General features: G+C 43.0%; 3 protein-coding genes, 2 non-coding genes and 3 pseudogenes across 18 annotated transcripts; 2 read left to right on the forward strand and 6 right to left on the reverse strand.

The window, feature by feature from the left end:
• The first annotated feature begins 7,105 nt into the window (after window positions 1-7,105).
• On the forward strand, window positions 7,106-7,494 carry LOC129017296 (small nuclear ribonucleoprotein Sm D1-like; annotated as a pseudogene).
• Window positions 7,495-20,011: 12,517 nt separating this feature from the next.
• Window positions 20,012-146,966, forward strand: ABL2 (ABL proto-oncogene 2, non-receptor tyrosine kinase). Of its 8 annotated transcripts, none has more exons than XM_054458143.2 (13): window positions 20,012-20,462; window positions 113,201-113,263; window positions 115,087-115,257; window positions 119,862-120,157; window positions 124,678-124,950; window positions 126,268-126,352; window positions 127,796-127,973; window positions 129,036-129,220; window positions 131,519-131,671; window positions 134,148-134,237; window positions 136,085-136,258; window positions 137,092-137,325; window positions 137,635-146,966. In XM_054458143.2, exons 1-13 carry the CDS (start codon window positions 20,306-20,308, stop codon window positions 138,813-138,815), a joined length of 3,240 nt encoding a protein of 1,079 aa, XP_054314118.1. In that variant the 5' UTR covers window positions 20,012-20,305; the 3' UTR covers window positions 138,816-146,966. The 8 variants fall into 8 exon arrangements, with proteins under 8 accessions (XP_054314118.1, XP_054313813.1, XP_054313981.1 ...); XM_054458313.2 differs by lacking the exon at window positions 20,012-20,462 and adding an exon at window positions 106,690-106,877; XM_054457838.2 differs by having other exon boundaries at window positions 137,092-146,966.
• On the reverse strand, window positions 27,581-31,246 carry LOC129017795 (UDP-GalNAc:beta-1,3-N-acetylgalactosaminyltransferase 1-like; annotated as a pseudogene).
• On the reverse strand, window positions 48,081-48,221 carry LOC129023712 (small nucleolar RNA SNORA67). The gene has a single exon (XR_008496878.1). It is a non-coding gene; the product is annotated as a small nucleolar RNA SNORA67 (small nucleolar RNA).
• Window positions 53,110-53,207, reverse strand: LOC129023719 (small nucleolar RNA SNORA67). The gene has a single exon (XR_008496879.1). It is a non-coding gene; the product is annotated as a small nucleolar RNA SNORA67 (small nucleolar RNA).
• Window positions 65,031-65,888, reverse strand: LOC129017740 (protein SET-like; annotated as a pseudogene).
• A 3,320-nt stretch (window positions 146,967-150,286) lies between the features above and the next one.
• TOR3A (torsin family 3 member A) lies at window positions 150,287-166,303 on the reverse strand. Of its 3 annotated transcripts, none has more exons than XM_054458810.2 (6): window positions 164,241-166,303; window positions 163,575-163,688; window positions 160,434-160,699; window positions 158,245-158,423; window positions 152,022-152,146; window positions 150,287-151,274 (listed from the first exon to the last, which is right to left on the reverse strand). In XM_054458810.2, exons 1-6 carry the CDS (start codon window positions 164,497-164,499, stop codon window positions 151,024-151,026), a joined length of 1,194 nt encoding a protein of 397 aa, XP_054314785.1. In that variant the 5' UTR covers window positions 164,500-166,303; the 3' UTR covers window positions 150,287-151,023. The 3 variants fall into 3 exon arrangements, with proteins under 3 accessions (XP_054314785.1, XP_054314695.1, XP_063508927.1); XM_054458720.2 differs by having other exon boundaries at window positions 163,575-163,703; XM_063652857.1 differs by lacking the exon at window positions 163,575-163,688.
• Window positions 166,304-170,090: 3,787 nt separating this feature from the next.
• On the reverse strand, window positions 170,091-219,050 carry FAM20B (FAM20B glycosaminoglycan xylosylkinase). Of its 5 annotated transcripts, none has more exons than XM_063652997.1 (8): window positions 218,932-219,050; window positions 202,320-202,829; window positions 196,216-196,302; window positions 191,981-192,090; window positions 182,527-182,698; window positions 182,127-182,318; window positions 179,772-179,831; window positions 170,091-174,712 (listed from the first exon to the last, which is right to left on the reverse strand). In XM_063652997.1, the coding sequence occupies exons 2-8, from the start codon at window positions 202,694-202,696 to the stop codon at window positions 174,481-174,483; spliced, it is 1,230 nt and encodes a 409-aa protein (XP_063509067.1). In that variant the 5' UTR covers window positions 202,697-202,829; window positions 218,932-219,050; the 3' UTR covers window positions 170,091-174,480. The 5 variants fall into 5 exon arrangements, 4 of the variants coding, with proteins under 4 accessions (XP_063509067.1, XP_063509046.1, XP_054315062.1 ...); XM_063652976.1 differs by lacking the exon at window positions 218,932-219,050 and adding an exon at window positions 218,809-218,863; XM_054459087.1 differs by lacking the exon at window positions 218,932-219,050 and adding an exon at window positions 218,573-218,774.
• Between the last annotated feature and the right edge of the window lie 66,419 nt (window positions 219,051-285,469).

Here is a 285,469-nt window from a genome sequence, read left to right on the forward strand (position 1 = left end):
TTGCATTAATTCTAAAACTCTTTAGTTGAGCATCCCAGATTTTCTATATACATGGTCATAGCGGCTGGGCATGGTGGCTCACGTCTGTAATCCCAGCACTCTGAGAGGCGAGGTGGGCGGATTGCCTGAGGCCTGGAGTTCGAGACCAGCCTGATCAACAGGAAGAAACCCTGATTCTACTAAAAATACAAAATTAGCTGGGCGTGGTGGTACATGCCTATAATCCCAGCTATTCAGGAGGCTGAGGCAGGAGAATCGCTTGAACCCTGGAGGCAGAAGTTGCGGTGAGCCAAGATCACACCATTGCACTCCAGCCTGGGGAACAAAAGCAAAACTCCGTCTCAGAAAAAAATGAATAATGGCCTTCTAATTAATGTATGCATACCTTTGGGTTACACCAAGACTTTGCCAATGCTATATCAACAGGGAAGGTTTAACAGCCTCCAGATACTTAGGTTATGTGTGTTCTTTTTCCTAAAGCTGGTGACCATGTGTCTCTCTTCCTCATACTTGAAAGGCACTTTTTGGTAATGATACTCAGGATTGTAATTAAATTTTCCAATAGTATTCTAGTTATCTAACCAAACTGTCGTTTTACAGTGCAAGAAACTCAGTCCCCATGAGATTTTCTGATGCTTCAAGGGTCATACAGTTCCATGTTACCTTCCTCTAATTTAGTAGAAAAATTTATGCCAGGCTGGCATGGTGGCTCACGTCTGTAATCCCAGCACTTTGGGAGGCTGAGGTGGGCGGATCATCTGAGGTCAAAAGTTTGATACCAGTCTGGCCAACATGGAAAAACCCCGTCTCTACTAAAAATACAAAAATTAGCCGGGCATGTTGGCACATGCCTGTAATCCCAGCTACTCAGGAGGCTGAGGCAGGAGAGCACTTGAACCCAGGAGACGGAGGTTGCAGTGAGCCAAGATTGTGCCACTGCACTCCAGCCTGGGCAACAGAGCGAGATTCTGTCTCAAAAAGAAAAGAAAAAAGAAAAATTTATACAATTATGGGTTCAGAAATTATTTTAATGATTCTAATTTCTAAATGGTGATTGTATCAAGAAACTAAAGTTTATTATTAGCATTCAGTAGGCCCTTTTCTCCTGCTGCCTAACTTGCCTAACATCTTAGGATTACTTACTTCTTCATCAGTTTCTTCCATTTCTATCATATAGTCCTATATAAGAGATTTCTATATATTAAGTTAATTATACCTATTAATTCAGGAAATAATTGTGAAACTGATGGTCAATATTCTTTTCTTAAATTTTACAGGTAACTCTTGTTTTGAACCTTTCAGCTGTATTTCAAGTGGGAGTCTTACAGGTGTAGAAGATAGAAGATGAAAGGTGTTTTATGATGTAGGCTCCAAAATCAGAGTCAATTCTGCCATATTAATTGGTCAAAGCAAACCACAGGACCAGCCCAGATTCAAGGAAGAGAGAAACAGACTATACACTCTGAAGCACATTGGATGTCATCATAAGTTAAACCTCTCTTTCTCAGGGGAAATGATTTTAAAGCACAGAGGTAATTTGAACCTCTGAAATTGAAGTTGAATTGCAAATAAATTACAGTTTTATTTCATTTTATTTTATGAGACAGGGTCTTACTCTGTCCCCAGGCTGGAGTGCAGTAGTCCAATCACAGCTCACTGCAGCCCCAACCTCCTGGGCTCAGATGATCCTCTCACCTCAGCCTCCCAGGTAGCTGGGACTACAGGCACACACCACCATACCTGGCTAACTTTTTGGATTTTTTGTGGAGATAGAGTTTCACCATGTTGCCCAGGCTGGTCTTAAACTCCTGGGCTCAAGCGATCTGCCCGCCTCAGCCTCTCAAAGTGCTGAGATTACAGGTGAGAGCCACTGCACACAGCCCAAGTTACAGTTTTAGTACTGAAATTGAAAGTCTTGTTTAACTTGGCTATCCTTTCCTGGTGACACTTTTTTTCTTTCCTTTCTTTTTTTTTTTGAGACGGAGTTTCACTCTGTCACCCAGGCTGGAGTACAGTGTACGATCTTGGCTCACTGCAACCTCTGCCTCCTGGATTCAAGTGATTCTCCTGAGTCAGCCTTTCAAGTAGCTGAGATTACAGGTGCTCAACACCACACCTGGCTAATTTTTTGTATTTTTAGTAGAGATGGGGGTTTCACCATGTTGGTCAGGCTGGTCTCGAACTCCTGACCTCAAGAGATCCACCTGCCTCAGCTTCCCAAAGTGCTGGGATTACAGGCGTGAGCCACTGTGCCCGACCTCTTTTTTTTTTTTTAAGTTCTGAAGGAGGTTTATTTCTAAAAAAAATGAGTCATTTTTTTTCGACTGTGATTTTTTGTTGCAACCTACATGTAACAGTGAGCAACTCAGGGTGTTCCGTTCATACCCTTCCCCCCTTTAAGGCTACTTAGGCCTCTTTAAAGATCATCAAATAGTTTTGGAGAAATGGCACATAAATTTCTGTTTTACTGTAATCCTTTTCTCCATTCTCATCTTCAGAATAATTTGCAAATTAGAAATGAACATTCTTCTCATCCTATACTTTGAAAATATGATGTTACGGCAAGTCAATATTTTCTATGGCAGGCATCAATGATAGTCATCTTATAGGCACGTGTCTAAATAGGCTACCTTCTTCTATTTCTGTCAAAAGTCTCATTGAGTGTTTCTGCATGTTTTAAGAAAATTGAAAACTCACCAAAAACTTTTATTATTGTCTTAGTCTGTTTGAGCTGCTATAAAAAGATGCCTTAGACTGGGTAATTTATAAACAACATGGGCCGGGCGCAGTGGCTCACGCCTGTAATCCCAGCACTTTGGGAGGCCGAGGCGGGTGGATCATGAGGTCAGGAGATCGAGACCATCCTGACTAACACAGTGAAACCCCGCCTCTACTAAAAAATATACAAAAAAGTAGCCAGGCGTGGTGGCGGGCGCCTGTAGTCCCAGCTACTCCGGAGGCAGAGGCAGGAGAATGGCGTGAACCTGGGAGGTGGAGCTTGCAGCAAGCCGAGATTGCACCACTGCATTCCAGCCTGGGTGACAGAGCCAGATTCCATCTCAAAAATAAAAAATAAAATAAACAACAGGGCCAGGCCTGGTGGCTTATGCCTGTAATTCTAGCACTTTGGGAGGCCAAGGTGGGCGGATCACCTGAGGTCAGGGATTTGAGACCAGTGTGGCCAACATGGTGAAACCCCATTTCTACCAAAAATACAAAAATTAGTCAGGTATAGTGACGGGCGCCTGTAGTCTCAGCTACTTGGGAGGTTGAGGCAGGAGAATCACTTGAACCTAGGAGGTGGAGGTAGCAGTGAGCCGAGATTGCACCACTGCACTCCAGCCTGGGCGACAGAGTGAAACTTTGTCTCAAAAAAATAAAAATAAAAAAAAAAATAAATAAATAAATAAATAAACAGCAGGTATTTACTGCTCACAGCTCTGGAGGCTAGGAAGTCCAAGATCGTGAGGCCTGTAGATTTAGTGTCTGATGAGGGCTCACTCTTGGCTTCATAGATGGCATCTTCTTGTTGTGTCCTCACGTCGCAGAAGAATCCAGCAGCTTACTCAGGGCCTTTATAAGGTGTTAATCGCATTAATAAGGGCTAGTCTTCATGACCTAATCATCCACTAAAAGCACCACCGCTTAATACTATTGCACTGGGGATTAGGTTTCAACGTAGGAATTTTGGAGGACACAAACATTCAGGGCACAAGTAAACAAATCATACATTGTCTTCGTCCATTTTGTACTGCTGTAACAGAATACCACAGACTGGGTAATTTATAACAAAGAGAAATTTATAGGCTCACAGTTCTAGAGTCTGGGAAGTTCAAGATCAAGCAGCTAGCATGTTGCGAAGGCCTTCTTGCTGCTTTGTCTCATGGCAGAAGGTGGAAGGGCAAGGAGTGAGAGTGAGAGAGCAAGAGGGTGCCGAACTTGGTTTTATAACAAACCCACTCTTGATAACTAACCCACTCTCACAATAATGACATTAATTACCTCCTATTAGGCCCTATCTCTCAACACTGTAGCACTGGGGATTAAGTTTACAACACATAAGCTTTAGGGGACACATTCAAATCATAGCAGTCTGCCCCGGCCCCCCAAATTCATATTTTTCTCACAATACAAAATACATTCATTCCATCCCAATAGTCCCCAATGTCTAACTTTTTCCAGCATCAACTCAAAAATCCAAAGTCCAGAGTCTCATCTAAATCACATATGAGTGGGACTCAAGGCAAAATTCATCCTGAGGTAAATTCCTCTCCCACTGTGAGCCTGTAAAATTAAAAAACTAAGTGTTTTCAAAATACAATGATGGGACAGGCATAGAATAGATCTTTCCATTCCAAATTGGAGAAATGGGCAAGAAGAAAGGGGTAACTGGTCCCAAGTAAGTCCAGAATCCAACAGGGAAAACAACATTCATTATTAAAGCTAGAGAATAATCTCCTTTGACTCCGTGTCCTGCATCCAGGGCACATGGAGGCAGGGGTTGGGCTCCCAAGGCCTTGGGCAGTAACTCTCATGTACTGGAGTCTTGTACCTGCAGAATTTATTGTTGTTGTTGTTTCTGTGACTCAAGGCATCACTTGATAAACTGTAGAAAGTGTGACTGTTGGTGGCTGGGCGCAGTGGCTTATGCCTGTAATCCCAGCACTTTGGGAGGCTGAGGTGGGCGGCTCACTTGAGGTCAGGAGTTCAAGACCAGCCTAGCCAACGTGGTGAAACCCTGTCTCTATAAAAATACAAAAATTAGCTGGGTGTGGTGGTGCATGCCTTGTAATCCCAGCTACTTGGGAGGCTGAGGCACGAGAATCACTTGAACCCGGGAGGTGGAGGTTGCAGTGAGCCGAGATCACGCCACTGCACTTCAGCCTGAGCAACAGAGCGAGACTCCATCTCAAAAAAAAAAAAAAAAAAAAGAAAGTGTGACTGTTGGTAGGACCTGTCAGAATCAGCTCTCTATTATGAGGGGCCAACCCATCTGTCATCAAATCAAATTTCCCCTTTTGTTTGCCAACAAGACGTTTAGTTGCAACCTCAGAATCAGGAAGTATAACTTTATTCAGTTTCATAGAGCAATCAAGGAATGCGTGCTAATCCATGTTAGTTTTTGTGATATGCCCAAATCAATTCACCAGCAGCTGTTTTAGACTGAGCATTGGTGTCTTTTGAGGAGATGCAAAAAAGTTTCATTGATGCAGAAGTACTTACCTTTCTCATTCTGGACTTGTGAGATTTAGTCTTAAAGTTAGTACTTTCACTGTCCAACTCCAAATTATTTCTTGCAAATTGTGTGGTATGCTGTTTTGGTTATTTGCCTCTTTAATCCTGTTATATGGGTCCTTCTATCTATATTGCATTAAAACAACACAGTAGCTTAGTCTCGTTTTGCAATGATGTCAAGGTAATGCTGGCATAGGTATTGTAATTGTTCTTTTTCATTATTTGAACTTTTAGAAAACATGGTCACAATATTAAAAGTTAAATAGTACTATCTTGATACAAAACACAATCGTTAATCCACAGGCAAAGTCAAAAACAGAATATTACAAAACACATAAATAACCCACTTCAACTGCATCCCTTGGAGTAAGGCAACAATGGAAGATCTGTTCTTGTGAACTGCTAATCAGAGTGACCAACATCAGCCTGGGGAACTGAGATGGGAGCCGCAACCAGCGACTACAGAAAGCAGATAATTTATGTTGAATCTATTTGACACTAACAATAGTGTTGCTTTCAGCCTCTATTTTGGGGGACATCACAAGGCTTTTGCACTGGGACTTTTCCTGTTGCTGGCAAGGGGCTTCCCAGGACCTGGGATTTTCATGCTGGGCCACTCCTTTCACATAATTGCCTTTCTCACTCTATTCAGATGCTCACACAAGATTGTTGCTCTGTGGGGACGCTCTATTCAGCCTACTTGGACTCTAACATTTCTTCCTCCTGGCTGACTGTCCTCCCAACATGGATTCTCCTTTACCCTGCCTGGGCTGTCCCTTGATAAGTGTAGTGCTTAACACACAAACAAAAAGATATAGACTAGAAGAGAATAGAAAGTAGCGGTATATTGCAGTAAGAGTAAGGATTATAGGCCAGGCACAGTGTCTCATGCCAGTAACCCCAACACTTTGGGAGGTGAGGTGGGAGGATCCCAGGAATTTGAGACCAGCCTGGGCAACATAGGGAGACCCTGTCTCTAAAAAAGTTTAAAAATTGACCAGGTGCGGTGGCTCACGCCTGTATTCCCAGCACTTTTGGAGGCTGAGGTGGGCGGATCACCCTGAGGTCAGGAGTTCGAGACCAGCCTGCCCAATATGGTGAAACCACGTCTTTACTAAAAATACAAAAATTAGCTGGGCACGGTGGCTCACGCCTGTAATCCCAGCACTTTGGGAGGCCGAGGTGGGTGGATCACCCGAGGTCGGGAGTTCGAGACCAGCCTCAGCAACATGGTGAAACCCTGTCTCTACTAAAAATACAAAAACAGCTGGGTGTGGTGGCACATGCCAATAGTCCCAGCTACTCGGGAGGCTGAGGCAGGAGAATCGCTTGAACCCAGGAGGCGGAGGTTGCGGTGAGCCGAGATGGTGCCATTGCACTCCAGGCTAGGCAACAAGAGTGAAACTCTGTCTCACAAAAAAAAAAAAAAAACCTACAAAAATTAGCTGGGCGTGGTGATGCGCACCTGTAATCCCAGCTACTTGGGACTCGGGAAGCTGAGGCAGGAGAATCACTTGAACACAAGAGGCAGAGGTTGCTGTGAGGTGAGATTGCACCACTCCACTCCAGCCTGGGTGACAGAGTGAGACTCCATCTCAAAAATAAATAAATAAATAAATAAATAAGAGTTTAAAAATTATCTGGCCATGGCGATGCACACCTGTAGTCCCAGCTAGTTGGGAGGCTGAGGCAGGAGGAATTGCTTAAGCCTAAGAGGTCAAGGCTGCAGTGAGCTATGATCACACCATTGCAATCCAGTCTGGGTGACAGAGTAAGACTCTGTCTTAAAAAAAAACAATAGGGGGCTTCTGGCCATTCATACTGCAGTTGGTCAGTGTTCGGTTGAAGGATTCTGTGCGCTATTGGACCCAGAGCGTGACGGCTCCGCTAGGATGAAGCTCGTGAGATTTTTGATGAAACTGAGTCATGAAACTGTAACCATTGAATTGAAGAATGGAACACAGGTCGATGGAACAATCACAGGTGTGGATGTCAGCATGAATACACATCTTAAAGCTGTGAAAATGACCCTGAAGAACAGAGAACCTGTTTAGCTGGAAACGCTGAGTATTCGAGGAAATAACATTCGGTATTTTATTCTACCAGACAGTTTACCTCTGGATACACTACTTGTGGATGTTGAACCTAAGGTGAAATCTAAGAAAAGGGAAGCTGTTGCAGGAAGAGGCAGAGGCAGAGGAAGAAGAAGAGGACGTGGCCATGGCAGAGGAAAAGGGGGTCCCAGGCGATAATGTCTCTCAAGATTACTGTTTCAAAGTCATACGGGATTTGGGATATTTTTTGTACAGGTTGTGTTTGTTTATGTCAGTTTTTAATAAACATAAATGTAGGACAGAGCTGTCTATTTAGTATATCAAAGTTTTAGTAGTTTCCTCCACATTCACGAAATTACCACAGTGAGAGCTAAGCATTTCTACTGGGCAGTTTCATTTTTAGATGATCAGGTTTTAAGTTTTTGAACTAAAATTTTTCTTTTTCTTTTTATGATGAATAAGGTTAAAAGAAAAGCCTTAGACAAATTAAATTTGGCACAGTTTAATTGAGCAAAGGACAATTCACAAATCAGGTAGCCCCTGAACCATAATAAGCTCAGAGGCTTCAGCCCAGCTGCATAGTTGAAGATTTATGGACAGAAGGAAAGTGATGTATGGAAAATGGAAGTGAGATACAGCAACAGCCGGATTAGTTACAGTTCAGCATTTGCCTTATTTGAATATGGTTTGAACAGTTTGCTGTCTTTGGTTGGCTGAAACTTAGTGATTGGCACAAGAGTAGGGTACCGTCTGTTTACACATCCAGTTAGGCTACAGTTCTATGTACTGAGAGACCTTTAAGCTGAACTTGAGATATGTAAAGAGACTTTAGGCTAAACTTAACATATATATAGAATATATACCCTTTTACTTCACATGCACTGAATATGCATTTTATTGCTTTACTCTTCATTCTGTGGCACCTACCCACAGGGGAAGTAAGAAGTTCGTTTTGGTATTTTGGAAACTAAAGTCCTTATGGGACGGGGTCTAGAATTGATTCTCCTTTTCTGAGTTTTACTCCACAGAGTCTTAGGTACCTGGTAAAAAGTCCTCTTCTAAATTAAGGGTCATTGCTTTGTTGTCTAGCTGCTAATGTCTTACTTTTGTTTCTTTTGCCTTTTAATCAGTTCTCAAGATATAGTTTTATGTTTTCCAAGTTATAACTTGGAGTTAATGGTCACTAGATTATCAGTTATGAGCAGTGTTAAAATCTCCTGTTAATGTGTAATGTACCTGTCAGTGCCTCCTTTATTAAGGGGTTCTTTGAGAATAAAAGAGAAAAGACCTAAACAAACAAACAAACAAACAAAAAACAATAGGGGATTGTTTCCTGAAATCCATTTTTTTTTTTTTTTTTGAGACAGGGTCTTGTTATTTCTCCCAGGCCAGAGTGCAGTGGCACAATCATAGCTCACTGCAGTCTTGATCTCCTGGGCTCGGGGTATACTCTTACCTTAGCCTCCCTAGTAGCTGGGACCACAGGCACACACCACCATGCCCAGCTAATTTTTCATTTTTTTGTAGAGATGAGATCTCACTATGTTGCCCAGGGTGGTCTCGCACTCCTAGGATCAAGCAATCCTCCCACCTCAGCCTCCCAAGGTGCTAGGATTATAGGTGTGAGCCAACATGGCCAGCCTCTGAAATTCTTAAAATTTGTTGTGTGTGTGTATATGTGTGTGTTAATAACTGCATTAACTATATTGCCATGTAAAATGTATTTCTTACTGTTGATAAAGGTAAAATAACATTTGAAAACCAGTATTTATAGTATGATCCCAATTTTGCTTTAAAAAAAGTGAACCAACTCTTAACAGGGTAGTGAGGAGAGAATAAAGAAAAACTTTTACCTTTTTAAACTATGTTCAATATTACTTTAATTCTTATAACTAAGATACGTATTATTTACTTTAAAAAATTAACAAAAATGGGGGCCGGGCACAGTGTCTTACGCCTGTAATCCCAGCACTTTGGGAGGCCCAAGCAGGTGGATCACCTGAGGTCAGGAGTTCAAGACCAGCCTGACCAACATGGTGAAACCCCATCTCTACTAAAAATAAAAAATTAGCTGAGTGTGGCGGTGCATGCCTGTAATCCCAGCTATTTGGGAGGCTGAGGCAGAAGAGTCGATTGAACCTGGGAGGTGGAGGTTGCAGTGAGCCGAGATTGCTTCATTGCACTCCAGCCTGGGCAAAAGAGTGAAACTCTGTCTCAAAAAAAAAAAAAAAATTAACAAAAATGGGCTGGGCACGGTAGCTCACACTTGTAGTCTTAGCACTTTAGGAGGCTGAGGCAGGTGGATCACCTGAGGTCAGGAGTTTGAGACCAGTCTGGCCAATATGTTGAAACCCCATCTCTACTAAAAATACAAAAATTAGCCAGGTGTGATGGCACACACCTTTCACACCTTTAATTCCAGCTACTGGAAAAGCTGAGACAGGAGAATCACTTGAACCCGGGAGTTGCAGTGAGCCGAGTTCTTGCCACTGCACTCCAGCCTGGGCAATAGTGAGACTCTGTCTCAAAAACAAACAAACAAACAAACCAAAAACCACAAAGGCCGGGCACGGTGGCTCACGCCTGTAATCCCAACACTTTGGGAGGCCAAGGCAGGCGGATCACCTGAGGTCAGGAGTTTGAGACCAGCCTGGCCAACATGGTGAAACCTTGTCTCTACTAAAAATACAAAAAATTAGCCGGGCCTAGTGGCACATGCCTGTAATCCCAGCTACTCGGGAGGCTGAGGCAGGAGAATCGCTTGAACCTGGGGGGCAGAGGTTTCAGTGAGCCGAGATCACGCCACTACACTCCCATCTGGGCGACAGAGCAAAACGAACTCTCAAAAAAAAAACAAAAACCCACAAAAATGTAAATATGTGTACATATGCACAAACAAACAAAAGAAAAAAATGCTTAAAGGAAAAAAAAGAAAAACACCAAAAATACTTATATCTGAGTGGTAAGAGTATGGATAGCTTTTTCCTTCTTCTTTGTACTTTTCTGCTTTTGCAAATTTCCTAAAATGAGAATTTATTACCTGGTCATTTTCAATTTAAATTTCCAAAAGAAATATTAGAGTGGCATGTACCCGTAGTCCGGCTGTTTGGAAGGCTGAGGCAGGAAGATCACTTGAGCCTAAGAGTCCAGGCTGCAATGAACTATAACTGTGTCACTAAACTACAGCCTAGGTGGCAGAGCAAAACACCATCCCTTAAAAAAAGAAAATTAAAGAGAAATATGAGGGGGTCCACCTCAGTGACCTCATTTTAACTTGATTACTTCCGTAAGAACTCTATTTCCAAATATGGTCACATTGTGAAGTATTAGGGGTTAGGACTTCAACACATGAATTTCGTGGGAGGCACAATTCAGCCCATCCACAACACCAAGTTTGCTCATAGCATGGTGGTCTCAAATGCTAAGAGAGCAAGAGCAAACGCTGCAATGCCTCCTGAGTCCTCAGCTACAAAACTCTTAACAACCTTCCTTCCATCATATTCTATTAGTCAAAGCAAGTCACAAGGCCAGTACAGATTCAAAGGGTTTAAAGGGTGGGGAAATAGATTTACCTCTTGATAAAAAGACCAGCAAGGCTGGGCGCAGGTGACAGTGCAAGACTCCATCTCAAAAAAAAAAAAAAAAAAAAAAAAAAAAAGACCAGCAAAATATTATGGCCATGTTTTCAACCTAGCACAGGTCTTTAAGGTTTTTTTTGTGTGTTTTTTTCGAGACAGAGTTTCACTCTTGTTGCCCAGGCTGGGGTGCAATGGTGTGATCTCAGCTTACTGCAACCTCCGCCTCCCGGGTTCAAGCGATTCTCCTGCCTCAGCCTCCCAAGGAGCTGGGATTATGGGCATGCACCACCACACCTGGCTAATTTTGTATTTTTTTAGTTAAGATGGGGTTTCACCATGTTGGTCAGGCTGGTCTTGAGCTACTGACCTCAAGTGATCCATCTGCCTTAGCCTCCCAAAGTGTTAGGATTACAGTCATGAGCCACCATGCCCGGCCTTTTTTTTTTTTTTTTAAATAATTAACTAGCTATATGGCCTTGGAGGTATGACAAAAGCATAGATTCTTAGAAACAGAAGGGACCCAGGCCAATTTTAAGTCCCACTACTTAATACATTTCCTCTGCCCTCTGCCACCCCCAGCTCCTCCTCTTCTTTTCCCATTTGATGACATGTTCCTGGATAAGCTCATCAAGCCTCTGTGTCCCTGCTTAGGTTGTTTCCTCTCACTTGAAAGCCAGTACCTCCACCCCCACCCCATGTTTTTATTGAAGTATAGTGTTCATACAGAAAAGTGCATATGCTTACCCACTAAATATGTACAACGATTATGTTCCAATTAAAAATAATGTAAACACAAAAGTATTTATGTGTGTACATTTGACCCCTGAACAACACGGGTTTGAACTACAAGGGTGTAGTTATATGCAGAGTTTTTAAATCAAAGGCGGATGGCTTCAAGGGATGTGAAATATGCACATACATAAGTTAACTTTTTGTACAGGAGGGTTCTGCAGGGCACACGGGGCAACTTGAGTATGCATGAATTTTGGTATACATGGGGGGGGTCCTAGAACCAATCCCTCATGTATACAGAAGGATAACTGTATATATATATATGCATGTATACACGCACATATAGAAATCACATAAAATATATATCTCTCTCATAAGTTTGCTGCTTGACAAATTTTGCAAGGTAGACACTCCATTAGCATCTGAAAGCAGAACATTACCAGTACCTCAGAAGCCCTATTCATGTCTGTGTCCAAATTTCTTCGTTTTAAAAGGGCATCAGTTATACTGGATGACTTCACTTTAACTTGATTACTTCTGTAAAGACCCTATTTCCAAAGAAGTTCACTTTCTGTGGTACTAGGAGTTACGGCTTCAACATATCTTTTTGGGGGACACAATTCAACCCATTTAATGGGTCATATTAGAATTCAAGACATCTGAGATGTGATGAAATCATGCTTATAATCCATTTCTGCTTAAGCTAGTTTGAGTTGATTATCTGGTATAATCACAATGTAACCAATACAATCAATACAAATGCTCTGGTGCAACCATGTTTGCTTAATGCGAATTACTTACACATAATTAGTAAACTGGAGAATGGTGTCAGTAGAACAAGTAAGTTGTGTTACTTCATTTGGACTTTTCTCAGCATGTCAATGTTTTGAAGTGATATGTAATAAATATCCTCACAATTAGAGAAAGCTTTTAGCAATTTATGAAGACTTAAAAAATATATAATTGAACCATGCAGAAGTGCCATTGTATTTATTGTGAATACAAGTGCCTTCCTTCAGTGAATAAGCAACTAGTTCAGTGGCTTCAGGAACCACCAAAGTTTCTATTAAGCTATCTAGAAAGCTGCCAAGAGCAGATGAAGAAGCTGCAAAGACAATGTCCTATGTTCTCCTTTTAGAGGGTTTTCCAGACCTTCCTCAGGATCCTTGTTTCCTCTCCACTTCATAGGTGCATCTCTTGTGACTCTGCTTTCTGCCAAAAAGGGCAAGCTAAATTTGTTTCTCAATGTTCCCTAAAATGCAGTGCTCTTCCAATTTTGCTAAGCTAACTCCTACTTATCTCTTACCTCTTTCCCTTTGCCTGCTCCTGGGAGAAGTTCCACATCGCCTCAATTACCTTACCTTCAAATGGTTATATGTTTCCACAGCAACCCCTTATTCCCCTACCAACACTTATTACATGTTTTTGTAATTACTTGTTTATGGATGTCTTCCTCAGTAGAGTATAAGCGGGTTGGTCTTATTCACCAGTGTATCTCCAGTAATTAGTACAGCGCCTGGAATACAGAAAGCGCTCCTTAAATATGAATTAAATATGCTGGTCACGGAGGCTCATGCCTGTAATCCCAGCACTTTGGGAGGCAGAGGTGAGCAGATTACTTGAGGCCAGGAGTTCAAGATCAGCCTGGCCAACATGGTGAAACCCCATCTCTACTAAAAATAGAAAAAAATTAGCTGTTCGTGTTGGTGGGAGCCTGTAATCCCAGCTACTATAGAGGCTGAGGCAGGAGAATCATTTGAACCCGCGAGGTGGAGGTTTCAGTGAGGCGATATGGTGTCACTGTGCTCTACCCTGGGCCACAGAGCAAGACTCCATCTCAAATAATGATAATAATTAAATAAAATAGAACATTAGAAATCTTAATTTTCTATCTTTTGATAATTTGGTTGTAGTAATTTGCTAGGGCTGCCATAACAAAGTACCACAGACTGGGTGGCTTAAACAACAGAAATTTATTTTGTTACAGTTCTGGAAGCTGGAAGTCCAAGATCAAGGTTGGTTTCTCCTGAGACATCTCCTTGGTCTGTAGATGGCCACCTTCTCCCTGTATCTTCACAAGGTCTTCCCTCTGTGTGTGTCTGTGTCTAGATTTCCTCTTCTTATAAGGACACCAGTCCTATTGGGTTAGGGACCACCCTAATGGACTCATTTTAACTTGGTCACTTCTTCAAAGATGCTATCTCCAAAGACAGTCACATTCTGAGGTACTGCAGGTTACGACTTTAATATTTGAATTTTGTGGTGGTGGGGGACCCAATTCAGATCATAAGGGCCTTATGGAGGAGAGCTGAGGTATTCCAACCGGCAGCAGCACCAATGGCCAGACATGCGCATTCGGTCATCACGTACCTTCTAGCCCAGCCAGTGCTGTTACATGAACCAAGGTAAGATCAGCAGAACTGTCCAGCCAATCCATAGAAATGCAGGAAGTAATAAATCACTGCTGTTTTAAGCCACTAGGTTTTGTGGGATGTTTTGTTATGCAGCAGTAGAGAACTGAAACAACCCATTTCACATCAATAATAAACTAGGCCCAGGCCCACTACACTACAGTTAGTGATAGGCTACATGTTAAATGGAGTGTTTAGTCAGCTATTTCATTACCTTTGAAAGGGAAACGGGTAATAATTTGTTAATTTTAAATGAATAGATATTATTGCTACTGGTAACATTTATACAGCACTTGGCCAGTTGTTTGAAATAGTCTCCTAATAATTTATAAGGTTTTTTAAATCAAAGAAATGTTGAATCATACACTCTTGGGGCTAAAAGGAACAAGAGGTCATTTAATTTGTCTCCCTACTTTCAAAAAGAATGACTAATTCTGTGCCAGCCAGATAAGAATCTTCTAACTCCTCCTCTTCCTCGTTATCTCATCCAAAAAGACTTTTAAAGTGTCAATCTGTAAATGGAACTGTATTTGGCACTCTATAGGTCTTTAAAGATTTAATACAACAATGCAGACACAAATCACATAAACAAAGTCCAAAGAACTGTGCACATAAACAGTTTAAGAAAAATGCTGGCCAGGCTCTGGTGGCTCGCACCTGTAATCCCAGCACCGTGGGAGGCCGAGGCAGGTGGATCACGAGGTGAGGAGTTCAAGACCAGCCTGGCTAAGATGGTGAAACCTCATCTCTACTAAAAATACAAAAATTAGCGGGGTGTGGTGGTACACGCCTGTAATCTCAGCTACTCAGGAGGCTGAGGCAGAAGAATCGCTTGAACCTGGGAGGTGGAGGCTGCAGTGAGCTGAGATCATGCCACTGCACTACAGCCTGGGCAACAGAGTGAGACTCTGTCTCCAAGAAAAAAACAAAAAGAAAAGAAAAAGAAAAATGCTATACATAAAATTACAACAAAATTTTTTTCTCTCAATTTATCTACATAAACATTTTCAGCCCACATAGATAAATATAGATAGATAAACATAACTATATAAACATATGCATATATGCAAGAAAATAAAAGATTTGGGGAAACATGATAGCTTTCAAATATGTGAAGGATTTCATGTAAAATAAAGATTAGATTTGTTCTGTGTAGCTATATGGTAGAATTAGAACCGGGGTGAAACAGGTAGAAGTTTCAGGGGAACATTTTTCAGTTTATCTTTAGGAAGAACTTTTTTTTTTTTTTTTTTTGAGACTGAGTCTGGCTCTGTCACCCAGGCTGGAGTGCAATGGTGTGATCTCAGCTTACTGCCAGCTCCGCCTCCCGGGTTCACGCCATTCTCCTGCCTCAGCCTCCTGAGTAGCTGGGATTACAGGCGCCCGCCACCACGCCCGGCTAATTTTTTGTATTTTTAGTAGAGACAGGGTTTCACCATGTTAGCCAGGATGGTCTCGATCTCCTGATCTTGTGATCAGCCCACCTTGGCCTCCCAAAGTGCTGGGATTACAGGCGTGAGCCACTGCGCCCGGCCCAGGAAGAAGGTTTTAATAATTAGAACCTTTTGAAAGAAATGGATACCCTCACTGGAATTACTGCAGAGAGGATTCCAAGAGATTAGCCTACATGACCTCTAAGTTTCTTTCCAATTCTATGACACTTGAGTCATGTGTCAAAACAAAACAGCCGGGCGCAATGGCTCACGCCTGTAATCCCGGCACTTTGGGAGGCTGAGGCGGGTGGATCACAAGGTCAGGAGATCGAGACCATCCTGGCTAACACGGTGAAACCCCATCTCTACTAAAAAACAAAAAATTAGCCGGGTGTGGTGGTGGTTGCCTGTAGTCCCAGCTACAGGCGGGAGGCTGAGGCAGGAGAATGGCATAAACCCGGGAGGCGGAACTTGCGGTGAGCCGAGATCATGCCACTGCACTCCAGCCTGGGGGAGAGAGCAAGACTCCGTATCAAAAACAAAAAAAACAAAAAAAAAAACAAACATATTTGAGGGATGTAGAGGAAGGTAAGCGAATTTTATAACGAAAGAATTATTACCAGCTGTGGTTGTTTAAGGCCTGCACTGAGTAGAGTCTGAGGAAACTGTTAGGTCTTTATTGATAAGTCTGAGGTTCTCTTATCAAGGAGGCAGGATCTGAATAGAATACTGAAAAGGACAGTAGAATCCTGTAAGGGAGTCACTCGAGACTTACATTAGGGACAATATAATTATTGCAAAAGTCATAGATAAAAGGGATACATCTCAGAAAGAAATTGGCTAATTGGATAAAGTATGTATGCCTGCCATAGGAAGGGTGGAGGTTGGAGGAACAGGAGATGGAAGAACATTAGGCAATTATAATCCAGGTTATCCTGGAAAATAACTTTGAAACACTAAGTGAAATGTTTATTTTATTTATTTATTTATTTATTTATTTTTGAGACAGAGACTCCCTCTGTCACCCAGGCTGGGGTGCAGTGGCGCAATCTCCTCTCACTGCAACTTCCGCCTCCTGGGCTCAAGCAATTCTCCTGCCTCAGGTTCCCGAGTAGCTGGGATTACAGGCGCGCGCCCCCACGATCAGCTAGTTTTTGCATTTTTAGTAGAGACGGGGTTTCACCATGTTGGCCTGACTGGTCTCAAACTCCTGACCTCAAGTGATCCGCCCACCTTCGCCTCCCAAAGTGCTGGGATTACAGACATGAGCCACTGTGCCCGGCCCATTAGGTGAAAATTTTAGACTTAGACTTTGTACATAATGAAGGAGAGGGAGAGTGTGGTCAAAGCAATGAGAGAAGTAGTTTCTTTGAGTGAGTTGCTTGGTGCTAAAGGTGAGGAATCTCTAGGAAGAAAGGGCTAGTAGCAGGAGAAACCAGCGCAGAGATGACCTGAGCCTAAGCTAACAGTGTCTTACATAACGCTGTTTATACAGATGAAGGGAAGAGGTAGATATGAGAGATACTGTGAAACTGTAAAAAGTATGGCAATAGCCTAGAAATGCAGACTGGTGAAGTCAGGGATTAGTGAGGCATTACTCACAAGCTCCTTCCTTCTGGAGACAGTGGTGTTGCTCCTGTGATAAGGATGATGAGGATGAAGAGTATTTGTGTCTTCAGCATGCCTTATTGCTGTTGGTGATGTGTCTGATCTTTTATGCCGGCCTCTGGCCATTGCTCACATAAGGCTGTCCTTGTGCTATGTGCCCCATCCCTGCTACTTTCTTTCCCTGATTTCTGCCCCTGCCTAGAGCTCTCAGCTCCCTCAATTCAGTCTGAGACAGAACTATTTGGGATTATTTTAGATGTTGAGTTGCTGTGGCAGTAACCGCTGCTTATGGTAATGAGCCTTAGGTAATTCTCAGGCAAGTCACTTTGGCTTGGTTATATTGAGGTGAAATAGTTTCCTGTATCTAATTAACTAAATCTCTCTAGTCTATTTCTCTACTCTCCCTATTCTGAAAGTTCTCTTTTCACTTTAAAAATGAAAGAATAGAAAACAATGGCAAGATAATGGATGTCATCTAAGTCTCCACTTACATGATATTTGCTTTAGTCTATATAGGATCTTAAGAATCAATGGTAGAGGAGATCTTCATATGTAAAACAAAGGTATTATGTAATACTTCACATACACTTTGCTGGTGTTATCCAGGTAGGTATGACGAATAAAGGGATTATATGATTCTACATATTTTTATTGGTTGGCTGGTGTTTTTGTTTTTAGTTATATACAGGGTGGCAGGTAGAGGGGGCTCACCTGAATAAATACTTTATAATTTGTCCCATGATCTAAGTATATATATATATAAAATTTGAAAAAGGCTTGTAAAACCTAAAACCATTATGTTTTTTGTATTAATAGTATATGCATATATGACACCAGTTATATGCCAAATACCGTTTTAAGTACTATACATATATATTGACTAATTTAATTTTCACAATATTCCTATAAGGTAGATACTATTTGTTATCATCATCAGTTTACAGATAATGTACTGAGACACAAAAAGGTTATGTACTTTGCCCAGATCAAATAGTTCATAAGTATCAGGGCCAAGTTATGAACCCAAGCAGTCTGGCTTCAGAGCCCCTGCCCTTAGCCACTGCACTCTACTGCAGGCTGAGCAGCCCTTATCAGAAATGTTCGGACCACAAGTGTTTCAGATTTGGGAATATTTACATACACATAATGAGATATCTTGGTGATGCGACCCAAGTCTAAACACAAAATTCATTTATGTTTCATATACACCTTTATACACATAGCTTGAATGTAATTTAATATTTTAAAAATTTTGTGCATGAAACAAAGTTTAAGTACTTATGTGTGAAATGTTCCACCTCTGGCATCATATTGGTGCTCAAAAAATTTCGAATTTTGCAGCATTTTGGATTTTCAGATTTGAGATGTTCAACCCATATATTCATCTATTTTTATATAGTACGCATGAATTAGCAGAGAAACCAAACCATTATCCCCAAATTAAAATTTTCTCCCATAATAAAAATCAAACAATAAACCAAATTCCGGCTCTGTGACATCTTTATCCCTTGCGAATGAATTTTTTTCAGTAGTTGCAAACACTGGGAATTAGAAGAAAAGAAAGGTATTTTAAACACAGGGAAACTTTAATCCAAATGGAAAATTCATATTTTATCCAGCGTTTACACATAGTGTTTCCGTTCCCATTTTGGAGGTAATTTCAGTTATTTCTGGCCACACCCTGGATGGCAATGGAATAATTTCATAGTGCTTTTATAACAGGCAATATCTGCGTCAGTGGATGGTTCATCTAAGGTCAACCAGGTTCAGGAAAGATATGCAAAGGAGAGCTTCATCCAACTCTTCTCCCAACCCTACCTTTCCAGTGGTTGTTTTGTTCCTTCTTTGCAGTGGCTCCCGTCCTGTCTAATTTAAGCAAAATTTCAGTGTAGTACCTCCATTAACTGATACTTTTTATAAAGCAAATTGGGAAGCCAAAAGAATAACAGGAGAATGATCAAGCTTTTTGAGAATTAAAAAAAATTGAATTAACATTAAGATGCAAGTAAGCACAGTAGGAGAGGGGGATGGGGAGTCAATTGTATATAGTATATGTGTATGTATAAAACGCTTCTTTTCTGCCTCATTCACTCTCTTTAGACCGCATAAGCTAACATGAGTAAGTTCTGACTCAGAAACAGGGTCAAAGATATATATTTTTTCTCCTTTGTCATCAAAAGAAGACCTGACCACGTGTACAGTGTATAAAGGATGCCAGTGGGAAGATTAACTTTACTGTCAGGCATTGTAAGGAAACAGAAACTCACATGTGGTGAGATGCTAAAGGAGTTCAAGAGGAATTCATGGTAATATAATATGAGGAACGGGGCTACAATTGCGTCCCCAATGAGACTATAGAAGGCACACAATCCAGGCCAGTGCGATTTAACATCATGAAATAATCTCCGAAAATTAAAATCAAATAAGTTAGCATTTTACTCTCTTTTTGTAAATTTTATACCATTTTAATTTTTACTGGAGGCCTGCTGCTGACAAGGGTGTTTAAAAGGGATCCCCCCTGGGTATTTTAGAGCTCCTCAACTGGATGGCAAGGACCAAATAAATGCCTTGTGCTTTTCTGCCCCACCTGTGCCTGCACCTGAGCTGCGCACGCGGGGGCACTCAGCCCTCGACTCACTGATTTGACAGGTGGAGGTGGGATGGGGCAGGCCGGAGACCGACCAACCCCAAAGGCGGTAGCGTGTGGAGCCGAACGCGGGAGGGGGTCGGTTGAGGCGGATTGAGGGGTGGGATGCCGAGGTGCGGCGACAGGACGCGGAGGACGAAAGACCTCAAGCAGCGGTGGCCGGCAAATGAGGTGGGCACTGGGGGACCCACCCTGCGAGGAGGCGGGGGCGGGGGCGGGGGCGGGGGCGCGGCGCAGCAGGGCGGGGCGGCAGCCGGGAAGCCCTCCTTCCTAGCGGCGGAGGTGACTGGCGGGCCGGGGGCGGGAGACGCTCTGTCCCACGCTTTCCCAGCGCTCGGTGGTTTAAAGATGGCGGCGGCGGCGGCGGCGGCGTTGGGGGCGCGGAGCCGCGGGAGGAGGAGGGAAAAGCAGAATCTGTGAGTCGCCTGGAGGCAGCGCGGCAGCTGCCGTGAGGAGGCCGGGTGCGGAGCCACCGGCGGCCCAGCCGCTCAGGGCCAGGGCCTGGGCTGGGAGGGAGAGGCCGGAGCAGCGCGAGGAGCCCGAGGCCGGAGCTGAGGAGGAATGTGACCAGGGGTCGGCGGGGGCTCGGGAGTACGCGAGAGCAGGGATGGGGCAGCAGGTGGGCCGCGTCGGGGAAGCTCCGGGGCTCCAGCAGCCTCAGCCCCGCGGGATCCGGGGCAGCAGTGCAGCCAGGCCCTCCGGCCGCAGGCGGGACCCGGCGGGGCGCACCACAGAGACCGGCTTCAATATCTTCACCCAGCATGGTGAGTGTGTCCAGGAGCCGGCGTGAGGGCGTGCGGGAGGCCGGGGGTGGGGTCGGGGCGGGGTGGGTGGCGGACGGGCTGCCCGGGGGGTCGGAGGGTGGAGGGTGCCTGAGAGTGGGGGCGGAATCCGCTGCCATCTGGTCCAGTCCTGGGAGGCGAGTCACACCCCTCCCCCCTCGCGTCTCTAGCCTGGCTGGCAGATCCCGGGGGCGGAGAAGGAAAGAGAAGTGGGCTTGGGGACCCTGGATGGTCTGTCCTCTACTCTGGGACAGGACTATGCGGCTGCAGAAAGAGAGTGAATGGCAGCTTCAGGAGAGGGAAGGATGAAGGGCAGTATGAGCTTAGTCCCAGAGGTGGGAGCATAAACCCGTCGTTAGTGAAGGGGAAATGGGTTGTATCCTAAGGGATTGGGAAATGGGAACTGAATTTCAGGAGATTGTGGCGTACAAGGTATATGTTTACGTTAGGTGATGAGCAGTGTCAGGATAGTGAGCTGTGGACAGTGCCCTGAAATGCCTTTCTGTAGGAAAGATGAAGGTAGCATCATCTCATCACTTTTGACATGCTTTTGTGGTTTGTTTTGTTTTGTATTTCGTTTTTACTAGAAATGAAAGGCTTTGCCAAAGCCTCTGTACTATGTTTCAGAGTAGGACACACAATTCTGAGATTGCTGGCAAGGGCTAGAGGTTGGTGGGCATGGTTAGGACGTCAGTCAGGATATGAACAAGTTTTCCTTTGTAGTGTGTGTGTGTGTGCGTGCGTGTGCCCATGTACATACATACATGTATGTATGCTCCCTGTAGTCTGAAACGTGTTATTTTGATCTCATTGTCAATGTATTTTTAGAATAGTTGTCTCCAAATTGTTTTTTTGTCTTGTTTTGTTTTTGTGTTTTTTTGAGGCAGAGTCTCTCTTTGGTGCCCAGGATGGAGTGCAATGGCGGGATCTCGGCTCACTGCAATCTCCGCCTCCCGGGTTCAAGTGATTCTCCTGCCTCAGCCTCCCGAGTAGCTGGAACTGCAGGTGTGCACCACCACGCCCGGCTAATTTTTGTATTTTTGGTAGTGGTGGGGTTTTGTCATATTGGCCAGGCTGGTCTCAAACTCCTAACATCAGGTAATCCGCCTGCCTTGACCTCCCAAAGTGCTGGGATTACGGGTGTGAGCCACCACCGTTCCTGGCCCAAACTCTTTTTTTTTGGAGATGGAGTCTCATTCTGTCGCCCAGGCTGGAGTGCAGTGGCGCGATCTTAGCTCACTGCAACCTCTGCCTCCCAGGTTCAAGCGATTCTCCTGCCTCAGCCTCCGAGTAGCTGGGATTACAGGCACCTCTCACCACGCCCGGCTAATTTTTTGCGTTTTTAGTAGAGATGGGGTTTCACTATGTTGGCCAGGCTGGTCTCGAATGCCTGACCTCATGATCCACCCGCCACAGCCTCCCAAAGTGCTGGGATTACAGGCGTGAGCCACTGCACCTGGCCACATGTCTCCTATTAAAGATGTGCTTGAGTGTCTCTTTCAGGTATATGAACACTTTATGAAGGTGATATATGAGCTAATCTTTATTAAAATCACTTCCTAAAACACAGGATGGAAGAATGGATTAGTAGTTTACAGGGAAGAAATCATCCAAGTAAGCTTCACTTTGTGGGAAGTGTTACTATGCATTAAACTTGGCCTAGTAGGCAGTAGTGATCCTCTTGCTTTACTATCTTATTCGGTATATAAGATTTTCCAAGAAAGAGGAAGTCATGAAGAATGGAATAGGAAGACATTTTGAGGATTTGGATCTATGGAGAGGGAGGACAAGTTGGGTAGAAGAAACAACTTGAGCAGGAACATGGGAATAGATATAATTTGTTGATGGGATAGTGAGGAGACATCTGTCAGGAATGAAGCATCATTATGAGTTGGAAGAAAAAGATCATAGAGCAAAAATTGGAAGAGTCAAGTTCTGGTTCTAGCTCCACCTGCCTGGGTGATTTTAGTCAACATCTTTGGGTTTCTTTATCTGTAAAGTGAGGAGGTTGGACTGGATGATCTCTAAGATACTTTCTGGTTTTAAGATTTTATGATTCTAATTAAGAAGCAGTAGAAAGAAAATTTTGATAGGCTGGATGGGACTGGGTTATGGAAAATCTGGCAGAGAAGTTTATATCCATTTACCTGATTGGCTAGTCTTTACCTGAAAGATTGGCCTTGGGTGGTGGCGGTGGAAATGGGAGGAGTAATTTTAAGGGACCTTTCATTCATTCAACAAACAAGGGTTTTTTTTGGGCACCTGTTATGTACTGGATTGTGGGAATATTGCTGTGAACATAGCAGAGTCCCTGCCCTTTGGAACTTAAAGGACTTTATGATTTGATAGAGGATGAAAGAAGAGAGATCACTTTGGAGTATTTGCTAAGGGCATGAACTCTGGACCCATTTTTCCTGGATTTGAAACCTTTGCTTGGCTGCTTATGAGCTTTGTGACCTGGGACAAGTTACTTAACTTTTTGTGCCTTGGACTCTTCATTTGTAAAGTGGTGATAATAATAGTACGTAGTATTAAATGAATAGTGGCTAGGCACATAGTATGAGCTAAATGTGTGTTACCTGCTGCCATTACTAATACTACTGTTATTATTAAAAATAGGAGTAATTTGGCCAGGTGCCATGGCTCATGCCTGTAATCCCAGCACTGTGAGAGGCCGAGGTGGGCAGATCACGAGGTCAAGAGTTCGAGACCAGCCTGAGCAACATGGTGAAATCTCGTCTGTACTAAAAATCGAAAAATTAGCCGGGCATGGTGGCACGCGCCTGTAGTCCTAGCTACTCAGGAGGCTGAGACAGGAGAATCGCTTGAACCTGGGAGGTGGAGGTTGCAGTGAGCCAAGATCGCGCCACTCCAGCCTGGGTGACAGAGCGAGACTCTGTCTCAAAAAAAAAAAAAGTAGGGATAATTCAAAGATGACACCAGGATTTAGAACCTGGGTAACTGGAATGATGATGATTCTATTGACAAGTTTGGAAGTTAGAAGCTGATTGAAAAAATGGGAATAGGTCAAGTTTATTGCCAAAGACTAGTATGAAAAGAAAGGAATTAGCAAATAATATAGGAAACAAAGGTGCAGTGAGTACTGTTTTTTAGACAGATGGGTTTAAAAACTTTTTTTCTGTACATCATAGTTTCTTTCCTTTTTTTTTTTTTTTTTTTTTTTTTTTTAGATGGAGTCTCCCTCTGTTGCCCAGGCTGGAGTGCAGTGGCACGATCTCGGCTCACTGCAAGCTCTGCCTCCCGGGTTCACGTCATTCTACTGCCTCGAGTAGCTGGGACTACAGGCGCCTGACACCACGCCCGGCTAATTTTTTTTTGTATTTTTAGTAGAGACAGGATTTCACCATGTTAGCCAGGATGGTCTCAATCTCCTGACCTCATGATCCGCCCTCTTCGACCTCCCAAAGTGCTGGGATTACAGGCGTGAGCCACCGCGCCTGGCCACATCATAGTTTCTTAATCTCGGCGGCATTGATATTTTGGGCTGGCTAATTCTGTGTTGCGGGGGGCTGTCCTGTGCATTGTAGGATGTTTAGCAGCATCCCTGGACTCTACCCACTAGATGCCAGTAGCACCTTCTTTTTGCCCCTTACTTGTTACAAATAAAAATGCCTCCAGTCATTGTTAAATCTCTTGGGGGGCAGAATTGCCCCTAGTTGAGGACACCACTTAGAAATGTGATAGATTCTGAATTGAATGAATGAATGAATGAGATTCAAAAGCTTCTCAGTGAATGTATCATTTGACATTTACATGGTAAATCTAGGTGCTCGAATCTAGTGTACAAATTACTGTCTTGAGTTTGCAATATTGAGGTATTAGCACATAATTTCATATATGAATGTTAGGTCTGTTAGACTCTTGGGTTTACATGTAGGTTTTAATGTAAGCCAAATAATACATTTAGTTAATCAGTAAAAAGGTACATACATTATGGAAATGGTTTATCAGAGTCCAGGACTTTTTTTTCTTTAGCTAAAATGGTCATTTTTCATTGTTAATAATATGTGGGTAAGCTGTGATAATAATTTGCCTTGCCAAAAGTGATTTTTGTGAATGTAATTTAGAAGGAACAAAAATGATAGAACCATTTTTGGTATGAAAGGAGTGAGTGCTGTGTGACTTTTCTGAGATCTGCTATTTTTTTTTGTAAACTTTTATTTTATGTTTTATTTTAGAGAAAGGTCTTGCTCTGCCACCCAGGCTGGAGTACAGTGCTGCAATCATAGATCTCTGCAGCCTTAAACTCCTGGACTCAAGCAATCCTCCTGCCTCAGCCTCCCGAGGAGCTGAGACTACAGGCACACGCCACCACACCTGGGTAATTTTGTGTACTTTTTTTTTTTTTTTTGTAGAGACGGAGGTCTCACTATGTTGCTCAGGCTGGTCTCAAACTCCTAGGCTCAAGTGATACTCTGCCTCGGCCTCCCAAAGTGCTGGGATTATAGGCAAGCTCTGCTGTTAAACCTTTCTGGTGAGCCGATGTTTCGTGACTAATAATCTAGGGTTGAATACTTACTTGTCTGTTGAATATCTCACATACCTTTTAACAGCTGAATGATTTTACTTCAGCTTCCCTCTCTCATTTTCTAAAAATTCTATTAAAAATTAACTTTAGGCTGGGCGCGGTAGCTCACACCTGTAATCCCAGCACTTTGGGAGGCCGATGTGGGTGGATCACCTGAGGTCAGGAGTTCGAGATCAGCCTGGCCAACATGGTGAAACCCCGTCTCTACTAAAAAAAATACAAAAATTAGCCAGGTGTGGTGGCAGGCACCTGTAATCGCAGCTCAGGAGGCTGAGGCAGGAGAATCCCCTGAACCCAGGAGGCAGAGTTTGCAGTGAGCCGAGATCGTGCAACTGTACTCCAGCCTGGGCGACAGAGCAAGACTCCCTCTCCAGAAAAACCAACAAACAAAAACCCTTAAATTATGAAGTTTGGAATAACAAAAATTTTTTCTTAAATCAAACTCATTATTTTAAGTGATCTGATTTATTTATTTATTTTTTATTTTAGATCTGTAGTTTTTTTTTGTTTTGTTTTGTTTTTGTGGTGAGGTAGGGTCTCACTCTGTTGCCCAAGCTGGAGTGCATTGGCGAGATCATGGCTCACTGCAGCCTTGACCTCTCAGGCTCAAGTGATCCTCTCACCTCTCAGCCTCCTGAATACCTGGGACTATAGGTGCATGCCACCATGCCTTTCTTTTTTTTTTTTTTTTTTTGTAGTGACAGAGTTTTGCCATGTTGCCCATGGTGGTTTTGAACTCCTGGGCTCAAGTGATCTACCTGCCTTGCCCTCCCAAAGTCCTGGGATTACAGGTGTGAGCCACCGCACCCGGCCAGTAGTTCGTGTTTTAATCTTTGTGGAATGAAGGCTGTCGGCACCCCAGGTTGAAAATGATACTATGGAAAGGACAGGAAGGCTGTTGCGAGGGAATTTTAATTATGGTGACTTAATGTAAGAACTAAACTTCATTTTTTATTTTTATTTATTTTTCTTTTTTTCTTGAGTGCCAATCCTGCAGACCAAACTTTTTAAAAAAAATCAGCTGTTAGATTTTTATTAATCTCCAAATCTGTGTAAGTTATAGATGTGTAGTTGGGGTCCATATTTTTAGCAAAGTAATAAGTTGTGGTACAGATTCTGTTATCATAGCCCACTTGGCAGTAAAATTCCAAGTAAAGTGATGAAGTCTGAAGTTTCTCTGTAAGGGTCTTCAGCCTGCTTTATTCAATAGTTTATTTATTTACTTAGGTGGTTTTTTTTTTTTTTTTTTTTTTTTTTTGGAGACAGGGTCTTGCTCTGTTGCCCAGGCTGGAGTGCTGTGGCATGATGATAGTTCACTGCAGCCTCAAACTCCTGGCTGAAGCCATTCCTGACTCAGCCTTCTGGGTAGCTGGGACTATAGGTGCATGCTACCATGCCTGGCTAATTTTTAAATTTTTCTGTAGAGATGGGGTCTTGCTGTACTGGGCCAGGCTGGTCTTGAATTCCTAGGCTCAAGGGATTCTCCCACCTTGGCCTCCCAAAGTGTTGGGATTACAGATGTGAGACCCTGCATCTGGACTGTGTTTTTTTTTTGTTTGTTTGAGAAGGAGCCTCGCTCTGTCTCCCAGCCTGGAGTGCAGTGGCGCGATCTTGGCTCACTGCAACCTCCTCCTCCTGGGTTCAAGCAGTTCTCCTGCCTCAGCCTCCCGAGTAGCTGGGATTACAGGTGGCTGCCACCACGCCCGGCTAATTTTTGTATTTTAGTAGAGATGGGGTTTCACCATGTTGGTTACGCTTGTCTTGAGCTCCTGGTCTCAAATGATCCGCCCACCTCAGCCTCTCAAAGTGTTAGGATTATAGGCCTGAGCCACTGTGCCCGGCCTGTTTTTTTTTGTTGTTGTTGTTGTTATTTTAAAGGTATTTAAAATGTATTTTAAAGATATTTGTCTGAATATCATCTTTAAAGGACCTGACATGATTTTTGTCAAAATAAATCATAAGGTGTAACCAGTTTGTGGGTTCTTCGTGAGTTTCAGGCCAGGCGCAGTGGCTCACGCTGGTAATCCCAGTACTTTGGGAGGCCGAGGTGGGTGGATGACGAGATAAGGAGATCGAGACCATCCTGGCCAACATGGTGAAACCCTGTCTCTACTAAAAATACAAAAATTAGCTGGGCGTGGTGGTGCGCACCTATAATCCCACCTACTCAGGAGGCTGAGGCAGGAGAATCGCTTGAACCTGGGAGGCAGAAGTTGCAGTGAGCCGAGATCGTGCTACTGCACTCTACCCTGGGCAACAAGAGCAAAACCCTGTCTCAAAAAAAAAATTAGCAAGGCATGGTGGCGGGCACCTGTAATCCCAGCTACTCAGGAGGCTGAGGCTGGAGAATCACTTGAACCTAGGAGGTGGAGGTTGCAGTGAGCTGAGATCACGCCACTGCACTCCAGCCTGGGGGACAGGGCGAGACTCTGTCTCAAAAGAAAAAAAAGTTAAGTGTAAGCCAGCACACTGATCTCTCCATGAATTTTTCACAGTACTAACACTTTCCGCAGAGTATCCTGTTCTTCTAGGCTTTTCATAGAATGTGAAGTTAATGGCATGTGATGTTCCTTAGCATAATCTGCTAAAAAGTGATCTTCTCCTTGGAAGAAAAGCCGTGGGCTGCAATCACACATCCAAATTGACAGACATCTGAATGGATTCTATATAAAAAGAAAAGATTTGTGTCTTCTGGAATATGAATGTCCACTTTTAATAAATTCAAACAGATCCTGACATAAACATCATGGGTTTTACATGACCACCATTTCATGGATCCTTGGCACCAAATCTCTGGGCATTGTATAACCCAACCCACTGCAGTAGGGAGGAGACACCTTGAAAGGACACTCCTGGTATGAAATACGGGTTTTTTTTTATAAAGTCCTCTATGGGAATAATTATCAATTAGAGGATAACCTGTGAAAAACTTCTCTGAGTGGTTTAAGTTTAAAAGATACTACACTAAATTGCCAGTATTGATGAAAACATAAGTGTCTGTCTTCATGATGTAGTTGGCAATGGGGCAAAACTCAGTTACCCACCTGAATGCCATAATAGGTTGTTTTTGTTGGTTGTTTGAGACGGAGTCTTGCTCTGTCACCCAGGCTGGAGTGCAGTGGTGTGATCTCGGCTCACTGCAGCCTCCATCTCCTGGGCTCAAGCAATTCTTGTGCCTCAGCCTCCCAAGTAGCTGGGATTACAGGCACACGTCACCATGCCTGGCTAATTTTTGTATTTTCAGTACAGATGGATTTTCAAGATATTGGCCTGGCTGGTCTCAAACTCCTGGCCTCAAGTAATTCGCCTGCCTTGACCTCCCAACGTGCTGGGACTGCACATGTGAGCCACTGTGCCTGGCCAGTTTTCAAGGTCAGGTTTTTGTATGTGTCTAAAAAATCTCGTTGGATTACATCACCTTAAAGAAGATGTTAATCCTCCGAGGACAGTGCCAACAGTTTGTCTTCTCTTTTAGCCTGTTGGCCTAATAAGAAAAATGTGAGAACCTCATATTCCCATCAAGACTTTTTTCACCCCAAGTAACTCTAATGGCCTGTCTGGCTTTCACATCTGAGGGGTCGGAGATCACTAGGATAACCAGAATTGGATTTTGAATGCTCTCAAAGTGTGAAGTGAAAGCCTCATCTGTAAATTGGCTCATACTTGTAAAAGTACATCCAGTCTACATATTCTGTCACATTGTAGTGGGGAAGGCTGAAAGGTACCACATCAGGAGGAGAGTCAGGAGCAGCAGCAGCAGGAGACTGCATGTGAGAGATCTCAGTGGGAAGGGCAGTCTGGAGAGCCAGGGCCATCCACAGTAGCTCGGAAGCTTGCGAACTGCAAGTTCTTCTTGATTGATTTCTTCTGAGTGAAAAGACCTTCAATTTCACCAGTTGAACATTCAGCAGTTTGTAGTTGTCAGAAATAATGCTACTAAAAACCAGACTTTCAGACTGGCTTAAAATCCTGCCATATACTGCTTATAGAACACATACCTGTAGAATTTCAGCAGAGATTAAAGCACTAGCTGAAGTTTGTTTTCTGTATTCCATGCTTTAGTCAAAACACTCAAGATTTGCTGTGAACTACTCCATAAACAGAAAAAAAGACATGGTTTGGTAATTTCATCCTTGGTAGATTTTCCTGACAAAGCGACCATCTCCTAAAAAGGCACTCTCCTGTGCGGCACATACCCAGCTCACAAGTGGCAGGCAGCTGGTGCTCAACCTGCTTTAAACAGAAAACAAAAACCAAATAAGAAAAACCAGCATCTCCCCACCATTGTATGTTTTTATTCCTCTTTACTTCAGTCTCTTTCAAAATAGGGAATGATGATAATATTTGTGTAGTTTTTAGAGCTTTTGAAGAAGACCTTTTATGTCTTTCATCTCATTTGACCTTTACAACTACTCTGAAATAGGTGAAGCAGGTATTAGTCTTCTCATTTTGTAGATGAAGAAGAGTTTAGAAAATTAAGTGACTTCTTGAGGTCACATAGCTGTTAAATGATAGAGCTGGGACTGATAGTTTTGTCTCCAAGTCTTGCCATAGTGTGGAGATTTAGAGAATGTGGGTTTTAAAATCAGTTATAATTGGGTATAAATCCTGCTTTGTGTCTGACATTGGTACATGGTTTATCCCTCACAACAGGTTGTTGAAATAATTAAATGATAAAATTGTACGAGACTCTTAAGGAAGTGCCAGGCACTGTGGTGCTCAATAAATATCAGTTTTATTGTCATTTACCTCAAGATGATTGTGAAGATTATATGAGTTGTATGTGAAAATGTTTTGTAAACCTAAGCACTGCTATTGTTATCATTGCAATGGCATGCCAAAGTGTAGAATTGCCTTAGCATTTATATTTATTACTTCATTTTCTGTTCTTATTAAGCTACTCTTATTAGAGGACTTTCAGAAAGCAGTAAAAGGTAAGGGAATTTTGGGGATCTGAAATCACTTTAGGTTTACCTTCCTTGTAAGGTAAGTGATATCCTCTCTAGACCATTTGTCTTTGTCTTAGGGACTGGGTATCAGTATATGTAGTGCCTGGTTCTTGTAGACATCTTTTTCTTCCATCAAAGAACTTGAACCAGAAACACTGGCCAATGCAAATTTAAAGTTGATAGAGACTTCATTCTAAGATGGCCCATTTGTTTGCTGGTTAATAGTTAATGACTTTTTAAAATAACTTTGTTGTAATCTTCTTCATCTGACATCCTTTAAGACCTTTTTTTTTTCTTCTTCTTCTCTGTGTTATTTTTACCTCTGGATGTAAAGTTTCCTCTTAAAGGCTTGTTTAGGCCAGACATGGTAGCTCACACCTGTAATCCCAGTACTTTGGGAGGCCGAAGCAGGTGGATTGCTTTAAGTTCAGGAGTTCAAGACCAGCCTGGGCAACATGGCGAAACCCTGTCTCTACAAAAAATAGAAAACCTAGCCAGGCGTGCTAGTGCACACCTGTAGTCCCAGCTACTGGGGAGGCTAAGGTGAGAGGATCACTTGAGGCCAGGAGGTTGAGGCTGCAGTGAGCCATAATCACGTCACTGCACTCCATTCTGGGCGACAGAATGAGACCCTGTCTCAGAAAGAAAAAAAGCTTGTTTAGTGTGATTATCTTCTTGAAGTTGTGAGTCAGATGGGCTTTTTCTTAATGTGGCACTGCACATATAGAGATTTCAAAATACTTAAGAACCTTTTCAATGTTAACAGATGTCTTCTGGACTAGGTAAATATGTAGCTACTTCAAATCATATAGAACAGTTCTGAAACTTGAGCATGGAGAGCTTGTTAAAGCAGATTGCTGGGTCCCACCTCCAGGGTTTCTGATTTAGGGCTGAGGAGGAGCTCAAGAATTTGCATTTCTGGCAAATTTTCAGGTGTTACAGGTGCTGCTGGTTGGGGACCATGCTTTGAGAATCCCCTGCTCATGTGAGATTAAGAAGAGTACTTGGCCTGGTGTGGTGGCTCACGCCTGTAATCCTAGTGCTTTGGGAGGCCAAGGCGGGTGGATCACAAGGTCAGGAGATCAAGACCATCCTCCTGGCCTACATGGTGAAACCCCATCTCTACTAAAAATACAAAAATTAGCTGGGCATGGTGGCATGCACCTGTAGTCCCAGCTACTCGGGAGGCTGAGGCAGGAGAATTGCCTGAACCAGGGAGGCAGAGGCTGCAGTGAGCCGAGATCATACCACTGCACTCCAGCCTGGGCGACAGAGCGAGACTGTCTCAAAAAAAGAAAAGAAGAGTACTTGATCAGAGGTGATTGAATGACTGTCAGAAAACAGGGTGTAATGTACTAATTCTCTTGAAAACTAGTTCAGAAATTCATTTGTTCCTAGCCTATTAGTGTCCACATGCAAGTCACCACAGTCTCATACCATTTTTTTGGTGGTTTATCTCTAAAAGTTCGTACATTAGAGGTCTCTTGAGCGACACATTTTTGAAAAAATCTGGAGTTATCAGGGAAAGGGGAAGTAGGAAACAGTTCTGCTGACTCATTCTTGAGCAGATTGGATTTCAGTTCCTGGATGAATTGGGTAATGAAATAATTGCCATTTATTGAGGGCTGTGTGCCAGGCATGTTCTAAGTACTCAATATCTGTTTTTTCTTTTAAAACTCATAAAACCCTAGTTGCTCAAATTAAAAAATATTAGACACCAAAGAAGATGGGATGTCTATTGTGATTCTGTAGTTTTGGTATATGCTGGTGCCTAGTTACCTTTTAGAATATGTATGTATGTAGTTATACATACGTATGTATATATATAATACAAAGATGTTTAGGCATTTTTTACCCCATCTGTCTTGACCAGTGATGAGGTTTTCAGACTGGTAGGCCAGGGTTAGATTTGTATAGTATGTGGCTATGGATTGAGTCTTAGATGTATATGATAGTCTAATGAAGGAGAGGTGGGAACTCACCATACCATTTGGAATCTCATGGTAATGTTGAACTACTGTCTTAATCTTTAGACTTAGTGTTACTAATATTTCTTTTTTTTTTTCTTTTTTTGAGACGGAGTCTTGCTCTGTTGCCCAGGCTGGAGTGCAATGGCACGATCGAGGCTCACTGCAACCTCCACCCACCGGGTTCTCCTGCCTCAGCCTCCCGAGTGGTTGGGACCACAGGTGCACGCCATCACACTTGGCTAATTTTTGTGTTTTTAGTAGAGATGGGGTTTCACCATGTTGGCCAGGCTAGTCTCAAACTCCTGACCTCAGGTGACTCACCCACCTTGGCCTCCCAAAGTGCTGGGATTATAGGTATGAGCCACCACACCTGACTGAGCCACAGGCCGAGCGGCTTTTTTTTTTTTGAGGTGGAGTCTGGCTCTGTCTCCCAGGCTGGAGTGCAATGGTGCGATCTTGGCTCACTGCAACCTCGGCCTCTTGGGTTCAACCTTGGCCTTCTGAGTTCAAGCGATTTTCCTGCCTCAGCCTCCTGCGTAGCTGGGATTACAGGTGCACGCCACCACGCCCAGCTAATTTTTGTATTTTTAGTAGAGACAGGGTTTCACCACGTTGGCCAGGCTGGTCTTAAACTCCTGACCTCAAGTGATTCGCCTGCCTTGGCCTCCCAAAGTGTTGGTATTACAGGCGTGAGCCCCCACGCCTGGCCTCCAATGATCTTGTATTAGAATCTATGTAACTGGCTGGGCGAGGTGGCTCATGCGTGCAATCCCAGCACTATAGGAGGCCAAGGCAGGCGGATCATGAGGTCAGGACTTCAAGACCAGCCTGGCCAATGTGGTGAAACCCCATCTCTACTAAAAATACAAAAATTAGCCAGGCATGGTGGCGCATGCCTGTAGTCGCAGCTACTCGGGAGGCTGAGGCAGAAGAATTGCTTGAACCCGGGAGGTGGAGGTTGCAGGCCCAGATAACGCCACTGCAGTCCAGCCAAAAAAAAAAAAAAAAAAAGAATCTATATAACCACATGATATATTTAGCTTATTATTGCAATATGCAACTTATAAAGACCTTTTCCCCCAGGTGATAATGGCAGGAGAATTTTAAAAAAATTTTAGCTTAACACTCCAGAGCATTTTCTGTTTTTTATTCATTTATTCTATACTAATTGCCTATGTTGATGGCTCTGAGAGAATTTTTAGATACAATTTAGACAGAACTGCTATCTAAAAGAATGTTGCTGATCAAATAGATGTTGATGAACATCCTTATGAAACAACTAAAAAGAGATTTGTGTGTCTGTGTTTGTGAGGATATTTTGTACAAAAACTCTTGGTTGCCTTTTTGGATTGAGTGCATAATTTCAGTATGTAAATTTGTTGTCATTATACTAATTAGAACATTTTGTCAGTATTTTCAAATGAAATTCACTCAAATTCATGGATAAATACACGTTAAATATATTACTATCCAAAGTTTAAACTTAGTTGCTTAAAAATATGAAAACAACACTTAGCTTTTTTCCCACTTGCTTCTTGCTGTAAATGTGCCGATTCTGCCGTGGTAGAACTGCTGGCTTTTCCATAGCGAACTCTGCCAGTATTGGCTTTTGATCCAGCAGAACGCTAAAGCTGGGCAGGCCCAGGCCATTTGTATTCTCGGGTTTGCTTTCTAGGGAGAAGTGTTCAAAAACCTTTCACTTCATGTGGACAAGGTCAGAAAAATATTCTGGAGCTTAGTATAATATATAATATGTACACATGTAATTTTGTTAACATGTTTCTCTCTGTGTGCTAATTCCAGCAAATTAAAATAACAATACTGAGTTAGGACTGAAGATTACCACTTAGCATTTTGTTTCTAGGTAATTGCTAAGAAAACATTAAAAAAAAACTGACAATACTAACAAGTACAATTTGTATCACTCATCTGTTCCTTATAGGAAAGAAAGGTTGATACATGAAGGTTTTTGTTACAGTAGCTTTCTTTTACTCATTTTGAAATTGGCACTTTTCTTTTCTTTTCTTTTTTTTTTTTTTTTTTTGAGGCAGAGTCTCTCTCTGTTGCCCAGGCTGGAGTGCAGTGGCATGATCTCAGCTTACTACAACCTCTGCCTCCTGAGTAGCTGGGATTACAGGCATGCGCCACCACGCCCAGCTGATTTTTGTATTTTTAGTAGAGAAAGGGTTGTTAGCCAGGCTGGTTTCGAACTCCAGGCCTCAAGTGATCCACCCACCTTTGCCTCCCAAAGTGCTGGGATTACAGGTGTGAGCCACAGTGCCTGGCCATGCATTTTTCGGTGGCATAAAAATAGACAAAGGTATCTCAAGGTTAAAAAAAAAAATAATTCAGAAGCATATAGACTAGACATGAAAGTCCCCTTTGACATTCTTGGCCCAATACATATTCCCTTATTAGAAGAAACTACTGTTTGTGGTTCGATAGGTGTTTTCCACACCCAGCCATTTCAGAACTTTCTATGTATTTACATATATATGAGTATATATATTAATACTTCTCTTGCCGTTTCATAAATGGCATTATACTGTATGAATTTTCTCCCCAATTGTTTTTTTTTTTTTTTTTTGAAGACTGAGTCTTGTTCTGTCGCCTAGGCTGGAGTGCAGTGGTATGATCTCGGCTCATTGCAACCTCCACCTCCTGGGTTCAAGCGATTCTCCTGCCTCAGCCTCCCTAGTAGCTGGGACTACAGGTGCCCGCCACCACGCCCCGCTAATTTTTGTATTTTTAGTAGAGAAGGAGTTTCACCATGTTAGCCAGGCTGGTCTCAAACCCCTGACCTCAGGCAATCCGTCTGCCTTGGCCTCCCCAAGTGCTGGGATTACAGGCATGAGCTACCGTGCCCGACCCGCAATTTTTGTGTGTGTGTTTATTTGTCTGGAAGTTCTTTCTATTCCAGTATTTGTAGATTTCTCATCCTTTTTGACAGCTTTATGGTGTCCCATGCTTTAGCCATATATTTAATCACTTTCTTATTGATGAATACTTGTTTATAAGATTATTTAAATCTTCTCGATCTTTCCTGTGTTTTTTCTTTATGTTTGTAATTTGAATCCATCTGAAGGGTATATATATTTGAGCTTGGAACCAACTTAATGTTTTTCCATTGTATTAATTTATGAATAGTTCATCAATTCTCCACTGATTTGAAGAGCCATATTTATCATATATTCTCATATATATATATATATATATATAGGTCATTTTAAAACTCTGTTGTTCCATTGATCTTTGTCTCCTCCTGCACATTGTTAATATACTATTTTAATTATTGTAAGCTTATATAGTGTGTATGTATATGTGGTTAGCTCCCCAATCATTATGCTGTTCTTAAAATTTTATTTAGATGTTGCATCTTATATCTTCCAAAGATCTTTAGGATTATGTTGTTAAGATTTAGGAGATTTTGATGGTCATATCAAATTATAGGTTAATTTGGGGGTGAATTGATGTTGCATTATTGTGTTCTTATGGCCAAGAACATGACATCCCTTTGCCAGTCCAGGCAAATCTTTTTTTTGCCCCTCAGTAAAAGATTTTTCATTTTCTGCATCTTGTTTTTGGACATTACTTGGTAGGTTTATTAGTGGGCATTTTATGATTTTTGTTGTAAGTATAATCTTTCCTAATTGCTTATTGCTAATATATAGGAAGCCTTGATTTTGTATGTCCATCTTGAGTCTAGGTTTGGTTGCCTTACTTGTATTGCATCTAATAACTTTGTACTGATATTTTAATTTTCTTAAAACTGATATTTCTAGAGAATTTTTTTGTTTTGCTTTAAGAGATAGGGTCTTAACTCTGTCACCCAGGCTGGAGTGCAGTAGCATGATCATAGCTCACTGCAGCCTCCTGGGCTCAAGCAATCCTCCTGCCTATAGCATCCCAACGTACTGGGATTACAGGTGTGAGCCACCATGCCTGGACTCTTTTAGTTATTTTTACCACAGTAATACATGCAGGCAGTTTTAGAAGTCAAAGAATATGACAAGATTTAAAATGGAAAAAAAATTAGCAGCACCCATCCATTTCCTCCCTATATTGGTACTGTCGAGGATGGCAGCTAGTAACCACTATGGCTCTTGAGCACTTGAAATGTCCTTTGTCCTAATTGAGAAGTATTGGCCAGGAGTGGTGGCTCACGCCTGTAATCCTAGCAGTTTGGAAGGTTGAGGTGGGAGGATCACCTGAGTCCAGGAGTTTGAGACCAGCCTGGGCAATATAGTGAGACCCTTTCTGTATTTAAAAATAAATAAATAGGCCAGGCGTGGTGGCTCATGCCTGTAATCCCAGCTCTCAGGGAGGCAGAGGTGGGAGGATAGCTTGAGCCCAGGAGTTTGAGACCTGCCTTGGGCAGTATAGCGAGACCCCGTTCTCCACGAAAAGGAAGAAAAAAAAAAGACAAAAAAAAAAAAAGGCGTAAAAATAAATAAATAAATACAAATAAGCTAATTGAGAAGTATTGTAATAAAATACACATTGTATTTCAAAACTCAGTATGGAAAAAATGAATATAAAGTACTGCATTAATTTTTTTATATTGATTACATGTTTAAATAATATTTTAGATATATCAGACTAAATAGTATATATAAAAATTAATTTTTTGAATTTAAATTTTTGATGTAGTTACTAGAAAAGGTAAAATGGCATTTGTAGCTTGCATTATATATATATATTTTTTGAGACAGAGTTTCACCCCTGTTGCTCAGGCTGGATTGCAATGGTGTGATCTTGGCTCACTGTAGCCTCCACCTCCCAGGTTCAAGCGATTCTCCTGCCTCAGCCTCCCGAGTAGCTGAGATTACAGGCATGTGCCACCACGCCTGGCTAATTTTGTATTTTTAGTAGAGATGGGGTTTCTCCATGTTGGTCAGGCTGGTCTTGAGCTCTGGACCTCAGGTGATCCTCTTGCCTCGGCCTCCCAAAGTGCTGGGATTACAGGCATGAGCCACCATGCCCAGCCAGCTTGCATTGTATTTCTTTTTTTTTGAGATGGAGTTTTGCCCTTGTTGCTCAGGCTGGAGTGCAATGGCACGATCTTGGCTCACCACAAACTCCGCCTCCTGAGTTCAAGCGATTCTACTTCCTCAGCCTCCCGAGTAGCTGGGATTACAGGCATATGCCACCATGCCTGGCTAATTTTGTATTTTTAGTAGAGACAGGGTTTCTCCATGTTGGTCAGGCTGGTCTCGAACTCCCGACCTCAGGTGATCCACCCGCCTTGGCCTCCCAAAGTGCTGTGATTACAGGCGTGAGCCACCATGCCCTGCCCAGCTTGCATTATATTTCTAATGGACATTGCTGCTTTAGATGGTAAGCCCTGTGAGAACAGGAACTTGGTCTTGTTCACCCTTGTAGTCCCTGTACCTTTAATGGTGCCAGGCACTCAGTAGTATTTAAATGAATTGATATATTCAGCAAGTAGGATGATATGGTTTGGCTCTGTTTCCCCACCCAAATCTCACCTTGAATTGTAATAATCCCCACGTGTCAAGGGTAGAACCAGGTGGAGATGATTGAATCATGAAGGCGGTTTCTCCCATGCTGTTCTCCTGATGGTAAGTTCTCACCAGGTCTGATAGTTTTATAAGGGGCTTTCCCCTTCACTTGGCTATTCTCTCTCCTGCTGCCCTGTGAAGAGGTGCCTTCCGCCATGATTTTAAGTTTCCTGAGGCCTCCCCGGCCATGTAGAACTGGGAGTCAATTAAACCTCTTTACTTTATAAATTATCCAGTCTCTGGTATTTCTTCACAGTAGCGTGAGAATGGACAAATACATAAGGAGAGAGTATTTTCCTCATTGTACACTCAGAGATATTGTACCTGGCATGTTACAGTGCAGATTTTATTCCACAGAGGTGCTTTGAACTAATCTGAGTTTTCTTTGCAGTTATTGATTGGTAAACAGTTATTTTAAATTTTTTTTTTTTTTTTTTTGAGAAGGAGTCTTGCTCTGTCACCCAGGCTATGGTGTGATCTTGGCTCACTGCAACCTCCATCACCCGGGTTCGCAGTGTTGAACAGGCTGGTCTCGAACTCCTGACCTCAAGTGATCCACTTGCCTCGGCCTTCCAAAGTGCTAGGATTACAGGCATGAGCCACAATGCCTGTCCTAAATTTGGTTTTATTCTCCTGTATATGTTTTTCCTTTGATTACTGTATTTTTAGTTTAATTGCACTTACAAAAATTTTATTTTTATTTTTATTTTTTGAGACGGGATCTCACGCTGTTGCTCAGGCTGGAGTACGGTGGTACAGGCTCACTGCAGCCTTGACCTCCTAGGCTCAAGTGGTTCTCCCACCTCAGCCCCCTGAATAGCTGGGACTATAGGCACATACCACCCCACCTGGTTAAATTAAAAAAAAAATTTTTTTAGGGATTGCATCTCCTTTGTTGCCCAGGCAGATTTCAGACTCCTGGGCTCAAAGCAGTTCTCCTGCCTCAGCCTCCCAAAGTGCTGGGATAACAGATGTGAGCCACCAGGTCCAGCCTAATTGCACTTTTAAGTCTTAGACTGAAAACTTTATGAAATCCTATCACTATATGTCTTGTTTTCTGTTTTATTTTGTTCTTTCATTAACCCTGATATTTGGAAAAATTCTAATGCTTTTATAAGTTCTTTGATCTAATTGTTTCAAGTCTTCTGTTTCCTGAAATTATTAACTATCTTTAAAGAGAAAAGTCATCTTGGCTATATGCTATGGTTGTCAAGGTGGCGTCAGGTCTGAGCAAATATTTTTCCAAGCTTCCAAGCTTGAATATTCTCAAGTCTGAGGTCATGTTCATCTATTTATATTTAAATATTTATTCTTTCTTCCTGGCAGTATATGAAATATTTTTATTTTTATTTATTATTTTTTTATTTTTTTTGAGACAGAGTCTCACTCTGTTGCCCAGGCTGGAGTGCAGTGGTGCAATCTCGGCTTACTGCGACCTCCACCTCCCAGGTTCAAGCAATTCTCCTGCCTCAGCCTCCCGAGTAGCTGGGACTACAGGCGCCCACCACTACGCCCGGCTCATTTTTTTTGTATTTTGTTGTAGAGGTGAGGTTTCACTGTGTTAGCCAGGATGGTCTTGATCTCCTGACCTCGTGATTCTCCCACCTCGGCCTCTCAAAGTGCTGGGATTATAAACGTGAGCCACCACGCCTGGCGAAATATTTTTATTTTTATCCTTTAAAAATTTTCCTCTTAAAGCTATTTCTTCTTCTTCTTCTTCTTTTTTTTTTTTTTTTGTGACATAGAGTCTTGCTCTGTCACTGCTGGAGTGCAAGTGGCATGATCTCAGTTCACTGCAACGTCCACCTCCCATGTTCAAGCGATTCTCGCCTCAGCCTATCATGTAGCTAGGATTACAGGTATGCACCACCACACCCAGCTCATTTTTGTATTTTTGGTAGAGGTGGGGTTTCACTGTGTTAGCCAGAATGGTCTCAAACTCCTTACCGCAGGTAATCCGCCCACTTCAGCCTCTCAAAGTGCTGGGATTATAGGCGTGACCCACCGCACCTGGCCGGTGTTGCTTTTTAAAATCTTTTTTTTCTCATTTAGAGTATTTGCTTTTAACATATTTCTGTCCTGGTACAGTGGCTCCTGCCTGTAGTCATAGCACTTGAGGGGGAAGATTGCTTGAGGCAGGAGTTTGAGACCACCCTGGGCAACATAGCAAGACCCCTGTCTTTAAAAGTAAAATTAAAAGTTAGCTGTGTGCCTGTAGTCCTAGCTACTAGGAAGGCTGAGTTGGGAGGATTGCTTGAGCCCAAGAGTTCGAGGTTACAGTGAGGTGTGATTGTGCCACTGCACTCCAGTCTGGGTGCAGAGTGAGACCCTGTCTCTAAAAACAAAAATAAAAAAACATGTTTCTTATTACTTGAAATCTTTGGCTGCAGTTTAAGAGCTGGCCATTTTGGGTCATTTCTCTGAATCTCTGAATTTCTCTGAATCTCCTGCTGGTTTGTTTTTCTTTTTCCTGAGAGTGAGTATTTGTATGAGGGTGTTGGTTGTTTTTAAGGTTAAAATTTTTGATTTTGGTAGCTAGAGAGACATAGGTATAAAAATTTAGAACTGGAAGAGACTGTAGAAGTCATATATTCTAATATATTTGAATTACAGATGGGTAAATGATACTTGGGTAGTTGAAACAAGTTGATTATGGACCCATAGCTTAGCAGTAGATGTATGGGGAGAAAAAATAGTATCTTTTCCTCATCCGTTGCTAGGTTCATGGCTGAGACCACTACGGCAAAGGGCAGATTAATGAGAAGAACATACAAATTTATTTAAGTTTTATGTGACATGGAACCTTCAGAAATGAAGACCCAAATCAACAGGGAAACTTGTGTAATTTTATGGGTTAGGTTTGATGGAGAGTGGACAGTGTGTAGAAGTCTGATGGACAGAGGGAGAATGATCTAATGATAATAACCTGGGGGGAACTTAGCAAGGCTTGTTTGGTCAGATTCTTCTCAATGTTCCTGAGTCTTCAGAGATAAGGACATTCCTTTTCTCTGAGTAAAGGGAGGGTACCTCTGGAATGAGGGTCTTATAACCTACTTCAGAGAAGAAGATCAGATAATTCTTTTATGGTCTGCTTCAGAGGAGAAGGACTGGAGAAGGTCAGAGAGACCTCTTTGCTTCTGCTGTTTCCTCAAATGCCAAGGTGCTGTATTTTGGAGTAGTGTGCCCTGAACCCAGTCTTAGAGCACAGGAAGACTAGAATCTAACCCATTTTTCTAGATTTAGTTTCTAGTTATTTTTTGTTAGTGCCTATTTTTTGCTTTTGGTAGTATTATTACGTTATTTATTGAGCATTTATGTGCCAACATTTCTGTAAACTTTATCTCATTTAATTCTTAGCTGATAAATGATGAAAACAGTTTTCAGAACAAGGCATATAACTCCAAAAATTACACTCTTAACCGTTGTGCTTTACTGGTAGAGTGGTTTAGGGATTGGGTGCTTGCTTGTGTGTCAGACACTTTATCCTGCTACTTCATTTAATCCTCAGAACTGCTCTAAGAGCTGAACATACTCTCTGGCTTTACAGACAAGGACATTTGGCTAGGAGAGATTGTCTTCTGCCTTCAGGCCATACAGCTAGTAGGTTGCAGAGCTTGATTTAAGTTTTGTTGTTTCCCAATTCTCTGCTGCATCTGAGGGGAGATATCCCGCATTGATATTCCAGTCTTCCCGAAGCCTTCATGATAATATGATAGAGAAAAAATCAAATATATACATGCAGCCATAAAAAAGAACAAAATCATGTCCTTTGCAGCAACATGGATGCAGCTGGAGGCCATTATCCTAAGTGAATTAATGCAGGAACAGAAAACCAATTACCCTATGTTCTCACTTATAAGTGGGAGCTGAGCATTGAGTACAAATGGACATAAAGATGGGAATAATAGACACTGGGAACTACTAGAGGGGAAAGAATGGGAGGGGCAAGGGTTGAAAAACCTGTTGGGCGCTGTGCTTACTACCTGGGTGACAGGATTATTCGTACCCCAGACCTTAGTGACACACAATTTACCCATGTGACAAATCTGCACATGTACCCCCAAACTTAAAAGTTGAAAAAATATATATAACATATACAATTCACTTTATTAAAGGTTAATAAATATAACTGATTTATTTTTAGACTAGTCTTCATGTACTATTTTTGTGCCTTTCTCCGATATTTTGTAGACTTGAGTCTGAAGTAAATATTTATAAAGGGAAAGTAGATAACTGCTATTACCAGGAAAATACTTATTAAAAAAAAAAAGGATATTTAAGAGATAATTAGAATGATTTATTGACCTTGTTTTCTTAAACTAATAATTCATGAAGCATTTAGATTTTCTGATTGAGTGTTTTCAGTGACAATATCAGTCAGAGATATAATCATTTATAAACATGCTGTTAATAGCATGGACTCTGGTGTCAGTCTGTGTGGGTTTAGATCCTGTGTTAAATTTCTGATTTTGGTAGCTTGACATAGGTATAAAAAAATTTACAACCTGAAGAGACCTTAGAAATAATGTATTCCTGGGCAAGTTACTCATTCTCTATGTGTCTCTTTTCTCACCAGTAAAATAGGTATGCTAATAATACCTACCTCATAGAGTTATGAGAATTAAGGAATTATTACATGTAAAATTCTCAACTAGTACATGATTAATGGTAAGTACTCAAAAAGTGATAGCTGTTATTGCTTTTTAAACTTTTTTTTTTAACATTTTTATTGGTTGAAATAGGTTTCAGACAATTGTAAATAAATTTTAAAAAATCTAAAAAATGTTAAGGCTGAGAGAATTTTGAGAGCTTAGTACAAGGTAGTATATTGTATCAGGCTTGTTCTGTGCCTACGCTTAATTACCAGATTTCTGTGCTTCTGGACTTATAATGTATAGTTGTTGTTTTAATACTAACATTCTGATTGGATACGTCCAGCACTTCACTTGGGTAAATCACAATCTTTCTTTTCTTCTCTCACAAAGGACACTTTGAAATGATCCTAAAATACGTTCTTATTCGGATAGATAGAACAGCTAGTGGTAGAGGCCCTAACCAAAAAAAAAAACAAAACAAAACAAAAAGAAAGAAAGGAATGGAGAATCAGAGGAGCTAACTTCAGAAGGTAATGGAAGGGACTGTTGTTATGTGGGCATACTGGGGATCACGACACTCCATGGACAGGCATCACTGTACAGCTGTGCCTGTTGGAAACTGGAGCTGGCAAGCTATTAGAAATTAAGACTGCATATTCTGTCTCTGTCTTTCAGGAACTGCAAGGTTTGGCATCTCTTTTTTGCTCTGTACATCTGTTCAGTTTTCCTTTCTTCCAACTGGCTTTCTCAGTTTCAGCTTGTATGTGGAGTGTAATGGCTGCTCAGCTCCTTTATCAAGAGAATTCTCAATCTATCCTTTCGGCATTTATCCCTGCTGCTAAATGGCTCAGTTTAAAAAAAAAATTTTTTAAATCATTTGTTTGTTTATTGAAGGGTCAGTACATTTATGTGGTTCAAAATTCAAGAGATACAGTTTGAAGTCTTCCTGCCACTCCTTTTCTTCAGCCACCCAAATTTTGGCAATCCAAATCACCAGTTCCTTGTATATACTCTCAGAGATATATTATGCATGTGTACCTGTATCCATGTATATTCTCCCCATTCTTTTTTTTCCCCCCTAGATGGATGCTATTATATAGCTTATGTTGGACATTCTTTCATGTCAGTAAATAAAGAACTTGCTTTTTTTTTTTTTTTTTAATGGATGCATAGCATTTCATTGTGTGGATGAATTATATAATTACTTTGTTTTCAATTTTTTGCTGTTGTAAACAGTGTCCTAGTACAAACCCTAATATGTGTCATTTTAGACATGTGCTAGTATGGCTATAGAATAAATGCCTTGAATTTGGAATTGCTTATAGAAAGGGGATGGGGATTTCAGAATAACCATGTGTTGAATAAGCTTTTATCCACCTTTTTATATGCTAAATCCTGTGTGCATTTGATTCTATTTCTGCACTTTATGTTCTCTTAATTTGCCTGTCAAATAATGTGCCAATATCACAGTTTTAATTATTGTACTTATATAATATACATGTATACATTATAATGTATAATGGTAATTAAGGGTATAGACTTGAACTAAGCTGCCTAACTTTGAGTCTTGTCTTTATCACTTTCTTAGCTGTGTGACCTTGGGCATGTTATTCAACATCCCTGTAATTCAATGTCCTTATTTGTAAAATAGAGATGATAATGATACCTATCTAATAGAGGGCTGATGCAAGGATTACATGAGTTAAGCTATATAAAGTGCTTAGAAAAGTACTTAGCATGTAGTTGGTGCTGTATAAGTATTAGGTCTTTATTTTTTTGCTGTTATTGGCAGAGCTAGTTCCTCTTCATTATTATTTTTTCAGAATATTCCTGGCTGTTCTTGTTTGCTTATATTTTATTTTAACTTTAGAATCAGTTGGTCTGTCTAATCAGGATAGACTAGGTAATAAGTTAGTACCACAACAACAATCCCCCTTAACCACCCTCCCTAATCTCAGTGGATTAACACATCCAAAGTTTGTTACTTGTAATACATGTCCCATATGGATCAGGAGGTGGTTCTTACCCCCTCAGACCCCCCCAAAGGAGGTGAGAGGTGGGCTATACCCATTTTTTATCACCCAGAGACCCAGGCTGACAGAGTCTTCAACCATCATTCTAGAAAGCTGGCAGTTACCATTGCAGAGAGAAACAGAGTGATGAGTCAAGTACTAGTGGAAACTAAAAGCCAGAAGGGATGTATATCACTTCCTTTTATATCTCACTGGCCAAAGCAAGTCATATGGTCTCATGTATTGCCGGGGGGCATGGAGAAAGTGTAGTTTTGTTATGTGCCTGGGAGGGCAGCTGGAAATATTTGATCAAGAGTTGTAATGGGCCGGGTGCGGTGGCTTATGCCTGTAATCCCAGCACTTTGGGAGGCTGAGGTGGGCAGATCACGAGGTCAAAAGTTTGAGACCAGCCTGACCAACATGGTGAAACCCCGTCTCTACTAAAAATACAAAAATTAGCTGGGTGTGGTGGTACGCACTTGTAATCCCAGCTACTCAGGAGGCTGAGGCAGGAGAATCTCTTGAACCCAGGAGGCAGAGGTCGCAGTGAGCCAAGATCACGCCACTGCACTCCAGCCTGGGCGACAGAGCGAGACTCAGTCTCAAAAAAAAAAAAAAAAAAGAGTTGTAATGACTTTGCTCTGCTGGTTGCTGAATATTTGGGTCACCCGTTATGTTACATGCACCACTCTGAACCCCTTCCTTGGAGACACTACTCATGTTTTTATCTAGTAACTACATTTATCGGAATAAGCGATGTACAGAGTCTATTAATCAGATTCAGAGGAGGTTTCTCTTGGTCCAGACAACTGTGAATGAAACAAATAAGTTATCAGTTGGTCTAAAACAATCATCTTAGTTTGTTTTTTTGTGTGTGTGTGTTTGTTTTGCTTTTTGAGACAGGGTCTTGCTCTGTCACCCAGGCTGGAGTGCAGTGGCGTGATCTTGGTTCACTGTACTCTCTGCCTTTCAGGTTCAAGCGATTCTCATGCCTCAGCCTCCCGAGTAGCTGGGATTACAGGCATGCGCCACCACGTCCGGTTAATTTTTGTATTTTTTAGTAGAGAGGGGGTTTTGCCATGTTGGCCAGGCTGGTCTTGAACTCCTGGCCTCAAGTGATCTGCCCGCCTTGGCCTCCCAAAGTGCTAGGATTACAGGTGTGAGCCACCAGACCCAGCTCATCTTAGTATTTTTTTAGGTTCCTTGCTGGGTAGGAGTAGAGATGCAGAGGGAACTTTCACTTTTAACTCTACATATGTCTGTGTTATTTGAATATTTTTTTGCAGTGAGCAGATAGTATGTAAAAGGAAATATTTTGCCGGAGGTGGTGGCTTATGCCTATAATCCCAGCACTTTGGGAGGCGGAGGTGGGTGGATCACCTGAGGTCAGGAGTTCGAGATCAGCCTGGCCAACATGGCAAAACCCCATCTCTACTAAAAATACAAAAATTAGCTGGGCGTGGTGGTGCCCACCTGTAATCCCAGCTACTCGGGAGTCTGAGGTAGGGGAATTGCTTGAACCTGGGAGGTGGAGGTTGCAGTGAGCTGAGATCGGGCCACTGTACTCTAGCCTGGGCGACAGAGCGAGCGACTCCATCTCTAAATAAATAAATAAACAAATGGAAATATTTTAAAAGCCTAAAACTTTTAATCCTCACATCAGCTCTTTCTATTAGATAGGTGTCATTATCATGTCCATTTTACAAATAAGGACATTGAATTATGGGATGTTAAATAACATGCGCAAGGCCACACAGCCAAGGAAGTGGTAAAAACAAGGGTCAAAAAGCCAGGCAGTTTAGCTCAAGTGTACTCTCTTAACCACCAGGCTATGCTGCCTGTTATAAAAATGCAGTATTTAAAACAGTGTGATACTGGCACGTAATTTGACAAAAGAATTCTCTTATCCCAATTTCATACTAAATGAAATAATGTATAGTATGTGGGGCCAGAGCTGGAACATGAGACCTGAGACCTAACTCTAAGCTATTGCCTACCAAGATGCCTTTCTTAATGCATGGGCTTCTGTGTATAGCTTGTAACAAAAATAAAAATAGAGGTTTTTTTTTTTTTTCTTATTTGCAATGAACATAGCAACAAAAAAAAGACTGTTTACTTTGAGAAGAATGATCTTTGGGATAATAATACTTGAAAATGAGGGATGATCCAGGAAAGTTACCTGGAGAGGATGACCTCAGTGAGAGGGCAGTCTGTACTGATAGGGAAGGGTGATGGTGCATACTAACTGGTTTCCAATTTGAAGATCTTTTCTGGAGTACTTAGTTGTATTTTATTTATTTTGATCACTGAGTTTTAAGGAAACAGCTTACAAAGGCAACAGAAGAGAGGAAAACCTTCATTCTTTGTGCAAGTATAAAATGTTTATTAAAACACAGATTTTGTTTTGTCTTTAGGAAAAAGAAAAAATATAAGCCGTGTATATACTACATTCTTCCTTTACTTCTCTGATGGGAAATGAAAAAAAATGATTTTTTCTTTTTACAAATGCAGTATGTTTTATTATGGGAAAAAATCAAGCAAAAACTAAAAACAAACCCCATACCCACTTTCCTACTGGGAGACAACAATCTAATAGAAGTTCTGGGGCATATCCTTTTAAAGCCTCTTTGATGTGTATCATTTTGTGTTGCTAACCAAAACATATACAAAGCAATTTTTTGTTGTCATTTTTCACTCATATATTTTGAACCTTCTAAACTGGAGATCTTAAATTGAAGGAGAAAGGGTTTTTGGTGGTTGGTTTTTGTTTTTACCTCTCTTTAGAACTTACTGCACATTTATTTCTTTTCACACTATTTAACATCCAGTACTTTTGTCTTACAATTTTTATTGTTATTTGTTTCTTCTGTTAGATTCAGTTCCTTGAAGGCGTCTGTATTCTTCATTCTGTTAAGCTCGTATTAAGTTTACATGAGGACAGGACATATGTTAACAGAAGTGATTGTGGGGGAAAAAGGCAGAAGGCATTTCAGCAGTTATTTCAGGGTACAGATCAATCACTGATTCACTTACAGTCCAGTGTTACTTAATTTGCTGGTGTAACCAAAAACTAAGGAAGTACACATTTGTATACAGGTATTTAAGCTCCTTTCCTATTTTTTAAGCTGAGGTAAAATATTCTTGTGATGTTAATTTTTTATGTGACCTGTTGAACAGAACATACTCAGTCTAAGGTACTGTTAACTATTGAAAACAAAAATGTGTAGGAGGACAGCAAGGCTAATTCCTTTTAAAATGTCATGAGTTAATTTCTTTTAAGAAGAGGGAAGCGTGGGTTTCCTGTCTAGTTTTTAGGTGGTGATTTTTAAAAGAATAGCACTTCCATAGTGTTAGCAGCTAATTTGTAAATGTGCATATTAATTGGTAATAAGCAGAAGTAAGAGCCACGTTTTTCTTTTCTTTGCTAAAAAAGTATTAATAGTTACCAATTCTGTTACATTATAGAAGACCAATAATGATATATATGTTAAATTGCATCAAATAATATTTATCCCAGTGTGCTAAGATTATTTTTTTTTACCATCTTTAAATCTTTTTTTTTCTTTTGCCTCAAAAAGTGACATTTATTCAAAGAAAAAAAAATGACAAGATGTCCATCCCTTGGCTCCCTTCCCTCCCCTCTCCTGCTGTTCCTCAGACCCCCGAGATTGAGCCCTGGCTGGGGCTGGGTGGTAGGACAGCCCCTCAGATGAGGTCAGCAACATTGAGGGGCATTTCCTCAATGGAGGTGTTGTAGAAGGTCTCGATGTCTCAGAGTTCCTTTTGTCTTCTTCTGTCACCATGTTAATAGCCACACCTTTACGGCCAAACTGTCCACCTCGACCGATTCTGTGGATATAATTTTCCCTATTGGTGGGAAGGTCATAGTTGATGACTAAAGAAACTTGCTGCATATCAATGCCTCTGACCTACGTCAAGAAAGACAACTCTTCAGCATGTGCACGAGAGGACACGCTATCCTGAAAGGAAGACACTTAGGTATCCATGTAGGCAGCCAAGGAAGGCAGAGGAAATAACCAGCCCTGTTCCCTAAATGCCTTAGGCATGCCAGATTCTATTCCAGGTTGCTACTTTCCTGAGAGGGGCACTGGATGTTCCCCTTGGAGAGGGAATCACCTTGGATTACCATCTTTAAATCTTAAAGGGATTTTTCTCATAGGTATTCTACTTAAGTATAGACAAATAATTTAATCATCCCATAGTGTATCCACCATATTTGTGGCTTGTAAAAGTTTTAAAAGTTGGGCATAAGTAGCTGATAAGTTACAAAAAGATACAAATTTCAATAAGGTAATTTTAGTTAAAGTGACAGGAAATGGGGGTGCATTTTGAATAGAAAAACACGGAACTCCAAAAACAAGACAAAAAACCATGTTATTTCCAAAGAGAACATCTCAGTTGTGCAGAAAGAATTAACATAGCAGGCCTGATTGAGACTGATATGCTTAGCGAGGTCTGCTTGCAAGGTTGGCCCTTGGCTGGCATCTAGGAACTTGGGTTTGGGGAGGGTTCCTACCATTTCCAGAACCAAAAAGAGTGGCCCATTGTGCCTAAGCTGTTTGTATAAACAATGTGGTTTATACAGAACACCTTTCTTTCTGGGAGTCTGGAATTTTGCTGTGTAGTAGGCAGAGGGTGCTTATGTGATCACCCCCTAAGAAGAACCTTGGAGACAGCATTTTACACATGTTGTTATAATTAATTGCTGGAGGAAGTAAGTATGTCTTGTGTGACTCCACTGGGAGAAGACTTTTGGACACTTGTGCCTGGTTTTCTCTGGACATTGCCCCATGCACCTTTTTCCTTTGCTGATTTTGCTTTATATCCCTTTGCTGTGATAAAGCACGGCCATGAGTACAACTATGTGCTGAGTTTTCTGGGTCCTCCTAGTGAATCATCAAATCTGAGGGTGTCCTTGAAGACTCCCAACACAGTAGTGGATCAGGTAAGTTTATAATGGGAATCTACATGTTCATACAAAGTCTCTACATGGAAGCTTTCAATGGGTAGATAGTATTTTTTGGGTTTAAGTTGTGCCCAAATAGGGTAGGAGATAGAATATGCGAAACTAAAATTAAGTTTGGGATCTGAAGGAGAGAAAAAAAAAGGCTCTTAATTTGTGACTGACAGACTTCTGTTTAAGTTTTATCTTTGTGAAACTGTATCTTGGTGTCTAGCTATCTGATAAGGTTCTGTACTGTATAGAAATATATTATTCAGGAAGGAGAACTGAAAGTGAGACAACATAAAAGTAACTCAAGAAAGTGTTGTGGGCCAGGCGCGTTGACCCATGCCTCCAATCCCAGCACTTTGGGAGGCTGAGGCATGCAGATCACCTGAGGTCAGGAGTTCAAGACCAGTCTGGCCAACATGGCAAAACCCCATCTCTACTAAAAATACAAAAATTATCCAGGTGGAGTGGTATGCGCCTATAATCCTAGCTACTTGGGAGGCTGAGGCATGAGAATCTCTTGAACCTGGGAGACGGAGGTTGCAGTGAGCCGAGATTGTACCACTGCATTCTAGCCTGGAAGACAGAGGCAGACCCGTCTTAAAAAAAAAAAAAAAAAAAAAAGGGCATTGGGGGCCAGGTGCAGTGGCTCATGCTTGTAATCCTAGCACTTTGAGAGGCTGAGGCAGGAGGATCGCTTGAGCCCAGGAGTTTGAGACCAGCTTAGGCAACACAGTGAGACCCTGACTCTACCAAAAGTTAAATGTTGGCTGGCATGGAGGTACATGTCTGTAGTCCCAGCTACTCAAGAGGCTGAGGTGAGAGGATTGCTTGAGCCCAGGAGTTCAAGGCTGCAGTGAGCCATGATTATTGCCACTGCACTCTAGCCGGGTGACAGAGAGAGACCCTGTCTCAAAAAAAAAGGAAAAAGTGCATGGGTTTTGGAACTAGATAGATCTGTGTTAAAATTCTGGTATTAACTGTGATTGTTTAAACTAATTATTTCTTCATTTATAAAATGAGGATAATGCCTGCTGTGTAGAGTGGTTTGAGAGTTAAATTAGATACTGTATATAAAACTTCTACCACTATATCTTTCATATAATAACTCAAAATGTTAGAGTACATTTGCTGTGAAGATGTAGAGAGATTGGAGAAGTTTAAAGGGGGAGAAAGAAAAGGTAAAGTTTGTGTTTCTCTTCTGTTTATTGTTTGATGTGAGGTTGCATAGGAAGATTAGTAGGAGAGAAGAAACATTAAGTTTTAGAAAATGGAGTTTTAAATGGATCTTCACAGTCACCCACTGAGACTTTTTAAGTTTAAGAACTAGGAATATCATAAATACAAAGTCATTCAGAGGATGGAAGAGGCATAGAAACTGTTTCCATACCTTTACAGTGAGGTTGTCGTGAATTATTGACACCTGTGTGTTAGTAGGTTTCAATAACTGATTTAAACACATCCAACCTCATTCCCTCATCACAAATGCTTCCAGATAATAATGGGATAATTTGCCAGGTGTGGTGGCTCATGCCTGTAATCCCAGCACTTTGGGAGGCTGAGGCGGGTGGATCACCTGAGGTCAGGAGTTCGAGACCAGCCTGGCCAACACGGCGAAACCCCCATCTCTACTAATAATACAAACATTAGCTGGGCATAGTGGTGTGTGCCTGTAATCCCAGCTACTAGGGGGGCTGAGGCAGGAGAATCGCTTGGACCTGGGAGGCAGAGGTTGCAGTGAGCTGAGATCGTGCCACTGCACTCCAGCCTGGGCAACAGAGCAAGACTCCATCTTTAAAAAAAAAAAAAAAGGGATAATCTGGATAAATTTATAGACATGATACCCGATTAGCATTCCTAGAATTCATGTTTAGAAAAGATAGTGGCATCTTGAAACAGAATTGTGTGATTCTGGTATATGTGACTTTGTTTTTTTTTTTGGAGACGAAGTCTTGCTCTGTCGCCCAGGCTGGAGTGCAGTGGTGTGATCTGGCTCACTGCAGCCTCTGCAGCCTCTGCCCCGCTGGTTCCAGCAATTCTCTTGCCTCAGCCTCCTGGGTAGCTGGGATTACAGGTGCCTGACACCACGCCTGGCTACTTCTTGATTTTTAGTAGAGACGGGGGTTTCACCATGTTGGCCAGGCTGGTCTCGAACTCTTGGCCTCAGGTGATCCGCCTCCCTTGGCCTCCCAAAGTGCTGGGATTACAGGCATGAGCCACTGCGCTTGGCCTGGGTGGGTTTTTTAAAAATACCTTTTTAATCTTGAAATAGTTTCAGGATTACAGAAAAGTTGCAAGAATAGCACAAACAACTCTCATGTACGCTTTGCCTAGATTCCCTAATTGTCAACATTTTGTCTCATTTATTTTATCGTATTCTCTCTCCCTCTTTACCTTTCCTTCCTTTTCCTTCTCTTTTAAACTAGGAGTGTGTATCAAAATCACCTGGAAAACTTTTTTTTTTTTGGCACAGGGTTTCACTCTGTCATCCAGGCTGGAGTGCAGTGGCATGGCACAGCTCGTTGCAGCTTTGACCTCCTTGGGCTCAGGTGACCCTCGCACTTCAGCCTGTCAAGTAGCCGGGACTATAGATGTGTGCCACCACGCCAGCTAATTTTTATATTTTTAGTAGAGACATGGTTTCACCATGTTTCCCAGGCTTGTTTCGAATTCCTGGACTCAAGTGATCCACCCACCTCAGCCTCCTAAAGTGCTAGGATTACTGGTGTGAGCCACTGTGCCCAGCAGAAATTTTTTTTTTTTTGAGACGGTTTCGTTCTTGTCGCCCAGGCTGGAATGCAATGGCGTGATCTCGGCTCACTGCAGCCTCTACCTCCTGGGTTTAAGCAGTTCTCCTGTCTCAGCCTCCCGATTAGCTGGGACTACAGTCACACGCCACCACGACTGGCTAATTTTTGTATTTTTAGTACAGACAGGGTTTCACCATATTGATCAAGGTAGTCTCAAACTCCTGACCTCAGGTGATCCACCCTCAGCCTCCCAAAGTGTTGGGATTACAGGCGTGAGCCACCTCGCCTGGCCTTTTTTTTTTAACTGTGTGTTTTTTTTTTTTTTGAACCAAGCAGGTGTATTCTGGAAGAAAATCAGACACCCTCCCTGGTTAAGAATTAGTTAACTATAATGTATTGGTGAGTTGAGTTTGTAGTCTTTTGGTGGGGGTAAAAGGGCCCTCAAAGTCATAGCAGGTTTAGTTGTCCAGCCTTGAAGAGTATTTGATTTACTCTTTAGCTTTTTCAATATATATTTTTTATTATCCCTTGGGTGCCATTGTTGCTATTGAGAAACTGTCAGCATAATTGTCCTTTCTGTAGACAATCTGTCATTTCTATCTGGTGGTTAAATTTTTTTTTTTTTGGTCTTTAGTGTCTTGCATTTTCACTGGAAAGTGACTAGGTGTAGATTTCTTATTATCCTACTAGCAATTTTTTGTGCTTCCAGAAACTACAGCAGTTTTTGGAAAAGTCTCAGCAATTATATCTTCAAATATTGCCTCTTTCTCATTTTTCTTTTCTTTCCCTCTTGAATGGTATTTAGATATGTTGGACATTCTATTCTGTCCTCATGTTGCATAACTTCCATTTGATATATTCAGTTTTTGTTTCACCATGCTACATTTTGTGTATTCACAGTCCTCTTTAGTTGATCTAATCTGCTATTTAATTCATCCATTGAACTAATTTCAATTATTATGTCTTTTATTTCTGCAGATTCTGTTTGATTCTCTTTAAAATCTGGTCTTATAAAAAATTGTGGTAAAATACATATAACATAAAATTTACCATTTTAACCATTTGAAAATGTACAGGTCAGTGGGTTATTTTTTTTAATTAATTAATTAATTTTTTTTTTAAGACTGAGTTTCGCTCTTGTTGCCCAGGCTGGAGTGCAGTGGTGTGATCTTGGCTCACTGCAACCTCTACCTCCTGGGTTTAAGCGATTCTCCTGCCTCAGCCTCCCGTGTAGCTGGGATTACAGGCACCTGCCACCACACCCGGCTAGTTTTTGTGTTTCTAGTATAGATGGGGTTTTGCCATATTGCCCAGGCTGGTCCTGGAACTCCTGGACTATTCTATTCCAAGTTACTACTTCCTGAGAGGGGCACTGGATGTCCCCCTTGGAGAGGGAATCACCTTGGATTACCATCTTTAAATCTTAAAGGGATTTTTCTCATAGGTATTTTACTTAAGTATAGACAAATAATTTAATCATCCCATAGTGTATCCACCATATTTGTGGCTTGTAAAAGTTTTAAAAGTTGGGCATAAGTAGCTGATAAGTTACAAAAAGATACAAATTTCAATAAGGTAATTTTAGTTAAAGTGACAGGAAATGGGGGTGCATTTTGAATAGAAAAACACGGAACTCCAAAAACAAGACAAAAAACCATGTTATTTCCAAAGAGAACATCTCAGTTGTGCAGAAAGAATTAACATAGCAGGCCTGATTGAGACTGATATGCTTAGTGAGGTCTGCTTGCAAGGTTGGCCCTTGGTTAGCATCTAGGAACTTGGATTTGGGGAGGAACTTCTGGCCTCAAGTGATCCGTCCACCTCGGCCTGCCAAAGTGCTGGGATTACAAGCGTGAGCCATCGCGCTTTTCATACTGTTGTGTAACCATCCATCACTACCATATAACCATACATGACCACCATCCATCTCTAGAACTCTTTTCTTCTTCCAGACTGAAGCTCTGCATCTGTTAAACTGTAATTCCCTGTTTGCCCTTTTCCTCTAGCCCTTGGCAACCACATTTTACTTTCTGCCTTTATGAGTTTGACTACTCTAGGTTCCTCATATAAATGGAATCATATAGTATTTGCCCTTTTGTAACTGGCTTATTTCATTTAACTTAATGTCTTCAAGGTACATCCGTGTTGTAACGTGCAGGAGAATTTCTTTTTTTTTTTTTTTAAAGGCTGAATGATATTTAATGGTGTGTATATAGCCCATTTTCGTTATCCACTCATCTCTTTATGGACTACTTTGCTTGCTTCCACTTTTTGGCTATTGTGACTAATGCTGCAGTGAACATGGGAATGCAAGTATATCTGAGTTCCTGCTTTCAATTCTTTTGAATATATATATACAGAAGTGGAATTGTTGGATCATACGGTAATTCTATGTTTAATTTTTCTGAGGAACCACCATACTGTCTTCCATAGTGGCTTTACCATTTTATATTCCCACCAATAATGCACAAGGGTTCTAGTTTCTCCATACCCTCACCAACATTTGTTATTTTCTGTGTTCGTATTTTAATAATAGCCATCCTAATGGCTGTGATGTGGTATCTCACTGTTTTTTGTTTTTTGTTTTTTTTGAGACAGAGTTTTACTGTGTTGCCCAGGCTGGAGTGCAGTGGCGTGATCTCAGCTCACTGCATCCTCTGCCTCCTGGGTCCCAGTGATTCTCCTGCCTCAGCTTCTTGAGTAGCTGGGACTACAGGAATGCACTGCCATGCCCGGGTAAGTTTTGTATTTTTGGTAGAGACGGGGTTTCACCTTTCACCTTGTTGGCCAGGCTGGTCTCGAACTCCTGACCTCAGGTAATCCGCCCGCCTCAGTCTCCCAAAATGCAAGGATTATAGGCATGAGCCACCATGCCTGGCCTCTCATTGTCATTTTGATATGCATTTCCCTAATGATTCGTGATGTTGGACATCTTTTAACAAGTGTTTATTGGCTATTTGTGTATCTGTTTTCGAGAAATTTTTAAGTCCTTTGCCCATTTTTGAATCTGTTTGCTTTTTTGTTGTTGACTTGTTGGTCTTTGTTTTATAGTGCCATTTTCTTCTTACTATCATTACCCTCTTTTTTTCTTTAAGCATATTAAACACAACATATTTGTTTCTGAGTAACCAGTTATTCCCAAATTTAGCAGCTTAAAACAAACAACATTTATTCTGAGTGTCAGAAATCTGAGAGTGGCTTAGTTGGGTGGTTCTAGCTCAGGGTCTCTCACAAGGTTCCAATCATACTGCTAGCTGGAGCCCTTGTATTCTTCAGTGGATTTTAATTATTTGCAGAAATATGAAGTGTTTTGTGTGTAGAGTTTTAATTTGTGTGTAAATAGTGTGTTGATACCTTAAAAATTGTTTTTTAGAAATCTTTATTCCATGTTAGCAGAAATTATATGATACGTAAAAAAATCATTTTCAAGCCTCCATCAGTAGTTTCTCAAATTTATCTTTGATACCCCTGGCTCTTTAGAAAGCACTCTGCTTAATGTTCATGATTTGATTGTTGACGTTTAGTTCAGTGAAGTAGTTTAATTTCCATAAAAACTTCCTTTGCCCTTTAGGAAACTATTAAGGATGATTGATTTTTCAGTTACTAAATTCGTGCTCATGTAACAAGATTCTTGAAAGAGGTTATTGTATTTGAAACACTGGAAATGGTATTTGTCCAAAAAAAATGTGTTTCTACCTTGCAGGACCTTCACTGTAGTCAAAATTATGAAATTTATAAAAACTAATATTAACTCTGTTTTGACCATCGGAAAAAAGATATTTAGGTGAGATTATAAAAAAGTGAATTTATTATGACAGTTTGATTAGTAAGTCAAGAAACTGTTCCTCACCAGTCCACTAGGGGATACTCCAGTACTTAGGAAGAAAATTCAGTTGCTGCTATCACTTAAAAATTAGGCCAGGATTGAGACCATCCTGGCTAACAAGGTGAAACCCCATCTCTGCTAAAAAAATACAAAAAATTAGCCGGGCCACGTGGTGGCGGGCGCCTGTAGTCTCAGCTACTCAGAAGGCTGAGGCAGGAGAATGGCGTGAACCTGGGAGATGGAGCTTGCAGTGAGCCGAGATCGCTCCAGCCTGGGCGACAGAGCGAGACTCCGTCTCAAAAAAACCCAAAAAAACAAAATACAACAACAACAAAAAATTAGGCCAGGCACGGTGGCTCACACCTGTAATCCCAGCACTTTGGGAGGCCAGGGAGGGTGGATCACTTGAGGTCAGGAGTTCAAGACTAGCTTAGTGAACATGGTGAAACCCCATCTCTACTAAAAATACAAAAAATTAGCTGGGCGTGGTCGCAGGCGCCTGTTATCCCAGCTATTTGGGAGGCTGAAGCAGGAGAATTGCTTGAACCCAGGAGGCCGAGGTTGCAAGTGAGTCAAGATTGCGCCATTACATTCCAGCCTGAGTGACAGAACGAGACTCTGTCTCAAAAAAGAAACAAACAAAAAATTAAATCCCACTTGCTTACCAGAAAAAAAAAAAAAAGCAGACATTTAGGGCTGGTTTGAGTTACTGATTTGACAATAATATTCACCTTTAGAAAGAGCCTAGTATATTTTTAAAGTTTAGAAATTTTGTGTGACTTAATTGGCCACTTTTTCTGGTAGTGTTGCCACAAATTGACTTCTTTGAGCACTTTAGAAAAACTGATTATTATATTTTTTTCTTGATACATGAAAATTATGGTTCTCATTTTTTTTTGCAAGTTGTGCCCTTTTTTGGAAATTCAGAAAGGCTGATATTTGGTGTGAGTTTGTTATAATTTTCTCCATCATACCATGTATGCTGTTTAAATGTTTACCTTAGAAAAGTATGAAATATGATATGACCTTTGATATAGACAACAACACAGAAGATAATTCATTCTGTTACCAAAGATATTTTAAGTTTAATGTTATCTTGATTTCTTTCTAGTAGTTTAAGTAGTAATTCAAATAGGCATAATACAGTGCGACTTAATGCTTTAAAGAAAAAGATGTAAAAAGTTCTGTACTTGAAATAGCAAAATTTTAAGAAAATAATTCAGACTCTTGTATTTATTAGGAAGAAGTTATCAGACTTAATGTTTCAGAACATACTTTGATTAACCAAAATTTATTAATTTACTTTTCCTAACCTAGTTTTAAAATTTTTTCTGTGTAATATGATTGCACAATTTTTCTGCATGCCATGTGTTTCATTCTTTTATGTCTGTCACATAAGTAATTAAAGGTTAAGTCAATTGTCAGATTTAACTCAACCTGCTTGAGTTAATTTACTTGATTTTTCTGGTACTTACAGGTACAACAAATGGGTGAATTGGTGTGCCATTATGACAACATGACTTGGAAAATGGAAATTCAGGCAGTGTGGGACAAGAACAAGGATATTTATTTGTCCAGTGAGAATAAAAGTGGTCTAGGATTTATTGAGTTTGTTGTAATTTGAGCTTGAGTGTTAATTTTATAGGATGTTATGGAGATACAGTGTTGGTGGAAGGGTTGCATTTGACATTCTCTTATATTTTTTGGTTTGTCTCTGTCTCCCTAATGAAATGAAATAGGAAACAGCTAGAGAGTGGTGGGATATTAGTAGTTGTGCATTTGGATAGATTGACTAGCATGCTCAAGATGCCAGCCGTATCTACCTTTGGTAGAGTGAGAGCCAAGGTATTCCTGTGGATTGTTTTTCGTAACTAAATCTATAACTACTGAGTATAGAGTCCCTGCTATATACAGTGACTAACCAAGGAGTGAAATATGATTGGTTCAAATATTTTGTTATATTTTGACTGTAGGGGAATGGTAAAATGTCACAAAGTATCAGTTACTCTTCTGCTTTATACTTTGTTTGCAATTAAATGTATTTTTCTTAAAGAGAATATAAAAGCAAAAGAAAAACCATTTGTAATGCTTTTGCTTAGGTCCAACCTTAATTTTTATATGACAGTTTCCAATTGATTGTCAGATTTTTTGTCTCATTTCAATTGAGTAATTGTTCCATCTGTCATTTGACATGACACAGACTATTTCTTAGTAATTTTTTTGAAAACTCTTTAGTGATTTTTAAAAACCTCTACAGAGTGTTGATTATTTAAATGATAGCAGAATATGTGTATATAAAGTAATTTCAGAGGCTGGGCAAGGTGGCTCATGCCTGTAATCCCAGCACTTTGGGAGGCCGAGGCGGGTGGATATCACCTGAGGTCATGAGTTCGAGACCAGCCTGGACAACATGGTGAAACCCTATCTCTACTAAAAATACAAAAAATTAGCCGGGTGTGGTGGCACATGCCTGTAATCCCAGCTACTTGGGAGGATGAGGCAAGAGAATCGCTTGAACCCAGGAGACAGAGGTTGCAGTGAGCCGAGATTGTGCCTTTGCACTCCAGCCTGGGCAATAAGAGCGAAACTCTGTCTCAAAAAAAAAAAAAAAGGGGATTTCATACAGAAAGATTAAGGTTCTCATACTATCATACAACATCTAATAATTTAATATAGAAGAGTTGGAAAAGTATATGGCCTTATTTGATTTTGAAAATTAAGTGCAATAATCTATTACCTTATAGCTGGCAGAAATCAGTGCTTATTCTTTCTAACTTTGGGTTTATAATCCTTATCCTTTGTGATGTAGTAAGAATATAAAGTACTGGGAAGACCATTAGTCTAGTATTGGTCCATGAAGGATTTCATTACTGTCATCATTCTTCATTCTGGGTTTTCTTTTCTGAAAGTGACCTTCTTCCTGTGGCCTTCTTGGCAGTTGAGAGGACCACTGTTTTCAAGAGAACTGGGAGTGGCTTCCTATCTAAATAGGGACTAGCTGTGGTTAGAAGGGGAAGTGGGAAGTGGCTGGATCACTGCCTCTACTTTTTCCTGTTCAGCCTTTTTTCTTCTCAACTCCATTACCAGGCCTAGGACCTTAAATTCTGGATATAATGGACCATATCCTGGAATATTGTTTTGTTATGGCAACTTTGGTGACAGAATTTCTTATAACAATGAAACATTATGTGATATTGTGAAATATATATTTGGTCTTTATTCCGTTTCCTGGCCAAAAAAAACCTCCTAAAATTCTAGGACTCTCCCTAGTGATTAGAGCATCTTTTGTATGCTAATGAGATGACTGGAGGCTGGGGACCCCTAGATAGCTTCAGGATGGGGACTGGTCGCCTGAAAGACTGAGGAGAGGCAACTGAGGAGAGGCGCGATTAGAAGGTTGGGGCTTTTAGCACTCACCCTCTCACCCCCCAACCCCACCGCACCCCCCCACCCCCCCACCCCCCCACCCCCCCACCCCCTACCCCCCACCCCCCATGTCTCTCTGGAGGGGAGAGAGGCTGAAAGTTAACGTCATCAACAGTGGCCAGTAATTTAATCAACTATGCCTATGTAATGAAGCCTCCACGAAACCTAAAAGTACTGGGTTCAGAGAGCTTTGGGATAGCTGAACACATGGAAGTTCCTGAAGGACTCCGCTCAGCCCCTCTTCTCCCACACCTTGCTCTGTGTATCTTTTTATTTGGTTGTTCATCTGTATCTTTTGTAATATCTTTTATAATAAATGAGTAAACGTATGTAAAGTGTTTCCCTGAGTTCTGTGAGCCACTCTTGCAAATTAATCTAACCAAGGAGGGGGTTGTGGAAACCCCAGTTTATTGCCAATCAATCAGAAATGGCATCTGAAGTCTGGGACAGTCATGTGGGCCTGAGCCCTGGACTTGTGGAATCTGACACTATCTCTAGGTAGATAGAATTAGAATTGAGTTAAATTGTAAGACACCCAGGCTGGGCCTGGTGGCTCAACGCCTGTAATCCTAGCACTTTGGGAGGCCGAGATGGGAAGATCACCTGAGGTCAGGAGTTCGAGACCAGCCTGAACATGGAGAAACCCCGTCTCTACTAAAAATACAAAATTAGCCCGGCATGGTGGTGCATGCCTGTAATTCCAGCTACTCAGGAGGCTGAGGCAGGAGAATTGCTTGAACCTGGAAGGCGGAGGTTGCCATGAGCCGAGATCGCGCCATTGCACTCCAGTCTGGGCAACAAGAGCAAAACTCCGTCTCAAAAAAAAAAAAAAAAAAAAAAATGGTAAGAGACCCAGCTTGTGCACTTCTGTCTCTAGGTAGCTAGAAGTGAGTTAAATTGTAAGACACCCAGCTTGTGCACTGCTTGCTTGGTGTGTGGAGGAAATAACCCCACACATCTGGTGTTAGAAATATTGTGTTGAGTGGTGAGAGTAGGCCAAAACACTTTGGCAAAATGCTTTGGGGTTTTGTTTTTTCTATCCTCAGACTCCACTTAGCGTTTGGTAGCTGTGTCACCCTTTATGAATGAATAAATGAATGTACATAGCGACTTCCTAGTGACAAGGCGATTGCTAATTAAGATGTAATATTATACAAGAGTAGGGAACATTTAAGAAAGTAACATTTAACTTCTTGTGCTCTGAGAAATTCCTGGAGAATCTTATTAAAATACCTTAGAACAGGGCAGGGCGCAGTGGCTCATGCCTGTAATCCCAGCACTTTGGGAGGCCAAGGTGGGCGGATCACCTGAAGTCAGGAGTTTGAGACAAGCCTGGCCAACATGGTGAAACCCCGTCTCTACTAAAAATACAAAACAGCCGGCCGTGGTGGTGCATACCTGTAATCCCAGCTACTCGGGAGGCTGAGACAGGAGAATCACTTGAACCTGGGAGACGAAGGTTGCAGTGAGCCCAGATTGCACCATTGCACTCCACCCTGGGCAGCAAGAGTGAAACTCTGTCTCAAAACAACAACAATAACAACAACAAAAAACGCCCGAGAACAACATGAAGATTGTCATGTTTTTGCCATTAGTGTTCCACATCCTGAGAATGCAGAATTAAACTGGAAAGTTAATGTAATTCAGTCATTGTTATAACCTGTTAAATTAACATGTTACATTTTGTTTAATTTTGAAAAATTAACTCATTAATATAGTTCAAGATTTAAGGGGTATACATTTAATCTCCCTATATTTCTCTCCCTTTAGCCTCTTCTCTAGAGGCAATCAATAGTCTCAGTTTAAATATACTTTTAACATTTATTATTTAAAGGACTTCTTTGGTGTGTATGAATAATTAAAGTTGATAACATGGATTCTAGAGTCAGACATTTTAAATTTTCATCTACTCAACAGTTACTGAGCATCTACCAGGTAGTTTCTTGGCACTGGAAATCCAGCACTGAACAAATCACAGCTTTCATGGAAATTACATTATAGTGGGTGGAGACAGGTGCTAACTAAATATTTATTTACTATATAATGTGATGATTAGTGGTAGGGAGGAAGATAGTCTTGGGTAAAGGGAGAGAGTGATAGTAGAGGTGCTGTTTTAATTTTATTTTTTTTGAGACAGAGTCTTGCTCTGTTGTCCAGGCTGGAGTGTGGTGGTGTGATCTCGGCTTACTGCAGCCTCTATCTCCCGGGTTCAAACAATTCTCCTGCCTCAGCCCCCTGAATAGCTGGAATGACAGACGCGTGCCACCACGTCCCGCTATTTTTTTTTTTTGTATTATTAGTAGAGATGGGGTTTCGCCATATTGGCCAGGCTCATCTCCAACTCCTGCCCTTAGGTGATCCACCCACCTTGGCTTCCCACAGTGCTGGGATTACAGGCCTGTGTCACCACGCCCAGCAGATGTGCTGTTTTAGATTGGGTGGCTGGGGAAAGCCTCTGATAGGGTAATGTTTGAGCAGAGAATTACTGAAAGAGTCAAACTTGTGGCTTTTGAGATAAAAACGTTTCAGGAAGAGGACCATCAAGGGCAAAAGTCTGGAGACTGTATTTACAGTAGAGGTGTATATCCTTCCAGAATGGCAGAAGAGGCTAGACTGGCTGGAGAGGAAGGCTGAAGGAGAATGGTAGGGGATAATATATAAGAGGAAAAAGAAAGTAAAAGAACTGTGTGGGAGTAGTGATGGGGATTGCTGATGACTGGTTATGTAGGGTTTGTATACCATAATAAGGAAGTAGGATTTTATTCTGAGTGAGGTGGGAATCTTTTGGAGAGTTTAGATTTATAGGGTTCAGTCTAGCTGATTTGTGGAGAATAAACTCTTAGGGACAAGGGTGAAAGCAGAGAGATTAGTGATGAGTCTGAAATAGCCATAGAGTATACAACACTGTACTAGATACAGTGAGCTTTATCAAATTTAGTTAGTATTATTTCTTCCCTAGATTTGACTTTTACCCCGTGAGGAATGGAGGTAAGAAGTAAAAATGAATTCATAATGAACATTTATATTTGTAAATGATAACTTTAGGAATTAAACTCTGGAGGGATTCAAATTTGTACAGATCCCTTATTTCAAGAAATATGGTAAAATTCCCCAAAGAAACTCTGATACCTTTTATAGTTATAGCATACAATAATTTTTTTTTCTTAGGCCTTCCAAAAAAGGCTGTGTTGCACAGTTTTGACAAATTAAATATTGGGTACTATTTTTTCCTCTCCATTTTGACTAGATGACATTTTGAATTTGAAACTTCTTTGGTTTCTCCAATGTATATCAAAGTGCTGGAAAGTATTTAAAAGGCAAAATCCTTAGACTTTAAGCAACCAAGTTGCTAGTGATGAAAATAAATGGAATATAAAAATGTCAACTTGGAAAATTTAAACTGACAGAATAATATGCTTGAATTTACTGGCAAACCTGCTACATCTGGTATTGCAGAAAGGAGGTGGAATGTGGGAAATCTGAAATTTGAGGATCTCAGAACTCCTAATACCTAACTGGGTGAATGAAGGCCCTTGAGTCAAAAATGAAATCACATGTAAGAGAGACAAAGAGACCAGACATGGTAAAAATGTAGAAAATGGAAAACCAAGGTGGACACTGAAAAGTACACTATAAATGGTAATGGGGCCAGGCGTGGTGGCTCACAACAGTAATCCCAGCACTTTGTGGGGGCAGGCGGATCACTTGCAGTCAGGAGGTCGAGACCAGCCTGGCCAACATGGCGTAACGCCGTGTCTACTAAAAATACAAAAATTAGCCAAGCATGGTGGCATGCACCTGTGGTCCCAGCTACTTGGGAGGCTGAGGCACAAGAATTGCTTGAACCGGGGAGGCGGAGGTTGCAGTGAGCCTAGGCTGCACCACTGTACTCCAGCCTGAGTGACAGAACGAGACTCTGTAAATAAATAAATAGTATTGGAAGCAGAAGAGAAATGGGAAGTGAAAGTTAAGTGGAAAGCCCGGCATATTGACAAAACTTTAAATAAATATTTGAGGGATCCAGTCAGGTTTAAGGAAGAAGTTGAGGCCAGGCGCAGTGTCTGAAGTCAGGAGTTTGAGACCAGCCTGGCCAACATGGTGAAACCCCGTCTCTATTAAAAATACAAAAAAATTAGCTAGGCATGGTGGTGGGCGCCTGTAATCCCAGCTACTTGGGAGGCTGAGGCAGGAGAATCGCTTGAACTCAGGAGGCGGAGATTTCAGTGAGCCAAGATCATACCATTGCACTCTAGCCTGGGCAACAAGAGCGAAACTCCCTCTCAAAAAACAACAACAAAAAAGAAGTTGAAATGGCTGATAAACCCAAACACACATGCTCAAAAAGAATTGTGAAATAAATTCCAAGGCTAGTATACATTACTCATTAAGTAGTTGTAGCCCAGAAGAGGGCATTGCTGATTTTTTTTTTTTTTTAAGACAGCGTCTCCCTCTGTCACCCAGGCTGGAGCGCAGTGGTGCCATCTCGGCTCACTGTAACCTCTGCCTCCCAGGTTCAAGCGATTCTCCTGCCTCAGCCTCCTGAGTAGCTGGGATTGTAGACATGCCCCACCATACCCAGCAAATTTTTGTATTTTTAGTAGGGACAGGGTTTCGTCATGTTGTCCAGGCTGGTCTTGAACTCCTGGCCTTAAGTGATCTCCCCGCCCAGGCCTCCCAGAGTGCTGGGATTACAGGTGTGAGCCACTGCGCCTGGCCCATTGCTAATTTTCTCTACTCTCAATTTCTATTAATTTGGTTTGCTTGTCTAGGCTTCCTAAAATAGGACTTATAAAAGTAGCTATTAAGTATTTCAAGTCAATGGTTTAGAAGGTAATTTTTTAAATTAAAAAAATAGTATTACAGAAGTAACTTTATCCAGGGAAAGCATTGTATATTCTTATTAATAAATTCTCATTATATATCTTCATGGGTTTTTATTATTGCTATAATCTTTATGTACAGCTACCTCTTTTAGTCAAAAACAATATAATGCTACCTTTAACTCAAACTTATGTATTTTTAATTTCTGTTTAAAATACGAAAATGTAATATGGCATACCTCACTTTGGGTCATGGAATCATAAGATGTTTGAGCTGAAATAAGTTTTTTCCTTCGTGGACACATTTAGTTTTATTATAACAAAGCGACTTATACAAAGCAACTTGTACACTTTTAACTTTTAAAACAGCATCATCTTTCCTTTCCAGTGAAACAAAAAGAAAATTAAAAAAAAAAAAACAGGGTGAAAATTACAATAGAGAATGTCAATTCCAAATAAGATACTACAGGTTTTGCTGATTCTCCCATTGAGTGGTAGGGCTCAAGTCATCATTAGGAGAGAATTTATTTTAAAAGTATTACCTTAAACTGCAAGGATGTCTGTCAGACATCTCAATTTAACATGCCAAAAGAGAAGCCATGTTGTCAAAATGCCCGCTTAACCCACCCAAACATCTCAAATCCACCCTTTGCTGACCTTCTCTAACCCCATTTTTTAAAGTTTTCTTTCCCCCTTTTTAAACAAGAGAAAGTAGACAGATGCATATTGGTAAATGCTAACTGTCCATGTTCACAAAGAGACACAGTGTACTATCTGAGTCCAGTATACAGAGAAAGGAGGAAAAGCTAGAATTCTGTGTACTACTGCACAGGGGCCTAGCACCCTCCAGCTTCCAGCAGAGTGAAGGGAGCAGGTTTTTCTTTTTTCCGACAGAGCTCGGTGGTGGTGATTCCATATAGTTTTTGTTCAGACAGGAAGGGATAAAAATGAATTTGGAACAGAAAGGGGTAGAGACTCTTTTCCCATAATATTCTGCTCAAGGTATTTACCCCCCAAATAAGTTGAGAACCATGGTGTATAGAAAAGAGACCTCAAGAACAGGGCAAGTGAGCCACAAGAGGGGGGAAAAAAAGACTGCAACTTGCTCCCAGGGACTGGAGAAAATTTTTAAAAGGAAGGTTGAATCCATCAGTGTTTATTAGTCATCTTCTCCTTCATCCTACTGTCCTTTCTTCCCTTTATCATCATCTTCATCTTCTTCCTCATCCCCTTCTTCATCAATATCTTCTAATCCTTCCTCTTCCTCCTCCTCCTCCTCCTCCTCATCTTCTCCTTCTTCATCATCCATATCGGTAACCAAGTAGTACTGTAATGGGATGGGACAAATGTCATCTTTGATGAACTTTCCTAACTTATGAGCACCTGCATCAGAATGGTCAGTAAGCCAGATAAAGAAGCTCTCTGGTGCCTCATGCTGCCTCTTCTTGCTGGCTTTATTCTGTGTTTGACTTGACTGTTTCATCGCATCCTTTCCAGCTTTCCATTTGATTTCAGTGGACTTTGAAGATGGAATACCACTCTCATGCAGATGAAATTCGTTGAAGATAACTTTATTTTTAAAGGAAGGATTTTCATCAAAATAAAAGTCTATTCTGTAACCTGACTTAGTATCTTCAAATTCTGTCACTTCAACTTTGGTCAGATAATGCAGTGCCTCTTTGTCCTCCTCCCTAAGCAGTGCAGACACTTGAGGATGGTTGACAAACGTTGTAACCCCAAAACTTGGAATTTTGGCGATCAGTTCTCACCTCTTCTGAAAAAAATGGCTGACAGAGTTTATTTTCTGTTCTGCTTTCAGAATCTCCTCCCTCAGTTCATTAAGCCTGTCTATTTCATTTTGTACTTCATCAATATGTTCAGTTGCTTCCTGCTGTTCTTTTTCTGTCTTCTTCGGCAAGTCTAGAGAGGCTGATGATGTCTCTTCCAGTCTCAGAACAGGAGGTGGTCTTGGTTTCTTCTTTTGAGGTGGGAGTGGAGACTGGCATTTAGGGGCCATGCTGCTAGGAAAGTCCAAAAACCAGACCAGAAGTCTCCTTGCTCATCAGGAAGAAGCTCAGAAAACTCTGAAATAATTTTAGAGTGATCTTTTCCCCTTCTCCTTAATTTTACAGATGAAGAAATGGAAACATAGTAAAATTCCCATATCTAGTTATGGCAGAGAAAAGACCAGAACTTTGGTCTTCTGGCTTCTGGTTTAGTGCTCTACAACGTTTTAACTTACGTTTGTATTATAATTTTTTTTATCATTTCAGTTGTACATGAACAAAAACAGGAATTATCTTTGTTAGATTGTTGCTTTGTGATTAATTGACCTGAATTGAGTGATTTTTGCATACATAGAAAGATGCACTCTTTTTGTTGAGAAGGTTAACAGCCTTGTGATTGTTTTCCTTTAAGTGAAAATCAACCTGTACTTTCTAGGGATACATATTTATCTAAACTTTCTAATGTTTTTGTTGTTGTTGTTATAAATTTAAGTGGTACAAGTATAGTTTTGTTATGTCGTGGTGAAGTCTCTGGGCTTTTAGTGGAACCATCACCTGAATAATGTAAGTCGTACGCATTAAGTAATTTCTCATCCCTCACCTTCCGCCCCACCCACTGAGTCTCCACTGTCCTATTCTACACTCTGTGTCCATGTGTACACATTATTTAGCTTCCACTTGTGAGAACATGCAGTTCTCTATTTGGGAGGCTGAGTAGGAGATCATTTGAGCCCAGGAGATCGAGGCTGCAGTGAGCTGTGATCTTGCCACTGCACTCTGGCCTGGGTGACAGAGTGAGACACTGTCTCAAAAACAAAAACAAAAAAAAAAACTTAGCTGTTTGTTAAATCAAGAGCCCCATTGATTCTTACCAGCAATACTATGACAATCCATTTCCAGTTTTCTGTACCTCAAAAAAAAAAATACTGATATCCTAAAATATTCCTAATATCCTAAAATATTCCATAAATCAGATATCTTACAAAGCCAAACCGGTCCTTCTTGTTAAAATTAATAAGGTTCTATAAGCTGTTAACCAAAAAAGTTTCCACTAACACTGCATACTTAACTATCCTAAATAAATTTAAATATGCAAAATGTTAATTCAAATCAAAATAATAATAAACAAAACCATAAAGCTAGCAATTAAGATTAAAAGGTTTATGAGTGTCTATCAAAGGATAAATGGATAAACAAAATGTGATATCTGTATACAGTGGAATACTATTCAGCTATAAAAATGAATGAAATCATGTCTTTTTGTGGCAACATGGATGGAACTGGAAGCCATCATCTTAAGTGAAACAGCTCAGAAACAGAAAGTCAAATACCCTGGAAGATCTTCTCTGATTACTTTAATTTTCTAAGCCAGGTCATTGGCTTAGTAAGAAAGGAAGCTATTACGAGTTTGAAAAGAGAGGAGAGCATATAATTGTCTAGAAAAGTGGGAAGGTGAATGGACTAGAGAAATACAGTACGATCACCAGGCAGTGTTAAGGGCTCATTTGAGGCTAAAGGTTCTGAGTTAAAAGTGAGGCCAGTCAGCTTGGTTTTGTGCTTTTTTTCTCCAGCCACTTTCACTTTAGGAGTAGGAGAATAGTTGAATTTACCCAGCTTGTGGTTCTGCAAAGTGGGTATGTCCAAGTGAGAGAGGAGCAAGTGATTATAATGATGGACCATGGAACTTAAGCTGGTAAAGAGAGAAGAGAGGACTTCACAGGGTAAGGAACAGTGAAAAGATAGTTTGAAGATAGGCTGGGTGCGGTGGCTCACACCTGTAATCCCAGCACTTTGGGAGGCCGAGGCAGGTGGGTCATGAGGTCAGGAGATCAAGACCATCCTGGCCAACATGGTGAAACCCTGTCTCTACTAAAAAAAAAAGAAAAAAAAAGCCAGGCCTGGTGACATGTGCCTATAGTCCCAGCTACTCAGGAGGTTGAGGCAGAAGAATTGCTTGAACCTGGGAGGCAGAAGTTGCAGTGAGCCGAGATCATGCCATTGCATTCCAGCCGGGGCGACAGAGTGAGACTCTGTCTCAAAAATAAAAATAAAATAAAAATTAAAGATAGTTCAAAGATAGAGGTCAGTAGGTGGGGTCACAAGATTATATGAATTCATGTATTAGAAAGAATGAGCTGGAAATATAAAACATGGTGTTCAAAAAGAGTTGCATGAAATTGAGATTATCGAGAGGGTGCATTAGAGTGTGCTGAGTTAGGGTTACATTTAGCTCTTTGCTTTTCACAGCAACACCATGATATAGATGGTGTAAGCATCATTAAGCATGTTTCATAAATGAGAAAACTGAAGCTCAGAGAGGTTGGGCAGTTTTCCCAAGGTCACAAAGCTGCTGATAGGCTAGCTATTTAGGACTCAGATCCCATTACTCTGATTCTCAATACTCACTCCTCTACCATACTATATCAGTTTTCTGAAAGTTAGTAACTTAATTTCCCTATCTTTGCACCTAGATTGCAATCTCAAGTTAAAACTTTTGACAAATATACATTACCAAAATTATTTTCCTCTTCAGAAATCTTCAGACTCTAATCTTAGGGCAATGTTGGAGGGATTTACTGCCACTATTTTTACCTAGCTGGTCTTATTGAAAACACACATATATTAGAGGCTTAAATATGATAGTTTTGTTTAAACTCCCTTTCATAATGGGGCTTAAGGTGGGTGGAAGATGGAACAAGGAGGAATGTACTGTTCTTTCAGCAGCATGCCTGGACAGAGAGCTGTACTGTTAGAATGTGTCCAAATCCATGTGCATTCTTTTTGGTGGCAGTTTGCACCATTGTAAGTCTAAAGGATAGTTGGTTATTGGATGTTGTCCATTTGGGATATGATTCTCTTCTTTTCCCCCAATGAAATAATCATCACGCTTTTTGCATTTTTGCACATTTGGCTTTGTGGTAGGGGGCGGACTTGGAAGAATTCTTTAAATGTGAAGGAAGAATGGGAGAGTTATTATTAAATATACTCTGAACTGATCTTTATCATTTTAAATGACAGAATAGAAAAATGTTTCACCTAAATTTCAGATAATTTTTTTCTTTTAAAAATTATTTTAAATTGTGATAAAATAAACACAACATAAAATTTACTTTGTTATCAGATGTTTTAATATCCTCTATTATTATTTTGTTGGTATAATATTCTGTTTAAAATATGAATAGTTCCCTGGAGGTGACCCTTATGCACCTTGGCCACAGGAACTCTCTTTCTTCTCTGTTATTTTTCTGTTTCCTACCTGCTACTGGTACTGGACCTTTTTATTCCACTAGTGAAGTCTGATGATAGAACATGGGGGTAGAGAGGTGGTAGGCCTTAGCAGCAGAGTCTCATGTAGTATCTGTGAAACATGGGGCATATCAGCTCCTTCCTCTCCTCTAGAACCTTCGTGGCAGCTCCTCAGAGGGAACGTATAAGAAAGCCTGAGTCAGGGTGTATACAACTCTGATCTTGTTGCTTCCTTGCTTACCTACCAGCTTTTATTGATTTCTTACCATCTTTAGAGTGAGGTCCAAACTCCTTAACAGAGCATCCAAGGCTTTCATAATTTGGTGCATTCCCAATCTCATACATGCTCCTGAGGCTGTAGCCATACTAAAGTACAGGTGGGCCTGTAAATATAGCCTGTCCCTGGCATATAGTAGGTGGTCCAGAAGTATTTCCCTTTTTTTTTTTTTTTTTTTTTTGAGACAGGGTCTCATTCTGTCACCCAGGCTGGAGTGCAGTACCCAGGCTGGAGTGCATTGCTCACTGCAGCCTCAACCTCCCTAGGCTCAAGTGATCCTCCCACCTCAGCCTCCCAGGTAGCTGGGATGACAGGCATGTGCCACCACACCTGGCTAATTTTTTTTTTTTTTTTGTATTTTTAGTAGAGACAGAGTTTCGCCATGTTGTGCAAGCTGGTCTTGAACCCCTGACCTCAAGCTATCCCCCTGCCTCGCCCTTCCAAAGTCCTGGGATTACAAGCATGAGCCACTATGCCCAGTCAAGACATATTTCTTGAATGAAAGAATATAGTATTAATATATATCACAGTTGTACTATTTTACATGCTAACTTGCTTTTATTCAGTGGCTAATTCTTGAGTTTCCTTTAAGACTCAGGTCAAGAATCCTCTTTCAAGAGGCCTTCTCTGCTTTTTGTGTATCCTAGTAGACACTCTTGCTCTATGATACCAAAAACATTCAGGCCATATCTCTGTATTATAATAGCTGATTTACTTTTTTGTTTTTCCTGTATTTAGTACATGAGGTTCTTGAGGGCCAGGGACCATGTCTTATTTTTACCTTAGTACCCCCTAACTCTGGGCCTGTTCTTCCTAGGTACTTTCTATTACCAAAAAAAAAAAAAAAAAAAACCCTTTAAGATAGCTGTTGCTCTTGTTTCCTAATATTTACATTATATAATGTTATATATTGAATATCTCTGGCTTTTAAATTTTATTTTCTTGCCTTTTCAAGGTCAAAATTGCTTAGACACTTGACTTGTGAAATAATCAGTATTCCAATGAGTATAAATCATGACAGTCATAATTAGTATAATTTGATTGCCTATTATGGGATTGGGACGTTGGGTAGGAAGCTTAGAATTGCAGAGTTAATCCTCATGTGGAGGAATTCTCTGAGCACTTTAAATAATTGGACAACATTATATAAGCCTTACCCTTTTAGGTCTGAGTTTTGTACATTTTAAACTGGTGACTCATTAAATTGTATTCCTGCTTAGGATGTAACTATCGTTAATGTAGTTGTGTTTCCTAATTTCCACTGTTTTATCAATGCTCCTTTTCTTTTATACTCTGACGTCAAAAGTTATGTAATCTGGGTATTCCTCAGATTTAATGACTTGGTTAGTGGGTATTAACATTATTCATTCCTATAAGAAGGCATTATTTTAGATGTTCTTCCTTTTCTTGAGACAGAGTCTTGCTCTGTTGCCCAGGCTGGGGTGCAGTGGTGTGATCATGGCTCCTCAACTCACTGCAACCTCCACATCCTGGGTTCAAGCAATTCTCCTACTTAAGCCTCACGAGTAGCTGGGATTATAGGCACCCCCCCAGCCCACCACACTCAGCTAATTTTTGTATTTTTAATAGAGGCGGGGTTTCACCATGTTGGCCAGACTTGTCTTGAACTCCTGTCCCCAAGTGATCCACCTGCCTTGGCCTCCCAAAGTGCTGGAATTACAGGCATGAGCCACCATGCCCGCCCAATGTTCTTACTTTTTAAAGTCCAGATCTTGATACTTTTGCCATAAGTTTTTATTCTCCGTTCCTAATTTTAGTTATAAGGTCTTTTAGTTGAAACAGTGGACAAGGAAACTATAAGCTTACTGAAAATGCCTTGGGTTTCTGTAGCATGAATCTGCATACTCTAAAGATTTCTTACACAAATAATTTTTTTTTTTTTTTTTTGCAGCAGAGTCTTGCTCTGTCACCCAGTCTGGAATGCAGTGGCGGGATCTTGGCTCACTGCAACCTCCGCCTCCCAGGTTCAAGCAAGCAATCCTCTTACCTTAGCCTCTGAAGTAGCTGGGACTGCAGGTGCATGCCACCACACCCAGCTAATTGTTGTAGTTTTAGTGCAGACAGGGTGTCATCATGTTGACCAGGCTGGTCTGGAACTCCTTACCTCAAGTGATCTATCCGCCTCAGCCTCCCAAAGTGCTGGGATTACAGGCGTGAGCTACTGTACCTGACCACTACAAGCTTTAATATGGTTGTTACTTTCAGTAGAATTTTGGCATGTTGGAACTTGAACCTTTTATTACCAAAATTTGTGTGTTCCATTTTATGTAATTATATCCCTGCAGAAATATTAGTATAGGCATATTTACATAGCACCTTAAATGCATAGCAGAATGTTTTATACATACAATGAGTAGGGAGACCAGAGTCTTGGATCCAGTATTGTGGGTATTCTATTAGAAGTCTATGATGCCCAAATGGACCATAATTCATTAAGGAAAAGAAATTTTAATAGCAATTTTTCCCTTGGTTACTGATGACTGAGGTATGAGAAGTTCTTATTCTCCAACCAAAAAGCTACTTTTATACTGGTTTCATAACCTCTTAATACATAGTCTAACTGCAGAAAAGGACTGTCCACTTTTTATTCTTAAGTATTTTAAAAGTTGATTTTAGCACCTGTGGTTTCCCAGATAGTCCCTGAAATACTAGATTTACAAAAGAGGTAACTGTTTTACCACCCCCAATTAAATGAATTAATTGTTATCGAATTAAATGAATTAATTGTGGTTAAATCCCAGGTTCCTTAATCTACTGTTTCTTGAAGTTTTGTTGGATAAGGAAGAAACAGTAGTAACAACTGACTGCCCTTCTGAATGCTGCTGTTAGTCCTAGGGCAAGATGCTCCCAGAAACAATCTCCTTGAGGATGACTGTAGTTGGAGGGGGATGGTATGCCACGACTATTCTTGGAACCTGACTTGGCTGTTTCTGTGCCTCTTTGGCAGAGGCCAGAAGGGCTGGGTTGAATCTCGGGGCATCTTTGGAATAATCAGGATGCTTAGTGTAGCAGCCTGGCTTGCAACTAGGGTTCAGTGGTCTGACAGTGTTTGTTGGCTTGTTTTTAATCCCTGTTCTTCTTGTCAGAAATAGGAACCTGCTCCTCACTTGCTCATCTCTCCTAGGCTAGGGTGTTAAATTAAATCTTTCTCTTCCATTGATTCATTCACTCTCTTAAGTGTTGGACATCAAAAGCAAGGTTTTATTTAAAAAAAAAAGTGTACCTGTTTAAAGTTTTCTTAGGATAAGAAAATGTAACAACACTTGGCCGTGTGTGTTGGCTCATGTCTATAATCCCAGCACTTTGGGAGGCTGACGTGGGTGGATCACCTGAGGTCAGGAGTTCGAGACCAGCCTGACCAACATGGCAAAACCCCATCTCTACTAAAAATACAAAAATTAGCCAGACATGGTGGCGGGCACCTGTAATCCCAGCTACTTGGGAGACTGAGGCAGGAGAATTGCTTGAAACCTGTGAGGCGGAGGTTGCAGTGAGCCAAGATGGCACCTCTGCACTCCAGCCTGGGTGACAGAATGAGAATCTGTCTGGAAAAAAAAAAAAAAAAAAAAAAGAATATGTAACAACGCTAAAAACGAATACTGACTGCTGCTAATAAAAGCCTTATTATTTTTGTTTTCTTGAATGGCACTTGAATATGCCAGATATTTACCTTCAGCTCCCAAAGTGAGATAATCTTAAATAGAACTTTGTAACAACCTTTTATGCATATAGTTAAAAAGGAGTGATTGATTTTGATCAGTTTCTTAGAAACTTTTAAAAAATTTTTTGTGGGTACATAGTCGGTGTATATATTTATGGGGTATATAGGATATTTTAATACAGGAATACAATGTATAATAGAGTATCCTATTAAACATTGGGAAAATGGGGTATCTATCACCTCAAGCATTTATTCTTTGTGTTGCAAACAATCCAGTTATACTCTTTTAGTTATTTCAAAATGTATGGTTAAATTATTATTAACTAGAGTCACCCTGTTGTGCTATCAAATACTGGATCTTATTTATTCTATTTTTCTGTACCCATTAACCATCCCCACCCTCCCATCGCCCCCACTAACGAACTCGTGACTGTAGACTGTGGTAAGAATGTGTCTACTTGGCCAGGTATGGTGGCTCACACTTGTAATCCCAGCACTTTGGGAGGCTGAGGCGGGCGGGTCACTTGAGGTCAGGAGTTGACACTAGCCTGGGCAACATGGTGAAAACCCGTCTCTACTAAAAATACAAAAATTAGCCAGGTGTGGTGGCACACACCTGTAATCCCAGCTACTTGGGAGGCTGAGGCAGGAGAATTGCTTGAGCCTGGGAGACAGAGGTTGTAGTGAGCCAAGATCGTACCACTGTACTCCAGCCTGGCTGACAGAAGGAGCCCTCGTACACCCCACCCTCAAAAAAAAAAAAAAAAAAAAAAAAAAAAGAAGAATGTGTCTACTTGTCTAGCAGTCCAGCACGCAGTCTTCTTTGTTAATTTGCTTCATCATTCCCTTTCATCAGCCTTTAGTCTCACTGCCTAGGGCATGAGCTCACATTCTCATTTATTAGACTTACAAGACAGTGGCATGCTAGACAGTAGCAAAACCTCCCTAGGATATCTGTCTGCTAAGAGACTAAAATTAAGAGCTAGATATTTTCTCCCTTAAGGACATCCATTTAAGGAGAGTGGTTCCCCCACTATCCTACCCCGCAAGTAGCTCATTTATTTCATTTAGGTAACTTCAGACTTGTCTGTTGTAATATTCTAATTAAGCCTTCAGATGTTAACTAAGCTTTTATTATTGTGAAACATTCTTGGCAATGGAAGTCTGGTCTCTGCCAGTTCCAAGTGACTGGTGGTGGCTTTTCTGTTCTGGGCAGGGCAGGGAACAGAGGACCCATTCAGGGGGACCAGGGAAAAGGGTAAAGGAGCTGGCTGAACAACTGTCAGCCTGGTCTAACATCTTGCCCCTCTTTATTTTCTCTCTCTGGCATTGACATCCTTTTGCTATTGTGGCTATGTTTGGTACCTTACTCATTTCTGCTAAAAACATAACTAACTCATCTTTTCTCCTGTTTTTGAAATAAAAAGTGCTCTAAGAAATTTCAGCTGGGCATAGTGGCTCGTGCCTGTAATCTTAGTACTTTGGGAGGATGAAGCAAAAGGATTGCTTGAGGCCAGGAGTTCAGGATCAGCCTGGGCAACATAGCAAGACCTAGTCTGTATTTTAAAATATTATTTTTTTAAAAAAACTAAAAATTCCACAGGGGAAAGACACTAAAAGGTCAGGGGATAAGCACCCTTTTATATTTCTCTACTTTCTTCTTTTTGCTTAGAACCAATAGAATTATTATTATTATTATTATTATTATTTTTTTTTTTTTTTTTTTGAGACAGAGTCTCTGCTCTGTCACCCAGGCTGGAGTGCAGTGGCACAATCTGGCCTCACTGCAACCTCCACCTCCCAGGTTCAAGTGATTCTCCTGCCTCAGCCTTCTGAGTACCTGAGATTACAGGCGCGCGCCAACACTTTGAGGTCTCAAACTCCTGACCTCAAGTGATCAGCCCACCTCAACCTCCCAAAGGGCTGGGATTATAGGTGTAAGCCACTGTGTTCAGCCCCAATAGAAAATTTGAGGAGTATAAAAAAGTTGTAGAAGGTTTTAAGACTGCGCCTGGGCTGAAGTAATATGAAGTAGTAGTCATTCATATATACATACATACACATATATATACATATATGTGTATGTATGTATATATGTATGTGTGTATATGTGTATACACACACATATGTGTATATATGTGTACACACACATATGTGTATATATGTGTGTGTATATGCGTATACGCACACATATGTGTGTGTATACGCGTATACGCACACATATATATGTGTGTGTATATGTGTATACGCACACATATATATATTTCAAAGTATTAGCCTCCCGAGTAGCTGGGATTACAGGCACGTGCCACCACGCCCGGCTAATTTTTTGTGTTTTCAGTAGAGACGGAGTTTTTCCATGTTGGTCAGGCTGGTCTCGTACTCCCGACCTCAGGTGGTCTGCCTGCGTTGGCCTCCCAAAGTGCTGGGATTACAGGCATGAGCCACTGCGCCCCAGCCTTACCAGTATATTTGAAACCTTTTTTTTTTTTTTTTTTTTTTGGAGACAGAGTCTTGCTCTTTCGCCCAGGCTGGAGTGCAGTGGCACGATCTCGGCTCACTGCAGCCTCCACCTCCTGGGTTCAAGTGATTCTTCTGCCTCAGCCTCCTGAGTAGCTGGGACTACATGCACACACCACCACGCCTGGCTACTTTTTGTATTTTTAGTAGAGACGGAGTTTCACCATGTTGGCGAGGATGGTCTTGATCTCCTGACCTTGTGATCCGCCCACCTCGGCCTCCCAAAGTGCTGGGATTAAAGGTGTGAGCCACCACACCCAGCCAGAAACCATTTTCTTTTTCTTCCAAGTAACAATATCATACTTCAGGGTTTTCTTGAGACGGTAGGTGGCATTGTAATTATTCCTTTAAAAAATTTTTATGTTTTGCTTTTATATAGTCACATCCAGTCAGTGTTCAAATCTCATTCTTTTTCAGCTTTTTAAATTAATATCCAGGTAAGATCTACACATCACAATGATACATTTAATAATTGATATAATACTTAATAATATGTCCAATGGAATTGATCCATTATCTTAAGTCTCTTTTGACCTGTAGATTCTCTGCCTAAAATAATTAGCTTGGTATTGTTTGGGGCAAAGTAAATTGTTATTCTAAAAAGCTATTAAAAGCCTTTCTGGCTGGGCATGGTGGCTCACACTTGTAATCCCAGCACTTTGGGAGGCCAAGGTGGGCAGATCACAAGGTCAGGAGATCGAGACCATCCTGGCCAACATGATGAAACCCCGTCTCTACCAAAAATGCAAAAGTTAGCTGGGCGTGGTGGCATGTGCCTGTAATCCCAGCTACTAGAAAGGCTGAGGCAGGAGAATTGCTTGAACCAGGGAGACGGAGGTTGCAGTGAGGTGAGATTGTGCCATTGCACTCCAGCCTGGTGACAGAGCAAGATTCCGTCTCAAAAAAAAAAAAAAAAAAAATTACAGCCTTTCTAACTTTAATGTTTGTGGCTATGTTATTCTAATTGTATGAACTATTTCCTAAAACATACTTTCAAAATACTTCTTGATAGTTTTGGAAGAATGTATGTGGAATGAAGACTTTTCTGTTAACTTACGTTTTGTTTTTTGTTGTTGTTTTTTTTTTTGAGGACGAGTTTCACTCTTGTCGCCCAGGCTGGAGTGCAATGGCACGATCTCTGCTCACTGCAACCTCCGCCTCCCGGGTTCCAGCGATTCTCCTGCCTAAGCCTCCTGGGTAGCTGGGACTACAGGTGCCTGCCACCAAGCCCAGCTAATTTTTGTATTTTTAGTAAAGACAGTGTTTTGCCATATTGGCCAGGCTAGTCTCAAACTCCTGGCCTCAAGTGATCCATCCGCCTCAGCCTCTCAAAGTGCTGGGATTACAAGCGTGAGCCACTGTGCCTGGCCGACCTTATGATTTTTAATAGTTTATAGATACTCAGATAGGGCTTACTGTATCTATATTTTACAGTGCAAAGTACCACATAATATTCTGGGTGGACATTTGTCTAACCCTGTTAATTTAGTATCTTCAGAAGAGATTTGCCGCTTTTAGGCCATATGTATTTATAAGAGGGATAGAATAGGCTTTCTTTCATAGTTTGAGGAATATCAGCAGTGTCTCCTTGCCTTCTTGTTAATGCCTAAAATTCTCTTTTTGAGGGAAATTGCTTTTATTTTTAACTTTGTATCCTATTAAGATATAAATATTTCTATGGTCAGGGAGATTGAGAACCATTTTTTCTATATTAACATCTTAGTACAAGTTATTTATCAGATTATCTTTACATTCTAAGGCTCTAGAGCACAGACCTTGCCCTGGATGAATAAACACCCTCAACCTTTAGCTCCTGTGTAGGTAAAATAAATTGAATTCATTCTCTTTCTCCTGTTACCACTCAGCAATCAAAGATAAAGTCACTTCAGTCTTTAGATTGAAAAAGACTGACTTAGGACAATGTGCATGCACATACACATTTGCATATGTGTGTATACAGAGAGTGGTAGAGGTATCATGAAGGGTTAATAGATAGTAGGACAAATTCAGCAAGAGATCAGTAAAAGAGGGTGCCTGCCAATCAAGGCCTACTTTATAATCTTCCCTAGGATAAGACATAATTAAGGAATTTCCTTTTCTTTAAGTGTAGCATATACCAACTTTTAATTCTAGTCTTTGCTATTTGAAAATGTTGATAATCTGTTATTTAAGATTTTTAAAGTGAATTTATTTGCTTTGTATTTTGCCATGAATTATTTTGGGCTCTAGCTGTGTGACTACCTTCAGTAAGGACAAATGTATTTATTTGTGGTATACATTGGGATTTTTTCCGTTTTTTCCCCCTTTTGTTCTTGGGGAAATATTCTAATCAATAAGAAACGCCTTTGACCAATGGTTAAATGGTGGTTAGTTTTGAGTTTTTTCTCCCATCAATGATTTTATTCCTTTTCAAAAATGAAGAAATAAATTAGGCAAGAGTTTCCTGGATACATGAAAACATGGACATGAAAAGTCAGGCTAGTCGTGGTGGCTCATGTCTGTAATTCCAGCAATGGGAGGCCAAGGTGGGAGGATTGCTTGAGGCAAAGGGTTTGGACAACAGAGTGAGACCCCATCTCTACAAAAACATAAAGTAATTAGCTGGGCATGGTGGCAAGTGCTTATAGTCCCAACTACCTGGGAGGCTGGGGTGGGAGGATTGCTGGAGCCTCGGAGTTTGAGGCTGCAGTAAGCCATGATCGTGCCACTGTACTCCAACCTGAGCTGTGATGGTGCCACTGCACTGAAGCTGGGTGACAGTGAGACCCTGTCTCTTTAAAAGAAAGTCATTCTTTGAGGTTTCACAGAGTTCCTTACAGAATTTTTAAAATATTTCTTTATACCTACATGTAGCATAATTAATTACGTACTATAATTTATTTCATAACAATATAAAATGAACTTGTTCTAGCGAAATCTCTAATGTAGATATTAAGCTCCTTGAGAGTAGAGTCTCTGTGTCTTTTGGTTTTGTATTCCCATTAGTATCTAGCTAACAGTAAAATCCTACTATAAGTGGGGTATAAAATCTGGCATATTGTTATTAATAGGTTAGTAAAATCATCAGTGTGATTTTGCACAGACAGCCAATAGTTATAAAGGCAATCACCAGTCATATCAGAACTGCAGCCTCCTGGTAAGAATAGTTGCTCAGAGTTTTTTCAGTGAGTGAGGATTTCTGTTTTTATTAATTATGCTAATACAGATTATTTAAGTTCCCACTTTTCATTTAACTCTAAATACAACTATGTTGGGGATTTTTATTATTTTTTTAAGAAAGGTATTATTGCCAGATGAGGTGGCTCACACCTGTAATCCCAACACTTTGGTCAGGAGTTTGAGAGTAGCCTGGCCAACATGGTGAAACCCTGTCTCTACTGAAAAATACAAAAATTAGGCTGAGCACAGTGGCTCATGCCTGTAATCCCAGCATTTTGGGAGGCCGAGGCGGGCAGATCACCTGAGGTGAGGAGTTTGAGACCAGACTGGCAAACATGGTGAAACCCTGTCTCTACTAAAAATACAAAAATTAGCCGGGCATGGTGGCAGCCGCCTGTAATCCCAGCTACTCGGGAGGCTGAAGCAGGAGAATTGCTTGAACCCTGGAGGTGGAGGTTGCGGTGACCTGAGATCGTGCCACTGCACTCCAGCCTGGGTGACAGAGTGAGACTCCCTCTCAAAATAAATAAATAAATACAAATACAAAAATTAGCTGGGCATGGTGACGTGGGCCTGTAATCCAAGCTACTCAGGAAGCTGAGGCAGGGGAATCGCTTTAACACGGGAGGCAGAGGTTGCAGTGAGCCTAGATTGCGCTACTGCAGTCCAGCCTGGGTGACAGAGTAAGACTCTGACTCAAAAAAAAAGAAAGTATTCTTTAATGTTTGGTCACAATGACTAAAATAATCTTCCTTTGTTACCAGGTTGCCATGGTTTGATTATGTCCCCCAAAGCTTGCATGTTGGAAACTTAATTGCTATTGAAAAAGTAGTAGGAGGTGGGATCTTTAAGAGGTAATTAGGTCATGAGGGCTCCACCCTCATGAATGGATTAATCTCATTATCATGGGGGAGTGGGTTAGTTATTTCAGAAGTTAGCTCCAGATAAAAGGATGAATACTGTTGAGTATGCTTTCTCACCATATGATGCCTCCTGCCATGGGATGACCTTCACCAGATGTTGGTGCTATGCCCTTGGACTCCTAGTCTCTAGAACTGTGAGCCAAATAAACGTGTTTTGTTGTTGTTGTTGTTGGTTTTTGAGACAGAATCTCTCTGTCACCTAGGCTGGAGTGCACTGTGGTGATGATAGCTCACTGCAGCCTTAAAATCCTGGACTCAAGCTCCTCCCACCTCAGCCTCCCGAGTAGCTGGGACTATAGGCACATGTAACTCTGCCCAGCCAATTTTTTAATGTTTTGTAGAGATCTCACTTTTTTGTTGTTCACGCTGGTCTTAAACTTCTGGCCTCAACTCAGCCTCCCAAAGAATTGGGATTACAAGCATGAGTCATTGTGTCAGCCCTACATTGTTTAAAAATTACCCAATCTGTGGCATTATGTTATTGCAGTGAAAATGGATAAAGACATAGGCTTTTCTATAGAGTTGGGTAGAATTAAAATGTTGTTCTTAAATAATTCAACAAGAACTACCTCAGGTTATTTCCTGTATTTGACTTTCCCCACTTATGTTTCTCATACCTGTTTAATGTCTCTTAGTCTTTTTTTTTTTTTTTTTTTTTTTTTTTGAGACGGAGTCTTGCTCTGTCGCCCAGGCTAGAGTGCAGTGGTGCAATCTCGGCTCACTGCAAGCTCCACCTCCCGGGTTCACGATATTCTCCTGCCTCAGCCTCCCGAGTAGCTGGGACTACAGGCGCCTGCCACCACGCCCAGCTAATTTTTTGTATTTTTTGTAGAGACGGGTTTTCACTGTGTTAGCCAGGATGGTCTCGATCTCCTGACCTTGTGATCCGCCGGCCTCGGCCTCCCAAAGTGCTAGCATTACAGGCGTGAGCCACCGCACCCAGCCAGTCTCTTAGTCTTCAACTGTTATTGTTTCCCATAGTGGTGGTATGCCTGGTGAAAGACTATTAAAACCCCATTTTTGGGCAAAAGGGTTTGCTCCTGTTTGTGTTACACTGATATTTCATTTCTATTTTATGATTTTCATTTCTAACTCTCAACTCTCTGAAAGAATTAGGCAAGCAGAAAATGGGAGAAAATTCTAATTCTGGGGTCTTTTAACTCTCTCCAATATTACTAACCATTCTGTCTAAAGATGCAGGTAGTGTCCAGATGAAATTAGACTATATCATCCTCTGTGGATATTGTGGAGAAATGCAAGTCTTGACTGCAAGGCACTGTGTGAGTTGCTTATTGGACATTTTTGGCATTATTTATATTAGTAAATGAACTAGAATTTCATTGAAAATTTGAAGCCTTAGAAATTGGACTACGAAGTCATGCTAGTTAGTGTCACATAGCAGTGTCCTTATTACTTTTTTGTTCACATACTTCCTAAAAAAATTTCTGAAAGCCGTGTATGTGGGAAGAGGATGTGACTCTAAAGGGATAGCACAAAGGACATGTATCTACTCTGTGTCCTGTACAAGCAGGTGGTGAGTTCATAAATCTGTTCATGTATTAAAGTTCATAGAACTGTACACAAAAAGAAAATAGCTATCTACTCTGTTGCACATGCTTTGCAAGAGCATCTAAGAGCTTTGGGTGACATCTAAAACCTTTTTCACTACAAGTTTTAAAAAGTGCTAATTCTATCATTTTTGGTGTGTTATAAATACAGTCAGTCCTTCACATCTCCAGGTTCTGCATCTTGGTTGGATTCAACCAAGCACAGATTGAGAATATTTGAGGGAAAAAAAAAACAATAAAAAATATACAACGGAAAAAAAAATAACAAATACAGTATAACAACTATTTATGTAGAATTTACATTGTATTAGATATTATCAGTAATCTAGAGATGATTAAAAGTATACCAGAAGATGTGCATAGGTTATGTGCAAATACCATGCTATTTTATGTAAAGGACTTAAAGATCTGTGGATTTTGGTATCTGCTAGGGGTCCCTGTGGAAACTGTGGGACAACTGTAATGTCATTTTAAAATGAAACTGCATCAGCATTATTTTAAATGTATCCAGGAACCTAATATTGCAGGAATTTGTTACTTACCATTATCTGTTTAAAAATATACATGAACAAGCTCTTCCTTAACAGCCGAATTTGTAACTTATCTCTGTTTTTATTTGGTTTTGTATTTCTCTTTTAATTTTTTATTATTGTTGTTTGTTTTTGAGATGGAGTCTTGCTGTGTCACCCAGGCTGGAGTGCAGTGGCGCGATCTCGGCTCATTGCAACCTCCGCCTCCCGAGTTAAAGTTTCTCCTGCCTCAGTCTCCTGAGTAGCTGGGATTACAGGCGCCTGCCACCACGCCCCGCAGAGTTTTGTATTTTTTAGTAGAGACTGAGTTTTGCCATGTTGGCCAAGCTGGTCTCAAACTCTTGGCCTCAAGTGATCTGCCCACCTCGGTGCCCAGCCTGTATTTCTGTTTTTAAAAAAATGTTTAATTGCTACATATTTTTACATTTATTGGGTATATGTGATTATTTGTTACATGCATAGAATGAGTAATGATTAAGTCAGAGTATTTGGGGTGTCCATCACCTTGGGTATTTATCATTTCTATGTGTTGGGAACATTTCAGATCCTCTTTTCTAGCTACCCAGAAATGTAAAATACATTGTTGCTAACTATAGTCACTCCACTCTGTTAATGAACATTAGAACTTACTTCACTCTGTTAATGAACATTAGAATTTTTAATCTTCTTACAGTAAGTTTATACCCATTAATCTCTCTTCATTTCCACCTCCCACTCTTTTCAGCCATCTATAATTTTATACTCTCGCTCCATGAGATCAACTCTCACATAAAAGTGAGAACATGTGGTATTTGTCTTTTTGTGCCTAGCTTATTTCACTTAACATAATGACCCTCAGTTCCATCCGTGTTGCTGCAGATGACATGATTTCATTCTTTTTTTATGGCCAAATAGATTTCCCTTGTGTATATGTGGTATATACACCACATTTTCTCTATCCATTTGTTGATTTGTAGACACTTAGGTTATTTCCATATCTTTCCTATTGTGTATGATGCTGAAACAAACATGTGAATGCAGGTAGTCTTTTGATAATACTAATTTCTTTTCCTTTGGATTAATACCTAGTAGTGGGATTGCAGGATCGTGTGGTAGTTCTATTTTTAATTTTTTGGGAAATCTCCAACTGTTTTTCATAGTAGCTGTACTAATTTACATTCCCACCAACAGCATATGAGATTTCCCTTTTCTCTGCATTCTTACCAGCATCTGTTATTTTTTGTCTTTTTAATAGCAGCCATTCCAAGTGGGGTAACATAATATCTCATTGTGGTTTTGATTTGCATTTCCCTGATGGTTAGTGATACAGAACATTTTTTCTTTTTCTTTTTTTTTTGAGATGAAGTCTTGTTCTGTCACCCAGGCTGGAGTACAGTGATGTGATCTCGGCTTCCTGCAACCTTCACCTTCCAGGTTCAAGCGATTCTCCTCCCTCAGCCTCCAGAGTAGCTGGGATTACAGGCAGGCACCACCATGCCCAGCTAATTTTTGTATTTTTAGTAGAGATGGGGTTTCACCATGTTGGTCAGGCTGGTCTCGAACTCCTGACCTCGTGATCCACCCACCTTGGCCTCCCAAAGTGCTGGGATTACAGGCGTGAGCCACTGCGCCCTGCCAGGAACATTTTTTCATATAGCTGTTAGCTATTTGAGAAATGTCTATCCATGTCCTTTTTCCACTTTTTAAATGAGTTTTCTTTTTTTCTTTTTTTTTTTTTTTAGTATTGAGTTGAATTCTTTGTATATTCTGAGTGTTAGTTCCTTATAAGATGAATAGTTTGCAAATATTTTCTCCCATTCAACAGGTTGTCACTTAACTCTTGATTGTTCCCTTTGCTGTACAGAAGCTTTTTTGGCTTAATATAGCTCCATTTGTCTGTTTTTGTTTTCGCTATCTGTGTTTTTGAGGTCTTAGCCATAAAATCTTTGCCTAGATCAATGTCCTGAAGCATTTTTCCTATGTTTTCTTCTAGTAGTTTTCTAGCGTTAGGTCTGACATTTAAAAGTCTTGAATCTGGGCCAGGTGTGGTGGCTCACGCCTGTAATCCCAGCACTTAGGGAGGCTGAGGCGGGCAGATCACCTGAGGTCAGGAGTTCGAGACCAATCTGGCCAACATGGTAAAAACCCGTCTCTACTATGAATACAAAAAATTAGCTGGGCGTGGTAGCACGTGCCTGTAATCCCAGCTACTTGGGAGGCTGAGGCAGGAGAATCGCTGGAACCTAGGAGGCAGAGGTTGCAGTGAGCCGAGGTCGCGCCACTACACTCCAGCCTGGGCAACAAGAGCGAAACTCCGTCTGGGAAAAAAAAAAGAAGTCTTGTATCTGCCTGGGATTATATACTGAGGTAGAACATCATGATTTAGCTATTATCTCAATGATCTAGTGTGTGTTTTTGTTATTTCCCTGGCATAACTGTCCCCTCCCCCATAATCCAGAAAAGTAAAAGTACGTATTTATCCAGAAGAAGCACTCTTGTAAATTGTTACTGTTATGTTAATGGCTTCTCATTGCCAACAAAATAAATCTGAACTTCATAGTGTGACATTCAAGGCTGTCTAAGATCTGGTCCTTGCTTACCTCTCCTATGTTCATATTCTTAGCACATCATTTCATGCACACATACCCTCTGCACAAAAAGCAAATGGAAAATCTGGGGCTGTACTAGTTTTTTTTTTTTAATTTCCAAAACGTGTTATGGAGTTTTGTTGTCATCAGTCACTCTTTACCTGGAATGCCTTCTTCCTCATTCTCTTTGCCTGCTTCAAGTGGTTGATATAAAAATGACTTGCTAGTGCCTTTAAACTGGAGGTGGTACATGGGGACACAGATCTCATCCTTCCAGTTTACTGGTATATACCTGGTTCTTGTTACAGTAGTTGGCACATAGCAGATGTTCACTAAATATTTGAATAATTAATACATTGATAAATTATTGATAGTTATGCATTTATAACTTTTACATGCTATGTCACAATGTCTGCATCATTCACCTCACTTCATCTCATCATGTAGCTATTTTATCATCTCACATTATCACTGGAAGAAGGGTAAGTACAGCACAAGATACATTTGAGACATAGATCACATTCACCTAACTTCTACAATATAAATTGTAATTATTATATTTATTCTATTTTATTGTTCATCTCTTGCCTTACCTAATTTATGAATTAAACTTTATCATAGGCTTATTTGTGTAGGAAAAAAGCATAGTATATATAGGGCTTGGTACTATCCAAGGTTTCAGGAATCCACTGGTCTTGGAATGTATCTCATGAGAGCAGGGGGAGACTACTCTACACAGATACATTCATATATATTTCATGCATAGAAAGTATAGTGTATGAGTAAGCAGTTGTTGCATGCTTCCATAGTCTCAAGGGAAACAGCTGACTGCTTGGGTTACAAAGGATTGTATTGTAGATCTTTAGGAATGATCTAGTTTTATTTGCAAGTCCCTCCTCAGGAATGTCAGCTCTGAACTTGAAGTCACAGTGCCAGGTGCTAGCAACATTGACTTTGGGAATTCTATTAGGGAAAGAGGATTGGCACATTCCTTTCATCCCTTAGATATTTCATTATCTTTTGCCTAAATAACATAGGCGATGGTGTTTTTCTGAAGATGCAAAGATCTTGGAATGCTGAATTCCACATATTTTGTGTGTTTAGGAAGGACCTTACTTTCACCTAAACTTTTGTTACAATTCTGAACAGAAGGTAATTATATCTAAAATAAGTGTGGAAATTTAAAATTCAAGTGAAGCTGCAAAATTCTCATCTGTAGTTATTATTGCAATTTAGTGTCCTATGATATGACATTCATGGCATGACTTTTTATTATTTACATATAACTGGCATGAAAATGTGCTTCAACACATTTTCTGCTTTTTTTCTCTTAATTTAAAAAATTGTCACGCAGTAAAATGGATTTTGTTGGTTTATTGTATGGTTCTGTGAATTTTAACACATGTAAATTTGCATAACCCCACAAACAGCGGAACAGTTTCATCACCCCAAAAGACTGTCTCATGCAATCCCTCTGTAGTCACATATTCCCACCCTTGAATCCCTGGCAGCCGCTGATGTGTTCTCCACCACTAGAGTTTTGTCTTTCAGCAATGTCATAGAGCTAGAATCATATAGTATGAGATCTTTTGAGATTGGCTTCTGTGGGAGACTCAGCATGATGCCTTTGAGATTCATCCAACTTGTGTCTATCAATACTTCATTTCTTTGTATTGTTGAGTGGTATTCCATAGTATGGATGTGTACCACACCTTGTTTATCCCTTCATTCACTGAAGGACATTTAAGTTGTTTCCAGTTTGGGACAATTTTCTTTTCTTTTTTTGTTTTTTGAGACGGAGTCTCACTCTGTCATCCAGACTGGAGTGCAGTGGCACGATCACAGCTCACTGCAACCTCCGCCTCCTGGGTTCAAGCGATTCTCCTGCCTCAGCCTCTCAAGTCACTGGGATTACAGGTACCTGCCACAATGCCCAGCTAATTTTTGTATTTTTAGTAGAGACAGGGTTTCACCATGTTAGCCAGGCTGGTCTCGAACTCCTGACTGCAAGTGATCCACCCGCCTCATCCTCCCAAAGTGCTGGGGTTACAGGTGTTAGCCACTGCGTCTGGCCCAGTTTGGGACAATTTTCAACAGAGCTGCCATAAACATTTGTGTTCAGGTTTTTGTGTGAACTTAAGTTTCCATTTCTCCAGTGTAAATACTCAAGAATGGGATTGCCAGGTCATATGGTGTTTGACTTTGTAACAAACTGCCCAACTGCTTTCCAGAGTGGCTACACCATTTTGTGTTCCCCTCAGCAACATGTAAGAGTTCCCATTGGTCTGCTTGCTTGTCAGCACTTGATGTCAGTATTTTCTGTCTTAGCCATTCCAATAGGCATATAGTGGTGTCTCATTGTGGTTTTAATTTGTATTTTCTTAATGGCTGTTGAACATCTTTTCGTGTGCTTATTTGCTATTTGTATAATAACCTTTTTGGTGAAATGTCTGTTCAAGTTCTCTTTTGGTTTTTAAATGGGTTGTTTTCTTAGTGCCTCAACTCATTTTTGCTTGGGCTTTGTACCAACAGTAATGTTTCTTGTTCCCATTGCTTTTCTTATTTTCTTTCCTTTCCACCCCACCCCATAGGACTCTCTTTGATATTTTTTTCTTATTAAAAAGACAATGTTGCAGGACTTCAGAGACATACTGTTGGCTAGGTTTTAAATGTGGGTTCTGCTGTAATTCACCTTGTGATCTCAGACAAGTTAATTACTTGATAGGATTATTGTGAGAATTAGATAATTTTAAATGATGTATATGAAGTGCTTGACATATAGCTGTATTTAAACCTTTCCTTTTTCTCTCAGTTCTTATCTCAAGAGTCCATTCCCTATAATAATAGTCTTCTGAGATGCTTAGTGAAAAGAATATCTGTGAGAAAAGAAATCTGAGATACATTACATGCTCTAGGTATCTTTTGGGTTTTTTTTTTTTTTTTTTTAAAACAGAGTCTCGCTCTGTTGCCCAGGCTGGAATGCAGTGGCTTGATCTTGGCTCACTGCAACCTTTGCCTCCTGGGTTCAAGCGATTCTCCTGCCTCAGTCTCCCAAGTAGCTGTGATTACAGATGTGCACCACCATGCCCGGCTAATTTTTGTATTTTTAGTAGAGAAGGGGTTTCGCCATATTGGCCCGGCTGGTCTTGAGTTCCTGACTTCAGGTGATCTGCCTGCCTTGGCCTCCCGAAGTGCTAGGATTACAGGTATGAGCCACCTCTAGCTATCTTTTGGATGGTTTCTAGGAACGTGAGTGTATTAGTGGCTTTTATAAGTTAGCCATTTCTTTATTGTTGGACTTGTTATATTCAGCATTTTCCAATCTTATTTGACTATGGAACACTTGTGACATCTATTTAGCCTACTTTTATGGAACACACTTTGGGAAATATTGACTCATTCAGCATGTGTGTTAGTCCATTTTGTGTTGCTATAACAGAATATTTGAGACTGGGTAATTATAATGAACAGAAATTCATTTCTCAGAGTTCTGGAGGCTGGGAGGTCCAAGATCAAGGGGCCGGCATCTGTCTTGCTGCATCATGGCAGAAGACATCATCTGGTGGAAGGGCAAAGAGAGTGAGAAAGAGAGCACGAGGGGTTGAACTCTCAGCCTCAAGCTATTCTATATTGACATTAATCGATTTATGAGGGTAGAGCCGTCATGTCCTAAACACCTCCCATTAGGCCCCATCTCCCAGCACTGTTGCATTGAGGATCGAGTTTCTAACATACAAAATTTGGGGGACACATTCAAACCACAGCAGCATGTTACCTCAGTATGGCACCTGATAAGTACTCGTTATTTCTTTATCGAGAGAGGGTCTCACTGTGTCATCCAGGCTGGAGTACATTAGCACAGTCTCAGCTGACTGCAGCCTTGACCTCTCAGCCTGAAGCAATCCTCCTGTCTCAGCCTCTACAGTAGTTTGGACTACAGGCACGCGCCACCATGCCTAGCTGATTTTGTTCATTTTTTGTAGAGATGAGGTCTCACTGTGTTGCCCAGGCTGATCATAAACTCCAGAGATTTTACCACCTTGGTCTCCCAAAGTGCCAGGATTACAGGTGTGAGCCGCCACACCTGGCCAAGTACTCATTATCAAACATATTCATGCATGATATCATTTAGTTTTTAAATGTTTTTCTTTTTTCTTTTTTTTCTTTTGAGGTAGGGTGTCACTGTGTTGTCCAGGCTAGTCTTGAACTCCTGAGTTCAAGTGATCCTCCTGCCTGAGCCTCCGAAGAAGCTGGAATTACAGATGGGCACCATTGTGCCAGGCTTAAATCTTGAAAATTAGCATTTTAAAAATACTGTAATTCATACCTTGAGAGGGGTATGTAGCTTATCAAGTCTTTTGCTTTTTTTTAAAGAAAAAATGTTCTCTGTTAATGACCCTTTATCCCTATTTGTATAGGAAGTTCTAGGCAGTTTGGTCCCTAGACTACTAGCATTGGTATCACCTCTAAATGATATTAGAAATGCAGGCTGGGCATGGTGGCTCACACCTATAATCCCAGCACTTTGGGAGGCTGAGGTGGGAGGATTGCTTGAGGCCAGGTGTTTGAGACCAGCCTTTGCAACAGAGACCTTGTCTCTACAAAAAATGAAAAAACTAGCCAGGTGTGGTGGCTTGTGCTTGTAGTGGTATCTCATTGTGGTTTTAATTTGTATTTTCTTAATGGCTGTTGAACATCTTTTCATGTCCCCCACTGCCTCGCCACACAGAATTATTTGGCTCCAAATGTCAATAGTGTCATGGTTGAAAAACCCTGGATTAAATGATCACATTTGGAAAATTATAAATTGTCATATATGGTACATAATGTATGTCTTATTATTAAGAATATAACTAAGATATTTTTAGAAGACTCATATCTCAGTATTTCAAAGCATGAATTTTTATCATAAAATATATAAGGAAGATGAAGGAAATTGGAGCAAATCTGTACAATCTTGGACAAGTTATTTACCTGATAGGATTATTACGAGAATTAGATAATGTAGATATGTACTAATTGTATACATACTAATCTAATAATTATATACTTATGTTTGTTCCAAAAATTTGGAATTCCAGCTTAAGTGGTATTTTGATATATAGGAATGATGTAGAAGTATATACTTTTACAAAATGTTTTATTTTTATTTTAAAATTTATTTTATTTTTAGAGATGGGGGTGTCACAATGTTGCCCAGGCTGGTCTTGAACTCCTGGCCTCAGATGATCCTCCTGCCTCAGCCTTGTGAATAATTGGGATTGCAGATGTAAGCCACCACCCCTGGCTGAAGTAGATACTTAATATTTATGAGTATTAATAGTTGTATGAATATTATAGAAGTTATATATAAGTATGGTATATAAGATATATATATATAAAATACAAGTTATGTATGTTTTTGTTTTGGTTTTTGAGGTGGAGTCTCACTCTGTCACCTAGCTGGCTGGAGTGCAGTGGTGCCATCTTGGCTCACTGCAACTTCCGCCTCCCGGGTTCAAGCAATTCTCCTGCCTCAGCCTCCCCTGTAGCTGGGACTACAGGTGCATGCCATCACACCCAGCTAATATTTGCATTTTTAGTAGAGACAGGGTTTCACCATGTTGGCCAGGCCAGTCTTGAACTCCTGACCTCAGTTGATACGTCCACTTTGGCTTCCCAAAGTGCTGGGATTACAGGCATGAGGCACCACACCCAGCCTTTATGTTTTATATAGGTTATATATACAAGTTATATATGTAAGTATGATACAAGTATTTTTATAAGACATTATTTTGTATTAATATAAGCAGTTTCAGAAAAGCCTGTACTTCATTACATCATTTAAACCGATATTATTTGAGAGATTAATAAAATTCTGTATTAGTCTATATTGGTCAAGTATAAATCAGTGTAGCAGCCCATGGCTATTAATCAGAATTTTAGGAAGTCTTCAAGGTAATGATAGTTTCAAAAACAACCAAAAATGAAACATTTTGAAGTGACAGGCTACCATATTTTCTAGCTCTTTCTTAAACAGATGTATCTCTTAAAATTCATGGTCAGAAAATCGACAAATCAGCTGAACCAGAAATCCCATCATAAACAGCTGTTGCTGATAGTTTATGGAATGATGTCAGTATATTTGAGCCAATATGTTGACTAGGACTACTTATTCCTTCACCAGCAAGCTGTGATAATCTTCATGTGTTCTGTGACTATTTTACTATGTGTTACCTTGCTTGTGGAGCAGTGGTGTAGAACCTCTTTATGAACTGGAAAACTGATTGACCTTAGACAACAGGTTCTAAAGATTACAGATTAAAGAGGTTATCTGTACTTACAGCATGTATTTTATTCACATTAAATTGAATCTAGGTTACATCCAAGTTATACTGTTCACTTTTAGATGAGGAAACTGAAGAAATGCTGTTAACTTGATCACAGATGTAGTAAGTGGTAAAATTAGGATTCAGACCCAGGGAATCTGGCTCTAGCATCTATGCTCTTAACCACCATGCTCTACTGCTGATTTATACTCATAACAGCTGCCATGCAGCTATTATTATAATTAAATGAATTTCATATTGCCTCACACTTTACATGTGTTAGGTACTCAATAAATGGGAGATGATATTATATTCTCATTAAGTACAACTAGAAAGAGTTCTACAAGGCATGACTCTTTTCTGTTAATATGCTGTATTATATATTGATTTCCATATGTTGAACTAACCTTGCACTCTAGGGACAAATCATAGTTGGTATAGTAAAATAATCTTATTATCTTGCTAGATTTGGTTTGCTAGTATTAAATAATTTATTGAGGACGTTTGCATCTATGTTCATAAGGAATAGTGTTCTTTTTGTGTGTGTGTGCTACCCATGTCTGGCTTTATGTTTTCTTAAATTCATTCTTCACCATCCACTCCCTCATCATGGAAAAGGACTTAATGTTAGTCACTCGTTTCTAGCCTTAGGTCAGAGGCCAGTTTCGCTACATAAGTGCAGAAAGACAGTCAGGTGGTTGTGGGGGTCCCTTAAACTTTCTGGTTTTGATAGTCCAAGAAAATTGATCTCTGAACTAGGAGGCAGAATTCCAAATCCTATTCCAGAATTGTATCTCTACATCTTACCACATGGTCTGTTCATCTGTGAAATGGGATAATATAATCTTTTTAGCAGAGTTAACATGAGGGTTCATGATAATATATGTAAAGCACCTGGTTTATATAACCAAGTATTCAACACCAGTTACGTATTATTTCTCTCCCATTCTCTATCTTCTAAATTGCTCTTGGATACTGTGGTGCTCAAAAGTCCAGAATTTAATTTTTCCTGTTGTGGAGTTAGTATCTCATTGCTTTTCTCTACCTTTTGCCTATTCTTTCCTGTCCCCAGTCCTAGTCCTCACAATCTGGCTCAGCATTCGGAAGAAATTTGATGTCTGATTTGTATTCCTTTCCTTGGCTCTCCTATGGTCTCCTTTTATTTGTGAACACCATATTCCGCCCTTCTGCCATCAAGATAGAATCAGTGGAAATCTAGCAAAACTGAAAAGGAAAATGGAAATGAACCATTCTTTTGAGATGGTTTAAATACACAAAGTCATTCCTCTCTTAGCCTGGGCCCAGCTATCCTGGCGAAGAAACGCTACTAGCTCCTATGCTTAAAGATTCTGTAATTTGGGCCAGGTGCAGAGGCTCTTGCCTGTTATCCCAGCACTTTGGGAGGCTGACGCAGGAGGATCGCTTGAGGCCAGGAGTATGAGGCTGCAGTAAGCCGTGATTGCACCATTGCACTCCAGCCTGGGCAACAGAGCGAGACTCTGTCTCAAAAAAAAAAAAAAAAAGATTCTGTAATTTGTCTTTTGGATAACTTTAAAGGGCCTTTCTTTCCTCACTCCCTCCTACCTGATCAATGGACTAGTGCACTGGAAAGACATTACAGGCCAAGTATCCCTTATTTGAAATGCTTGGGACCAAAAGTGTTTTGAATTTTGGATGTTTTTCAGATTTTGGAATATTTGCATACCAGTTCAGTATTCCTAATTTTTTTTTTTTTTTTTTTTTTTTGAGGCAGTCTCTCTCTGTTACCCAGTCTGGAGTACAGTGGCATGATCTTGGCTGACTGCAACCTCCGCCTCCCGGGTTCAAGTGATTTTCCTGCCTCAGCCTATTGAGTAGCTGAGATTATAGGCACATGCCATCACGCCCAGCTAATTTTTTTGTATTTTTAGTGGAGACCAGGGTTTCATCATGTTGGCCAGGCTGGTCTCGAACTCCTGACCTCATGTGATCTGCTTGCCTCAGCCTCCCAGAGTTCTGGGATTATAGGTGTGACCGTAGGGATTCCCAGACAGTATCCCTAATTTGAATATCCAAAATCCTAAATGCTCCAGTGAACATTTTCCTTGAGTGTCATGTCAGTCCACAGAAAGTTTCAGATTTTGGAGCATTTTAGGTTTTTGGATTAAGAATACTCAACCTGTATTGGTAGTGGTGGTGGAGTTAAAGCAGAGTTGTTGCTGCTGCATGATTTTTACCTCTCATAAATGAAGCCAGCGATAACAGTGAGCTTTATTGTGAGTCATTCACTGTTTGATACTGACAGAGCATCTATTAAAAATTAATTTAATAGTTTTATTTATTTATTTATTTAGAGACAGACTCTCACTCTGTTGCCCAAGCTGGAATGCAGTGGCGCCATCTCGGCTCACTGCAGCCTCTGTTTCCCTGGTTCACGCAATTCTCCTGCGTCACCTTTCCAAGTGACTGGTACTACAGGTGCCGCCACCACGCCAAGCTAATTTTTTTTGTGTTTTTAATAGAGACGGGGTATCATCATTTTGACCAGGGTGGTCTTTGAACTCCTGGCCTCAAGTGATCCATCCTTCTTGGTCTCCCAAAGTGCTGGGATTACAGGTGTGAGCCACCGTGCCTGGCCTAGTAAAGTTTTATTAACTAAGGTATGTAATGAAAAATTTCCAGTGCTTTTGTAAGTTCCGTGATAGTCTTGTTTGAAGCTGGAAAAAAATGATGTTCAGCAGTGAAAGCACAGGGACTGAATCCTGAGCATGCTTTTATAGATTATTTGAGCAACAACAAAACTATATTAGTGTGTCCTAAACCAAAATTTTGTAATTTCAAGTATGGTTTTTTTCCTTCTTACTTCTAACACTCATTCTATATGGAGGATCAGAATTCTATTGCTTTGGGTAGCCAGTAGCTACTGAAATAAGGGTAGTGAATGGGTGCTTTGTTTCTCTTGGTTAAGGCAATTTGAGTTCCGCCAGCAGGAAATAGCTTGCAGCCAGTACCCAAATATATGTAGGGAGTGTATATACATATAGACATACCTCTTCATAAATATTGGAGAACTAGCTCCGCAGGTCTGAAACAAGAAGAACCTGTTTTGTTTTGTTTTGTTTTGTTTTTTAACATCATATGAAAAGCTTGTTACATTAGTACATTATCTACAGTGCAGTGACAGGTGTCCTAAAAGAGTAAGGTTAGGGAAACTTTGTAAGAAATATTTCCTAATGAATACCCACACATACATTGTCTTTTTTGGTGAGATTTTTGTGAGGTGAGCCATATATTAGGGAAGATTTTTGTTCGGCTCATCCTTTCTTTGAGGAAAAACCAAAGGGAAGGGCACTGTCTGTTCAATTTTTGGTCCAAATAAGGTTGTTCCAAGAAGAGATGGAAATTGTCCAGTCATACTAGAGAAAAAGTTATATATTTTTTGGATGGATTCTAAGTTCTGGCATGAGCTGTATAATTTTTTTTTTTTAATTGAGATGGAGTCTTGCTCTGTCTCACAGACTGGAGTACAGTGGCCCAATCTCGGCTCATTGCAACCTCCGCCACCTAGGTTCAAGAGATTCTTGTGCCTCAGCCTCCAGAGTAGCAGAGACTAAAGACACATGCCACCACGCCTGGCTAATTTTTTTGTATTTTTAACAGAGACAGGTTTCACCATGTCGGCCAGGCTGGTCTCAAACTCCTGATCTCAGGTAATCTGCCTGCCTCGGCCTCCCAAAGTGCTGGGATTGCAGGTGTGAGCCACCGTGCCTGGCCGAACTGTATAAATTTTAAAAACTGTTCTCTGAGTCATTGTGCATTCACCTTGGAAAAATTTGTGATTACCCTGTTGCTGGGAGTAAATGGCAGACATTTCCAGTTTCCTTTGATGAATTGGATTGTTTGGTAAGCACATGCATATCATTCCGATTAGTCTGTTAGGTTTAACTCTTAAATATCATCACATGTGTAGGCAGATGAATCAAGATCAGCCCACTTTGGGGCCTGGCTGTTTTCAAAGTCTTCACCAGAAGATAAGAAAAGGACTTTTCCAGTTCTTTTTGTACCACTCTCTATTGCATTAGAGAGGCAGCCTGGTATAGTGAAAAGAGCATGGGCTTTGGAATTAGAAAAGACCTAGGGTTTCGAATCCTGGTTACACCAACTAGCTTTGGGACTTGAACAAGCTAACTGAGATTTCGAAGTATTTGTAAGTTATGATAATAATGCCTGTCTTTCAGGGCTGTAGGTAATGATGTTATAAATTACAGTATATCAAAAGTACTTGTGGCTGCTATGTGCAAGGTACAGTGATTAAATACAGAGGAAAATCCATGATCATACTGTCAAATGCTAACAGCTGTTTAAAGATGAGTCTTTCCCAAAGTGAATACCGTAATAATTATCTCAGAACAACCATACCTTCAATAAGAAGGCAAATAATAATCTAATAAATAATGAGAAGGGATGCTATTAGGGAGATGATATTAAGAGGTTCTTTTGGCCAGAACACAAGAATCCCTGTGTTCTACCATAGGTCAGTCCTTCAGCCAGTATTCTGTTTCAAGGATGAAATCTGCACATGGTACTAAGTAAGGCAGGTTTACACTTTCTATCATCAGCAGTAGGTTTGGCCTCAAGCCCCAGTGAAGAAACATAATTGGTTAGGACCGAATTAGAGATCTAACCTTTCTAGTTGCATGAAAGGGCCATATTTTAATAAGAGGCAGGAGGAAAACACAGTAGACACAATATGTGGCTCAGTCAGAGTTTCCGAATATAATAAATTATAGCAAGTCCTCTATTTCCTTGAGGGTAGAGTCGAAAGACAAGATCCTGATTGATCCTTGTGAGAAGAATGAAGAGCTGGGTGAGGAGAGAGGAGACGTGGAACATCTATTTCAGAAAGACCAACACATAATTAAGTGTAACATTTAAAAATCACAAACTCATTGGAATAAATTTCTGAAGTATTTAAACTTTGAAAACTTAGCTATTTGACTTGGGGAACTTGTGGGGATTATTTATACTTTTGGGCAGTTGGTTTTTGGCCATAATGTGATAAATGAATGTTGTAGCAGTTCAGGCAAGGAAATAATGAGGAGCTGAATTAAGATAGTGGTACCAAATGAAGAGGAACGGATGGATTTGAGAGATATTTAAGAGATATGATTCATAGGATATACTCATAGAACAAATTAGGGAAGAAAGAGGACTCTAGAATGATCATGATGTTTCTGGGTTGGATGCCTGGATATGCCATTAGCAACAACAAAACATACACATGTACATGTACATAAAACAGAAGAGAAACAAACCAGGAGTAGGAACAAAATGGATTTTTGTTGCCGTTAGGATATCCAAAGGTATCTACTGACCCATAGGCTATAGGAATCAGGCAATCTGTTAATCAGGAAAGTGTTCTGGGCTGGTGACATTTGGGAGCTATGGTAGGTTGAAAAGTACCCCCTCAAAAGATATCCATGTCCTAATCCCTGGAACCTATGAATGTTACCTCCCATAGCACAAATAAAGTTGCGGGTGGGGGGAATTTTTGGTCCTTATACATGTGATGGGGAGCTTATCCTGGATTATTGAGTTGGACCCTAAATGCCATCACGTGTAACAGAGGGAGATTTCACACACACATAGGAGAAGGCAATGTGAACCTGGAACAGAGACAGATTTGAAGATCCTAGCCTTGACGATTGGTTGGATTACAAGCCGAAGAATGTTGGCAGCCACTAGAAGCTGGAAGGGGCAAGGAATGGATTCTCCTTGGAGTCTCCCGCTGACCCCTTTATTTTGTCCCAGTGTTGCTCATTTCAGACTTCCGGCCTCCCAAACTATGAGAGAATGCATTTCTGTTGGGTTAAGCCGTCTAGTATATGGTTATAGCAGCTGCAGGAAACTAATACAGGAGCCAATAGCCTAGAATTTATAATTAAAAGAATTGTGTGTGAATGACTTCACCTAGGGAGGATGCACGAAATGAACAGGAAAGAGTAATGAGGTTAGAAATTTCTGTTATCCAGCACCATCCAGAAATGTATTATTTTGGATTAGAAAGTATTTCAGAAATTGAGTATAAAATCTTATAATTATTGCCACTCTTTTCATTGATAAAAATGTTTTTGAATGCTAATAACTTCCTTTTTTTTCTGTAAAATGTTGAGCCATGTTTATTACTTCTGAATTTGTGTTCTTAATGGAAATACCCCACTTACATTCTAGTCTTGTTCTTGCAACTCTTTCTTTGATATCTGGGTGTTACTTTATATTCATTTTGCTCCAAACCAGAGATTTAATATTTGTTTCCTTTCTGATATCCTTTATTTCCAGATAATTATCAAATCCCTTCTCCAAAAGATTTCTTGAATCTGTCTTTTCCATTCTGTGGCCAGGCCCTTATCATCTCACTTTTGTTTTCTGCAGCAGACTTTTAGTTATTCTCTGCAACTTCAGGTGGTCTATGAGAAGTCTTATAGATCAGTATTCTTTAAATAGCACATTGTACTACTACTACTCACAAACCTAGAATGATGCCTTGTTGCTTACTGTGATAAGTCTGAATTCTTTTGTCTGAATGTCAAGAACATGTCATTTGGCCCACATATATTTCACCTTATTTTATTTACTTAGACACACAAACGCACACACACGCACATGCACACATGCACATGCACACACACTGTCATCTCTCTAATCAGGCCAAATTCATCATGCAAAAAACTCAGTGAGCTGGATTAAGGAATGTACCACCTGAGCTCCTCTTCAGGGAGTTGGTTTCTGAAGGTTCACAGGAAATATAACAAGATGAAGAAATGGTTTACTAAAAATACTCTCAGAGAAAGTATTTTATGTAGCTTTGGGAAATATTTTCATAAGCAGTTTGGGCTAGTGTGTGAGACCACCAAAGGACATGCCAAACTGACACTTGAGGTCAGTAATTCTGATTAACTGCAGGGCTTTTAGCTGAGTCAGGACTCCAAGTTAGGGACAAAGGTGAGTTCTTCAGGACCAGAGCAGAGGTATAATGTAAACCTCAGGCTTCTCCCTGAGTAAATGTTGAACACACATTTGGTATTGGTTTGAAGAAGTGTTAATTATTAGCCTACCCAGGTTTCCACATCTTGATCTGGCCTTGAATTTAGACTACCTTTCCCCACCATGTCTTTGTTTATATTTTTTTTTCTGCTTAGAAAAATGTGCTCTTCCTTTATCTGTAATAGAAGACTTTGAATCCAGTAGGTTGATACCTATGGTTACATAATCAGAAAAGGCTCCTACTCTACCAGGAGCAAATGCATCCTGTTTGAACCTTTAAGTATATGGTTTAGATAGGTATAGAGCATGCATTTTCAACAGGGGTGATAACAACTTAGATATTTACAATGATTTGTGATCCTCCAAAGCTCAATGCTACGCTAAAAAATTTTATCATTTCAGCATTTAATTTCTCTTGTTAGGGAGAAATTGAATTAAATTAAAATCAATGAATTATATTTACTTAAATTTAATTTTATTCCATAGAGTAATGGTTATGAAAAAAAAAGTTGAGAAACATTGATGTAGAAAAAGAGAAAAATGCTGTTACAGCTTTTACTTTTTGTGGCAAGAAGTCTCATACGTACTGAATTTTTAAAATTAGTTAATTCTTTTTTTGTCAATTATTAGCAAAGCACTCTGCTGACTTCATTGGAAGCATTGATTCTGTACCTACAGAAACTTGAGAAAAAAAGACAAAAACAGGATGTATAAATTATAGTAAATATAGTATAGAGGATGTCCCATATTAGTATAACAATTGCTATTTTAGGCAATGGGTGCTTTTAGCTTAGGCAAAGGAAGAGATTACTTAATCTAAAATGACCAGAGGTCAGGTTCAAGGAGCACCTAGGAACTTAAACTATACCTTGAAAGAAATATAGGATTTGAATACACAGAGGGGGAGGATAAGCATAGTTCTGATTAAAATGCCATCTTGATTTTTTGTGAATGTGAGTGTATGAGAGGTAGGGAACTATCCTCTTTAACTATAGTCATACCTTGGAGATATTGGAAGTTTGGTTTCACGCCACTGTAGTGAAGTCAGTATCACCATAAAATTAGTCGATTTTTTTTTTGTTTCCCAGTGCATATAAAAGTCGTGTTCATGCCATACTGTGGTCTACTAAGTGTGTAATTAGCATTATGTCTATTAAAAAAGGACATGCCTTAATTAAAAAATACTTCATTGCTAAAAAATGCTGATGATCATCTGAGACTTCAGCAAATCATTTTTTTGGTGGAAGGCCTGGCCCCAACATGGATGGCTGCTGAGATCAGGGTGGTGGTTGCTGAAAGTTGGGAAGTTGGGGTGGCTGTGGCAATTTCTTAAGACAACAATGAAGTTTACCAAATCCGTTGACACTTTCTTTCATGAAAGATTTCTCTGTAGAATGCAGTGCTTTTTGACAGCATTTTACCTACAGTAGAACTTCTTTGAAAATTAGAGTTAATCCTCTCAAATCCTGCTGCTGCGAACTAAGTTTATGTAATAGTCCAAATTCTTTGTTATAATTAAACAGTATTCCCAGCATCTTTACCAGGAGTAGATTCCATCTCACGAAACCACTTTCTTTGCCCACTCGTAAGAAGCCACTCCTCATCCGTTCAGGTTTTGTCATGAGATTGCAAGAATTCAGTCACATCTTCAGACTCCACTTGTAATTCTAGTTCTCTTGCTGTTTCCACCACATCTGCAATTACTTTCTCCCCTGGAGTCTTGAACTCCTCAGAGTTAATGCATGAGGATTGGAATCAACTTATTCCAAACTCTTGTTAATGTTGCTATTTTGACCTCTTCCCATGAATGATGAATGCTCTTAATGGCATCTAGAATGGTAGATCCTTTCTAAAAGGTTATCAATTGATTTTAACAGATCCATCAGAGAACTCACTATGGCAGCTATTACTGTACAAAATGTTTTGTTTCGTTTTCGAGACGGGGTCTTGCTTTGCTGCCCAGGCTGGAGTACAGTGTACCATGGCTCACTGCAGTTTTGACCTCCTGGGCTCAAGTGATCCACCTCAGCCTCCCTAATAGTTGAGACTACAGGTGTGCGCCACCATGCCTGGATAATTAGAAAAAAAAAATTTTTTTTTTTAGAGATGGGGTCTCACTATGTTGCCCAAGCTGATCTTGAACTCCTGGCCTAAAGCAGCCCCCCACCCCGGCCTCCCAAAGTACTGGGATTGCAGGCATGAGACACCATGCCCGGCCCAAAATGTATTTCCTAAGTAATAAGACTTGAAATTACTCCTTGATTTATGGGCTGCAGAATGGATGTCGTGTTCACAGGCATGAAAACAACATTTCATTAAATGTACCAGTGACCAAGTGCGTTATCAATGAGCAGTAATATTTGGAAAGGAATCGTTTTTATTCTGAGCTGTAGGTCTCAACAGTGGGCTTAAAATATTCACTAAACCATGCTGTACATAGATGTGCTCTTATCCAGGTTTTGTTGTTCCATTTATAGAGCATAAGTGGAATAGATTTAGTGTAACTCTTAAAGGTCCTAGGATTTTCAAAATGGCAAATGAGCATTGGCTTCAATTTAAAGTCAACAGCAACATTCACCCCTAACCAGAGAATCAACCTGTCCTTTGAAGCTAAGACATTCTCCTCTCTAGCTATGAAAGTCCTAGATGTCATCTTCTTCCAATTGAAGGGTGTTTCATCTACACTGAAAATCTGCTGTTTAGTGTGGCCACATTCATCAGTGATCTTAGCTAGATTTTCTTAATTGCTGCAGCTTCTAAATCAGCACTTGCTGCTTCACCTTGCACTTTTACGTTAAGGACATGGCTTCTTTCCCTTAAATCTCATGAACCAACCTCTGCTACCTTCAAACTTTTCTTCTGCAGCTTCCTTACCTCTCTCTGCCTTCACAGAATTGGAGAGAGTTGGGGCCTTGCTCTGGATTAGGCTTTGGTTTAAGGGAATGTTGTGGCTGGTTTGCAGACCACTCAAATTTTCTCCATATCAGCAGTAAGGCTGTTGTTTCACTTTCCTATCATGTTTGGGTTTACTAGAGTAGCACTTTTAATTTTCTTCAGGAACTTCTACTTTGCATTCACAACTTGGCTAACTTGTACGAGAGACATAGTTTTTTAGCCTATCTCAACTTTTGACATTCTTGCCCACTGAACTTACTCATTTCTACTTTTTGGTTTAAAGTTAGAGACATGCAACTCTTCCTTTCACTTGAACACTTAGAGGCCATTATAAATTGGTCTAATTTCTTTTTTCTTTCTTTTTTTTTTTTTTTCAAGACAGAGTCTTGCACTGTTGCCTAGGCTGGAGTGCAGTGGCATGATCTCGGCTCACTGCAACCTCTGCCTCCCAGGTTCAAGCAATTCTACTGCCTCAGCCTCCTGAGTAGCTGGGATTACAGGTATGCACCACCATGCCCAGCTAATTTTTGTATTTTTAGTAGAAACGGGGTTTCACCATGTTGGCCAGGCTGGTCTCAAACTCCTGACCACGTGATCTGTCCACCTCGGCCTCACAAAGTGCTGAGATTACAGGCGTGAGCCACTGCGCCCAGTTTTGGCCTAATTTCAATATTGTTGTGTCTCAGGGAATAGGCTTGAGGAGAGGGAGTGAGACAGGGAAACAGCTGATCAGTGGAGTGGTCATGATTAATTTTGCTGTCTCCTATGGCGTAGTTTGTGGCGCCCCAAAACAATGACAGTAGTGACATCAAAGATCACTGATCACAGATCACCATAATAGATATGATAACAATGAAAAAGTTTGAAATATTGCGAGAATTACCACAGGGTGACACAGAAACATGAAGTGAGCACTTGATGGAAAAATGGTGCTAGCTGGGTGCTAGCCAGATTCACATCCGTAATACCAACACTTTGGGAGGCTGAAGTGGGCAGATCGCTTTGAGCTCAGGAGTTTGAGAGCAGCCTGGGCAACATGGTGAAACCACTTCTCTACAAAAAAATACAAAAATTAGCCGGGGGTGATGGCATATGCGTGTGGTCCCAGCTACTCAGGAGGCTAAGGCTGGAGGATTGCTTGAACCTGAGAGGTGGAGGTTGCAGTGAGCTGAGATCATACCACTGCACTCCAGCCTGGGCAATAGAGTGAGACTTTGTCTCAAAAAAAAAGAAAAGAAAAGAAAAATGGTGTTGATAGATTTGCTCAATGTAGGGTTGCCACAAACTTCAATTTGTGAAAAACACAGTGTCTGCAAAGCACAGTAAAGCAAAGAATAATAAAACAACATGTACTTATACTATTATTGACTAACCTAAAGAGAGTTAATCTTGCAAAAGCTGAGGTCCCTCTATTGCTTTTTTAAAAAAAGTGTATAGATTGGGAGGGTACAAGTGCAGTTCTTCCATGGATATATTGCCTAGTGGTGAAGTCTGGGCTTCCAGTGTAACCATCACCTGAATAGCATATATGACATGGGACCCAATAGGTAGTATTCCACCTTTTGGAGTCTCCAGAATATATTATTCCATTCTGCACGTCCATGTGTACCATTGTTTAGCTCCCACTTACAATGAGAACATAGGGTTTTTGGCTTTCTGTTTTTGAGTCATTTCACTTAGGATAATGACCTCCAGTTCCGGCCATGTTGCTGCAAAATACGTGATTTTATTCTTCTTTATGGCTAAGTTATATTCCATGGTATATCTATACCACATTTTAAAAAATCCAGTCATCCATTGATGGACACTTAGGTTGATTCCATGATTTTGCTATTGTGAATAGTGCTGCAATAAATATATGGAGTGCAAGTGTCTTTTTGATAGAATGGTTTCTTTTCCTTTGGGTAGATACCCAGTAGTAGGATCACTGGATTGAAGTATAGTTCTAATTGTAGTTCTTTGAGAAATCTCTATACTGTTTTTCGTAGAGGTTGTGCTAACTTACATTTCCACCAACAGTGAATAAGTGTTCCCTTTTCTTTGCATCCTTGCCAACATCAGTTGGTTTTTTTTTTTTTTTTTTTGCATTTCTCTGATGATTCGTGATTTGACCATTTATTCATGTTTGTTAGCCACCTAGCCACCTATGTGTTGTCTTTGGAAAATGTCTGTTCATGTTCTTAGCCTACTTTAAAAAAATTTTTTTTTTTTTTAAAGACAGGGTCTGGCTCTGTCATGTGGGCTGGAGTGCAGTGGTGTGATCTTGGCTCACTACAGCCTCAACCTCCCAGGCTCAGGCCATCTCTGGGCTGATAAGAGTCTATAGTTGTCACCAGTAAAGGAGAATTTGTATCCTGTCTTTAGGTAGAAAAGCAAGAGGATATGGAGAGCTTTTCCCCTATTCATTGCTTTAGGCTCAAAAATAATTTTTATGTCAGAGACATATTTTGGGGTGATATATCTTTTTCCTTTCCTTTTTCCTCATGGCAGAAGGCAAAGGAGAAGCAGGCACCTTCCTCACAGGGTGGCAGGATGGAGTGAGTACAAGCAGAGGAAATGCCACATGCTTATAAAATCATCAGATCTTGTGAGACTCACTATCACAAGAACAGCATGGGGGAAAATGCTCCCATGATCCGATTATCTCCACCTGGTCCTGCCCTTGACACGTAGGGATTTATGGGGATTACAATTCAAGATGAGATTTTGGGTAGGGACACAGCCAAACCATGTCACTTGGGTCTCAACCCCAAGATATCTCATTATATATATGCAAATATTCCAAAATCTGAAAAAATTTAAAACCTGAAACACTTCAGGTCTCAAGTGTTTTGGATAAGGTATACTCAACCTGTACTACTGCTGCTTCTCAGTGAATTACGTGGCCATCTACCCAGTTACAGTTAAGCCTAAAACCTGGCAGCCATTCTTTATTTTCTCCTCTCTTATGTTGTATCCAAGTAATCTGCAAGCCCTGTTGATTCCCTCTTCAAACCATATCGTTAAATTCTTCCACTTTTCTTTGTCTCCACTGCCACCATCCTGTTCTAAGCCAACATGATCCCATTGCTGAACTACTGCATAGTTTTCTGCTTCTAATTTGGTTCTCATTGTAATTCATTTTTTTCATGTAATAATGGTCTTTTAAAAAATGGAAATCAGCAGCCTGGCCAACATGGCAAAACCCCGTCTCTACTAAAAATACAAAAATTAGCCAGGCATGGTGGTGCACACCTTGGAATCCCAGCTACCCAGGAGGCTGAGGCAGGAGAATTGCTTGAACCTGGGAGTTGGAGGTTGTAGTGAGCCAAGATCACGCCACTGCACCCCAGCCTGGGAGACAGAGCAAGACCCTGTCTCAAAAAAAAAAAGGAGACAGACCGTATGGCCATACTGCTTAAAACTGTTCACTGGATTTCCATTGTACTTGGAATAGAATCCTAAATCCCTAAGCACTTGATTTGGCCAGCCCCTGTCTACCTTACTTTGTTTCATGCTCATCTTCTGACTTGCTTAACAGTAGCCACACTTCTTATTTCCTGTACATACCAGGTTATTTTCCTACCTCAGGGTTTTTGCATTGAACTTGCTACATTCTCTACTCAGAATGCTCCTGCTCGTCCTCATCTTTGCTTAGATTCTTCTTTTGCTTCTGGCCTTAGTTTGTCACGTTCATTAAAGTAATGCACTTTCCCGCCTCAACCTATTAAAGAGATTTGCAAAAACTGAAAATGCTACTCTTCTTAATTCTCTTTTGAAAATAGTTTTCTTTTTAGTAAAAATGTTATTAACATAATGGGTTTATTGTTATTTTAGAATTAATAGGTATTCAAATTTCTCATTAAAATTTCAGGTTTAATTTCAAATATAGTAAATACTGATAGCTATAACACAAACAGAAGGCCTTTGGAGACCTTAGTAATTTTAATTTTTAATTATGACAAAGTATCACAGAATTTACTATTTTAACTATTCCTAGATGTACAGTTTAGTAGGATTAAATATATTCATAATGTTGTATAGCCATCCATTTGCACAACTAGACTTCCAGAACTAGAAAAATTCTAAATATTTCATGTAAGTAGAATTATATAATATTTGCCTTGATGTGTTTGGCTTATTTCACTTAGCATCATATTTTCAAGGCCCATCTACATTGTAGCATGTATCAAAATTTCATTCTTTTTATGGCTAAAGAATACTTCATTATATGTATAGACCACCTTTTGTTTATCCATTTATTTCCTCTTTATTCCAAATTATAAGTAATTGAAAATGTAACTACTAATTATTGGTCATTTAAATAGAAGATTTATTGATTAAATAGTAAACCGTATGGTATAGAGTCTACATATGGATAGAATGTGGATGATGAAGATCCTTTCCCATACATTTTTTTCTATAATCCGGAGAATGAGATATTCAATCTGGTATTTGAAATTCTTAGTCATAATTGTGGTAACCTTTAGTCATCTAACTTTTATTTGTCCCTTGATGTTGAAAGTACTGGCTTTATACAGGATAATTTTATTGAAAACATAAGCTTTGTTATTTTAAATAGTTAATAATTACCTGCATTAAAGTTATTCTTTCTCTAATAAGGTTAAGTTACCATTTTATTTTTCAATTTTCTCTGAGGCTGTTTCAGTCCTGTCATCCTGTTATCTTACCCTGTTACTTTTATTGACCTAGAACAGGGGCTGGTACATAGTAGGTGCTTAATAAATATTTATTGAGTGAATGAGTGTTCTCAGATACACAGTTAAACAAACACTCTTTTTTTTTTTTTTTGAGACGGAGTCTCGCTCTGTCGCCCAGGCTGGAGTGCAGTGGCGCGATCTCGGCTCACTGCAAGCTCCACTTCCTGGATTCACGCCATTCTCCTGCCTCAGCTTCCGGAGTAGCTGGGACTACAGGCACTCGCCACCATGCCGGGCTAATTTTTTGTATTTTTTTGTAGAGATGGGGTTTCACTGTGTTAGCCAGGAGGATGGTCTCGATCTCCTGACCTTGTGATCCACCCGCCTCCGCCTCCCAAAGTGCTGGGATTACAGGCGTGAGCCACCGCCCCCGGCCTACAAACACTCTTTAATATTATTTTTGTAGATCATACATTAAAGTCATGTATTATTTGTAGGTTTTACTAGTTTAATTCTCATAAAGTACCATCATTTTCAGGTTTTTAAATTTTCTTTAACTTTGTTCCTGTTTATTAACAAAGATTGGGCTTTTTGCTTTAAAAACTTTTAACATTCAGGCCGGGCACGGTGGCTCATGCCTGTAATCCCAGCGCTTTGGGAGGCTGAGGCAGGTGGATCACGAGGTCAGGAGTTTGAGACCAGCCTGGCCAACATAGTGAAACTCCGTCTCTTCTAAAAATACAAAAAATTAGCTGGGCGCGGTGGCGGGCGCCTGTAATCGCAGCACCTGGGAGGCTGAGGCAGGATAATCACTTGAACCCGGGAGGTAGAGGTTGCAGTGAGCCGAGATCGCGCCACTGCACTCCAGCCTGGGCGACAGAGCGAGACTCCGTCTCAAAAAATAAGTAAATAAATAAATAAATAAACTTTTAACCCTCAGAAGTTTTCAACACTATATTGCCATGTTTTTAACCTTTATTAAGCTATAGAGCCAGATTGTTAGCAAAGGCAGTTATTTCTTGGCTTCTGTACTCATGAATCAGATCACAGCTATTTCTTTGACTTTGGCTTTGTGGTTTCTTGAACTATTTAAAGTGATGTAAAAGATGAGTCTTGTTAGGTGTTTCCTTTCTTTTAAAAGTGTATTTCATGTTTTATTGTAAACAGATTTTCTCCAAGGAAACTTTTCTCTCTAATCTCACCTCATCATCTCCCTATAAAAGAGAGATATTAATTTCTACATTGTTTTATTATTAGGCTATTTGTTATACATATATATGTTGATTTTTATTTTACTTATATTTTTAAAGTATTCTCAGAGATTTTGAAGTAACTCCATTCTGACTCAGTCTTTTGCAGATTGCTGGAAATTTTCCTTTAGGCCACTCTCCACCCACTTTGGGAATTGTGAATGCTCACTATTGGTTCCCTCTGGCCACTGAGTACATGAGTAAATGTCACATGCATGTGATATTGCTTGTCAGAGAATGGAATTCCAAGACTTCCTCTTTACACAGAACAGTTTAACTTTTGTGCTTCTGGGCAGAGGTATGGTCCTTGGGACAGTTCTCCTTCAACCTAATAGTTATGGCAGAGATCAGGACACTTCTCTTTGCTGCCTGTGCACTGAGGCCTCAGAATCTGCTCTACCCGACTTGACAGGTATGGTTCAGAGTTGATAGTTTCAGGGAGGCTTGATAACCACATTAATCAAGTGTGAATGAATATTTCAAAAAATTCATCTTATCTGCTACTGGTTTTGTCTTCATTCTTGGTCAGTGAAAGTTTGTGTGCTTTCTTGGGGGAATATCTCATAGTAGGATCTCAATAAATACTGAATGGAAGAATGTATGGATAATATGTAGTATTTTGTAATGGTAAGATATAGATGGCTTGATGTGAAGAACTTAAGCTATATTGAAAACTGTTGAATAATTTACCTTACATAATTTTTGAAAGAAGTTATTAAAACTTATTAGCTTCTTAGAGAATATACAATCAGATAAAGTAGAATTCTGGCAAGATAATGTTTATAAAATACTTGAAAATGCCTAAACTAAAAATTTGTAATATTAATTTCTCCTCTTACTACCTGACACATTTCTAATTAAACTGATAAAAGTTATTGAATGACTAATTGGTGAAAAGTGTTTTTAATAAAATTAAACATTAAGCTTAGGAATTTTCTCAATTTGAGTTTTATTATTTTGGGTTTTAACTTTTTTAATCAAGATAATTTACTTTGTACAAGTGGCTATTCTGTTTTGCTTTATTTTTGCTGTAGCCTGCAAATGTAGCAATAGAAAAAAATACCTTTTCTTAAATGTGATAATATATTTCTGTTATCTAGGTTCTTTACATGAGTGAAAATCAGTCTTCTCTTATCCCATCTTAAATCTCTGGTCTACCTCTATAGCAGTGAATAATGGAAGATAACTTGATATCTAAGTTACCTAATTTATAGTAATCGTTTCATTTTGTTCAAAAATAAACCATTCCCAGCCCACACACTTGCATTTGGGCGTATACAGTACATCTGAATCATCCAGACATGTCTGTCTTAACCAGTGAGGAAAGTGACATAGACTATAGCTACTGGGTAACACTCTGACATTTACTTGCTCTTCCCACAGGCTTTTGTTTTCTTTTGTTTTTGCCTTTATCCCTTATCTTGTTCCCCCTCATTTAGTTCCTTTACTCTTTATGATTCAAAATATGTTCGTTCTTAGCTTCAGAAAAATGTTAGGATGTTTTTCTCTTTGAAAAAGTTTTCCTTTTGTTTGGTGTAAGTGGGTAAAATGGTGTTTAAGTGGATATCCTGTGCAGACAGATTGTGCAGGAAATTGACCCTAAGTTCTTTGAGAACAAAAGAGGAGTGGGAAGAAAGAAGAAAGGAAGGAAATAAGATCTTTTGACTCAACCAAAAAGACCGTAAAACCAGAGACGGGAAGAAGGGGAATGGGGAATAAAAAGGACTGTTTTCTAAGTTGTGGTTCTTTTAGTACTTTGGCCTCAAAAATTACTTTTATCCTATAGTTATTACTTTGCATATTTCAGAAATATAATATTGTTTGGCCTGCATATATCTCTTAAATTTACATAAAATCGTGCTGTAGATCTCATTCTGTTTTCTCCTTTTGTCAGATAACACAACTTTCAGGAAGTTGACTTGTCTTTAAGAGTCCTCTTTTGGGTTCAGAGTTCCCCCTTATTATAAACATGTCCTTGTGTATAGACAGTCTGTCACTCTGCTGTCATCAGTGCAGAATTCCTATTAATCTAATTTTTTTTTTTTTTTCTTAAAGACAGGGTTTTGTTCTGTTGCCTAGATTGGAGTACAATAGTGTGATCTTGGCTCACTGCAGCCTCAACCTCCCAGGCTCAGACAATCCTACCTCAGCCTCCTGGGTAGCTGGGACTACAGTTGTGTGACGCTATGCCCAGCCAATATTTAATTTTTTTTTTTTTGAGATGGAGTCTTGCTTTGTCACCCAAGTTGGAGTGCAGCAGTCTGATCTCAGCTCACTGCAACCTCCACCTCCTGGATTCAAGCAATTCTCCTGCCTCAGCCTCCCGAGTAGTTGGGATTACAGGCACCCGCCACCACACCCAGTCAGGGTTTTGCCATGTTGGCCAAGCTGGTCTCGAACTCCTGACCTCAGGTGATCCACCTCGGCCTCCCAAAGTGCTGGGATTACAGGCGCGAGCCACCACACCCGATGAAGTCTCATGATGTTGCCCAGGCTAGTCTTGAACTCCTGGCCTCAAGTGATCCCTCCGCGTTGGCTTCTCAAAGTGCTGAGATTATAGGCATGAGCTACTGTGCCTGGCCTGCGTTCATCCAGTTTAAATGTTTATCTAATTTTAAGTCTGAAACCTTGCCAGACTCTAGAGTTTTGTTTTATATTCTTTCCTCTCATAGCATCCTCTGTGAGTAAGGACGTATACATAGTTCATTCATTCAGCAAATCTTTTTTGAGAGCCTCTTATATGTAGACATTGTTCTGGAGTCACTGTTCAGTGAACAAAACAGACAAAAATCCTGGTCCTCATAAAACTTACATTTTAGCAGGGAGACTTAGATACATGAATATAATAATAAATAAGTAAATTATACACTATGTTTGGTGGTAATAAGAGCTATGGAGATAAAATAAATCAGGAAAGGAGTCAGTGGGGGATGTAAAGTGTTATCAAGAATAAATGTACTTTAAAATGGAATAATCAGAGAATGCCATACTGAGAAGGTAACATTTGGTGAAATGTCATGGGGAAGAGTGTTTTAGGCAAAAGGAAAAGCCAGCGCAAAGGTCCTGAGGCAGAAGTGTGCCTGCTTTGTTCAAGCAATAGCATTGATGTCAGTGGCCAGAATAAGGTAGAGGAATAGTAGCAGGAGATGCTGGGCAAGACCAATTGTGAAGGACCTTGCAGGGCCTTTAAGGATTTTAGCTTTTACTCTAAAATGGGGAACCTTTGAAGAGTCTTGAACAGAGGAGTAGCAATATGACTTATGCTCTGAAAGATGGCTGGTATGTTGAGAATAAGCAGTAGGGAACAAGCATGGAAGCATGGAAATCAGGAGTCTAGTGAAATAGTCTACATCAGTGGTCCCAACCTTTTTGGCACCAGGGACCAGTTTCATGGAAGTCAATTTTTTCACAGACTGGGGTGGGGAGCGGTGGTTTCACATGAAACTGTTCCACCTCAGATCATCAGGCATTAGATTATCATAAGGAGCATTCAACCTAGATCCCTTGCATGAGCAGTTCACAGTAGGTTTCGGCTCCTGTGAGAATCAAATGCCGCCACTAATCTGACGGGAGGTGGAGCTCAAGCGGTAATGCTCGCTGGCCCGCTGCTCGCCCGCTGCTCACCTGCTGCTGTGTGGCCCAATTCCTAACAGGCCACAGAGCTGTCTGTGGCCCAGGGGTTGGGGTCCCCTTATCTAGATGATGGTGGTCATGAAGTGGTACTGAATGAGGAGTGGTTAGATTCTGGATATATTTTTGAAGGCAGTGCCAATAGAATTTCTGAGTGAATTGGATGTTGTATGTGAGAGCAAGAAGGGAGCCATAAAGGATTCCATGGTTTTTGGCCTCAACATTTGAAAAGATGGAATTGCCATTAACTGAAATGGGGAATTCTGTGAGAGAAACAAATTTGGAGGGAAGGATGGATGATAGTTTTGCATATTGAGTCCCAATGGTGTTATTAGTGATTTCTCATCTTTATATTCTAAAGCCCAGCACAGTGCCTTGCATGTGGTAATTCACTCAAATTACTAGGGATTTCTTTTTCCCCAATAAACATTTAAAATAATTAAACAGGCTGGGCGTGGTGGCTTGTGCTTGTAATCCCAGTACTTTGGGAGGCCAAGGCAGGTGGATCGCTTGAGCTCAGGAGTTTGAGACCAGCCTGCACAACATGGCGAGACCTTGTCTCAATAATAATAATTAAACAATATCTGACAGCCATTGGAAAACTCTCCTAAACTGGCAACATTTTGGAGCTTGAAAAGACCCCTGGGTCATTCTCCGGGGCTGTGATCAAAGTAACTGAGTTATCAGCATGATTAATATCCAGGCAGGGGGCAGGTTTCATAGTGAGGTTTAATGCTGTGTGCTTAAAACACCCAGCTGTTTTCAGAAATACAAGAAATCTTAAGTTGCACTGTAGATTCCCTGAGCGTCCATCCTGAGAGCTTGGGCTGTTCCAGATGCAGCAGACGCTGACATGGGAGGAGCTGGCACCACCTGACAGCAAAGGGGTTCATGGAGGCATCAGTTTAATCAATCATCCTTCTTAAACTTGCTGTGGATGTAAGGCACCCGATCCAGAACTGGCCTCCAGTCAGTGATCCACAGCAGCTCCACAGTGCCCATGGCGCCCCTTATGTCCACTGTGGGAATCCAGTTCTTGGCCAGCTCCTGATTGTGTGAGCCCAGGAAGCTGCTCAATGTTGCATCACCGTCCTCACCCTCAGGGTGATCGAATTACTGTTTTGTAAACTTTAAAATTTAATATACTGAGTTTCACAAAGTAAGGTATAACTATATGACATTTGCTGGTTTTGTCCTGATAGGGGTTAAGAGTTGGCTTCTGCTTATTACTGTTTCTAACTTGGTTGTTGATAGTACCAACGTTCTTTTTACTGTTGAGTTTTTCTCTTATAATTTCAAACAAGGGGAACTTTTCCTGTACTACAAATAATTAAATATACTTAAACTGTTTGATAATCATTAAACAGAGTATTTATAAACATTGTAATGTGTTACCAGTGTCACTGGCAAAAATATATATATATTTATAAGTGTGGATTATGTAGTGTTTAGTAATGGATGCTAATAAGTATGGATATTTTCTGTACTTTTTTGGCATTTTTTTCATTTTAATAAAGGATTGGCATTTTGTAGCCCAGTGGAAATTCTGCTAGAGTAGATAATTTTTGCATTAGAATAAAGACAAATATGATATATGAAACCGGTTTGAAGAATTTTTTTACAATATGGATTTTTGTTGATTTGGTCATCCCAAATTGGCTATCTTGGTATAGAATACAGCTGTTCCCATTCACTATAATTCTGCATTTACATAAGGAACAACATAACTACTTTAACTTTTCATGATATCAGAACTTTTTTTAAGTTTATCATAATCTTAATGTAAAACAAAATTGAATTAACTGGAATTTTAACTATATATTCTTTTTGAGAAAAGGGAATATGAAACTCTGAAACTGGAGAATTATAGAGCCAACCTACAACAGGAATTTCTGTGTGTATATCATGTAGAAGTTATGAAGCCTTTTTTTTTTTTTTTTTTTTTGAGACAGGGTCTCACTCTGCCACCCAGGCTGGAGTACAGCGGCGATCTCGGCTCACTGCAACCTCCACCTCCCAGACTCAAGCAATTCTCCTGCCTCAGCCTCCCAAGTAGCTGGGATTATAGGCACGTGCCACAACGCCTGGCTAATTTTTGTATTTTTAATAGAGATGGGGTTTTTCACTATGTTGGTCAGGCTGGTCTCAAACTCCTGACCTCAGGTGATCCACCTGCCCAGTCTCCCAAAGTGCTGGGATTACAGGCCTGAGCCACCGTGCCTGGCTGAAGCCAATTTTTAAATACTGTTTAATGTGATTTTAAAATTAAGATACATGTTGTTTCCTGTCACTTATGTGTTTGTGTAATTTGGGCATTTGTTTAGCTAACAGTTACTAAACGCATATTATGTAACTTTTGGTAGGAAAAGAATACCATTCCAGATACGAGGAACATGTTATGATGTTTGGGGAACAAACATACATAGAATGTATTATTAATATAGAGATAAAGATAGAGTATTAATGCAGCAACTGTGATGCTTTTGAGAGTACAGACGGGAGGTGCAGTAGCCCCCATTATCCAGTTTTGCTTTATGCAGTTTGTTACTGGCACTCCACCCTAGTCTGAAAGTATTAAGATATTTTGAGGGAAAAAGAGAGATACCACATTCACATAAATTTTATCACAGTATATTGTTATAATTGTTCATTGTGTTATTGTTAATCTCTTTCTGAGCCTAATTTATAAATTGTATCATGGTTATGTATGTGTAGGAAAAACATAGTATATAGTGGGTTTGGTACTATCCTGATTTTAAGCATCCACTGGGGGTCTTGGAACATATTCCTCATGGATAAGGGGGACTGCTATATATTGGAGCTGAGTATTGCAAGTAGAAATCAGCCAGTCAAAAGAAAAGTGGGGTGAGAACCCATTCCAGTTAGTCTGGACTGTGTGAACCAAGGCCAGAAGGTGGGAAGCAGCATGGTGTATATTAAAGTTTACAATCTGAGGTATGGAGTTGGGGAGAGGCGAAGCTGGAGAAGTAGGTAGAGACCTGACTTGAAAGGCCTTTGAAGGCCATGAAAAGGAGACTTTAGCTTGATGTTAAACTATTGAAGAAGCTTAAGAAAAGTGACGTGGTCAATTTTTTTCTTAAATAGATCACTTTGCCAGCTGTGTGGAGGATGGATTTGAGGGAGACAAGACTGGAGGCAGTAGTCCAGGTGAGAGATGTTGAGATGTTGCGGATTTGAACTAAGGCATTGGCAGTAGAGATGGAGAACAGGGAATGGATTTGAAAATAAATGGAACCACAAATTCAAAGATTTTTCCTTTCATATATGATAAAACCATTTTTATATTAAAAATAAGTTGGCCTGGCTGGGTGTGGTGGCTCACGCCTGTAATCCCAGCACTTTGGGAGGCCAAGGCGGGCAGATCACAAGGTCAGGAGTTCAAGACCAGCCTGGCCAACATGGTGAAACTTCGTCTCTACTAAAAATACAAAACCTAGCTGGGCTTGGTGGCATGCACCTGTAATCCCACCTACTCGGGAGGCTGAGGCAGTAGAATTGCTTGAACCTGGGACGTGAAGATTGCAGTGAGCAGAGATTGCGCCACTGCACTCCAGCCTTGGCAACAAAACAAGACTCCATCTCGGTGGTGGGGGAGGGGCGCGGGCGGGGAATAAGTTGGCTGGGTGTGGTGGCTCACGCCTGTAATCCCAGCACTTTGGGAGGCCGAGGCGGGTGGATCACCTGAGGTCAGGAGTTCGAGACCAGCCTGGCCAACATGGTGAAATCCTGTCTCTACTAAAAATCCAAAAAAAATTAGCTGGGTATGGTGGCAGGCGCCTGTAATCCCAGCTACTTGGGAGGCTGAGGCAGGAGAATCACGCTTGAACTCAGGAGGCAGAGGTTTCAGTAAGCCGAGATCACGCCATTGCACTCCAGCCTGGGCAACAAGAGCAAAACTCCATCTCAAAATAATAATGATAATAATAATAATAATAATAAGTGGAGGAAGAGAGACATAAAAGTGTTGTTATATGACATAGACATTTGGATAGTTTGCCTTTGTAGACAGACACTAAAAATAGTCTGATCAAGAAAATCGGTACTGGAAAAACAGTGTGTTTTTTGTATAATTGATCTGGGCTATGAGAAGCAGGTGATCTTTAAGATGGTATAGAGATCATCTGTGCTATGAACTGTGAATAAATTTAGAAACTGTAAAGGCTTGAGGAAGAAACAGGTCGTAAAAGGCTTGGACCACTTTGAGTAGAAATTCAATAAATGCCCGATGATAGTAATGTTTTCTAGGCTCTTCAATTAAGTTATTGATATTTACAAAAAATCACTGCTCAGGAAAACAAAATAGAGTTTAAAAAAGTCATTCAGGCCGGGTGCGGCCATGTTTCGTTTTTTTAAAATAAAAAAAGATTATTTTTTGCCATGTTGGCCAAAACAAGATATTTTTCTAAAAGCACTTTTTAAATAATTTTTTCTATACTTAAATAGAGGGCCTGGATTTATACAGTATTACCTAATTCTGAAAAATAATCCCTGTTGTCTTTTCTACAGTTTGTTTTCTGTGGAGAGAGAAAGGAATAAGGGTGGTTTGAGTGGACTTGTAAGAAACTTACAATCATTTCTTACTTAAAACTACAACCACTACTATAGCAAAATATCCTATATGTTTTATAAAGCTAGTAACCATTTCTCTTTGAGATTCTTTTTTCCATTTTGAGAAAACTGCGTTTCCTATTAGTTTATGTCTGATTTTGGTGAGTGCATATAAATCACGGCTAAACTCTCATTTTGTGGTCTTTTCTCTGACTACCTTGTTTTACATTTTCAACAAGTAAATTGCTTCCTTATGCTTAGGAGACATAGTGCCTATTTGCTTATTCTTCATAACACTTTATACTGTACAGTTCTTTCCTACTCTGGAGCCAGCAGCTGAAATACTGTGTATATACTGAATTCAAACAAATGTTTCGCTGTTGAACTCACCGTGAATTCCCTTCCCTTCTTATGTCTTTCAGAAGCTTTGCATCGTCCCTATGGTTGTGATGTTGAACCCCAGGCACTAAATGAGGCTATCAGGTGGAGCTCCAAGGAGAACTTGCTCGGAGCCACCGAGAGTGACCCTAATCTCTTCGTTGCACTTTATGATTTTGTAGCAAGTGGTGATAACACACTCAGCATCACTAAAGGTGAGGCTTCTATGTAACATCCTTTCACTTTTCAGTTTTCATTAATGATTAAGAGATGAAGGGGCCTGGCCAGGTGCGGTGGCTCACACCTATAATCTCAGCACTTTGGGAGGCCGAGGCGGGCAGATCGCCTGAGGTCAGGATTTTGAGACCAGCTTGGCCAACATGGTGAAACCCCGTCTCTAATAAAAATATGAAAAAAATTAGTCGGGCATGGTAGCACATGCCTGTAGTCCCAGCTACTCAGAAGGCTGAGGCATGAGAATTGCTTGAACTCGGGAGGCAGAGGTTGCAGTGAGCCGAGATCACACCACTGCACTCCAGCCTGGGTGACAGAGTGAGACTCCGTCTCTCAAAAAAAAAAAAAAAAAAAAAAAAAATTATCCTGAAATACATTTTTTCCCCAGCAGTGGCTTTCATACGTTCAAAAGGCAAGCATAAGTTTAGGCAGACTAGCAATCCAGTTCATGTACACAAGGATAATCTCCCCATAATCCTATTTCTTTCTCATAAAAGTTACTTTTTTTGCCCTTGCGCGCACACACACGCACGCGCGCGCACACACACACACACACAGAAAATCAATAATGGTTGATTTTATTTGGTCGTGTTCTTAATGTTCCCTTTTAAAAGAATTTACCACGGAAATAAACTACCACTCTCTTGAGAATATTACTATAATGGAAATCAAATAAACCTTTCCTACCATTCCTTTCACTGATCTATATAAACACAAACAATAGACATTTATGTTGTCTAGGCCAGTGCTACTCAAAAATGGTCCACAGCAAGGTAAGATGCTTATGCCAGAATGTGAAACACTGGACTACTATCTTCATGCAGAAAGCCTTGCTCCAAAAGGTAAAACTATTAGCTGAACTAAATAATAAATAGTGTGCTTAGTGATGTAGTTGGTTTACATTTGGTTGAAGTTCGTAATCTCACTGTGGACTAGTAATGAATGAACAGTCCTCAGGTAGGCAGTCAAATTTGCAGACATTCTGAGTAGCAGTGAGGTCTGGCAACATGGCTCATCTTAGCCACAGTTCAATTAGAATAGGTGTGACCAGGCATGGTGGCTCACGCCTGTAATCTAGCACTTTGGGAAGCCAAGGCTGGTGGATTGTCTGAGCTCAGGAGTTTGAGACCAGCCTGGGCAACACGGTGAAACCCCGTCTCTACTAAAATTCAAAAGACATTAGCCGTGTGTAGCGGCATGTGCCTGTAGTCCTAGCTACTTGGGAGGCTGAGGCAGGAGAATTGCTTGAACTTGGGAGGGGGAGGTTGCATTGAGCTGAGATGGTGCCACTGCACTCTAGCCTGGGCGACAGAGTGAGATGCTATCTCTTAAAAAAAACAAAAACAAAAGAATAGGTGTATAGTGAGTCTAACCTTCATGGTAGTTGCATGTGCTGGCCAACTGTATATAGGACAGAATTAAAAGTGAAAGTAAAAGTGCATCATCTCCTAGTGTCAGTTTTACTTCCTGCTTTTGGATAGTTTTGGGGACAGGATGATACATGCTATGTATGTGGAGGTTGTGTTTATGCAGTTGTAGGAACATTTTACGTAAAGTTTGAGGATAGAACAAAAGACATCAAATAATTTTTTTTTTTTTGAGACAATCTCGCTCTGTCACCCAGGCTGGAGTGCAGTGGCACTATCTCAGCTCACTGCAAGCTCTGCCTCCTGGGTTCAAGCGATTCTGCTGCCTCAGCCTCCTGAGTAGCTGGGATTACAGGCATGCACCACCACGCCGGGTTAATTTTTGTATTTTTAGTAGAGACAGGGTTTTACCCATGTTGGTCAGGATGGCCTCAAACTCCTGACCTGTGATCCGCCTGCCTCAGCCTCCCAAAGTGCTGGGATTACAGGCATGAGCCACCACACCCAGCCAGAAAGTTTATATTGTGTAGTAGTCTCTTTGGACTACAATATACTTGATTTTACCTTTACTGATTCTTCACTGGAGAAATTTGTGAAGTGATGACTCAGAAATTCTTTCGTAGGTACGTTTTCCTGTTGTTTTTTCAAGATAGCCCAGTCATCAAGGAAACATTGATAAAGAAAGACTGTTGATTCCTCAGTTATCAGTTATGACTGGTCTTTATCTTATGACCAACAGTGGTTTCTCTTAAAATCCACAGAATGCCAAATTTTTATATCAGGTTCTCACTAATTTAAAACAATGTCATACTAAAGCTATTCTATTATTTTAAAAGACAAGAAAATATATTTAAAAAATAAAGCAACACTTTAGTTTTTGATTGAAAATGATATTTCGCTTGAATTTTTTTTTTTTTTTTTAAGTTCTACCAGCCAAGCGCAGTGGCTCATCCCTGTAATCTCAGCACTTTGGGAGGTTGAGGCAGGAGGATTGCTTGAGCCTAGGAGTACAAAACCAGCCTAGGCAACGTAGTGAGACCCCTGTCTCTACAAAAAATTTAAAAATTAGCCAGGGGCAGTGGCATGCACCTGTAGACCCAGGTACCTGGGGGGCTGAGGTCTGAGGATCACTTGAGCCTGAGAAATTGAGGTTACAGTGAGCTGTGTTTGCACCGCTGCACTGCCGTGTCGCGACAGAGAGAGACCTGTTTCAAAACAAAGAAGTTCTCCCAAGGGTTGCTCTGCCAGTTTGGCCAATATTTGAATCCATACTAGTCATCCCCCTGTCAGTTTCCATGGTAGTCAAAACTTCCAGGGTAGAAAAATTTTCCTGATAACTGACAAAAAAAGAGAACAAACAAAAAATCCTGGGGTCTTTGACTGTATCTTAATTATGATAGCCTGTCATTACCAATTCTTTTCAAGGAAACAACAATATTAAAAAATGTATATGTAGATATATATAGAAAATACTAATATTCTTTATTTTTAGTTCATGTGGACTAATAGAGAAAAGCTACAGAGCAACAGGTTTTCTTCAGTTTTTCTAGCAGGATTCTTTTTTTTTTTCTTCCTGTAAATATGATTGACAAGTATTTGTGCACTTATACATATCCACCGCTACACCAGACTCACTCTTATCTGTATATATGTATATTTTATGTACCCATAGGTGTATATATGTACATATACTCTTGTGTTTTTTCTCATTATCTCATATCCACGTGTCTAAGGTGAGATGGTGTCTAATAGAAAGTTAGTCTATGGAAACGTTTCTGAAGGCCACTAAAAAAGGACAGATGGTTACAAGGATAATTATTTTTAGTTCTCCTAAAAACTTTGCCTGATACTTCTGGCCATGTGCTTTTTTTTTCTTTGGCATTCTCACTCTGTCTCCCAGGCTGGAGTACAGTGGTGCAATCTCGGCTCACTGCAACCTCAGCCTCCCGGGTTCAAGCAATTCTCCTGCCTCAGCTTCCCGAGTAGCTGGGATTACAGGCATGCAGACCACCACGCCCGGCTAATTTTTTGTATTTTTGGTAGAGACAAGGTTTCACCATGTTGGCCAGGCTGGTCTCGAACTCCTGACCTTAGGTGATCCGCCCCTCTCAGCCTCCCAAAGTGCTGGGATTACAGGTGTGAGACACCACGCTCAGCCATGGCCATGTGCTTTTGATTGACTTGGCTTCCTTCTTTCTGACGCTGAAGAAGTAGATGTGAACGCTGTAGGAAGGCTTGCATGTCTTAGAGATAAGAGCCTGAGGCACTGCAAGGATTCTTTAGATTAGCATTTATTTATCACTAGGGATATCTCTTTCACTTTTTCTGTTTTGCCAAAGAAACCTAATTTGTGCTGCAAGTATCGGGGCAAGTTATATGTTGAAGTCTGAACTTGATGTTCACAATTTTAATAGAAAAATTAAGAACATTGAAGTCGACAGCAAAGATAACACTGAGTGACTTGGGTTTTGGTTTCCAACTTCAGAGTGAGCTTGCCATTCCACACACTGATTTTAATGTGGAATGGAAATGAGTGATTCATTCTTTGTGGGAACTAGGAAGGAAATAAGAAAGCTATAGCTATTTTTAAACTTGCATTCTGGAAGGGATTGTGTTTTGGGAGTCCTAACTGCCCATTCCCTCACCCCACTAAACAGTTTTCTTGTTGAAGACTCTGTGATCCGTGTTTTTTTTGTTTGTTCATTTTTTGTTTTTGTTTTTTTACGTCAGTGGTTTTGTTGCCTTGGTGCCAAGTGAAATTTAGAAGTCACTTTGTATCTCACGTGTCTTATCCCTAATCCTTGATTGTTGTTAACATTGAATCATATATAAGATACATTCCTTGATAAACTGTTTTGAGGGAAAGTGAATTTTCTTCTTTTGAAGAGTGAGCACTGTGTTCTTTTCCAGCCATTTTAGTAACCTGTCTGGCATACATAGAATTTCCTAAGGATATTTTTTAAGTTGTATATAGACTTTTAAAACCCTGTAGTAAATGCCAGAAAACCATTTCTGACCATACTTCTGTGGTTAAGCTAAAAGCTAAAGAGAGCAATCACGATATGAACAGCCAAGTTTGTTTTCATTTTTAAAAAAAAAAAAATTTGGCATAAAAGTTCTAGATTCTTTTAATGAGTATAAAGTTTGACAGTATACCGCTTCAGTTGAAATAAAGTCCTAACATCGTTTCTTTCATCCTGTGATGACCTTATGGCTAGGTGAAAAGCTACGAGTCCTTGGTTACAACCAGAATGGCGAGTGGAGTGAAGTTCGCTCTAAGAACGGGCAGGGCTGGGTGCCAAGCAACTACATCACCCCAGTGAACAGTCTGGAAAAACACTCCTGGTACCATGGACCTGTGTCACGCAGTGCAGCTGAGTATCTGCTCAGCAGTCTAATCAATGGCAGCTTCCTGGTACGAGAAAGTGAGAGTAGCCCTGGGCAGCTGTCCATCTCGCTCAGGTACGAGGGACGTGTGTATCACTACAGGATCAATACCACCACAGATGGCAAGGTAAGACTCCCTGGTCACCACCTTTAAGCATGGACTGGCTGCTCTGTGAAATAATATTCAACGTGATTGAAGTGAAATAATAGATTTTATGTCTGACATGAAATAAAATATTCACTAGCTTTGTGACTTTGGGCTTTTTGGCATGTTAGAGCTTGTTCTCTTGAAAAGGATATGGTAATAGAAATTTAAAAACAGTATTATATTAATATTTTAAAGATAAGCTAGATTTGAAGGTGAAGAATGAAGGGAACTGCTCTATAAGTTAGCTGTTCTAATAATCAATACACAAATATATACCCAGTGCACTGGTATAGAATTTATCAGTTAACATTGTATCATTGAAAATTAGAATAATATCTACCAGAAAGTTCACAGAGTAAGAATTTAGACTTTTGAGCTTGGTGTGGATCATTAATGTATATTAACTGAAACGGATCATTCAGTCATTGAACAGTTTGTATATTGGGAACACCAACCATGTTAGTTAGAATGGATGTGTTACAGTGTGTTTACACATTATAAACTGCAGAGCATGAGCTTATGTCCGTTGTTTATCTGTTGAGCAGTAAATTTAGGTTGAATTATTTCTTCTATTCTCCTCTATGGGATAGGCAAGCTGTGGGGGAAGCACAGGCTTTGGAGCAAGCAGATCTGATTGTGACCTTACATAAGTCTCAATTTCCCTGTCTGTAATTAGATCCCACTTTATTGGGTTGTTGTAAGGATTAAATGAAGTAATTTCTGTAAAACATGATGACTGATACAGAGTAGGAAATAAGTAAATTTTTAATTTTCTTTCACTTTTGCACCAGCATACAGACATAGTATGTTTCCTCTTGACCAAACAGAACAGAATCAGATGTGTAATAATAGTAAGAGTGACTCAGCAGTTCTAGTTATTTACCTAATAGAAATGAGTGCATATGTGTGCCAGAAGACATGTATAGGAATGTTCATAGCAGCATTGCTTGTGATAGCCAAAAACTAGAAACACCCACAGATCTAACAACAGTAGAATGGATTAATAAATTGTGGTATATTCATAAAATGCAATTTCATTCAACAACAGAAACGAACACAGTACTGCTACACACAACACCACCAGATAAAACTATGACCCTCCAGCCGTCTGCTTTTTTTTTGTAAATAACATTTTATTGGAATACAGCCACACCCATTTGTTCATGTACTGTCTATGGTTTCTATTACTAGGCAGCGCTGAGTAGTTCACAGTTCTGACACACTATGGCCACAGCCTAAAATATTTATTATCTGGCCCTTATGAAGAGTTTGCTGGCCCCTACTCTAGATGAGTGTTAGCTGACTCAACAACTTCAGCAAAGTTGAAGGATTAGTATTAGCCAGGGGATGAGGATGTGGGGAGTGGGAAGGACTCCTAATAGATAATGAGGTAATGAGAATGTTCTAGAATTAGATAGTGGTGATCGTTGGACAACTTTGAGAATATGCCAAAAACCACTCAATTGTATACCTTAAAATGATGAATTTTATGGTATGTGAATTATAATGCAATTTTTAAAAATTGAGTGGAAAAAAGCAGACATAAAACAATACATATTGTGTGATTCTGTTTGTATATAGTTCAGAAGCAGAGGCCAGGCACAGTGGCTCACACCCGTAATCCCAGCACTTTGGGAGGCTGAGGCGGGCCTCATCACTGGAGGTCAGGAGGTCAGCCCCACAAACATGGTGAAACCCTGTCTCTACTACAAATACAAAAATTGGCCTGGCATGGTGGCACGCGCCTGTAATCCCAGTTACTCAGGAGGCTGAGGCAGGAGAATTGGTTGAACCCGGGAGGTGGAGGTTGTAGTGAGCCAAGATCGTGCCACTGCACTCCAGCCTGGGCAACAGGGCGAGACTCTGTCTCAAAAAAAAAAAAAAAAAAAGCAGAAGCTAATCTAAGATGTTAGAAGTCAGTATAGTGGCTATCTATGCAAGGGTAAATAGCTGGAGAGCATAAGGGAGGCTTCTGGGGTGCTGATCATGTTAAAATTCTTGGTGTGGGTGATGTTTACATGGGTGAGTTTACTTTGTAAAAATTATAAATTTTCTGTTTATGAACTGTATACACTAAAACAAAAGCTTCTTTTTTTTTTTTCTTTTGAGACGGAGTCTTACTGTGTCGCCCAGGCTGGAGTGCAGTGGCGCGATCTTGGCTTACTGCAAGTTCCACTTCCCAGGTTCACGCCATTTTCCTGCCTCAGCCTCCTCAATAGCTGGGACTACAGGCGACTACAGGACTACAGCCCACCACCACGCCCGGCTAATTTTTTGTATTTTTAGTAGAGACGGTGTTTCACCATGTTAGCCAGGATGGTCTCGATCTCCTGACCTCGTGATCCACCCACCTTGGCCTCCCAAAGTGCTGGGATTACAGGCGTGAGCCACTGCGCCCGGCCAAAAGCGTCTTTAAAAAAAATAAATAAATAACAGGCTAGGCGTAGTGGCTCATGCCTGTAAGGCCAACACTTGGGGAGGCCAAGGTGGGTAGATCACTTGAGCCCAGGAGTTCAAGACCAGCCTGAGGAACATAGTGAAACCTCATCTCTACAAAAAATTTTAAAAATTAGCTGGGCATGGTGGCATATGTCTGTGGTCCTAGCTACTCGGGAAGCTGAGGCAGGAGGATCACCTGAACCTGGGAGGTCAAGGCTGCAGTGAGTCATGATTGTGTCACTGCACTCCAGGCTGGGCAACCGAGTGAGACCCTTATTTCTCAAAAATAAATAACAATTAAAGCTCCCTTGGGAGAGAAGGCCAGAGAATTCCCTCTTACTTTACATTTCTTATTGCTTAGCAAATTAACAACTATTTTGTAAGCAATCCTGTGAAATCCAGTGTGGCTCTTTTCTTTTTTTTAGACGGAGTCTTGCTCTGTCACCCAGGCTAGCATGCAGTGGCGTGATCTCAGCTCACTGCAACCTCCACCTCCCAGGTTCAAGCAGTCCTCCCACCTCCGCCTCCCAAGTAGCTGGGACTACAGGCACGCACCACCATGCCTAGCTAATTTTTGTGTTTTTAGTAGAGAGGGGTTTTCACCATGATGGCCAGGCTGGTCTCAACTCTTGACCTCAAGTGACTTGCCCACCTCAGCCTCCCAAAGTGCTGGGATTACAGTTGTGAGCCACTGCGCCTGGCCACCGATAAATTGTGGCTCTTTCTTTAATGGCCTAGACACTCAAATGCACATCGTAATTAAAATTATGAGATATTTGAATACTCTTACCAAAAAAATCTAAATCAGTGGTTTTCAAGTTATGTTCTTTACAAGATTGAGGTGATATTTTGTAAATTTCTACAAGAGGCCAAGTCCTTGCTTGCTTACTTTGATCAGGGTATCTCTTCTTTACTATGTTCTGTAGTTGAGTCCATAGTCTTGTGGCTTAAAAATATTTGAAGACTGGCTGGGCGTGGTAGTTCACACCTGTAATCCCAGCAATTTGGGAGACTGAGGCAGGCAGATCACTTGAGGTTAGGAGTTCCTGACCAGCCTGGCTAACATGGTGAAACCCCGTCTCTACTAAAAATACAAAGAAAAAAATTAGCCAGACGTGATGGCGCATGCCTGTAATCCCAGGTACTTGGGAGGCTGAGGCAGGAGAATCACTTGAACCCGGGAGGCGGAGGTTGCAGTGAGCTGAGGTCGTGACACTGTACTCCAGCCTGGGCAACAGCCTGGGCAAAAAAAAAAAGAAAAAGAAAAAGAAAAAATATATGTATATATATTTGAAAAATATATAATTTGAGAATATATATATACATATTTGAAAAAATATATATATATTTGAAGACCAATGAGTTTGATTATCCAGAGAGAGATATTGGAAGGTTTTCCCAAGACTAATTTAGGAAGAATAGGAAAGGCAGATTAAATAAGATTAAACTGAAGTTCTGTGTTTACCCTTGCAATCATCATTTAACTTTTTTATTTACCTCAATTAAGATAAACTCTTGCTGGGTATAGTGGCCCCGTCTGTAATCTCAGCACCTTGGGAGGCCCAGGCAGGAGGATTGCTTGAGGCTGGCGTTTGAGACCAGCCTGGGCAACACTGAGACCCTGTCTGCAGAAATTTTTTTTTTTTTTTTTTTTAAAGATAGCCTCCTATCTATATCTTCAGGCCAGTGAAATATGGGCTTTAAAAAAAAATTCTTAGGCTGGGAGCGGTGGCTCATGCTTGTAATCCCAGCACTTTGGGAGGCTGAGGCAGGCAGATCACGAGGTCAGGAGATCAAGAACACAGTGAAACCCCATCTCTACTAAAAATACAAAAAATTAGCCGGGCGTGGTGGCGGGCGCCTTTAGTCCCAGCTACTCAGAGAGGCTGAGGCAGGAGAATGGCGTGAACCCGGGAGGCGGAGCTTGCAGTGAGCCGAGATCGCGCCACTGCACTCCAGCCTGGGTGACAGAGCAAGACTCCATCTCAAAAAAAAAAAAAAAAAAAAAAAAAATCTTAATCTCTTTTCAAGTTGTTTAGCTTTTCTCCTTTTCTTACCAGGTGTATGTGACTGCTGAGAGCCGCTTCAGCACCTTGGCAGAGCTTGTACACCATCACTCCACAGTGGCTGATGGGCTGGTGACAACATTACACTACCCAGCACCCAAGTGTAATAAGCCTACAGTCTATGGTGTGTCCCCCATCCACGACAAATGGGAAATGGAGCGAACAGATATTACCATGAAGCACAAACTTGGGGGCGGTCAGTATGGAGAGGTTTACGTTGGCGTCTGGAAGAAATACAGCCTTACAGTTGCTGTGAAAACATTGAAGGTGGGTTGCTGAGAATTACAGTTTTCAGGCATCTTTTTCTTTTGTGCTCAATCACTTGGAAATATCAGCATGCCCTTCTTTAACTTTGGAACACTTTCCACCCACTGGTGCCAAGCACATCAGCAAATTGAGATGATTAACCCTGGTGCCATTGCTGACAATGCAGAGGTAGATTCTTCACTGCAATGCAGTGAAACCCACATGTGGGAAAGGTCTGTCTCTGGAGGCTGTTGATGTAGATCTTAGTGGGAGGTTAGAAGCAAATTAAAAGTTATAAAAGCAAAATAAACTCTTTTGCTTCCTGAGAACGACCCCTGCTGGACAGAATTCTTGTCTGAGAGTCATGGGCCTCTTTCTTGTTCTGTCCTCTCTCTCCTTTGTTCTTGTTCCTCCTGTCTCTTTGCAGTTAGATCACTTCTTCTTAATGTTCACAGAAATCTTTTTCGTAGTACTACTATATGTCTCCTTTAAACATCCCAGTATCAAATTATAAGGTTTTCATTCACTTGATTCTCCCAGAGCCTCAGTAACTGTCTCTGGTATATCACTCATAAGGGCTATTCTTTAGCTATAAGTAGTAGTCAGTTCTGTTTCTTAAGCATATTCTGAGTGTGAAGCAATATATAAGGCCTTGCTCTCTAAGAAGATTATGATCTAAGCAAGAAGATAAGTATGTAAGCAGCTAAGTGCTCTGTCTCATTCAAAGCCTGAGATATCTGGAGAAGTAAACTATGAGAAAACTGAACTATCCAATACAGGGCTCCTGTGTTTCAGTTGATTATAGGACACGATTGCTGAATTTTGCTCCTCCTGCTAATTTTTACTTCAGGGCATTTTTCTTTCTCAGTTGGACTTCTTAAAATAATAATTATTTCGGCTGGGCGTGGTGGCTCACGCCTGTAATCCCAGCAATTTGGGAAGCCCAGGCGGGTGGATCACCTGAGGTCAGGAGAGCATCCTGGCCAACATGGCAAAACCCCGTCTCTACTAAAAATACAAAAAGTAGCCAGGCATGGTGGTGCATGCCTGTAATCCCAGCTACTTGGGAGGCTGAGCCAGGAGAATTGCTTGAGCCTAGGAGGCGGAGGTTTCAGTGAGATCACACCACTTCACCCCAACCTGGGTAACAGAGCGAGACCCTGTCTCAAAAAAATAAATTAAAATAATAATTATATCTTGTAATATGCTAAAATATTCAAAAGATACTTCTTTTTACTTTTAAAGCTGAAGCTTTAGGATTGTGAGATGAATCAAATGATTTTAAGTTGAGAGTTTGTCCCTCTCGTTTTCTTCTTTCTTACCTTTCCCTTTTTCTAGGAAGATACCATGGAGGTAGAAGAATTCCTGAAAGAAGCTGCGGTAATGAAGGAAATCAAGCATCCTAATCTGGTACAACTTTTAGGTGAGGAACCTTGCCTGAACCATAGATCTCCTCCAAAAATGCTTGCCCTTTAACCCTTGTTATCTCCAAATGCTTTTTTTTTTTTTAAATATAGAGACAGGGTCTCGCTCTGTTGTCCAGGCTGCTGTTGACGTGATACTCCTGCCTGGGCCTTTCAATATGTTGGGATTACAGGCATGAGCCACCATGCCCGGCCTTTTTTTCCCCCCCAAACCTTTCTTTTCAGTCACCGTGGTGGAAGCTGCAGGTTTGAATCCACTTCAATAAATAGTTATTTTAATCAGTAGGTTCTGTGTTTAAAAATAGCCCAAGAAACAGTGGCGTGGATTGATTTTAGTATATAAAACTCCTCAGTTTGTACTAATTGCCCCAGATTCAAAGTTCAGAAGTGTTCAAAATGGTACTGAACCAAAAACTCATGAAATGTTTTTGCAAAATAAAGAGACATTTAAACAAAGGACTGTTGAAAAGAAGCAAATTAAAAACTGTGACCACACCCATCAGTTTACCTTTACAAGCAGGAAATGCTGTATTATGTTAGATTGGCTTTTCACTGTTCAGGTCACAAAGAACTCTTTTACTAAGCCCTTTTCGTTTTTTAAAATAGGGCCAGGTTTTTTTTTTTCTTTTTTGGGGGGGTGGGGGGTGGGTGGAGGGTGTTTTTTGTTGTGGGTTTTTTTTGTTTTTGTTTTTGTTTTTTAAACACAGAGTCTTGTTCTGTCACCCTGGCTGGAGTGCAGTGGCATGATCCTGGCTCACTGCAACCTCCACCTCCCAGTTTCAAGCTATTCTCGTGCCTCAATGTGCATCACCACGTCCAGCTAATTTTTGTAGTAGAGACAGGGTTTTGCTATGTTGGCCAGTCAAGTCTTGAACTGCTGGTCTCAGGCGATCTGCCTGCCTCAGCCTCCCAAAGTGCTAGGATTACAGGCGTGAGCCACTGTACCCGGCCTCTTGTTGGTTTTTTATAAGGAATCTGCCATATATCAGTGAAATCCTTGACTATGGAAATGATGACAATCATTTTACAAAGCAGTATTGCAGGTGGGGCTCACATAGTCTTCAGCGTGTGCACAATTGCCATTACTTTTGAATAAGTATTGTTAGCCTGCAGTTGAGGAAGAGAATCATGGGCCGTGTACAAAACTCTAGACATGTTGGTTTTCTTGGCCCCTTATAGAATTAATACAAGTAACTCTGCTTTTGCTCAAACAGACAAATACTCAGAGGCATATGAATTCCCAGAGAACAATATAGTGAAATAAGGACTCCCTTATAAACCAGCTTCTTAGTTTTTGCTTATTAATTTCAGAGAACGTGGTAAGAAGGGAAAAGATTACTGCTGGACTAGACCTGAAAAACTGTCAAATTATTCTTGGCCAAAGTGGTTTGGAGTGTTTGAATGTACGCTAATAAAAACAAGCACTATTCTTCAACTTTTAGGTGTGTGTACTTTGGAGCCACCATTTTACATTGTGACTGAATACATGCCATACGGGAATTTGCTGGATTACCTCCGAGAATGCAACCGAGAAGAGGTGACTGCAGTTGTGCTGCTCTACATGGCCACTCAGATTTCTTCTGCAATGGAGTACTTAGAGAAGAAGAATTTCATCCATAGGTGTGTAAAACTTACCTCTGACTAACCATGACGCCATCTTGCTTGACATGCAGATAAAAGGAAGAATGTGAGAACCTTCCCAGAAAATTTCAGATGATTCAAGAAAGTAATTTTGTATTTCACAGGGCCCATTATAATGTCACTTCTAACTTGTAAACCTACTATACTCTGATTAAAGTATTAATAAGGGGCCTTTGCTATTCTCAAACCTGAGAACTCTCTTTAAAAAAAAAAAAATTACAATAGTGATGGGGTCTTGCTATGTTGACCAGGCTGGTCTCAAACTACTGGCCTCAAGTGATCTTCCCATCTTAGCCTTCCAAAGTGCTGGGATTATAGGTGTGAGCCACCATGCCTGGCCAGAGAGCTCTCTTTATTTTGCCCAGCACTGTATCCAAGATCCTTTTTCACCATCTAGTGGCTTTTTTTTTTTTTTCCTTCTTGAGACAGGCTGGCTCCATTGCCCAGGCTGGAATGCAGTGATGCGATCTTAGCTTACTGCACCCTCAGCCTCCTGGGCCCAAGCCATCCTCCCACCTCAGCCTCCTGAGTAGCTGGGATTACAGGAATATGCCACCATGCCCGGCTAAGTGTTTTTTTTATGGTTTTTTTTTTTTTTTTTTGTAGACTGGGTTTTGCCATGTTGCCCCGGCTGGTCCTGAACTCTTGAGTTCAGGAGATACACCCACCTTGGCCTCCCAAAGTGCTAGGATTACAGGCATGAGCCACCACACCTGGCCTAGTGGCTGAATTTTTAAAATACTTTTCTGCCTTAGTAAATAACTTAGTCTTGTAGAAAAACATCTATTACTCACCTATCCCAGTGTACTTATAAATAGGGACCCATTTTATAAAGCCTGCTTTATTCTGCATCTTGATGAGTGCTCTACAGTGACATATCATTAGTGGCTTTCTAAGGTGTTAGTGATTATCAGAAGATACTACCATATTTGTCAGCACTTACTTAACTCTGCCTGTAACACAAAGAACCAAGAATAGAGTGTTCATGACCATTTTCCTCAGCATCTGAATGGAATCACATTAGGGTTCTTTTTCCCACAGAGATCTTGCAGCTCGTAACTGCCTAGTGGGAGAAAACCATGTGGTAAAAGTGGCTGACTTTGGCTTAAGTAGATTGATGACTGGAGACACTTATACTGCTCATGCTGGAGCCAAATTTCCTATTAAGTGGACAGCACCAGAGAGTCTTGCCTACAATACCTTCTCAATTAAATCTGACGTCTGGGGTAAGGTTGAAAGGGACTTTTTTCTGTGTCATTTTATTTTATTTTTTATAAATGCCTTGATTCTTTAGAGCTTCTCTTATGATGTTCAGTATCCTCTATCTTTACCTGCCATTCTTCTTCAGTTATTCAGCAAGCATTTGTTAAATACCTCCTATCTGCCAGGACTGTGTTAAGAACTTTGCATAGACAGAAGTATAGGCCTGGTGTGGTGGCTCACGTTTGTAATTACAGCACTTTGGGCCGAGATAGGTGGATCACTTGAGGTCAAGAGTTCGAGACCAGCCTGGCCAACATGGCGAACTCCCATCTCTACTAACTACAAAAATTAGCCAGGCGTGGTGGCATGCGCCAGTAATCCGAGCTATTCAGGAGGCTGAAGACTGAGGCAGGGGAATTGCTTGAGCCTGGGGGGCAGAGGTTGCAGTGAGCCAAGATGGCGCCACTGCACTCCAGCCTGGGCAATAGAGTGAGACTCTGTCTCAAAAAAAAAAAAAAGTATAAAGAAGAAAGTTTAGGGCCAGGCATGGTGGCTCATGCCTGTAATCCCAGCACTTTGGGAAGCTGATGCAGGTGGACCACCTGAGGTCGGAGTTTGAGACCAGCCTGACCAACATGGAAAAACCCTGTGTCTACTAAAAATACAAAATTAGCCGGGTGTGGTGGCACATGCCTGTAATCCCAGCTACTCGGGAGGCTGAGGCAGGAGAATCACTTGAACCCGGGAGGTGGAGGTTGTGGTGAGCCGAGATCACACCATTGTACTCCATCCAGCCTGGGCAACAAGAACAAAACTCTGTCTCAAACAAACAAACAAAAAAAAAAAGAAAGAAGAAAGTTTTAAAAAAGAAGTCCCTGCTTTTAGAGAGCTCACAGTCTAGATCTCTTATTGCATTGGAGTGCTAATGATCCTCTCTCTGTAAAGCATCCTATTTCCACATTAGGTTTTTTGTTTTTATTTTTGAGACAGAGCCTTGCTCTGTTGTCCAGGCTGGAGTGCCGTGGCACAATCTCAGCTCACTGCAACCTCCGTCTCCCGGGTTCAAGCGATTCTCCTGCCTCAGCCTCCAGAGTTGCTGGGACTACAGGCATGCATCACCATGCCCGGCTAATTTTTGTCATAGTAGTAGAGATGAGGTTTCACCATGTTGGCCAGGCTGGTCTCGAACTCCTGACCTCAAATGATCCACCTGCCTTGGCCTCCCAAAGTGTTGGGATTACAGGCGCGAGCCACTGCGCTCGGCCTCACATTAGGTTTTATCACTCATTTGCAGAGTACTGTGACACAGAGCTTTTTTTTTTTTTTTCAAGGGAAGTGTGATGAGGTTTCCTCTAGAATTTGTCCTAACTGATCTGGTTTCTACTGCTCTGAGAAGTAATATGATTTGGTTGAAGCTTAGTAGACTGAACAATCTGGAAATTTGGATTGTGGACCAATAGAAATAGTCATAGGATTCTAAGTCATTTTTTACTGGAAATCTCAAACTCAAATAACTGTGACAAAATCAAACAAATTTTTTTCTGCTCTGAATTTTATCTGATTTTAAATGAATCCGTTTTTATTTTACTCCTCTTGTATTAGCTGACTTTAAAACTGTTTTACTTCTTAGATACAGTGGTTCTCCTTTATCCTCAGGAGAATACATTCTAAGACCCCCCTTGGAAGCCTGAAACCAAGGATAGTGTCAAGCCCTGGATATATAATCTTTTTTTGATCTGATAACCGAGAGGTCTTCTCAGTGACTAAGGGGTGGGTAGCATCTACGGTGTGGATATGTTGAGTAAAAGGATGATTTATGTGCGAGGTGGGAAGGAGAAGCATGGCTTGAGAGTTCATCATGCAACTCAGGGCAGCATGCAATTTAAAACTTTAGATTTATTTCTGGAATTTTCTATTTAATATTTTTGGACCTTGGTTGACTGTGAGTAGCTGAAACTGTGGGAAGTGAAACCATGGATAAGGGGTGACTACTGTATATCAAAAACTTTTCTAAGAATAGTTGGGTTATGCCTCAGACTTCTTAAATGGTCATAGTTTATTTTCCCTCATTACAGTAAAGGAAATCTAAATAAAAATTGGGAAATTTAAATAAAACTGTCTTGAGATTATCTGTAGCATTCCTGTTGCAAATATTTTAGAAGGACAAGTCATGCTGTAAGAATTGATGAGAGTATATTATATATTAATGTTTTTGTAACAGTGTGTGAATGTTACCTAAAATATGAAAGAGAATCACCTAATTATGTAAAATAAATAATCAGAGAAGAAACACTAAGTGCTTTTTTTAATTCCTTATGCAGCTTTTGGGGTACTGTTGTGGGAAATCGCTACCTATGGAATGTCACCATATCCAGGTATTGACCTGTCTCAGGTCTACGACCTCCTAGAAAAAGGATATCGAATGGAACAGCCTGAGGGATGCCCCCCTAAGGTTTATGAACTTATGAGAGCATGTGAGTATTTTTGCATGTTTTAATTTTGAAGGCATAAGCTAGCAGTTCAGAATAGTTAACAAAATTAGAAACATTTCTCCTCTCAGTGTAGTTAGATTGAATCCAACCTCATGACATTTAAAGAGTTTATCATTGATCAGCCAGTTGTCATATCATATACCATTGAATCTTACTGGAATCCTAAGCATAGTTGTTATGGCCCAAGTATTGACCCAGTTTCTCAGAGACATTTGCATATTTAATAAGATAAGAAATTGAGTTTAGAGATTAAGGTGGGGAGGGCTGTTTTCAACTAGGTAAAAATGATTGCTAAAGACTATGAAGAATGCATAAAAATAACCTCTGTGGTAGATAAACAGAAGCATCCGATTGCTTGCAGATGAAAAAGGAAAGTGAATAGTGGATTAAATTGCAGGGTTTTGTTTGTTTGTTTGTTTTTGTTGTTGTTTTTCAAACACTCTTGCTTTGTTGCCCAGGCTGGAGTGCAGTGACGTGATTTTGGCTCGCTGAAACCTCTACCTCCTGGGTTCAAGTGATTCTCATGCCTCAGTCCCTGAGTAGCTGGAACCACAGGCACACGCACCATGCCCAGCTATTTTTTTTTTTTTTTTTGAGACGGACTCTTTGCTGTGTTGCCCATGCTGGAGTGCAGTGGCACAATCTTTGCAACCTCCGCCCCCCAGGTTCAAGCAATTCTCCTGCCTCAGCCTCCCAAGTAGCTGGGATTACAGGCACCCGCCACCACGCCTGGCTAATTTTTGTATTTTTGGTAGAGATGGGGTTTTGCCATGTTGGCCAGGCTGGTCTCGAACTCCTAACCTCAAGTGATGCGCCCGCCTTAGCTTCCCAAAGTGCTGGGATTACAGGCATGAGCCACCACGCCCGGCCTAATTTTTGTATTTTTTAAAATTTATTTTTATTTTTATTTATTTATTTTTTGAGACAGAGTCTCGCTCTGTCACCCAGGCTGGAGTGCAGTGGCGCAATGTCGGCTCACTGCAAGCTCCGCCTCTCGGGTTCATGCCATTCTCCTGCCTCAGCCTCCTGAGTAGCTGGGACTACAGGCGCCGGCTGCCACCACGCCCGGCTAATTTTTTTTGCATTTTTTAGTAGAGACGGGGTTTCACCGTGTTAGCCAGGATGGTCTCGATCTCCTGACCTCGTGATCCGCCCGCCTTGGCCTCCCAAAGTGCTGGGATTACAGGCTTGAGCCACCGCGCCCGGCCTGTATTTTTAGTAGAGACAAGGTTTCACCATGTTGGGCAGGCTGGTCTCGAACTCCTGGTCTCAAGTGATCTGCCCGCCTCAGTCTCCCAAAATGCTGGGATTACAGATATGGGCCACCGGGCCTGGTCCCAATTGCAGTTGTGTTTGAACATAAGTCTGTGTTGTTTCCTTATTGAACATTGACGTTCTCTGTTGCACTTTGTCAAAAATGAACTCTGAGATCCTCCTTTTTGATATCCTTTTATATTTCTGAATATATACAGTTGATTATTTATGTGGTTAGGCTGAGTTTGAAGACAGGTTATACTTCTTTTATTTTCAAGTGGAAGAAAACTTGCCATTTTCTAAACCATCTCCCTGTTTCTCCTCATCCTTTTATTAGAGGGAATAGGAACTGAGGCTAAATCGAAGCACCAGCGTTAGAAAGTGGGTTCATGGCCAGGTGCGGTGGCTCACACCTGTAATTCTAGCAGTTTGGGAGGCCGAAGTGAGCAGATTGCTTGAGCTCAGGAGTTCAAAAGCAACCTGAGCAGTGTGGCAAAATCCCATCTACATAAAAAATACAGTAGCTTGAGATCGCTGTGTGTGCTCACTTTGGCTGGGCGCAGTGGCTCACGCCTGTAATCCCAGCACTTTGGGAGGCCGAGGCGGGTGGATCACCTGAGGTCAGGAGTTCGAGACCAGCATGGCCAACATGGCGAAACCCCTGTCTACTAAAAATACAAAAATTAGCCGGACGTGGTGGCGTGTGCCTGTAGCCCCAGCAAATCGTGAGGCTGAGGCTGGAGAATCACTTGAACCCAGGAGGCGGAGGTTGCAGTGAACTGAGATTGCGCCACTGCACTCCAGCCTGGGTGACAGAGTGAGACTCCGTCTCAAAAAAAAAAAAAATTAGCTGGGCGTGATGTTGCACACCCATAGTCCCAGCTACTTGGGGAGCTGAGGCAGGGGAATTGTTTGAACCCAGGAGGCCAAGGCTGCAGTGAGTCGAGATCATGCCACTGCACTCCAGCCTGAGTGACAAAGCAAGACCCTGTCTCAAAGAAAAAGAAAAAAGGAATTTGGAAAGTGGGTTCATTATACCTCTGAGTCTAGAGCTGAGAAGTGGCTATGTTGCTATCATTGTGAACATGCTGTAACTGTACTTTAATAAGTGTAGGTCATGATGCATAGAACTCATTATTAGATATACCACTGGATATTGAATTTCTGCAAGGAGTTTTTAATATTTTCTTTTTCTGTTACATAGGCTGGAAGTGGAGCCCTGCCGATAGGCCCTCTTTTGCTGAAACACACCAAGCTTTTGAAACCATGTTCCATGACTCCAGCATTTCTGAAGGTGAGAATCTGTTGGATTTACTGTTGGTGACTAATTCTGGGTAGTGGTGGTGGTGGTGATAATGGTAATCACATTTCAAAAATGATCAACTTTTGTAGTTTGAGACTCTGTTTCAACTTTTAACTACAAGGACATTGCATCAGTTTATAATACTTTATAATAGTGAGAAATTATGAACAACTTAAATATCTAGTGGACTGTAAATTATTACAACCATGTAGCCGAATATTTAAAATGATATTCATATATATATACTTTTTTTTTTTTTTGAGAGGGATTCTCACTCTGTCACCCAGGCTGGAGTACAGTGGTGCGATGTCAGCTCACTGCAACCTCCACCTCCCAAGTTCAAGCGATTCTTGTGCCTCAGCCTCCTGAGTAGCTGGGATTGCAGGCACCTGCTACGACACCTGGCTAATTTTTGTTATTTTTAGTAGAGATGGGGTTTCGCCACACTGGCCAGGCTGGTCTCGAACTCCTAACCGTAAGTGATCCACCCACTCGGCCTCCCAAAGTGCTGGGATTACATGTGTGAGCCACAGCGCCCGGCCTTCTTGGATATATTGACATGGAAAGGAGTTAAAGGTTAACTTTAACTTAGTAAACGAGGCTATCCAGATGTCCAATAACCATGTTTAACATTACTCATCATAGAGAAATACAAAATAAAACCACAATGAGATGCCAATCCACAGCCTACCAGAAAGGCTAAAATTAAAGTCAGGTTGGCCAGGCACAGTGGCTCACGCCTGTAATCCCAGCACTTTGGGAGGCCGAGGTAGGTGGATCAGTTGAGGTCAACAGTTGCAGACTAGCGTGGCCAACATGGTGAAACCCCGTCTCTGCTAAAAATACAAAAACTAGCCAGGCGTGATGGCGGGCGCCTATAATCCCAGCTACTCGGGAGGCTGAGGCAGGAGAATCACTTCAACCCGGGAGACGGAAGTTGTAGTGAGCTGAGATCGCACCTCTGCACTTTAGCCTGGGCAACAGAACAAGACTCCCTGTCAAAAAAAAAAAAAAAAAAAAGACTGGGCACTATGGCTCACACCTATAATCCCAGCACTTTGAGAGGCCGAGGCGGGTGGATCACAAGTTCCGGAGTTCGAGACCAGCCTGGCCAACATGGTGAAACCCCATCTCTACTAAAAATACAAAGAATAGCTGGGTGTGGTGGTGGGCTCCTGTAATCCCAGCTATTTGGGAGGCTGAGACAGGAGAATCGTTTGAACATCGGAGGCAGAGGTTGCAGTGTGCTGAGATCACGCCATTGCACTCCAGCCTGGGCAACAGGGTGACACTCCATTTGCAAAAAAAAAAAAAAAAAAGCCAAAAATAATAACATCAAATTTTAGCAAGCATGCAGAGTAACCACAGCTTTCATGCGAAATAGTATCGCCATTTGGGGACAGGTTGGCAGGGCCTAATAAACCTGAATACACGTATACCCTGTGATCCACCAGTTCTACATTGTGCCAATCAGATGTGCATATAACATTGTGAACCAAAAGACACATAGCAGGATGATGCTAGCAACGTATTCATAGTAACTCCAAACTGGAAACAACCTAAACATTCATCAAGAGGAGAACAGGTGGATTGTGGTATATTCACACGTTGGCATGCTACACAGCAATGAGAACCCCTGCCACATGCAGCAGCGTGGACGAATCTACAGACATGATACTGGGCGAAAGAAGCCAGACAAAAGAGTACATACTTTATGATTCCATGTATGTATTTTAGTACTCTACTTGCCAGTTCTTTCTCAGTTGTGTGCCTTTTCTGAACTCCCTTTTTCTGCTATGAAATTGTTCTTTTTATCTGTCCCCTTGTCTTCCTCACAGAGGTAGCTGAGGAGCTTGGGAGAGCTGCCTCCTCATCATCTGTTGTTCCATACCTGCCCCGGCTACCTATACTTCCTTCCAAGACTCGGACACTGAAGAAACAGGTGGAGAACAAGGAGAACATTGAAGGGGCACAAGATGCCACAGAAAATTCTGCTTCCAGTTTAGCACCAGGTATGGGTCCCTTAGCAGGTAGAATCGAAATAGAAACTGCCTTGTTTAAAGAAGCATGGGGTATGAGACTTTTATGTCCACTTTCATGCCCGTCCTCCCTGAGGAAAGCATGGCATCTCTTTTACCCACCCATGAAGCCCTTGGCTATCCATCCAACATACAACTCTGGCTCCAGTTTCATCTCCTTACCCCTGGGTTCCCAAGTAGGTATCATCTTTACAGTTCCGTCAAAAACTTCACTGAACCTGATAGAGGAGAAGAGGTTGCGCAGTGGTTTTTAAAGAAAGGATGAGCGTTGAGGTAATAACCAGCAGGTTATCTCCTCCCCCATTTTTTTTTTCTTTTTTTGAGATGGAGTCTCACTGTGTCGCCCAGGCTGGAGTACAGTGGTGCGATCTCGGCTCACTGCAAGCTCCGCCTTCCGGGTTCACACCATTCTTCTGCCTCAGCTTCCCGAGTAGCTGGGACTACAGGCGCCCGCCACCACGCCCAGCTAATTTGTTGTATTTTTAGTAGAGATGGGGTTTCATTGTGTTAGCCAGGATGGTCTTGATCTCCTGACCTCCTGATCCTCCCGCCTCAGCCCCCCAAAGTGCTGACATTACAGGCGTGAGCCACTGTGCCCAGCCCCTGTCTTCCCCCATTTTTAACTCACATCACATTTGGAACACCAGTCACTATGAAATGATAATGTATTTATTATTTGCCTCTGAGTCCTGCCAACACCTGACATTTGATAAATGCTGACAAAACTCATAATGCAGCCTCGGTAACTCAAATGTAATAGATTCACTTCTTGTCTTTTAAGTTACTGATCGGCCATTTCTCATCAGGGTTCATCAGAGGTGCGCAGGCCTCCAGTGGATCCCCAGCACTGCCTCGAAAGCAAAGAGACAAGTCACCCAGCAGCCTCTTGGAAGATGCCAAAGAGACATGCTTCACCAGGGATAGGAAGGGGGGCTTCTTCAGCTCCTTCATGAAAAAGAGAAATGCTCCTACACCCCCTAAACGCAGCAGCTCCTTCCGAGAAATGGAGAATCAGCCCCATAAGAAATACGAACTCACGGGTAACTTCTCATCTGTTGCTTCTCTACAGCATGCTGATGGGTTCTCTTTCACTCCTGCCCAGCAAGAGGCGAATCTGGTGCCACCCAAGTGCTATGGGGGGAGCTTTGCACAGAGGAACCTCTGTAATGACGACGGTGGTGGGGGTGGGGGCAGTGGCACTGCTGGGGGTGGGTGGTCTGGCATCACAGGCTTCTTTACACCACGCTTAATCAAAAAGACACTGGGCTTACGAGCAGGTAAACCCACAGCCAGTGATGACACTTCCAAGCCTTTTCCAAGGTCAAACTCTACATCTTCCATGTCCTCAGGGCTTCCAGAGCAGGATAGGATGGCAATGACCCTTCCCAGGAACTGCCAGAGGTCCAAACTCCACCTGGAAAGGACAGTGTCCACCTCTTCTCAGCCAGAAGAGAATGTGGACAGGGCCAATGACATGCTTCCAAAAAAATCAGAGGAAAGTGCTGCTCCAAGCAGGGAGAGACCAAAAGCCAAGTTATTGCCCAGAGGAGCCGCAGCTCTTCCTCTCAGAACACCCTCTGGGGATCTAGCCATTACAGAGAAGGACCCTCCAGGGGTGGGAGTGGCTGGAGTGGCAGCTGCCCCCAAGGGCAAAGAGAAGAATGGTGGGGCACGACTTGGGATGGCTGGAGTTCCAGAGGATGGAGAGCAGCCGGGCTGGCCTTCTCCAGCCAAGGCTGCCCCTGTCCTCCCAACCACTCACAACCACAAAGTGCCAGTCCTTATCTCACCCACCCTGAAACACACTCCAGCTGATGTGCAGCTCATTGGCACAGACTCTCAGGGGAATAAATTCAAGCTCTTATCTGAGCATCAGGTCACATCCTCTGGAGACAAGGACCGACCCCGACGGGTAAAACCAAAGTGTGCCCCACCCCCACCACCAGTGATGAGACTACTGCAGCATCCGTCCATCTGCTCAGACCCTACAGAAGAGCCGACTGCCCTAACTGCAGGACAGTCCACGTCAGAAACACAGGAAGGAGGAAAGAAGGCAGCTCTGGGCGCAGTGCCCATCAGTGGGAAAGCTGGGAGGCCAGTGATGCCTCCACCTCAAGTGCCTCTGCCCACATCTTCCATCTCGCCAGCCAAAATGGCCAACGGCACAGCAGGTACTAAAGTGGCTCTGAGAAAAACCAAACAGGCTGCTGAGAAAATCTCAGCAGACAAAATCAGCAAAGAGGCCCTGCTGGAATGTGCTGACCTACTGTCCAGTGCAATCACGGAACCTGTGCCCAACAGCCAGCTGGTAGACACTGGACACCAGCTGCTTGACTACTGCTCAGGCTATGTGGACTGCATCCCTCAAACTCGCAACAAATTTGCCTTCCGAGAGGCTGTGAGCAAACTGGAACTCAGCCTGCAGGAGCTACAGGTTTCTTCAGCAGCTGCTGGTGTGCCCGGGACAAACCCTGTCCTTAATAACTTATTGTCATGTGTACAGGAAATCAGTGATGTGGTGCAGAGGTAGCCACTGTTAGCCTGGTGGGAAAATGCACACATTTCTGAGGGGAGAGGGAAAGGGACTTGTTTTCCTGTATTCTTGTTTTCAGAAAATGAAAGACTCATACTTGAGTGTGTTTATGTGAAGTACCTCAGATCCCTGAGTTCTCACGTTTACAGTTTCATCTCAAAAATAAGAAGCAAACCATATAAGTATAGGAGAGGTAAATTAAGTGGGGGCAAGGCAGTAGTGGACAGGGTTGGAAACTGCACTGGAAAATAGGGAACATGTGTATATCATAAGGAAGGCAATGCAGCCCATCCCTACCTGGAATGCTGGGAGGTGCTAGGCAGGGCTGCTCTCAGCAAGACCGCAGCAGCTGCACCCAGACCTGGGGCTCTGGTAGGTACTAATGGTGATTATGTTCCAATTTACCTAATGAATTTGGTGGGACAGAAGAAACGAAAGCTGGGGATGTACCAAGATAAATTTTTGTTCAGGGCTGTTGGAAGCAGCTGTTAGCCTTGCTTCCACAAGGCCATTGCTGCTGTAATAAGAACTGCAAATCAGAGTGCTACAACATAAAACTGGGAAATATGGCCCTATCTGAATGCCTGTGTCCTGTTTTCCGCTGGTGTATCAGTTAGTGCAGGAAGTAAAGAATGCTGGAAAGTTGAATCAGAGAGACTGAAAACCTTCTAAAATCTTACACAGATTAGCAGAAGTCACTTCTTCCAGTCTGGTATATTATTTCATAATGGACCAGGCTGGGCTTCCTGCCTGTTGGTGGCTATCTGTAAACCATAAGTACAGGGGTCTCCCTAGTGGTTCTTCTCTGTCTTTTGCTGGGCAGGCTGTCTTCCTTTATTCCTGGTAGCATTCAGAGCATTAACCAGTGTTGATTTTGAAAATAGTAGTCCCTACAGGTTCTCACAAAGGAATGAATTCTGTTCTGATACAGTTCCCCTGCATACTGACATATTGGCCAAGGACTTGAGCAGCTGTGTATTTTTCTTTATCAACTAAAATACCAGGGAGATGGTCTTTTCTTGAAACCCAGTGGCCTGTGTGTGACTGAGAGGAAAAGCTGGCTTGGTCCTAATGGCTGTTTCTCTGTACCTTTCCCTTCCCTTATCACCTTAAGCCCAGTCTAGGTAGAGAATAGGGAGAGACATTCTCTCTATGGATTTGAAGTGAATCACCCCCACATTATTCTCACATGCTTTTCTTCTCTCACATATTCCTTCCTACTCCCCTACCCAATCATTGTGCTTATTTGTACAGATCTTATTGGAAATATTCTTTATTTATTTTGTCATTTCACTTCTATTTTAAGAATGCATAATTGAAGGAGTAGTCATTTTCAGGGAGCACCAGGTAGACACTGGGAACCTAATGACTTAATCCTTAAATATGTTTTGCCCTTGAAAAATAGGCCTTTTCCTTCCTTACTTAGTTATAATTGTGGAAGCTAATTAGGATGGCATGGAAGTGAATCTAATGAGTTAGGTATTATTAATGTTCTTGGTATCGGGTCTAATTCCAGTTACTGCTTCATTCTCTTTTTAAAGCTTTATGAGTACTTCCCCCATCCTCCCCAAGGAGAGCTCAATACACACGTATTTTTATTTTATTCTCTCAAAGGAATATTAGCTTAGGAAAATAGGAATTCAACATTGAGCAGTGAGTTTTCTTCTGGCTCTGTCATTGATACACTGTCAAACCACAGCCTCATCTCTTAATCTATTCAATTAAGGTAACAGTACATGTTCTCAAGGGTGTTGCAAGTAAGTGTGCAGCTATCCCTTGGAGAGCCTCTCTGGAAAGCTCTTTTAGTGCAGTGTTGTTATGCTGAATGGTTTTCCATTATCTTATTTGCTGAGTAGAAAATATTAATGAAATTAAGAATTGTTGAGATTATATGAATTGGGCTAGAATACTAAGGGGGAAACTATGTTTTGAATAGAGTTTGGCATTTTTGACCAAGAACAAAATTGAGTTTTCATTGGAAAGAAAGGAAACCTTGATTCTTACCATTGCTGCTCCAAAGGAGGCCCAGGTTAAGAGGATTAGAGGAGACACGCGGTGCTGGGCATTCCTGGCGGGTGTTGGGTGATCCCTGCAGTATGTCACCTGCAGTTGCAGCACAGGCAGCTAGTGATCGGGTTCATCTCCTCCTAGTGGTTGGAAGAGAACTCAGATGTAAAAACCAGCAGTCCTTCCCCCACCTTCTTTCCTGCCATTCTCGCTCATCATACATGTCCATAAACTTGAAGAACTCGTTTTAGCAGTTAGCCTTTTAAGGTCGAGGATGGGAAAGCTAAAACTTTAGAATATTATTATGCTGCTTTTTAGGTTTATCCCTGTTGTTGTGGGATGCAAGTTAAGGGATTGTAATTGTTTTTCAGGGTTTTTTTGTTTTTTAAGCAAGGGCTCTATTTTCCCTTGAGAGTTCTGGAACTAAGCCTTGGAGAAACACTACTGAGTGTATTTAGGCTCCCTAGTTTTCTTGCCCAACAACAATCTGAAGGGTAGGGGGTGGGGCCTGTGTCTTACTCAGGGGCAGCACCTAGCTGTCTTGCCTACAGTGGGTGCACAATATATAAATGGAATTGATTTTTCTCAACACTGTCAAGAGTGGCATTGACTATTGGAGCACACCCCGTCCACATGATGCTTGAACTATGTAACTTCAGGGGTCGAGGGCTCTAGGTTCAGGTTAAAGAGGCACTGTCAACTTACTATACAAGCATAATTTAGGTTTTTCCTTTTTCTACTTGAAAAGGACCAGCTTAAACACAAACCCTTATGTAAATTAAAAGGTTTGAATCCAAAGCAGATAAAACTGCTTCTAGAAAAGTGTAGTTTAATTTTAACTGTTCTAAAAGCAATGAACAAAGGCCCTCGTCCAAGGCGTTGACAGTTTTCTAAAGTGGTTATGCTGTATATCTGGATGCATGCCTTTGGGCTGCCACTGCTTGATTCCTTTCATGTACAGATAATATTACTTCAGTTTAGATTTCCCACTTTAAAATGCAGTGATTTGTGTTGCATACTAAAATGCAGTGATTTGTGTTGCATACTAAAATGCAGTGATTTGTGTTGCATACATCTTGATTGTGCTTTACCTAAAGTATTTTCTTAAAAGGCTTTGTGTAAAATTTAAATATATATTTTCCTGTAGACTTCCATCATGATTTTCAGAGATTAGCCTTAAAAAATTTGGCCCTAAGAAATTCATTCAGTGTTTTTCTAGATGACCTCTGTACATAGAGGTCATTATAGTGGAGACCCTTTACCAGCAGCATTTTAGGATTTAAATTAGATAGTAAGTTTCTTAGGATTCAACCGAAAGTTGGCTAGTAAAGTATTTCCCAGGTAATAAAGCATGCTGACTTTGCTAAGGCACTGCTCATTTTTATTTAACTAAAGTCATGGAGATTTTGAGTTTAAAGGATGCAGTATAGATAGCGGTTTAGTGTTTAGGCTCTAATTCCTGTCTAAAAGGCAAGTCATTTAACATTGGGAGCCTCAGTTTCCTCACTGTAAAACAGGGATAATAATAGTAACTACCTCAGGGTTGTTGTAAGGATTAAATGAGATGATATTTGTAAGATACTTAGCTCAAGTGCCTGGCACACAATGAGCACACTCTATAAATGTTCTTCTGCTACTATTATTAACACCTAGGCCAGGGATGCACAGCAGAATCCCCTAGGGTTAAAAAACAAAACAAAACAAACAAAAAACTGATGGAATAGCCCCACTCCAGATCAGAATTCCCAATGGGCTGGGGTCTCGGCTAGTGTATTCTCCAGTAATCTCGCCAGGTGTTTGAAACACCCAGTGCTATCTGAAAACTATCAGTACCCCAACCCTTTTCTTTATAGATTAAGAAACTAGCAGAAGATGGTTAAGTTACTTGCCTGTTGTCTCAGAACGGTTAATTAGTGGCAGAGCCAAGGCTAGAATTCAAGTCTCTTGACTTTATGGTTGTGGGGTCTTTCCACCATACCTGCTGCCATGTGAGACACTGCAAAAAAGTGGCTCATACCGACAATCAGCCTGTGTGGTGCTGCACACTTTCTAAAGCACATGCTCCTGACACTCTGACCTTAAGGGGCTTGAATATGGAGTAATGGGAACACGAGCCAAGCAAGCACTCAGTAGAATTCAGTCATTTAAAAAATTCTATGGGGTCATTCTTTTGGACAGACCTCAGCAACACAGCAATGTGCACTTTGTAGTAAAGAAATACCAACTTGAGTTTTTAAAAAACCTAGTTAGTCCTACATTCCCTTTTCTTTAAAAAACTTTATTGTTCACATTATTTTAATGACTATGAGATAATGTATATGAGAGCACTTTGAGAAAATATCAACTGTAATATAACTATAAGGTTGTAGTATTGTCTGTTTAAAAGATAAGACAGTTGATTCAATGTGGATGGACCCTGTGGGGGACCTGAAAATGCAGATATATAAGAATCAACCTCTGTTATTTATCACATTTAGAAATATGAAACTGCTTAACGAGTATGAGCAGGTATAGCAAGTGTTTGCTAAAGTTGTAGTTCAGAGCTGAATTACTTCAGGAAACTAGGGACCAACTTTTTGGTTTAATTCCGATCTTTAAAAAGTAAGAATGTGTACTCACTCCAGAACACAGAAGCTCTTCCAGGGGACCTTGACTCAAGAAGGATGAGGCCCTCTTACTCTTCTCCATTTGTCCACTATATGCTTGGCCATTTATCCTAAATGTGGTGGGAGCAGACTTGTTATCTGTTGATGTTGACAGTGTCTTTTTTTAACCTATGTCCTGCATAGTTTTGTTAGGTTTACAGGGGGAGGTGGATGGCCATAAAACCAGTGCACTTTGGGAATTACTTTTCTAGGATTTCCTGCCAGTTATAAATGACATTGACATTTGTCATCTATCTTTTTTTTCTTTTTCTAAAAAGAATAGCTGAATTTAATTCACCTATTATAAAATACTCAAAAGTAAATTGCATTGGTGGCCACTTTTGAATTATAGCCACATTTCATTATGACCCCTTCTGCTCCCTTCCATTTTGCTACTGATGTCATTCTTGTTATCAGGCTGTGCCCCTACCAGGAGTTCATATTGGGTTGACGGGGTTATCTATATTTTTGTTCTTGATTTTTGAGTTTCATCATCTTGCATTAAATTGTTCTACCTGGACTTGGGGTTCATCTCTATGCCCTAAGGATCTGCTATGACCAATCCTCTTTTTGTAGGTGGGTCTCTGGCTTAAGTATTGCTAGACTTCGGCGGTTTGTGTCTCTGTCTTAGCTTGTATCAAGCCAGTAGTAGCTCACTTCCTTTGTAAATTCCTGCTTCAGTCTGGGATCCGTAGGAGTATGTGAGAACTTCTGAAACGTCTCCAACTCTTAACAGTCAAGATATCTATATCATTTGGATAGAGTTCTGGTTTTCCAACTACTAGACTTAAAGAAATTCTAACGCAAAGCTTGCTTTTTTTTTTTTTTTTCTTTTTTCCAGCAAGCCAGTAGTAATAGTTATTGTTACTTGCTCTGTTCAGCACAACTGTAGTTGACTTGAACTTCACTGTCATTCCCTACGCTCCTGTCTTACTGAGAAGCACGGGTGGGATTCAGGGCTGTGGGACAAGCTGCAGCCTACTCTGGAGCACTCACCCCCGTGACTCAGTCCAGCCTGTCTTTTGGGAAGTTTATTACAGTGTCCAGAAGGATGAATTTCTGCTTTTCATGCCACCTCTCTGAGTTATGTATTCTATCTTGAGTATGTACAAGATGATACCTTTTGGCTGGGCACGGTGGCTCGTGCCTGTAATCCCAGCACTTTGGGAGACCAAGATGGGCAGATCACTTGAGGTCAGGAGTTTGAGACCAGCCTGGCCAACATGGTGAAACCCCGTCTCTACTAAAAATATAAAAATTAGCCGGGCGTAGTACATGCCTGTAATCCCAGCTACTCCTGAGGCTGAGGCAGAATTGCTTGAACCCAGGAGGCGGAGGTTGCAGTGAGCTGAGATCGCGCCGCTGCACTCCAGCCTAAGTGACAGAGTGAGACACGTTAAGAAAAAAAAAAAAAAGATGATACCTTCATTTCTGACTCAATATCCTAGATCCAAAGGACAGGAAATTAGGGAAGGCTTCACCCTGTGGGATCAAGATAAGAAGATCCCATACTTCTCCCCAGGTAAGGAGGCCTGTGGCAGGTCATGATTCAAAGCTGACTTGGAATGGCAGAAACTGCCGAGAGGCCACCCTTGGAGATTTGTGCCTTCAAAGATGGGTTTCATGAGTCTCACAGAGGAAAAGGCTTGTCAGCTGGGTTGATTTTGCATGATTATTGAACTAGAACTGGTAGACACGAGCTTCTCAGGTGGCAGTGGCCAGATCCTCCATCTGTGAGAATCCCCCACTTGAAGTGGTTTCCTGAGAGTGTTCACTTGGCAGTTGCTGCATTTCTCAAGCCCACCTGGCGAGGTCTCACCAGACCCTTCCCTCCAAGTGCACTTACTTCTTCATCCCCATGTACATCTCTAACTTTGAAATTGTTTACCTCTCCTAGAAAAATCTTACCTTTTAACCTGAGCAGAGTAGCAAAGCCCTGTTCACTCTGAGGGAGCAGCTGGCATGTTGAAGGGGAAAGGCCAGGCACAGCACTGTCCTCAGACCACACCATATCTGGAGCAGAATTGTGATACATGTCATCTATGTCTGTTTTGGAAGATTCTTTGTTCTTCATTGTACTCGCATCAGCAAATTTTCAGGGTCCTACCTGTCACTCCAGGCTACTGAGCTGAACCCTCAGAAGCTGAGATCTCCGAGCATGCTAAGTAACCTTTTAGGACACGCTGGAGGCAAACTGTCGAATGCTAGCAGGCTTTATGAAAGGAAATATAAGGAGTTTGTGTAGTCGGAACTTGCTTTTAGATTTGCTTTGGAATCTCAGAACGGGAGTTTTAAATCATGTAATTAGGCACCATAAACTTTAGTTGGAGAATGGGACTTAAATTTTCACATATATGTATACTTAATTTTCAGCAATTATAACACAATAAAAAGAATATGCAAATTTATTGTTGTTTCAGAAGGTTTTGCAGGACTGGGAACGCTTTAGGGTCATGAACAGTAAACCTCAGATACTGTTCTGCACAATTCAGAAGTACCATACCAGGTATTGTGAGTGGCAAGAAGGCCAGGAGACAGATGCTTCTGGTAGATGAGGGCCAGAGAAACCAGCTGTCCTCCATTTTGACAGCAATTTCTCACTGTGGCCATTTGGACTCCATTATGTTTAGAGAGGAATTTCTTGAGATCTTGAGAAATCACCATGATTAGGCCAGTTGTCAATTAGTATTCAGAAACTAGAAAGGAACAATGAGATAGTTGTTTATGGTTCTTTAGGGCATATGTTTGAAAACCCTCTCATCTCAGATCTGTATAGCTGGTGTGCGTTTGTGTCCATAAGTGCACGTGCACTGCTGTCGTGCCCGTTAAGAAAGGGGGAGTAAGTAAAAGAGGAATCGCTCAGATCTTTCCTTGGATGAACAGCAGTGGCGTGGTTGGTGTGTTGACTGTGAACAGGCTGACTTAGCTGTTGACGTATACTCAGAACCCCCATCTCCTCCCAGACCCTGCACTTTTCCTTCTCTGCAGTCTGCTTTTCTAATGACTGTCACTGGACAAACCCCAGTTTTATGCTCGCTTAGTAAAAATAAGTTTAAACATTTCATGGTGATTGACAGAACTTTGTCCCAAAACATGCGGATTCAGATTTTTTAAAACTCGTTGAACGTTTATACCAAAGGTCCCGCCCTGCAGGTGTGTATGTGGTGCACAGAGGGTGAGGTTTGGAGCATCGGGCACTGTGTGCATTGCTAAGGGGACATAGTGAGACAATGTGGGATTTAACTAAAAACACATCAATCGTGTGTCACATTACCAGTGTTGTCAGGTATTTGTTCTTAATTGTTATTGTAATATATTTTCAGTTGTTTTTCTAATTTAATTCTCTCCGTCTGTTGTCTGACTGTGAACTGCTAACAGTGTTAAACTTGATGTAAATAAATGAGGCCCTTGAAAGGGACTGCTCTCTCTGTCTTCTCACAAGGTTTGCCAAGTTGTGTTTTGTTTTAAATAAAGGTTGCAATATTTTATTGGCAAAGTAGGCTGGAGATTGGAGTGTTTCTCCCATGATTTTAGTTGACAGGGAATCTAAGCAGCATTTCTTTCTGTCTACGTAATGCAGATGTCTATAAGGTAAAGAAGCTGAAGCTGATTTTAGCAAGCAAGCATCCCTCTGGCATATTTTTTTTTTTTTTTTTTTTTTGAGACTGAGTCTCGCTCTGTCGCCCAGGCTAGAGTGCAGTGGCGCGATCTCGGCTCACTGCAAGCTCCGCCTCCCGGGTTCACGCCATTCTCCTGCCTCAGCCTCCCTAATAGCTGGGACTACAGGCGCCCGCCACCATGCCCAGCTAAGTTTTTGTATTTTTAGTAGAGACGGGGTTTCACCATGTTAGCCAGGATGGTCTCAATCTCCTGACCTCGTGATCCACCCGCTTCCGCCTCCCAAAGTACTGGGATTACAGGTGCGAGCCACCACACCCAGCCTGGCACATTCTTTAGAATGTCCTCTTTGGGGGTGAATACTCATCCTTTGATGGATTACATTTTTGGAAGTGAACAAAAGGCATCATCTGGAGTCCAGGCTGCTGTGCATAAGGTGGGTAATATGTTTGTTTGTGTGTCTTCAACATGAAGTGACTGTCAAGTGAAATTTAATTCTCTCAAAATCCATTCTGAGGACAACTCCAAGTAAGTTCTAAGTGTTTTGAGTCAATGTAGCATTTATAGAGTAGGTGTAGAACCTCACAGGATAGCATTCTATTCTTGTTTGACGTGGTCTTCAAGTTTTTATGAATGAGTTATTGCTTTTAGAAGTAACCTTAACAGGTATGGGTAGAATATACACAAGTTGTGCATACGTGAGGCCCAATTGAAATGGCTGGTAAGCAGCAGTTTATACACCTCCTCACATTCCACCTTCAGTCCTTTTCTCCCACTCATTTTTGGTTGTCTAGAAAGTCTTTTTAGAATCTTCCAAGAATCTCTCAATGTGATTTGACTTAACGATTTTTTTTTTTTTGAGACAGTTTCCCTCTGTTGCCCAGGATGGAGTGCAGTGGCACGATCTCGGCTCACTGCAACCTCCACCTCCCGGGTTCAAGCCGTTCTTCTGCCTCAGCCTCCCAAGTAGCTGGGACTACAGGTGCGTGCTACCGTGCCCAGCTAATTTTTGTATTTTTAGTAGAGATGGGCTTTCATCATGTTGGCTAGGCTGATCCCAAACTCCTGACCTCAAGTGATCCACCTGCCTCGGCCTTCCAAAGTGCTGGGATGAGTTCGCCCACTGCCTAGACAGAGCCAGTTTATCAAGACAGAAGAACTGCGATGGCGAAAGAATAATTCACACAGAGCTGGCTGTGCGGGAGACCGGAGTTTTATTATTACTCAAATCAGTCTCAGAAAACTTGGGGATCAGAGTTTTTAAGGATAATTTGGTGAGTAAAATCATGGGGAATCGAAGCTGTTCTCTTCTGCTGAGTCAGTTCCTAGGTGGGGGCCACAGAACTGGCTGGCAGGTCCAGGTGGGGCCATCTGGTTGTTAGAAATAAAAAACCTGAAAAGACATCAAAAAGGCCAATCTTAGGTTCACAATAGCGACATTAACCTTCAAGAGTAATTGCGGAAGTTGCAAATCTTAGGACCTCTAGAATAATGGCTGGTAAAAATTCCAGTTTCTCTCATCTTGACTTGGTGGCCTTTCATTTGTTTTACAAGAACTGTTTAGTCTTTTGGGAAGGGCTATTTAAACAAACTATACACAAAAATCCTTCCCAAAGCTAGTTTGGCCTATGCCCAGGAATGAACAAGGACAGTTTAGAGGTTAGCAACAAGATGGGGTCAGTTAGGTCTGATATGTCACTCATAATTTTCTCAGTTTATGAATTTTGCAAAAGCAGTTTCATAGGCACTTTATAAAGACGAACTCATGTCATCCAGCAACTCTGTGAGGTAGATACAGTTATGCTGGAGTGGACACTGGGGCTAAACTGCTTTCCCATGGCCTCACAGTGTTAAGTGATGAAACCATGGCTCCAGCCCTGGTAGTCTGGCTCCGGAGAATGTGTTTGGAACCACTATATTCTGCTGCTTGTCTTGGTTCCCAAGGTGGGAGGTTCAGATCCTCTATTTATGACACCAAACACAGCTGGCCAGTGCTGGAACGAATGCCACCTGTTCTGTCTCTGAGACTCACCCTGTAACGAGCGTATGCAGTGTGTTTAGAGCCTGGTGTGCAGTAGCATCGGGTGGCCTACATCTTCTGGGATGCTTGAGACGGAAAACCTGTGAGTAAGTAGCCAACACTGGCTCCATCTGATTGTACCGTTAGGCTGAGTTCTTTTATCCCTTGAGTGGTATGAAACTAAAACCCTTTTATTTCATTGATTTGAATATTTGAGTACCTAATGTGGCTCAGGGTAGGTACTTTCTAACCTCGAGGCAGTTGAGTAAATGAGCACAACAAACTGTTGAATGTGGGAGAGACAGAAGTGTTTCATTTTATAAGAACTAAAGGAGAGAGGGTTGAGGAAGGCTTTTTTTTTTTTTTTTTTTGCTTTACTTTGAGATGGAGTTTCACTCGTCACCCAGGCTGGAGTGCAATGGTGCGATCTCGGACCATTGCACCCACCACCTCCCGGGTTCAAGTGATTCTCCTGCCTCAGCCTCCCGAGTAGCTGTGACTATAGGCACCTGCCACCTCACCTGGTTAATTTTTGTTTAATAGAGACGGGGTTTCACCACATTAGCCAGGCTGGTCTTGAACTCCTGATGTCAGGTAATCTGTGAGGAAGGCTTAAATTAAGAAAGGACATGAGATGATGACAAATAGGAAAGACAGAAAAGGCTAGGCACAGTGGCTCACGCCTATAATCCCAACACTTTGGGAGGCTGAGGCAGGAAGACAGCTTGAGCCCAGGAGTTCCAGACCAGCCTGGGCAACATAGTGACACCCTGACTATATGTGTGTATAATATATTAAAAACATAGGGAAAAAAGAACTGTGTTATTCCAGAGGCATGGGAGAAGAACCAAGAAAAGGGGAAAGGCACATAATGAACACTATGTCTAGGCACAGTGCTACATGTCTACACGGTGCCATTTAATCCTCAAAATGACTGCTTTTCTTTTTACAGCTGAGAGTACAGGAGTGAACATTTTCATATATAAGAGCAATGTGCAGTAGGAGGTTGGCATGACTTGGCTTCACCGATGTGGTCCCAAAGCAAACTGACTAGACGGGCACACATACCCTGCCAGCTCCGTGTGTGCCAGCATCTGCCCTGTATCTGCCAGGCCTTATCAGGATTACCCAGTGTTTGAAATTTTGCTAGGTCTCAGAAACAGAAAGTAGGCCAAGGATTTTAGAAAAATCAAAAATTTTAATCTTTACATATAACATGTCAAGACCCCCCCAATTGTCTTTGAAAAGGTCCCCCCCTCCCCTGCCAAAATCTGTAGACCATAAATCTTGGCCTACACTGACCTGATTTGTAAAATATCTTCCTCTGTGTACTTTTCCCTTCAGCCTCTTGGCTGATTTGCTCACAACAGAAGCAGCTCGGCTTTCCTCTGAAGTACCAATTTGAAAGCCCACTAGCCCGCAAACCTAGAGTGTACTCTCCACCCCTGGGTCACAGAACTTTGTTCTCCCCAGCTCTGTAACCCAAGGACCCTACAGCCTCTGAGGCCTAACAAACACCCAAGCTCTTCCTTGCAGAAGAGCTGAGATGCTAAGAGACCATCTGGAGTGTCATAATAAGCCCTTGGGATTTGCTGAGCTCCCACATGGCTTTCTTCAACCACATTCCACTTTGGAATGCGTGTCTTTAAGGCACCAAGTGATCTTAAGAATGGGCTCTGTTTTTGAATTCAGCAATCCAAGTTCCCATCTCGGTGGGACCTCCAAAAAAGAGAAAAAGGATTGGCTTGGCTTCTAATGTAAGGCCTGCCTTTTACACACCAGTTGTGTGTTAGTGGCTGCTGGATGCCAGTCCACACCCCCTCAAACACCTCACAGTCCCAAACGGGGTGCTCCTACAGGTCCCAGGGTCCTGTTAGTGGAAGAAAGGCAGCTCCAGGAAGTCTTCCTCTAGTCTTCATGACAGGAAGTAGTTAATCCTCTGGGAAATAGACTTGCAGCCCTGGGAAGAAAAGAGTTGTTCCTCCTTGGGGACATACACCATCATCTGGGCTATTTCATCCAGTGTCTCTTCTTTATACAGGAGCTCCTGGCTCAGGAAGGCATCCCGTGCACACAGCCTCACGTGACGGTACTCCAGTGGCAGGAAGGGGATGAAGTAGTCAATCAGGTTTTCCTTCACAAGACGGCTGTGGCCAAAGCCATTGTCTGAAAGCAAGACCAAAGTTACATGAAGTCTGACCTAGGACTGAACCTAGCTGGAATTTAGGGGGGGTGGGGGTTGCTGTTGGTTTCTTTGAAACAGGGGCTTGCTCTGTCAACGAGGCTGGAGTGCACTGGTGAGATCTGGGCTCCTTGCAGCCTCCACCTCCTAGGTTCAAGGGATCCTCCTATCTCAGCCTGTGAGTAACTGGGAACCACAGGTGTACAGCACACCTGGCTAATTTTTGTATTTTTTCTAGAGACGGGGTTTCACCATGTTGGCCAGACTGGTCTAGATCTCCTGGACTCAAGTGATCCGCCCGCCTCAGCCTCCCAAAGTGCTGGGATTACAGGTGTGAGCCACCACACCTGGCCCCAAGTGAAGGTCTGGGTGAGGTTGGATCTCATCTCTCAACTCCAGGAGTGCTGTCTGCAGCGTATGTCAAGAACTCTACAGCTGTGTCTCCTTTAGGTAAAGTCTTGCAGTGAGACTCAGAGTCTCAGGCTTGAGAGACCACTGCGCCTGTTCTTGGGGCCAGTGCAAACTACTATTTCCAAGCATTTCCAGAAAAGGAGCTCAGGCTTTCTTACCACTTTTCTTGTGCCTACCCAAGGTTGACAATGTGAGATGATTATAGTCTGCCCTCTATGTTCCCAAGTACCCTGTCTGCGTCATAAACACACATTCCAACAAGCACATTAATTATCACCAGCTGTGGCTCTCACCAGAGGCATATTGAGTCAGTTACTTACCTATGGTCTCCACAATCTCTGCCTGGAGGTGGGGCTCCAGGTGTTCCATCGTAATTTCTTCCCGGGACCATCCAGCCTTGAGCAACTTTAGGACCACCTCATTGATTATATCGCCCCTGAGATTACTGAAAGAGACAAGAGCTTGTTAACCCATTTGTTTATATTTAGATTCCATATATGTTATCTCACTGCTGAAACCAATGCATCGGTGCCTGGAAGAATAGAGGATGAGGGGCGTGGACCTTCTCTCTCTTCCAGGAGACCTTGTCACAACCTCACAACCCAAAGGTCTGCACAGAAAAGACACTGTCCAGTTTTGCCACCCATTCTCTCTTGTTCCCTCTTCACACACACTTACTGAGACTGTGCTAAGTGCAGGGAGCATGAAAAGATGGTTAAGATGTGGTTTTTTACTTCTGTGTGGTCTGAGGGGCATCCGTGTATTTGGTTCCAGGACAGTGTGGCAAGCGCTAATGGAGGAGTGACTGAGTTCTAAGGAGGCTTCAGAGGGAGGATGAGGCTTCTGAGCAAATAAAGACCAAGTAGTGATCATCAGACACTTGGCAAGGAAGGGATGTGTCCAGGCCTGGGTGCGCCAGAGGAGCACAGGCATGAAAGGCTGGCCAAGGCTGGGGTGAGGAGGCCTTTGTCTGCCATGTACATGGACTTGAGCTTAATGGACCATGGAGAAGGGATGGAAAGGAGGATTTAAGAATTAGTTGTGGAGGCACAATTGAAAAACCCTGTAACTGATGGATGTGAGAAGTGAAAGGAGGTCATCAAAGAACAAGTGTTAGCCTCAAGCTGCTTGCTGTCCCCCTTAACAGAGGTGGAACACGGAAGGGTGGAGATGAAAGCTTGGTTTTACACACGTTCGAGTGTTTTTTGCTTGCCTGTGAGCTCTCTCAGGTTGTGATATCGCTGGGCAACTGGAATTACAGGTCTGAAGCACAGAAAGTGATTTGGGTTAGAGATAGGAGGGAGAATAGAGATAGGAGGGAGAAAGGGGATAAGGAGAGAAGATGCAACCGCAGAGCCACCAGCAGGGAAGCTGGGACAGAGGTAGTGGAGACTTGGATTTCCTCCGCCCCCCCACAGCCCAGGCATACTTCTCCCCCACCTCACTGCACTCTCCTCCCCTCCCTGGGCTGCAGCCTCAGCCAGCTCCACCAGCTCCTTAAACCAAGGCCTTGCCCATCTCCACATCAATGCACTTGCACTTCCCCGTGCTTTCTCTCTTTTTGGAGACAGAGTCTGTCACCCAGATTGGAGTACAGTGGTGTGATTTTGGCTCACTGCAGCCTCCACCTCCCCAGGCTCAGCTGATCCTCTCACCTCAGCCTCCTAAGTAGCTGAGACCGCAGGTACATGCCACCCTACCCAGCTATTTTTTTTTTTCTTGAGACAGAGTTTCACTCTTGTTGCCCAGGCTGGAGTGCAGTGGTGTGATCTCAGCTCACAGCAGCCTCTGCCTCCCGGATTCAAGAGATTCTCCTGCCTCAGCCTCCCAAGTAGCTGGGATTACAGGCACATGCCACAATGCCCAGCTAATTTTGTATTTTTAGTAGAGACAGGGTTTCACCATGTTGGCCAGGCTGGTCTCAAACTCCTGACCTCAGCTGATCTGCCCACTTCCCAAGTGCTAGAATGACAGGTGTGCTCAGCCCTATTTTTAAATTATTTTTGTAGAGACAAGGTCTCACTATGTTCCCCAGGCTGGTCTCAAACTCCTAGGCTCAAGTGATCCTCCCACCTCAGCCTCCCAAAGTGTTCGGATGACAGGCATGAGCCACTAGGCCTGGCCTCCCTTGCATTTTCCTCAGGTCCAGCAGAATGAGGGAGGGTAAAGGACAGGGAAGGCAGGTGGCAGGTTAAGGAGTGGGGAACCAGTATCTCCATCTCTTTCGCTCCTTACCCAGCTCTGAAAGCCCCCATGACACCCACCAGTATATTAATTCACATCTTTGCTCATTTAGCCTGTGACCATACCCTGTTGACTAGGCTCCATGGGGGCTCCTGGGAAATGAGGGGAGCTGTGTGGTTCCCTCCCTCCCTGCCTCCACCATTGGGTAGAGGCTAAGTAAGGCTGGGCAGGCGTCCTTCCCTGCCACGCAGGTTAAGTCTGGACTGCCAAGTTGTCTAGCTAGGTGCCTCATCGTAGGGGGAGGTGCCAATGTGTCTTTCACTGCCAGAATTTACCAGGGGCTGAGAGCTCCCAGCTGGAGGAGCCCGGCAGGAACAAGGGCCATCTGCAGTGCTTGCTCAAGGTCAGTTGCTCAGCCAGGCTCTCCCCGGGGAAGCTGCTCACAACACTCTTCCACTTTCTGACACTGCTCCTGCTGCAGGAAGGCCTTCCGGGCACATGATCTGTGCACACAGGAGCAGCCACAGTTGCATCAGCTGAGGCAAGACCCTGCTGCCAGGGCGTTGCCCCATCCTGCATTCCCCACAGGAGGCAGGTAGCACTGTTTGCCTTGGCAGGGGCTGGAAGGCAGGATCCAGGGTGCTGTAAAACCCCACAGAGTGATACTCCCTCACCCCGTCCCAGGGGCACGGACTCCAGGGCCTTCTCCATTCTGTAAGGTGCTTACGTGGGTAAAGAGAGGTCCCATCACATGGGACAGGAAGCTTGGCCTGTTTATTTCTGTAACCCCAGTGCTATGTGCGTATCAGGCACTCAGCCTTTAGTAAATAAAGGGACATCTCTGCACATGTGTCTGCACCATCTCCACCCTTCTCAATCTCTCCTGTTTTGTCCCATAGCCAAAGTCCCTTTTCTTCCACCACTTTAGAGGCTTTAATCTCACCCACTGACCCATAACCTGGGGCCCCTCTCTACGCGCCGCCCCTCCCGTCTTCAGGACCACCACTCTGGCACCAGCGTTCCACCTTTAGACAGACACTGTCTTTCTGGAGCACCTCAATTCCCTTCCACAGCCTCCCAGCTCATCTGCTGACCTGGGTCACTGGGAAGTCTGGAGGGGCCAAAGGGTACCTCTCTCAACCAGCCCTCATCCACCGTCTCTAGCCCCTGCCAGGGCTGATCTCACCAGCCCTTATCCCTAAGACCCCAAAGGAAGGGGACTTCATGCCTCACCAGAGAGAACTGGTTGTTACTGGTAACAAACCCCATGCTAACTGCTACGTCTTTCCTAAAGAACAGACATAGACTCAGTCATCTCTTTGAGCCTTAGTGTCCTCATTTATAAAGTCAGGACTGGACCAATCTAAGCTGTCCTCTCATTAGTCAACAGGCAGCCAACAGACACTGGGGGCTGGGGCACAAGGCCCACGACTCCACAAATAATTTCTGTTTGTGTAGTTCTATAATTTTTCAAAGTCCTTTCTATCCTTTTCCTGACAACAGCACAAAGGAAACAGGCTTTAATTACCCTTGTCACTTTACAGCTCCCATGAGAACAGGGCAGCAGCTCCAATCGCAGAGTTCCACGTTCCTGTCCTGCCGTGTGAGCCCATTCCTGCAGCCTTCTATACTTGGCAGAAGTGGGCGAAGTAATGTTACTTTCCTGGTGCCCAGTCACCGGCCCCAATTCCCTGGCCCGGATGAAGGACAGGCTCTGAGCACCACACTGAACTCCCTGCTTCAGCTCCCACCTCCTCTCTCCTGCCACCAGGGGGAGGCCAGCAAAGCCACTGGCAACTCACTTCAAATAGCAGGTTTAGGATTTATTTCAGAATTAATTAAACTGCTGCTCTTCCTGCAGTATGACTTGGTCACTCTAGCAGTTTGAATCAGCTGTGCTTTTCTTTCATGCCCTAGAATCCTTATTACAATGGATGATTAATTGAAGCTCATTATAGAAATCAAGTCCAGAGATTCCACTATCAACACTCCTCCCAGCCATCGCTAGACTACCTGAGAACTTGAGGTTGAGAGGCTGCCGCCCTGGACAGCCTGGGGACAGACTATGTCAGCCCAGCCCTCGGCTGGAGGGGGGACCTCTGGCTCATAAAGGCTGGGCACAGGCCCACACCAGAGCCACTAGAACCTAAGGCCACATCTTTTTAATGTGTCCTTTACATCCTTTTCAAAGGCTCCTGGGGGACCTCCCCACCCTGCTGTGGCATGGAGGTCTGGCAGGCGGCTTTCCCACAGGCCCTGCCCCGCCCCGCCCACAACCACGTGGCCTCGGACAGTCCACCGAGGCTGGGTCACTGGGGGAAAGGACAGGCGGCTGGCGAGGGGCTGGAGGGTGCTGCTGTCGGGTCGACGGCCAAAATACTACAAAGGCTAACATCTGCCTGGAGACTGCAGGGTCACCGGGTCACATTAGGCAATCATGGCCCAGGTGAGGTTTTCCAAGCTGAGAAGTGGGTGGGAGAGTCTGCGTGGCCGGCCTCCACCTGAAGCCGGGAGACCCCTGTCTCGGGGAGAGGGAGGAGGAAGACACTCAGCACAAGAGAGATCCCTGTGGAAGCGAAAGGGAGGCCCGAGGCTGGGTCACCATGCTTTGCTCCGTGCCGTGGGAAGGACTGGCTTCCGCATTGGTGGTTCAGAGGGTCCCCTGGACTCCCCGACCCAGGGCTCAGGTGGAGAAACCACAGAGCACCCAGGTGACTCTTCTGTTCAGGCTCTGCATGTTGCAGCCTCTACCTGACTCTCTCTAACAGGAGGAGAGGTGAGCCTGGCTGCCTCCGCAGGTGGGAAATAAACAGTACAGAACGTGGGGATAAGAACTAATTGGAAGAGTGTACTGTCCTCACCTCCTGGTTCTGGGCACTCAAATCATGCAAGAGGAGAACTCTCTCCTCTTAAAAATCACCCTGGGCGCCCCACTCCCCTCCCACCTCGCAATGCATTTTAAGTCTCCACAGCTTCACCTACGGACCAGGAAGGGCTTCCTGCCACCACACAGAAATCCCAACCCAGCAACGGTTTAAACCTGTTTCACTTTTTTTTTTTTTTGAGACGGAGTCTCACTCTTGTTGCTCAGGCTGGAGTGCAATGGCGTGATCTCAGCTCACTGCAACCTCCGCCTCCCAGGTTCAAGTGATTCTCCTGCCTCAGCCTCCCAAGTAGCTGGGATTACAGGCGCCTGCCACTAATTTTTGTATTTTTAGTAGACAGGCTGGTCTCGAACTCCCGACCTCAGGTGATCCACCCGCCTCGGCCTCCCAAAGTGCTGGGATTACAGGCGTGAGCCACTGCGCCTGGACCCTGTTTCACTTCCTCTTGTGAATCTACACTGAAACTAGATCTGCCCTCCACAGCTCAACCCTTCACCCCTCCACACTCCCCAAGCTAGGATGAAAATCAGCATCCCCTCACCAACTTCCCCATCCTCACAAAGTGCACCCTGCAGCTTGGGAAACCCCCCCAGCAAGCAAGTGCTGGCCTGGGGAGGGCGAGGCCGGAGTGGAGTTGGGAAGGGAGCCCTCAGTTTGACTCCTACCGAGGCTTGAGCTGTTGTGAAGCCTTCAAATTGGGTCAACAAGGGCCCAAACTCGACTTGTAACAGACGCAGGACTCCCCCAGTTGGAGCCTCCGCAAAAAGATGAGGTTGGACAAGTTATTTCTAAGTTGGCTTCCCGCAAAGACGTGTCAAAGCACAGGAACCGCACTGCAGTGATTCAGTGAGTGGGTCCCGCATGGTAGTATCACAACTGAACTACAGGTACTCAGAGGAAGCATGGGTTTCTCTCAACCTGTATACCCTGGATTTTAAGCCAGTGATGACTTCTCATAATCGGAGAAGAAACAGACCTTCCAAGGCTGAAGGAAGAAATGGCCGTGTTGGACTTGATGGGAGAGTATGCCATTCTCTAACCAGGCTTGCCTTGGGAATTTTTTCCAAAAAATCCGTCACCCAGATTGGAGTGCAGTGGCCTGATCTCAGCTCATTGCAACCCCCACCTCCTGGGTTCAAGCGATTCTCCCACCTCAGCCTCCCAAGTAGCTGGGACCACAGGCACACATCACCATGCCCAGCTAATTTTTGTATTTTTTGTAGAGATGGGGTTTCGCTATGTTGCCCAGGCTGGTCTTGAACTCCTGGACTCAAGGGACCCGGCCGCCTTGGCCTCCCAAAGTGCTGGGATTACAGGCGTGAGCTACCACAGCTGGCTGCTGCTTTCTGTACCAGAGTTTGTGCTGTTTTTTCTTGAGGAAAGGTTCTGAACCTGGGGGCATGTGGAAGCCTCCACTGCCAGCTAGTATCTTCCCCTCCCCCAGCCCTCCTGACTACTGTTCCCCAGAACCCACCTGAGAAACAGAAAGATAGTCCATGGAGACTCAGCCCTGTGGCCCTCAGGGGCCCGGTGTTCTAAGTGTGGCCCAAGGACCTCCAGCAGCCCTGGGTGCAGCTTCTCCGCTTCATCGAAGATGAACAGGGTCTGGTGGCAGAGCTGCTGCGTCTCCCGGATCTGGCCCATCAGCTGCTCCTGCATGGGATATAGGGAGCAGCTGGGGAAGTGGTGACTCCTTCCACCTCCAGCCTTGAGGGTGTGGTTTCCCCTGGGCATGTGCAATGGACCCCCTGGGGCTGGGTTTCCCCCGCCTCCAACCTATCAAATCCAAGCTCTTGGGGAGGGCCTAGGACATTTGCATCTGACCAGCTCCCAGGTGATTCTCAAGCACCCTGAGGGTTGAAAGCTAAACAAGGTGAAGCCAGCCTGGGGACTAGGAGACAGCCTAGAAAGGAGTGGGGAGAAGCCCTTCTGCCCTTGAGAAGAGGCCCCTGCTCCAGCCCTGCTCTCTCCCCTCCAGGACTAAGTCCCATCCAGGAGCTAACAATGTCAACACGCCTGCAAAATTTCATTACTTCTACAACAAAAAAATCCAGGCGCAACTTCCCTGTTTAAGCTCAGGGTCTATTCCCAGGGGGTGGGTAGGAGTTGGGCTTTCATACAGGGGTGATGGGCAAAGAGAGGCTCATGTGCCCAGAGGCAGCCACAGTCCCCTGCCCTGAACTCCCGGGTGCAGCGCGCCCACTGGCACCCTGGCTGGGCCGAGATCTCAGGGGAGAGCAAGCCTGCTGAAGGACTGACTGGGCCCAACCAACGTCCGACTTGGCTCTTGCAAGGGGCTGTGGCTCCTGCAAGGGGCCCCAGGCAAGACAGTAAACCCTCAAGTGAAAAGACGGTTCTTTGCAATGTTCATCAAAATGGGCAGGGAATATATTATTCAGCGCCAGCTCCCACCCCAGAGCCCACCCTCCCTGTCTACTGGGTGCACCTTTGTGGGGGAAAGTGTGAGGTGCAGGGCTGTGCACATGCCAGTTTTCACAGCAGGGAAGCTGGGGCCGCAGCAGTCTTGCCACAGTCTAAGCCAGATAGTTCTTCCTGGAAAGGCCCAGCTCAGCCTGCCCCCGCCCTCCAAAGCCATATGGAAACTGCCAGGAGACGTGGGCAGTCTCTGTCCTCAGACGCTGACATAATCTTCCCAGGTGAACACATTCCAAATATTAAAACAGAAAGCCAAAGACAGGTGCAGTCAATTCTGTCAGGCTCTTCTGGTATGTTTTCAATACTACATGGCTGAATTAGTAGAAGAAACCCAAAATGGCAGAACAGCCAAGGAAATTTCTGTCCATCCACTTGCTGGTATATAATAAGCCGATACGGGAAGACATGAAAAAATCAGGTAAGATAGGATAGACCTGTTTTCTTTTTTTTTTTTTGAGACGGAGTCTCACTCTGTTGCCCAGGCTGGAGTGCAGCAGCACAATCTCGGCTCACTGCAAGCTCCGCCTCCCGGGTTCACGCCATTCTCCGGCCTCAGCCTCCCGAGTAGCTGGGACTACAGGTGCCCACCACCACGCCTGGCTAATTTTTTGTATTTTTAGTAGAGATGGGGTTTCACCATGTTAGCCAGGATGGTCTCGATCTCCTGACCTCGTGATCCACCCGCCTCAGCCTCCCAAAGTGCTGGGATTACAGGCATGAGCCACCACGTCCGTTCAATAGGCCTGTTTTTTAAAAAGGCAGGATATGCAACTTTCTGTCCAACGTAGTTACAATGACAAAGAGCCTGGGGAAAGGTTCCGCACCAAAGGCAGCACATAAAATGCTACCTCTCCTTAGCTGACAAGGGTGTGTCCGTGTGGAGAGTCTGACGGTTTTTGCTTTTCTCTGTTCTACACTGCAGTCTGTGACATTTCACTACTTCTACAACAAAAATCAACATGCAGCGTCCCTGCTTAAGCGCAGCGTCCAGCCTCTCGAGTGTGGCTGTTTGGGGACAGAGCAAGGGGTGGTGTTTGGAACGCCAGTCTCCTCCAGATGCTAAGGGCCTCTGTGAGGAGTGGACGGAATGAGTAGCTCTGTCACAGATTCTGCCACCTGCCCCCACCTCCCCAGGCTTCTCCAGAGCCCACTTCCTTGCAAGGAAGGGCTGGCAGAAGGGTCTCCCTCCCAGCACAGAGGCCTCACCCCAGCCCTGGTCAGCCTCACCTTGTACAGGTCCACATATTTGGGGTGAGGAAAGTGGAACGTGGCGATGAACATCCTGACACAGTCACTCATCAGCCCGTCCCGATACAGGTTCTCCACCAGCATCCGTGCCACGAAGTTCTTGCCTGTGCCAGACCAGCCGTGGAACGACAGAGCAAGGGCCTTGTCTGGCTGCGGCGTCTCTAAGTAGCCCCTCACTGTTCTTAGGACCAGCTGCCGGACCAAATGCTGGCCATGCAGCCGCACGTTCAGGTCCCACTCTAAGCCTAAGGACAGGAAAGAGGTAGTCACAGCAAAAGGCACACACAGGCCCATCCACCACAACAGCCAACAGCCCAGAAACCAAGCAACTCTGAATCTCGGGTGGAATCAGTTACTCCTCCTGTTTGGCCTTAGAAGAAGAAGCCAGAGGGCAGACTTTGTAGCAGAAGGGATTCAAGGACTACATTCTTTTTTTTTTTGAGATAGAGTCTTGCTCTGTCACCAGGCTGGAGTGCAGTGGCCCAATCTCGGCTCACTGCAACCTCCGCCTCCCTGGTTCAAGCGATTCTCCTGCCTCAGCCTCCCGAGTGGCTGGGATTACAGGTGCCCACCACCATGCCCAGCTAATTTTTGTATTTTTAGGAGAGACGGGGTTCACCATGTTGGTTAGGCCAGTCTCGAACTCCTGACCTCGTGATCCCCCCGCCTCAGCCTCCCAAAGTGCTGGGATTACAGGCATGAGCCATTGCGCCCAGCCTCAAGGACTACTTTTTGAAGAGTTTGGGAAATCAAGATGGGACTCAGGGAGAGAGTGGAATCACCCTTCCTGAAGATCCTGCAGATACCCAGAACAGGTGGCACAGACCTGTCTAGGGAGGAACCCTGTCCCCCATGTCCTGAGGCCGCTCCCATCCCTTGGTTTCAGGGCTCCATGTTTTATGGAGAAGCCTGATTTTATTCATTCTCATTCAATTCAGCCAACACTTGGTGAGAGCAGCTCCAGTTCAGTGCAAAGCCTTCTGCTGTGCAAAGCCTTCTGCTGGGTCTAACTTCCTCCTCTCAGACGTGAGGTTGTAGGATTTGGAGATGGCGCTACCAGGGGCCACAGTGGGGACAGGGAGGGTGTGCTGCCAGCTGTGGGTGAGCATTCCAAATCCAGGGTCAATTGGTTGAACACCTTAAGCCAGCCCAGAGCAGGTATTCTGGAGCCTTGGGAGGTCAAGGTCTATGATAAAACATTGAGGATATCACACATTGCTCCAAAAGTAGTAGTGACATAGAAGAAAATTAACATTTGCTGCTTTTTTCTCTGTATTCAGAACTGGGCTGAGCGTTTTACATTTAGTCTTCACAATTCTGCAAGGCAGGCATTATTATTCCCATTTAAAGCTGAGGAAACTGGCTGGGCGAGGTGGCTCACGCCTGTAATCCCAGCACTTTGGGAGGCTGAGGCGGGCGGATCATGAGGTCAGGAGTTCGAGACCGGCCTAGCCAACATGGTGAACCCCCTCTCTACTAAAAATACAAAAATTAGCTGGGCATGGTGGTGGGCACCTGTAATCCCAGCCACTCGGGAGGCTGAGGGAAGAGAATCACTTGAACCTGGGAGGCAGAGGTTGCAGTAAGCCGAGATCACGCCACTGCACTACAGCCTAGGTGACAGAGACTGACTTGGTCTCAAAATAAATAAGTAAAAAAAATAAAATAAAATACAGCTGAGGAAACGGACACTTGGAAAGGACTCTTCAGTTTGCCAGCAAGGAAGACGCAAGACTAGGAATCCAGTGGAGGGGTCTCCAATTCCCTGGCCAGAACAATTTGGATATCCAGGCCCTTGTCGAACAAAAGGCATGTTGAGGGCAGAAAGTAACTTGCTAATTGCTACCTAGGGTCTTATCCAAGTCAGCAGTGATCCAAATTAAGACTTCCTGACCTGTTATGTAGTCCTATCTTCTGTCCTGAGCCAGACTGTGTCCCTAAACACACTGTGTTACTGGCATTTTGGCCAATTAAGTGACCTAAATATCTGGGGTTGGCGTCATTTATGGAAATTGAAGGAGCTGGGATCAGGAGAACTCTGGGCAAGAAATTGCTCCTGGGAAAAAGAGAGGAAGCTTTTGCAAATGTCTGAATAGGTTTCAGAACATGGGGCCAAAGATCACCTTGTGAGAGTGAAAATGCAAATCAACTGCAATATGCAAATCAAGCCACCCAAACTAATTAGAAAATACTGGTTGCCATGGTGCAGTGGCTCACGCCTGTCATCACAGCACTTTGGGAGGCCAAGGCGGGCAAATCACAAGGTCAGGAGTTCGAGACCGGCCTGGCCAACATGGTGAACCCCGCCCCCCCTACTAAAAATACAGAAATTAGCTGGACATGGTGGCAGGCACCTGTAATCCCAGCTACTCGAGAGGCTGAGGGAGGAAAATTGCTTGAACCCAGGAGGTGGAGGGTGCAGTTAGCTGAGATCGCACCACCGCACTCCAGTGTGGGTGACAGAACAAGCCTCCGTCTCAAAAAAAAAAAAAAAAAAAAAGAAAAAAAAGAAAGGGACACTTTTAATCACAACCCAGAATTTCTGATCAGTTCTCTCACCGGATAGTTCCAGCCCCCTCTGAGAGGTAGCTGTTTCTGTTTAGAATGAAACAAGGTGCTCTGGGCCTGACTCTACTGAAGATCAAAGGAGATGGATTATGAGTTAATCCCTGTGAAACTCTTAGCATAGTGCCGGGTATGTATAATAGATATTAGCTATTCTCTTCTCCTTGGAAACGCTCTCAGGGATGCAGGAGGAAATGGTGAGGGGTAGGTGGCAAATGAGCAGAGGAAAACCTGTTTAGACAGGGGACACACGGTGGTAATGAGGGGCCTATTCCCTCCTCCCAGCTTAGCTGAGTGTGATGTGTTCATGGCATTCCCATGGATCCTCAAGATCCAGGAAACAGCTCAGTTTGCCTGGGCTATTAAGCTAGAGGCTAAAAAGGGGCTTCCCTGACTCAAGCATTTGGTACTCCCTCAAAACTTCAGACTGTGGCAGTTCCTGCTTGTGGGGAGGCTGGGCAGGATGACGAAAGGTCCCTTGCATCTAACCATTTCCCCTGGACTGCCTCCCCTCCCCACAGATCCCTAGCCCCTTGAAGCCATGCGGGGTCCAACCTGTAAAGTTGTTGGAGATTCTGCAATCCCCTCTGGGGCAGCAGTCTTTGAAGCTGCAGTACCACGTGGTCAGGAGATCCAGGTACCGCTGGCCCAACAGAGGAAGGCGCCAGCCTGGAAAAGGAGGAGCTGTGAGACCGAGAGGAGACCATCCAGGGCTCGACAGTGATGCGGCAACCTTGCCACACAACTTGTCAGGGACAGAGGGACACCCAGAACTCAGATTCCAACTCCCAGCCCCGGCTCGGCCCACTGTCGGTCCTCAAGCCCTGCGTCCAAAAGCAGCAAGGGAGACGGCAGTCACCAGGCATGTCCACAGCGGACGTTCCCTAAAGCTGTCAAGAGCAGCACCTTCGAATAACGCCACGGTGGGCTGGGAGACGGCACAGGCGGTGCGAGAGAATCTGGAAAGCGCGCGGATCAGGGTAGGCGGGGGACGGGAAGCCGGGCCCCAGGGGGCGGCTCCGGGGACGCGGGTGGGGCAAGGGCGGTGATGGGGCTCCCTGCTCCGCGGAGGCTGCCCCCGCCCACAGCCGGTACCGGCGGCTGAGCGGAGCAGGACTGGGGGCCCACATGTCGCCCCGGACAGGAGCGAGGCAACCACAGCCGCGCCCGGATCGCACTCTGCTCCGCAGCGAACGGCGGGCCGTGGGGACGGGGTCTTACCCAGGGGCCCCGCGGCTGCCTCCTCGTCCTCGTCACAGTCGTCGGGCCACACCTGGCAGCTGAAGAGCGTCCAGTACCGCTTGGAGAGGGCACCGGCCGCCCTGAGCTGCTCCTGCAGGCGCTGGAAGCCCGGCCAGGCCCAGGCCGAGCCCCGCTCGTCGGTTCCCTCCCACGGCCTGGAGGCGCCGCGGGGCTCAGGCGCGCCCGGGAGCAGCAGCAGGAGAAAGAGCCAAAGCTGGCGCCACGGACCGCGAAGCATGGCCGGCCCCGAGCTGCGGGACCCTCCGGCTGCCGGCCTAGCCAGGCTCCCTTAAGCCCGGGGCGGTCAGGCGGGGACCGCACTTCCTAGGCGGGAGTGAACCCGGGATTGGTGTTGCTGTGGCGACCGGCGGGCCGGGCTGAGTGCGCACTGGCAGCCTCCGTACACGTGACCCAGGCGGGAACCCGAAACCTTGTCTGGGGTCCTGATAGGCAGTCCCGAGACTGACTTCCGGCCAGGTGCAACTAACCGGCTTCCAGGAAGCAGTTTATTCTGGGTCGTGATTGTGGTTGCAAAGAAGGTGAAATCAGGCTTTGAAATGGCCACTGTCAGTCACTCCGCTAGGACTTTCGGACGGCTCTGGTGACCCATCAGAGGCCTAACGAATAAGGACACTCCTGCGCTGCCTCGCGTTTGCAGATCAACTTCCCGCCAACCTGTTAGAGGAAGCCAGAAAACCGTCTCAGTCAGGAGCGTTAGGCAGGCCAGGGGAGTCAGCTGAGTGGAGAAGAGGCCCTGGAAAGAAGGGCGCAGCTGGGTGCCTGTCAGACCAAGGTTGCCCTGGCTCCTCCGCAGAGGGAAATGAAACCGCAGCAAAACACCAGTAGGTTTCCACAGTGGGAGTCCACGAAAAGCAAGAGGAAGCTGATTGACGGGCCCCAGTCTGGAGGTGTTTGGATTTTGGAAACCCCCCGAGTCATGGGTAAATCATAAGGCGTCACGTCAATGTAATTATATCTCATAAAAAGCCGAAATACTGTGTGCACTTTCTTGACTAGGTTTGCAACTTTCAAGTGCTGGGACTGAGCAGCCCATCCGACACCATTGGCAAAAGACTGCAGGGCCTCTTTCCCTCAGCGCTCTCTTCTCCACAGCCAGGAGCATGGAACAAGGCTGTTAGATTTCAGAAGAGCTTAATGCATTGTTTAAAATCAACTGGCTTACTTCAGCCAATGGCCAAAAAGTCGTCTTGTCTTAGGAGAAAACTGCTGTCTAGAGAGATCAGAGGACCTGGCTAATGTCGTATGTTTAGTGGCTTTGAGGTTGGGCCCTCCAGACAGTAAGGTGAATACTAGCACCGTGTGTCACAAATGTCACAGGCAACTTGACTCATCTGTTCACCCCAGTCTCTTAGATCACACCCAGTGCCAGGTCTGCTCCATTCTCAGCAGCTCACCAAATTTGTGCCTTTCATTCAAACAGCTACGGAAACTAGATAAGCACCTTTGCTAGGACACGAGGTTGAGTTGGAAAGTAAAATGTTTATAGTGTCTCAGCCATTCAGTGTGACGTCAAAAACTTTTCATAGAGTAGCAGCCATGGCACCAGCCCAGCACTGTGTACATCAAGCTTGTGGAGTCCGCTGGAGACAGTTAACAGCACATACACCACAGTGCTGTTTTTTGGTTTTGGAAAACCAAAAAAAATTAGGCCGGGCGTGGTGGCTTACGCCTGTAATCCTAGCACGTTAGAAGGCCGAGGCGGGCGGACCACCTGAGATCAGGAGTTCGAGACCAGCCTGGCCAACATGGTGAAACCCAGTCTCTACTAAAAATACAAAAATTAGCCGAGTGTGATGGTGTGCATCTGTAATCCCAGCTACTCAGGAGGCTGAGGCAGGAGAATGGCTTGAACCCAGGGGGCGGAGGTTGCAGTGAGCCAAGATGGTGCCACTGCACTCCAGCCTGGGTGACAGAGCAGGACTCCATCTCAAAAAAAAAAAAAAAAGAAAAGAAAAGAAAAAAATTAACTCACTCAACAAGTCGTTTGGGTCTGAATGGCAGTCTAATATAGTGATTACCATTTCCTATTTGTGCAACCCTGGGTGTTACTGAACCATCCCATGCCTGTTTCCTCACCTATAAAAAGGGGTAATAAAATAGTCCCCTCGTAGGGCTGCTATGAAGATTAAATGAGCTCATTCAAGAGCACATCATCAACACTCAATACGTGGCCAGTTTTATTTTTCTATCTACCCAGCCATGGAGGAGGCTCTGGGTGGTCTACACAGGAGACGAGGATGGCTTTACTTAATACTGGTGAAGTTTATAAGTGAATTTATGGTGAAAAAATTAATAGTAACAATAGTTTATTAAAACAATCCAAGTTTTAAGATGTTGTGGAAAGAATTATCTCTACTTGGAACTTTCATGTAGGGCTACCTGCTCATTTCTGAGATGTTCTGACTTGGATTTAGCATCCCATGGTAAATAAAGTAGGTTAGCTGGGAAGTTCTTCGACAACCAACTTGATTTCAAGACATTTTTATTATTTATTTATTTATTTATTTATTTATTTAGAGACGGAGTCTTGCTCTGTCGCCCAGGCTGGAGTGCAGTGGTGCAATCTCTGCTCACTGCAACCTCCGCCTCCCCGGTTCAAGCGATTCTTCCCCCCTCAGCCTCCCGAGTAGCTGGGATTACAGGCGTTCACCACCACGCCCCCGTTAATTTTTTTTTTTTTTTTTGTATTTTTAGTAGAGACAGGGTTTCGCCATGTTGGCCAGGCTGGTCTCAAAACTCCTGGCCTCAGGTGATCTGCCTGCCTGCCTTAGCCTCCCAAAGTGTTGGGATTACAGCCGTGAGCCACTACGCCTGGCCGACTTTTTCTTCCAAAAAAAAAAAAAAGAAAGAGGTAAACACTTTTTCACCAGAGTCAGTCCCGTGTAGAAATAATAAATCCAAACACCAGTTTCTAGACAAGTCTCTTGAGTATTTCAATAAATACTCCTTTCGGTCTCAGGCCTTGGAGGCTGTGCTCGTTTTTTAAAGGTCTGGAAGCAGTATCTCATGGATGATGGGGACATCTAGAGGCTGCTGGGAAAACTACAGACAACTATGATTCTTCAGCAAGCATTACGCTGCTACTCAAGTGCGGTTCCAGAACCCCACCACTGGCATCACCCAGGAGCTTGTTAGAAATGCAGAATCTCAGGCCCCAGACATACTGAATCAAAACCTGCACTTTAAGAAGGTCTTTCTGTGCAGGGAGCCGTGGCTCATGCCTGTAATCCCAGGACTTTGGGAGGCTGAGGCAGGAGGGTCGCTTGAAGCCAGAGTTTCAGACCAGCCTGGGCAACAAGGCTAAACCCCTTGTCTCTACCAAAAATAAAAAATAAGCTGCGTGTGGTGGTGCGCGCCTGTAATCCTAGCTACTTGAGAGGCTGAGGGAGGAGGATCACTTGAGCTCAGGAGTTTGAGGCTGCCAATGAGCAATGATTGTGCCATTGTACTCCAGCCTGCGTCAGAGCAAGACTGTCAATCCAAAAAAAAAAAAAAAAAAAAGCCTAAGGCAAAATTGGCACACAACACCTTTACTGATGTCATCTGAGTATGACCTAGCTTTACAACAGACATCTGCCGAACCCCATTGAAGGCAGTCAGAACCATCTGCCTTGGAAACACTGGGTCAAAAGCAAGTCTCGGCCTGGGACGGTGGCTCACGCCTGTAATCCCAGCACTTTGGGAGGCCAGCAGGTGGATCACTTGAGGTCAAGTGTTTGAGACCGATCAGCCTGGCCAATATGGAGAAACCCCGTCTCTACTAAAAATACAAAAATTAGCCGGGCGTGGTGGCATGCGCCTGTAGTCCCGGCTACTCGGGAGGCTGAGGCAGGCAAATTGCTTGAACCTGGGCAGCGGAGGTTGCAGTGAGCTAAGATCGCGCCATTGCACTCCAGCCTGGGCGCTGCGGCGCGACTTGGTCTCAAAAACAAAAACAAAACAAAGGCAAGTCTCCATATTTAAATAACCCTGCATGAGAAACATTACAGGAATGTTTCCCAGCTCATCTATGTTCCTTTAACATCTATACAGCACTTGAGGTGGACTGAGAATGTCCTCAAGAGACAGGGCACACAAACATTTCCTAGAACAATGAGAAACCCCTGAAGCGATATTTCTGGTGACCCAGATACTGAAAATACAGGCCCAGAAGGCCCTGTATCCACTAAGCAAATAGTTCTGCATTTCCGGAGTCAGGGGTTCTATATACACCTCTTGTCAAGCCTGGATCAATCTCCACTTTTTCAACGTAAGTACTGCCTAACCCAACCCTTCCCAATCCCCACCTCCATGATCCTCTCCCATTTCTTATTCTCACTGCAATTAATTTATATAATTCCTGAGGGACTTGGTGCCTCACAAGCAGTTTTTTTTTTTTCTGCCAGGTCTAGACTGCAGGCTCTTTGAGGGAAAATACAGTCACTATCATCTCAATGGTATACCACAGCTTGCAGCACAATGGCCCAGAGATCTACTGATGACAGACCAAATATCTCACCAATTGTGATTTAATACCATTATTCCTTGGGGCTTACACTGCAACTTACCTTACAAAACCCTACCCATGGAAATCCAGTGGCTATGACCATTCCTATCTATTTTACAAAATGACGGCTGCTAAAAATCAGTCTTATAAGCAAACATACTAGGTAAAATTACCCAGTAACAGAGCCTCGCCCTCCCTACTCCCAGCTACCTTTTTCAAACTCTAATACCAGTTGTTCTGATATGCTTGAGAAGCAAATGAATCCTGAACTCTAGCCTGGAAAAGAATTTGTATGTGGTGAGTCAGTGAGATACACAGACCAGGCTCTACTAGCCTCCCACATGTATTCACGTACAAATGACAAAAACGAGCACAAATATGCCGCAAATAAAATAAAAATTTTTTTTTTTTTTTTGAGACAGTTTCGCTCGTCGCCCAGGCTGGAGTGCAATGGCACGATCTCGGCTCACTGCAACCTCCGCCTGCTGGGTTCAAGCAATTTTCCTGCCTCAGCCTCCGAGTAGCTGGGATTACAGGTGCTTGCCACCACGCCCAGCTATTTTTTTTTTTTTTTTTTTTTTTTTTGAGACTGAGTTTCACTCTTGTTGCCCAGGCTGGAGTGCAATGGCGCAATCCCAGCTCTCCGCCTCCTAGGTTCAAGCGATTCTCCTGCCTCAGCCTCCCTAGAGTAGCTGGGATTACAGGCATGCACCACCATGCCCGGCTAATTTTGTATTTTTAGTAGAGAAGGGGTTTCACCATGTTGGCCAGGCTGGTCTCAAACTCCCGACCTCAGGTGACTCACGGGCCTTGGCCTCCCAAAGTGCTGGGATTACAGACATGAGCCATGGTGCCTGGCCCAATAAAAATCTTAAGAGCTTTGCTCAGTTACCTGGTTGAGGTTTATGATGCTGGATTCTATTTCAAAAATTAAAAATCTAGGTGTCCTAAGAAGTACTACTAGGGCAACTGGTCTTCTCTTCCTGCCTTTTTTGTAGTGGGCTGACAAGTTCTTCAGGATTCATAATTCTCCACCTCTAAGGAAGCTGCAAAAATGGAGTTAACTATTAAATATACAAAAAGCACCTAAGAATGATCCCACGGAAAATTTTGGTATAGTTACAATCTAGTATGAACCGTTTGAAGACTGGTGAGGAAATTTAAAGGTCTAATCCACCAGGTACTGTGAAACAATCCCTGTGGAAGTTTAAGTGGTCACAAAAGATGTAATCTTCTTCTGTCCCCTAACAGGAAGGGAACTGAAATAGGAACCACTGGAAATATCCTGAAGGGGGAAAGAAGAGGAAAAGATCAGACATCAGTATTTATTAAAATCTTTATTCATTTTCTTTTTTCAGAATTGAAACCCATAGAACACATTAGAAATTTAGATCCATATCTGTCTTGTTTGGTATCTTACCAAGTACAATCTCTGTCTGTGCAACAGCTCTGAGAGGAAATCCTTGGCAGATCAAAAGAGAGGGTAGTGGCACCCACACTTTCCATTTAAGCAAATAAATTAGCTTCTGAGTAAGTTGTTCCCAGTTTCACCCAACATTTTGTGTTTATGAGAAACACCTTAGTTCCTAAAAACCTGTGGTAGTCCAGTACCTAGCCCCTACCTCGTCACCACCCAGACTTGAGGAAATGAAGGGAAAAAAAACTGGCCTTCCCCTGTAGAATGAGTTTCCCGAGGCCAGATGTGCCTGGCTCACTAGTATGTCTGGCCTGTGCTGGCACACTAGAGTTGCTCAGTAGGTATTTGCTGATGAATGGTCTTTATGTTAATTAGGGTCCACTCTCAGAGACTGAGAACCTTTCACTAGCTGCAAATCCTTCAGAAAGTCAGTGTTCCCCTTTGTCAAAATAAATATGTTTTTCTTGCTAGAATACATATACGACTATATACATTACATATACTTTTACTCATGTTTCCTGAAGCTCAAACTCACAGGATGAGGCATATAAGATAGCTTACCGATGATGCTGTTTTACCATCACTGAGGTGTGGTCATTTACTGGTCAAAGAATACACGGGTGATCGAGAAGAAAGGCTGAAGAAATATGGTGGATGGGAAGGGAAGGGAAGGCAAAAGCATTTTCTTTTTTTTTAAAAAAAAGATCAATTTCTTTGGAAGACAATGCTGGCTTCGGGTGACATTGAAAAATTGCCACGTATAGGACTCATCTTTCCCAAAATAATATACAATTAGTGTACCTGAATTCTTCCATTTCCTTCTTAAATTTCATTTGACATATTAACCCTGAGTGCAAACAGGGGGCAATGCCTTATTAATACATTCTTGAATAATACTCTGAGCAAATCAGATCCTATGAATTTGTTTTACACAGAAAATTATTTACACTTCCCCCAAACCCACAATGCAGCCTCACACTAAAGAATAGTTTTATAACAAAACCTTTATACTCAAATTTATCCATTCAAACTTTAGAATAAACATGTTTTAACAAGTGGGAGGAGGGCAGGAAATGGCCATGAGTTCTGATTTTCCTAGTTTTGTAGTATTAAAATGTCTCCACATCTACCTTTGGATGTTTGGTAGGCATACCTAACTTACAGCTGATCCAAACCCTGCAACAACTTGATTGTAACAGCCTTAGATTCTAATAAATAAAGTAGGACAGTGTTACAAAACTTAAAAAAAAATTCACCTCCTTTTTTTTTTTTTAAGACAGAGTCTTGCTCTGTCTCCCAGGCTGGAGTGCAGTAGCACAATCTCAGCTCACTGCAACCTTCGCCTCCTGGGTTCAAGTGATTCTCCTGCCTCAGCCTCCCGAGTAGCTGGGACTACATGCGCACGCCACCGTGCCCTGTTAATTTTTGCATTTTTAGTAGAGACGGTCTCACCATGCTGGCCAGCCAGGCTGGTCTCGAACTCCTGGCCTCAGGTGATCTGCCCGCCTCAGCCTCCCAAAGTGCTGGGATGACAGGCACGAGCCACGGCGCCCGGCCCCCACCTCTTCTTTCAAACAGTGTTTGAAATTTTAGGGCTTTCTGAATTTTAGAGCTGTAAGTTTATGGTTGGTTTTCTCCAAGATTTGCCTAAATATACTTTTCCAGCTTACTCCAATCCTGACTTAAAACAAAAATTTATATTTTCAGTGCCATGTCATACCACTCTATTAGCTCAATTCTAACTTTATGGATTAGAGTTCTACATTTTATGGATGAAAATTCTAAATTTATGATCAGAATGCCTTTTAGGATCACGAGTTTGAAAACAGATGGGAATAAAATGAAATGATATATTTTCTGCAAATGCTTTCAAGAAAGGATGAGACATTTTCTTTCCTGCCTGCTTTTTTCCTTAGGAGAATCTTCTGCCTTCAATGTTATGAAGTTCCCAGTTTCAGAAGACTTCTTATTCATTTCAGGGTGGCATACTAAAGGCATCATGTATTTGAAAGACCACAAATCCATAACTTAGTTCAACTAACATTTACAGGGAGAGCAGAGCTGACATCTCTTCCTGTTGTCTCCTCCCAGCTGGCTCCTGGAAGCTTGTGGGTGAGCACTAACCAAGGTATTCTCATACTGAGCTGTGAATTTCCCTGGACACACAACAGTGAGTAGCCTTAAAATGAAATCAATGCCTCCTTTGGTTAACACGAATTCTGTGTTTTGTGTTTGTCTTCTTAAATTCAATACACCCTTTTTATAACTCAGCCCATTGTTCTATTCATCTCAAAATGTATATAAAATGTACAAAAGTTTCCTAATTTCATGCCATTTAAAAATAGTTACAGGTTACTCAGTTATCTTTCAATACAAGAAAACTGGGCATAAATTCTAAAGCTGTTTGTGAGAGTGGTTGCCTAAAACTAGTTTCCAATGGCTGGCATTAAATGTATTCAACCACACTGTTTATATATTCGCCTCTGCTTGACAGAAATGCAAAGCTGGAACAGCACCTCAACAAGATGCAGGAGCAAAGCACACAGCTCTGAGTCCACAGGTGAGTGGGCACATCAGGCCTGTCTTCCTTTGCCCTGTGTTCTACTGCAACTACTTTCATGTCGAGATCACTTTGCCAGAACACAAAACGAAAACTGTGTTTTACAAACCTGAAATTTGAGAGTGCTAAGAGGAGAAAGAAGCATAATACAACATCATGGGTTCAAAACTCCAAACAAGACTGAATGACAGAATTAGGATTTGACATAAATCAAAATCTTAAGGCTCTTCCTTTTAACCTCCTCAATTTCAAGGCTCAGAAGGCTTAAAATCTTGGCCAGGCATGGTGGCTCATGCCTGTAATCCCAGCACTTTGGGAGGCTGAGGCAGGTGGATCACCTGAGGTCAGGAGTTCGAGATCAACCTGGCCAACATGGTGAAACCCAAAACCCTGTCTCTACTAAAAATATAAAAATTAGCTGGGCACGATGGCAGGCGCCTGTAACCCCAGCTACTCTGGAGGCTGAGGCAAGAGAATCGCTTGAACCCGGGAGGCGGAGGTTGCAGTGAGGCAAGATCGTGCCACTGCACTCCAGCCTAGGCAAGAGAGTGAGACTTGGTCTCAAAAAAAGAAGAAAAAAGAAAAAAGAAAGCTTAAAATCTTTCTTTCCAGTCTTCCATGGCCCCAAATCACAAGATAAGTCCAGCCACCAGTAAGGTATACACTCTCACCTGCAGGAGTGTCCCTTTCTTATGAGAAAGGGACAAAAAGGTTGCCCATCTCTTGGGAACAGCAGCTTCAGTGACAAAATGCCTTAAAGGCAGAGGTGGAAATTCATTTCAGAAGAGAAATGAGGATGACAGAGACCACAGGCAACCTGTTATTCAAGGTATTATTTCAGTTTGCTTTGTTAATTTGGGAAGGACTGCTTTTGGCAAAAGGGGAAAAAATTAGTCTCCACAGAGAATCATGCTTAGATTGTAATAGTATTTTCTCTAGAGACAACTTTTTGGTTAATTGGGACACAACTATGAGAATGCAGAATTTACTTAGGTGCAAAGTCATGTTTGCTTTTTACACACCTTAAGATCCTAAATACAAGGGAACCTGTTTTTCAATAGTTCAGTCATCTCCCTGATTCTGGTTCTACCAGTGGGTCTCTCTCTCTTCTTCTCTCCTCTAAGATCATCAAAACAATACTACTCAATGGCTTAAAAGCCCAAACATCTTTCTGTTTTTGTCCTTCCCTCCAATTCTATCTTAAACATGTATCTCCTCCAACAGAGTGTGCTATTTTGGCTTGATAGAATGCAAGGTTTTATTTGCTGCCACTCTGTAGGACAGTAAGCATTCCGATGTAACTAGTTCTGGTAAAAAAAAGACAAAGAGATTGCAAAGTGTTTCCACAAAATCCACGGGCGTGGAGAAAGGACTGCAAGGTTCAACTCAAAACACACGCTCCAGAGCCAATCCCAGTATTCATCTATCCAAATGTCACACCTCTGTTTGTCCTTTGGCATGGGAATTAAGACTGACCAACTATGATGCGCAATGCTAGAATAGGCAATTGCCGAGGAGGTGAGAAGGCGATTCAGCAGGAATGTCTCCACGCTCTGAAACTTGTGGTCTTTGCTTTAGTTTCCACTACAGAAAATACCAAAGACATCCAAGGCCACCCTGTCCCATCACCAGAACTTGCTGCTGGCCACTTCCAATCCATCTCATACCATTTGGAATTGATTGTGCTGTTTCTCTATCTTTGTAAAAAGAAGTTTCACTTATTTCGTGTCGAGAATTACAAGTGTGAGAGAGGCATCCTGTCTTCCACCAGTACTGTGTCCATCCCAAACTGGTCGGTGCACTGCTTCACGGTGGCCAGGACACTCAGGAGCCGCTGGTCCACGGCGTCCAGATGAGGATCAGAGAGCACTGGGGAGATGGGGTCATGGGCCATGGCGGATTTTAAGGCAGACTTTAGCACACCATTCTTTAGGTAGTTCAGTCTGTTCCAGGTAGACACCCGAATGCTGGGAGAAAAAGTTACAGAACAAGGTACATAAACCTCTCATTATCAAACGGGTTGAAAGCCTGCTAGGCAGACAAAAGTAAAAAAATAATTAGGTAAAATCCTTTAACTAAATAATTTTTCTTTAGAATCACCCCTACATAACGAGTAAGCCATATTACCATGTTTTGATATTGTTTCTGTGTAACTAATCAGAGACATATACAGAGATTCACACACCATGTTCACTGCAGTGCTGTTTATAACAGGAAAAATGTTAAACAATCTGAATGTCCAACGGTTGGGAAATAGTTAAATTATGGTTCATCCATTGAAAGGAATACCACGCAGCTGTTAAAAACAATTTTGAAAATTTAGTGGAATGGGAAAATGCCTATGATATGATGCTGGGTGGGGGGAAAAGGTTGGAGGAAAAACCTGTTTCACTTCAAATCTGTAGGAAAACAAAATACACGTACATGGATTGGAATGAAGTACACTACAGTGTTAACAAGAGGATCCTTAGACGTTAATCCTTAGACGTTAATGGGTACTATAAACTTCCATCTTCCTCATGTGTTTCTGAAGTCTAAAACAATTTCTACTAGGAAAAAATTATTATTATTATTATTTTTTTTTGAGACGGAGTCTTGCTCTGTCACCCAGGCTGGAGTGCAGTGGCATGATCTCGGCTCACTGCAAGCTCTGCCTCCCGGGTTCACGCCATTCTCCTGCCTCAGCCTCCCGAGTAGCTGGGACTACAGGCACCCGCCACCATGCCCGGCTAATTTTTTTGTATTTTTTAGTAGAGACGGGGTTTCACCGTGTTAGCCAGGATGGTTTCAATCTCCTGACCTCATGATCCGCCCGCCTCGGCCTCCCAAAGTGCTGGGATTACAGGCGTAAGCCACCGCGCCCGGCGGAAAAAATTATTTTAAGGATACCTATCTGCCTTATTTCACCAACTGCTACCATTTGAATGTCTGTCCCCTCCAAAATACATGTTGAAATTGCCATTGTAACAGTATCAAGGTAGAGTCTTTTAAGAGGTCATTAGGCCATGAGTGCTCTGCCCTCATGGGTGGAACTAATGCTGTTATTAAAAGGCAAGTTCAAGGCCAGGAGCGGTGGCTCACGCCTGTAATCCCAACACTTTGGGAGGCCGAGGTGAGCCCTCAGGTTGGGAGTTCAAGACCAGGCTGGCCAACATGGTAAAACCCCGTCTCTACTAAAAATACAAAAATTAGCTGGGTGTGGTGGCACATGCCTGTAATCCCAGCTACTTGGGAGGCTGAGGCACGTGAATCACTTGAACCCGGGAGGTGGAGGTTGCAGTGAGCAGTGAGCCGAGATTGCGCCACTGCACTCCAGCCTGGGCAAAAGAGCAAGACTCCATCTCAAAAAAAAAAAAAAAAAAAAAAAAGGGCGAGTTCAGCCCCTTGTTGCCCTCTCTCTTTGCCCTTTTGCCTTCTGCCATGTGACATGATGACGCAGCAATAAGTCCCCTGTCAGACGCTGGCACCTTGATATTTAACGTTCTAGCCTCCAGAACTGTGAACCAATAAATTTCTGTTCATTATAAATTACACAGTCTGGCCAGGTATGGTGGCTCATGCCTGTAATCCCAGCACTCTGGGAGGCCCAAGGGGGCGGATCACTTGAGGTCAGGAGTTCGAGACCAGCCTAGGCAACATGGTGAAACCCCATCTCTACCAAAAATACAAAAATTACCCAGGCATGGTGATACATGCCTGTAATCCAAGCTACTTGGGAGGCTGAGACACGAGAATCACTTGAACCTGGGAGGTGGAGGTTGCAGTGAGCCGATATCGCGCCACTGCACTCCAGCCTGGGCAACAGAGCGAGACTCCATCTCAAAATAAGATAAAATAAAATAAAATAAATTACCCAGTCTGTGGTATCCTGTTACAGCAGCACAGAACGAACTAAGACACCAACTATAGCATATCTTTTATTTAAAATCTGAGAAGAAAAGTTCTTAGCTCTCTGTGGGTAAAGGAGGAATTACTAGGTATGCAGAAATGTCTGATTCTGTAAAAGGCAGCCTGTTGTGCAGCAATTTAAAAGGTAAGGAAGACTGTTGCATAAAGCATGCATGGAAGGGACAAACAGGCACAGACAGAGTACAGTTATTTTTTATTCTTAAATATATTACAAATGCCCAGAGCATCAGAGCTTCCTCTGTGAGACTAAGTTATTATGTTACTTCCTCTCAGCTCCAAATTTACTCTTCAAAATATGCTCTGCTGGCCAGGCACAGTGGCTCACGCCTGTAATCCCAGCACTTTGGGAGGCCAAGGCGGGTGGATCACCTGAGGTCAGGAGTTCGAGATCAGCCCCACCAACATGTTGAAACCCCATCTCTACTAAAAATACAAAAAATTAGCTGGGCGTGGTGGTGGGCGCCTGTAATCCCAGCTACTCAGAAGGCTGAGGCAGGAGAATCGCCTGAACCCGGGAGATGGCGGTTGCAGTGAGCCGAGATCGTACCACTGCACTCCAGCCTGGGTGACAGAGCGAGACTCCATCTCGAAAAACAAAACAAAACAAAACAAAACAAAACAAAAACAAAATGTGCTCTGCCACAACGGACGGGATTCCTTTAAGCATCTTTCCCCTAAAGCTTTCTCACTAGAGGGCGCTAGGGAGACACCGCAGGGGGAAGCGGCTCTGCGAATGCTTCTGTGGGTCAATGGTGGTGTTGGGGAGGCAGAGAGGTCATCCACTGAAGCCCTGTCTAGCCACATTCCCAGAAGGTGTGCGTTCTTGGTGACCTGAAGCCTTAGCTTGGCCTGGGGATAACTCTCCTGAGGCCCTCTCAACATGGAAACCAGAGCTTTGAAGGCCATCTGCTCACCCTGGCCCCAATTCCCTCTGAAGGCCCACATGTGTGCCTCACTTGCAGCACAGAAGGTTTCTACTGGATTCTCTCTCTCCTTTTGCATGTCATGACACCAGCTGTGACTTGAATGTACACCCTGCCTGCACTCTGGAGAGTTGCTTCTGGCTTGCTCAGCACCTGCAAACTAGCAAACTTCTCTGCTGTCTGGTGGGCTGAGCTAAACCTTCTCCACTGAAGTCCAAACTCCAGTCATTAGGAGGGGATCCCCTTCCAAGTTTGTCCTTCCTTGGGTACTCTCCCTCAGCCCTAGTTTTCTTTTATAGTCACTCCTGTGATTGGAATTTAATAATTCTTTATATTGGGTCGGGCGCAGTGGCTCACGCCTGTAATGCCAGCACTTTGGGAGGCTTAGGCAGGCAGATCACAAGGTCAGGAGTTCTAGACCAGCCTGGCCAACATGGTGAAACCCCGTCTCTACTAAAAATACAAAAATTAGCCAGATGCGGTGACGGGCGCCTGTAATCCCAACTACTTGGGAGGCTGACGCAGGAGAATCGCTTGAACACAGGAGGTGGAGGCTGCAAGTGAGCCGAGATCGCGCCACTGTACTCTAGCCTGGGTAACAGAGCAAGACTCCGTCTCCAAAAAAAAAAAAATTCTTTATATTAAACACCTCTGTTTAACACACTGTGTCTTTGCTATCTCCTGATTGAACCAGACTGATAAAACTACTCCACAAAAACATCTTCAAAGACAAACACACAATTCTTCATTGTATATATCACTGCTTCCCATCATTAATAAAGACAATGGACTGCCTGGGTAAACTGTTACTTTCTACAGAATTTTGTTGTCATTTAAAAAAAGAAAGAAGATAAAGAGACCAGTTGCTAGGGCAGTCTTATGTGATATGATGTTGCTGGGAGCTGACCAGTATTAAATGGTGCTCTTGAACTTGTTTTTCTGTGTAGCCAAGCAAGGTGAATCCCAGCTAATTCTTGATGTGCATGCTCTAAAATTACACCAGGATGGTCGGGCACGGTGGCTCATGCCTGTGATCCTAGCACTTTGGGAGGCTGAGGCAGGCGGATCACTTGAAGTCAGTAGTTCGACACCAGCCTGGCCAACATAGTGAAACCCGTCTCTACTGCAAATATAAAAATTAGCTGGGTTTGGTGGCAGGCGCCTGTAGTCCCAGCTACTCGGGAGGCTGAGGCACAAGAATTGCTTAAACCCGAGAGGCAGAGATTGCGGTGAGCTGAGATCGCACCACTGCACTCCTACCTGCGTGACAGACGCAGACTCTGTCTCAAAAAAAAAATAAAATAAAAAATAAAATAGTAAAATAAAATTATTTCAGGAATGATGAAAAGAAGCTTCTTAGAGCTTAGACTTTATCTCATTTTCTTGACTCATTTTTCAATTTCTCTGTTCTCTAGAGCTTTTTTTAAAAAAAACCAATTATTATTTATTTATTTATTTTTTTTGAGACAGAGTCTCACTCTGTCGCCCAGACTGGAGTGCAATGGCACAATCTCAGCTCACTGCAACCTCCGCCTCCCAGGTTCAAGCAATTCTCCTGTCTCAACCTCCTAAGTAGCTGGAATACTGGTGCCTGCCACCATACCCGTCTCATTTTTGTATTATTAATAGAGACGGGGTTTCGCCATGTTGGCCAGGCTGGTCTTGAGCTCCTGACCTCAGGTGATCCACCCACCTTGGCCTCCCAAATTGCTGGGATTACAGGAGTGAGCCACTGTGCCTGGCCAAAATACATTATTATTTATGGAAAAAGTTACTTTTGGTTTAGACAATTTCAAACTGAACTATGTAAACCCCAGGTGGTATGTGATGGGTGAGTGAGAGGACTTGAAACCACAAGGTAACCAGGCATACAGATTTTACTCCTTTTTTTTTTTTTTTTTGGCAGTGGGGTGGGGAGTGTGGGTGATTATATTCTGCTATTAAACCAAACATGTATTACTGAATACAATCTTCTATTCATACAAAATTTGAGATGAATTCTGAGCTTTGGGTTATCTGCCTTCACCTTTCCCTGATATCCCATTTCAGGATGTCCAGAGGTTCTAGGTTGGAAAAGTATGAAAAGCACTGCTCAGGTATCAGAAAGTTTGAGGGCCAAGAAAATGGATGTACTGTTACCTGAGCCTGGAAAAGAAGGCAATGCAGGCACATGTATTTGCTGTGCATAACTTACATGCAACACTGATACAGAGGGGCAAGAATGCTTCTTTCATCCAGCGAGGGGTTCCCAAAGCTGAAAATTAAATTAAAACTTAGTGAATTAGGTGGAAGTACTGTTCTCTTCTTAGCATCAAAGCAATAGCAAATTCTATATGAAACTCAAATGTGATCCTAGATAATTTCACACTCCAGCAGCTCAAATCACTTAAATTGAAAACAAGCAGGGCATGACCAATTAGACACAGGATCCCTAACAGCCTGTACTAAAATATCTGACAACAAATATACTCATTTACAAGGGACATTTTCCTGCCAAGATATTACAAGGTGCTGGAGCATAACTACGGTAAACACAGTGCGGAGTTCACAGACCAAAGGGAGAACTTGAAGACCCCTAAGCCTGCAAAGGTTTTAAGGACCAGAGAGAAATAAAGGCCATTTATATTAGATTCCCACAAACAAGCAGATGACCATTACTTGTAAAAAGAAGTCACACTTGTTCTACTCCCAAATTAGCAACATCCTATTCCCTACAAGTAAGTATACGTACAGATTCAAATTGGAAAAACTGTTCACACAGGCTGAGGAAACTGATTCACAGCAGATGCAAAAATTACCTTAGCAGCAATTCAGAGTTAGAAAAGGAGAACTGATTCTGGAAAACTGTCAACCTTTCACTCTTTCCACAGGCTCACCTTAATAGCTGGTAGCCCTTCGTACAGTGTAGGTCCTCCAGTAATTCAAGGCAAAGGCAACTGCTATGGTCTGAATGTTTGTGTCCCCTCAAATTCGTAATCCCTGGTACAACAGTCCAACAGTATTAAGAGGTAGGGCCTTTGGGAGATGATTAAGTCATGAGGGAAGAGCCCACATGAACGGGATTAGTGCCCTTATAAATGAGGCCAGAGGGAGCGTGTTTACCTCTTCTGCCATATGAGGACACATAGAAGGCACCATCTGAGGAATAGGCCCTCACCAGACACTGAACCTGCTGGCACCTTCATCTTAGAGTTCTCAGCCTCCGAAACTGTAAGCAATGCATTTCTGATGCTTATGAATTACCCAGTCTAAGGGATTTTGTTATAGCAGCCTGAGTGGACAAAGCAACTATTTTGATATACACCAAATATCAAGTATCATGTGTATCACAGGATGAGTGCTATGTGCTTTGCTGTAATGGGGTAGAGGGAGAGGCAGTGTTTGCTGGTTTTTCATTTTCTGTGGCCATCACCATCTTTCACGAAGCATGAGGCGCCTGGTGTTCAGTATAAGATGGTGGCATCATTAGCAAATGCTGCCCAAGCACTCTTTGCTGAGGAGCCATGTCTTAACTTATTTCCAACAACCAATGTTAACAGTAGTGACCTAGGGCCTGGAAAATTCTGTACTCCAAGGAAGCATTCTATTTAGTAAATATTTATTAAATGCAACTAAAAGTGTGGCACTACACCTGTAATCCCAGCACTTTGAGAGGTCGAGGCGAGCGGAGCACTTGAGGTCAGGAGTTCAAGACCAGCCTGGCCAACATGGTGAAACCCTGTCTCTACTAAAAATACAAAATTAGCGGGTGCCTGTAGTCCCAGCTACTCAGGAGGCTGAGGCTGGAGAATCGCTTGAACCCAGGAGGCAGAAGTTGCAGTGAGCTGAGATTGTGCCACTGTACTTCAGCCTGGGCAACAGAGCAAAACCCCGTCTCAAAAAAACTTAAAAAAAAAAAAAGTGTGGCACTAAACTGGCCACCACAGAGAATGCAGAATACGAAATGGAAATACAATGTGCTCTCCAAATAGCTCAGGCCTAAAAAAATAAGGACATTCTATTTATTCAAAATGAATAAACTTTTCTTATTCAAGATAAAAGTAACTTGTTGTTATATATAAAATCCACACTAGGCAACAGCTATTCTTCCCATGACAGCAAAAGTAGGGACCTAGACTAACATAAAAATAGCAAAACATCCTATCAAATAAATTAATTTTTTAATTGCAGGAAACTTTGGATAGAATAAATTTAATGACAAATTCTACACTCTATTACATCTGTATTCTTAAGCTTCTAAACACCAAATATCATAGCCAAGAAAGAATGATGTAGGTAGTAACAAATGAATGACCCTGGTTTCCAGTTGTCTGAGAAGAGGCTCATAGAGTCTTAGACTCCTTGGAAGAACCACTTTTCCATTTTTTGAAGTACTGAGATCCCTGAGAGTGGAGAAAAGGACAGGTACCAATAGCAAAGACTCCAAGTGGAAAAAAGAAGGATGTTGCCTATCAATTGCATTCTGGATGTTCTCCAGGATGCTCTGGAAAATGCCCTTCTTTCATACACAGAAACCCCTCCCTGACAAGGACAGTCCTGCTGGTCTCACCTTTTGGCATTATCAAGAAGGATGAGCATACTAGCGCCTTCATCATCTTGAAAGCTCTCATAGTGATGGCGGTCAGCATTGCCAATCAGGTAATCAAACACAGCTGTGTCAATGATGTCCAAGAGGCGCGGGCCAGAGTCATAAGGGGACGTTTTCTTCACAGCATCACAGTAGCTCTCATCATACTCCCACCTGGAGACAAGCAGCATCACCAGCACTGAGTGACAACACTGTACCTGGCACTGTTACACACAAAGAGAAGACAGAGTTCCTACCTACCGGGTTTGCCCCTGACTCCACAGTTCTTTTCACTCTTGGACAGAACTGCTGGCTCCTTTACAGAGTTGGCACCTGGCTAGGCACAGGGGAGAATTAAGTAATGGCTCATAGGAGCATTTACCTGGCCAATTTGCCTTCTCGGTAAGTCCTGCCCCATGGGTGACGGTGCTTCTGCAGAGGCCACACATCTGGAAGCCAAAGTGTGACAGATCCCTCCATTGTGTCTCCATCAGCACAAGCTGGTTCTGTTTCTCGGCAGTAATAGCACTTCCCATAAAAACAAGTATTGTTTCCTACAGGACAGAAAGGAGCCAAATACACTTAAGGAAATAACGAAGACTCCAAATTCTCTCCCAAATAATGTAGAACAGAGTAGCTTAGTAAATAAGCATGGTGAAAACAAAGACCCTGAGTTTACTATATTTCAAACATTTATTTTCCTGTATAGGTAATAAAAAAGCCCATGGTGTAAAAAAAATTCAAAAAGTACAAAAGGATACACATCCAAAAGTAAGTTGCCCTTGCCTCCTGTGTCCTTTCTACCCAGTCTCACTCTCTGGTGTCAACTACCATCACCAGTGTCCTTCAAATTCACTTTTTGTTTGTTTTGTTTTTGTTGTTGTTGTTTTGAGACAGGGTCTGGCTTTGTCATCAGAGCTGAAGTGCAGTGGCGTGATCTCAGCTCACTGCAACCTCTGCCTCGGGCTCAAGCCATCCTTCCATCTCAGCCTCCTGAGTAGCTGGAACTATAGGTATATGCCTCCATGCCCAGCTAATTTTTGTATTTTTCTGGTAGAGATGAGGTTTCGCCATGTTGGCCTGGGTGGGCTCAAACTCCTGGACTCAAGTGATCTTCCCACCTCAGCCTCTCAAAATGCTGGGATTATAGGCATGAGCCACCATGTCTGGCCTCTAAACTCACTATTTTATTTTTTTTTTGAGACTGAGTCTTGCTCTGTCACCCAGGCTAGAGTGCAGTGGCAAGATCTTGGCTCACTGCAACCTCCGCCTCCCAGGTTCAAGCAATTCTCCCGTCTCAGCCTCCTGAGTAGCTAGGATTACAGGTGCATGCCACTATGCTTGGCTAATTTTTGTATTTGTAGTAGAGACAGGGTTTCACCATTTGGCCAGGCTGGTCTCAAACTCCTGACCTCAGGTGATCCGCCCACCTCAGCCTCCCAGTGCTGGGATTACAAGTGTGAGCTACCGCGCCCGGCCTGAACTCACTTTAATTAAAGGAAAGTAACATCCTCCTCTTCTTCATTAGGGCTGAGATCTTGGCCGGAGTGCCCAGGGGAGGGCAAAAGAGGTCATGTACTAGTCCAAGTGTGGCCAAGAGTTTGGTTACATAGAGGGGAAGGTATAGAGGAAGGGGGGAAGTTGAGCAAATAAGTAGACAGACTGAGTGTAACAGTAACCAGGCTTCTCACCAGTGGAGAAGAGAGTTAAACATACAGAAAGAGAGAAAGCCAGGATAAATCCTGCAGTGGTGAATTAGAATTGGAAATACTAGTTTGAATTGATGAGTGTTTTTTTTGTTTTGTTTTTTTTCTTTTTTTGAGATGGAGTCTCGCTCTGTTGCCCAGGCTAGAATGCAGTGGCGTGATCTTGGCTCACTGAAACCTCTGCCTCCCGGGTTCAAGCAATTCTCCTGCCTCAGCCTCCCAAGTAGCTGGACTACAGGCGCCCACCACCATGCCAGCTAGTTTTTGTATTTTTATTAGAGATGGGGTTTCACCATATTGGACAGGCTGGTCTTGGAACTCCTGACCTCATGATCCACCCACCTCAGCCTCCCAGAGTGCTGGGATTACAGGCGTGAGCCACTGCGCCACGCCTGAATTGATGGTTTAATACACACAGATACAGAAAAAGATACAGATGTATCTTGTATGTATGTACGTGCACATATACATATATTTCCCGCCTCTGTCCTTCAAGAGAACATGGAAACAATGACACCCAGGAAGTAATGAGCACACCTAGCGCCCACAGGGTAGTTCCTAAATACCATTTTAGTACCACATTAAAAGGAACTAAGGAGTAGTGGTGTGCACCTGTAATTCCAACTACTTGGAAGGCTGAGGCAGGAGGATCGCTGGAACCTGAGAGGCAAAGGTTGCAGTAAGCCGAGATTGCGCCACTGCACTCCAGCCTGGGTGACAGAGCAAAACTCCATCTTAAAAAATAAAGGAACTAGGGTTCCTTTTAATGATCCTGGACCACAGTGTTACGCCAGTTGCAAGAAAGTGCTTGAAGAATGATAGGACCATTCCAAAATGACACAGGAACTAGTTTGTGGCCAAATGTGGAACAGTTTAAGCATCCAAATAATTATAATGGTCATAAATTGTAGCTCATAGTGAGTTCATGGTGATATAAATAAGCACATGAATGTGTGGAGGCGGGGAAGTTCTACCCTTCAACAGAATGACAACTAATAGGTCTAGAAGCAATGATAGAATGAAAAAAATCATCATTGGATGGCCAGGAACTGTGGCTCACATCTGTAATCCCAGCACTTTGGGAGGCCAAGGGAGAAGGATCACTTGAGCCCAGGAATTTGAGACCAGCCTGGACAAACACAATGAAACCTTGTCTCTATAGAAATAAAAGTAAAAACATTAGCCAGGCATGGTGACTCATGTCTGTAGTCCAAGCTACTCAGGAGGCTGAGGTAGGAGGATTGCTTGAGACCAGGAGGTTAGGCTGCAGTGGGCCATGATCGTGCCATTGCACTCCAGCCTGGGTGACAGAGTGAGACTCTGTCTCAAAAAAATAAAAATACAAAAATCATCATTTGGTGATACTGCTGAGAGAGAGCATTTAAAAAAAAAAAATCACCATTTGGCAACTATCATAATAAGTGAACTCCTGATCACTTGAGGTCAGGAGTTTGAGACCAGCCTTGCCGACATGGCAAAACTCTGTCTCTACTAAAAATACAAAATTAGCTGGGAGTAGTGGTGTGCACCTGTAATTCCAAATACTCGGAAGGCTGAGGCGAGAGGATCACTGGAACCTGAGAGGCAAAGGTTGCAGTAAGCCGAGATTGCGCCACTGCACTCCAGCCTGGGTGACAGAGCAAAACTTCATCTCAAAAAAAAAAAAAAAAAAAAAAAAAAATTCAAGAAAGTATTTACATCTCATGTCACAAAAGACTATCTGCCCTAGGGATGAACTCCTATACATCAGTAAGACCAATGACACAGCAGAAAATGAGCAAAGGATATGCAAAGACAGTTAACAGAAAATACAAATAGCTCTCAAACAAAAAGATGCTTCATATGAAATACACAAAACCAAAAGTTTAATAACATATTGTTGGTGAAGCTAGGAGCAAAAGTCACTCTCATATATTTCTATGGGAATATAAACTGGTTAAACATCTATATAGGATAATGTGGCCACACCTATCAAAACTTAAAATGCATGTGCCTTTTGACCTAGCACTCCCATTTCTAGAAATACTTGCTCATGTGTGAAATAATATATGGGTGGTCCCCAACCATTTTGGCACCGGGGACTGGTTTTGTGGAAGACAATTTTCCACAGACAGGGGTTGGGGACTGGGTGGGAATGGTTTCAGGATGAAACTGCTCCATGTCAGATCATCAGGTATTAGATTTTCATAAGGAACGTGCAGCCTAGATCCTTCACATGTGCAGTTCACAATAGGGCTTGTGCTCCTATGAGAATATAACGCTGCCACTGATCTGACAAGGAGCTGGTGCTGAGGCGGTAATGCTCGCTCACCCCTCACCTCATGCCGTGCAACCCAGTTCCTACCACGCCACAGAATGGTACTGTTCCGCAGCCCAGGGGTTGGGGACCCCTGACATATATACAAGGTAATTCTGGGCAACACTGGTTATAAAAACAAAATATTGGAACAACATTTAAGTCCAATAAAATTCTGGTTATATGAATTATGGTAGACCCAAATAATGGAACACTTTGCAGTGTAAAACAACAAAACAATGAAGCTCTATGTGATACAGATTTCTAGGATCTATTAAGTAAAAAGAGTAAGATGCAGAAGTATGCAAAGTGTGCCATATGTTGTATAAAATGGTAGAGATAAATAAAAATATATATATATATTTCATACAAAAAGACATAAGGAAATTACTAGTTAAAGGTTGCCACTTGGAGAAAGGGGAAGGAACTGGACAGACGAGAAAATTTTTCATTGAATTTCACAGAATTTTTTTTTTTTTTTTTGAAACATAATCTTGCTCTGTCTCTGAGGCTGGAGTGCAGTGGCATGATCTCGGCTCACTGCAACCTCCGCTTCCCAGGTTCAAGTGATTTTCCTGCCTCAGCCTCCCAAGTAGCTGGGATTACAGACGTGCACCACCACACCTGGCTAATTTTTATATTTTTAGTAGAGACGAAATTTCATCATATTGGCCAGGCTGGTCTCAAACTCCTGGCCTCATGTGATCCTCCTGCCTCAGCCTCCCAAAGTGCTGGGGTTACAGGTGTCAGCCACCACACCCAGCCTGAATTTCCCTGAATTTTGAATTGTGTGAATCCATTACTGATTCAAATAAAAATGTAAAGCCCTAAAACAAACAAAATACTGCCTGGTATAGGAAACCTGTTTCCTATAGGATAAAATCCAAACTCTTGAGTTTGGTAAATAAGAATCTTCATAACTAGAAGGGAGAATGTGGGGTCTGAGGTCAGGTTCCTGGGGTTAACATTTAGACTAGTTTAATGATGAGATTGCAAGACTCTGGGCATGTAATTTAGTCTCTCTAAGCAACTTCTGTAAAATGGAGACAACAATAGTACCTCCTCCACCACTGAGTTGTGAAGAGTGAATGAGGCAATCCATGGCAATGCTTAGCACAGTGCCTGACATATTGTCAGACACCAATTGATGCCAGCTACTTATTTTAATAACATGGTTCAATCTATCTTTCCAGAGTTCAATATCCCCGTTTCAGTGCCATGAACTGAGGCTCTGAACCTCTATTTCCTGGATTGCCAAACTTTTAAAACTGGTTTTCTGATCACCTCAGTCTCCATGCTCTCCTTGGGTGAACTACCAACTGTGACAATAAAATCTATGGCTTCAGCCAAGCCTTTTCTCCTAAACTGTAGGCTTTAGCTCCTAAATGATTAGTCTACACTTACTCCTGGATGTTCCTGTCAAGGAAACAAAATATCCAAAATTAAATTCATTATCTTTCTCTGCTCCACCTCCCTAAATATGCTCTTCTCCCTACATTCCTAAAATAGTTAACAGCTCCACTAATCACTTGTCATCCAATCCAGAAACCTAGGAGTCATTCTTAATTTTTTCTTCTCTCTCAATTGCTCTCCCAGCCCAAATGTTCACCAAATTCTTTCCATTCCAACTCTTGAATAGCTCTTAAATCTATTCCCTGTCTCTGTTTTAGTTCTTATTACATATGAATTCACGACACTCCCAGAGTGCTCTCAGCTCTTGATTCTCCCCTTCCCAATGCACCGTTGACAATGCTGCCACAATTCGCTCTTGAAATTCAAATCTGATTTTTCCATATTCAAACTCTTTTAATGGCTTTCTAGTGCCTAAAGAGAAAGTCTCTACTCCTAAGCATGGTACACAGGCCCTTCAGTGACACTGTCCTGATCAGCTGTCTTCCTCACTGGCCAGCCCCCACACATCCTTTCCTTCAGCTAAATAGCACAGTCTCCTGAGCTTGTTGCTCTTCTCTCATTGCTCATCACCCTTGTCCAGGCTCTGTCCTCTACCTGGAACAGGGTCAACTCATAGGGTCTGTAAGCTGGATGGGAACAAAATTACACCTTTATTTTCACTAACCTCTACTAAAAATTAGTATTTCCTTCTATTATGATGGCAGGGAGCAAACCGTCATATTTGTATTACATGTGACTGTCTCTACAAGAAATCACAGATTTTTCATATCATACTAGCATTGTTGCAGATAATCTCAAAATACTATTTATAATCATAGTTTGAAATCACAGTAGTGACTAATCTGATAGATCTTATTTAATGTGTTAAATAACAAAGCACATATTACTGTATCTAAATTTGCTTTTTAAAATTTTTGATACTGAAATTAAACTTCAATATTATTGGGTCCATTTATAAGTCTATGTATTTTAATTTATGTATGTATTTAAAACCTTTATTTTTAGAAAGGATCCGTAAGCTTCTCCAGACTGCCAAAGGTATCTATAGCACAAAAAATGTTAAATACAAACCTAAAATATTCTTTCCCACTGTATCTACCTAAAGGACTGCTATTTTCCCTTTAAGACTTGGTTAAAATATCATCTTCATGAATTAACTGTCATCCTGGCCATAACTTCTAGGGCACCTCCCTATTCCCACCCCCACCCCAACCCCCACCCCCACCCCCACCACCACAGTTCATAGGCCCTTTGTACATGTCTGGCTCCCCCATTAGACAAAGATCCTTGAAGATAGGAAGGTCATTCGGTTTTGCGTATTCAGCACCTAGCTCAGCACCTGTCAAACAGAAGTGGAATAAAGTTGTACTGAATAAATAAAGACTATAAGCTAATGAAAGATTTTAGAGTCTTAAAATCTGAGTTTGGATCCTGGCTAAAAATTAGTAGTTTTGTGACTTTGGGAAAGTCATTAGACACTTCTAAGCCTCCACTCTCAGGTATAAAATGTGGGTAACACCTCACCTACTTATTGCACGCTATTGTCAAAAGGATCAGATAAAGTAACAGTGTGAACATACTTGGGTAGGTTGCTGGAGCTACACAGATTTTAGTTATTCTTGTATTATATGCCAACTGACTTAATAATACATTTTAAAAATTGCATCAAGAGAATGAAACAAGTTATACATTTGAAGAAAATATTTTCTTTTTTTTGAGACGGAGTTTCGCTCTGTCGACCAGGCTGGAGTTACAGTGGCGTGATCTCAGCTTACTGCAATCTCTGTCTCCTGGGTTCTAGCAACTCTCCTGCCTCAGTCTCCCAAGTAGCTGCGATTACAGGTGTGTGCCACCATGCCCAGCTAATTTTTGTGTTTTTAGTAGAGACAGGGTTTCACCATATTGGCCAGGCTGGTCTCAAACTCCTGACCTCAAGTGATCTGCCCACCTCGGCCTCCCAAAGTGCTGGGATTACAGGCATGAGCCACTATGTCCAGCTGGAGAAAATATTTTCAAAAGACACATCTAACAAAGGACTTTTAGCCATACCATACCAAGAACTCCTAAAACTTGACAGTAAGAAAACAACCAACCTAACTTAAATATGAGCCAAAGACCTTAACAGACACCTCAACAAAGATATACAGATGACAGATAAACATATGAAAAGATGCTCTACATTATGTCATCAGGGAGATGCAAACTAATACAATGAGATACACCTACTAGAATAGAATAGTCAAAATCCAAAATATGACATCAAATGCTGCCAAAGATGAGGAGCAACAAGAACTCTCACTCTTTGCTGGTGGGAATGCAAAATGGTACAGCCACTTTGGAAGACAATTTGGCAGTTTCTTACTAAATGTACTCTTACTATATGATCCAGAAATCACACTCCTTGGTATTTACCCAAAAGAGCTGAAAACTTACGTCAATAGAAAAAGCTATACACAGATGTTTATGGCAGCTTTATTCACAACTGCCCAAACATGGAAGCAACCAAGATGCCATTCAATAGCTAAATGGATAAACTGTGGTACATCAGACAATGGAACATTAGTCAGCAATAACAAGAAATGATAAACCAAGCCATGAAAAGACATGGAGGAACCTTAAATGTATATTATTAAGTGAAAGAAACCACTCTGAAAAAGCTATATACTGTGATTCAACTATGTAACATTCTGGAAAAGGCAAAACTATGCAGACAGTAAAAAGATCAGTGGTTGCAAGGGGACTGGAGAGAGGGGTGGAGAATGATGAATAGGTGGAACATAGAGGATTTTTAGATCAGTGAAAATACTCTGTGTGATACTACAATGATGTATATATGTCATTATATATTTGTCCAAACCCACAGAATGTGCAACACCAAGAGTGAATGGGAATGTAAACTATGGACTCTGGGTGATTATGATGTGTCAATGTGGACTCATCAATTGTAACAACTGTACCACTGTGATGTGGGATGTTGATAATGGGGGAAACTATGCATGTGAGGGGCAGGGGTTATTTGGGAAATCTCTGTACCTTCCTCTCAGTTTTGCTGTGAACCTAAAGCTGCTCTAAAAACAATAAAGTCTAAAAACACAACAATAACAACAAGGTTATGCTAAGATCAGATGATTATTAAAAACTTCACCTCCAGCCAAATCCCTCTACCTGCCTATTACTTTCCAGTCTTTATGCCCTTGTTCTCATTAATATTCCCATTATTTTGCCAATGCCCTTTCCTCTTTGCTGCCTTGGTAACTCATACTGGTTCTTCAATACTCAGTTCAAGTGTTAATAACATCCTCTACAAACCCTCTGCTTTTCCCTTACCCATACTTCATACAATGTGTGAGTTAACCGTCTGTGAGCCTTTGAAGAGCAGGTACCCTGGCTTATTCTTCTTGGACTCTTTCCCTCAATCCCAGCACCCACCAGGAATTCATGTTTGCTGAGCATAAAACTGAACAACCAAAGGTGATTAGAAAATATCTGAAACAAATATCTGATACAATATCAAACATTGTATGCTTTTGGTTATCTATAAGAAAAGTACAGCCCAAGCCTTATAAGTGGAAATTCTGAATGATGAATCTGTCATAAGTCCTTTAAATATTCAGTTTTTCCTCATTTTAAATGTAAATCCACTCACTCTAGCAAAAAAAAAGCAAGGTGAAGTTCATCTTGCAATGTCTGTTTCAACAGTCATGCCCTAATGCAGAGCACTGTATCACTGAAAAAGAGTCAAGGTGAAGAGGTGGAAACAAGAAACCACCGCACTTTTGAATTCTTCCCATTCTCATCTTGCTCACAAGAACAGGAGTGAGAATTTTAGCTCAGATCTCTTACCTCAGAGTTAAGATAATGGAAAACAGAGGCCAGGGGCAACATAGCCAGTTCTAGGCACAATGAGTTATAGGTTAACCCTTGCAGAAGGAGTAGGCCTGTTGATCTTCCAGGTCCAAATACAACCTCACAAAATTATTTCTGAGCCTCCTAAAGAGTTGCCTTAAGATTTCCTCAATTCTAAGGAGATGGGAGACAGTTCCTGAGAAAACATATTATATATGTAAAAACAACTGAGCCAATGATGTACAAACAATAACCAATTTAGGCCGAATTCTGAGTTTCAGACTTACTAATAGCTGTAAGAGAAAGCAGAAGGAAATAATCCCCTGCTTTCACCATCACTAAATGACCTCACTCCCTATGTCACAGACAACACAGAGTATACAGGAAAATTTCAATTTCCTGCCATCTCCTTTAGATTCATTTTCCCAAATAACCTGAGAGCTGGTTGTCTGATTTGCTTTTGTATTCCCCTGAGTTCTTCAATTCCTAAAGGTCATGAGCCAGCTTGCTCAACAATGCCCCATTTTAACTTATTAATCATTCCCCTATGTAAATGTCCTCTACAATCTTCTTACCTACAGTTAGGAAGGTGCTCAACAGCTGCTCTGTGGCAACAGGTTTGATCTCTGTCCGAAGATTAACAAATCTGCCAACTACCAAGGGGGCTCGGCGGAAACCCAGAATCCTGGTTTGGAAGATTGAAGAACAGAAGAGAAAAATCTTAGGGGATGTTTTTTAAGTAACAGTTTTAAAAATTACAGTTCATCATGTCAAATGTGTAAAGGGTTTTAGCTAGTAGCTAAACCTAATTTTTTAGAGGTACATATATTTAGGAATTTAATGTCAAGGTGTGTATAATTTATTTTAATATACATTTCAGCAAAAAGAATAAGACAAATCTGATAAAATGTGAACACTTTTTAAATCTACAGAGTGGGTATATGGGCTCATTATACTATTCTTTCTACTTTTGTATGTTAGAAATTTTTTCATAATAAAAATTAAAGATAGATTTTAGGAAAGTATTAGAAAAAAAATGGGACCCAAACTCATATATGGGTTCAAATCTTTAAATAAAACAGCACGTTGGTTAAAAAAAAAAAAAAGCAGACTGATCTAAAAGGCTAAGCCCACAGAGCAAATTAAATATAGAGACATTTGAAGATATCTCTAATAATCTAAAAGGTTGAAAACAATAATTTATTTTTAAAAAATGAAATTTCCTGGCTAAAAAATATACACCAACTGAACAAAAGTTGGAGGGACAGAATTTGGAACACACAGAAAATTTATAATCACCTATGATTCCACAACCCAGAAATAATTACAGGTGCTGACATTCTGGCATATAAGCATGCTTTCCCTTTAAGTGTGGGTACATAAACACACACTCACACTTACGTATATACATACAATTGAGATTATATTGTATGCAGTTTTATATCTTGCTTTTTACTCATCATTGTATCATGAACCTTTTCCCCAGTCATTAGAAAGCCTTTACAAATGGGTATTGTTTAGGACTGCTGATTCTGTCCTAAACCCAGTCTTAGAAAAGCCACAAAGGCAAGATCAACAGATTTGTCAAAATAACATAGAAATCCAGAGATACCCCCTGAGGCAAGGGAAGGTGGTTAAATCTGACTGTAATGAAGAAACAGCAACCCAAAGCAGAAAAGTATCAGGATCCACAAATGGAAAAGGTTGGGAAGGGTTTTTTGTGTGTTTTGTTTGTTTGGTTGGTTGGTTGGCTGGTTTTTGAGTCTCACTCTGTTGACCAGGCCGGAGTGCAGTGGCATGATCATAGCTCCCTGCAGCCTGGAACTTCTGGGCTCAAGTGATCCTCTCACCTCAGCCTCCCTGGTACCTAGGACTACAAACGCAGCCTAGATTGGGAAGTATTTTTTCTCCCCATTGAAAATTGCCAAGCCCAAGAACAGCAGCCAGTTTAGCATTGAGGGGCAATGTTACTGCGGTACTTGAGGCTGGCTACAGTGGCACTTAACAAAAGTGACAGGGGGACTGGCAAGAGAACATCTTTCAGACTTTGAGGTAGGGAAGGACTTTTAAATACAAGACTCCCAAAGCACAAGTCACAAACTGAAACATTATAGTTAGCTAACATCAAAAGTACACAAATACTCTAAGTTAACAAATAGGTGTCCTGCTGTGAAAAGATAAACTTTGCCAGTAATGGGGAAATACAAAATAACAATGAAATAACAATGAAATTATCACTTTACATATATATCAACAAAACTTAGTGTATTGGGCAATACAAAACACTGGTACAGAAATGAGGAACTTTATGCCTGTTGGTTTCCAACAAACAGGATAGGAAGAAGGGAGTTGGGGACGAAGAAAAGACGCAAACAGATAAGGTCTTGGAAAGCCTGATTCTGGTGTGCTACTAAGTGAGGAGAAGGATTTATCCAACTGTCCACCACTAGGTCTCAAAAGGGGCAGCAAAAATTCATGGTATTGTACACACATATCTAAGCTTTTCCATATCAATAGATGTTTAGGTTACAACCAGTTTTTCCACTATTGAAAATGCTACAGCTAAGACTGTTGTATATATATCTTTGAATTTTGTATTCTTTCTCTAGGGTACTTCCTAGAAATGTCTTAGATATGTGTATAAAAAAGAAGTTATTTGTTCAAAGGATATGAATATTCCTTAATGTTGATATATTTATCCTTTTGATATATAATGCTAGGGTTCTTAACAAAAAGACTGAAACAATTAACAATGCCATAAGCAGCATATGAATCTCAATGTATTCCTCCCAATAAAGTATTATCTTTTTTTTAAGCTTTGCCATTTTCAACAGGTAAAAACAGTATCTCATCTGAATTTTTAAAAATTTCTGGTGAGGATGAACCTCCCCCCCACATATTTATTAGCAATTGACAATGTGCTCTTAACCCATTTTCTAATAGAGTTTTAACATACATATGTTCGTATAAACACATATTAAGGCTATTAATATTTGTATAAACACATATTAAGGCTATTAATACTCAGATTACATTAGATTCAAGTGTTTTCCCCATTTGTTTGCTTTTAAATTTTGTTTCTTGCTATATAAGTTCATTATTTTATTTAGTCAAGACTATTGAATTTGTGATTTTTAAGTTATTGCTTTTATGTTTACAAAATCCTAATTCTGAAAAAGACAAACATTTCACCTTTTTTCTTCTGGTTTCCTTATAAATTCATTTTTAGGCTGGGCGTGGTGACTCACGTCTATAATCCCAGCACTTTGGGAGGCTGAGGTGGGCGGATCACCTTGAGTCAGGAGTTCCAGACCAGCCTGGCCAAATGGTGAAACCCCGTGTCTACTAAAAATACAAAAAATTAGCTGGGTGTGGTGGCGCATACCTGTAGTCCCAGCTACTCGGTAGGCTGAGGCAGGATAATTGTTTGAACCCAGGACGTGGAGTTTGCAGTAAGCCAAGATCAGGCTACTGCACTCTAGTCTGGAGGACAGAGTGAGACTCTGTCTCAGAAAAAAAATTTATTTATTATTTTATTTTATTTTATTGAGACAGGGTCCCACTCTGTTGCTCAGGCTGGAGTGCAGTGGTGTGATCACAGCTCACTGCAGCCTCGACCTCCCAGGCTCAGGCAATCCTCCTTCCTCAGCCTCCCCAACTAGTTGGAACTACAGGCACACGCCACCACACTCAGCTAATTTTTGTATTTTTTTAGTAGAGATGGGGCTTCTCCATGTTGTCCAGGCTGGTCTTGAACTCCTGGGCTCAAGTGATTCACCCACCTCAGCCTCCTAAAGTGTTGGGATTACAGGTATGAGCCACTGCATCCAGTCATAAATTAATTTTTTAAAACAAATATTGTGAGCAATTTCTTTTAAAGTTGGCCAATATGGCCTTATGAAAGAGCTGGTCAGCAGAGTAACTGGGATACCAGACAGTTCAGCTGCAAGGTTCCTGACCAGTAACCTGCTGAAAAAAAAAAATAATTTTCCTAGTTAACTTACAAACTTATAATTCACATCTATTTTCTTTCCTTTTTTTTTTTTAAAAAGACAGAGTCTCGCTCTGTCACCCAGGCTGGAGTGCAGTGGCATGATCTCGGCTCACTGCAACCTCTGCCTCCTGGGTTCAAGCGATTCTCCTGCCTCAGCCTTCCAAGAAGCTGGGACTACAGGTGCCTGTCACCACGCCCAGCTAATTTTTTGTATTTTAGTAGAGACGGGGTTTCACCATGTTGCCCAGGCTGGTCTCGAACTCCTGAGCTCATGCAATCTGCCCACCTTGGCCTCCCAAAGTGTTGGGATTACAGGCATGAGCCACTACGCCTGGCCCTTTCCTTTTATAATTATTCTGGTTTTTGAAGCTGTGCATAGTTTGTATAAAGAACAATAAAATTCATAATATATTTCATGCTATATGTTTCCAGCACATGGGGATAAGTCAGCATTACTTACTTAAAACAAACACATAACAAAACAACAGGATGGCTAGGCCCAATTAATGACCAGTTCAATTCAGAGATTTAAGTTCAAAGTTTATTTACCAAGAATATCTTCACTGATGATAATAACAGAGCAGGCCAGAAATGAAATGACCTAAAGAAGCATGGAATTAAAATACTTTAGTATTCCTGGTGCCAACCAAATTATGAGACTCATACAAGTTTAATGGAACTAGTCAATTAGCTATCTAAAAGCGGTAACAAGTTATTTATTAGTGTTGCATCCTTTTGAAGGAGTCCACGAATCCTCTCCAAGAAAGATTTTTGAAAGCAAACAAAATGAACATAAGCTGCTGTGATCATACGCACCTGTCCAAGTGAAAGGCTGCTACCTCAGCATTGTGTCTATCATAACCAGCATACGGTTCCCCTTCCACCACATAGTCTCGGCTATACCTGCAAAGTGAATGGGAAGCACAGATGTATACATGGATTACACCAGTAACAGGTGACAGCACAAGTGGTAGAATACATCCATTAGCAAGCCTGATTCTGCTATAGTCACCTTCTCTGTCAACCCTGAGAACAACTGTGGGTTAGCATGAATTGCTGGTAGATGGAGTGAAGATGAGGTAGAGAAGGAAACTAGAATTCTCTATCTATGTCAGCGATCATTCTAAGAATATAACATGGAAGATGTCATTTTTGCCCCACTAAAGTGCTTTTGATGTAGTTTTAGTACAGATAAAAGGTAGTTTTCTGGAAGGCAAGGACTGTCTTTGTATCGCCAGCACTGTTAAGCACATAGTTGGTGCTTAATAAATGTCTACTAAAATGTTTATTAAACTGACCTGAAGAAATGAAGAAAAATGTGTAATTAAAACTTTTGCTGGCCAGGCACGGTGGCTCACACCTGTAATCCCAGCACTTTGGCAGGCCAAGGTGGGTGGATCACCTGAGGTCGGTAGTTCGAGAACAGCCTGGCCAACATGGCGAAACCCCATCTCTACTAAAAAATACCAAAATTACCCGGGTGTGGTGGTGAATGCCTGTAATCCCAGCTGTTCAGGAGGCTGAGTCAGGAGAATCGCTTGAACCTGGGAGGCGGAGGTTGCAGTGAGCCGAGACTGTGCCACTGCACTCTAGCCTGGGCAGCAGAGTGAGGCTCTGTCTCAAAAAACAAAAAACTTTTGCTTACCAGAATGGCAGAGAAATTTAAATTTGGGGGAAAATAGTCTGATATAACTCAATCTTTGTTAATGGGAAGGCAACGGTGCTTTTGAAAAAAGTTGTTTGAATAACCATTCTTGTTCTTTTTAAGTTTATGATGACGTACTACAAGGAGTCCTGGACTGGCAGTGGGAGGTTGGTGTGGCTGTCATTACTTGACTGGGTAAGCTTGAGCAAAACCTTTCTCTTCTCTGGGTCTCAGATTCCTTATTTACAATATTAGGGGCTGGACTAGGAGGTAATTTCTAAGGTCTCTTTCATCTCAAACTGCATTCTGATGATTTTCTATCATATGCATGACATAAGCAAAGGATAATGAAGACTGGCATATTTCTTTCTACTAACCATTTTAAAAGATAGAATTTAAATCTGTTAATTGGGAAGAAAAAAGTACTTAATTCACCTATGTCCTCTCCATTGGTCTCCTGCATTTCCTGAATCTAAAGGAGACCTTTTAGGCTTTACAATGGACCTATGAAATAGAAATAAATTGAGAGTGATGTGGAGAAGAGAGGTTCCACTAAGGATAGTTGGCTCTCTCATGCTAAAACAGCAATAGGGAAGTGGAAAACAGTACTATAAAGGCAGTGAACTTCAACTTAAATGACCTTAGAATATAAAGTGAAATCATCTCCACAAAATATATCTTCAAGGCAAAATGATGAAGCATTTGTTAGAAGACAGCCGCGTATCACCATCTGGTTGGGCACCAGTTTCTTCTTAGCATGGTCAATATACCCAAATGTATTTTTTTGTTTGTTTGTTCCTAGTGCAAAGGATTACTTAGGAATAATTTTTAAAAAGGTTTATATTAGCTACCTCTAAATTGAAAGTCAAATTTGAAATACCACTGCAGCAAAAAGCTGACACTATTCAGGTACTGTTCTACTACAGATGTAGGCTATCCTTGAGTACTTTATTTTTAGTACTCCAGGGCAGCCACAGGAAGGTATGTGGTGAAGTGCCGTACGGTCCTTTCAGTGAAACATTAGAGAGCTTTCCAATCCATCTAAAGGCTGCGCAGAGTAAAATGCAAAAGCTTAGAGGAATACAGGAACTTTGGGAGTGGGCAGGAGAGGAAAAGACAGAGGGAAGAGAAAAGGAATAAGAATCAAAAGAACTACACTGAAGTCAGGCCTGAATCCTTAGCTCATGTTTTGGTTATGTGAAATATGGAAAATCAAAATTCTGGATCTCATTTTTCTCACCTGCAAAATGGACAGTTGGACTAGCTGATCTCTAAGGTCCCTTTTAGTACTTCCTATGATTACTCATTCACTTCTACGCACTCCTAGGCCCCTGCCTTCTTGTTCTTTTTCCAACATAACTGCTGTTTTTGCCTGTGAAAATCAATTACTTCTAGAATGGAAATAGCTACATTAAAAAAAAATCACCTTTACTTATAATATAAGGCAAAATGTGTAAATACAAGTGTCACTCTATTCCTATATATATCATCTACCTATACTGCACACACCTTGTATCTCTTAGAGTAGGACATGGATAACCAGGCTCCAGAAATGTTAAAACCACAAGTGGCTATTAGAGAAAGGACTTAGATTCTTCTCTTACCAGAGAGTGATCCATCTTAAGTCACTGACAGAGCAGCAAAATTCATACAGTAACTGCCAATAAATCATTCCTATCCTTCTGCTGAAGGACATCAGAGTTTGACCAAGGACATTAATTTGCACTTACACCAGGTCTAAATAGCCTCTGAAGCCCTGGGGGTCAGAATAGCATTTTGCTGGGTGTTTAGGGACTGGAGTCAATTTCTGCAAGCACTTACACTTACACCCACTTTCCCCAGCCTGTGATATTTCCTGATATAAAGCAGCACAGGTCAGTATGTGCAGTAACTAAGAGAGTTAACACCTATGGCAGGGGCCAAAAAAAACCTTGCTGAGTTGGAGAAGAGAGTGCCCTGGAGCTGGGAGTGGACACAGGCTGTTTAGGAGATGATGGGGGAGCAGGGGGCCAGAGTTTGACAGAAACAAAGAGCAAAGGGAGGATAAGGCTGAGTATAGAGAGGAGGACCAGACAGTCAGGGGCTTGACCTTAGGCTGTGGAGGCTGGGTTTTGTCTGGTGGGCAATGGGAAGTCCCTGGATGTTTTAAAGCTGGGGAACATAGTGATAATATGAGTCTTCTGGGGAAGAACGGAAGTGGTTTCCAGGATGGTCTGGAGGAGGGAGGTAATGAGAAGGCTGCAGTGGTAGTAAGAGATATAAGATGAAGCAAGAAGTGACTAAGGTTATGCATTATCTGTTACTACCTCCCCTACTCAACAGTCTGGCCTCTCCTCCCTCCACTTGTATCTTGTCTGAACATTTCAGGCCTATCCTGCAAAGCACCTGGTCTAACACTGCACGCTTTTGGGAATATCTGTCTTCTAACACACTTCCTGCTGTCCCATCTCCCCTTCAATTCTCCAGTGTACAAGTGGTGGGTGTGACAAGGATCTCTTTTTTTTTTTTGAGACGGATTTTCGCTCTTGTTGCCCAGGCTGGAGTGCAATGGCGCGATCTCAGCTCACTACAACCTCTGCCTCCGGTTCAAGCGATTCTCCTGCCTCAGCCTTCCGAGTAGCTGAGATTACAGGCATGTGCCTGGCTAATTTTTTGTATTTTTAGTAGAAACGGGGTTTCAGCATGTTAGCCAGGTTGGTCTCGAACTCCTGACCTCAGGTGATGCGCCCGCCTCGGCCTCCCAAAGTGCTAGGATTACAGGCGTGAGCCACTGCACCCAGCCAGATCTCCTCTTATTTAAACACAAAATGCTCACAACTCATCTCTTTATTTATTTTATTTTATGTTTTTGAGATGGAGTTTTGCTCTTGTTGCCCAGGCTGCAGTGCAACGGCGCAATCTCAGCTCACTGCAACCTTCGCCTCCCAGGTTCAAGTGATTTTCCTGCCTCAGACTCCTGAGTAGCTAGGATTACAGGCACACACCAAAACGCCCGGCTAATTTTTTGTATTTTTAGTAGAGATGGGGTTTCGCCATGTTGGCCAGGCTGGTCTCGAACTCCTGACGTCAAATGATCCGCCAACCTCGGCCTCCCAAAGTGCTGCGATTACAGGCGTGAGCCACCGTGCCCGGCCATCTCTTTATATACAAATTTTATTTTTGTCTTTAGTTTGCCTTTTTCCATCACTCTGTTTATGCTGCTAATCTCTCAGGCCAAGAAGTCAAAGACCAAACTTCAAAGCTAAATGCGATTTTTGATGAGTGCGCCACATCATCACTTATGGGAAGCAAACAAACTTAGAGAATTCCATGTGTGTGGCAGAATACAAGCTGTTTACAACTCTAACAAATATGGGTTCAAACTTCCGTACCACTGATTAATGTGAGGTGACCTTGTCAAGCTAGTTACACGCTCTAAACCTCAGTTTCTTATTCAGGAAATAACTGAAATTGTCCAAAAAGGTTAAACCTTCCTATAAGGGTTTAAAGGATTAAGAGATACAAAAGTACTTAGTGTAATCCCTGGCAAATAGTGTGCATTACAGAAATCAGATCCCAGGCCCACATAATCACGGTTTTTGTTTTTTTTTTTTTTGAGACAGGTCTCACTCTGTCACCCAAGCTGGAGGGCAGTGGCACGAGCACGGCTTGCTGCGGCCTCAAACTCTCGCACTCAAGCAATCTTCCCATCCTCCCACCTCAGCCTTCCAAGTAGCTGAGACTACTACAGGTGCACACCACCAGGCCCAGCTAATTTTTAATTTTTTTATAGAGACAGAGTCTCATTACATCACCCAGGCTCAAGTGATCCACCCACCTCAGCCTCCCAAAGTGCTGGGATTACAGGCATGAGCCATCACGCCCAGCCCCAATCAAATTTTTATTCTCTGAAAGTCTACCAGATGTTTTAACTTTCCTAATTTCCACATCACTGACCTATATTTCCCAGTTCCAGACCAACAGTGATCCCTTCCATTTCTGGGCTCCCTATACATTCATGCTCTGACTGCCTTTTATTTACTAATAGTTGGGTAAGAAAGGGAGTTGAATTTTGTACATCTTTTCCCTATATTTCTTCTCCCACTCCAGAAAGAAATCTAAAGTCATGTTATAATTTTTTCAAAAGCTCTACTGAGGAATGAAAAAAATGTTTAGTACCCAAAAGATTTCAGACATTACAAACTTTGAGAATATTCATTGGTAACTAACTCCTGGCAAAAGAATACAAATCACCATCATGATGTTAACCTAATTCAAATTCATAAACTCAGGAAACATTTTTAGAAAATTAACTATACCCTCCAAGCTGTCTTGTGTAGAGAGAGAAATAAATAAATAAATAAAAATAATTAACTATATCACAGAATTGTCACACAAATTATCTCTGTAGATCCCTAGAAAGTCCAAAGGGATCACGAACAACATACATATTTAGTTACTAAGGTAACTAAAATGGCCCAATTCTTTACTTAAAACAGGTGAAAGAAACAATGAGAGATCTATTAGAATAGCTATGATCTGAAACACTGACACCAAACCCTGGTGAGGATGTGGAGCAACAGGAACTCTCATGCATTGCTGGTAGAAACACAAAATGGTACAGCTACTTTGGAAGATAGTTTAGCAGTTTTTTACAAAATGAAACGTACTCTTACCATGTGGTCCAGCAATTATGCTTCTGGTATCTATCCAAATGAGTTGAAAATTTATGTCCACACAAAAACCTGCACATGGATGTTTACAGCAGCTTTATTCACAATTGCCCCAAACTTGGAAGCAACCAAGATGCCCTTCAGTAAGTGAATGGATAATTAAGCTGTGGTACATCTAGACAATGGAATATTATTCAGTGATAAAAACAAATGAACTATCATGCCACGAAAAGATATGTATAAACCTTAAATGCACTTTACTAAGTGAAAGAAGCCAATCTGAAAGGGCTTACATTCTGTGATTGCAACTATATTACATTCAGGAAAAGGCAAAACTATGGAGACAGTAAAAAGACCAGTGGGTTACCAGGTGTTCTGGGGCAGAGAGGGGAAAAATGAGTAGGTAGAACACAGAGGATTTTTAGGGCAGGAAAACTATTCTGTATGATACTATAAAGGTAGATTTATGTTAAGTGCTAGAAAAGACTTTAGAGATCTAGTCTACCCCTCTTATTTTACTGAAGAGACTCCAAGAGAAGAAGATGATAAAATAAATCTTATATAAATCCCAAGTTAAATGAATCAACCGACTAGCACATGCAGCTTCCAAGATGAAAACTTACCGCTTAGGTTTGAAAACAACTTTCTGTCCTCCTTCAAGTATCAGTAAGGCTTTCAGCTGTGTCCCTTTATAACCCACATCAGCTTTAATGATTTTCTTGGTGGCCATGGCATGCATGATTGCCCCCAGCTCTGGTGTCTCTTCAGGGTACACTTCCCGGGGAACGACCCACTGGGCTGCAATCTCCCAGGGAGACTGCAAGGTATGGTCCAGCTTGGGTGCCAGCTCCACCCGCAAGCCAGTCATCATTCGGTGAAAGGCCCTCTGGTCCTCCCGGTTGGCAGCTGATGTATCTAAGTTGTCAATCAGGAAAACTTTGGTGAAGATAAAAATGACAAGGAGAATTGCTAACAGCACGACTCGCTGCTTTAGCTTCATGTTGACCTCTTTTCCTTCTCCCCTGACCCACTCTTGCTCATGTATTAAGGAGAGCTGGTGGTGATGGTTAGCAAGGAGATTCCATGATTATACACACTGGTCCATTTCTTCACTGATGCACCTTCCACAGTTCCTGCAAGCCCAAGTACAAAGCAAAATTTGATCAAAAATTCTGTCCTTCCACCGCTGAATCTTTTGCAAGCCTCTAATATATGACTCACCCTTTTTGGCTTTCTAATCTTGAGCTCAAGAAGGTTCAATAATTTAAAATTAACTAATCTGGAGAAGGAACTAATGATGGCAGCAGCGGCCCAAATGGAGCAGCTGCTGCGAAGACGCCAGCTGCAGTGGGAGACGCATGGCCAGGGCAGCACACTCCATGGAGCTGGAAGGAGCTGGGAACAGGTGGGAGCCCTGCCCTCTTCCAAGATGGTGGAGCAGGGGCCCCGTGCTCCTGGGTGCAGCTGCAGCCACCCAGCCACAGCTACACCCACAGGCTCCAAAATGCCACTCCTGCTGCCTGGCCTCTCCCCACCCCCAGCACCCACTCTGGGGTGGAGCAAAATTGTGGCCAAGCCCAGGTGATGTTGTGACCTGTATATATGTGGTTGGGGCAGTGCTGATACACCAGGCCCCTGCTGTCTCAGCCCACTCTGGACTTTGGGCACAAATGAGCATGGGAGGGAGGCCAAGGGAGGACTGAGGATGGCTCAGTGTAGGCCTGCAGGCATCCCTTGGTACAAACAGCTTGGGCACTGTGGATGACATGAATGGTGGCAGGAGGCAGGCTCCTGGGCGGAAAGGGATGGGTCCCCAGTGAAGCCCCACCTTCAAGCCAGGGATGGCCTGAAGCATGGGGGCTGGGCTGTCAGTTCTGGTTAAGAGTCCGCAAACCAGTGAGAACTTATGGTGCTTTTTCTGGGCCCACCCATGGCCACCCATGGGCCAATCAGCACACACTTCCTCTCTTCTGAGCTCATAAAAACCCTGCACTCAGCCAGACTCAAACAGATGTCCGGACAACCTGCGTGCAAAAGGGATCTACCCACTGTGGGTCTCCTCTCCACTGAAAGCTAGACTCTCATCAGAACGACATGGCTGCAGAAAAAGCTACCCACTTTGGGTCTCCAGAGAGCTGTTCTATTGCTCAATGAAGCTCCTCTCCACTTTGCTCACCCCCTTGTTGTCTGCATACCTCATTATTTCTAGGCGTGGGACAAGAACTCAGGACCCACCAAATGGCGGGACTGAAAGAGCTGTAATGCAAACAGGGCTGAAACACACCCCCTGCTCACCATGTAGCAGGCAATCAAAGAGAGAAGAGCTGCGGCCCTTTGGGGAGCTCAGACCTAGGGTCTCCCCGAGCCAGGGCTGTGACATCCTCTTTGGGGTTCTGAGGTTCCTGGTGTCTCCAAGTTTCTGGATGCCACCATGTTCCCCTTGTCCAGACATGGGCACCCGCAGCAGAAGCTGCGTGTGATACTCTGGTCCAGCTGCAGCCTCACACAGAACCGGCAGCTGTGCTTATGCTTGGAGCTGCCTACCCCACCACAGCAGCCAGCGTGCGTGGCTGTGTGCAGTGGCCAGACCCCATGCTAGCTTGTCCACATGCCCCTTGCTGCTCTGCACCTGGCTTGCCCTTGGCAGGTATAAGATCCAGGCCAGTAGTACGAGCTGAGCACAGCCTGCAAGGCTGAGTGGGTAGAACGAGCCCAGTGGGCACAATCACTACTCAGGCAGAAGGCACCATGGCCACAGAGGTTTCTCACTGGCAAAGTGACACCCCAAGGATCCTGTGACACTAATAAGCAAGAACCATGTACACTGAAAATTTTAAAGCAAATATTTCTATTTTAATTGGAATGCAAGCCATCTACGAGCCATGAGGTTGGCTACACATGCCTAATAACCAAAACAATGAGAAAAAACACAACAAAAACAAAAGAGCAAGCTATACATAATTGTTTAACTTTCATTTTTTTAACTTTCAAAATCCATAAAGGACTTTTGCATATCCCAAACCACCGGTATTTGGTAACTTTCCAATTCTCATTCTGGTAAGACAACAATTCCTAAAAATGCCAGAGGGTGCAGAGGAGAGTAATAGCTGTCTCTGAGTCCAAGTATTCAGCGATCCTGGACGTGTCATATCTGCTGCTCATGTATTTAAATGCAACCCCAGACACATATTTCTACTTAGTCCTTCACCAATTATTTTTCAAAATTAAAATACCTGCAAACCATGGATAATCAAAACTGGGTACAGTAAGTAAAGGGAAAAAAATATTCCCATACCATCTAGCTATTAGCAGAATATAACCAGAAAACTAATAAAGCCTGGTACTACGGCAACACTACTACGTCTGGAATAGTCAGGCATATAACAAGGATATTCATGTCACAGACATAAAGAAGTGCTCCTTCTAGCATGGGGCTGACCACACTCTGGGCAATTCTTAAGTTAAAAAACTCCAAATACAAGATTTTTGCAAGGGTGTCAAGAACATACAATTCCGTCTCATTTGCATCCTGAGAGGTTGCTTTCTACTCCATAAGGCCATTTAACAACGTGCACAGGCTTGCTCTGCTCTATGCCTGCAGACAGCACAGCACTGAGGTAAGACAAAGATGACAAGAAGATAACAGGATGTTGCTTCACTCTCCAATTCATTTAACAACTCAAACCATTAATCCAAAAAATAAAACCAATACAAAAAAATAGAGTAAATGATTCAGGCTGAGACACTCCCACTTAAACGTGATACTGCTCCCTTAATAACAACTGGAAACATAATCAAAAGCAGCTTATTGGAGCAACAATGTATTCTGAGGGCAACACTTTGCAGTGGGCCAGCTGAATGAAGTTTATTCTCAGTGATTAACCACTCCTTTTCTGTTCATTTCATGAAGGAAGCAGAAAGTGAGAGTTAATTTCAAATTCTAATTATCCCCCGCCACCTGTTTTGTTTCATCATCTCCCAGGGTATACAACACTATTAGCTGAAACAAAGGCAATTCAAGTGCATCTAAAATGTAATTGTGATGGCATCAAGTTTGGTGTGGAACTCAGTAAAACAGTTCCCTGTGATTACTGATAACAGCAGTGCTAGCAGAGAAGATTTCAGAGATTTTTGCTAGTTCTAATGCAACCTAAACCACACAACTTTTTCAAGTGCTTGTTCAACAGTACACTTCTCGGGCTGCAGAGATAAAAGCCAATATGGAAATCTAGTTGTATTGACAATCACTTCCTCAGCATCTCCAGATGCTACTAGCTACAAATGCAATACAATTCTGGCACAAAGGGGTCAGCTTAATAGGCTTTTACTTTCTACAGAACATCCTTCAGGACTAAAGTCTGGTTAACCCATAAACTTTTTTTTTTTTTTTTGAGATGGAGTTTCGCTTTTGTTGCCCAGGCTGGAATGCCATGGAGCAATCTCGGCTCACCACAACCCCTGCTTCCCGGGTTCAAGCAATTCTCCTGCCTCAGCCTCCCAAGTAGCTGGAATTACAGGCATGTGCCACCACGCCCAGCTAATTTTGTATTTTTAGTAGAGACAGGGTTTCTCCATGTTGGTCAGGCTGGTCTTGAACTCCCGACCTCAGGTGATCTGCCAGACTCGGCCTCCCAAAGTGCTGGGATTACAGGCATGAGCCATTGTCCTGGCCAACCCATAAACTTTTCATGGTATTGCTCATTCATTTCGAATGAAGAAAATCCTCCCCCTCGTGCTATATAAATATATCATATCCAAACATTTTGCACAAAGGTTAGAGCTGTGGTTTTTTATCATCAATGCAATAAGAAGTCCTAACAGTTCCAAAATTCAGATAAGAAAAACGGTCCAATTCCACAATCCAAGTTTGTGTCCTTTTAAGTTTTGAAACTTATTTCAAAACTTCTCCTTTTGAAGCGGCCTCAAACGAACACATTCATCAATTCAGGGCCATAAACAATTCACTTAGCTAGGTTAGAAATTTACATTAAGGGAACTGGCTGGGGACAGTGCCTCACGCCTATAATCCCAACACTTTGGGAGACCAAGGCGGGCAGATCACCTGAGGTCAGGAGTTCAAGACCAGCCTGGACAACACGGTGAAACCCCATCTCTATGAAAAATACAAAAATTAGCTGGGCGTGGTGGTGGGCACCTGTAATCCCAGCTACTCAGGAGGCTGAGGCAGGAGACAACAGCTTGAACCTGGCAGGGAGAGGTTGCAGTGAGCTGAGATCGTGCCATTGCACTCCAGCCTGAGCGACAGAGTGAGGCTCCGTCTCACAAAAAAAAAAAAAAAAAAAAAAAAAAAAAAGAGAGACATACAGAAAGCAAGCAAGCAAGCAAGAAATAAATTTATATTAAGGGAACTGAAGGGTTCTATTATTTCACTATTTCCTTCTGCAGATTCTAAGTGAGGGCAGGTTAAAAAAAAAAAGAGACTAAACAAGTTTTCATGTTTGTGATTATAGTCACCACATCCTAGTAGAATGAGTAAGAGTGCAATTTGTCATTGTTCTTTATAGCCGTCTTTCATTTCCACAGCCACCAACTTCAGTGCTCATCACCTTCCTTTGGACCACAGAAAGAACTGATGCCTGAGCCTCCAGGTTCTCCAATCCAGCCTAGATAATGCAGCCAAAATCATTTTTCAAATCACTCAACCACCTTTGATTCTAGATTCCTTGGCAAGGCATTAAAGCTGTATCCTAAATAGCTTCCAAGCTAGACATCACTCCCATTGTTCCTCTTCTCAGCTTTTAGCCACAATGGATCAACTGAACATGCCACGGTCCTCCTCTTGATGTGTAGGTGCCCTTTGCTTCTGTCATTCCTTACACTGTAGTCCCTCAAAATTCCTCTTTCTCTTACCCTTTCTTCCAATCTCCTCCTGATAAAGTCTGAGCCTCCTTTCAAGGCTCATCTCGAAGGCCATCTCTAAGGCAATTTTTGGTCCCTCCTCACACTCTTAAAGTAACTTCTCTCTCCTTTCGGCCAGTACTTAACTACATTCGGCCTTGTATAGTATCTTATTGTATATGGTTCTTAATTCTCCTTTCAGAATCTTGGCTCCTTAGAATGATCCCCTTCACTCCTTTATTATGTGAGAGAGGAGAAAGTACCAGAGACAGGGTTTCCATGCCATATAATCTTCCTTTTTTATTTGGGACAAGGAGCATACTATATTCTGCAAACTGGACTTTTCCAAAGATTCCCCATTTCAGACACACTAAGGAAATAAACGCAGATTCACTGGGTATATTCAAACTACTCACGAAAACCTCACTAACATTCCCAGAAGAATGTGCCTGCTCTATTTCATACCCTCAGCTCCTCCGATAAATGCTTCAAACAGTGCAACAATGTCCAGTTATATTACAGTCATTTATTTTAATGTTTCTGTTATGCAGAACAGAAACTACCTCAAAGAACAAATAAACTCAAGGTAATAACATAACTTTAAAAGTGTTAAATATAAAAAAGGCAGTACAAATGGCATATCTGTAAATAGTTTTCACATGAAAAGCTGGCATAAACTCTCAGCCTGGAGTTCTGGAAAGTAGACCTTTACAAGGAATTTTCCTACTGAACCCTGGTTTCAACCTGAGCTCCATCAGCTATATGGGGCTTGCTATGGAGACTAATTTACTTATTTACTTTCTTTTTTTATTTTGAGACAGAGTCTCGCTCTGTCACCCAGGCTGGAGTGCAGTGGTGCTATCTCGGCTCACTGCAACCTCCACCTCCTGGGTTCAAGCGATTGTCCTGCCTCAGCCTCCCAAGTAGCTGGGATTACAGGTCTCTGCCACCACACCCAGCTAATTTTTGTATTTTTAGTAGAGACGGGGTTTCGCCACGTTGGGCAGGCTGGTCTCGAACTCCTGACCTCAAGTGATCCGCCCACCTCAGCCCCCCAAAGTGCTGGGATTACAGGTGTGAGCCACCACACCCAGCTGGCTAATTCACTTTCATTCTACACACACACACACACACACACAAACACACTCATCCTACTCATTTGATAAATATTGTATAAGGGCAAACTTAAGACTATGAAGTTGTCTTGGGAGAAGAGATATAGATTCCACAGAAAAAAAGTGAGGTCTTAATGTAAAGTCTTCTTTCAAGAATCTCCTCTCTGGTCCATGCCTCCAAGATGATAAAGAAAAGAAGGAACAAAAGTCATGTCAAAAAGGGCCACAGCCACGTGCAGCCATTTGCTGCATGAACTGTGCCTGATGCGTGCCCAAGGACAAGGCCATTAAGAAATTCATCATTCGAAATATAGTGGAGGCCACAGCAGTCAGGGACATTTCTGAAGCAGCGTCTTCGATGCCTATGTGCTTCCCAAGTTGTTTGTGAAGTTACATTACTGTGTGAATTGTGCAATTCACAGCAAAGTAGTCAGGAATCAATCTCATGCAGCCCACAAGGACCAAACACCCCTACCCCGATTTAGACCTGTGGGTGCTGCCCCACGACCCCCACCAAAGCCCGTGTAAGGAGCTGAGTCCTTAAAGACTGAAGACAGACCATTCTCTGGAGAAAAATAAAATGGAAATTGTACTTAAAAAAAAAAATCTGGCTGATGGTGGAGGAACATTTACAGAAAAGCATGTTGGTGTGGGGGTCTACAGATCATGTGATAAATAATGTATGTGGCTGCCGAGGAACATGAGAACACCTGGCCTTAACACTTACTACCTTACTAGAGAGTCCTACAAGCCACCAATGAGATTCCAAGCCTTATTAGAAGTGTCCCCTTGAATCACCCTCTGATTAAGTGACAAGCTCACAATACTACCTCTGAGGTCATAGAGAAGAAATAAATACCAACCTCTGCTCATAGCAACTAAAAGTGAAAGTTATGGTAAAAGTAAACATAAGTTTCACTTTTTGTGTTTCTAATTTAATGGTCAAATCAGGTTCTTATGACTTAAGTAGAATGTAACATGCCTTGTAAATGTAAAGCACCACAAAGGAAATGCTTAGTAAGAATGCTTCACGCAGAGGACTAACAACAACGGAGATCTGAGGCAAAGGGGTAGGATTTCTTAACTGGTATAGAATTATATTTATGCACACAATCTCTTTGCCCTTGATCCTGAGTAGGAACTACAAGGATCCTTTTACAAAATTCTTTGGTAATTATTGGTTTCAGTAAAACTCTGAAGGTTTGGTGAGTATAGGAGGTAAGATATGAATTTGAGTTTTTTGTTGACTGTCTGCAAAGACAGACACTAACAATTTATCCTATCAAGAGGTGGAGTCAGCGCCAAACACGCTGGTTTACACCTGTAATCCTAACACTTTGGGAGGCTGAGGCAGAAGGACTGCCTGAGCCCAGGAATTCGAGACCAGCCTGGGTAACATAGCGAGACCCTGTCTCTATTATTAAAAAAAAAAAAAAAAAAAAGAGAGAGAGAGAGAGAGAAAGAGGTGGAGTCTGTTTTTCCTCCCCGTAAATCTGGGCTGGCTTTGTAACTTGCTTTGACAATAGAATGTTGTGGAAATGACTGTGTGCCAGTTCTGGGCCCTGGCCTTAAGAGACCTGGCAGCTTCCACTTTCACGGGATCTAGCTACCATGTAAAGAAGCTCAAGCTAAGACTACCAAATGACAAGTGATCTATATGGAGAGAGGTCCAGCCAACCCTTGGCTATCCTGGTCACCCCAGCTGAAGTGCCAGACATGAAGATGACACCTTCAAGGACATTCCAGTCCCAGTTGTGGTCTGGCAGAATGTAGTCACTGTTGTGACCCCAGCCTATACCATTTGGGCAGGAACATGTGAGACCAGATGACCGATATAATTATAAGAAATAACAGGCTGGGCGCAGTGGCTCACACCTGTAATCCCAGCACTTTGGGAGGCGATATGGGCAGATCACCCGAGGTAGCGAGTTTGAGACCAGCCTGGCCAACATGGTGAAACCCCATCTCTACTAAAATACAAAAAATTAGCCGGGCATGGTGGCACATGCCTGTAGTCCCAGCTACTTGAGAGGCTGAGGCAGGAGAATCACTTGAACCCAGGAGGCGGAGGTTGCAGTGAGCTGACATCGCGCCACTGCACTCCAGCCTGGTGACAGAGCAAGACTCTGTCTCAAAAAAAAAAAAAAAAAAGAAAAAGAAAGAAAGAAATAACAAATCATTGTCTTAAGCCACTATTATTTTGAGGTAGTTTGTAAAACCCAACATTCTCACATCTGTTTTGCTCCTATCAACACCTTTTGGGGATACTAAAAATACCAGGGGAGAAGACATAGGGAAATAAATTACATGACTAAAAACAATTATCTCAGGGAGGGGGTAATCACTAAACTAACCATTAAGTGCAAATAAAAATTGGTTTGATAAATTGTTAGGTCATATTTGTAAATTATTATTAATGGCTTCTAGGAGCAATATACTCATTATAAAAGTTATATGTCATTTATATTTTTCTGTCTTCATTGTATATATTTGGAAAGATACATAATTAACAAAATCTCTTAAAGGTACCACAAGAAGAAATAGATTCTCAACTGGATCATTTACTAAAATCCACTTGCATATTTCAGAGCCCTACTTAGACTTATGCAGAGCAATCAAGGCTAACCTCACACATTCACACACTGACACATGTCCGGCTTATAAAGCCTAACTTTTGCACTTCAGCCAAAACATAAATAGCAAAAATCACATCTTTTAGTGCAAAAAAAGTTAGACACACACACGGTAGCTTTTACCGTGGGCTGTCTGGTATACTTCCCTTTTGATTTTTAACTAGCAGTGACAGTAGGGCCCTGTGCATATTATTATTAGCTGTTATGAGTTTACACCCCTTGTTCCCTAGAAATAAATGTAGTCTCTCCTGATGGTTAGTGGCAGTGATAAGTAAAATTAAGAGCATTCAGAAATCTTTTAGTATTGTGTGACAGTCAAGATGTCCAGAAAGTCAAAACCTCCAATATTAAACAGCATTACGTGTTTATTATCTCAGTAAATGCTGAGTACCCTGGGAAAACCAGCCCACTCCTGCTTTGCTGCCTGCCACAACAGCATGCTGTTCTTCCTTTCATCTTCACATGAGGGTCTTCAACTAAAAATAAAAACTAATACCAAGGAATAGCATTAATCAGTATCTACAGATATTTTTTCTTCTTTTCTCTGCTAATGCTCCACTTAAGAAATAGCTTCTTAATTCACCTTCTTATTTTAAATATAAGCTTTCTGTAGCAGAGGGGTTAAAAGCATGTCCTCTGGATTCAGAATGCCTGGGCCTGGATGCTTCCTTTACCACCTAATGTGGGTCTTGGGAAAGAGATTTAACTTCTGACCTCTCTGGGTCTCAGTTTCTGCATATAAAAAAATGAAACAAGAATACTATTACCTAACTCACAGGGTTGTTAAAAATGAATGAGCCAGCTACTCGGGAGGCTGAGGCTGCAGTGAGCCAAGATCATGCCACTGCACTCCAGCCTGGGCGACAGAGCAAGATCCTGTCTCAAAAAAAAAAAAAAAAAAAAAAAAAGAATGAGACCTCTACATGTATTGTGCTAAGATTAGTGCCTGGATGACCCACAGTAATCACTTGTTAGTCATTATCACCATATCAAAAACCCAAAGATGACCTCCAGAGAGGAGAAAAATGACAAAGAAAACCCTCATTGGAATCAATATACCATAATATTGTCTTCTCAGTTACATAGTGAGGGGCCAAATCCACACATTTCACTACTAAGAGTTTAGTAGTAATTAGTAGTCTTGTATTTCTGAACCAAATCCTTGCCTAAATTTGAGAGGTAGATAAGACTATGCAAATAGATATCTTCAGAGTGAGTGTCATGCAAAGCAGAAGACTGGGAGGCTCTCACTAATTTGGCCAACCTGTTTCTCTTCTCTACAAAGTTCAATTCTACCACATTCAATGTAACTGAAACAGATGGGAAGCATGAACTTATCCCACTTCACAAAAAAAGGCTAAAATAGAATGTCTTTCACAGCTGTTTTCAGTTTGGAAAATTAGTTCTGTGTTTCAAAGATGACAGCTTTTCATGTGCTAAAGCCCTCAAGATAAGCCTTAAGAGTAACTTAAGAGTACAGGTGTAGAAAATCTAATTCTTACATAATCCAAATTGGTCCAAGTGTCAGGTTTTCCTTACTGTTTTCACTTCCATTTAAACATTTATTTACATCTGTAAACTCAGAATCACTTATGTGAAATTCTCTAACAAGTTGCTTCTGAAGGAAGGCAACTAAAACCATCACCAGGCATTAATGAAGCATTAAGGTAGTCTTTCTTGCTGGATGTGAAAGTAAAAATGAAATAGGCAATAACTGAATAATTTCAATAAGTGAACTGAAAAAAAATCATTCCCTGCAACCTGTCCCATTTACACCTTGATTTAGGGCAACCTCTTCCTTGAAAAATGAAAAGAAAAAAACTTTAGCTCATACTGCTAGCGAGTTCTGTTCTAAAAACCAACACACGCAGTAATCTTAACACTACGTGGAAATGAGTAACAATTTGAATTTTCCTTTAAATAAACCAGGTATAATGAAACTTCCCAAGTTCCAGGTATTTCACAGCTCAATTGTCAGTATAGAACCACCATTTAAGGCTAGATTATAGAAGGTAATGCCTGTATAGTGTTGAAATACGGAATTACAAATAATATAACATTTTCCTTCAGCTTTTCATATGCTTTCCATCTTTAGTGTTCAATTCACTACAGTTCTTGGAAAACCACATAAACTTTATACAACGATAGACCTCGCATTTTTAGCCTTATGTTCTATGGTATGTCAAGCTGACAGCCCACACAGGAGATCACTTTCAGAAACAGTAGAACCTCAAACAGATCTGTGCTGAAATTATGGCTAGGTGGCTCCAGGCATGATCCCTCTGTTATAATATGAACACATACACACACAAACACACACACACACATTTTTTTTTTTGGCACATGTGTCTCTTCTAATATATTGTGTTTTTTGAGGATGGGATAGATTTTACTCACGCTTTGTACTTCCAAGTAACTTAGCACTGTGCAGGGCCTGTAAGAGGCATCTGATAAGTGTTTGTGGAATAAAAGGAGAGAAGGGCAAAGGAGAAAGACCTTTAGGGTTATAAGAATTTCTTCTAAACTGGCAACTCTCTGGTTTAAAGACTGCCTCTTTCAGAGACATGGGGAAATAAGTGCTACAACGAATTCAAGTATACAGTATATAAAAGATGCAGAAATATCGAATATGTATACCAATTATATACATTCAATTTAAAGTTGCCACCTTCTGTATATCCTGCTCCCACCTTTCAAGGCCACCGCTATTGCCAACCTGGTTCTTGGTATCGGCTGGGATTAAGAGTAAAGACAATTTGGAAACGCTAAAAGGAAGAAAGGAGGTTGTCTAACACACTGCCCAAGGATGATACAAGACAGGGCTGAAATCAGATCTTCAAGTATTATTGGCAGTGCTTTCTGAAACAAGAACCCACACGAGTAAGTACTTCCATATTATTTTGTTGTTTTTTTTTTTTACAGAAAACTACAGGAACATAAATGCACCTATACAGAGCACAAGTTCACTATCTACACCAACGATAAGAAACAAACAAAAAGGTCTCTGGGCAACAAAAATAGTGGTTACAAAGTTCATACCCTAAAACTTGGAGAAGAGCAGGTAGAACATAACTAAGCCTATTTCGCTGTTTTACATTCAATGTCAGGAAGCTCCTACTCCACAGATAAGAAGCTGCAAATTTAAAAGAGGGCAGCAGGGATACTAACAGTAGCAAAAGAGCAGCTTTCCACCACTGAAAGAAGACAAAGACTGACTACTGAATCCGACTCAAGTAGATTCAATAATTCAAAAAGCAGAGGGGACAACAACCTACATTTTTCGATCATTTCAGAGCCTCACTCAACTACTGCCAGTATGCTAGTAATAATAACCAAAGCATATAATATATTGTAAAAATTTTTCCACAAAAGGTATAGTTAAAATAAAATTTTCACATATAATACCTTACTCCTCAACAACATTAGGTAAATGAGGCATTGCTATGTATATAAAGCAGAAAGTTAACATTTGAGAGCATGGAATGATAGACTTCACTGCCTCCCTCTGTACTTGGTCCTGTCCTCTTTACACATTCATAATTTCACATTTCTTGATCTGCCTTTATAACGTGCCCAAGTTAGCACCCTCTTCTCTAAAGGGGTTATCTTGCCAGAAAGTACAGACCTTAAACATACACCAAAGCTCAAGGTCTCTTCTGCATCAGCTTACATTTTTCTTATCTCACACTGGGATGACAGATGCACCCCCTAGATTCTTTACATCCCGAGCTAGGCATTTCTTCTTTTGTTTTTGGTAAGAAAGACCAAATCAGAAGTGAGATCTTTGCATTATGTTCTCTTCTAGGCAGCTCCAGCAGTAATGCTGACATTATAAGTTAGTCAGAAGCTGGTTTCAATAGCAAAGTAAGCTTCTGTTCTGCAGCTCAGGCCTATGTTAAAGAATTCATTAGTACTTGGGGTTACAGAGACAGCTGAAGGAAAACAGGAAGATATATGCAGGTGTAGAAGGAACTGCTGGAGAAGTACTCTAAGAAGGGATAACTCCCCTCTTCCACCGTCAAAATAAGGGACAAGGGCAGTCAGGTCAATGCTATTGACATGGCCGTTACCAAGAGCTCTAAGTTCTTCTATTAATGCAAAAACACTGGCTATCAATCCAACTGCCCCATCAGCCTAGCCAGAACAGACTGCAGGAGCAAGGTTGTGAAGCTGCACCTGACTGGAACCTGCACAGGCTACTCCCAGGCTCCAGGTGGTTTAGAACACCATATCACAGAAGCAAATAACACACCTCTACAGCATATTTTGAACAGTAATCTGAAACACATTTTCTAGGCTTTTTTTTTCTTTTGACAAAAAGAGGAACTAAACAATTGAGTATATACATTAGAATATTTCCCCTTCCCTCATACTATTTTCCATTTATTCATTCAACTGACGAATATTTATTGTGCACCTTCTACATACAGGCACTGTCAGGTGCAGAGAGAAAAATACACAGATACACAGATTACTGTAACAATTACAACAAACTGTAGGGCCTCATTATAACTGTGCTCCCCATCCCAATCCACAAAACCACCTGGCACTTAGTCCCAGAATGACTAAGATTCAGATTCAGAAGAGAGTCTCCTTTTGTTGTTGTTGTTTGTTTGTTTTTTGAGACGGAGTCTGTCAGCAGGCTGGAGTGCAGTGGTGCAATCTTGGCTCACTGCAACCTCTGCCTCCTGGGTTCAAGCGATTCTTCAAGCGATTCTCCTGCCTCAGCCTCCTGAGTAGCTGGGACTACAGGCGTGCACCACCATGCACAACTAATTTTTGTATTTTTAGTAGAGACGGGGTTTCACCATGTTGGCCAGGATGGTCTCAATCTCTTGACCTCGTGATCCGCCTGCCTCGGCCTCCCAAAGTGCTGGGATTACAGGCGTAAGCCACCGCGCCCGACCAACTGTATTTTTATGTATTCTTATAGAATACAAAGAACGCCCTCCTGCTTCTGTTATGAGACTGTGGCAATCACCAAGAGACAACCTCTGTGGTTAGCTATTTTTAAAAGTTATCAATTCAACAGCTGAAGTATCTGGCTTTAGGGTTTTACACTAATGAAATGATTTTAGGGTTTTACACCAATGAAATGATAGACACACAAAGTGTGGGAAGCTGAAGTCTGCCCTGAAAGTGAAGGAACAGAAAGTTTCATTTAGGAATTTAAAATTCAGAAGAGATAAGAAGCAGAAACTTTAAGGCTGTGTGAAAGGCCTGGAATCTACAAATGGAAATCAAGAGAATGAACTAAAAGTCAAGGAATTATCAATTTAACATAAAATAATTCCATGATATAAAAGATTATAAAAATAAAGATGACAGAAACAGTGATGTGTTTTTTTCTCTAATCTTAAGAACCAAAAAGAAAAGCAGGGTATGTGTTTTCTAGTTTCCATTCATTCACCAAAACATAGCTACTGTCCTACCAGTTCTAGAGAAACGAATAAAGCATACCAATGTCACATTTCTGGCTGGTGACTCCACCATGGCGGGCAGCCATGGAGCGAGCCTAGGGCCCGATAGGTGAGTGGCGCGGGGGCGGGGGAGGGCGCGCGACCCCCGCCCCCGGCGCGGCGGGCGGGAAAATGCGGACCGGCACGCGGGCGGGGCGCCACCATGTCACCAGCCAGAAAAGAAATGCTGTGAACTCCAAGATGTCTTGATCATCTTTTACCTGTATCCATATCCATATTTATCACTGCACTTTATCATGAGTCAGACTGACAGTCTGAATTATTATACTTGTGTGTGCCTTTGTATTCTCCTTTGATACGTAATTTTAAATGGGAAAGGGACTCCTGCTAACTGATTCCATTGTACGGTTCTAGAGGCCAAAGTCCAACATCTTTGCAAATTTTAGAAAAGTTATTAATAGAAAACATTGACTTTAAATCTCCCTGAGATTGGCTATGTGTCTGGGCAAATAATTTAGCATCTCTACCATTTGTACCTCAGTTTCTCAAAGACAGTCGTGATAACGAATCATATTTGAGGAAGTGCTCTAAGCTTAGCTCAAAGATCCTGCATAAACTCAAAGAATGTTTGTAATACATAAGCACACTGAGATCTCTAACCAGATTTTTAGAAATCAACGCCAGTGAAATTTTTGCAAGAATTTACAACGCAAGAAAGATAGGCGTGGCTAATAAATGGCAATCTTAACTTGTGCCAGATTATAGATTTATAAAGTCCTACAATTTAAAGGCTAAAGGCTAAAAAAAACCCACATTCCTACTTCCCTTCCAAGTGAGAAATCAAACCTCCAGAGGGAAGCTGGCTGGGTGGGGAAGATGCTGATATCTGGCACTAGACCCAAGTCGCAATACCAAGCAACTCTCATTTTCCCAAATTAGAAACTCCTTATCCATCCCAATGATGGTATGGTCTTTAGGACTAATAATTCCATGAAGACTAACCAAGCCCTGTTACCCCTACTTTCCCTCCAATCCATCCTTCTACCCCTTCTCTTCTTATCCGGAGACTGGCAGGTTAACAGAAGTCAGATTAGAATGAATTTCTTATCAGAACCCACAATCAAGGACGCAGCTCAACAACTATTCACATTCATCATTAAGGGAAACGTATCGGTCCGCTCTTAATCGCGGGGCCGTCACACCCGGAAATGAAATCTCAAGCGCAGCCCACTGACGGCTAACATAGCATTCCTTAAGTTGTGCCCTTCTGCGAGCGCCCGGCGCACGACCCCAGGAGACCTCGGGCCCCGGACACGGTTGCCCCGCCTTCCGCCTCCAGCCTGCAGGTCACTCGCGCTTCCCGGCCACGAGGCGGGCCCAGCAAGGACCCCGCGAGGGCGCGCTCCCTGGGCTGCCGCAACGGGCGCTCTGGGGAACACAAGAGAGGCACCGGGGCCAATCGCCTCTGGGGACCGCGCAAGGGGACGAGAGACGGTCACTAGAAGGGCCCCTGGCAGCCTGAGGCGGCCCCAGGTGGGCCCGCGCCTCAGGTGGGCCAGGGAGGTGGCGGCCGAGGCCGCGTCCTTTCAGCCGCGACCGCACGCAGGGACACGCGGCCCTAGCGGGTCTCCCAGGAAGCCTCGGGCCCTCGCCCGGGACCCGTCCGCGGCCACTCGGGGACGGCTCAGGGTACCGGTGCCCGGCCCCTCAGGGAGGCGCCCCGCCCCCAGGCGGCCCCAGCCCGGCGCGCGCCACGCACCGTGCCCCGCCCGCGTGCCGGTCCGCATTTTCCCGCCCGCCGCGCCGGGGGCGGGGGTCGCGCGCCCTCCCCCGCCCCCACGCCACTCACCTGTCGGGCCCTAGGCTCGCTCCATGGCCGCCCGCGCCGTGCGGTGCGGCGCGGCCCCGGCCGCCCCCGCCGCCTCCGGGGAGGGGCAGCCCCACGCCGCGCTCACCGCCCCCAGCCGCCGCCGCCACAGCGGCTCCCGCCCACCCCCGGCCCGGCCATTCCCAGGCCACCTCTCCCCGCGCAGAGCGGCAGTCCCGCACCCACCCCCCGCCTCCGCGGCCCCCGGCTGTTGGTACCGTCCTAGCGTAACGCCTGCCCCGCGGCCAATCCCAGCGCTCGCTCGGCGCGGCCCCGCCCCCGCCCAGTAGGCGGCCCCTACCGGACCCGCTCCGGACTGCCCCCCTTAACCTCTTCCGTACCGGGCCCGTCCGCTTAACTCCCTCGGCGCCGGCGCTGGTCTCTACTCCTCCCGGCCGCCTCGCCCTGCCCGCTTACATAAACTGGCCTCTCACTTCTCACTTCCTTCGCTCTTTCTTTTTTCTTTTTCTGTATTTGTCCTCCATCTCTCTCCCCGTCTTCGCTTTTTCTTTCCTGCTTTTCTTAGGTAGGTAGGCAGCCAGGCAGCAGGACTGCAGAGTTGCGGTCCCATAGGTCAAGTTCTGTTTGTGAGAAGCATTTTCCCTCCTCCTGTTGCCTTTTTAATTTGCCTTGACTTCTGCTCGGAACATCTGCCTATCTAAATGTATCCCCCGCCTCTTTTGCCCAGAAAAAGGCTAGCCTTCCCACACTGAGTGCAGATGGCTCTTCATTCGGACCAGAGCAGAGCGTCCTGCTACATACTTTCAGGAGCATCTCATAAAATTATGATTCATTTACTGTAATATTAGTTGTTTTACATCTGTCTTTTGCTAAGGACCGTAAGCCCCATGAGGGCAGGTCAGTTGCCCCTGGGTTGCCAATGCCCGACCGCAGTGCACCCAATGGGAGCAGATAAATCGTGTGACAGATTCTGCCTTCCCTTTGTTTGCTTTCCGCTGACTTTATACAGAGCCGCCACTGTGTCCATCCATTTATTCACCATATACTAAAGCGCAAACTTAGTGTGCCTGACCCTGAAATTTAATGCAGGTTACTCCATGGAATAAGATGCGTGATGGGGAAAGACTGAGCTGACACTTTTTCTTCAGGCCACATATTTCATTTAATCAGTAAGGCGTACTGAACAGAATTCTTTCTTACTGGCTGTATGATATTGGATGTGCCAGTTAACTGTGCTGAGCATCAGTTTCCTCAACTGGAAAATGGGAGTTATTAACTTCACAGGGTTGTTGTGAGGATTAAGTTAGGAAATGTGTGGGGAAAGTACTCTAAGATTATTGTGTAGGATTAGGTGTTATTCATCTGTATATTTACTGAGCATTTACTATCAGGAGATCCTAGAGAAATAATTGGGCTTGACACTCGCTCCGGACAATGTAGTTAGGGAGGCAGCATTAATCACTGCATGGGGCGTACAGTCAAATGCAGAAGGCATTGTATTAGCTTTTTGCTGGGTGTAGCTGAAAAGGTTTGGAGGTTTGGAGGTCGTTTTCTGGCCGGGGAATACATAATTCTTGGGAAAATGAGCTGGATGATAATGAGAATCTACCTTATTTCTCTGCACAGGAAGATCGGTCTGCCTGCAGTTAGCTGATCTCCCTGAACCTTGCTCACTACATCAGGAGACCATAAAGCAAAAGGGTAAATCAACAGTTCCTTTAAGACACTTTATCGAAAAGGATTCTCCTTTCTTGCCTGTAACTCCGACAAGGACAGTGAGGGTGAACGCTCCAACTGTCACTGTTCAGGAAAAGGCCAGCTTATCCTGCAGCCTCAGCTTCCTGAGCGGATGATCCCTTCTGTCTTTAAGGATTTTCAGATGGGGGCCGGGGGCAGTCATTGCCTCTCCAAGCAACCCATTTCAGTGCTTAATTTCGCATCCATCTATCCATCCCACATACTGCGGGACAGACACATTTCTTCCTTTTGTGTCCTCAGAGAAGGAGAGCCATGGGTTCAGGGCCTCTCTGTGAAAGGCTTTCAGACGACAAAATTGTTCTTCCCCCCAGTTTTCCCTTCCCCATGTTGCATTACCCAGGCCCTTCTTGAGTGTATGCATAGCACCAGCACCGTGCCTGACACTCCATGATGTCAGTTTCTGCCCCCTCCCCCGTACTGCATTATTTTCCAACCAATCAACAGTCAATATATTCTAAGTATTGTGAGGGATGCAATCATTTAAGAAGGGCGTTTACATGACTACCACACAGGAAGCAGCTGCAAGGAATAAGAACACTTAAATTATGCAGCACAGACTCTGTGATCACTGAGAGAATCACAGTCCAGGAAAACAGTGTGGGCTGGTATTGAGGTGAGCAAAATACGGAGAAGAGAGGAACAATATGAACCAAAGTTAGGCAGTGCTCTGTGAACTTACAGCCGCCATCTTCAGCAGATCATGCGTGACAGGAGAATTGTTCATTTGTTTGTTTATTCATTCATTCACTGATGCATACATTCATTCATTTAATGAATGTCTACCAAGTGCCAGGCACTGAGCTACCAGACCATGCAGAGATGAAGAAAGCCTGGGTCCCATTCTTGAGAAGCTGGCATGAACCCCAATTAAGGAGGTCTGAGCACTTTGTCAAGACTCCTGTGATGCTCCTTTTACCACTCATACGATGTATGGTTCTACGTGTCATTGTCTAATCTCCTCTTTGCCTTTCTTCCTTGTTCCCAAACTGCAAGGATTTTTAAAGACATACACTATTTCATCTTTATTCCCACTTGTAGAGTGCCTCATACAAAGTACCTTCTCCACATTGATGTGTTGAAGCTCATTGAGCTAAAACCAGAGCAGGAATTTGGCTGTCCCCCTCCAGCCAAGGGTGGTAGGCATCCTTAGCAGAGGGATGGATATTAGCCCCAATGTGGAACCCCAATCTTGGAATTAGCCCCAGTGTGGAACCCACCAGAGGCTTGTCCGTGGCCTGCGGAATTCAATAGGGACACCTGTGCTTGGCATTTACTGCCACAGTCACCTTTTCAGGACCATTTTCTGCTAATTCCTTATCCTCCAACCTAAGGGGCTCACTTGCTCTCCTTTCCCTGCCCTCGTGGTTGTGATCACATTGATTCTTCCTGCAGGAAATCCACCTCACTCCCACCTGTAAAAATGTTATACAGCTCTCAGTGCTGCTTGTTCATGAAGCAGCCTTCCCAACTGCACATGCTTTCCTTGGCTTCTGAGACCCAGCACTTTATTTGTAACTGTCTTGCGGTGGGGTGTATTGAAGTCTTTGGGGATCTGTCTGACCCCGTTCCCCAGGTTGTATCGACATCTGCATCTTCTGTAGCACTAACACTGCACATGGCCCATGGTAGCCATGCAATGCTTGAAGGAAGGTTTGAGAACAGGTACTGCAGAGCAGGGAATTGAGCCCCAGAGACTTGTTTCTTGGTTCCTTCATCATTGTAAGCATTTTCCTTAAACTGTTTCAGAATTTCCAAGTCTCTGCCAATTTGTCAAGCCCTAGGACTCCAATAACAGTCCAGCAATCCCAAGTTAGAAGGAGGATATTGTCTCAAGGTGCTTTTGCATACACGAAGGCAAAATATATACGCATGCACGTGCGTGCGCAAACACACACACACACACACACACACACACAGTTTCTTTTAACCTAGGTAATACAGTCACCATGATGGATCCCTCTGAAACTAATTAAATTAATTCTACATCAAGCAAGTCTAGAGGAGCCCTAGGAAAGCTCATGCTGTTCCAAGGTGCCAGGAGCCTGGGGAGAGGGTGACGGGGAAGGCTAGTGAGTAAAGGAGAACACGTATCTCTCTGTTTCCTCCAGGAGCATGTGCCCTGCCTCAGCTGCTTCCCAGGCAGGTTTGTTCTCTGCATTGGGCTGTCTGTGGACAGCTGCTTCTGCATTTCTTTCCCAATGGGGCAAACTCCTTTCTTTCATTTTGCCACCAGCTCTGCAGAGCTACTCCCAGCTCGCCTCTTGCTTATAGCAACGGACTGCCCACTTACCCCATCACGTGGCACCCCTGTCAATGCCATCTGAGCAAACAACTCACGTCCCAGGGACAGCATCATAAGCCACATACATACACAGGCACACCCAGCTTCTCTGCTGAGACATTCGGGCTGCGGATTCTGAAAGTGGTGGGAATCTTTCGGTTATTTTTTCACTCTAGCAATATTATTTTTAAGAAAAGCTTTATTGAGATATACATACCACAAAACTCACTTGCTTAAAATATACTCAGTGCCTTTTAGTATATTTACAGAGTTGAGCAACCATTTACATAATCTAATTTTAGAACATTTTCATCACCCCCAAAAGTAATACGGGATGTTTTCTCTTTTATTCTGAAAATATATTTACCTATTTATTTTGTTCTTTAAACCTGCACAGTAAAAGCAAAAAGAAAAATACATTAATGGATATGTTAGATTTCCAGAGTTAGTAAGAAATGCAGAGGAGTTATGGCTCTCAAAGCTGTGTTTCACTTAACTGTCATGTATGGCTATAGAAATTTGTTTAACTAGCCCAAAATGTACACTTTGTTGTGGTATATACACTTCAGTAAATGTCCAGGGCCACATCTTTGACATTTTCCAGTTTGTTGTGAATTTCTCTAATGCCACATATGGCTCTTCAAGGGATTGGGTGGAGACAATATTGCAAATTCCAGATTGCTAATTCTCACAAGGCAATACTTTTGTAATATGCCTAGGATGGTACCACAGGCATATTGGTATTTAATATACGTTTTTTTGTTGTGATGGAAGCTGTTTTTTATTGACTCAATTCAATACATGAAGTAATTGCAGCCACATGGAAGTTCTGGGTTCCTCAGACTTCTCTTTGAGACCCTGCTTGGAAAGCCAGGAAGCTTCTACCATCCATGGATAATGTGGTAAAGAGTTCAGCAGAAGGCTCTTATCCATGGAAAATGTGGTAAGGAGTTCAGCAGAAGGCTCTTTGAGCCTTTTTCATGGCTGGCCGAGGGATGTGCTAGAGGACAATTCTCAGTCTGGCTGCAGAGGAGCTTTTTTTTTTTTTTTGAGACAAAGTCTCCCTCTGTCGCCCAGGCTGGAGTGCAGAGGTGCGATCTCAGCTCACGGCAACCTCTGCCTCCTGAGTTCAAGTGATTCTCCTGCCTCAGCCTCCCAAGTAGCTGGGACTACAGGTGCGCACCACCATGCCTGGCTAATTTTTGTATTTTTAGTAGAGATGGGGTTTTGCCACATTGGCCAGGCTGTCCTCAAACTCCTGACTTCAAGCGATCCTCCTGCCTTGGCCTCCCAAAGTGCTGGGATTACAGGCTTGAGCCATTGGGCCCAGCCCAGAGGAGCTTTTTAAATAGCTCTATGCCTGCCCCCATCTGCAAAAATTTGAATTTAATAGTCTTGTGGTGAGGTCCTAGCAAGGGTATTTTTTAAAACCTCCAGTTTATTCTAATTTGCAACCAAGGCTGAGAACCATTGTCCTGCTAGCAACTAAGCCAGGGCCATGTGAATAGGTTGAATCATATGAAATTGTCATCTTTATAGGGCAAAGTTGAACATGTGCAATTTTATATAGTTCAATCTAATATACAGGTAATTGGGTTTTATTTTCAAGGGAAGATAGCTTGGTCTTTTGGTAACCCTCTGTAGGAAGCCAGCCATTTCTCTCCAAGCGCTCATCCTGCTGTGAGCAAGGATGAGAAAGATGTGACAAGGAAGAAAGCCAGTGCACTGTTGGTCAAGATGCTGCCCCTTGGTGGACCAGACCCCCTACATCTTTCCTTCCAGTGGGGCTTAGACATACAGAAGCCTGTGGCTGTCAGGCATGAAGGGAAATGAGCAAAGCAGGCCAAAGGTGAGGCAACCAGAAGGGTTGAGGGAACATGACATACCAGAGAGCCTGGTCCCTCCTTCAAAGGCATTTACATTTGTGTGTGTGTGTGTGTGTGTGTGTGTGTGTGCGCGTGTGTGTGTGTACACACATACACAGAGCAGGCCAAATCATAGACATCTATGTGTTGAAATCTAGTCTTCGGTCCTACAGTTTGTGATCTTTTCCTGGAAGGTAGATGTTTGTGGCACAGGGAGGTGACCCAGAACAGAGGAGGACAAGGTACTCAACACAGTGGGACTATAAGCCCAGGGAGAAAGAATCAGTACCTAACTGATGCCTGCTCTACCCCTCTGGGGCCGATGGGCGAAATAAGGAGGCATGGCATGTAGGCAGGGAGATCCCTCAGGCAAGGGAGTACAGGGGACCACTGAAGGGAGTGTGCTAGGATTTTCAGAGATGTTAGCAACGCTTTGGAAGAAATGGTAATACCAGCCTGGTATTTTCACCATGGCAATGCACAAGAAAGGGTCTCGGCTGGGCGCAGTGGCCCACGCCTGTAATCTCGGCACTTTGGGAGGCCGAGGTGGGCAAATCACCTGAGGTCGGGAGTTTGAGACCAGCCTGACCAACATGGAGAAACCCCATCTCTACTAAAAATCCAAAATTAGCTGGGCATGGTGGCACATGCCTGTAATCCCAGGTACTTGGGAGGCTGAGGCAGGAGAATCACTGGAACCCAGGAGGCAGAGGTTGCGGTGAGCCAAGATTGGGCCATTGCACTCCAGCCTGGGCAACAAGAGCAAAACTCCATCTCAAAAAGAAAGAAAGAAAGAAAGAAAACAGAAAGAAAGAAAGGGTCTCACTTAATGTGACCACCAGTCATCCAACCAAAACCATCAGTTGTCTTAGACTCATTTTTCTCACCCCCACCTCTGATTAGCACCAAGTTCTGCCAACTGTGGCTGCTAGAGACTTCTCAATCCATCTCCTTCCTTCCAGCCACCCAACCACTGCTCATGTTCAGGCACCATTTTCTCCCCACTGGATTATGGCAACGGTTAATTTTATGTGTCAACTTGACTGGGCCATGGGATGCCCAGATAAATATTATTTCTAGATATATCTGTTAGGGTGTTTCTGGAAAAGATTAGCATTTGAATTGGTGAACTGAGTCAAGCAGATGGCCCTCCCCAGTGTGGGTGGACTGCATCCAATCTGTTCAGGGTATAAACAGAACAAAAAGGTAGAAGAAGGTTGAATATATGATCTCTGACTACTTTAGCGGGGATATGGATCTTCCCCTGCCCTTGCTACCCCTGCTTCTCAGGCCTTCAGATCTGGACTGGAATCTATACCATCGGCCCTCTGGCTCTCAGGTTATACCACCAGCTTTCCTGGGTCCCCAGCTTGCAGACAGCAGATTGTGGGACTTCTCAACCTCCATATTCATGTGAGCCAATACCTTCTCATAAGTCCCTTTCTAGAGATATATGTATACAAAGATCCTATTGGTTCTGTTTCTCTAGAGAACCTTGACTGATACAGATTTAATGCTATGGACTGAGTGTTTGTGTCCCCACAAACTCATAACTTAATGGTATATCATGAACAACTTCTACATTATTACATATTTTTACTACAGCATTTTCTTAAATCACAACATTTTTAAAAGATCTTTGGGGCCGGGCGTGGTGGCTGATGCCTGCAATCCCAGCACTTTGGGAGGCCGAGGCGGGAGGATCACCTGAGGTCAGGAGTTTGAGACCAACCTGGCCAACATAGTGAAACCCCGGTTCTACTAAAAATAATTAGCCAGGCGTGATGGCGGGCACCTGTAATCCCAGCTACTCGGGAGGCTGAGGCATGAAAATCGCTTGAACCTGGGAGGCGAGTTTGTAGTGAGCTGAGATTGTACCATTGCCCTCCAGCCTGGGCGACAGAGTGAAACTCGGTTTCAAAAAAAAAGATCCTTGGTATTCCATGCTGAGGTTATACTGAAGTTTGTTTAGCTGGTTCCTTTTAAGTTAGACACTTAGGCTGCTTACCATTGAGACTTTTTACATAAAAGTCATAGGGCAGAGAGGCATAACAGAGATGGAGGTGTTCTCCCAGGACCCAGGCACATGTGACACAGAGGGAACTTCGTCACGGATACAGCACAGTTCCACTCCAAGGGCTCCTGGAGAATCCATAAGCAGCTGGAATTATCCTCTTTGATGATTCATCCAGATGTCAAGGGCAGAACACCCTCTGGCCTTCTTAGCTAGCTGCCTGCTAATCAGCAGCTTACTCAAGAAAAGGCAAAGTTCATTATCTTTCACATGTCTGCAGTTTTTCATTTTTCTCCTTTCTCCTCTTTTCCTATTTCTTATTTTGGCTCTGATATACGAAATAAAGCTGTTATTGGTTTCCCTTGTATACAAGTAAATGGTGCCCTAATAATTAACCCTATGTCTTTGAATTATTCTTTGATACTATTATACACAGTCTTTCTGTGCTCATTCTCGTAGCAAATTGGTGTGCTTATTCAGGACCGTGTTCTACGGCACTAACTTCTGGTGGATGCCGTGTGACTGTATTGGCCTATCTGACTCCAGCCCACAATGTGAAGGAAGGCAGCTTTCAGCATCACAGGTTATAAAATGCACCAAAGAATGACATAATGACACAGAAATAAATATAGAATGCTCAATGAAAAGCTAAGTACTGGAGAAACTTACAAGAAAAATGAAAATAATTCCAGCCCTGCAAATCTTACCTTCCTCCATACGCAAACACAGACTGGCAATTCACAAGTAAATGCAAGGTTTTCAACATCCAACAGTTTGTAGTCATGAAAAAAAAGTCAAAAGTAAAACACTCCACACAGTGCCTTTCCTTGTCCTTTTTAAAGCTCAAAAGAGGCTCAAGCAACAACATTCTCCTTCTGAGTTGAAACCAACAGGAGCTGAGGCTGCCCTGGGACAGTGGCCCTTTTATGAACTGGGAGTGAAGACTGGGCTTATTCACAGGACTTGTGGGGCAGCTGGACCACACCCTTTCTGGGCTGCTTGCTAGTGTGTGGTTTGGGCTGGGCCTTGATGTGATTGCTGACCTCCAGAGGGCAACATGGGGTGTGCACTTGAACCAGCCTTCCTTCGGGGAAGCTTTAACATCAAGTATGAGATGTGGCTCTTGATAGATTTTCAACCCCCATTTCCTGAGCTGCTGCTGCGTGCTGGGCCTGGGGACAATAAGGACATCTTGCTGGCCTGTGCAGGATCCCAGTCCAGTGGGAAGATTGACACATAGGCCCGGAATCACAGTAAAATTCTGCCATCATTCATATAACAGACATCTACTGGTCAGCTCTTTTTGCCAGCTCCACGATTCTGAAAGAGGAAGGGTTTCGTAGAGGCTGTCTGGTTGGAAAGGGGTAGCTAGGGCACTAGATGGAAGCAGTTTTTTCATAGATTATTCACTGCAGCCTATAAATATCGCAAAGTTTTCCAAAGGTGTTTTTATTCATGTACATATGATTGAGAAAATGTTTCTCAGTTTCCATGTCATTACATACATTGCCACATTCTAAAATTGTTTTTCTTATTTGAATATTACTTGGGGTGGTAGGGGAGGCACTAATAGATGGTAAGAGGCAGATATATTCTCCCTAAACCACTCCTCAGGCTGCATTAGGTACAGAGGATGCCATCTAACACTGCCTGCGCAGCAAGCAGAGGCTTGCGATGCAGGAGGGGAGTCAGCAAGCAAATGCAAAATGCAGTACAACTTAGCAAGTGCTGCTCATGCATCTGCTTAATGGCTCATTCTTTTAGTGTTTATTGAGTGCCTACTGCAGCCAGCCACAGTGCTGGGCCCTGAGGGTGCTCCTTCTCTGAACTCACAGGGCAGTGAGATCCTAGGAGTAGGGTTGCCTGATAAAACACAGGTGGTCCCATTAAATTTGAATTTCAAGAACAATTTTTTGGTATAAGTATGTCCTATGCAATGTTTTTATTTGCTAAGTCTCACAACCCTATCAAGGAGAGACCATAAAGAATGCAGAACGCTCACGGCCGGGCGCGGTGCCTCACGCTTGTAATCCTAGCACTTTGGGAGGCTGAGGCAGGTGGATCACCTGAGTTCAGGAGTTTGAGACCATCCTGGCCAACATGGTGACAGCTGTCTCCACTAAAAATACAAAAATTAGCCCAGCGTGGTGGTGCACACCTGTAATCCCATCTACTTGGAAGGCTGAGGCAGGAGGATCGCTTGAACCTAGGAGACAGAGGTTGCAGTGAGCTGAGATTGCGCCACTGCACTCCAGCCTAAAAAAATTAACCTGGCGTAGTGGCATTCACCTGTAGTCCCAGCTGCTTGGGAGGCTGAAGTGGGAGAATCTCTTGAACCTGGGAGGTGGAGGCTGCAGTAAGCTGAGATCATGCTACTGCACTCCAGCCTGGGTGACAGAGCAAGACCCCGTCTTAAAAAAAATAAAAAAAAAATAAAAAAAAATAAAGAATGCAGAGTGTTCAGGACATGGAGGGTGAGGAGGAATTCCTCAGGTATCTGCTTACGTGGCATCCTCTCAGCAATGCCGCCATGAGCATCTATCATTCTGCAGCCCTTCACCTTAATCATTCTGAAATTATACAGGATGATATTGCAAGGATTATCAGCCTTGCCAAGATGAATGTACTCCCCAAGAGCAGGGTCCTTATCCATCCTAATTCCTAGCACATAGGTGGGGCATAACTACTTGTGGAATGAATGAATGTTCCTGGGGCAGATGAATGGAGGGCATTGTGGTCAGGAAAGGCTTCACAGAGAGGTGGATTGGAGTAGGGCCTAAAGAAAATGAGGGGTTTACTAGCTGGACAGAGGGGAGGGAAGGACACTCCAGGCAGAGGGATCAGTGTGAGCAGAGACATGGAGGAGTGGAAGAGCTGGTGGCCAGACTTTTTTTTTTTTTGAGACAGTGTCTTGCTCTGTCACCCAGGCTGGAGTGCAGTGGTGTAATCTCGGCTCACTGCAACTTCCACCTCCCAGGTTCAAGCAGTTCTCCTGCCTCAGCCTCCTGAGTAGCTGAGACTACAGGCATGCGCCACCATGCCCAGGTAATTTTTATATTTTTAGTAGAGATGGGGTTTCACCATGTTGGCCAGGATGGTCTCGAACTCCTGACCTCAGGTGATCCACCCGCCTTGGCCTTCCAAAGTGCTGGGATTATGAGCCACCATGCCCAGCCCCAAGTGGCCAGGTTTTATAGGAGTGTTGAGGACGTGTCTGGGAAGGAGGAGGGATCAGGAAAAGCAGCAAGGGCCTGGCCAGGTTCTTGTGTGCCTGCCTAGGTGAGGAACCAAGGGGTTTTTAGGAGGAGGGGAATTGAAGAGGTGTGGGGTCAGAGGAGAGAGGGCAGCCCAGAAGCTATCCACCTAGCAATGGTCTGGGCAAGAGAGGCTGAAAATCTGAAGCAGGCAGGGATGAGATCACTTGTGGGTATTTAGGAGAAAGAATCAGTAGGACTTGGGTGTAGAAAGTTCTATAAGCCAAGGTAACAGATAGTGCCACATTTGGGGGGGAAAGGGTGACATTCCAGGAGGGCAGGGGCAAAGCCTTGGGAGAGAGAAAGGAGTTCTGAGCTAAGCAACCAGCTTGTGCATATGGGCTGAGGTGTGATGGGCCATGACCCTGTGGGGGCATGGCGGGCACTGTATGATCAAGGGGGACCTTGAAGGCCCTGTCCCATAATTCCCTCTATGTGGATGAATAACAGCTCATGGCCCTGGTCCCACTAGCTGGGAGGAGCCATGGGTTATGGGTAAGAAGGATCTAGTGGGTGATAAGTTCTCCTGTGTGCCCCAACGGGACTCTTCATTGGCTTGATGTCAGAGAGCAAATTCTTTCTTGGGCAGTTGTGGCAGCTCCAGCTATTTCTGAGTGGTGAGGTCCAAGGATTAAAAGGCAAAGACACAAGAATGGACAGTGAGCTAATGGCATTTCATAGGACCATGGTCATTCCAAAGCTACATGAACAGCAGGATAAGAAATTAAGCTCATGAATGTCTGCTCTCAACCAGGTCCTATCCTAGTCCTCAAAGGCCTCTGCCATCTGCTCTTTCTGCTTGAGCTTGGAGGAAGGATGGCCAGAGCCCATGACAGGGGGCAGAGTTTTGTTTTGGGTTGTGTGTGGTTGATGGTTTTTTTTTTTTTTTGCTTTTATTTGAAAAATGGTGGGGTGTTTTTTGGTTTTTGATTTGTGTGTGTGTGTGTGAGACAGAGTCTCACCCTGTCACCCAGGCTGGAGTGCAGTGAACAGATCTCGGCTCACTGCAGCCTCCACCTCCCGAGTTCAAGCAATTCTCCTGCCTCAGCCTCCCAAGTAGCTGGGACTACAGGCACCCACCACCATGCCTGGCTAATTTTTGGATTTTTAGTAGAGATGGGGTTTCACAATGTTGGCCAGGTTGTTCTTGAACTCCTGACCTCAGGTGATCTGCCTGCCTCAACCTCCCAAAGTGCTGGGATTACGGGCTTCAGCTACCATGTCCAGCCAGCTTTTACTTGAAAAATGTTTTATTTGCATAAAGTAAAATTAACTTTTTGGTGTACACTGCATGCATTTTTCACAGATATGGACTTTTGTAACTATCACCTCAGGCAAGATACAGAACAATTCTAACACCCCAAAGATTTCTCTTATGCCGCCTCTTTGTATTCAGACCTTCCCCCATTCCTAAACTCTGGCAACTACTGATATGTGTTCTGTTCTTATATTTTTGTCTTTTTCAGAATGTCATAAAAATGGAATCATATAGTATGTAACCTTTTGAGATTGGGTTTTCACTCAGTATAATGCATTTGAGATTCAGGCATGTTGTTTCATATATCAGTAGTCCATTCTTTTTTATTCTTTTTTTTTTGATGGAGTCTCGCTCTGTCACCCAGGCTGGAGTGCAGTGGTGTAATCTCGGCTCACTGCAAGCTCTGCCTCCCGGGTTCACGCCATTCTGCCACCTCAGCCTCCCAAGTAGCTGGGACTACAGGCGCCCACCACCACGCCCAGCTAATTTTTTTGTATTTTTAGTAGAGACGGGGTTTCACCATGTTAGCCAGGATGGTCTCGATCTCCTGACCTCGTGATCCACCCACCTTGGCCTCCCAAAGTGCTGGGATTACAGGCGTGAGCCACCGCGCCCGTGGTGGCCCAAGTCCACTCTTTTTCTTTGCTAAGTGGTATTTTATTGTATAGATGTAACAGTTTGAAAGACATTTGGGTTGTGGCCAGTTTTTGACAAGTATGAGCAATGCTGGCATAAATATTTATATACAGGCTTTTATGTCAAATTAGTTTTCCTTTCTCTAGGATAAATACCTAAAAGTGGATTGTTGGGTCAAATGGTAGGTGAAGGTTTAACTTTTTAAGAAAATGCCTGTTTTCTAGAAAGGCTATACCATTTTTCATATGAGAGGGCAGAATTTTGCCAATCTTCCTTTCACTTATTCCTTCTCTTTCTTTCCTTCTTTCCTTTCTTCCTTTGTTTCTTCTTTCTTTCTTTTAAACTTACGTTTTTATTGAAGTGTAACTCACATGCCCTCTTAAGTGCACTATCTTAAGTGTATAACTAGATGGACTTTAACATGTATATACATCAATGTAACCACCACCCAAGACACAAAACATTTCCAGCACCTCGTCCCAGTTCATACCTCACAATCTTGCAAAGGATTGCCGTCCTGACTTCTACCACCATAGATTGGTGTTGCCTATTTAGAACTTCATGTAAACGGGATCACACAGTACGTGCTCTTACATCTGGCCTCTCTTAACTCTACATTATGGGAAATTCATCCAGGCTGATGTGTGCTGCAGCATCTCATTCTTTTCTGTATTGCTGAGTTGTGTTGCATTGTATGAATATGCCTCAATATATTTATTCACCCTCCTGTGATGGACATTTGGGTTGAATCCAATTTTTGGCTATGAGGAACAAAGCTGCTGTGAACATTCTTTTCTGGATGTTTCAACATGTGGACACAGCTCTCATTTCTGTTGGGTATATTCCCAGGAGTAAAACTGCTGGGTATGTTTGGATACTGCCAAGCAGTTTACCAAGTGATTGGCCAATTTACAGTCCCAGCAGGCAATGGATAAGATACACAGTTGCACTGCATCCCAACACTTGGTATTGTCAGTCCTTTTCATTTTGGCTATTCTGGTGGAAGTCTAATGGTTTCTCACTGCAGTTTTAATTTTTATTTTCATTTCTCAGATAACTAATGCTGTTGAGCATCTTTGTATATGTTTCTTGGCCAATTGAATGTCCTCTTTGGTGAGTAGCCTGTTTAAACCTGTAGTCTATTTTTTTTGAGACGGAGTCTCGCCCTGTTGCCCAGGCTGGAGTGCAATGGCACGATCTCGGCTCACTGCAACCTCCGCCTCCTGAGTTCAAACGATTCTCCTGCCTCAGCCTCCCAAGTAGCTGGGATTACAGGTGCCCGCCACCACGCCCAGTTAATTTTTGTATTTTTAGTAGAGGCAGGGTTTCACCATGTTGTCCAGGCTGACCCAGTGATCCGCCCGCCTTGGCCTCCCAAAGTGCTGGGATTACAGGCGTAAGCCACCACGCCGGGCCTAAACCTGTAGTGTATTTTTTGATTGGGTTATCTGTGTTGACCTTTCTTTTTTTTTTTTTTTCCCCTCCCACTTCAGCCTCTGAGTAGCTGGGACCACAGGCATGTGCCACCATGCCCAGCTAATTTTCTGAATTTTTAGTAGAGATGGGGTTTCATCATGTTGCCCAGGCTGGTCTCAAACTTCTGAGCTCAAGTGATCCTCCTGCCTCAGCCTCCCAAAGTGCTGGGATTACAGGCATGAGCCAGTGCGCCTGACTAGCATTGACCTTTCTTTGTAGAAGAATGGAGGCCATATGAAGCATCTAACCTTATCTGATGATCATCTCAGAAAGAAAATTAGCATTGGCCCAAGGGCAAAAGTTGCTTTTGGGGATGTGAGTGAGGGCAAGGGATGGGCAACCAGTCCTCTCAGAAACGTTGCTTACAGGCCTAGAGTCATGCAGTGTGGCCAAGGCAGTTCTGGGTAGTTGGCCCACCCACCTCAAAGGCCCTGACACCCCCTTTCCCATTCCTGGCCTTTTTCACAAGTCCCTTTGGTAAATATTGGGAGACTGGGAATCCTGGGAAGCAAACCTCACCTCCCCTTGCCCCTGGGCCTGTGACCATATCTGACTTTTTAGGTTATATCTCTATCCCTTGTCTTTTGGGATGTAGCCTAATTATTTAAAAAAAAATTTATAGGAGGAATACATTTACACAAAAGTTTAAAAGTCATAAGGTTGTAGATTAATAGATCATCACAAAGTGAACACACCCATGTAACAGCCATCCAGGCCAAGAAATGTTAACATTACCAGCATCCCGGAAACCCTGACCTAACCCTCCCAATCTCTATCTTCTTAGTCTTTCTCAAAGGTAACTTCTATCCTGGCTTTTAAAAGCAACATAGGTGACTTTTGCCTGTTTTTGAACTTTATATAAATGGCTATGTAAATGGGTTCATGCCGCTGTGTTTTTCTCCTATCTGACTTTTTCACTGAATATGATGTTTAGGAAAGCTGTGCACATAGTAGCATGTGGCTGTAGACCATGTATCCTTCTTTTTTTTTTTGAGACAGAGGCTTGCTCTGTTGCCCAGGCTGGAGTGCAATGGTGCCATCTCGGCTCACTGCAACCTCCGTCTCCCAGGTCCAAGTGATTCTCCTGCTTCAGCCTCCCCCAGTAGCTGGGATTACAGGCATGGGCCACCACACCCAGCTAATTTTTTTGTATTTTTAGTAGAGACGGGGTTTCGCCATGTTGGCCAGGCTGGTCTCAAACTCCTGACCTCAAATGATCTGCCTGCCTCAGCCTCCCAAAGTGCTGGGATTACAGGTGTGAGCCACTGCCCTCAGCCTATTTATCCTTCTTGCTTAGAGTACTCCCTTGTGTAAATACACCACAGTATTGTTATCCATCCCACTCTTGCTGGACATGTGGGTTGTTTTCAGTTTTGGTTGTTACCAAAAGTGCTATGATGAACCTTCTTATACATGTCTTTTAATGCACATGTGCACAAACTTTACTTATATACCTAGGCATGGAATTGATGGCTGATAAGGTATATGTGTGTCCCGTTTAGTGAATACTGCCAAAGATTTGTCCAGAGTAGCTGTACCACCTTACACTCTCAGCAGCAGTGCATGACAGTTCCTGGTGCTCCTCTTGCTATCGTCAGTTTTCAAATTTTAGCCATTCTGGTGGGAACCATTGCTTTTAACCATTCCAGTTGTGACAACTAGTGGAAGGAGGGGCCAGAACTCCTACGCAGTTCAGCAGACATAAGGTTTCCTGAAGGTAAGAGTGGGGCTATTTCAAGAGCCAGCCTCTTGGTCCACTTCTCCTTGGTCTTTTCCTTGCCATCCAGAAGTCATGAGATGTTCAACTTCACTTAGGTTAAATATCATTTAGTAATTCCACTTGCCAATCAGCAGGGACCTTGAAATTCCAATTTAATTTATAAATTAAGCACAAGCACAAGCAATATGGCTAAATAGGTTGGAGTCAGGAGTTGGCAGGCTCTCCTGAGCCTTTTAAAGTCAGAGACAATACATAATTCATATTTAAATGGGCCCAACACAGTGACTGGGACATAATAGATGCTCAGTGTTAGTTTTCATTTCATTAGTAAAAATGACATCTGAGATTATCCTGGAAGGGAAATGATAGTTGCTTGAAATAACCGTAGCACTGGTCTTACAAATGTCACTAAGTAGAGCTGTCCCAAGGACATGCCCCTCAGACACTCATCTCAGGGTCCTCCTCCCTTTCTAGCTTCAGGAATAAGGATCAGCAAAGGCTATGGAGAGGGAGATGGTGCTGCCTGTGGATTCTGGTTGGAAGGCTCAGGGGGTATATGTGTGGTCATGTATGTGCATCTGTGTTTCTGTACACACTCACACATATACACACACCCTATTTAGGGTGGAGGGGAATCAGGCCATCTGCTCCCCTTCACTACCCCAAAAGCTTTTCCTTCACCATTTCAGCATTGCACATTGTCTCTTGAGATAGTTTTCCTTTTCTGTCCCTGAAAAGTGTAGCAGCAGGGCAAAGTGTATTTTTAGTAGAGACAGGATTTCACCATGTTCCAATTCCAGAGCTGCCAAAGCATAGCTATGTGAACCTGGCCAAGTTATTAAATCTCTCTTAGCCTCTGTTTCCTCCTCTGCAAAATGGTCTAATGCTAGTGGTCATTACACTGTTCTGAGGGCTAATGGAGTAGGGCATGTGATTAAAGTCAGCCACTGTTGTGGTGCTTATTGTTATAGCAGCTCCCCTGGTTCAGGCTTTGCCTGTTGCGAGTTGCTGGCCAGAGAGGGGCGTGTTGGAGTGAACCATCCTCTCTTAGAGGTGGATGCTCTGTGCATCCTATTTCAGAAATTCTGGGCATGTTCATTTGTTTAGCAAGAATATAACATTCCTTTTTGGCTGGGCGCAGTGGCTCACGCCTGTAATCCCAGCACTTTGGGAGGCTGAGGTGGGTGAATCATTTGGGGTCAGGAGTTTGAGACCAGCATGGCCAACATAGTGAAACTCTGTCTCTACTAAAAATACAAAAAGGCCTATAATCCCAGCTAGTTGGGAGGCTGAGGTGGGAGAATCTCTTGATCCCGGGAGGTAGAGGTTGCAGTGAGCCAAGATTGCACCAATGCACTCCAGCCTGGGTGACAGAGTGAGACTCCATCTCAAAAAAAAAAAAAAAAAAAAAAAAAAAAAATATATATATATATATATATATATATATATATATATATAATATTCTCCCCATTGGAATATAAGCTATGAGGTTAGGAATTTTGCCTATCTTACTTACTGCTATATTCCCAATGCCTAGTACAGTGCTAGATACATATTGGGGGTTCAATAAATGTTTGTTAAATGAATGAATATTGCTTGAAAGGCACCAGTCTGTTACTGCTCATAGAGTGGAAGTCAATAGCCCTGGATGGGAGTGGAAGGAACATGGCTGGGAGCTAGATGAGCAAGTAATAAGGTCTAGGGAGCAAAAGGGGACAAGAGACCTCTGGATGCAGCATTGTCTGGAAGACAGGATGGGGTAGCTGGCAAAGAAGACCTCATGGGGACATCTGCTAGGTCCCAGGCAGATGAAATCTCCAACATGCAGTTCACACCTAGTGACCAATCCTCCTTCTAGCCCCACGGTCTTTCCTCACTGCTAAAAACAGCCTGACCCAAACAACAGGAGCCTCTCTTGGCTCTGCTTATTTTGCTGAAGTCTCCTTTGCCCACCTAAAATCAAGCCCTAACCAGCCAGAGTCTAGATGCGATTAAACTTCCTCTTAATGGAAAGATGAGGAGGGTCTCTTTCTCCAAGGTCTGGATTTAGCAGAAAAGAGAAAATGTACAAAATCCCATTAGTGACGAAGACTTCATGGAGGGCACCAGATGTGAGTTGTGGTTGACTTCCCACAGAAAACAATCAAGCAAAAATTTCCCTCATTATTGAAGCTTCAATTTCCCTGAAGTTTGGGAGAACAAGGGAGTTATTAAACGCTATATTAACACAGTAGCCTGGATAGTAATGATAACATGGATATGAGTGAGCTCAATTATTTGTTCTAGCTTGGAGGCAAAGCAAAAATCAACACCATTCCAAGTGCATTCATCTCATTCACTGATTTTTCAAACATCGACTCAGCACCTCCTTTGCATTAGACACTGTGCTAGGGACCTGGCATAGAGAAATGAGTAAGACTGAACACAAGGTCATCAGTATGTGAGTTTTACCACTCTGGGTCAGGGATGTGCCATCAAAGAATTCCATCTCCCCCTCTTTTTTTCTTTTTTTTGAGACAGAATCTCGTTCTGTCACCCAGGTTGGTGTGCAATGGCGCGATCTCAGCTCACTGCAACCTCCGCCTCCCAGGTTCAAGAGATTCTCATTCCTCAGCCTCCCGAGTAGCTGGGATTACAGGCGTGCACCAACACGCCCAGCTAATTTTTGTATTTTTAGTACAGACGGGGTTTCACCATCTTGGCCAAGCTGGTCTTGAATTCCTGACCTCAGGTGATCTGTGTGCCTCGGCCTCCCAAAGGGCTGGGATTACAGGTGTGAGCCACCACACCCAGCCTACATCACCTTTCTTACTGTCAGCCTCAGAAATTTTGATCTTGCCATGATGCGGCTGTATTCCCTTCATGCTCTGGCTCTCCTGACTCTGAAACCTACCTTGATTTTCTCATTCTGTTTAGAGCTCAAACCTCTGATCCTGCTTCTTATTTACTTATTTATTTTTTTGAGATGGAGTCTTGCTCCGTTGTCCAGGCTGGAATGCAGTGGCGCAATCTCGGCTCACTGCAACCTCCGCCTCTGTGGCTCAAGCAATTCTCCTGTCTCAGCCTCCTAAGTAACTGGGATTACAGGTGCCCGCCACCACGCCCAGCTAATTTTTGTATTTTTAGTAGAGATGGGGTTTTGCCATGTTGGCCAGGCTTGTCTCGAACTCCTGACTGCAGGTGATCCATCTGCTTCAGCCTCCCAAAGTGCTGGGATTACAGGTGTGAGCCACCGTGCCCGGCCTGGTCCTGCTTCTGAGGATAACGAGACCTGGAAGCTTGTTGGGGGAACCAGGTAAGTCTCTCTTTTGGTTTTCTCAAGCATATCTCTCACTTACATGAAAGGGGCTTCTCTGGTGAACAGCCTTAGTGAGTGAACACACTGTGTCTCCTTTGAGCTTGCTCTTCCCACTTTATTTCTTATCCTGTGAATGTTCATCCCTATTCATCCCATTGTTCAGGCCAGAAAACCCAGGTGATACTCCTTTTTCCCTGTTGCCTGCTGCTGGTGGTCACCCAGAGACCTCAGAACGTTAAAGCAGTACTGGGTCTGAGCAGATGTGTATGAGCAGTGGAGCCAAGAAGGGCTCATTCTCGAATCCTGGGGTTCCTGGGGTTGCCTCAGACTGTCATTAGACTGACACCCCGGGTCTTACAAAGTCAGCTCTTTAGCCTCTAGCCCTGAGTTACCCCTTTAGTCCCACTGGGGTGGGGCCTAGATATCTCACCATCCCGCCCACTGCCCTGTTCTCTCCCCTTTCTTTTGGGGTATCCCTGCACAAAACAAACAACACCCCATCCCCTGCAAAACCCACTTCTGCCTCATTCATTTGGCCAATATACACAGGCTTCCATTCATATAATCTCATGCAAGTAACTACTTTGGAGAAGTAGTCTCCAGCATTGCAGGCAAAGCTGAAGCTTCAACAGTGAACCAATATTTGGTGATTGAATGAATGACTCTCTGTTTTCAACACCTTTGGATCACATACCCATTCACCCTTCTTCCTTATACACGGCAGAGTTCCAGTGTCTACATTTGCTTTCTTCTTAACGATTTAAATGGATTCTCTCATGTGACACTGAGTCTTCCTTGGGACACGTGACCTTTACAGAGGATTCCGGGAGCAGATGCAGCATAGCTCTACATAAGGTGGAACAATATGCGTTGTTTCGTTTTGACATATATTTTCAATGATTTGCTTCTTTTTTGCCAACTAATGTAACCTGGCAGGATTTTCATTCAATCATTCAACAAAAATATGTTGAGAATTTACTCTGTGCCAACCACTGTGCTAGGGGCTGGTGTACAAAAATGAACAAAACACAGTACAATCTCAGCCCTTGAAAAACTATACACTCACGAGGCAGCGCGATATGTGCTGTAGGGTGGGGGAAGACAGGACAGTCCCCTAAGGGGGTACATGGGAGAGGCACTTATCTCAGGCTTCATTTTTTTAAGCTTTTTATTCTGGCTAGGTATGGTGGCTCACACCATACTGTAATCCCAGTACTTTTGGAGGCCAAGGTGGGAGGACTGCCTGAGCCCAGGAGCTCACGAGCAACTTGAGCAACATAGCAAGACCCTATCTGTATTAAAAATTTTTTTAAAGCTTTTTATTTTGAAAACTTCCAAACAAATACAAATATTGAGAGGATAGTACAATGACCTCTCACATATTTGTCACCCAGCTTCAATAACAATCAAAATGATCGATATTTTGCCATTTTTGTTTCATGTACCTGTTCCCATATTTTTTCTTGAGTATTTTAAGGCAAATCCCAGCTATCATTATCATTTCATCCATTTATTTTTCCTTTTTTTTTTTCTGAGAGGGTCTCACTGTGTCACCCAGTCTGTAGTACAGTGGAGCAATCACAGCTCACTGCAGCCTTGATCTCCCCAGCTCTGGTGATCCTCTCACCTCAGCCTCCTGAGTAGCTGGGACTACAGGCACGCACCACTACACCCAGCTAATTTTTGTATTTTTTGTAGAGACAGGGTCTCACTGTGTTGCCCAAGCTGGTCTCAAACTCCTGGGCTTAAGTGATCCTTGGCCTCCCAAGGTGCTGGGATTACAGGTGTGAACAACTGTGCCTGGCCCGTTTCACCCATTTCTTTCTTTCTTTTTTTTTTTTGAGACAGTCTCGCCCTGTCACTCAGGCTGGAGTACAGTGGTGCGATCTCCGCTCACTGCAACCTCTGCCTCTCAGGTTTAAGCGATTCTTGTGCCTTAGCCTCCCAAGTAGTTGGGATTACAGGTGTGCACCACCACGCCTGGCTAATTTTTGTATTTTTAGTAGAGATGGGGTTTTGCCATATTGCCCAGGCTGGATTCAAACTCCTGACCTCAGCTGATTTGCCAGCCTTGGCCTCCCAAAGTGCTGAGATTATAGGCGTGAGCCACTGCGCCTGGTCCCCTTTCACCCATTTCTATTTGCATCTCTAACAGATGAGACATGCCCTAATCATTCTCAAAGGGGTCAGGAGTACTTCCTGGAGGCAGCAGCACCTAAGCTGAGGCCTGGAGAGGAAGTAGCCTTACCACCCGGGTGAAAGATACAGGAGGTGGGCTTGGGGAGAAAGGAGAAAAGTTTCAGATCAAAGGAAGTTTGGTGGCGGTCAAAGGTGAGGGGAACATGGTGTGTTTGGCACCTCTTTACTCACCTGTGGTCTGTGGACCTGGAAGATTCACACTACCTGGGAGCTTCTTAGAGCTTCAGAACCTGGACCCCCAAACCAGGCTTGGTGAATTGGAATCTGTATTTTATCAAAATCCCCTGGTGATTTGTTTACAAATCAAGGTCCTCCAGATCTGAGAGGCTGGCTGTTTAGGGAACTGCCTATAATCTCAGCATTTTGGGAGGCCAAGGCATGGAACCAAGGCTGAAGTTCCACGTCAAAGGAGGGAAGAATGGCAAGTGATGTGGCGAGAGCAAGGGGTGACGTTAGGGAGGCCTGTGAAGCCAAGACACACATACCATTTTTATCCTGAGACCAGAGAAGAGTTGCTCAGTTTTGAGCAGTGGGTGATGGGATGCAATTTGCCTTGAGGCGATGGCTCTGCTACAGCGGGGAGAGTGGATTGAGCTGGGGGAGACGGGAACAAGTTAGGTTTTAGTTCCTTTAGAAGCTGCAGGTTGCACTTTGGAGCCCAGAGGCCATGGTGTATTTTTATCATGTTCAAACCCCAGCTTGGCTTTTCACACACTGAGTGGCTGTGACTTAAGACACAGCTATTTAACTTTTCTGAGCCTCTCCTTCCTCATTTGTCCTAGGCATGGCACCTTCTTTTTATGAGACCTCAATCACAGCGTCAACAAAAAAATGAATGTCCAGAATGGAATCTGATTTTGATGTGTTAGGAATTCAGATGGAATCAGAAATGCTACAACTGGCTGGCTCTATACCGACTCCTAGCCCAGATGGCAGAACTCAGGCCCCTTTCCTTCCGCACAGCTGTGTGGTTGGAGAAAGAGCCCAGAATTGGGGCTTAGGAATCCAGCTTCTAGAAAATTCAGCTCAGTGCTCCACCTAACCTGAAATCTCTGCAGAAAAGCAGCTCCACTCTCCAGCCCTCCATGCACGTTCCATACCTGCCCGCCTGCCCGCCCCTGCTTGGGCTGTCTCCCGCACCTGAAGTGCACTTGTGCATGCGCGTGTTTACTCCACATTATGTTTGGGACACTGTGCTCAGTGCTTTGGGTGAGTGAGAAACACTCTCTTCTCACCCCATCAAAATCCATCCTGCCCTTTGAGCTCATTTCCTACACGCCTTACCCATCTGAACTCAAATGGCCTGTGAAGTCATAGCCCAGAGTTGAGAGCACCTGGTGGGGACATTTCGCCAGGGGAGAACGAGTCAGCAGGCCCTGATGGGGCCAGGTCCTCTCCCCAGGTTCTTGTGAGGTGAGCAGGGACAGAGCAAGGTCGGTCAGGGAGGGCCCGCAGGGATCGTTTGGCCAAAGGTCCGTGCCGGGGCCTTTCCTCTCTCCCCGTGCTGCACCTCCAAACATGACCACACGGGGTCAGTGTCCTTTCATGCTTGAGTTGGTGAAAGTGGAGCCTTGCTCCACCCGACGGCCCTCTCTGCAGGGTCTTTCTGCAGAGTTGTAGCTAATTGTACAAAAACATCCCCAAGGCTGGGAGCAAAGTAATCTTTTAGGCCAGAATGACCCAAGGTCAGGGTGAAGAAGAAGAGCAGCAGATTGTTTTCACAGTCATGTTGTTTCACTGAGAGGGGCCCTTGGACCCCTGCATGGATGCCCTGCACAGGCCGGCTCAGAGCTCTCTGGCTCATTAGTAAGCACTCGTTCCAGCAGATGGCTGGGGAGGCGGGAAGGCCAGCCATAACAGGGAAGACGTCTGAATTACGCACACTTAAGTCCCTCTGGAACATTCAGAAGTCCCAATCCACAGCACACTATTCCTGCTGGTCCTGTTTTTTGTTTTTGTTTTTGTTTTGGAGATGGGGTATTGCTCTGTCACCTAGGCTGGAGTGCAGTGGGATGATCACAGCTCACTGCAGCCTCGGCTTCCCGGGCTCAAGCAGGCCTCAGCCTCCCGAGTAGCTGGGACTGTAGGCACGCGCCACCATGCCTGGGTTTTTAAAAATTATTTTTTGAGATAGGGTCTTGCTCTGTCGCCCAGGCTGAAGTGCAGTGGCACCATCTTGGCTCACTGCAACCTCTGCCTCCCAGGTTCAAGCGATTCTCCTGCCTCAGCCTCCCGGGTATCTGGGATTACAGGCATGTGCCACCACGTCCTGCTAATTTTTGTATTTTTAGTAGATATGGGGTTTCACCATGGTGGCCAGACTGGTCACGAACTCCTGACCTCAAGTGATCCTCCCACCTCGGCCTCCCAAAGTGCTGGGATCACAGTAGTGAGCCACCATGCCCGGCCCCATGCCTAGCTTTTAAAAAGTTTTTCTAGAGGCGAGGTTTCCCTATGTTGCCCAGGCTGGTTTTGAACTCCTGGGCTCAAGCAATCCTCCTGCCTTGGCCTCCCAAAATGCTGAGATTATAGGCATGAGCCACTGTGTCTGGCCGCTGGTCCTGTTTTTAAAGTCTACAGCAGACTCAGCCTCAAGTACTGCTGCTGGTGGTTGAGACCTCAGCCCAGGCCACAACGGCCAGGGGCTCGCCCTTCACAGGAGGGTGGTGGGTACTGACACAATGGCCAACCACCCTGCCAGGCAGGACTTTGCTGGGGGAAAAGTCCCCAGAGGTCTAATCTAGCAAATGCATGTCTCACTGGCTCACACATCCTCTGCTCCCCAGAGGAGCAAAGAGTTCCTCAGCCTTAAGTTGTTGATGGCTCTCAGGGCCTGAGATGGGGGCTGGGATGGGGACTTTGGGGAAGAATGGGCTAGGGACCCCAGGGGCTGCTGAGGGCCGAGAATGGCTGCTGGTATAAATCCCTGGGCCCCACACCAGAGTCCAGGCACAGATCAAATTTTGTGAAGTCTGAAGCTTATATAATTTGGAGATCTCTTCAAGAAAAATAACACAAAATAAAAAAATACAAAATTGAGTATAAAAGTAAATATTTAGAATGAGAAAATAGATGACATCAAGTTATAAATTTTTAAAGGCTGACAAATACCACAAACATCACAAAATCCAGAAAATTCACATTTTTATTAACTGATACACTTCTATAATATTTTTCCATGTGCTTTTGGCTGCCTACTCTTTGATGACCACTTCAGATGCCAACAATTTTGCAGTGCCATTTTCTATAGAAATAATAGAAAGATAATTTAGTGTTTTTTTCCAGCATAGTTGATCAAAAATTTCTGTAATATTGCTATAGGCTTATGCTTAACTCAAGAATTTCATACATTCCATTTTTTCAATCCCAACAAATAAAAAAATGTACGGTGTGTTTATAATTGTATTCGCAGCAGTATTAAGAATAGTCACGACAAGTCAGGCATGGTGGCTCACACCTGTAATCCCAGCACTTTGGGAGGCCGAGGTGGGCGGATCACCTGAGGTTAGGAGTTTGAGACCAGCCTGACCAACATGGAAAAACCCCGTCTCTACTAAAAATACAAAAAATTATCCAGGCATGGTGGTGCATGCCTGTAATCCCAGCTACTCAGGAGGCTGAGGCAGGAGAATCGCTTGAACCCAGGAGGCAGAGGTTGCATTGAGCTGAGATTGCACCATTGCACTCCAGCCTGGGCAACAACGGCGAAACTCCGTCTCAGAAAAAAGAAAACAAAAAAAAAAAAAAAAAAAAAAAAAGAAGAAAGAAAAAAGGCCAGGCACGGTGGCTCACGCCTGTAATCCCAGCATTTTGGGAGGCCAAGGAGGGCAGATCACGAGGTCAAGAGATCAAGACCATCCTGGCCAACATGGTGAAACCCCATCTCTACTAAAAATACAATAATTAGCTGGGCATGGTGGCGGGCACTTGTAGTCCCAGCTACTCAGGAGGCTGAGGCAGTATAACTGCTTGAACCCGAGAGGCAGAGGTTGCAGTGAGCCGAGATTGCATCACTGCACTCCAGCCTGGCAACAGAGGGAGACTCCATCTCAAAAAAGAAAAAAAAAAAACAACATAGTCACAGCAAGGGAGAGTATCCTGGAAGAAGAAAATGTTGACTAGACATCAGTGAAAAGCGAACCCTGCCTTTTACATTTACCATAGCTGAAAGAATTTTCTACAAACTAGCTTCTGACTCCATATGTTTTCAACATTCTTTCTGTTCCACTTCCCATCTACTTCCAGTGCCAGGTGTTGAAAGTCACATTTATATTTCGATAGGACCTTTGGTATTAAGTCAATACAGTAGACAATGGAGATGCCCCTAGAAGCCATTCCTTCACTGAGGGAGGAGCTGCTAGAAACTATACTTGAAAGTGATTGCAAATCACATAAGTGAACGTACTCTCAACTCAGTTTCTCCTTAGATACAGATTAAAAATGCCCACAGCCACTCCAAATACCACTCAACAAGAAAGGAAGTGTGACTGAGGGATGTCAGGGAGGGAAAAGACTGTAGTCTTAATTTTTTTTTTTTGAGATGAGTCTTGCTCTATCGTCCAGGCTTGAGTACAGTGGCTTGATCTTGGCTCACTGCAACCTCTGCCTTCCATGTTGAAGCGATTCTCCTGCCTCAGCCTCCCAGGTAGCTGGGATTACAGGCGCCCAACACCACACCCAGCTAATTTTTGTAGTTTTAGTAGAGACAGCGTTTCACCATGTTGGCCAGGCTGGTCTCGAACTCCTGACCTCAGGTGATCCGCCCGCCTCGGCCTCCCAAAGTGCTGGGATTACTTACAGGTGTGAGCCACCATGCCCGGCCTGTAGTCTTAATTTTTTATTTTAATTTTTTTGGAGACGGGGTCTCACTAGGTTGTCCAGGCTGATCTTGAACTCGTGGCCTCAGGTGATCCCCCAGCCTCAGCCTTCTGAGTAGCTGGCACTACAGGCAAGTGCTATCACACATGGCTGTAGTCTTGATTGTGGTTAATATATCTCACTTTTCCAAATTTTGCAAATTTTAAACCAATTTCTAGGAGCCTCACCCAGGAACTTGGAAGGGTCCTTGCAAGCGAGTGGTGCTGAGGCTTAAGCTTCATTAGTTTCATGCTAAATCTGCCCCTGCCTGGGACCCATCACTCTTCCCTCCCTTTTTCCTTTCTCCCTTCCTGCAGAAATTGCCTGCTTTCTTTGATCTCTGCTTCCCAACTCCTGTTGCTTCTGGTGGAGGAGTTTCTTCCCTTTCCAGACAGAAGGCAGAACAGGTCTCAGTCCGCAGCCTCTCTGGGGCTCTACCCTCCCTTCCAGTAAACATACGGTCTGTCTAAGCTTTCTGCTGATTTGACAGCTAAGACAGCAGAAAGGGAATAGAATGGATTCTTCTAACATGCCTTTACCTTCTTCTTTCTACTTGGGTGCCACAGAGTGACAAAATCACACATAGATGTAAATGATGCACTATTAACTGTGACCAAAGGGCTGACGTGAGTCCTAATATTTCAGAGGAAAACAGATCTGAGATCTCCTGGGAAAAAATAAAGGGTTACATCGTGCCTGGACTGTGGGTGTGTGAGGGCCAGGGGACTTCTAACAGACAGCAACCAGGACCTAACCCATTGCTTTCGCTACCCCCATGCACGTTCTCATTTATGATATTATTTCATTTAACAAGATTCTTCCTTTAGCAATCAGGCAAAGATCATGGCCTAGTGTTTTCATGCAGGGATTTCTTCTGGGCATTTTTTTTTGGGAAATCATATATTTTTTTCAAATCCCAAAACCTGAGAAAAATGAATTTGATAAAACAGGCGAAAGTATGATAATTCTATGAGCACTGAAGCTTAATCAACATAGGGAAATTTCCGACTTGAAGGACTCCATTGACTTCAAGTCAAAATTTGGAGCAGGAAAATGCTGACAACTCCAAATTGAAGGTTACGGTGGACATTGTTGGGAATGGGCACAGGAATGCATAGGAGAGACGCGGTCACCACATAATCTTGCTTGTGTATAGCTGTTGCAATATTATGAATCCATGTTTGTGGCTCTACTTGGTGCTATGAGTTATTGTTGCAAATAAAATAATATTAATAGGTTTATGTACTTTTTATACACACTTTTAACAAATCCTATGGGTGGAGTTCCAAGAAATAACAAGTTTTGAAAACAAATATAATTTCCTAAATTGGCAATTTCAAAGCATGATTCTGTGTAGTTCTGTTCACTTTGCTAGAAGATTCAAACGTTGCATTATTCAATACAGGCATACCTTGTTTTATGGCACTTTGCAGAAATATTGCACTGGTTTCAAACTGAAGGTTTGTGGTAACCCTGCATTGAGCAAATCTATCAGTGCCATGTGCTTACTTTGTGTCTCTGTGTCACATTTTGGTAATTCTCGCAATATTTCCAACTTTTTAATTATTGTTTTATCTGTTATGGTGATCTGTGATCAGTTATTTTTGATGTTATCAGTGTGATTTTTTATTGTTAGTTTTGTTTGTTTTTTTAGAGACAGCCTTGTTATATTGCCCAGGCTGACCTTGAACTCCTGAGCTCAAGCAATCCTTTGCTTGAGAAGAAGCCTCTGCTTCTCAAGTAGCTGGGACTATAGGCACGCACCACAGTGCCTGGCTTTAGCATAATTGTTTTGAAGCTCCACAAACTGCATCCATACAAGATGGTGAACTTAATTGATAAATGTTGTATGTGTTCTCACTGCTCCACCCACCAGCCATTCCCCCATCTCTCTCTCTCTGTCTCTTCCTCCTCCCTCCTTGGGCCTATTCCTCAAGACACAGCAATACTGAAATTAGGCCAATTAATAACCTTACAATGACCTCGAAGTGTATGAGTGGAAGGAAGAGTCATACATCTCTTACTTTAAATCAAAAGCTAGGAATGATTAAGCATAGTGAGGAAGGCAGGTCAAAAGCTGAGACAGGCTGAAACTTAGGCCTCTTGTGTCAGACAGGTAGCCAAGTTGTAAATGCAAAGGAACAGTTCTTAAAAGAAATTAAAAGTGCTATTCCAGTGACCATATAAATGATTAAAAAGCAAAACAGCCCTATTGCTGATATGGAGAAAGTTTGACTGGTCTGTACAGAAGATCAAACCAGCCACAACATTCCCTTAACCCAAAGCCTAATCCAGAGCAAGACTCTAACTATCTTCAATTCTGTGAAGGCTGAGAGAGGTGAGGAAGCTGCAGAACAGTACTTGGAAGCTAGCAGAGATTGGTTCATGAGGTAAATCCATCTCTATCACATAAAAATTCAAGGTGAAGCAGCAGGTGCTGATTTAGAAGTTGCAGCAAGTTATCCAGAAGATCCAGCTAAGATCACTGATGAAGGTGGCTACACAAAACACATTTGCAATGTAGGTTAAATAGCCTCTTTTTAGAAAAAGATGCCATCTGGGACTTTTATAGCTAAATAAGTCAATGCCTGGCTTCAAAGCTTCAAAGGACAGGCTGACTCTCTTCTTTAGAGCTAATGCCCCTGATGACTTAAAGTTGAAGCAGTCAGTGTGGCGATTCCTCAGGGATCTAGAACTAGAAATACCATTTGACCCAGCCATCTCATTACTGGGTATATACCCAAAGAGCTATAAATCATGCTGCTATAAAGACACATGCACACGTATGTTTATTGAGGCACTATTCACAATAGCAAAGACTTGGAACCAATCCAAATGTCCAACAATGATAGACTGGATTAAGAAAATGTGGCATATATACACCATGGAATACTATGCAGCCATAAAAAATGATGAGTTCATGTCCTTTGTAGGGACATGGATGAAATTGGAAATCATCATTCTCAGTAAACTATCGCAAGGACAAAAAACCAAACACCGCATGTTCTCATTCATAGGTGGGAATTGAACAGTGAGAACACATGGACACAGGAAGGGGAACATCACACGCTGGGGACTGTTGTGGGGTGGGGGGAGGGGGGAGGGATAGCATTAGGAGATATACCTAATGCTAAATGACGAGTTAATGGGTGCAGCACATCAGCATGGCACATGTATACATATGTAACTAACCTGCACATTGTGCACATGTACCCTAAAACTTAAAGTATAATAATAATAAAAAAAAGGAAGAAAGAAAAACAAGCAAAGTAAGAAATAAACCTTAAAAAAAAAAAAAAAAACGTTGAAGCCAAGGCTCATTTGCCTTTCTGAAAATCCTAGAGCTGGCTGGGCACGGTGGCTCAAACCTGTAATCCCAGCACTTTGGGAGGCTAAGGTGGGTGGATCACGAGGTCAGGAGATTGAGACCATCCTGGCTAACATGGTGAAACCCCATCTCTACTAAAAATACAGAAAAATTAGCTAGGCATGGTCATGGGTGCCTGTAGTCCCAGCTACTTGGGAGGCTGAGGCAGGAGAATGGCGTGAATCCAGGAGGCAGAGCTTGCAGTGAGCCGAGATCGTGCCACTGCACTCCAGCCTGGGTGACAGAGTGAGACTCCATCTCAAAAAAAAAAAAAAAAAAAGAAAAAGAAAAAGAAAATCCTAGTGTCCTCAAGAGTTGCTAAATCTACTGTTTGTGTTCTATAAATGGAACAGATGGAGCCCATCTGTTTACAGCATGGTGTACTGAATATTTTAAGCCCACTGTTGAGACCTATTGCTCAGAAAAAGATTCCTTTCAAAATATTACTGCCCACTGACAATGCACTTAAGAGCTCTGATGGAGATGTACAAGGAGTAATGTTGCTTTCACACTCTGCAGCCTATAGATCAAGGAGTAATTTCAACTTTCAAGTCTGATTATTTAAAAAATACATTTTGTAAGGCCATAGCTTTTGTAAGGCCATAGTAAGGCCTTTTGTAAGGCCATAGTCCCAGATAGTAATTCCTCTGATGGATCTGGACAAAGTAAACTGAAAACCTTCTGGAAAAGATGCACCATTTTAAGATACTGTTAATAACATTTGCAGGCCAGACATGGTGGCTCACCCCTGCAATCCCAGCACTTTGGGAGGCTGAGGCAGGAGGATCACTTGAGTCCAGGAGTTTGAGACTGGCCTGGGCAACACAGCAAGACTCTGTCTCTATAAAAAATTTAAAAATTAGCTGGGCACCGTGGTGAGCACCTGTAGTCCTAGCTACTCAGGAGGTCGAGGCAGGAAGATTGCTTGAGCCCAGGAGTTTGAAGCTGCAGTGAGCTATGATCACACCATTGCATTCCAGCCTGGGCAACAGAATGAGACCTTGTCTCAAAAAAGAAAAAAGGTGTCAACTTCTAAGAACAAAGATAAGTGATGTCAACAACTGTTTCGAAGACAAAATGGAGTAAGTAGAAGGGGCCTGTGAGAGGCAAGGAAGCGGAGGCAGTTGCCATCTCCCTCAGAAGGCAGAGGAGACGGCAGGAAGGGGTGAAGTCTGTATAATGTACACTCAGCACCCACCTTTCCTCCCTTCACCCCTTGTGGGACACAGGAGGTTCATTCTCTGGAGAAACAGGACAGACAGACCTGGATTCCAGGGAACTAAGCCCAGCAGAGGGAGGAGAAAAGCATGCACTGAAATCAAGGAAATAGAGTGAAATCCCCATCCTGTGTCCTGAGGCCCCCAGGGACCCTCTTTCACCCAGTTCTGAGCAGCCCAGCTGCTACTTTCCAGTGGGAGAACAGAGGATTCTCTGGAAAAGCTGGCCAGCCCGGGAGAAAAGACCTATAGCTACTAAAACTGGATTCTCCCAACGAAATAGGGAGGTCTCGGCCTGGCCACTCTGTAGAGAAGCCCAACAGCCCTTGTGCCTTGTCCCCATGCTCAAGCAGCCCCACTCAACCACCCGGATAGCCTGGGGTCACCAGAGGAGGAGAAAGTCATTGGTAAGAAAACAGCAAACTTTCTGTGTTCAGATTTTAGGGAAAATGTTCAGAAATCACTTTATTTAAAACAACCACCCCTCTGCTGCAGCAGTAGGAGAATATGTAGAATTATTCTTATGTGAGAGGGCCATGTGCTGAGTTTTGAAAACCATGTTGTTTTATGAAAGGCTCACATCACTTTGAATCATTAATCTTTTATTTCCCTGTAGATTTATGATTATTGTAATTATTTAAACAAAATTTCACAAATTTGGTGACTAGTTCAAGAATAGGAGTGTTCAGGCTGGACGCAGTGGCTCACACCTGTAATTTCAGCACTTTGGGAGGCCAAGGAGGGTGGATCACCTGAGTTCAGGAGTTTGAGACTAGACTGGCCAACATGGCAAAACCGTCTCTACTAAAAATACAAAAATTAGCCAGGTGTGGTAGCGGGTACCTGTAATCCCAGCTACTCTCTGGAGGCTGAGGCAGGAGAATCGCTTGAGCCTGGGAGGTGGAGGTTGCAGTGAGCCGAGACTGCACCCCAGCCTGGGTGACAAGAGCAAGACTCTGTCTCAAAAAAAACCCAAAAAAACAAAAAACAAAGAACAATAGAAGCCCATCTGTTTACAGCATGGTGTACTGAATATTTTAAGCAAACTGTTGAGACCTACTGCTGAGAAAAAGATTCCTTTCAAAATATTACTGCCCACTGACAATGCACTTAAGAGCTCTGATGGAGATGTACAAGGAGTACTCAATTTTACCAGTGAGTTTACAATGTGTTTCTTATATTAAAAACAAATTTTAATTCAAATGAAGTTTCTTACTATTCTTTGGGTGTCAGGTGATCCAAAGAACAGAAAATATAGTGTATAGCAAAATGCAGTCTGATTTGGAATTTAAAATTCTACACTAATGAATTTACCCAGTAAAGCACTTTACTGAAAAGAAAACCTCTATTTTTTTTCTTAAAGAGGAGCATGTATTTTTATTATACTTTTTTTTTTTTTTTGAGACAGGGTCTCACTCTGTTACCCAGGCTAGAGTGCAGTGGTGTGATCATAGCTCACTGCAGCCTTGAACTCCTGAGCTCAAGTGATTCTCCCATGTCTACCTCTTGAATACCTGGGACTACAGGTATGCATCATCATGCCCAGCTGATTTTTTTACTTTTAGAAGACACAGGGTCTTGCTATGTTGCCCAGGCTGGTCTTGAACTGACCTCAAGTGATCGTCCCACCTCAGTCTCCCAAAGTACTGGGATTATAGGCATGAGCCACCAGGCCCAGCAAGGGAGGTTTATTTATGTGTAGTTTTTGTTTTGTTTTGTTTTTTTGGCTTATGTATTTTTTTTATCCATACCAGACAGCCTCCAGTGTTCAAGAGAGGGCGCAAAGCAAATGCACAAATAAACAGAACTGCAAAGGAGTTCAGGAAACAAAGATAATGTAAGTTACAGAAAGAAACTTTAAAACAGTTGTCATCATCCTCTGAAAGATAAGATCCATCAAATAAAGAGGATGCTTTTTTTTTTTTTTTAAAATAGGAACACCCAGAGAACAAGAAGTAGCTCTTGGAAATGAAAAATATGATAGTCACAATAAACTTAGTGAGAGAGTTGGAATATAAAATTCATGGAACTCTCCAAAGAAGTCGAACAAAAAGAGATGGAAAATAAGAAAGGTCAAATATCATACTGAAGAAGTTTCAATGGGAGAGACCAGAGAAAACTGAGGAGAGATTATCAATAAACTACTATAAAAAACATTTTCAGCACTGAGGCCATAAATCAACAGTTTGAAGGACCAACAGAATACCCAACAAGAACGATGAAAACAGACCTTCACCAAGTCACTGAATCTTGAATTGTCAGAGTATCAAGAGTAAAGAGAGAATCCCAGTAGCCGGTGGTGTAGAGAAAAGAAGTCACATACTAAGATCAGTAATGGGAATGGGATGAGGTTTCTCATCTGCAGCATTGGCAGGTTGAAGACCTTCAAAATTACAGGGCATGTGTTTCTCCAATTCAATCCCCAGCCAAACTCGGAAATCTCATTATTATTATTATTATTATTATTATTATTACTATTGAGACATGGTCTCACTATGTTGCTTAGTCTGGTCTCAAACTCTTGGCCTCAAGTGATTCTCCTGCCTCAGCCTCCCAAAGTGTTGGGATTATAGGCATGAGCTACTGAGCCTGGCCTAAACTTGAAATCTTATAAAGACAGACTAAAGATATTTTGAGACATGTAAGACTTTAAAACGATTTCCAACCCCCCAACCCTTTTCCCAGGAAACTACTGGAACAGAAGCTCCACCAAAATGCAGGGGTGAACAAAGAAAAAGATGGGGAGACAAGCAGCTCAGGAGAGGGATGAAAATCTCCAGAATAAGATCAAAGGGAAGTTCTGAGATGGCAGCTCTGAGCTCTCAGAGCCAGATAAGAGCAGGAGGCTATGGCTGGGGGAGGGATATCTCAGAGGAAAAAAGTGGCCCATTACCTGGCCATCTAATTACACGGAGGGGTGAGGGGGCGGTTCTGAGAAAAATGAGTGATGGGTACATAGAAAAGAAAGCAAACAAAAAAGACAATTATTTGTTGTCTTTCAAAATTATTGATTGTATTGTTTGTCCTTATAGATTTAGGGGTACAAGTGCAGTTGTGTTACATGGATATATTGCCTGATGGTATAGTCTGGGCTTTAGTGTACTCATCACTCAGATAGTGTACGTTGTACCCAATAGGTAATATTTCATCCCTCACCCACCTCCTCACCCTCCCACTTTTTGGAGTCTCCAGTGTCTATGATTCACTTTGTATGGCTATGTGTACACATTGTTTAGCTCCCACGTATAAGTGAGAACATGTGGTTTTTGACTTTCTGTTTCTGAGTCATTTCACTTAGGATAACGGCCTCCAGGTCCATCCACGTTGCTGCAAAAGACATGGTTTTATTCTTTTTATAGCTGAGTAGTATTCCATGGTGTATCTATATCACATTTTAGAATCCAGTCATCTATTGATGAACACTTAGGTTGATTCCATGATTTTGCTATTAGAAATAGTGCTGCAATAAACATAGTGCAGGTGTCTTTTGGATAAAATGATTTATTTTCCTTTGGGAAAGATACCCAGTGGTGGGATTGGTGGATCAAAGGGTAGTTCCATTTTTAGTTCTTTGAGAAATCTCCATACTATTTTCCAGAGAGGTTGTACTAATTTACTTCCCTACCAACAGTGTATAAGTGTTCCCTTTTCTCTGCATCTTTTTTTTTTTTTTTGAGACAGAGTCTTGCTCTGTCACCCAGGCTGGAGTGCAGTGGTGTGATCTTGACTCACTGCAAACTCCGCCTCCCAGGTTCAGGCCATTCTCCTGCCTCAGCCTTCTGAGTAGCTGGGACTACAGGTGCCTGCCACCACGCCCAGTTAATTTTTTTGTATTTTTAGTAGAGACAGGGTTTCACCGTGTTAGCCAGGATGGTCTTGATCTCCTGACCTGGTGATCCAGCCATCTCGGCCTCCCAAAGTGCTGGGATTACAGGTGTGAGCCACCGTGCCCGGCCTTCTCTGCATCTTTGCCAACATCTATTGTTTAACAATGGAAAAAAAAAAGGCAATTCTGAATGTGGGGGTAGGGTAGACGTGAGGACTCTGTATAGGAAAAATGTAATCTGACATCACAAGACTCAGCTAGGAACAGTGCTTACTTAGCAATAATACAAATACTGAATCTTGATTTTTATGTATTGCCATACAACTTACTGTGAGATGGAAGAGTGGAAGTGTGTGTATGTGTGTGGGAGAGAGGGGAGGTTGTTGTAAGAGATAAATCCCAACTGGGTGTGGTGGCTCACCCCCGTAATCCAGCACTTTGGGAGGCTGAGGCAGGAGGATCACTTGAGCTCAGGAGTTTGAGTCCAGCCTGGGCAACATAAGGCAGCCCCATATCTAGCAAAAATTTAAAAATTAGCCAGGCATGGGGGCATGTGCCTGTGGTCCCAGCTATTTGGGAGGCTGAGATAGGAGGATTGCTTGAACCCAGGAAGTTGAGGTTGTAGTGAGCCATGATTGCGCCACTGCACCCCAGCCTGGGTGAAAGAGAGAGACTCCATCTCAAAAAAAAAAGAAAAAAAAAGAGAGAGAGAGAGAAATCCTTATCTTTTATGGTGGAAGTCAATAAAAAAGTCTGCAATGAAAAATAGATCAGAGCCTTTAAATATGAAGGTAAATTTTGAAAATAGAGGCTGGGTGTGGTGGCTCATGCCTATAATCCCAGCACTTTGGGAGGCCGAGGCAGGCGGATCTTAAGGTCAGGAGATCGAGACCATCCTGGCTAACACAGTGAAACCCTGTCTCTACTAAAAAATACAAAAAATTAGCCAGGCGTGTTGGCGGGTGCCTGTAGTCCCAGCTACTCAGGAGGCTGAGGCAGGAGAACGGCATGAACCCAGGAGGCGGAGCTTGCAGTGAGCCAAGATCACGCCACTGCACTCCAGCCCGGGTGACAGAGCGAGACTCCGTCTCAAAAAATATATATATATATATATAAAATAATCATACAAATTTCTGGGGCACACGTCCTATTTTGATACACGTATACAAGGTGTAATGAACAAATAAGTCAAGATAATTGGAATATCTACCACCTCAAACATATATCATTTCCTTGTTAACTATATTCACCCCAGTGTGCTATTAAACACTAGAACTTAGTTTTTCTATGTAACTGTATGTTTGTACCCATTAGCCAACATCTCTTTATCTCCCCACACTTCCCAGTCTCTGGTAATTGTCATTCTACTCTCTACCTCCATGAGATCAGTGTTCTTAGCTCCCACATATGAGTGAGAACATGTGATACTTGTTTTTCTGTTCCTGGCTTATTTCACTTAACAGAATGTCCTCCAGTTCTATCCCTGTTGCTAAAAATGACAGGATTTTACTTTTTATGGCCGAATAGTATTTCATTGTATATATAAGCCACATTTTCTTTATCTGTTCATCCACCGATGGACATTTAGGATGGTTTCATATCGTCACTATTGTGAATAGCACTGTAATAAACATAGGGGTGCATGTACCCCTTTGACATACTGATTTCCTTTCCTTTGGATAAATACCCAGTAGCGGGACCGCTGAATGAATCATAAGGTGGTTCTGTTTATAGTTTTTTCAGAAACCTCCGTACTGTGTTCCATAATGGCTGCCCTACTTCATATTCCCATCAACAGTGTATGAGTTCCCTTTTCTCTGCATTCTCATCAGCATTTGTTAATTTTTGCCCTTTTGATAAGAGCTGGTATTAGGCCATTTTGCATTGCTATAATGCCAGTAATTTATATTGCTGGCTGGGTAATTTATAAAGAAAAGAGATTTAATTGGCTTACAGATCTGCAGGCTGTACAGGAAGCATGGCGCTGGCATCTGCTCCTGGTGAGGGCCTCAGGAAGCTTAAAATCATGGTGGAAGGTGAAGAGAAAACACCTGTATCACAAGGTGAGAGCAGGAGCAAGTGAGAGAGGTAGGAGGTACCACACACTTTTAAACAACTAGATCTTGCATGAACTCAGAGCAAGAACTCACTCATCACCACGGGGATGACACTAAGCCATTCATGAGGCATATTCCTCCATGATCCAAACACCTGCCACCAGGCCCTACTCCAACACTGGGGATCACATTTCAACATGAGATTTGGAGGGGACAAACATCCAAACCATATTGTAGCATTCTAACTGGGGTGAGATGACATCTAATTGTGGTTTGCATTTCCTTGATGCTCAGTGATAGAGTGTGTTTTTGAGGCGGAGTCTCACTCTGTCACCTAGGCAGAGGCGTGATCTCTGCTCACTGCAACCTCTGCCTCCCAGGTTCAAGCAATCCTCCCACCTCAGCCTCCCGAGTAGCTAGGATTACAGGTGTGCACCACCGTGTCTGGCTAATTTTTGTATATTTAGTAGAGATGGGGTCTCACCATGTTGGTCAGGCTGGTCATGAACTCCTGACCTCAGGTGATCTGCCCCCCTCGGCCTCCCAAAGTGCTGGGATTACAGGTGTGAGCCATTGCACCTGGTCGATATTGAGCATTTTTTCATATTCAATAGTATTCGTCAGTAGTATGATGCCTCCTGCTATTCAATACATATTCTTTGGTCATTTGTATATTTTCTTTTGAGAAATGTCTATAATTCTAGATTCTTTGTCCACTTTTCAGTGGTTTGTTTTTTTTTTAGTGTTGAGTTCCTGGTATATTCTAGATGTTATCCCTTGTGAAATGAGTAGCTTGCACATATTTTCTCCCATTCTGTAGGTATCTCTTCACTCTCTTGATTGTTTCCTTTGCTGGGGAGAAGGTTTTTAGTTTAATATAGTCTCATTTGTCTATTTTCTTTGGCTGTGCTTTTGAAGCCTTAGACATAAAATCTTTGCTTAGACCAATGGGCTGAAGCACATTTTCCTTATGTTTTCTTCTAGCATTTTTATAGTTTTGGGTCTTACTTTTAAGTCTTTAATCCATTTTGAGTTGATTTTTGTATATGGTGAGAATTGGGGTCTAGTTTCATTCTTCCGCATATATGTCCCAGCACCATTTATTGAAGAAGGTGTCCTTCTTCAATATTTCCCAGCATCATTTATTGAAGAAGGTGTCCTTTTCCCAATGTATGTTCTTGGTGCCTTTGTCAAAAATTAGTTGGCTTTAAATATGTGGATTTCTGGATTCTCTATTCTGTTCCATTGTTCTATGTGTCTGTTTTTATACCAATACTATGCTGTTTTGGTTACTATACCTTTATAGCTTTGTCGTGTATTTTGAAGTCAGGTAGTATGATGCCTCCTGCTATTTTTTTCTATATATATTGCTTTAGCTATTTGAGGTCTTTTGTGGTTCCATATGTATTTTAGGATTGTTTTTCTATTCCCGTGAAGAATGTCTGGTATTTTGATAGAGATTACATTGAACCTGTAAATTGCTTTAGTCATTTTGATAATATTAATTTTTCCAATCCATGAGCATGGGATGTATTTTCATTTGTTTGTGTCTTCTTCAGTTTCTTTTATCAGTGTTCTGTAGTTTTCATTGTGAAGGTCTTTTGCATCCTTGGTTAAATTTATTCCTTTTTTTTTTTTTTTTTTAGCTATTGTAAATGGGGTTCATTTCTTGATTTTTCAGTTCATTTATTATTGCTGTATAGAAACACTACTGATTTTTATGTTTATTTTGTATCCTGCAACTTTACTGAATTTGTTTATCAGTCGTAACAGTTTTTGGTGGAGTCTAGGCTTTTCTATATATAAGGTCATATCATCTGCAATAAGAGACAATTTGATTTTCTCTTTCCAAATTTGGATGTCCTTTCTTTTTCTTCCTAGTTGCTCTGGCTAAGACTCCCAGTACTACGTTAAATAGGGGTGGTGAAAGTGGACATCCTTGTCTTGTTCCAGTTTTTAGAGGAAGGGGTTTCAATCTTTCCCTATTTAGTATGATGTTAGTTGTGGGTTTGTCATATATAGCCTTTATTATGTTGAAGTGTGTTCATTCTGTGCCTAATCTGTTGAGAATTTTATCATGAAGGAATGTTAAATTTTATTACATGTTATTTCTGTGTCTATTGAGATGATTATATGGTTTTTATCCTTCATTCTGTTAATGTGATGCATCATATTTATTGCTTTGCCTATGTTGAAACATCCTTGCATCCTTGGGATAAATCCCACTTCATCATTGTGTATTATCTTTTTGATGTGCTGTTGAACTTGATTTGGCAGTAATTTGTTAAAAAGTTTGAATTTATGTTCATAAAGAATGGTGGCCTGAAGTTTTCTTTTGTTGTTGTAGTCTTGTCTGGTTTTGGTATCAGGGAAATGCTGGTCTCATAGAATGAGTTAGGAAGAATTCCCTCCTCTTCACTTTTTGGAATAATTTGAGAATAATTGGTGTTAAATCTGTTTAAAAAGATTGGTAGGCTGAGTGCAGTGGCTTAGATCTGTAGTCCCAGCATTTTGGGAGGTTGAGGTGGGAGGGTTGCTTGAGGCCAGGAGCTGGAGACCAGCCTGGGCAACATAACAAGACCCTGTGTCTACAAATAAATAATTAGCTGGGCATGATGGTATGCACCTATAGTCCTAGTGGCTCAGGAGGCTGACATGGGAGAATCACTTGAGCCTGAGTTTGAGGCTGCAGTGAGCTATGATCACACAACTGTACTCCAGACTGAGTGACAGAGTGAGACCACGTTTCTAAAAAAATTTTAATAAAAATTGGTAGAATTTTGCAATAAAGCTATCTGGTCCTGGGATTTTTTGCTGAGAAACTTTTTATTACGATTCAATCTCATTACTTGTTTTTGGTCTTTTCAGGTCTATTTATTCCTGGTTCAATTTTGGTAGGTTATATGTGTCTAGGAATTTATCCATGTCCTCTAGGTTTTCTAATTTGTTAGCATATAATTTTTCATAATAGTCTCTAAAGATCTTTTGTACTTTTTTTTCTTTTTGAGACAGAGTTTTGCTCTGTCACCCAGACTAGAGTGCAGTGGTAGGATCTTGACTCACTGCAACTTCTGCCTCCTGGGTTCAAGTGATTCTCATGCCTCAGTCTCCCAAGTAGCTGGGATTACAGGCACCTGCTACCACACTCAGCCAATTTGTTGTATTTTTAGTAGAGACAGGGATTCACCATGTTGGCTGGGCTGGTCACAAACTCCTGACCTCAAGTGATCTACCTGCCTCGGCTTCCCAAAGTGCTGGGATTACAGGCATGAGCCACAGCACCCAGCCAATCTTTTGTATTTCTGTGTTATCAGTTGTAATGTCTCCTTTTTCATTTCTAATTTTATTTATTTGGGACTTCTTTTTTTCTTGGTTAGTTTAGCTAGTAATTTATTGATTTTGTTTATATTTTCAAATAACCAACTTTTTGGTTTTTTGATCCTTTGTAATTTTTTATTGCCTATTTCATTTAGTTCTGTTCTGATTTTTATTATTTCCTTTCTTCTACTAACTTTGGGGTTGATTTATTCTTGCTTTTCTAGTTCCTCGAGTTGCATCATTAGGTTCATTATTTGAAAGTTTTCTACTTTTTTGGATGTAGGTGTTTATTGCTATAAATTTCCCTCTGAGTACTGTTTTTGCTATATCCCATAAGTTTTAGTATGTTGTATTTCCATTTTCATTTGTTTCAAGAAATGTTTTTATTTCCTTTTTAATTTCTTCTTTGACTCAGTGGTTGTTTAGGAGCATGTTGTTTAATTTTCATGTATTTTCATGGTTTCCAAAGTTGTTCTTGTTAGTGATTTCTAGTTTTATTCTACTGTGGTTTAGGAAGATACTTGATATGATTTTGACCTTGAAAAATTTGTTGAGGCTTGTTTTGTGGTTTAACATATGGTATATCCTGGAGAATGTTCCATGTGCTGATGAAAAGAATGTGTATTCTGTAGCTGTTCGATGAAATTTTCTGTAACTTTCTGTTAGGTCCACTTGGTCTATAGTACAGATTAAGCCTGATGCTTCTTTATTTATTTTCTGTCTAGATGTTATCCAGTGCTGAAAGTGGAGTGTTAATGTTACCAATTATCATTGTATTGGGGTCCATCTCTCGCTTGAGCTCTAATATTATTTTATATATCTGGGTGCTTCAGTGTTGGGTACATATGTATTTACAATTGTTACTTCCTCTTGCTGAATTGATCCTTTTATCATTATATAATGACCTTCTCTCTGTTTCCTTTTAGAGCTTTTGACTTGAAGCTTGTTTTATCTGATAAAAAGTATGGCTACTCCTGCTTGCTTTTGGTTTCCATTTATGTAGAAGACCTTTTTCCATCCCTTTGCTTTCAACCTATGTGTGGCTTTTCAGGTGAAGGGAGTTTCTTGTAGGCAACATATAGTTGGGCCTTTTTTTAAAAAAAAAAACCTATTCAGTCACTCTGTGTCTTCTAATTGGATAATTAAGTCCATTTGCATTCAGTGTTATTATTGACAGGTAAGGATTTGCTACTACCATTTTGTTACTTGTTTCCTGATTCTTTATAACTCCTCTCTTCCTTTCTTATTGTTTTTCTTTGTGGTTTAAGTGATTTTCTTTGGTAGTATATTTTAATTCCTTGTTTTTTTCAGTGTATCTATTACCGGTTTCTGCTTTGTAGTTACCATGAGACTTAGCTTTAGCTGTAGTAAATTATTTTAAAGGCTTATCTTTAGCCATAATAAATTATTAAGATGACATCTTAATTTTGATTGCAAAAAAAGAGACAGAGGAAAAAGATACTTACCTCCATCCCCCTCTGCATTTTGATTATTTGTTGTCAATTTAAATCTTTTTATATTGTCTCTCTCTTAACAAATTGTAGTTATTATTTTTGATAGGTGTCTCTTTTAGTGTTCATACTAAAGATATGAGTAGCTTACATACCAAAATTACTATATTATTCTGAATTTGTCTATGTACACACTTTTTTTTTTTTTTTTTTAGAAAGAGTCTTGCTCTGTCACCCAGGCTGGAGTGCAGTGGCACAATCTCGGCTCACTGCAACCTCTGCCTCCTGGGTTCAAGTGATTCTTGTGCCTCAGCCTCCCTAGTAGCTGGGATTACAGGTGCCCACCACCATACCTGGCTAATTTTTGTAATTCTAGTAGAGACGGGGTTTCACTATGTTGGCCAGGCTGGCCTTAAACTCCTGACCTCAAGTGATTCACCCACCTCAGCCTCCCGAAGTGCTGCGATTACAGGCTTGAGCCACTGAGCCTGGCTATGTACATACTTTTACCAGTGAGTTTTATATCTTCAAATGCTTTCTTGTTGCACATTAGTATCCTTTTATTTCAGATGGAAGAACTCCTTTTTCACATATCTTGTAAGACAGGTCTGGTGGTGATAAATTCCTTCAGCTTCTGTTTGCCTGACAAAGTCTTTATCTCTCCTTTGTGTTTGAAAGATAGCTTTACTGGATACAGTATTCTCAGTTTGTAATTTTTGTTTTCTTCATCACTTTGAATATGGCATCCCACTCTCTCCTGGCCTCTAAGATTTCCACTGAGAAGTCCACTGTCAGACAGATGTATTGGAGCTTTTTTTTTTTTTGACAGAGTCTCACTCTGTTGCCCACGCTGGAGTGCAGTGGTGTGATCTCTGCTCACTGCAACCTCCACCTCCCAGGTTCAAGCAATTCTCCCTTCCTCAGCCTCCTGAGTAGCTAGGATTATAGGCACCAGCCACCATGCCTAGCTAATTTTTGTATTGTTTAGTAGGGATGCAGTTTCGCCATGATGGCCAGGCTAGTCTTGAACTCCTGACCTCAGGTGATCTGCCAACCTCAGCCTCCCAAAGTGTTGGGATTACAGGCATGAGCCACTACACCTGGCCTGGAGCTTCTTTATATGTTATTTGTTTCTTTTTTCTTGCCATTTTAGGATCCTCTTTTTCTTGTTGAACTTTGAGAGTCTGATTTTTATATGGCTTGGGGTAGTCTTATTTGGGTTCAATCCGCTTGGTGCTCTTTGACCATCCCATAACTGGATATTCATAAGTTTCTTTAGGTTTGGAAAGTTTTCTGATATTATTTTTTTTCTTCTCTCCACTCCATGATATTATTTCTTTGAATAAACTTTCTACCCCTTTTTCTGTCTCCACTCCCTCTTTAAGGCCAATGACTCTTACATTTGCTCTTTTGAAGCTATTTTTTAATTCTCATGTTTGTCTTTCCTTTTTCTCCTCTGCATTTTCAAATAGTCTGATTCTTTCTTCCGTTTGATCAATTCTTCTGTTGAAGATGTCAAATGCATTTTTTACTTGATCTATCGTATTATATATTTTAGGTCCAGGATTTGTATTTATTTTCAAATTTTCAGTCTTTTTGTTAAATTTCTCTGATAAATTTCTGAATTGTTTTTTTCTTTGTGTGTGTGTGTGTGTGTGTTTAAGTTGACTGAACTTCCTCAAAACAGTTATTTTGAATTCCTTGGCTGAGAGGTCACACATCTCCATCTCTCCAGGGTCATTACTGGTGCCTTATTTAGTCTATTTAGTGAGACCATATTTTCTGAATGTTTCTGATGCTTGCATACATTCATCAATATCTGGGCATTGATGAAGTAGATACTTATTCCAGACTTCACTGTCTGGCTTTGTTTGTATCTGTTCTTCAGAGAGCCTTCGAATAATTCAAAAGGGACCACCTGTTGAGTTCACTAAACCTGTGGTCAGTGCAGCCACTTTGCAGTAGAGAGGGCCCTAAGCCAAGGTTCACTATGAGTCTTGCAGACTCCGAGATTGCCAGCCCTGATGTAGTTCTGGAAAATCAGAGATAGTTCCCTGAGTTTTCACACTATGGTCCTTGCTTACCTCCCTCTTTACCCCAAGTGGAAAGATTCTGTCTCTTCTGTCTCTGCTGTGCACTGTATGGAGTTGGGGGAGGGCTGACATGGACATATCCATGGCCTCTGCAGCTGGCACTATGCTAGGTCATACCAAAGCCTACAGTCTCCCTGACCAGTGCAGTACCAGGGCTAGCTCAATGCCTGCAGCTGCTACTGCCTTAATACTGCAGATATTTATTCAAAGGCCAAGGTCACTTTGGTCAGCTGGTGGTGAAGCAGGCTGGGACTTGGGTTTTTCCTGCCATGGTGATGGATTCCCTACTGTCCCAGGACAAGTCTAGAAGTATGTCCAGGTGGGGGTTCAGCCCTGTGTTTTGTTTTACTGTGGCAAAACTGACACTAGATTCATAGGCAAAATCTCCTGTACTCTTCTTTCTTCCCAAGTAGAGGGAGTCTCTCTGAACTGCACTGCCTGGAGCTGGGGGAGGGGTGACATGGGTACTTTTGTGGCAGCCACCACTGATGTCATACTGTGTCTGGAATTTATTCCTTCTTGTGGGTTCTAGGTCTCGCTGACTTCAAGAATGAAGCCGTGGACCCTCGCGGTGAGTGTTACAGTTCTTAAAGATGGTGTGTCTGGAGTTTGTTCCTTCAGATGTTCAGATGTGTCTGGAGTTTATTCCTTGCGGTGGGCTCGTGGTCTCACTGACTTCAGGAGTGAAGCCGCAGACCCTCGCGGTGAGTGTTACAGCTGTTAAAGGTGGTGTGTCCAGAGTTGTTTTTTCCTTCTGGTGGGTTTGTGGTCTCGCTGACTTCAGGAATGAAGCTGCAGACCCTCGTGGTGAGTGTTACAGCTCATAAAGGTAGTGCAGACCCAAAGAGTGAGCAGCAGCAAGATTTACTGTGAAAAGTGAAAGAACAAAGCTTCCACAGTGTGGAAGGGGACCTGAGTGTGTTGCCACTGCTGGCTCCGGTGGCCAACTTTTATTCTCTTATTTGGTCCCGCCCATGTCCTGCTGATTGGTCCATTTTACAGAGTGCTGATTGGTATGTTTTTACAGAGTGCTGATTGGTGCATTTACAATCCTTTAGCTAGACACAGAGTGCTGATTGGTGCATTTTTACAGAGTGCTGATTGGTGCATTTACAATCCTTTAGCTAGACAGAGTGCTGATTGGTGCATTTTTACAGAGTGCTGATTGGTGCATTTACAATCCTTTAGCTAGACACAGAGCGCTGATTGGTGCATTTACAATCCTTTAGCTAGACAGAGTGCTGATTGGTGCATTTTTACAGAGTGCTGATTGGTGCATTTACAATCCTTTAGCTAGACACAGAGCGCTGATTGGTGAATTTACAATCCTTTAGCTAGACACAGAGCACTGATTGGTGTGTTTACAATCCTTTAGCTAGACAGAAAAGTTCTCCAAGTCCCCACTCGACCCAGGAAGTCCAGCTGGCTTTACCTCTGAATACTGGGTCATTTTTCAACCAATGGCCTCTCAGACCAGCACAGTACTGGGTCTCATCCAAGGACCATGGTTTCTAAAGCCTGCTTGCCAGCCACTGAAGTTTATTTGGGGCCTGATGCCACTTTAGTTTCCTGGTGATCAAGTGGACAGGGACTCTAGCTCCTCCTGCCTGGGCAGTAGATTCCCCTCTACCCTGGGCTAAGTCTAAATTCTCCCTCTGTGGGCCCCAGCCTGGAATTTCAGGCTGCAGGAGCTCTTCATGGAGCTTTGTTCCACTGTGGTGGGGCAGGCACTAAGTTCTAATTCAAAGTTCCACACTCACTTCCCTTTTTCTTCCCCGAGCAGGCAGTTTCTGTCTCCTACCGTCTTGCCTGGGGTTGGGGTAGGGGTGGTTTAGGCAATGTGAGACTGTCCTTCCTACCCTCTCCAGTGCATCTGTAGCTCTTCAGAAGGTGTTTTTTTGTGTGGATAGTTGTTCAATTTGATGTTCCTGCACAGGGACAATTACTAGGAGATTCTATTCAGTCACCTTGCTTTGCCCCTTGATATGGTTCAGCTCTGTGTCCCCACCCAAATCTCATTTTGAATTATACTCCCATAATTCCCACAAGTTGTGGGAGGGAGCCGGTGGAAGATAATTGAATCTTGGGGGCCGTTTCTCCTATATTGTTCTCATGGTAGTGAATAAGTCTCATGAGATCTGATGGTTTTATGAGGGGAAACCGCTTTTGCTTGGCTCTCATTCTCTCTCTTGCCGCCACCATGTAAGAAGTGCCTTTTACCTTCTGCCATGATTGTGAGGCCTCCCTAGCCATGTGGAATTGTGAGTGCATTAAACCTCTTTTTTTTTTGTAAATTGCCCAGTCTCAGGTATGTCTTTATCAGCAGCGTGAAAACAGACTAATACACCCCTCCCCAAGGTAAATTTTTACAAATAGTTAAAACTAAAAATAGGTTGCCCTTGAGATTGGAGCTCAGAGCTGGATAAGAGTGACAACGGACTGTTGTTCTAAGCCTTGAAGTACTATTATTATGCCAATATTAATGCAATTGCTATGTATTAATTATACTAAAATAAAAAATTAATGCAATTCCCCAAAATTTTGCCCCCTTCAATTTTATACTTCACTCCCACCAGGTTCTCTGAATCTGGTGGGAGTGAATCATGAATCCAGTTTATCATAAATCTAAGGAAGTTTCAAGTCCCCTGAAGCCCACCAGAGTTCCTGAAGACAGCCCCTCCACTCTCTCCTGAGAGAGAGAAAGCCAGCCAATAGCTCACCAGTGGGTCAAGTTTAGGGCTTATTCCCCCACTTTTCTTCTAAATTGCTGGGCTCCTGCCAGACTCAGTTCTTTACTGCATCAAATCAGCAAACCCTAAATCTCCTGCCTGCTCCCCACCCTAATAATGCAATTCAGCCAAACCGACTTTGCAGGAAGACTCATTAAACTGGAGAAATCTACAAAGTGGCAGGGTGGGGGGGAGGGTAGAAACACACACACACACCTCAAACCACAAGCATCTTCTATTGCTTTTGTCTCTGGAGACAGCAGAATGGATGGGCTGCCCTGGGCGACTGAGCAGATGGGAAACTCATTACAGATGTGAGCTTTAGAGGAAGAAGGACATTTGGAGACCCATACACTTCAGGAGTTTGGGGGTATTCATGTGTTGCCTGGAAACCAGAGACCAAATAGGAAACAGGAAACCCCAGGAGAGAGAGGCTGAAATATTTCGGCATCATTTCCAGAGTTGAAGGCTGCTCTCCAAGGCCTGAGGGCGGGTCTGGTCCTTATTTCTCCTCCAGCCTCAGATCATCAGAACTCCTTCCCCCTCATCCCTCCTTACCCCTCAATCTCACTTTGCACCTCTTAGAGTTCAAAGTACAAAGATAGGCTTCTAAAGGGTGTTGGAGCCCATAGACACACACACACACACACACACACACACACAGCTGCAAAGCCATTTTCTGGCACTGATTTCTGATGAAACTGAGAGTCTAACAGAAACATCGACTCACACCTCCAGGTTTCCTGCAGCTGTAGCAGCTGCCTGTGTGGAGCATTGACTTACCACTTCCATTTGTGTGACCTGGGTGAGGCTGTGGCTGAGTCCATCCCAGAATCAGCAGCTGGAGCTGATTGTGGCCAAGCCTGGGGAATTCTCAGGGCACAAAGGAGTCCAGAGTATAAAACCTGAGTGACCTCCACCCTGGGCCCCCTGCTGAACATGCCAGCTGTGTCTTTCTTTGCTATAGAAACAGGCCTGACAAAATGCATCTCCTTCAATATGCCTTGCTGGTTCCTGGCACTCACGCTTGGTCTCTCTAATGTGTCTCTCTCACTCTGTCACTCCAAACCCATATGGAACCCCACTCCCTCTCTACCCGTAGAGCTCCTCAGGGGCTCCGGTTTTTTTGTGCTTACCCCTCCTCTTCCACACTCTGTAGCTCTTTTTTTGAGACGGAATTTTTGCTCTTGTCACCTAGGATGGAATGCAATGGCATGATCTTGGCTCACTGCAACCTCTGCCTCCTGGGTTCAAGTGATTCTCCTGCCTCAGTCTCCCAAGTAGCTGGGATTACAGGTGCCTGACACCATGCCTGGCTAATTTTTGTACTTTTAGTAGACATAGGGTTTCGCCATGTTGGCCTGGCTGGTCTCGAACTCTTGACCTCATGTGATCCGCCTATCTCGGCCTCCCAAAGTGCTGGGATTATAGGCATGAGCCACTGCGCCCGGCCCCCTGTAGCTTTTTGACTGTATTTCTCATTTGGCACAAGCATCTGCACACTGGAATATTTGGGGTGTGTGTATGGTATGAATTTCAAGCATCGGCAGATCTTGCTTTCTGTCATCAATTGGAGTTGGGGCATTCTCTCAGCCTCAGTTTCTTCATCTAGAAAAATGTGAACAATCCTTTCCTCTCAGTGGTGCTATGAGGATTAGGAGGTATAAAATATCTGGGTCTTGAATAGACTCTTCTCCAAAGAAGATATACAAATAGTTAACAAGTACAAGAAAAATGCTCAATATTATTCCTCATTAGGGAGATGAAAATTAAAACCACAATAAGATACCACTTTACACTTACAAAGATGGCTATAATAATAAAAAAATGAAAAACAGACAGTGTTAACAAGGATGTGGACAAATTGGAACATTTGTACATTGCTGGTGGGAATGTACAATGGTGCAGCATGTGTGGGAAACAGTTTGGCAGTTCATTAAAAAGTTAAGCATCAGCCAGAAGTGGGTGGCTCATGCCTGTAATCCCAGCACTCTGGGAGGCTGAGGCAGGCGGATCACTTGAGGTCAGGGGTTTGAGACCAGACTGGGCAACATAGGGAAAAACCATCTCTACAATTTTTTTTTTTTTTAAATTAGCCAGGTGTGGTGGCACACGCCTGTGGTCCCAGCCACTTGGGAGACTGAGGGAGGAGGATCACCGGAGCCCAGGAGGCCAAGGCTGCAGTGGGCCATGATCTTGCCACTGCACTCCAGCCTGGGCTACAGACAGACCCTGTCTAGAAAAAAAAAAAAAAAGTAGCATCAAATTACCATATAACCCAGCAATTCTGCTCCTAGAATACCCCAAAGAATCAAAAATAGAGATTCAAACAAAAACTTGTACATGAATGTTCAAAACAGCATTATTCACAGTAGCCCAAATGTGAAAACAATCCAAATGTCTATCAGTGGTTAAATGGATACATACAATGTGGTCTAGTCATACAGGGTAATATTATTCAGCCATAAGAAGGAAGTACTGATCCATGCTACAACATGGATGAACTTATGCCAAGCGAAGAAGTTAGAAACAAAATGTCAAATATTGTCTAGTTCTACTTATTTGAAATACACAGAATAGGTAAATCCATAGAAACAGAGAGCAGATTTGTGGTTGGCAGGGACTAAGGGGAGAGGGGGAGAGGGGAATGCTTGCTTAATGTGTACAGGGTTTCTCCTTAAGGTGATGAAAATGTTTTGGAACTAGATGGAAGTGATGGTTACACAACAGTGTGAATGTACGAAATGCCACTAAATCGTATACTTTAAAATGATTAACTTTATATGAATTTCACCTCAATTTTTAAAAATCTCCACCACAGGCCCGTGTGTGATGATGAATAAAAATCTTTGGGTTGGGCATGGTGGCTCATGCCTGTAATTCCAGCACTTTGGGAGGCTGAGGAGGGCAGATCACTTGAGGTCAGGAGTTCGAGACCAGCTGGCCAACATGATAAAACCCTGTCTCTACTAAAAATACAAAAAAATCAGTTGGGCATGATTACACACACCTGTAGTCCCAGCTACTTGGGAGGCTGAGGCAGGAGAATCACTTGAACCTGGGAGGCGGATGTTGCAGTGAGCCAAGATTGCGCCACTGCACTCCAGTCTGAGTGACAGAGTGAGGCAGTGTCTCAAAAAAAAAAAAAAAAAAAAACAACAACCATCAAAGATCTTTAGTTCTTGAAGTTGGCTGCACATAGGAGTCACCAGTTAATACTGATGTCTGGGTCTTATACCCAAATATTCGATTTCATTGGCATGAGCAGTGACCTGAACATCAAGATTTGTGAAAGCTTCCTTCCCTGGTGATCTTAATGTGCAACAAAGTCTGGGAAGCCCCTCTTAGAGCATTCCCACCAGGCAGATGTGAGAGGAGAATGGAAACAGAGCTCAGCTTCTCTCAGGCTTGCAGAAACAATGCTAGTACAGTGCTAGCATCTGTACACTTGAATGTTTAGAGGTGTGTGTGTGCATGTGTGTGTGTTAGAGGGGGTTTTGGTTTCTACCTCGCAGGCCAGGCCCTCTTGGTACTGAGAGGTTTAGTTGGTAAGACTGAGGCTTCAACATTCTCATCTCCTAAAGGCCTTGAAGACCAGAGACTTACAATTTCTGCCCGGGGTCCAGGCCCTTACCTTGCAGATGTCCCACCTGGCCTTCCAGGAGCAAGCCAGCTGCCAGGATCACCCGTAGTCCTGAACCTTCCCTTCTGTTTCCACCTAGCTGGGCACCTCTCCTCCCAGCTTTCAGGCCTGCTGAGGGCTCCTGGCCAGCTGGAAGGGATGCACTGGCTGCCCTAGCACAGGTTGTGCTTCCTTGTAACTTGCATCGGCAGGGACTGACCTTGTACTTGAGCGTGTGAATGTGAAGACTGTGAAAAGCTACATCTGTCTGTGAACACATGAAAGTCTACCCAAGGCCTCTGGAGTGTGGGGTGACTGAGTGGAGTGTACCTGTGGCCACTTGTCTATGTGGGTGAGGGTCAGTGAAGGCTGCCAGGCGCAGCCGTAAAAACTTCTACCTTGGAGAAGTCCCATGTATTTCCTATGTAAGTCACCTGTGGAGCCAACCCCAAAAGTCTGGATTAAACCAGAGGAGGCGGGGTATCTAATTCTTCTGGAAGCAGAGTGTTGGAAAATCCTCAATAATCTTTTCAAATGGTTCCTTCTGGGGGCAGCTACTCTAGACTTGATCTTGATCAAGCACAAAAAATCAGAAAGTGCTGATGGCAGATCTTGTGAGGAGGTGACTGTTCCCTCTTAGTGTCCATGAAAACCAGAGAGCGCAGCCCAGGTTCAAGGGCAGGAGACTACCCAAGGGTGTGCAGACTGCAGGCATGGGCCATTGGGCCACCTTGTTGTCCAGCTGCCATGCTCAGCATTCATTTCCAGAACTGCTGCTTGTGAGCTCCTCCATCCCCATCTCCACACGTCTCTGGCCACCCAATCTCCCCCTCTCCCAGAGTTCCTTGTGTTGCAGAGTAGCACAACCATCCAGTCCCTTAATAGTGAATCAGAGTCATCCCTTTCACCTCCCTCTTCCTCCCCTGCTCCCGCCCCAACACACTCAATCACCGAAAGTCCTGCTTCTTCCCCATCCTAAGTACTTCCACTCTTCCCCAACCCACCATCATGGTTTCACTGTAGACCACCATCATTTCATGCATGGGCCGCCACAGGACCCTCCTTTAACTAGGCTCCTGGACTGGCCCTGCCAGCACATCCCCACACCCACTCCAGAGTGAGTGAGCCACAGAGGGACTGGGCCCTGTCCTCCCCTGCCTAGCGTCCCCTGCTGGCTCCCTGAGTATTCCACAGGGTCCTGGCCAAGCTCCTGAGCGTAGCACAGCAGGTCACTGCCTCCCAGGGCCCTTCTCTGACCACCCAATCCAAAGGGGCTCCCAGGTGTGCCCCATTGCAGGGCTGAGGGTTTTTTGTTGTTGTTTTAAGAGACAGAGTCTTGCTCTTTCACCTACGCTGGAGTGCAGTGGTACAACCATGGTTCACTGCAGCCTTGACCTCCTGGGCTCAAACAATCCACCTACCTCATCCTCCCAAGTAGCTAGGACTACAAGTAAGCACCACCATGCCTGGCTAGTTTTGTATATTTTTGTAGAGACAGGGTTTTGCCATGTTACCCAGGCTGGTCTCGAACTCATGGGCTCAAGTGACCCTCCTGCCTTGGTCTCCCTAAGTGCTGGGACTACAGGTGTGAGCCACTATTTTCTCCATAGCATTTCTCATTACTATTTTCTTATGTATTTGTCCCCCTCCACCATGACACCTCTTCTTGTTTCTGTGGTATATTTTTCACACCTGTAATTATTTGCCTGTCTTCTCTTTTCTTATGTTGAACTTTTATAGAATTACTGATATTTGACTTTTAGATCTTAAAAAAAAAAAAAAAAAGCAATTTCAGGAGATTCTGCCCAATGGATCTTGAGTGACTTTGTTGTGTCTTGATATTCTGAGCACTTGGCACTGGATTTTAACTAGTCAGTCCCACGCACCAAGCCTTAGGACAGGACTTCAGAAAGTCCAGAGGAAAGGAAGGCGTGACTGCAGAGACAAAGACAAGAAATGTGAGGAGAAAAGGGAGTGCCCAGAGGATACCAGCAATGACCTCCATGAAGGAGAGGGACATGTTTAAATAAACACAGGACTTCTTAGAGAGCTCTTAGTGCAAAAGAACCTGCAACAGTTCTGGGACCAGGGGCAGAGAAGAAAAGACGAGCTCAGGAGAAAGATAAGAACTTTCAAAAACAGTGTCAGAAAAGCTAAAGCTGAGCTTTGCAAAAACAAGTGTTTTGTTTGATTATTGTTTCTATATTGGTGGTGTTGTTTGTCTATTCATTCCTATTGCTGTGAAAACACATTACCACAGACTTAGAGGCTTAAAACATCACAGATGTATAATCTTACCGCTCTGAGGTCAGAAGGCTGACATGGGTCTCACTGGACTGAAAATCAAGCTGTTACCAGGGCTGCATCCCATCCTTCTGGAGGCTCTAAGGGAGAATCTGTTCCCTTGAATTTCCCAGCTTTCTAGAGGTTGCCCATGTGCCTTGGCTTATGGCCCCTTCCTCACATTCTCGCAGCCAGAAATGTTGGGCCATGTCTTTCCACTCTGCCATCTCTTGGGCTCTCCCTCTTCTGTTTCCCTCTCCCGCTTTTCTTTCTTTCTTTTTGAGATAGTGTCTTGCTCTGTTGCCCAGAGTGGAGCACAGTAGCATGATCTTGGCTCACCGCAGCCTTCGCTTCCCAGGCTCAAAAGATTCTTGTGCCTCAGTCTCCCAAGTAGCTGGGATTACAGGTGCACACCACCACGCCTGGCTAATTTGTGTATTTTTAGTAGAGATGGGGTTTCACCATGTTAGCCAGGCTGGTCTCAAACTCTTTACCTCAAGTGATCTGCCTGCCTTGGCCTCCCAAAGTGCTGGGATTACAGGTGTGAGCCACCACGCCCCTCTCCCACTTATAAGGACCCTTGTGGTAGGATCCACCAGAATAACCCAAGCCACCATCCCTATTTTAAGGGCAGCTGATTAGCAACTTTAATTCTCTCTGCATTCCTTAATTCTATCTACATCCTCTTTGCTATGTAACATAACACATTCATTCATGAATTCTGGAGATTAGGATGCAGACATCTTTAGGAAGTCTTTCCATCACAGTTTTGTTTGGAAGAAGATTAATATGATGAATAAGAAAAGATGAATAAGAAAGGGTAGACCGGCTGCTTTGGGAAGGTGGGAAATCTTAGTGGATGACAGAGCCCACTCAGGCGCTCTCTGTTCCCTGAAAGATAAAACATAATTTTAACAGGACATTGTAACCTGATACAGGAGTGAGATAGTGGAGAAGATGAGAATATTGGTTCATAAATTTAAGTGTGCAAGAAAGGTCACATTTCTCTATTTCTTTTCTTTTCTTTTTTCTTTTTCTTTTTTTTTTTTTTGAGGCATTTCCCCCAGGCTAGTGTGCAGTGGTACGATCTTGGCTCACTGCAACCTCTGCTTCTCAGGTTCAAGCAATTCTTGTGCCTCAGCCTCCCGAGTAGCAGGGACTACAGGCATGCACCACCACACCCAGCCAATTTTTGTATTTTTAGTAGAGACGAGGTTTCATCATGTTGGCCAGGCTGGTCTTGAACTCCTGGCCTCAAGTGATCCACCTGCCTCAGCCTCCCAAAGTGCTGTGATTACAGATGTGAGCCACTACTCCCAGCTACATTTCTCTATTTTCTTCAAGTTGACTTAAACTGACTCCCAGTGCCAGCTTGGAGTCTTCCTTGAACTTCCTTACCAGCTTGGCAGGAAACCCAATTTAAATTATTACCAAAGCTCTCTCCTTTCTCCAGAATTCAGGGGCTGCACCTTAAAACAATCATCATCATCAACAACATAACACTACATGTGAGGCATGGTTCTAAGTATTTCTATGTATTAACTGATTTAATCCTAACAGTAATCCTGAGACAAGGAATGCTACCACCCTCATTTTCAGATGAGGAACAGAGGCCCAGAGAGGTCAGGAACTTGCCCAAGGTCACACAGTTCCAGGCCATTATGGCTGTGGATGTTAGTAGATGACAGAGCCACTTTGTCCTGTCCAAACCCAGAGTGGTCCCTTGAAGGTTCTCTCTGTCTCAATGCCATGTGTGGGGTGTGAAAATTATTGCTGGGATGGGGCACACTGCTGCCTATGCCCATCCCCAGGGCACCATGCAGCCATCAACCCAGCTCTCACCACTTCCTTAGCACTCCCTCCCACTCTGATTGATGTTTTCTCTTTTTTTTTTTTTTTTGCCTCAGGGAGTTCTGTCTTACTCTTCCAGTTGCCATTAAAAATATTTATCATACTCTTTCAACCAACACCAGGAATAGATAGTCAAGTAGGTACTTCTGCTTTTGGCCTCTTTGTGCAAAACTTCCCCATGGGAAGGAACACATAGGGACCCAGCTGCTTTCACCAATCTTAGGACCAGGACATTTCAGTGAGAACACACCCACATTAATACTTCGAGAAATCATCCTATTACACAGGAAGGGAGTGCCCTGCACCTTTGAATTGGTTCAGATACATCCCAGAGCATGGAGAGAGGCTGCAAAGATACCCAAACTCTGTTTGGTCCTCTTTGAGGTATCCTGGAGAAAGCAGGAGGTGCCAGGAGACTGGCAGACATTGAAGCAACTTTCAAAAAACAGTTCAACCATTTTTTAAAGTTTAAATTTAAAAATAGAAAGAGAGGTAGATTCCAAAATTGACAACCAAACCTTGGCAAAATCTTTTGAAAAGATTATTAAATATGTAATTTGTAAGACTTTAGCAGGGGAAATGGTCTGACTTCCTTTAATAATACAGTCATCACCAGACTGGAGGATCAGTGAGGTTTATACTCAAGGAGATTCTGGACTGTAACAGGGACCTTAACAAAGACTCTTGTTACATCTTCAAGGTCAAGATGAAGAAATGCTGTCCAGGTAAAAACTTGGTTGGATTGGTTTGTAACTGGTTCAACAAAAGTTCTTTAAGAGTGTTTGCCAATGGAATTCTATCAAGGGGGCAGAGTGGGCAGGGATCAGGGCATCCTTAAATTGATGTGTACTAGGTAGATCCGGCCTGGCCTTATCACATTCAATATCTGAATAACTCATGTGACGATACAGAAGGCATGTTTATGGAAGTGTAGCTTGCACTGCTGAGCTGAGGGTGGAGCAAAAGAGAGCTCACAGTTCAGATAACTGACTCTCAGCACAGTGCCTGCCACACAACAAGTGGCATCTTCTTTGCGAAGCCTCTACTGACCTGTGTTCGGTGAAACTGAATACCCCTGAGTGCTTTGTATTTCTCGTGATCCTGTTTGTTGTATATGTGTGTGTACACAGGGCCTCTCCTACTAGACATTAGGCTCCTGAAGGGCAGTGACTGCCTTGTTCATTTTTGTAACAGCATCTAGCATAGTGCCTGGCATGTTGTAGGTGCTTAACAAACATTTGTGGAGGGAAAGAAGGAAGGAGAGAGGGAAGAAGGGGAGAGAGGGGGAAGTAAGGAATTAAGTTGACTATTGCTCATCTCTTCCCATATGAAGGGGTTGTGATCATTTATATTGTTGTGTAACAAGCCACCCCAACATTTAGTGGCTTAAAGCAATAATCATTTTATTTTCTTATGATTCTGTGGGTCAGGGATTCAGGCAGGGCTCAGCTGGGTGGCTCTTCTTTTCCACGTTATTGGCTGAGGCCATTTACTTGGCTGTATTTGGCTGGTGGCTTGGCTGGCCTGGAAGGCTTCATTTGTATGGCTGAAGCTTCGGTGCTCCAGCAGGTAGCCTCTCCCCCTCCATGTGGCTTGAACTTCCTCTCAGATTGATGGTCATGGGATGGTTACATTTCTTACCTCACAGCATGTTTTCAAGAGGGAGAATTTCAACTGACAAAGACTTACAAGAAGCTGTGAATCTCTTAAGGCCCAGTCTCAGAAGTTACATTATGTCATTTCCACTAAGTTCTTTTGGTCAAAACTGGTCACAGGGCCAGCCCAGATCCACAGGGGAGGGGCTCACTGGGAGGAGTAACTCAGGTTACATGGGGGTGCTCCTAGTGGCTGTGTGATTTGGTGAAACAATCCTAGGCTTTAGAGGCAGGAAACCTGGTTTAAATCTCACGTCCCTCACTTACCAGGTGTGACATCACCTAGCTTCTTGAGATGAGGATAACAGCATCACCTCTTTCAGAGCACTATTGTGAGCCTCGAGTGAGATCCTGCATTTGAAAGTGCTCTACAAAGGCCAGGCCAGTTATTATGTGTGGCAGAACCAGAACTAGACACTGATCCAGGCATCTAGCCCATCTAGGATCCTTCTCATCCCTTCACATTCTCCTTAGGAAGAAGCAATAAATACATATTCATTGAGGGCCAGTGGACACAGGCCACCCTCTCTGCGCAGGGATTCTTTCTCATCCTAAATAAGATGCAGGTTATGACATTGCCATGTGACTCAGTAGGTCTTGGGCTTCTGTTGCTGAGAACAGGGAATAGGGTTTCCAGGAGGAAGTGGAGTTTTTTTGTTTTTGCTAGGGGAGGTGTCTGATTTAAATCCACGCAGGAAATAACAGCAGTAAGAGGCCGGGCGTGGTGGCTCACGTCTGTAATCCCAGCACTTTGGGAGGCCAAGACAGGCAGATCACAAGGTCAGGAGATCGAGACCATACTGGCTAACACGATGAAACCCCGTCTCTACTAAAAATACAAAAAATTAGCCGGGCGTGGTGGTGGGCACCTGTAGTCCCAGCTACTTGGGAGGCTGAGGCAGGGGAATGGCATGAACCTGGGAGGCGGAGCTTGCAGTGAGCCAAGATTGTGCCACTGCACTCCAGCCTGGGTGACAGAGCGAGACTCCGTCTCAAAAAAAAGCAGTAAGAAACATTTCTTTTCAAAAGGCTTTAAACTAACAATGTCCTTACCCTGCAACATCCCCCTAGCCACCCCTCACCCATGAGTAGCACAGAATACATCCTGCCCCCACAGCCAGAGCACATTTGCCCAAGACTGTACCTACAGACAGCCCAGCATGGAGAGGCCAGCAAGGCTGACCAAGTGCCAGCCATTTCAGGGTTAACAAACAAACCTGCCGCAGAGAATTGGGTCATGTGTGTTCTTTCCACAGAGAATGGCTGAATGAGCATTTCTCTCCTAACTGGTTTCCAAGCTTCCCCTGCAGTCTGTTCTCCACACAGCAGCCAGTTATCCTTTTAAATCTTAAGTCAGAACTCTCCAGTGGCCCTTCAGCACATCAGGGTAGAAGCCCACATCCTCAGCTATGAAGTCCTGCTGGGCCTGGCCTCTCTCTCACTCTCAAATGCCTGCCTTTCCTCCCTCCCTCCCCCACCTCATGGAATACGCCAGGCTTTGGGCTTTGCACAGGCTATCCCCCGTATCTAGAACACTCTTCCTCCAGATATTGGTGTGGCTCACCCTCTCACTTCCTTCAAGTCTTTGCTCAAATTTCACCTTCTCAATGGGGCCCACCCTGACCATCCTATTTAAAACTGTAGCCTAGGGCGGGCGTGGTGGCTCATGGCTATAATCCCAGCACTTTGGGAGGCCAAGGCAGGAAGATCACTTGAGGTCAGTGATTCGAGACCAGCCTGGCCAATGTGGTGAAACCCTGTCTGTACTAAAAATATAAAAATTAGCTGTTGTGGTGATGCATGCCTGTAATCCCAGCTACTCAGGAGGCTGAGGCACAAGAATTGCCAGAGCCCAGGAGGGGAGGTTGCAGTGAGCCAAGATCATGCTATTACACTCCAGCCTGGGCCTTGCGACAGAGTGAGACTCTGCCTCAAAAATAAATAAATAAATAAAATAAAATAAAATAAAATTGCAGCCTTCAACTTATTACCTTTATTATCTGTCTCTCTTCACTAGAAGGTAAGCTCTATGAGGGCAGGGAGTCTGTTTGGTTCACTGATATATCCCAAAGCGTCTAGAGCAGTTGCTGATTTGTGGTGCTCCCTGAAGTTCTCTGCTGCTATTTCTGGTGTTCCCCTTTCTGGGCACATGGCAGAATTACACTCTCCTACTCCTCTAAGACAGCCATGTGATTTGGTTTGGTTCCTGAAATGAAAATTAAAGTAACTTGGTACTTCCAGCAGGAATGTTTAAGAACCAATGTGTGACTTGCTCTGATTCCCCCTTCGTCCTGTTATTGATGGGTGATACCTCCCAGGGTGGTGGGGCTTTGTCAGCCCTCATCCCGAGGAGCAGGTGGAACAGAGCCCCTGGAACCTGAGATGGACAGAGAGCATTGGCAAGAAAGGGACTTTGCTGGCCAGGCGTGGTGGCTTATACTTGTAATCCCAGCACTTTGGGAGGCCGAGGCAGGTGGACCGCCTGAGGTCAGGAGTTTAAGATCAGCCTGGCCAATATAGTGAAACCCCATCTCAACTAAAAAATACAAAAAATTGGCTGGGCATGGTGGTGGGTACCTGTAATCCCAGCTACTTCGGGAGGCTGAGGCCGAAGAATCACTTGAACCTGGGAGGTGAAGGTTGCCATGAGCCAAGATCGCACCACTGCACTCCAGCCTGGGCAACAAGAGTGAAACTCTGTCTCAAAAACAAAAGAAAGGGACTTTGCTGCTGTGAGTTACCGAGATAGTGGGGATGTTTGTTATCACAGAATAACCTAGCTCATCCTGACTGATGCAGTAGGCCCTCAATTAATATTTAATAAATTGACAATGAATCCTTTTGTAGTCCTCATAAAATCCTGAGTTAAAAGAGCCCCACTCTAGGTACTCATATATATATATATACACATACATACACACACACACACACACATATATGTATATATACATATATATATTATAAATAATAATATGGCTATTTTTTGAATGGCAAGCACTTAAAATTTTGCAAGTCACAGTTCTAAGCGTTTATCATTTACTTCCCCACTTAATTCTCTCAGTAACCCTATGAGATAAGCGCTATTATCATTTCCATTTCTCAGATGAGGAAACTGAGGCCCAGAGAGGTCAGGAAAGTGGTTAGTGTCAGACCCACTGGACTCCACTTGAATTTAACCAACATTCTGGAGCTCACAGTGGGTGAACCCAGGCAAGCAGCCCCCAGGGGGCCGCAGTCGAGGTGTGCCACCTGGCCGGTGGAATACCTGTGGTCACCATTTCCTCTGCCAATGGATGTGCAGCCCCTGGGTGGAGAGCAAGCAGGGGTGTGGGCTCAGTGGCACGGAGGGGGAAGACACTCGGCTAACCTGCCATGTAGGGTGATGGGTCACATGGATGCCTCAAGTCTGGTTAACATGTTAGGATGTTTTAAGTGCTTTGGCTTCCAGTAAAATTTCCCCAAAATGTACTTTTGGGGGAAAAAACACCCAATCAGAAAAAAAAATCCAACCCCCATCCTTGCCCTTTAATTTTTAAATCCATATGTATTCTTTGGGAAAATTCAGTCCATATGTTTCTCAGTCTTTTATACATTGAAAGGTTTCCTAGGGAGTATTTGACTTCCAAAAGCCTCAGAACCTCCCCCCACTTTCCTGTCCCTGTCTTCTGCATTACCCCATCTCTCCTAACACTTTCGGAACAGGAATTCACATCCTGGCAAAGGCAAACTGTGGGGGAGGCGCTCAGGCTATACTCAAAGAAGTCAGAAGCCTGAATGGCCCTGGGCCACTGAGATGCCCAAAGCAGCATCCCCCAGGGCCTGTCACCTCCGAACCTCACAGCAGATCAGGCTGGACGCTCTCATCCTTCCCGTGTGAGTCCCACTCCACTCCCTGCACACTTCCTTTGGAATGATGGATGCCAGAGTTAGGACAGCCAGAAAGTACAAAGATGCATGTGAAACCAGATGGGAAGTCACATTTTGTTGGGGGCTGGATCCTGGGCGCATAAGAGTCTCATAGCTCTGCCCACTCCTGATGGTGACTCTTCCTGAGGGAGGGGTGGGTGGCAGGGGGTGTGTGTGCAGTGCAGCAGGTCTGAAGTGCAGGCTGCACCGGGGCTTTAAGCCAAGCTGCAGGAGGTGGAAGTCATAATAATTATTAATGCTTGCCATTTGCGTAGCACTTCATAGTTTAAAAAATGCTGTCAGCAGTTTGATGTAGCCAGTTTTTTTGGAGCCAGAAAACTTCGATTTGGATTATTTGTCCTAGCTGTGCAACCTGGGCAAATCGTCTCATCTCTCTGAGCCTCAATTTATTCCACTGTGAAATGGGAATGATAACGATTCCTGCCTCATACATTAGCTGTGCGTCTCCTGAGGAAACATCAGTGAACACCCTTTCAAGCTGTGAAGTGCTAACAGCTAAGGTGCTGCTGTGGAGGTGACGCCGCCATTCACTCAGTCTCAAACCTTGATGTGCAAGGGCATGACCTGCTCAAGGATGGCAAATAAATATTCAATTTTCCATTCTTTATTTTAATCTAAAAAGGAAAACAGATGGTGCCACTGTCTGGCTTCTTGGGTGCTCCCCACGGTCAAAAGTATGTGTGAGTCTCCAGATTCTGGATGCCGGGCCCATTTCCAGGAGGGACCACGGAACCTCCTTGGGGAGAGCTCGTCCTAAGGGAAGAAGGCAGGGCATGGGTGTCTGACAGAGAGAGGTGGCTTTGAGTGCCTCTGGGGAATCAGACCAAAAGGCAAAAAGGGTGGAATGGTTTCCATGGGTGCTCCCTGAGCCTCCAGGAGCACAGGGCAGCTGAGCAGAGGCTCACATAAAGAGGGTGTATTAGTACGTTTTCATGCTGCTAATAAAGACATACCTGAGACTGGGCAATTTACAACTGAAAAAGGTTTAATGAACTCACAGTTCCACGTGGCTGGGGACGCCTCACAATCATGGCGGAGGGTGAAAGTCACATCTCACATGGCGGCAGATGAAAGAAGAATGAGAGCCAAGCAAAAGGAGTTTCCCCTCATAAAACCATCAGATCTCGTGACAGTTATTCACTATCATGAGAACGGTGTGGGGGAAACGGCCCCCATGATTCAGGTATTTCCCACTGGCTCCCTCCCACAATGTGAGGGAATTATGAAAGCTACAATTCAAGATGAGATTTGGGTGGGGATGCAGAGCCAAATCATATCAGAAGTCTAGCATGGAGACGCCTCAGCAGCCACCCACAGTGGCCCTGTGTCCCTCCCTGGGCTCGGTGGTAGACAACTTTGCAGGGAATGGGAGGAGGCACAGCAGAGGTGGGGCAGGCACCACAGTACTGTCCCGATATGCATTGACACAACCATGAGGACTCTGAGGATAATGGGGTATTGACGTGGGCGTCCCATAACAGCGGGTGGAGGCAGACTGGGAAGCACTGTTGATCCTGCGGCTGTGACCTTATTTGGCTCAGGATCATGTGTTTGGGAAGTTGGGTCCCCAAGACAGAGCTCGAAAGCCTTAGCATCACACATGGGGTGTGGCTGGGTCCTTGTCTGTGCCTCCCTCCGCAGCATCCCGGTCCTGCCTTTTACAGCTCTGTGTCTTTGCCCAGTCTGCTCCTTGGCCTGAAGGTTCTCCTCCTGGAAACTTTGCCCCAGACAACACACACATGAACACATGGTACACTTGGGGTGCAGCCTTCCATGTGTACTGCTGGCCTTTTCTGATCCTTTGCTAAAATGCACCCCCCCCGCCTCCAGCGAGCCACCTTCAGCCCAGCACCAACAACTATACCTGGCTCCTTGAGAGCAGGCCTTGTGTCCAACTCCTCTTTCCCTCAGGGCCCAGCACAGTGCTTGATCAATACTGGTGCAAAGCATGTATACAAATGAATTAAATAGGTGGAGAGGATGAGGGACTCACCCAGGATTCAGACCAAGATCAAAACCCACATCTTCTGAAGCAACAGCATTTCTGTGCTCTCGCCCTTCTAGCTGCCTCCAGGGCTCCTGTGGAGGGATGATGGCCTGGGACACACGGCCCCACGAGCCCCGTTTGCAGCCAGCACTCTCATTCAGCCTGGGGTGGCCAGGACAGCAAGCGCCCAACCTGCATCACTCCAGCCAGGGCCCACCGGTCCGTTGCAGGGGCCTCAGCTTTGCAAGCTGCCCTGGGCATCCCTGGCCACTCCTGGCTTTGATTCTACTCAAGGTTCTCAAGGGACGTCTTTCTGAGCAGGAATGAAAGTCTGACAAGACTGAGGAAGTGGCAGCCAGCGCAATGCAGGCCAGCTGAGGAGATGCCTCCAGCTGAGAGGTGTTTTTGCTGCACATTAAGATCACCTGGGGAGCTTTGAAACCCACCAATGCCCAGGCTCCTCCCACTTTATCAATTATGTCAGACTCTCTGGGGGTGGGACGCAGGCAACAGTCTTTACAACTCCCCAGGTGACTCCAATGTGTTGCCAAGTTTGAAAAAAGAAGATCTAGGGAACTTTAAAGAAATGCCCATGTCCTGGTCTCACCCCTAGAATAGGCTGTTTCTGAGCTGGGCATGGTGGCACATACCTGCAGTCTCAGCTACTCACAGGAGGTTGAGGTGGGAGACTCACTTAAACAAACCCAGGAGTTGGAGTCCAGCCTGGGCAACATAGTGAGGCCCCTGTTTCAGAAAATAAAAAGTTAAAAAATGTTATGCTCTCTCTGGATGTCTGGGCATCATTTCTTGTGGTGTTAATAGGTCTCCAGGTGATCCCAATGTGTAGATGAGGCAAGAACCGCCCATCACGCCTGAAGCATTCATCATGTGGATGGAATCTGCAGCCTAGAGAGATCAAGGCACTTGCCCGAGGGCATGTACTACCCAGAAGGACCAGGACATGAGCCCAGCTCCAGGCTCCTAGATCCTAATCCAGTGTTCTTCCTGTCACAAGGCAGAGGACACACATAGGGACTCCTTTTAGCTACTCATTTCAGTTTAGGTGTTGGGTTGCCACATTTAGTATAAAGAGGTTGCAAAGCTACTCTTGATCAGAGAGCTTACACAGGGTAACCTATCTACTCCCCTCGACTTTTATCAAACCCAAGGGCAAATCCTTTGGAGAGATATAACCCAGCTCTGGGAACAGTTAGAGTTCTGTGGCATGACTACTGACACAGATGGTGATGTTAAAATGCAAACTTATACTGGGTAAAACTGGAAGAAAGAACAATTCCCAGAGGAATTTTCTGGGCTGCACACACCCTGGGGTCTCCTGGAACCTGCCTGGGGTTTCTAGTGTCTTTTTTTTTTTTTTTTTTGAGATGGAGTTTTGCTTGTCGCCCAGGCTAGAGTGCAGTGGCGTGACCGTAGCTCACTGCAACCTCTGCCTCCTGGGTTCAAGCAATTCTCCCGCCCCCGCCTCTGGAGTAGCTGGGATTACAGGTGCCTGCCATCACGCCCAGCTAATTTTTGTATTTTTAGTAGAGACGGGGTTTCGCCATGTTGGCCAGGCTAGTCTCGAACTCCTGACCTCAGGTGATCCACCCACCTCAGCCTCCCAAAGTGCTGGGATTACAGGCATGAGCCCCCGTGCCGGGACTCTAGTGTCTTTTGTCCTGATTCATAGCACTTTTTTCTGTCCTTCCTACCACGTGTTTCAGTGGGAGCATCGTGGACTTGGAACAGGCTGCCTGGGTTTCCTGCCACCTCCACCAAAAATAAGTGTGAAAGCCAACATGTACTGAGTACTTGCCACGTGCAGGCATTGTACTTTCAGATCCCTGACCTCTCTTCATACACAGGAGAATTAATACTCAGGTAGAGATCATTAAATGCCCATTTCACAGACGAGAAAACTAAGATTAATGGTTTGCTCCAGGTTACCTGGGTAGTAAGTGATAGAGCTGGGATCTCAGGTGAGGATGCAAAGTCCATGCTTTCTCCCCTAAAGCACCCCGACCCCCAGCATGGGTCCTACCCAGACAAAATCCTCCTTGTCTTTTTTTGTTGTTGTTTGTTTGTTTTGAGACAGTCTCGGTCTGTCGCCCAGGCTGGAGTGGAGTGGCGTGACCTCAGCTTACTGCAACCTCCGCCTCCCGGGTTCAAGTGATTCTTCTGCCTCAGCCTCCCAAGTAGCTAGGATTACAGGCACCTGCCACCATGCCTGGCTAATTTTTTGTATTTTTAGTAGAGATGGGGTTTCACCATGTTGGCCAGGCTGGTCTCAAACTCCTGACCTCTGGTGATCTGCCTGCCTTGGCCTCCCAAAGTGCTGGGATAACAGGTGTGAGCCACCACGGCTGGCATCTTTTTTTTTTTTTTTTTAAAGACAGAGTCTCGTTATGTCACTCAGTCTGGAGTGCAATGGTGCCATCTTGGCTCACTGCAACCTCTGCCTCCTGGATTCCAGCGATTCTTGTGCCTCAGCCTCCTGAGTAGCTGGGACCACAGGCACACACAACCACGTCTGGCTAATTTTTGTATTTTTAGTTGAGACAGCATTTCGCCATGTTGGCTAGGCTGGTCTCGAACTTCTAGCCTTGAGTGATCCTCCTGCCTTGGCCTCCCAAAGTGCTGGGATTACAGGCAGAAGCCACCATGTCTGGCCCCTCCTTGTCTTTTGAGACCTCAGTGACTCGCTTCCTGCCCTTTTAACCCACACTGTAGCCTGGACTGAGCCTGGTCTCTCTGTGTGTCCCATGGAATGGGGCAACTGCGGATTGGGTACCATCTCCAATTTACCTCTTGACTGCTGGGCATCTGGCCCATAGGAGGAGCCCAGAAAAGTGTGGTGCCTTCTATGGCCACCTGGGCCCCCGGTGCCCGAATTCTCCGCCCTGTAAGGGCACATGCCAGGTGCTGAAGCAGCAGAGACCTTGCTCCACTCTGCCCTGTCCCAGACCTCATCTCCTAGAGTTTCCTCTTAAATTTAAGAGGTCTCCTTCCCAGGAGGCTTCTTTCAGATCCAAATATACAGCCAGGGGAAGGTAACTCCAAGCCATGATCATCTTGATATGAACTTACTTGGAATAGGACAGAAGACTGGCATTTTTATTTTTATATGACATTTTTATTATTAACATAACTTTGCAGTAACATTAAAGGAATTTAAATCATGCCAATGCGTAACCCCTTCTACTCCTCTTACACAATTGTTTTCATTTATCTGTGCCCCTTTCTAACTTTAGTCAGAGAAGTACACATTTTTTCACTTATTTCTAATCACAGTGTTTATAAACAGTTTTATGTTCTGCTTATTTTACTTAGAACCAGCTTATAAATGTGTTTTGAGACATTTATCTTCATGTTGATCCATTCTAACATCTGTAGAGTCTTCTATAACATTTTTTATGCTGTAGTTAAATTGTTCCTCAATAGTTGAAGATCGAGGCTCATTTTATAAATAATTTTGTGATGAACATCTTTGTACACACATTTTGCTTTTTGGGGGGAATTATTCTTCAGGTATGTTTTGGAGGGGCAGAGAGGCCAGGACTGGTGAGGAGCCATGAGATTGGAAGCGGTGTGTGGGGAGGAATGGAAGGTTGAGGAAGGGAAGGAAGAGAAACATTTGCTCACACAGCAGCTTCCCATCCACCACCTGACAGGCAGTTACACGTACCAGACATCACTAGGAACTTCTGTGCCGTCTCTGGCTCTGAAAACCTTTGCCCTCTTCCCTGCCTACATTTATAAAATTTGGCCATGAGAAAAGACCTCACCTGTGAACCCTACTTATTTAGAGCACAAGGCTGCGGAGCAGTGCATGCATCTATTTGTACTTGAAGAAGAGAACAGAGGCTGGGTGCAGTGGCTCACACCTATAATCCGAGCAGTCGGGATGCCAAGGCGGGCAGATCGCTTGAGTCCATGAGTTTGAGACCAGCCGGGGCAACATGGCGAAACCCCATCTCTACATAAAATAAAAAATTAGCCAAGCGTGGTGGTGCACACCTGTTGTCCCAGCTACTGGGGAGGCTGAGGTGGGAGGCTAGCTTGAGCCCAGGAGGTTGAGGCTGGAGTGAGCTGAGATTGCACCACTGCACGCCAGCCTGGAGAATGGAAGGAAGCATGAGCTGGTCTTGTTTTCTTTGTGAAGGTTGGGCTGAGGATGGAATGTAATACATGCAGAAATGCCGTCTTAGACCTATTGAGGAAGTACCGTGTGCTAGATGCTAAGTACTTTGTGCAAATGGTCTCACTGCATGCTCCCACGCAGCGAGGCGGGTGTCGCACATCCTCTCTAGGCGCTGGTCGGTGGTGATCACAAGGTTTAATCCACATACGTCTGACTTACTTCACTTCCAAGCCCTAGTGAGCAAGGAAGATTTAAGTCATTTCCCAACAACTTCAGGAGGCAGCTGGAACTCTAGCCCACACCCCCACCCAGGCTGGAAGAGAGGCTCTGCTGTCGGTGGCGGCGGGGTGGCGGTGAGGTGGCAGGCAGAAGTGCCTGGGAGAACTGAGGAAGGCAGCGGCGAAGTCGGCTGGAGGATGTTCTCTAAACGCGGAAGAGGAATTTCTCATCCTTCCAGTTGGGGCTGTAATTGTTAACGCACATGTTCGCCGCCGCCTGTGTCAGAAGCTGCTGGAAGGCAGGGTCTGGTCACATTCTACCTTGGTCCTCAGCGGTGACCAGGACCCCGTCACTGTGGGCTGGAAGCAATGACGGCCGAGCTCAGCTGTGAGGACAGGTGGGGTCCCAGGTGGTGTAAGGAAATGGGAAGGGCACTCCCAGCAAGAGAGAGAGTATGAGCTCAGGCTGGGAGAGGGGAATGAGCCCGGAGTGTGATGGGGCCAGGAGAAGATGGAACTCTCGAGGTTGGGTCCCTACTGGGGAAAGGTGAGAAAGAAGG

Source organism: Pongo pygmaeus, chromosome 1 (assembly GCF_028885625.2).
Source record: "Pongo pygmaeus isolate AG05252 chromosome 1, NHGRI_mPonPyg2-v2.0_pri, whole genome shotgun sequence".
In the NCBI taxonomy this organism is placed as follows: Eukaryota; Metazoa; Chordata; class Mammalia; order Primates; family Hominidae; genus Pongo; species Pongo pygmaeus.

Bases quoted from the DNA above. Each gene is read 5' to 3' on its own strand.
- ABL2 (XM_054457923.2), top strand. From the start codon at position 106,703: ATGGAATTCCAAGACTTCCTCTTTACACAGAACAGTTTAACTTTTGTG. The intron at 113,264-115,086 runs GTGAGAGATGTT...TATGTCTTTCAG, and splicing joins GACTGGAGGCAGTAGTCCAG to AAGCTTTGCATCGTCCCTAT. The intron at 134,238-136,084 runs GTGAGAATCTGT...TCTTCCTCACAG, and splicing joins TGACTCCAGCATTTCTGAAG to AGGTAGCTGAGGAGCTTGGG.
- FAM20B (XM_063652997.1), bottom strand. From the start codon at position 202,696: ATGAAGCTAAAGCAGCGAGTCGTGCTGTTAGCAATTCTCCTTGTCATT. The intron at 182,699-191,980 runs GTAAGAAGATTG...TCTGTCCTGTAG, and splicing joins GAGCACCTTCCTAACTGTAG to GAAACAATACTTGTTTTTAT. The intron at 174,713-179,771 runs GTAAGTTATGCA...TTTTTCTCCCAG, and splicing joins CCTCTGTATCAGTGTTGCAT to CATTCGGGTGTCTACCTGGA.
- TOR3A (XM_054458720.2), bottom strand. From the start codon at position 164,499: ATGCTTCGCGGTCCGTGGCGCCAGCTTTGGCTCTTTCTCCTGCTGCTG. The intron at 158,424-160,433 runs GTGAGGCTGACC...TATCCCATGCAG, and splicing joins AATATGTGGACCTGTACAAG to GAGCAGCTGATGGGCCAGAT. The intron at 152,147-158,244 runs GTGGGTTCTGGG...TGTCTCTTTCAG, and splicing joins ACTATCTTTCTGTTTCTCAG to TAATCTCAGGGGCGATATAA.